At 40.9% G+C, this 288358-nt stretch overlaps 1 protein-coding gene and 1 long non-coding RNA gene across 7 annotated transcripts; both read right to left on the bottom strand.

The window, feature by feature from the left end:
* Nucleotides 1-91494: 91494 nt before the first annotated feature.
* On the bottom strand, nucleotides 91495-100555 carry LOC137150460 (uncharacterized). The gene is made up of 2 exons (XR_010918973.1): nucleotides 100458-100555; nucleotides 91495-91933 (listed from the first exon to the last, which is right to left on the bottom strand). It is a non-coding gene; the product is annotated as an uncharacterized lncRNA (long non-coding RNA).
* Nucleotides 100556-102972: 2417 nt separating this feature from the next.
* FBLN2 (fibulin 2) lies at nucleotides 102973-287631 on the bottom strand. Of its 6 annotated transcripts, none has more exons than XM_067543807.1 (17): nucleotides 287526-287631; nucleotides 203574-205037; nucleotides 155092-155203; nucleotides 149414-149543; nucleotides 144113-144299; nucleotides 137434-137640; nucleotides 132373-132489; nucleotides 131820-131921; nucleotides 122542-122676; nucleotides 119421-119558; nucleotides 118959-119102; nucleotides 114851-114979; nucleotides 114212-114337; nucleotides 111309-111425; nucleotides 109968-110096; nucleotides 106522-106645; nucleotides 102973-105144 (listed from the first exon to the last, which is right to left on the bottom strand). In XM_067543807.1, the coding sequence occupies exons 2-17, from the start codon at nucleotides 204958-204960 to the stop codon at nucleotides 104787-104789; spliced, it is 3642 nt and encodes a 1213-aa protein (XP_067399908.1). In that variant the 5' UTR covers nucleotides 204961-205037; nucleotides 287526-287631; the 3' UTR covers nucleotides 102973-104786. The 6 variants fall into 6 exon arrangements, with proteins under 6 accessions (XP_067399908.1, XP_067399909.1, XP_067399910.1 ...); XM_067543808.1 differs by lacking the exon at nucleotides 287526-287631 and adding an exon at nucleotides 247546-247570; XM_067543809.1 differs by lacking the exon at nucleotides 287526-287631 and adding an exon at nucleotides 247152-247198.
* Nucleotides 287632-288358: the final 727 nt, after the last annotated feature.

Here is a 288358-nt window from a genome sequence, read left to right as displayed (position 1 = left end):
GGCCAGAGTTTAGGGTCTACAGCAAAGCAAAGTATGGAACAGAAGCAAGCTTACAATCTGCAGGGCTGTTCAGACAGTGCCTTATGATGTTTTTCCCTTTTTGTAAATCAGCATAAGACAACCAGTGGACTGTAAGAGGCTGCCACTGCAGGACAGGCAGTACTTCCTGCAGAGCTTAGCTTCACAGAGTCCTCTAGTGAAAACCTACTCTAAGCTCCCAATGGTGATGTGGCTGTGTCAGTGGCCCAGAACCCCCATTGTCCCGTGTTTTAGTGCCCACATGTGTGGAGACTCTTCCCTCACAAGATAGTGTATGCGGGCCAATTTGGTTTCTGATAGAAAAAAAGGTCAGTTTATTATAGGCAGGGCACATCAAAGTAAAGATTATGGCATTAATCAATGTTTACAACACAGTGGCAATTTGTTTAGCATTAACGCTACAACAAGATCGGAGATGTTAATTTGGGGATGGAAAGGGGAGGAGAAAGCCCCTAATCTCAGGGAAAAGGCTGCTGTGCAGAGATCGAAGAGTCAGCAGTGGGTAAAGGAAACTACATGATTTATTTCCCTTGCTATAAAAAGGTATGATTTTTACCTTGGGATAAATAACATGCATGTGCTGTCCCAAGATAAAAACAAAGTGAAAACGATGCACTTCAGTTTTTACCGTGAGATAAACTAGACAAGATTTACCCCACCTAGTTTTCCTTGCTGTAAAACTAAAGCAATTTGTCTTCACTGTGTTTTTACCTCTGGATAGCTCCTGCGTATTATAGAGCCATAGTCAGAGTTTAAGGTCAGAAGGGACCACTAGATCATCATCTAGTCTGACCTCCTGTAAAGCACAGGCCACAACACCACCCAGCATCTGCACACTAATCCAACGACTGAAAGGAGATCAAAGTAGGATACTAGACTATTCTGTACCAATGACAGAGAACAGGAGATGCACCTGTGTCCGAGGCAATGGCAAGAAAATGATTAAGTAAGATATACCCAGATAATCCTGGCAAGAGACCTGCACCCACACATTGCAGAGAAAGGTGAAAAACCCACAAGGACATTATACTTGTGTAAAATTCCTTCCCGACCCCACATATGACAATCAGTTATTCAGAGATAGAGAAAACACTTTTTTTTTGTAGCAGTGAAGACATGGCCTTAGAATTGCCACTCTCCTCTCCTCAAAAGTCATGTAGCATAGGTTTGAGTGCTAGAAAAAGGTGGGTTTTACACAGAAGAATGGGGAAGAGTTGAGGATCAACAATTTTATGGCTTTATTTCTTGGAAAACCAAGCAAAGCACTGTATCCCATAAGCATATAGAGCAAATCACAGAAGTGTAGGACTGGAAGGACCTCAATAGGTCATCTAGTCCAGTCCCCTGCACTGAAGGCAGGAATAAGTAATACCTATCAGGAATGGTTTAGTTGTTTGTCTAACTTGTTCTTAAAAATCTTCAGTGACAGAGATTCCACTACTTCGCTAAGCAATTTGTTCCAATGCTTAACTACCCCAACGGTTAGGAAGTTTTTCCATATGTCCAACCTAACCCTCCCTTGTTGCAATTTAAGACCATTGCTTATTGTCGTATCCTCAGAGATTAAGGAGAAAAATCCTCCTTGTACCTTTTATGTACTTGAAAACTATTATCACAGCTAGGTGACCAGATAGTAAGTTATCACAGCTAGGTGACCAGATAGTAAGTGTGAAAAATCAGAACAGGGGTGGGGGATTATAGACATCTATATAAAACAAAGCCCCCAAATATCGGGACTGTCCCTATAAAATCAGGACATCTGGTCACCCTAATTTACATATTCCCCCCCACCCTGTTTTCTCTTCTCCAGACTAAACAAACTCAATTTTTTCAATCTCTTCTCATAGGTCATGTTTTCTAGACCTTTAATAATTTTTGTTACTCTTCTCCAGTCTTTCTCCAATTTGTCCTCATCTTTCCTAAAATGTAGCACCCAGAACTGGACACAGTACTCCAGCTGATGCCTCATCAGTGCGGACTAGAATGGAAGAATTACTTCACATGTCTTGATTATAACACTCCTGCTAATACATCTCAGAATGATGTTCACTTTTTTTTGCAACAGTGTTACACGGTTGACTCATTTAACTTGTGATTCACTATAACTCCCAGATCCTTTTCTGCAGTACTCCTTTCTAGGCAGTCATTTCCCATTTTGTATGTGTGCAACTGATTGTTCCTTCCTAACTGGAGTACTTTGCATTTGTCCTTACTGGATTTCATTCCGTTTACTTGAGACCATTTCTCCAGATCATTTTGAATTTTTATCCTGTCCTCCAAAACATTTGCAACCCCTCCCAGATTGGTATTATCTGCAACTTTATAAATTTACTCTCTCTGCCATTATCTAAATCCTTGAAGATATTGAACAGAAGTGGACCCAGAACTGATCCCTGCAGGAGTCCACTCCATATGCCCTTCCAGTCTGACTGTGAACCACTGATAACTACTCTTTGGGAATGGTTTTCCAACCAGTTACGTGCCCACCTTATAGCAGCTCCATTTAAACTGTATTTCCCTAGATTGTTTATGAGACAGTCATGTGAGACAGTATCAAAGGCCTTACTACGGTCAAGCTATACCACATCTAACACTTCCCCCCCATCCACAAAGCTTGTTACCCTGTCAAAGAAAGCTATTAGGTCAAATCAAAACACTACAGCCCATACAAGAGTTAGCCATGGCTGTTAGCTATTTTATAATGAGTCTTATAAGATTTGCTATTTTTCTTAAAGCCCCCCAGCTACTGGAGTTATGTGATAATCTGAACTTTCATTTAGAGGTTGGCCCAGGCCTCATTTTTCATCCAGAATAGGACCAACGTCCACCCATCCTGAGACGGTAGAGTTGTTTTCTGACCTCACCTGACCCTGACACTTCCTGCTGGGCCTCAGTCAATTTCGCTGCTGGCTCCTGCCTGTGGGCTTGGTATGGCAGTGGCTGTGCATGCTGGTGGCTGGATGCCCCACTCTTGCTGGCTGCCACCCCCTGCTGCACTGTGTGCATGCTGTCAGGCTAGAGGTACCGTGACTAGTTGGCACACTCACTCCACAGAACACACAGAGCATAGCAAGGTGGCAGTAGCCAGCAGGAGCGGGACATGCAGCTCCTGCTACGCCAACCCCGTGGACAAGAGAAAGTCACCAGAGGCAACTGGACCAGGCCTAAGCTGGTGGCGGGGGCGAAGGGAGGTTAGGCTGTTTTCTGACCCAAACCTAATACTTGTACTGGGGTCCCATGGGGTTCAGCTCAGGTTGCAGAGCTCTATTTTCAAAACATGATTTTGAAAGTTTGTTAAGTAATGCCCATTTCTCTGTGGTCCCAAAGGGATGTTGCGACATCCAGGACAGCCAGCTGGACAGCACCCACTGGATGTAGCTCCAGCCCAGCCCCATCAGTTGTTTCCCAGTAACATAAGGTGTTTCTGTGCCCTATAATACAGCAGCCACTATTTAAACACCACACAGGAGAGAAAGTTTTGTCCCCTGCTCTGTCCCCCTTCCGCAATTCCAGCCATTCGGGCAGTGGAATTCCATCAGCATAGGCATGCTATAGGACCAGAATCTACATTGACTTCCTTCACAGCCTCCACAATAGGACCCGTTGGAGGGATGGCTGCAAGTGGATCAGGTGCAGGAATGAGGGGAAACCAGAGTAATTGTGCTCTGGCTAGTTTAGTCTGTGGAGAAACTCATAGGTAGCTACGCAAGGCTGCTGTAAATTAGAACATCTTTTGAGCCATACTTTCTTAAGAAAAGTGAGAACAATCCATCCCGGGTGGTTCCACTCCATTTCTCAGAGAGAATGGAATCCCCCCCCGCCCTTATTTTTTATTTTTGTTTTAAAATGCTGATTTGCTGCATGCTATTTCAGAAGCTTGGTTGAAGATGTGGGCTTTGCACGTGAATCAAAAGTAGTGAGGTCTTAGGTAGTTCTTGTGGGACTCAGTTGCACAGTCAGGGGTCAGCCCTGAACTCTCTCATATATATAGATTCCCAGACAAAAAAATAAAAAAAATAAAAATTGATGTATATTTAAGGCGCCCAAACAATTTTAACTCTGCACTTTAGCCACACTAGCAGTCTGCATATATACCTAAAGTCGCAGTGGGGACCGTACTTGGGCAACTAGCCTGTGTCACCACTCATGCTGCCATGGCTGCATTGCTACTTTTAGAGAGCTGGCTCAATGTAAGCTAGCTCGGGTAGGCATACACAGGCTGTAATCACACCTCCTGACTGCTGTGGAGACAAACCCTTGCACCATGCATATTATACTATACCTGGAGGTAATGAAATTGAGCCATAACATCATGCTACTGTTCTGACATCTAGCAGTACCCCCAAGGCCTGGGAAATGTTTTACATTAAAATGTATATCATTTATAGTAAAAAAAAAAAACTCTGTTAAATGCTTCATTACTTCACTGAACATGTATGCCTTAATCAGACATTCTAAAGGAGTCCCTCTGCTCCTTGAGTATGCGATGGGGAAAAAATATGTGATCTCTTCTTTCCCCTTGTCAATTCAATCATTAGATTAAAATCCCAATCCTGCAAATAGTTACTACTCATAGTAGTGCTTACTACCAGGAGTGGTCCCACTGAACTCCAAGTGAAGTCCATAAAGACTTCACTGGGATCACTCATAGTAGCAAGCACACCTGGCTGTAAATGTTTGCAGATTTAGGCCGCAACCATATGGGGTTAGGAGGCTTCTGGTGCGAGATCATAAAGATCTTAAATATGTTTTTGGCTGCTGAGTTATTATATATTGATCAAGGGAGTTATTAGAAATGTCTGGTTTTTATCATTGTACTTTTAAACTATGTCAAGGTGTGTCTTCTGGAACAGTCTCCATCCCAAGTCTGTCTGTAATTGCCACATTATGCAATTGTTTCATTATGCTCTTCTCTGTTAGCTCTCTGTTGCCTGATTCTTGTCATTTGCCATTCCTCCAGCTATATGTTTCCCAGTCATGCTATGCCCATTTTGGTCTTTGTAAATAATCTGTTATCAGCTGGGATACACTGCAGCACTTCCTTGAGTCTAACAGCCTTCATGCAACCCTTATATAAAAACAGTTTACAATGGTATTCTACACCAGCAATCCAAAGCACTGCAGTATCCCTCTTGCTTGTTGGTATGGTGATTTGGGTTGGAGAGGAGACTAACAGACTATGAGAGTAACTTACACTCACTCCCTGGCAGCTCTGGCATGGATATGCCTCCTTCTCCCCAAAATCTGCATGTGAAGGGAATGCTTCAAGCAAGGATCTGCGTGTGGTCAGTTGGTGATGGGGGTGTTCACTGCCTATGTGGCAATATTTCCCTCATTCATCCATGTCCCAGATCCTTAGTGAGAGAAGGGACCAGGAAGAAGAGGACTGTGGTTAGGGGTCAAGCAGGGAGTACTGTTTCCTATCCAGCCCTGAGGGAAATCTGCATAGGAGTTTACATAGCCTATGATGGAGCAGGGCCCACCATGCTGTGGAATCACTTTTTAAAAGAGAAAAGATCTGCTCCTTCCAGGAGATGCTGTGATGACTGGGAGTTGAGGAGAGCAGGTGACATTGTGCTGCTAGCACCTAACATTATCGCTGGAGCCAGTGTGGACGCAGGGCCTCTGTGCCAATCAAGCTGGGCTCCTATAGCAGTTCTGTGTGGACCTCTGTGAGGTGAGGGGTCAAGAGGTAGGAAAAGACCCTTACTTTTTTCAGTAGTGGGTGGACTAAACTAACCCCATTTATGGAAGAATTTGTAGAGAATGCTATGAGGAACTCCTTTCCAACTTGCTCCCCCACCCCATCTGAGAATTTCACTTGGGTAATCTGCTCTTTGATTTTTTTTAAAATACATCAGCAATTTCTTTGTCAGAACTATTGGGCCAAACAGAATTACTCCAGGTTTCCACCAGCTTCACAGAGAAGGGGTTGGCCAAAAGTGTACATGATACTAATGACATTTGATGAATGATCTCAAAGGGAAAACTCCCTTTGGATTGTAGGAAGAGGGGTGGTGAAGCTGTTGGCAGAGTGAGAAGGAAATACATTGAAGATACGGATTTGAAAAGGGTTCTGATTCCCTTTAGCTCATTTGGATTTGTAATCATCTCTCAATCTACTTGCATCGAGCCAAAGAGCTTGACACCCTATAGGGGGGTTTAACTCCCCAGCAACTCAGTATCAAAAGACGTCAATAGAAACAGAATTCCATAAGGATGGTGAAAAATGAACAATCTTTTACACAAATAAGCTAGTAGAATAGGAATAAAAGAGATATGTAAATTTTTCTGCAGGTTGGAGAGAATGAGAAAGGGGGGAGGTGATGGAATTAAATTAGTGCAACTGCTGCTTGCTTTCTATATGAATGTAATTCACTGCATACTGATTGTCTCCTCTGTTAAGTCAGTTTTGTTATCAGTGAATAAAGTGTCTATGAGCTTCCCCCCCTGTTGTTCTGGCTCCTGAGCTGCTATGCCAGTGCCTGTCTCCTGTGGTAAAAGTGTCGCGCTTCCCTGCGCAACTCTTTGTTTCCACCTTCTTAGTTGCTGCAGGCAGTTACACTAATAACACTGTGTTTAAGCAAATGAAGGGCCAAATCCTGACACCCATGACCCGGGTTTTACTTAGGCAAACTCCCACTGACAAATTACATTTCTGATGGTAACAGCATTTCACAAATGGTACTGGATGAAAAATACCTTTAACAACTTTTTGGTATTGCACAAGGATGGGGTACTAGAACTGACTTCAATGAAGTTTTTCCTGAGTCAGGACTAAGTAACATATTAGGATTTTGTCCAAGGATAACAACTGCTCACGCTGGTTTTACTGAGGCTGGTTAGCACTATTTGTGAAACTGCTCGGGTAATCTGACATCCGAGACAGGAAGTGTGTGAATACCACCAAGGACTGGGAATCAGGAGGCCTGGGATTCATTTACAGCACTTGAATTAACTAGGGGAAGGAATTAATCTCTCTGCATTTTAGGGCATGTCTACAAATACTACATTGGCGCAACTGCACCACTATAGTGCTTTAATTAAGATGCTTTACGCTGATGAGAGAGAGCTCGACTTGGGCCTGGTCTAGACTGCAAAATTCGATCGATGGAAACTGCCTTACGTTGATCACATAATGTAAACGTCTCCACTGACAGGTCTCTCCTGACAAAAATCAAAGCGGATAGGTCGACTGAGTGGCAGGATAGTTGGAACATTGCATATATCAACCTCATTGGCCTCCAAGAGGTGTCCCATAATGCTCTGCTGTGACGACTCTGGAGATAGTTTTCAACTCTGCTGCACTGAGGCTATGTACAAAGGAAAAAGCCCCTCCCCTGATCAAACCCCGGGAAATTTTGAATTCCTATTTCCTGTTTGTTCAACGTGGAGAGCGCGCCAGCACAGCTGATTAAGGTGACTGAACACCCCACATGTGCTGCAGTGCCAGTAGATCTGAGGTGTTGGATCTCATTGGTTTGTGGGGAGAGGAGTCAGTTCAGGAAAAGCTCTGATGCAACAGAAGAAACATTGATATCCATGAAAAGATCTCACGGGGCATGGTGGAGAAGGGGTACAACAGGGACATGCAGCAGTGCTATATGAGAAATCAAAGAACTTAGGCAGACGTACCAAAAAACAAGGGAGACAAAAAGTCATTCTGGTTTGGTACCAATGACATCTCTCTTCTACAATGAGCTACATGCAATTCTTGCTGGCGACTCCACCACTGCCCCCAGATGCAGTGTGGATACCTTGGGGGAATCCGGGTCCAAGGCCAAAAATGATGAGACTGTAGACAAGGAAGAGGAGGAGCAGAACAGGGGACAGCAGAGTAGGGGTATCCATTCTCCCCAACATCCAGAATCTGTTTTTAATACCACAGAAGTCCAGCCAGGCACAGGACAGATTCATGGCTGACCCCGATGCTGGGGAAGGCACCTCTAGTGAGCATGGAATTTCACTCAGAGATATAACAATGTGGATATTGCTTTCACTGAGGTTTAATCTAGTTAGCAAACTGCATCAGCCAGCCTTTAACTGTCCAAAGGCACATTCCACCACCATTTTGCACTTGCTCAGCCTATTATTGAACTGCTCATATTCACTGTCCAGGAGCCCAGCGTACGGCTTCATGAGACATAGGAGCAAGAAATAGGCTGAGTCTCCCAGGCTCACTACTGGCATTTCAACATCATCAGTGGTTATTTTTTGGTTTGGAAAGAAACTGCCTGCTTGCATTTTTCTGAACACACCTGAATTCCTAAAGATGCACACGTCATGCACTTTTTCCGACTCTCCCACTTTGATGTCAGTGAAACGCCCCCTGTGATTCACCAGTGCTTGCAACATCATGGAAAAGTATCCCTTTCTGTTTATGTACTCTTTGGCAAAGTGGTCCAGTGCTAAGATAGAGATATGCGTGCCATCTATCACCCCAGCGCTATTAAGGAACCCAATTGTGGCTAACCCATCCACTATGTCCTGCATGTTTCCCACACTCACTACCTTTCTTAGCATAAGTCTATTAATGGCCCTGCACACTTGTATCACAGCAGATCCCATAGTGGATTTACCAACTCTGAATTGATTCCCAACTGACCGATAGTAGGCTGGCATGGCTAGCTTCCACAGAATGATGTCCACCCGCTTCTCCACTGTCAGAGCAGGTCTCGTGCTACTATTCTTGTGCTTCAGGGCTGAGGAAAGCTCAGTGGAAAGTGGCTTTATGCATCCAAAAGTTCTACAGCCACTGCTCGTCATCCCATACCTTCATAACAATGCGATCCCACCATTCAGTGCTGGTTTCCCGGGACCAGAAATGGCACTCCACAGTGTTCAGCTGCTGCACAACAGCCAGCAGCAACCAGGAATTGTTTCATTCTATGGCTTGTAGCAGGGTGGCCTGAATAACATCATAATTTTCTGCGCTGCAGTTCCTCTCTCGGCCCTGGAAATACTGCAGAATAAGTCACGAGCAGTTTGTAATGCTCACAATGAGAGTGCAGAGCTGAGTGGGCTCCATGCTTCTCGGGCAATGGCATATGCACGGCAGAGCCAGGGTTTCAAAAACAGACATGAAAAAGTATTGGTTTGGTTGCTGTTGATATCAGGGGAGGGAGGGAAGAAGGAAACTGCATCGTGGGAGGCTGAAGACCTTCCCAAAAACCTTTGCATCTAGTTGGACTGTGGGATAGTTACCCATGGTGCACTGCTCATCGATACAAGCGCAGCTGGTGAGGATGCACACCCCCAACCCAATGAGCGTGGTGTTATCACGCCCAACCATTTTCATTAGTTTGGAAGTTGGATGTTGACTGAAATTACATCGACTTCACTTTGCAGTGTAGACATACCCTTGGTTAATCCACTTCCCCTGAGAGGCAGAAGCTCTGACATAGCACTGTCTACACGGGCTGTTAGGTTGGTACAACTACATTTCCCAGGGGTGTAAATTTTTCACACCCGAGTGATGTAGTTGTGCTGATAGAGGTCTGTAGTGTAGACCAGACCTTAGTTTTCCCATCTGTAAGATGGGTATATTACTCATCTCCACTCACACTGCTGTTACATGGTTTATTTGTAAAGTGTATTGAAGTTGCTGCACTGAAGGTGTTGTGCACATAAATTACAGTATTACTCTTGGCTCCACTCAAATCTGCTTAAGAAATGTAAAGTGGAAGCACTGAATAAAAAGCAGCTCAAGTGCTATTCTTACCACTAATTATTTTAACTGACGCATTTTTTATTTGTCTGTTTCTTTCTCTTTTTTTAAAATGGGAGTTAAATGTACAAAAGGGCAGGTATTTCCTCCTTTCTAGTCCTACTCCACCTACTTACTGGGCCATGCTGCATGCCTGCGAGTTTCATAATGGGAATTGGAAATGGATTAAGAAAAAGGAAATTGCCAAAGATGAAGCAATTTCCTAGGTGTAAACACTGTACAATTTTGAAGAACAGATCTAACATGAGAACTTTTTTCTTCTGTAAAAGATTGTGAAGATTTGTTATAAGATATCATCTAGCACAGAACACTAACAAATAACCTCATTATGGCTGCTGATGAAATAAAATTGTGGACTCTGAAGTCCTTACTTAGGCAAAAGTCCAATGACTTCAATGAGGGTTTTCCCATTAAAGGTTTTGGGAGTTGGCCTTCTCAGGTTACTGGACTATTGGTTAACAATAGGCCTTGGGTGAAGTTTTCAAAAGCACCTAAGTCCCATTGGCTTCCAATGAGACTAAAGCTCCTTAATGCTGGAGTCAAATTTCCAAAGGTATTAGGCACCTAAAGATACAGATAAGCACCAAATTGGGTTTACAAAAACATCTAAGTGAGTTAGGCACCTAACCCCCAAGCACCTAACTCACCTAGATGCTTTAATATATTTCATTAAGTGTCTAACTGCATATTTAGGTGCCTAAATATCTTTGGAATCTGGCCCTAAGTCTGTTTTAAAATGGGGCTTATGTTCTTTTGAAAAATTTCCTGTTTTATTTCAGCATTAGGACTGGACTTTGAAATGTAGTCTTTATTTTTGTGAGAGTAGCTTTGGACCCATATATAACTAATCACAAATAATACCAGATAGATGTCCAAATACCTGACTGTACATACAAAATGGAAACCAGGTAGAAATAAATCTTTATTCTTATAATTTACATTACCATGGCTTGCATTAAATAATCTAACTTGAAAAAGGTGTTTGAAGCAATTAGACATCTTCCAGACTCTTGCTGCTTGAGAAACCTATTGACATACCTGCAGTAAGAGGTGCTGGTATAGTAATGCCTAAATGTGTTTGACCAGTAGGGGCCAATTTCTTCCCTTGTGTAATAGAGCTGACCTTACCTGGCTGCCACAGAGTTATACCAGGGATGAATTTGGTGTTTATATTTATTTTATATTCTACAACTGAGAGGACTACAAACATCACATCTACAGAGCCCCAACCTCAGTCTCTTGCCCTTGTGTGTGAATTCTTTTTCAGTGACCCTTTGAGGATTTTAGATCCAATTTTAAAGGAAAGATATTAAATTATTTTTAGCCTTTGTTCTTAGGAATCATGCAGCCTGGTGAATATGTGCACCATGAGGGCATGAAGACTACAATATCAGAAACATCAGAGAATGTAGCCGCTGGAATGTGTGAAATGAAATCCACCACTATAGTCAAATACATCATTGAGATATAACATTTGGCTAGTTGTCTGTTGTAGTAGCAAAAGTAAATTACAGTTCAGCAATCCTGCATGTACTGTATGTTAGAAAATCATTCACCCTAGAATAATCAAAATCTGGAAATCATTCACTGTTGCTATAACTGAACACAATACAGCAGCAATTAGTTGTGCATCATTGCTTTCAAATTACACAAAACTGACTGCAGGGGGGGTATTGAACATTTATTAGGCCAGGTTTTATACTAGATAAAAGATCACCTGGAGGAGGAATATTACTGAGATTTATATTTCAGGTCAGTTTGTACAATGTCCAGATTTGGCTTTCACGATTAATGATATCATAGTTCAAAGACACTGGAGGCTTATATCTTAGAAAGCCCTGCTGGTGGGAATACATTTGCATGCAGAATACACCAGAAATAAATCAACATTTATGGCCCCACTTCTGCTCTCACTTACACCAAAATAAAGTCAGGAGTAAACCCATGAAATCAAGAGTTACACTAGTTAAAAAGGTTAAGGTCCTTGTGTCCACAGCAAAAACAGTAATGCAATAGGTTCATATAGTGAGAAAATGTTTGTATTTCTTCATCAAATGGGATAAAGTAAAATTGGAAGCACTATTATTTCACACTTGCCTACAATAATAGTAGAAAACATGCTTGACAGCAATTTGTTATGTTTCCTTACATTCCTAGGAAAAAAGCACATTAAAATTGATATGAATAGACCAGGTAGAGTTTGATAAAATTTACAGTTGAATTGCATTGTACATGACCACTTAGGGTATTTCAAGGAGTGTACATAAACTTCATGGTTGAATGCCTATGTCAGTCTCGTTTGCCAAATCCATGAATCAATGAGTTCTCATACGACTCTTGGCCCCAGTCCTGGAGAAAAAAATTTTTTAAATGGTGCCCTCTACATGCTATTCCCAATCAGCTTTGTAGCAAGAGCTTAGTTAACCATGGATAAGAGAACCAGATGAACTGAAGAGCTATCAGATTAAATGACTTTCAATTTCTATGGCATCTGAACCCTGTTCCTGTCCAATGGAACTTTTTACATTCCAGTACCACTTTTCTGAGAAATTTAGTTACTTTTATTTCATATAGGTTTATAAAATCAAAAAAGATATTAGGTCACATTTTAAAAGGGGCCACAAATCTGCCTCTGTTTGTTTGTATACAACTACATATGTGCAAACATATGCACTTTTGTGAGTACTATTATCAGCCATGCTGGGTTTTGTGCATGTAAATTGTATTACTTTGAGAAGTACATGCACATGTGTTTGCATACACTATGCTGAATACACACAAATGGAGATCAGGTTTTGAAATTTGGCCCAATAAAGAGAAAACATCTTAAAATAAACGCTGTTGCCCAATGGGATAACTTTATTAATTACACAAAACCCTTGTTGTAAAATTGGGATTCTTTTGCTATTTTAGTATAGTGACACTATTTCTTTTAAAAACATTGTACAGATTTTAAAGTAATTACAAATTCAAAACTGTAATTATATAATTCTACTTTAATTTAATGATTGTTTATTTTAATTAAAAACAATAAAATTCTAAATGACAAAGTTAGATTGTTAGAGCCCATATGTGGGCAGCCTGACCTAATGGTCAGAGCCCAGAGCCAGGGTCACATCCAGAATTAGAAGCCACACCAAGGGTCACATCCAGAACCATTAACTGGAGTTAGGGAGAGGGAGCAGGAATGAGGCAAGGTAACAGGAACAAGGTGGAAGAACCAGGCAAAGAAATAGGAGCCTGTTCTCAGAGGACTAGTCATCAACAAGCCTACTAGTTGCTCAGACCAGGGGCGGGGCAGAAACAGGAAGCTTTATTCTAAGAGGTGACCAAACAGCAGTCTGCTGCTAGTCCACTGATTCCACCGAGTCAGGAGGTGTAGCCCTGTTTGCAGGGTATCAGGTGCAGTTTCCCTGTCTGGTCTTGTGATGCAGTGGGTAGAGGCCTGGGACCTGGGTTCAAAATCTTCAGTGCCTGCCAGAGACGCTATTTGAGCCTCTCAGAAATCCTTAAAAAATTTGGAAATTTCACCAATAAAAAGGAGCATAAATTACAGCAGGCAATGTATAAGGGAAAACAGAAAGACCAAAATGGATTTTGAATATGAAATAGGTAAGGTTATTAAACAAAAAGATTTTGAGCATATCAGAAGCAGGAAGCCTGTGAGAGACTCAGTGAGTCCACTGGATCACCAGGGGTTAAAGAGAGCAATTAAGGAAGATAAGGCTATTGCTGAGAAGCTATATGATTTTTTTGCATCAGTCTTCACCATCAAGAATTTTAGGGTGATACCTACCCTGGTCTTGCTCTTCTCTGATAAGGATGAGGTACTTTTAGAGACTGAGTTGTCAAAAGAAGAGATGCTGGAGTGACCTGATAACTGAAAAAGAAATAAGTCACCAAACCTACATAGCATACACCCAAGAGTTCTGAAGGAGCTAAAATATGAAGTGGCTGGGCTGCTAACAAAAAATATGATTTCTTTCATTAACAAGCACTACTGTTCCAGAGGATTGCAAAGTAGCAAATGTTATACATCAGAAAGCCTTACATCTGTACCTGGCAAATTGTTTGAAATGATAGTCAAAAACAAAACATCTGAAAGAACCCAGTATGATAGGATCTAACTAGCATGGTATCCACAAAAGGGAAATCATGCCTTACTACTCTCCTAGAATTCTTTGAATGTGTTGGTAGAATAGTGGATAAAAGAGAATTGGTTGATAAATTTAAAATTTCAAAAGGCCTTTGACGAGGTTCTGCAAAAGAAATTATGAAAGAAACTAAGTAGCCATGAGATGAGAGGCAAACTATTGCCATGGATCAAAATCTGGCAATCAAAATCAGAGAACAAAAATAGGATTAAAAGATCAGTTTTCATCATGGCAAAAGGTTAACAGTATGTCTCAAGTTCTTGTACTTGGTCCAGGAGACACAGAATTACTTAGGTGTGTCAGAAGACTCTGAAGAAGTTCAGAGATACCTAAACAATCCAGGTGAATGGAAAACACAGTGGCAAATGAAGTTCAACATCAATACATGCAAAGCATTGCACATTGGAGGAATAAAAGTAAACCTCTCATACAGTTAATTTAGAACCCTGTAAAATGTATCAAATCAGGAAAGAGACCTGGGCAACACTGTAGACAGCTCAGCAAAAAAACCTCTGCTCAACATGCTTCCACACACAAACGAGCTAAAAAGTTGTTAGCATGCATATGGAATGGGATGAGAATAATATGCATATTATAATGCCTTTATACAAATCAATGGTGCTGCCTTATCTGAAATAATGTGTATGATATTGTTCCCTCCATCTTAAAAAGGATACTGCAGAATTAGAGGCGGTTCAGTGAAAGGCAATGAGAATGATCCATGGCATAGAAGAACTCTCATATGAGGAGAGATTGAGAAGACTGGGATTGTTTATTTTAGAAAGAAATGAATTAGCATGTGCCCTTTTAAAGTATACAACATAATAAATAGCATAGAGAAGGAATAGACTATTGAAGACTCTTCCCCCTGCACTGTGTTTCACCTTCTCTTCCTTGGATAATCATGTTTTTCCCCTCTCTTTGAATCCCTTTATTGGCTTCCTTTTGCCTTCTGCATGAAGTTCAGGCTTCCCGGGACAAATTCTCTGATGGTATAAATTGCCATTGTACATCAGCTGAGAATTTGGCCCTCTACTTTCATGGCTGTGGCCTTGCCTACATCTCTCCCTTCCCACTGCTCATAATCTTCCTGAGACACCCACTGTAATATTCCTTTTGTATCCTTTTCCTTCTCGTCTTCATGCCTTCCATGCCACTGTTTATGCCTGGAATATCCTCCTTCTCTACATGTTCCAAATTATTTCTGATTCTTCATTCAAATCCCTCCATAAAACACACTTCTATGAAGCCACTGAAAGCGATCTACTGCAAATAGCTCCACCTGATCAAATCTGTTCCTTTATCCACTGTATTGTGCACATCTGATCTCAACTGTCCATCCAATTTTGAAAACAATCTCTTCAGGGCGGACACAGTTTCTCCTTATACATTTGTACAACACCTGGCACACTGCTAGTGTCAGTAAATAATAGAGAGTATCAAATAAGTGAAAAGAAAAGCCCTTGAAAATCATCTATTAAAGAGCAATACTATTTTTTATAAAAATATATACTATCCAGTAGCCCAGCAGTTCAAAGAAAGGTAAAAACTAAAACAGGCGGTTGCTTTGTTTTGAAGAATTTGTTTCATGTCAAACATCAATCAAATGAACGGGTAGCTAATTTTGTTAATTGTTCACCATGTACAAAGTCCCTGGAAAATTACTCAGTCCTAAAAGTGGCTCAGCCAAATTCAAGTAAACCATAAATATTCAAGTTTAAAGATGAACTGTCAGATCTAAGCAATGCAACTCCACTGACAGGAAAGCATGGTTCCAATCAACAATAACATATGCCTTAATCATAGGCATTATAGGATTTGAAGACTTTGTGATACAAATTACTAGAGTATCCATATAAAGACATCTGCCTTGGTCAGCTGCTTAGCTCCTGGCTGGAGCAAACACTAGGTATGCAACATATACCAAAGTGGTTATGTATGCATTCCTAACAAAGCAATGCAAGTTTTATGGGGTCAGGTCACTAGTCAGAAATTTACCCAGTTCAGCAAGGAACTTTCAATGACACTAATGTGGACTTTGAGTGCCAAGGCCTGACAAGGCACAATGAAACGCAGAATGTAGGACTGAACTGAGGCAGGACTAAGTATTATCTATACGATTCCTGACAGGTGTTCGTCTAACGTGTTCTTAAAAACATCCAGTGTCAAAGATTCCACAATCTCCCTACGTACCATCACACATATTGGGAAAAGATCACAATTTGGGAGGGGGGGGGTACTTATATTAATCAGAACAAATGTCAAGTTTTCTAGAAAAATGTAATTCTCCTCTGATCCCTCTCTCCTGCCTTGAGGAAGTATGGAAGAAAACAAGATCACATCAATCATCTTCTGTGGTAGATACCGCTGTGGTGCCAACGACAGCTTACTATAGAAACTAAACAGTCTCCTATTTTTTATTTGCGGCCAACTAAAAAAAGATTGTCTGTAACGTGAATGAAACTGTTCATGTGATCTCATAGCATGGGGTGGAAAATAATTTCTCTGACAACATCTTAAAGAAAATTTATTGTCCAGCATACCTTTTTGCTCTTTGAAATGGCTGACAAAGGTATCTATTAGCACCATTTGTGATAGTGACTTTTGTTATGTAGACACCCGTTGGTAATTGGAGGACCAGATGTCCCGATTTTATAGGGACAGTCCCGATATTCAAGGCTGTGTCTTATATAGGCGCCTGTCACCCCCAATTTTTGGTTACGCTAGTTGGTAAGGAAGTAGACTAAAACCACTAATTCATTCCAGTGAGCAACTATCAGATGGTAATGATTTTTGATCACCACCAATCAGGGCTGGAGGGGAAAGACTGTCACCTACCACCAATTCCTAAAGCTGTGTCCTCGACTATATTGCTAATATTTTTAACAATGTAGAGTAGTTTACTTATCTATAGGTAGTGGCTAATAGCCAGGACTCCTAGCTAGAAGAAGGTAGCCAATTCTCCACTTTCAAGTTAACCACTTTTTTCTCCGATTCAAAATATATTGGGCGAGATTCTCAGATGGTGTAATTTGGCAGACATCTGCTGAAGTCACTGGAATTATACCAATTTTCAGCAACCGAGGATGTGGCCCATTATTTTAGGGGGAAATCACAAATGATGAATACAATTCAAACTTCATGACATCTTTTAAAAATTAAAGAGAGACACATTGGAGTCTGCCTGTACTGTAATGGCTCAAACTGGCTATAATGAAACTAACCCTGCCCACCACTAATAATGGTATAAATGCCAATATTAGCATGATAGCCAACTTCCTCTCTTTATGCCATCACTACCATCATATCAGCTAGTGGTTTTGGCCAATAAGGGATATAAAAATGTTTATCTAGAAGTTCGGATTCAAAGCTAAACAGCAGGGAACTGAATTTGACCTTGAACAGATTCCAAAATTTTGGCTTGAGCACTCCCAGTTGAAAGAAAATCAGTGATCCTGGCTCATGGGTGAAATGGAAGCCTTGTTTGAACTACAAAACTAGTGCAGTTTGAGAAAAAATGGCTGTATGGTATGGGAACATAAATTAAGGGTAAATCATGTAAACAATGAAGTAAGTTTAAAAAAATCACTTTCCGTTAAAAGTCAATTATTTTGTTACAAGGTCAAATAGATTTTCAGCAATAACATTGTTCACTGGTAGACCATGAAGACCTGTAGCTGCCTAAAATATGTAGATCTTTTAATATGCACAACAGAAACTGACTGTTGGAACAGGGTCAAACTCTCTCTGCAAAATTACAATGCAAGTCAGACCACATACAGTAATCAAAGTCTTGGTTTATTAAAATGTGTTATTTATGACTTACAGAAAATATTTCATGTCTGTGAAAGAAATGAGCTAAGAAATTAACCCTTTTTATATTAAAGATTCCTTGTTTCATTATACTTACAAATATAGAATTCTATTCAAGAAGCAGACAAAGAAGAGATGCCAAGTCTCCCACACTAACATTGGTTGAATTAGATCTTTAACTAATGAGTCTTTGGATTCATATAATCCTTTTACAGAATCATAATGTCTTACCCTGACGGTTTAAGTTGCTGATATCCTCTGTAAAAAATGTCTTGGCTGCTGGCATAGCAGGACATACTGTACCATAACTAAAACTATGCAGGGTTCATTTTGAAATGGTTAATGGCTACCTGAGACAAGTGCCTGTCAAAGACATACTATCTGTCAAAAACAAAATAAAGTGGATTGGCCCCTCCTGACTCAATATGGTCAGTATGTAAATTTGCTCTCTACATGTGAAAACTGCACAGTTACATTCTTATTTTAGGATCTGCTCTTTCAGCTCATTGTGTCTTGGCAAAATATTTGAGGAGAGGTTGCAAGAAACCCTTGGTCGTGCACCTGCACGAGTAGCAACCATACACTTCAGCTCCTGGGGTTTGAGGACTGGGGTATTCTAGCACTGTCCAGTGGCACGTCACTGGAAGTAAACTGGTGTGCTGGGAAGCCATCCACCTTTTCCTTCCTTCTGCCCTGGCCAGCAAAGCAACACTGGAGAATAGGAGAGCATTGCTTTCAAAGGGTGTTGCAGCTTCTGCTCTAGTGTGTCTTCAGGGTTTGCCATCTGCAATCATCTTAATGCAGGTTCTGACTTTAATAAAGCCAGAAGACAGCCCTTTGTTTCCAAGGGAAACACCAATTAGAGTCATGTAAATATTATTTAGTCATACCCACTACCACCACATACTATACATCTAGGGACTGCTGTGGGTTCATAGGATGCATGGTTTTCTCAGTGTCCTTTTATTTGCTTTCACTAGCAATTGTAATAAAATATTAGTTGGAGCTGGAATGATACTTACTGGGCCAATTCAGGCTTGGACGTAAATTACTCCATTGGACTCAATAGATGTCTAAATTTTGCCCAACAGTGTTAACGTGGGATAGTTCTTTAAGGCTCTGTACACATATGTGCCAGGCTGACTCATGGTTTTGGATGTTGTCCCAGATTGGCTGGTCACTTAAGGGGAGATGACAGGAAGGTCATGCGACTAACCCTGACCAGGCCTAGGGATATAAGGGAGGTAGTGCTGAGTGTGCCCGGCAGGACTGAAGCCTGTGAAGTTGCACCCCACGTGAGGTAACCCAGGTTTGGCACAAGTTTCATAAAACTTGTTGAATCTGGCTGAGGTTATGGATTGGTCATATATTTCTCCTACTTTCAGATTTATGATCATTACTATATTGCTAGGTCATTATGACAGCTCTGCACAGTTCTGTTCTTCTGCCCTTCATCCTCTCTGCCTCTTGTTTGGGTCACTGCATCAGACAAAATTTGGTGGTGATAGCTCAGTTCCCAATTAGTTTTAACTCAAAATGCAAAAGTGCCCCAACCTGGAACCCTGGATTCACAGCCTCCTAAACTTAGAAAAAGTTCACCTTAGTAATCAAATTTCAATATGGACTTTGTGGATTGGCCCCCTTCTAGTCAAAGAGAAACTCAGGTATATAGAAGGTATATAGAAGCAAGCTGAAACTGAAAGACAAGTACATACAGCAAACACACTGTAGTGTATAATTGTAGAAAAGATAAAGGATGGAAATAATGGAGGGAGATAAATATAGACTTGACTTGCTTTAGGAGTTGGGGAATCCTTACTCTTACTTTAGAATTATATCCATATTCAGCTGAAAAAAAAAAATACAATGTGAGTGATTCACTCCAATCCAAAGATGGTCTAATTAAAGAGGAATAGGGATGTTTCAACTTTCTTTTAAGAAATTCACCAGATCAGAACGTTCTCTCTCACTGCTATTTATTGTTTTTGAAGCACTACAATAATCATAGAAATCTAGGGCTGGAAGGGACCTAATATACCGCTTTCTCCATATGACTTTGTTTTATCTTACCAGTGTGCCTATCATCATCATACTGCTGCATGCTACTGGCTTTTGGACTAGGATGATCTAATTTCTTGGCACAGAGGAAGATGATTACCTCTGGTGTAATCAATGTCTCCTGGCTCCAGGCCAAAGTCTTCCCTCGCATACACATACACAAAACTTGTACTGACTGCATTAGGAGCTGAGCAATCCTATTCGAAGGCAGAATTTGACCATCCTAATATACTTCTCCCTCCCCCCCCTTTATTCCCAATGATTTACAAACACTGAAGACTGAGCCTGCAAACCATATGCATGCTTATCCTAAAACATGGCCCCACTGAGTCTGCAGGGAATAAGAATTTTTGTGATTGTCAAAGTACCCTGAAAATTCTCCTGACTAGTTCCACTGCTGATACTAATATGTATATTTGTTTACTCACTGTGTACAATGCCAATCTATGTAGCCATATGTTCTGAATTCTGTCACTGTTGCCCCTTGTCCTCCTCTCTGGTTCTTCTCATTTTTTGATACACCAACTTATTGCATGATGTCTTAAATTGGATAATACACTCCCTGGTATACCAACTATCCTTTAGTATTTGTTTGGATAGCAGCTCTCTCACTGGGGCCTTTGGGTGTTATTGCAATACAAATTATCATCACACTCATTCAGTCTCTCATTCTGAAGTGCAATCTGTATTGCAAGCAGAATATCAAGACTTTATTGACCCTTCAGACTGAGCATTTCATTAGATTTCTAGGGGTAAAATATCTTTTTCCAACAAGCACCATTTGCCAACTGCTATGAAGTATGGCCTAAATCACCCCCCTCATTATACCGTTTTATTATGCAATAAAACTCACAGGAGAGGGATAAAGGGGAGGAAACTTCACAAGCTTTCTGTCAGTGAATTCCTCTTCAATCCCTTCCACTGGAGGGGTTTCTACCTACACAATCAACCATGGGACAAGCTTCATGGACCCTGATGGAACCCCTAAATGCTGAGTCCCCCCCTGCACCCACTCCCTAGCTGTACCGTTCCATTTGAACCATCCTGACTGTCTCCACTGGCCATGGCTATTCCTGATATGGGCATGCCTGATAGAGGCTCCCTCTGCTAATGGAACACCAGGATATGGTCTTGCCTCACACAATTTCAGTTCCGTGTATCTATGGGAGATCTGCATGAAACAAGTGAATTTTTTAAATGCAAAATTGTGTACATGAGTTTTTGCCCTTTTTGGTGGGAAATCGCATGCCCCTCAAATTTAGCTTTGAGCAAAACCTGAAGGAATGGCTATTTTGCTTTAAAAGCAATTAAACAAAGATCATTTTTGCCTTGCACTGAGAACATCTTGCAAGCCACTAACCAAAAGTCAATGGGCCAAATTCCACTTTCATTTCACTAGCACACTCAAGTCAATGGGGTTTCATCAGTGGGAATAATTTGGTTCAATAGCTCACAATTAAAACAGATACTTTAAAGAAAAATAAAAGTGATAATTTCATTAATTAAGTAGTATTAAATTCCATATCTGGAATGAAGATTATGCAAGAGGGATCCGGTGTACAGATTACAGAGAGAAATTTTATCCTTACTCATAACTCTATGTATCAAATCTGTTGCATCAAAAGGATGAACGTTGACTATATGGCAAACGTTGAAAGCATAACCTCTTCACTATCCAATAAGAGACAGGTCCGAATACCTCTCCCATACTATCCTTCAGTAACAAAAGACCTATTCTGGGAAGAGGGAAAGAATGTTTTCAGCAATGGGAAGAAGGTGTGCTATATAACTAGTGTCTCTTAACTAGACTTACAGCAGCAGTGTTGATCTGGCAACACAAATGGTATGAAAGAAGAACATTCTTAGCCTCTGGCCACTGTTACATGTAACTTCATATAGTTCTAAATCAGATGACTTATTTAACCAGCATGCTTCTATTAAAAGGTTTATATGATGCATACAATTAGTCAAATAAATAGTCTCGGACTAGTGATTTTTTTTAAAAAGCAGCATTTAAAAAGAGTGATATGTACTGCATCTATTCACTTAAAAGTATATATCTATTTAAGTTCCAATATTGAAATGATAATGCTTTTAACACTTTCCAATGGCTTTAAAGCCTGAATACTTCAGACCTGAAGTAAGCTTTCCCTTAGGGATTTAGTGTATTTAATTATCTCTGAAGCTTTATCCATCATAATAACTAAATGAAATCATTGCTCTTCAATAGAACAAAGAAGCTCAACATAAATCAATATCTGATTTTTAAAAATTATTTGCTGGAGCAATGTGTGGCACGAAAACCAAAATAGTAAAAGAATTTTAAAATATTACCCCCCAAAAAAATCAATAAAAATATTTTAAAAACAACAGCACTTAAAGGATTTCATCCTCAGCTGAGGCAGAAATACCCTCAGTGTGGCGGTGGAAGGAACAAGGGTGATGCTTAATAAGCATCTGATCCTAAAGCCAACAGAGGCTGGTGTGGTCCCTGCTTAATTCAGAGTAACCTTGAGGCTGCTCTAAGTTACAAAGAGCTATTCTAGCTGTATGGGCTGGCTGGGGAATCCTCTGTGCAGCAGCAGAGCATTTCATGGAGGCTACTCCAGCCTCAATATCTATATGAAGCCCCATTCTTATGTTGCTTGTAGTCACTCACTAATCCAGGGCCAGCATTAAATGCTAGCTGATTTGTTGTAGGCCATGGAGGACAACCATCTTCCTGCTCCATCTGCTCCCCCCCCCGCCACCGCCCCCACACCGCAAAGGCCAACAACATGCAGGACTCCAATGGTGTTGGAGTGAGATGGGGGTGTTACCCTCCAGCAACAATTCCTTCTATTTGAAGAAAATTGAGCCACCAGCATGGGTTTTCATGCCCTATTTACATAAAAAGTCACATGTGGGGATGAGACAGGCAGGTGCTGTTGATTTGTCCCATGCATTTTACATTCCGATTTAGTATACAAATATTGTATGTAACATATTTAAAAATGCAAACTAGAAAAAACAATATTTGTACGCTATATTTCAAGTCTCAATTTGAATTTAATTTATGAAGTGTAAACACGTATGGCATTCATAGCCTACAATTAAGAGGGTTGCATTTTAGTATGTTGTCGCTCCCTGTGTTAATTAGACTCCCAAAACATGTTTTACCGTGTAGGGTGTGACTCTCATATCACTAATACACAATCTACAAGGAATAGATCAGGATCATACCTAGCCAGGCATTGGGGACTGGATTTGTTCCCAAAAGGAGTAATCAATGAACTGCCTGTTAGCATTAATTCTTACTAGATGCTCCTTGGAGACAGGGTGTTTGGAAACTAGCTATCACTGGCCACCAACTGTGCTGCCATAGGAAAGTGAGGGCCTGAGGAAAAGTGTGAAGGAATAGACCATTACGCTGGCATAAAGGTGATGTAATAGAGTAGAGAATCAGGATCTAAAGTTCAGCATAAATCCCCCATCCCTCACCCAATATTCTGGTAGCAGTGTTTTCTCCCTACAGAATTTGAGGTACTCACCGATTAAGAGAGCCCAGGGGAGAGAAGCAATGCCACTCCTCTGATAAGGACAATTCCAAGGAAATGCTTTGAATTTCAACTCCCAAAGTTTCCTGGCCCTTGTGTGAGTTTTGTCCATGTAGGATATGAACTGGCTCCACCTCTCCAGTACCGTTACAAGGATTATGTCAAATGTCATTATTCCATAAATGTGATGGTAGCGAACTCTTACAGCAACTAGCAATGTTTTTGTTTTGTTGCTGCTTTAAAATAGATCGGTATAAATTCTAAATAACAGTAATACTACCACCTTACTCGTCTATAGTGCTTTTCATCAGTAGATTTCAAGAGACTTTAAAAAGGAAGTTACTATCATTATTCCCTCTTTACAGAAGGGGAAACTGAGACTCAGGGGAAGGGACTTGCCCAAGGTCACGCAGCAGGCTAGTGGCAGGGATGGGCATAGAAACCAGGCCTCCTGAGTCTAAGTTCAATACTCAGTTCACTAGGCTACACTGCCCCATGGTAAGTACTGTGTGTTTTGGAAACCAACACCATTCTATAGGATGGTCAGTCTTCTTGAGGAAGCTTTTTATTATTCAATGTTTAATAAGCTACATAAAAAGGATTGTAGAAAGTGTGTCACATATTGCAGGACAGATCAAATGAGTTATAAGGGAAAAGAACAATTATTTCCAAATAATGAATCATCATGGTTCAGGAATACCTACCATCCTATTTGTCGGCTATTTTATGTACATCTATCACCTGTATTTGAAGAGACATTCAATTGAAGCAAAATAAATTATCCCACCCAGACTGTTAGAAAATGAGTTACTGGACTTGCTTTAAAAAAAGCCAACCCTGCAGCATTTAGATACCAATCACATCATCACTACCACAAAGTTATAAACAGGAAAAGAACCACAGCTCAACATATGCACCCAGGTTTCTTTAATCCTTTCTCCTGTCAGGCAAATTCCACACTATTCCCACCTGCCTGTTCTACCCCTGCTGATCAATTATCTTGTTGAACTGAAAGTGAACCTGCTGCAAAGAGTTAAAATAACTGCACTGTTGCAGAGTCAATTGCCATTTAATTTTTTTAAACCAACAGTCAAGTGAAGAAATAAAACATCCCTTGGTTAGTACAGGTCAAACAGGATCTATTTTTTAAAAATATGACTACCATAATGTACTGTAACAAATCTGGTGGGATTTAACCTCTGTTTAATAGTCAGTTATTTCACTGTTGGTTTAAAAAGGGTTAAGACCCTAATTGTGCAAGCTGATTTGCACAGGTGGCCTCATGTACTCCCACAGAAATCAATGAAGCTTCCCACTGGCACAGTTTTGTTTTATCTAACAGATCAGCTTGTAGATTCAGGGCTCATATTTGAAAATATTAGGTTCAATTCCCAAAAGCACACCCTTCTCAATTTTATATGAACTCATGAAACATGCTGGAATAAGAGCTCTCAGGTCTAAAGTCTTCTAATTACCCACAGAATTTACGATAGCAAGGACAATGGCAATGGAAACTCCCTCCAGGTTGTCAATGTGCCCACACAATTGCAGGGACCACTCCTAGAGTTAAGGACATAATTCAGTCTCCATGGTCCATTCTCCCCTTGGCTGCTCTGCAAAAATGCCAAGGAGGTTGCAATTAGTGCCTATTGTAATGGTGATATGGACACTTGGTCCAGACCCTCAGCAGTATTTAGGCGTCTAACTCCCATTGAAATCAATGGGAGTTAGGCATCCAAATACCTATGAGGATCTGAGCCCTGTGCACAGGAAACAGAACACAGAACCACCACATGTTTCATGAAGCTCACCAAATGGTAATTAAAAGGCAGCACTTTCAGTCACAACCAACCTGGGTTAGATTTGAATCAACAGTGTAGGGTTGAGAGGCTGTAAAAGGTACTGATCCCCTGAACCATCCAGGATGTCCATACTTCTAAATTATTTATAAGTTTGTAAAGTACAGATTAGCTCCCTGTGAATGTGTCCTTGTTTATACCTTTACATATTGCATTTAGAACGCGCAATCATGTTATGTGGCTTAGTTCATTCTTTTAGTCTAAAATCTCACAGGTTGCTGGGTTTTTGGGCACTCTTTCCAGAAAAAAAAAAAAAAAAAAAAAAGGATGAAATTATTGCCATTGTGCTTGATTTTCAAGAATTATATCACTGGAATTTGTAAGGATTGCCTTGATCAGGAAAATATATTTTTCCCCTTTATTTGTACCTTCGACACGTACTGACAAGTCATGGTATTTAATGAATGTCAGAGAACAAATCTTAGTAGCATGCTGAGAGAGTACTGACATGCAGCAATAACATGTTATCTTCTGGGCCAGTCTGACGTGCCGTATGATTTCCCATGCCATGATATGCCAGCTCATAATAACTGAAAACAACAGCAACAGAAAACTAACACCCACGATCTCATGAGAAAATAAACTGCCGTCTCATAACAAAATAAAGCATTAACAAGTGTTAGCACTGTTCTAGCTACAAAACCAGAATCCCTTTACGTTAGATATGATTAACTTGCTGCCTCTGTAGTATTGCCAACTCCACAAACTTTCAAGAGTCATGACGCCAACCCAAAAGTCACGACATCTGTTTAAATTTCATGATTTTTTAAGCCAAAAAATATATTTTGGTTTTTTTTATTTGCTTTCTGGATTTTGAATACTCAGGTCACATTTTCAAAGTTTTCTCTGCAACCTAAAGGCCTAGAAACATACCATTTAAAAAAATACGAGTTCAGGTTCACATCAATCCAGAAACTGGGTCTTTAGCAGAAACAGCAGCTATTGCGAGTCTCACAATAAAAAGTTTGGCAACACAACCTTTGTTCATTTTGCAAATATAAAAATTGTTGAACATTCAGGCCAGAATTTTCAAAAACAGTTATTAATTTTTGGAAGCTTCAGTTTTTTGGATGCTGAATTTGAAACATCTGGGCACAAAGCAGCCAGATTGCAGCTGAGAATCTGGCCCACCTCCCACAGGTATAAAAATGACAACAACTAGGCAATGGAGAATCAGGCATTACACATTCAAAAAATTTCTTAAGACAGTAAGTTAAGTTCTCAGAGCACCCATATTAGGTAGGCATTATACATCACACTTCAAGATGGAAAAACCTATCTTGGTGATTTAAAAATACAAAATTATGAACCAACTATGATACGGATAGAGGTGAATATTATGTTTTAATGACTATGTATAAATTCCTTTTCATTTTCCTAAGCATTATCAAAATAATTTCTAAGGCTACCAGTTAGGTCAAAGTTAAATTCTAGATAAGTCCAAGAAGAGAGTTTTTTAACAAAAGGGGATCTGATCATTTTTGTTGGTAGACCATTGCTGCTGCTATTGTTGCATTTCTCTTCTATGGCTACGTATGACTCTGAAGTCTGAACCCTGATGCACAGTCGGCCGTACTGGAGTAATGGGAAGTGCATATATGTGATGTTTGATGATGCAGCTCTATGGTGCCTTTCACATGCAACCTGGAGATTGTTTCGTCGATCCCGCTCAAACCTGTTACATGCTGATCTTGTCAGAGACTGCCAGTGAGTCCTGTTCTGAGCCACTTGCTCGAGTTCTTTGAGATTGATGCCAGTCCACTGAAGACTGCTCTTTGGGTTCTCTTTTGTCCTGCCTCAGCTCCCCATACAAAATTTATTCTGGGAGACTGATCCTCCATTCTGATGATATGTCCAGTCCACCTAAGTTGTGCTCTCAGTAGCATTCCCTCAATGCTGGTTGTGTTTGCTCTCCCAAGGACCTTAATATTGGTCACTGTCCTGCCAGCAGACACTTATTATTGAACGGAGGGAGTGCATGTGAAATTGCTCAAGCTATTTAATACACCATCTAGAAAGTCACAAGACACAAATGTTGTGTTGGTTAAGGACTTTTGTTCGGAGTCGGTGGAAGGCCTGGCTAGCTTTACTGATTCTGGAGGCAATTTCCTTATCCAGGGAACCATTACTCGAGATGGTACTGCGCAGATACTCGAGTGGATCCACATATTTTAGCTGTATACCATGGATGAAGATGGCTGGTGCTGGGACATAGGAATGAGGTTCTGGTTAGAACAAGACCTCTGTCTTACCAAGACTGATGGTGAGGCCAAAGAGCTGGGATGCTTCAGAAAACTTGTCAATGGTGACCTGAAGGTTGTCATGTCTCTTGGCCATCAAGGCTCAGTCATCTGCAAAAAGCTCCTCAATGAGAAGTCTCTCCAGGATCCTGGTCTTAGCACTGAGTCTTCGAGGATCAAAGAGGGAGCAATCAAGTCAGTAGCAGATGTATTTCACCCAATCCAAGTCCCTTATGACATGGCTGAGGACACAGGCAAAGAACAGATTGAACAACACTGGAGCAAGTATGCAACTCCATTCCAGATTTCGAATGCATCGGAAGAGTCACTATTAGAGAGCACTTGTACTGTCATGTGGTCAAGGAACAGATAGATGATTTGTATGAACTTTCTTGGGCAGTCCAGTTTATGTAGAATAGCTCATAGGCCCTCTCGGACCATATAAAAAGCTTTGGTCAAGTTGATGAAAACTGCATATAGGTCTATGTTCTGCTCTAAGCATTTTTCCTGGACTTGCCTTACAACAAAAAGCATGTCCATAATACTACAATCTAGTCTAAAACCACACTGCGCTTTTAGCAGATTCTCCTCAGATACGTTTGCAATGAGTCTATTCAGTAGAACACGAGCTAGTATTTTCCCTGCTTACAGAGGCATTTCTCTACTCTGTACATTTCCACAGACAGCTTTGCTGCCTTTGTTTTTGAACAGTGATATAATAGTAGCATGTTTGAAGTCTTGTGGCATTTCTTCTGCCTCCCACATACTACTCGGGATGTCGTGAAACACCTCAATAGCCTTTGGGCCTGGTATATTGTACAGTTCTGCTGGAATACCATCTTTTTCAGATGCTTTGCCAGAGTTTAGTTGTTTGATGGCTTTCATGACCTCTTCAACTGATAGAAGAAGATCGAGATCCTCTTTGCTGGGTTTCTCAGGTAATTGATCAAGAACCTGTGGATGGTCTATTGAAGTGTTTAGCCTTTGTCTTTGATGAGGGTTATGGCATCTGCCAACTTCAGGGGAGCTGTGCCAAATTTAGATGGTCTGTAGCCTGTTCTGAGAGAGTCAAAGAACATCTTTACATTGTTCATATCCGTGTAATACTGAACTTCTGCAGCTTTCCTCTCCCATCACGCATCCTGTATTCTCCTCAGTTCAAACTGGGCCTTGCTCTGTAGGCACTTAAGCCTATCTTTCTTTGAGATGGAAGTGAGATCATTCTGCCATTCAACAAACACTTTCAGTTTGTCACTTAGTTTGGAAATGTCCCCGTTGTTCTCATCGAATTATTCCTGATGTACCCTTCTCTTTGGCTCCAGCGCTGATTTAGCAGTTTCAATAATCACATCTTTGAACTGGTTCCATTTTTCTATTGGGTTGCCAGTGATTGATGAGCATGAAAAAAGCTTGTCACCAAGTAACTGCTGAAGCTGCCTATCTATGTGTGAATTCTTTTTAATTTTCCTAGGCATTACCAAAATAATTTCTAAGGCTAACAGTTACGTCAAACTCTGGGTAAATCCAAAAAGAAAGCTTTTTAATAAAAGGGGATCTGATCACCATTAATAAATTAGTAATTGGCAAACTTCCAAAAGTGGGAGGTTTTGTTTGAATGCTTGTCCATAGCAGATCCAAGAACACCCTTGCCTCAGTGGTCTAGTAATCAGGCTGGAAATCTTAAAACACAAAACAAAAAAAACTCTTGGGAGATTTGAAATATTTCCTCATTTTGGAAAAGGCAAACGTACTACCATTATAGTTTCTTAATGACAGAAGAAGAAAGTATTAATATTTTTGAAGTTTTTAACAAGCCAACACATTAGCAAAGATAATGGAGTTTTAGAGCCTGATCCAAACCCCACTGAAGTCCAAGAAAAACTTTTCACGGACTTCAGTGTACTTGGGAATCAGCTCCTAAATTAGGCAGCTGACAGCCCAAGTGTTCGGAGTAATAACAGTGGGCCAGATCTTGAAGTCTTTACTCAGTTTTTGGTCAGGCAAAACTTCCAGTGAGTTCAGTGATGCAAAATACTAAACAAAACTGTTAGTTAATGAATCCAGCCTCAAAATAACGCTATGAAGAAGGTAAATTAATATGGTGTAAATGAGAGACAGATATGAAGGGGCTGCTTACATTGGGACTTGGTTCAAACCTTATGCAGCTTGCTTAAGGTCATGTATGAGGCAAGGGACAGAGATGGAAAGAGAACTCAGATCTGACTGCTGGTTCCCAATCCTCTGCTTTAAAAATCGTAAGACCACACTCTCCTACCACTGGAATTTAAGATTTACCTACATGAGGACACTCAGGAAAGTGAAGCCGCATTAACTAAAGGTTAATTAACAATTAAGTTAAACCCAATTAAGGCCATTTTATTTCTGGCCACATTACAGTCACTTTACTACTGAATGAGAGCATCTATACACAGGTTTAACTAGTAGACTTCAAATTCACACCTTAATTAATGCGGCTTAATTTTCCCCAGTGTCCTCACATACACAAGTTCATGTATAGCCTGGATTTGTGAGGTGCTGAGCGCTCTTAACTCCACTGACTTCATATCTTCCTCAACTTCAGCAGGAATGGATGGCACTTCGCATCTGTCAGGAGACACTCAGATCCTCAAAAGGTGTTTAGGCACCTAACTCCCACTGAAATCAAATCCCTCAATATCAGGCAGTTTGTATATTGTTCAGCAATGTGTCCATATTAACAGTCTCCCAGAAAATAAAACATTTGGAAAAAACCGGGACCTTAGTTAAATGTAGGATATTATTTTTTCCAGGGCCAAAGGGGTGCCATTTCAATTGCCCATTCACCCAAGATGGGCAGGGATTCCCTACATCCATCGTGCATAACACGTATTCTGGCACTAGCACACGTAGCTGCTACAGACCTCCAGTATTTGTCAAATGCAAATACAAACAAACATAAAAAAAGACAAACTGTGATTGCAGCACATTACGTACATCTGATACACCTTCCAAGTATTTTGAAATGTTCTCCTAGAACTTCTGAACATCCCAACTGTCCTGTATTACTCACCAGAAATCCCTCATTTGGGTTTTATAGGCCTGATTCTCCAATGGCTTTATGCCTGTGGAGTGCAAAAAACCTACCAAGTAAGAAGAAGAGTTATTATTAATGTAGTATTTGTAGTAGGACAGCACTTCGAGGCCTTGATCAGGGCCTCATGCTAGGCACTATATACACTTGCAATAGAAAAAAGTCCCTGCCCACTAAGAGCTTTGACCCACATCTTCAAAGGTATTTAGATACAATGGGAGTTAGGCATTTAAATACCTTCGAGGATCTGGGGCCTATCGCCTAAACATATGACGAGACAAGAGGTGGAGAAAAGACAAATGCAGGAGAAGTTGATGAGGTAACTGAAATAATGGTTTGGTATAACAAGTAGCAGTCTCCACACATCAACTCCCTAGCCACTGTTGAGTGTAGTGTAGGCATGTCTACTCACACATAGGATAGTGGGGTTTTTTGCACAGGTGTAAACAGTTACACAAGATTCAAAGCTGTTGAAAATCAGGCTTTTTAGACACACAGCAGTGTCAGCATCCTCTTTATGATCCTATCTGTGCTGTGCTCTGGAGGAGAGTCATCTTTTGTGGTCTGAGGGTGATGCACATTTGAGTCTGGGCCTCGTGAGCCTGCCAATAATATTAAATATTAGTAGCAATAATTTCGGTTATATGGATGCCTGGATTTAGACTACTAGCTTATTTCACATAGACCACTGAACTGCCATTGACCTGTAACAACTTTTGGTCACTCCTGAACTGGACTAAATTCTGCCAATGACCTACAGCTAACAGGCCCACTAACCCTATACTATTTATTCTCATTAAAGGGCTCATTTTTACTTTCCTGACCAAAATAGTCTGGTGAATTCTCATTCACATTTCAAGGCTTAGTGTGTTCACCAGCAAGATTCAGTGAAAAGCAAATATTTTCTTCCACTTGTAAGAGTAGCTGCAATGTACCTGTGACATCACTCTGCGAGAAAGTTAGCTCACAAAGTATGGGATTTCACTGTGAGGCTAGGAATGGCTGCATACCAGAATTGTGTAGACTTTCCTCCCAAATAAAACCAACACAGAAGCTAGAAAAGCAAAACTCAAATTGCAATCCTAGAGTATTCACTCCTCTGCCAGTGGGTGTCACTGACTTATCAGGACAGAGAGAACAAGCAGAAGAAAGCCTGAAGAAATACAAAGAGCAAAAGAACAAAAAAGTACTTCTCGCTTATTTCTCAAATAAGCCTTCCATTCTAAACAAAATTTAATAGCTGAGGTGCTTTTAAAAACAGGGTTTAGGTATGCAGGACAAGTGTGTGGATAATGTGAAAGAAAAAAATGTTCAGACATACTTACCTTAGGTATTTACATTCCTGTTTTTATAATTATCTTAATTAAAGTGGAATTATTTCACTTCTAGATAGGCTTATCTCTAACATGAAACTACCTGTCTGCTATTACAAAAAAAATGGAAACATCAAAATTGCATTTGTGACCTACTTTAATTGTTGTTCTCTACTGTAAATACTGTCTTAACCACAAAGAAAATACCTTGTTATATGCAATTGGTATTGGTGGGTTGGAGAAAGAATTCAGGTTATTAATTATAGAAGCAGAATTTTCAGAAGCACTCAAGCAGTCAGCTAACAAAAATGTGATTTTTCTTTGCTTGAAAGAAAAGACAAAAATACAAACTACTAACTCATTGTTAACCATGAGAGCTCACTCCCCGCTTCCCCCTCCCCCCACAAGAAAAACCCAAGGTGCAGGGACAATGGAGACAAAAATCTGAGGTTCCCTTTGCTGAACGTTCTCTATGCTGCTATGTTGCGGAAACCCCTCCCCAACCCCAGCATGTGGCACAGACCACAGGGCCTACACCAAAACCTCATGGATCCTGGGGGATCCGTGGGACAATGGAGCCACATGGGAGACTGCTCACTATTTCAGCAGCAGCTTTAGGCTGCAACATGACTCTAGTGGAGCCATATTACCAAAGACTCTGTGTCACGTTGGCTGGATTGGGGGGGGGGGGGGGGGAGGAATTTATTATATTGTTTGACATCAGTATGTCAAAATCATAATAATTCATGTGAGATATGCCATGTCAGGTACTGTTAGAAAGGCTATAATGTGCTAAGTAAGATGATAATGATTATGTTCATGTATTGTGTGTGTAATGGAAGTTATGAATATGGTTGCTATATCTGTATTTCAAATTGTGCTGTGCCTGGGTAACACCTCAGACAGGATGGCTATAACAATAGCTTGCTTAATGGCCCATTAAGACATTCGCAGGTGCAAAAGGCCCGGCGGAGAAGCCAGGGATAGATCTGATGAGCCACCAGGACTTGTTCATGCGACTCGGACTCCATTTTGGTTCCTGTGAAATTCCACAAGCAGCATGGCAAGGGCCAGAGGACATAAAAGGCAGAGGCCTGGGCTCCATTTTGTCTTCAATCCTGTTCAGCTTCAGCCACCTATCTACCTCTGGATCAAGTCATCTGCAACTGAAGCTGTGAAACAAAGGACTGAGACCCATCCAGGTACTGGATGTATACCAGAGGACTATACAAGCCTGCAAACTCCACAATTCTTCTAGAATCTTGATATATATGGATTTTCAAATCATTTGTTTGTATCTGATTGCTTTAATCCTTTAACATTTCTCTGATAGTATGTTTCTTTCTTTTTATAATAAACCTTTAGTTTTAGTTACTAAAGGATTGGCTGGCAGCATGGTATTTTTGGTAAAATCCAAACTTATATTGATCTGGTACTGTGGCTGACTCTTTGGGGTCAGGAGGAACCTTTTTGGTAAAGAGCATGGAGTTTAACTAACTAGTCTCTTTACTGGCCCTAGTGGCTGATTGGGGGCCGGAGACTGAAATGCGGTAAAGGGGGCTGTGTGTACTTGTGTACTGGCTTCTTGACAACCAGTGTGGGAAATCAGAAGCACAGTTTGTGGCTGGTTGGGAAGTCTGACTTCAGTATCACCCACTCATGCTGGGAGAATCTGCTCTCCTTTTACAGCCTGCCCTGACCTTAGCATTTTCAGGGGGCTACCCAGGGCACGGAAGGGTCACAGTCTGGTTGGTACCTGCATTCAGCAAATTCCCTTAAGAGGGGTTCCTGACCATAGAAGGAATGATTATAGAGCCTGGGGCTATACTTACCTTTCCCAAGGAATCAAACCACAACCAGTATGCGGGAGGATGTACTTCCCCACCAGCCTCCAACATTGGCCACCCCATTCCACCCAGCCCACCACCCTCATCTTTCAACTCCGTTCTGCATTAACTCTTGGACTAATGAAGTAGCATCAGGGAGAGGGGTGGAGAGAGAGATAGTGCTATGGAGGTGGCTGTGTCCCTCTTCTGCATAGAAAAATAGGGAAATAGATGGCATTTTAAAATGTGTCTGCTAACATGGGTTAATTAACATGTTTTTAAACATCACTTAGCACCTACAGTAGACAGGGCTCAACACCTTTAAAAGCATATTAGCTGGTCATGGTCAACCTCAGAGTTGACCAGCTATTGCATTTTTAAACACCATCATCTTTACCTACACTGGATGCTAAGCGCTGTTTAAAAACAAGTTAATTAGCATACCAGTAACATTTTGAAATACCACCAGTTTTCCCCATCTAGACAAGTCTTTTGGTTTATTGGTTGCTGAGGTAACTACATTGTTACTGTTTTTATGGCTCACTGAAAACCTGAGCCTGTTATGGCTCCCATTGCAATCGGTAGGAATTTTGCCATTCACTGCAGGGAGAAGAGGCGCAGCCTTTTGGGAAGAGCCTGCTGTAGAGGTGCAACACTCATTAGCATCAAGTTTTTTTATTGCTCAATGTGGTAGGTGCTATGCCTGTGGCATCAAATAGTTAGACCTCTCTCCAGGATCATGCAACTTTCACTGACAGGTGCAAAGTAGGGTGCAGGCAAGCTGCTCTTTGCCTTCAAATTCCCCAACTATTCTTTTCGGAGGGACAATGGAAATACCTGACATACTGAACTACATGGTTCAGTTCTTAGAAGCTATGTCATTGCTGATAAGCAGAACACGTGTTTCCCTAAAACACCCACCCTACCAAAGCACCTCAGTATTTATATTTTTAAATACATGGATTATTAAGACAATGACTGGCTGTTTATGGAGAAAATTGTGTTTCTAAAGCTATATTGGAATAACTGCTTAAAGGATAATGGGATATCATTTCTAACATGAGAGGTGCAATGGTCATTTACCAACCAGGGGAACTGTGTGGCGTTAAGTGTTTTCCCCTAAACAAAAGGGATTCTCAGGACTGGAGAGCTACTAAATCCTTTTGTGGACAGTTTGAAGTTAGCTGTAAAGAAAAGAGACCTCTTCAGGCTGAAATAAAGAAGTTGTTGCCTGCAATGTTGTTTTTATTTATTTATTGTAAATATTTTTTTATTTATATTCCTACTGTGATTATTTGAGGAACTTATCCCATCTGACTGATCAATTACAGGCAAAATCCTGCCCCCATTCAACTCAATGAGAGTTTTGCCATTGGACTTCAGAAGAGGCAGGATTTCATCTTATTTCTTCTAGCACACAATTACTAGAGATAGAATCGTAGGATATTTAAATATATCATCTGTATTAGATAAATCTAGGATACTCACAAAGCTTTCTTGTGAAAGATTTGGTTAGTCTCTATTCTGCCCCCCAGTGGTTAACAGCAGAACAGCTCAAGATAGATGAAAATTTAAAAAACTAAACTAAAAAGTACATGCTCCAATGTGCATCTTCTAGATTTTACTTGTGGATATAAGGAAAGAGATTTGTCAGTTGCTATGTGATTATGGGGAACAGTAAGAAGAATTTTACTTTTTGTGTAATGAATAGTTGTTAATTTCACCAAAGAGTAAAATAATTTGAAGATATAAATAGCATATTTGTAGTTCTTTAATAAAGGTGTGAATCTCTTATATAATGCATTAAATTAGCTGCAGATGTATCAAAAGAGCAGTTGCTTCTGACTTTAATGTATCACCATGCAAGACAATACTCTTTTAGTAGAGTTTCAAATAAATAATTCTTTATTGTAAGAAAATCTGGTTCTTAAATAGTCTTAATAGATGTGTGAAAATAAAATTCCTTTTTCCAACAGATTTTGTTACTGTACTATTTAGAAAAATGCTTGTTTCTATTCTCTGTGGCACCCATATAGTGGTAACACAGTGATGTTGGCAGTGGATTTTGTGCTCATGTGATGTCTAGTTTATCCTATAAACCTGGTTCAAACAGCATTGCCAGAACATTTTTCTAGAATCAAAATTCTGCTGTTTCTATAATTTTCAGAAGTTTCTTCCTTGGATTAAATTTCATCTCCTTATTGTTCCCCAGCAAAAGGTATTGCTGAGGATAAGCAATGAGGCTCCTACATACATTTTAACCATCCATTTCTCTAGTGACCCACTCACATGAGCAGAGAATAGGAGTAGTTAAAGTTGGTAAAACAAGGGAGCTCCCCCCCCCACTTATCCCTTTAACAGCTACTTGAGCCAGCATTCTCCAGCGGGCTTTGCTTGTCCCCACCCTGGGGGCTGAGGCCCCGGGCTCCCCTCCTTTGTTCTGCAATCTGCTTCTTGCCCCTCTGGCTACTGCTCAATCCAGAGCTCACCTGATCCCTGTCCCTGCGGCTGCTGTGCCACCTGCTAGGGCTGGATCTCCCTTCAAGATTTCTCCCACCCAATCCCAGATGCTGCTTCTCCAGCTTGGGTTTGGTCTCTCTGCCTATCCACCACTGCTCCTCCCTCAGGGCCAAGGTTCTCTTCTGCACTTCACCCACTTTCTGCCACCCTCTCCCCATAGCTGCTGCTTCTTGTAGTGGGGCACTCCTCAGCCAGTCACCCTTCCTCCCTGCCCCACCTCACCGGGGTGAGAGTTCCCCTCAGCAGCGCTGTGGGGCTGTATCTGCTCCCACTCACTTTGGTACCACAAACCACCTTCCCTTTCAGCCATTTTACTGCCCTGCCCTGTGCCATGACATCAGGCTCACAAAGGGGAAGGCCAGCACAGGGAGAATAGCAGCTCCTCCTCCCCCCAGTTAGTCTGGTCTGTGCTCCTTTCCCTCAGTGACTTCAAGTCAAATTCAGAGTGCCCCTCTCCTGCTTTTCTCCCCACTCCACTGCTAGCTCCGGCCCCATTTGCTGCTCCCCCCACATCTCCCCTTACCTGGGCTGGGAGTCAAGAAGTGGTGGTGGGGCTCCTGTGCTGCTAGGAGAGGACTCAGCCTCCTTTATCCAACTCATCCCTGCCCTACACCCCACAGAGGGAGAAGGGCCAGCTCCATCCCCGGTGGCTGCTCTTCCCTCTTACTGCTGGTTGCTAGGCTGCAGAACTCTGGGGGGTGGGGGTGCAGGGACAGACCAAGGGCTGCTGGAACAGTCTCAGGGGCACTGACTGCACTGAGCAGGGGCAGGCCATAAGTGGCCCTCTTGAACAGCATGCTTAAGTCATAACTAGAGCCTAACAGCAGCCACACTAGCACCCAGGGCATCACCGCACACCGGCCCATTGACCTGGCAGTGCAATGCAGTTTACCAATCCCCAGCTTTACGAAATTAGAAGTCACATCCTCTCAAAATCATGAGATTTGGTTTAAAGGCATGAGATTTGAAAAATAATTGGGGGGATTGACAGTGTTGTCTGATGGCTAGAGCACTGGACTGGGACTCAGGGGACCTCACCTGTGGTCCTGGCTCTGCTACTGGCCTGCCATGTGAACTTGGGCAGGTTAATTCACTTTATTGTGCCTCAGTTTCCCCTCTCTGTAAAATGGAGATAAATGATGCTGCCTTCTTTTGTAGAGCACTTTGAGATCTAGTGATGAAGAGTACTATGTAAAAGTTAGGGCTTGTTATTTTATTTGTCTTCTAATTTTTGAGCACCTAGTCTTCACATCTTCAAGTTTTTCTCCAAAACCATGAAGACTAGAAATTTTGTGTTTTAATTAAAAGTTAAGCTAAGATTCTCACAACTCCAGGAGCTGGGGTTTTAAGTAAACCACCATATAGCACAAGTGTTCCAGGCAGCCTTGATGTTTAAAATAAGCTTTTCATACCTTAAAGTTTTTATTTAAAAAAAACAAACAAACCCACAAACACAAGACAGTAGTGAGAGCCTGCCATAAAATACAGCACACCAATTTCTTCCTCAACCTCCTCTAAAGAGGGAGAGGGGTTTCCAAAATGGAGGAAGCACTATTATGAATGCCACATATTCAAAAATCAATCAGGCGCCTCAAAATCATGGGGTGAGTTTAAACATGAGATTTTTTTTTTTTTAAGTTTTATTTTACATGTGTTCTCATTTCAACACTCTTAAGATGCACTCAGGTTTTCTCCACAAACCATGAGGAATAGAATTTTCTTTTAAATAAAAGTTGTGTGTCTTGTAATCACATGACTCCTGTAGTTGGGACTGAAGACAAAACACCAAATATCAGATTCATCATAAAAAACTCACAAACACGGGCAACAATGAGGATGGCCTTTGTTCTCTGCAGCCACACCCCACACCCTTACACAAAGACAGCTACTCCACAGAAGCCCAAAGAACATCTTATTGGAGGAAGGCGAACACAGCAATCCTCCATCCCTCAAGGAGAAGAGTGGAAGCACTTTAGCTACCTTGCACTATATGTGCCATTCACTGATTGTCTGGTGCCTCTTCCTGTCGCTCTGGGGATTAGCTCCTCAGGGCCAATGCGCCTTCTTGTGGCTGTTTGCTATCATCCCATCTCTCACTTTGGTCTGTAGTTTTCTCTCATCCCAGAAACCACAACACCCTCTTTGTGACTCAGTCCTCCTGTGAGGTCACTCAGCGTTCATTCCCTCCCTTCAATTCCCTGTCACTGCCCCAGTGAGTGAGACAGTCTTCCCATTCACTGCCCTGCCAGTCTATGCCACACCCTCAGTGACTAGTAGGGGAAACTGGGCCTGCCCATTACTCTGGGCTCCAGTCCAGGCCCCCTACACCCTGCAGTCCTGGACTTCCCTCTCCTAGCTCTCAGTGCTCCTTCCCTGGAATGCTTCTTACAAATCCTTGCTCTGCGCCTTACCCTAGGTGTGCCACTTCCCAACCCACTGCCCCTTCCCATAAAGGGGCTGCCCTTTCCTAGCAAAGCTCCCTGTCTGTTGCCAACTTCCTGGCTGTATAGGCCCCACCTGTTCCTGCCCAGCTGAACCTGCCTGCAATCAATCCCCTGTTCCTCCTTCCAGGTGCAGCCCATACAGTTAATAGGCCTACCTGGCCACCTTAACCCTTTCCAGTCCTATGTGGGGTGGACACCCCATCACATGCACTTTTGCAGCTCAGTAGCCCATGTCTTGTGAGCCTGAGTCAGCTGACACAGGCCAGCTGCAGGCATTTAATTGCAGTGTAGACATACGCTGTGATATTGGTGCCTGGGCCATTAGTATTTAGACACCTATACAATGTGGATGTAAAACATCACCTTGCTGATCTGGTAGCATTTACACCCACTGTGGATAGGAATAAATTACCACATAATGTGCAAGGCAGTGGACATTAAAGCAGGGGACTTCCCAGGCCCTGGATTTTATTGCTAATTCTGCCACTGCCTCTTTAAAACTTGAACAAAAATCACTGAACCTCTCTGTGCCTCATTTTGTCCACCAGTAAAAGTAATTCTCACATGGTTTAATTAGTTAAACCCATTATACATTTATGTTCTAGGTGAATGCTGTTGTAGAAATGCAAAGTATTATTATAATCACAAACAGCTCTGGCAATCATTGTGTTGCCACTCTAAATATAAATATGAGAGTTCTGCAGTGAGGAAAACTAGACAGTCACAGGCAGGTCTGTTTTAAATTGATGGCCAAAGTAACAGTTTTCTTGAAATTTGTGGAAGGAATTTCAAAGAGGTATTTTTAGAGCCTCACAATAACATGCTTAGACCTCTTGCTATTTTTGAATAGGGGTGTGCTGATCAAGCCGTGTTCAAATCCGGATTAGGATGGGATTCTGGGTTTGGATTGGCCTAATCCAGGCAGTACCCAGACTCAAATTGGATACCACCAATATTTTGTGAAACATTAGTCCTAAATAGCAGCAATCCCAAGATAGCAGCTGTTTTTGTGACACTGTTGCCCTCTTAGGATTTGCATCAGTTTGGGCTCTCCTGTTGTCATGAGGGTTCAACTACATCCAAATTGGAACCTAAATATATTGACATGATGTAAGATGTTAAGGGTGTTGCCATCTCTTTTATTCATCTAATTTAGGAATTTTCAGTTTAAAGGGTTTGGATTCATCCCTGTGAACAGAGGAAATGCCATCTGTACCTGTGTGCCAGCACAACTGTTTTAGGAACACTGTTGTGCAATGGACAGTAACAAACTGAAAACCAGGCACCAACTGTCCATTTCCTTCACACGCCATGACATGTATTTTCACAGGGAACTCTGAAACATTCTACGTGCTAAGTCACAGCTGCACAAAAAAAGAAAAGGGAAAAGCATTTGTAATTAAGTTATTAAAATTAGTTACAAGAGCCTGCAAAATTCATCCCTTCATTTAATCAACTGACAGAGATGCATATATATTATTCCCAGTTCACGAGCTCCAAAAGGAGTACCCATCTTTATTTGTTTTCCTGAGGAAATAATTTGAGAAGACACAGGGAGCTGAGCTGGAGGCAGGGCAGCAGGCACAGTGAAGCAGTGTTGAGCTGGAGCCGGGTGTGGTGAGCAGCTGGGGTGAGCAAGGGGTGCCCTGGGCAGAGGGCCCAGAGCAGGGAGAAACCACCAGCCAACAGGCCTTGCAAGCCAGATTTGGAGGAGGATCATAATGCCGGTGCTAGGAGGAAGGGTCCTGCCACCTAGAGACTGAGGCCACCGCCAAAATAAGTGTCCGACCCACTGCATCCCTGCAGCACAGTTAGGGCAGGAGCCCTGCGACGTTGAGAAACAGACTGTGAATGTTCCTTACATCCCAGAGATGCTATGTGTGCATCCCCATGCCTACGGGGCAGCATTAGGTGTTCTCCTTTAACCTTTCTAGTTTTTTCCTTATTTTTTTAATTGGTTGCTGTTTAATAAATTGCATTGCTTTGAACTATATGCAAGGATTGGTGGGTCAGGGAAGCATCCAGAGCAGAGGGCATACCCTGTAGTGAGGACACACTGACCCGTCCTAACGGACTACGACAAGATTGGGGGTTGAGATTCCAGCCTTGGCATGGTTATGAGGACTCTGCCGCACAGGAGTGGAGAAGGAGAGCCCTTGAGGTCAGGCAGGCCTTTGGGTAAAGGGAGTGGGAGTAAGGACTCAGATCCTTTTTCTAACCAATTCCACCAGGGAAGCATATAAGCCAGGAAAGTTCCCCACAATAGCAGGACCATTCTCCCACTTACATGAGCAATGCTTACAAACTAGAACTATTCTATAAATGCCAGCTACTGTACTGACTACACTGTAAGAGTCATTTGGGGAATCTTTTCACCCCTTCAGTCAGAATGTCTCTGGTTCATTTCCTATCATTGGTATTATGAAAAACACTCTGGCATTCAGTCAAACAAGGATGATAAAGCCAGGGGGGGAAGCAAATAATTTGTCAAATCCTGCTACTCCTAAACATAAAGAGAGCTGTGAATCAATACACGGAAGTGTTCTTAGTTTGATTCTGACTGCAGAAAGGAAAGGGCAGCAGTGTGTTCAGTGTCTCCAAGCTAATTGAGTGAGAGTGCACTCTCCATCCTATCTACTTGTTACCAGAAAGGAAATGTACAAGATACAGTGTACAATTTAGGGAGGCGGGGGAGGGGAATTTAGAAAAGCTTCTCCAAATTGCACCTTCAATTTAAAAAAAACCAAACAAACAAACAAAAAAAGACACCCTGTAAGTGCGGACAAAACCAGAAGACAATGGATTAACTAGAATATATCAGTTTCTGAATATTAACTCAGAATTAAATTAAACTCAATTTTTTAAACATTCTATTAAAATAAAAATCCACCATGAGACATTTAGCCATAATTCCTTGGATGTTTACTTATCAGCATTATACAGAGTCATTGTACTCATCTTTATCTTGTGACATTCAAAACCAAGAGCTGCACACTAGAGTAATCTGGCCATTCAATACAAAGAATCAAAACAGCTCACTGCTTTTGCTAATGTAACTCAGTATGTAGTTTATTTTTGCTTGTTTATTTCACTTTTTAATAAATATCTTGAACTATTTCTATGGCGGCCAGGATATCTAGAGTTTTATCAACGCTGGTGCCAACATCATAAACTGGAATGTTTGCTTACTTCATACAACTAAAGTAGTCTATTAAAAATATGCCTGAAGACTATGCTGAGAGCACTCATAGCTTTTAAAGACCACTGAAGGAGGCAAAATATTTGAAAGACTCAGAACCTCAGTGGAAGATTGATATGACTTGCTTAGGCTTGTTGGCAAGTGACGGAGGTCCTAAGGGTCTGAATTCACATCTGCCTTTTCTAGTTCTGAGTCATGACAGTCACAATCAGATGTGTTCAGATTTCTTTCCATCCAGGGTTATCTGATGAAGTCATACCATTTTTCCTGTGCTCTAACTGTCACTTTGCACATGCTGGATCATATGTATGATTCAAAAGCAGGAAGTGCACACTCCATTTTGTGACCGCAGCCCCATGAAACAGCATTACACACACTTATCTTTCTTGACCAGTTGATGAATCTCTGGTTGGTTTCACACTTTCTAGGCAAGTAAAAAAAAAATAAAAACTGTGCGGTGGAGATCTGTCTGGCTAACCATGTTTCTTCTTCTTGCCATTGGATAAACTTTATTCTAAGAGCTCATTCCTCAGTTGCTCCAGACAGCTTGAGGGGAGGGAGGCAAAACTGTGTTAAAGCCACCTTTCAGTCTACCCTGTTCCTGGGCTGTCCCGCAGCATATATTAGAGCAGCCACAGAGACTGTTCTGCTGGGCCATGATCAGCTCAGTGTAACACCCTCAGAATCACCAGAATGGCCCTGGCCCACCCACAAATGCCCTCTGTGCAGCACAGAGTTAGTGGCATAAAACTTGTTTAGCTCTCAGTTACAGAAGAGGGGTCAGACTGGTTCACATTCTATTGGAGTTAGTTTGTCATCTCTAGAAATATAACCATGTCCACAGAATCAGACACAGACATTGAATAACCTGTCTAAAGGTCACAAAAGCTTCATGATCCATCAACACCCAAACTAAATCAAATTATAACCCATTAGCTCTCATGGTTGTGAACTTTGCTGTGATCATACACCTCCAGATGTCACAATATTATCTTTGTACTTTTGCTAGACATGTTAAAAAACAATTTTATAAAAGCCAAAAAAGTGGTATGTGTATGTATATATATAAAATCACTTCATTAAGTATCAGACACTATAACTACTGTACAAGCTACCATTTATCCCCCCAAATCCTTTGTAGTAACAGTGTATAATATATCATAGCTTATTGCCTTTGACATGACAAAGGATCTATTACTGCCAGCTCTCTAACTTCACAACCAGATAATTAATTCTCATTCCTCACCTTGTATCAAGGAAAGTATTTGGAAGTTAATAATAGACCAAGGAATGCCTTGTTAAGGAACCTCTCACTTTCATTATGTTTGCACTCATATTTTGCCTGATTGCTCAACAGAGAAAACATTAATATTCAGTGACTATGGCTACAGCTACACTGATGGCAGCAAATTCGCCGCCATCAGATCGATTTCTCTGGATCGACTGAGCGGTCAGTGCAGACCCACTCAGTCGATCCAGAAATCGACGTACTAAGATCAGCTACACAAGTAGTGCAGCACAGTGAAGACAGTGAGCAGAAGAGAAGCCCAGCAGTTGACAGGAGTTACGCAAGTTTTTTGCATACTTTGCGTAACTCCTGTCAACTGCTGCTGAATCTCACAGGTAAGTGTAGACAGGGTCAGACTTGCAGCACTCACCTCCAAACTGGCACCTCCTGCTGGCGGTCTGGGAATTAGCTCAAGCAGCTGCCCTGTCCACAGCCTGTGCTCCATCACTCTTCCTCAGAGTTCCTTGGTAGTCCTTCTCACTGCTGTCAGGACCCACAGCGTCTTCTTCCAGACTCAGCCCTCCAGCCAAGCCACAACCCATGTTCCCCTTCCCGGGGATTCGACAGTCCCAGCTCTACCACTTACTTCAGTGGCTACCACAGTCCACCACCAATCCACTGGTGGTCTGGGTGAGGAACCCGGGCCCACCCACTTCTCTGGGCCCCCACCCAAGAACCCTGTGTGCAGTGACCTTGCACCACCTCTTCCCCCAACTCCTTAACAGACTTCCCTAGGGCACTTCCCCATAGCCCCAGTACCTCTTCTGTCCTTGTATCAGGGCTTCTGGCTCACACAAAGCCCCAGCAGTCAGCCACTGCTTTGTCCAGGGTGGTACCTTCCTTTAGCCTGCAGGGCACCCAGCTTTCCCCACGGGTGCTCCTGGGAGTGACTGCTTCTGCTCTGTTTGGCAGCTTCCTTTTATATCGGGCTCCTGGGCTCTAATTGGTTATCCTGCAACCCCTTCCCATTGGCTGCCATGCCAAGGGCCCTCTTAACCCCTTCCTAGCCAGTGTGGGGCAGATGCCCCATCACAGTGACAGATAATAAGAACACCTCACTGTGAGAAAAGAGGAGGCATGAAATAATTACCAAGAAGTATGAGAATCAAGTTTTTGTTTGTTTGTTCATTTTGAGGTACGCTTTAGGAATGTTAACTAGAGTGCTGCACTAAGAGTGAAAATACCCACCCAAATGTTATGCTATTTCTTGCTGGACAGTGTTGAGAACAGGAAACTGCTGATGACCTTCATTAAGGCTAGCAATAACTGTGATATAGAAACAGCTGTGCCTCATTTCAGTGGCATTCATCACTGTTTAGTTTAGCAAATACTCTAGCTTCTATCCAAAACTATCTACTAGCAGTTTGCTTCCCCACTGGAGGTCTGGCATCACTGCACAGTTAACTCAGGTGATTGGCACTTTTGAGCAGTCAAGTTAATCTAGCCTGGGTACAAGCATCCCACAACAAAGCGCACCCACTGTTATTGTGTCTCACTGTTTCTGCACTCACCCATGCATCTCTGGGGGCCTGGGTTCTAACCTATGCTTAACCATGTCGCTTAAAGCACCTCCAAACCTGGGTCAGAAATTCTTCAGTGTGTATGGTAGGGGGATTTGGGGTAAAACTCAGCTAATAGCCTGGGTTAACTGTACAGTAAAGACACACCCAGAGTATTTCATTCAGGGAGTGAAAAGTCCTTATAAGAGTTCCCCTCCTCCAGACAGAAGGGGATTTCCTAAAGATTTCCCCCCTCCCCTCTATCAGAATGTTTATCTTCCTACAGTTGTAACTTTATAAGACTTTGCTAGGTCACAAATCAGCAAAAGTAAACACTTCTTAAGTCTGTGAACAATGAAGCCATGTCTGAAATAATTTTATCTAGTTTAGAAAACACTGTGCTATCTTCTTCCTTGGGTCAGATCAGTAGTCTGATCAAGTGGTCATTTGTTTGTTTTTTCTTAAATTAAAGCACATCACAAAAATGTGAATGCTACATAGCGATATAGATAGACTTCATCAGCACAGTGACAAAACTTATGATCAAATACAGGCCTCCATTCTATAACAATTTACTTAATTTTGAGTCAATGAGAGTACTTATATGCTTAAAGTTAAGCATATACTTAAGTCTTTGCAGGATTGGGGCAGCAGAGAGGTTATGTGTTGTTTTGCAGTTACAAAATACAGTGATATTATGCAGCAAATCCACGTAATTCATCTTTAGGATTATGTCCCCACACTCTTACCCCTAAAACTCAAAACAAACAAGACATAGAAAGAAGAAATAAAAAAAAGAAAAAAAAGAAAAGGAACTACCTGGAGCAAGGAACATCAGATCATCTACGATGTATGAAAGAGCACCAGTTAAAGATACAATCTTATAATCATCTATGGTCACCAGTGTCAAAAGCATCTATCCGTGCATCTATCGTTGCGTAGACATGATTGCTTTTCCCTGGCTATACCACACAGACTATCTGGGGCACAGTGCATGTTTAATACTGTAGATTATTATTGCTGGTGCACTAGTAACAGCTGTAGTTAAGGTTCTCTAAGTATTTCCACTCCAAGACTCATTTTAAAAATCTTTCATAACTTTTCAAAATATTCGTATTGTAGCAGGATGATCTGTCCCTTTTAAGGTTGTTGGGGCCTGGTGCTAACCAATCCTGTGCCAAGGCATGTTCCCATTAAGAACAGGGAGTGCTGAGAAGAATCACCAGACTGAGCTGGCATGGGACCCGGGTGCCCAAGACATGTGACTACCTGAGTGTCATAAAGGATTAGCTCTGTCAAAGCAGATGCCGAGTCAGGAGACACTTGAAGAGAGGTTCTGCTGTGAGGGAGCCAAGATTATGGTGGGCTGCAGAAGCTGTGAGAATTCAAGCACAGCCCCAAGAAGGAGGGTCCTTGAGTCCCTGCCCGAGGGGAAGAAGTTTGAGACGATGACCCAGGGCTAGGAAGAGAGCTGGCGAAGGTCTCTCCAGAGAGGCCCAGCGTCCAGAGTGGGACTAGCAGATCTCCCCGGCTCAGAGGCAAAGGGGAGAGCTGAGCGAGTGAGCCAGAGTCTGAAGACCTGAAACCAGGGTAAACTGGAAGCCCTGAGAAAAGAAGGATTTGAGCCTGGAAGGGCCAAATGAAGTGTGATGTGGTGGTGTTGTGGGTGGGGTGTTTTGTGTTTTTTGTGGGGTGGGGGAAGCACTTAATACTCCAAGAGGGGCAATATTATTTTTAAAGCTTCTGGGTGTATCTGAGTTGAATGGAGGACCAGCAGGGGGAAGGGAGGCAGGGTGACTGCAGTGCCATGCCACTGAGCAATGTGTTCCGTGACCACACACTGAAACACACAATGAGCCGAAACTGTCCAGACGTGGTCTCTGCTCAACGGTGACATTTCCTAAAACATGTGACCAAACATTCAGTGGCAATTAGTATAAGTCCAGTTTCGTAGGGGAGAAAGAAAAATTAAAAAATTAAAAATTAAATGAATTAAAACATCCCTAAAATAGCTTAGGTATCTTAATACTCTTATTTTAGCAGTACAAGGTTGTGACTCAAAATTTCAGAGCTTAACCCCATCACAAGCACAAGACTGAATACTTCCCCTCCTGGGCTTCAAGCTAGTTTTTAGTTGCAATATTCCACCATTTGGGAGAAAGAAGGAAATGTTTCTCTGGCATGTAGATTATAAACAAATGGCAGCTGTTAGAAGCAGCTTAGAGATTTTGAATGTTAAAATTTGCTTGAGACATGGGTTAGTAGGCAAAGTGCAGATGAAGCAGCCAAAGGTGCATGTTACAGGCATTTTATTACATAGCTTTACAATTAATTGCACTGATACCAGCAACACATTTCATGTAACTCCCACATACTATATTCCAGAAAGGTAAGATTGCTTCCCCAACAATAACTTGTTTATTAAATGTATAGGACACTCAAAATAGCCAATAGTCTACTCAGGTTTACATTTAACAAGAGAGACATGAATATATAAACATCACAATGTATGGCTATATATAGAAAGAGCTCTTTCTTTATTTCTTTTACCAAATAGATCAACATAAAAGACTACAGTAGGTGCCCATAAAAAACAAATATTTACCTTATTACAATATTGACTTTACCAAGATAAATAGAATATATTCCTATACTTAGAAGGCACTTGTACAGCTCTACAGGCAATGTTTCCTTTATAAAGTGACATATGGTACAGGTTATCAGAAATGTAAAGAGAAACTATAAACATTTACCATTTGAGTTACAAAAATATTATCCTGTTTTATTCAGCAACTAACTGGCAAACATAGCTGGGTGTGAGCTGTCCTTTTCTGACAACATCCTCTGGCAGCTGATCCACTGAGTGGCATTGGCCATGGCCTTGGGAGGAGAAGGATGCAAGATGAATTTTTCTTTCTGGCAGGATGAAGGTTAGTTGCTTTGGCGATTGTTACAAAAGAATGGCATGGAACAATATGAGAACATAGGCGCGTAATCACAGGTGCCGGTAGGGACACAAAAGGAAAGAGGGGCTAATGAAGACTCCTACCTGTCTGATCACATCCCCTTGGAGCTATAAAACACCTCCTTCCAATTTAGCTGCTCCTTGCCCCACTTAGCATTCAGGAAGTGTTAACACAGAATTATGCCTTGGTACATTAAAGATGGAAAAAGAGGCGCCTGCATCTTCTCCTCTGCCTTGTGCACCCAGGCAATGCAAGCCAGAACTTAGGCCTAAGTGATGACCGTTAATATTATTTGCCTACTGATATTTTGGGACTGAATGATGGGAGAAGGTCACCAGCAAGAGGTAAACAAATAAACTTATAATTGTCCTTGTTGCTTAATTAAATAGAAAAAATGTGCCTTTCAATTATGGGTCAAATGGAAATTATTCTTGGGGGGGGAATTGGACTGGTGTTTTTTTCAGACACATTAAGTTCTCTCTCCTCTGGGTTTTCAGATATTAGATTATTTCTGACAATCTAATCATATTCAATCTCTCTCCTTACGTGGTATGTGAGAGAATATATCCACATCTCTAATCAATGGGTTCCTTTCCTGGATCATTGTAATGCAGCCCTTGCCTTATCAATACAGCACAAAGACACATTCCACTTCCAAAGTTAGTGAGAAGGAACAGGTTACATTTTCCACTCAGATCTCATGTATTCAGACTAGACTAGCTGCTACTGCATAGCATGTATGCCAATTCATTAGTGTGAAGCTCTGAATCATGACTTCCGCAGCACAGCCTTGAATAGGGTATGGGAAGCCATTTTTTCATGCAATATGTATTATATATGACTGAATTAATGGTGCAGTTTAAATTGTTGTTAAAATAAATAAAAATGTTTTGCTTTATTTTTGCAAAAAACAAAATATAAATATTAGTATCCTGCATCATTGCCTGTCCTTTGAAATCAGCAAACTGGGTGGATTCATTCCTATTCCATCTACCCAGAGCTATTTGCAATTTGCAATTGGCCCATTGAACAAGGGGGAAAGTTGTTTACTGTCAGCAAAGAATCTTTTACCTTTACAAGCAAAAATGCACATTAGCCTATACTAGCAAAGAGAAAACAACTAGGTTTTCCTATTTGATAGGTTTGGATTTCATGACAGATGTGCAACCGTGCCAGGCTTTGGAGGAGATATTGCTCTCAGATTTAAGAACTTAAAAACAGCCATACTGGGTCAGACCAATGGTTCATCAAGCCCAGTATCTGGTCTTCCAATGGTGGCCAATGCCAGGTGCTTCAGAGGGAATGATTTAGCCCATATCATACTGTAATGTAGAGTAGTGGTACTCAGCCTGTTATCTGTGTGCACAGGAAGGTCTTCTTAGATGTACACATGGATCAGAATTAAGTAAAATACTGAGCAATATCCTAACAATATATATAGTTTCCCCAGGAACACTTGCTTCCGAAATGTCTCCTACTGGTATTTTCCAGTTGCTTTCCAAGTGTTTACGTTTTCTTTGCATCCAGAATACCCAAGTAATAGAGAATGATTATAGGAAGCCCTGGAACTTACTGGGGTTAGAGACCACAATGCCTTTAGGTGATGTAATGAGACCAAAATATTCAGTCTTAGGAGTTCTTAAAACTGCTGCAATCAAGAGATTGTCTAAATAAATAAGCATGCTCACTCCTGGAGAACTCAGAAGATGAGCAGCTCTTTGCACAACTGTCTAAAATACCCGGGGGCCAGTGCCCAGGCCAAATGCTATTATGTTCCACCTTCATCTTTTCTAGCTGCATCCTGGGAACTCTTTGGAGTTTAAAAGCATGGGGTTGCTAAGGCAGAATCAGGTCTATTTTGCAAGGAAATGTCTGTCAAGAGAGACTTTTAGGGATCAATTCTCAAAAAGTCTAAGTCAGAGCAAGGTGACTAGTTCCCATTAACTTAAGCTTCGAACTATCTTTTGTGCCTTTCCCCCATTAAGTCCTTGGGTTTGCCCCTGAGAAACAGCTTAGCAGCCTTGAAGAGGATTCACAACAGGAGGCTTAGACAAAAAGGTCTGTACTAAAGGGGTGGACAATTGTGTAGGTTTGATAGTTAGGAATAGGTCAGGGGAAAGTTCTCACATCAGGGCAGTCGCTGAGAAAGTAAGAATCTGTGAGACTTCATAACAAGCCAAAAGAATCTTCTCTAGAAAGGAGGGGAAGTTGAGGAAGTCAGCAAATATGCAGTGCCCTCTGCCTCTATTTTGACTTGGTTTCCTCCCACTGCTCCAAGTCAGGAACCAGGGCCTCAGATGGAGGTCAAGTAGGCAAATGTATGGTGGCATGAAGACACCCTCTACTGGATTGTGCTCATATGCTGTATACAGCCTGGTTGCCGCGAAAGCTGCGTCACATATATCCTTCATAGAAAAACTATTCTGTTAACACTTGTAAAGAACACAAACAGGAATGAAGGTAAGTATATTTTATGCTGAGTTTACTGTTTCACATTCCTGAGTGTGGCAGCGTCACATGGTAAAACCCCCTTTGGAAAGGAGATTTTGGCCAAGGAAACAGGAAAATTCTGAAACTCAGAAAAAAGTGCTCTAAAATCCTTTATGTCCATTAAAAGCAAACAGGAGATTTAAAACCAAAACACATTACATTCTAATGCAGGAAATCAAATTAATTGTTTAAAACTGGCTGGGATTTATTTTTTAATGATCTAAAGAAGATGATTTTGAATGGGATTATGCAATCCCTTATATATCACTGTCCAAATCCCAGTCCGACCCTTTCCTATATTTACAATTAAGAAGGAAGTCTTCTGATGACGTGTCTCAAGAGGAATGAGAACCCACGTAGGAAGCATAAATTGCAGCTTCAAGTCATACTGGAAAATGAATTGTGATCAAAGGTCACATTTTTGTATTGGTCAACGCTTCTGAACAGAGCTCGTCAAATTATTTGCTATAGACCATTTATCCATTTGGATCAGGCCCTTTATTATCATGAGCTTTACAAATCAGGCTTGAAATTGATGAATATGTTGTATTAAATTACTTCAGCCTATGGGCTTCTTATGAACTGTTTTCGTGCAAGTATTTGGAATATGCTATTTCAGATGCTCACCTACATCTCAGACTATTTTTTCCTGTTCCTGGATTGGATGACCAGAAATCCTCCAGTGGGAGCATTGTGGATGAGAAGAATATATCAGTGGAATAACAGAAGCTGCAGACAGCAGTAAGGATCAGAGTCTAGATGTTAAACACATTGAGTGGGATTTTCAAAAGAAATTAGCATTGGCCTAATTCTGATCCCACTGAAGTAAAAAACTGATCACTGACTTCAGTGGGAGCAGCTTTAGGCCAGTGCTGAATGCTTTTGAAAATCCCACCTGTTATATGCACAACTATACATATTCAATGAGCTTCTGTGGTCTGGTCCTAAAGCCTTTACTGAAAGCATCAGACTTCACATTGTGTGCAAAATGACCATGGGTGTATACATAAAGCTGTTATTGCAAGCCTAAATGACCATAATAAATTAATTATTCTAAGTAGACGGGACCCACCACTCCATCCACCAGGGCAGTCACTGAAGCATGTACCATGGGATTTTCAATCTAAACTCAATTGATTGATTTAAATCATACTTCTTGGTCTTTGAATCTCTGGCCTGTGAGACTAGTTTACTTTACGGCCCCTAATCTTCTCTCTTAATTCTGTAAGAGTCCATAAAATTTCCTAATTCTTCTCTTTGCTGATGATATGGTACAGACTAGAGCTGACTGGGATTAATTTTTCCATGTAAAACACCCTTTTTGCAAAATTGAAAATTTTCTGAGAGAAATGTTCAAATTTTGCTGAAAAATTCAGATTTCCAGTCAGGAAAAATTGAAAGGACAGCTCTGCATTGACCACCGGGAAGGCTCTGGATAATTTTACTTTCTACCTGGGCTGTGAGTAAGGTGGAAGGCTGAGCAAGCTGACTCTCTGCCTGTCCCCTCTCCTGCAGCTGGACTTGGAGGGAATCAGGAAGGTCCAGCACCCCTCTGGGAGCACATGACACCAGCACTCCAGCACTGGCTGCCCTTTGGAAGAGTTTAGGGTGTTGATTATGATCTATAAAGCCCTAAATGGACTAGGACCTGCGTATCTGTGGAACTTCCTCATTTCCCATGCCAAGCTGCCATGGGGGCACCTGAGCTGGATTCCCCTCATTATAAAGGAGAATGGGCAGCTGGCAGGGTGTTTTCTGTGAGGGCACCAGGACTCTGGAATCTGTCCTCCCACCTCTTCTATTCCCTTGGTCCAAAATAGCTGGAATTTGCTGACCTTCCAGATACCTTCCAAGCAGACTGCATCTGTTGGAGAGGAGAGCTTTGGGGCTGTTTCTCACATAAATAAAGGGGTGAAAAGGAGTTTCTGTAGGTGGCTGGCTAGCTGACTATTGAAATTGCTTTAGTGCTCCTGGGATTTTACTGTATTAATGTGTTAGGGAACCTATAGCTTTGGATAGAGGTCTTTTTATTATTTTAAATATATAAATAAATAAGGGCTGCAAGATTTGACTGTGTACTTATAATCGGGTGTCATTTACAGACTTTGTGGAATGTCTGGGTTTGCCTGTCACCTAGTGATATGTGAAGTAAATGATGTAACTAGATGTAAAGTCCTTCTCAGTCATGCACCAGTGTCCCGGAAATTCATAAGTCACATCTTGTGCGTAAACTCAAGGTGACCGACACAAGCAAGCAAGCAGGGGATGTCAGCAATACTGAATTATTTATCTGCATTTCTCTGAGCATAGTTGTGAAAGTTTCTTTAGAGAAAAAAAACCTAGTATTTTTTTTATTTGCTCTTCCCCCCCATTTTCTTTTTTAAACACAGAGAGAAATAAAAAGATTCTCTAAGAAAAGAGCTGGGCTCAGTCACACACTTTGAGGAGGATTGTCTGAAGGAAAAAAATGCAAGCAGACATATATAAAGCCTAGCAGCATGACCGTTAACAAATCAGAACTCAGTCCTGAAAACACTTACATTAGGTGGTCATGGGCTCCTTCCAGTCAAGCGTTTGCAAGGTCAGAAGCTTTGTACCAGCACCATTTGGCCCCAGCTTAATATTACATAGAAAAAAATGTTTTAAAAAAAACATTACAGTTGCAAGGTCAAGTACTCAGTAGTTAAGGAAGCCAGGATCCTGTGGAAAACATACTATGTGAGCATGTAACTAAAGATCGTATCATAATGCACATGCATAAGGGAACAAGGTTCAGTTCGCAGGGCTTTTTTTTTTTTCTTTTCTATTAAACATGGGCAAAACAATGTATTTTTCCGTAACTTTGTTCTTAGAAGTGTTTGAGTCCTTTTGGCTGAAATTTTCAAAAGACATTCAGTCTCAGCAGACACCCAGCTTGGAACATTTCAGCCCGAATGATTAAAGTTTGGCAAAGTTATAAGCAACCAAAATGGGAAGTGCTGCCCAACCTTAGCAGAGCTACCAGCCCTGCCTATGATAAGCACTGATGTCAGCATTCAGTTTTTGTAGCAGTGTTACAGTAAATAAGGCATGACAATGGGAAAAGTCAGGGATAGGATCCAGGAAAGTCAAAACAAGGAAAACAATGGGGACAGGTCAATACAGGGGCAGATGGAGACGGGTCTCACCCACCTTGTGTCTCTAATATCCTGGGGCTGACATGGCTACAACAAACACAGCATACAACATACCTAAGTGCTGTGAGTTAAGTGGAGCAGCGATCCGGAGGTGAAACTGATAAGCTAGTGCGTACTATTCCCTTGGGAGTAGCGGATCTTTGAGTGCCCAGTGGAACAGGGGCTGGACACTCAAGATGGATGCTCAAAGGACACAGGGATCGGAGTTTGCCTATCACTAACCTGTAAAGAGAGAGTGGGGCCTGCGGAGGCCTGGAGTGGAGTACTTGTTTTTCCAGTAGCTGCTGAAGTCAGAGGGCTGACCCATGGCGGGCACAAACAGGGCTTCCTGACATTAAGGGCCTGGGTAGCAAGGTGCCTCACCATCTTGAGTATCCACAGAAAACCCCTGGAAACAGCCAGCAGAGAGGCCCACAGTTTAGCACACGTACTGAAGGTTGAATTTTGCACCTTAGCCGTTTTGGGAGATGGATGGCTTCTCTCTAAAGGCCCAAAAACTGGAAGGCAAATTTAAAAACTGAAACCCCAAACATTAATATCTCATTTATTTTAAGGCAAATATAATTTTGGGGAGGGCCAAATCATGACTGTGGAATGCTTGGGAGTGGCAGTATTGATGTATCCCAAATAGCTGCGCACCTCACAGGCTCTCCCTCCCACTCCACCCCACCATTTCACTTGTTCCTACCCCGATTGTATCAAGTCAGGCCCCCAAAATCACAAGATTCGCTTAAAAAGCTTGAGATTCTTTTAAAAAATATATATACATTTGGGGGTTGTTTTACTTGTCTTCTGGTTTCCGTGATTTTCTCTGCACCTATGAGGGCTAGAGACTTCTAAATAAGAGCTGATATTCTCATGCAATCCCTTGATTCCAGCATCTCAAGTTTAAAAACAACCAACCAACCAAATTCACACACACGAATCATGAGAAGCATGATACAATCTCAAGTTGTTGCTTTGTTTTGGCTACATGAGAGTTTAATGCTCAAAAAAGGTAACTGGTAAGTATATACAATATTGAATTTAGGCTCTCTCTTTTTTGCTAAAGGAAATGGAAACTGAATGATTGCCGGTCACCTGTAATTAACAATAGAAACCCCTAGATGTCACTGTTGCTGCATAAAATGCAGACAATGACTAGACCATTTATATTTGTCTAAAAAATGCTTGTTTTTTTAAAAAACTTACCTGCTGACCTGAAAGCATATTATTAAAGATGAATAGTCCATCTCATATATACCCATCACCACCTCAGAATACCAGTAGCACATTGTTGTTGTCATCTTAATGCTTAATGGCTATTCCTGGTCCCAAGGAGTTCTGGAAGTGGAAGTGTTAACATATCAGCAGAAATGATATTCTTATGGTATTTCTGGCTTGGCTTTGTAGACGCAAGATGTTTTAATAAGATTGTGATAACCATTCAAAGAACCTTCAGGTTCTGTGGCCATCACTAGCCTTATCCTCTATCTTTGTGATCCCAAATCTAGCTACATTGTCCTTGCAAACAGTTACTGTACTCACTACTTCCAGACTTAACACTAGCAACTATATACAGGAAAGTTCACTGGACTTTCCACAAACTGGCAGGATATGTCCCCATTGGACCATGGGTAGTTTACTACAGAGAATGCTCTGTGTTGCCACCTACTCTCCCTCTGCCCCAATTAAATGGTTTTTGGTTTGTTTAAGCAACTGTAAACACATTTACATTTTTCAGGTGATGCTGCAGAAGCTGGTTTTTCATGATTGACAGGCAGGGGAAATCTTGAACAATAGATCTTGCAAGGAAGTTCAGAGTTTAAGGGGCAGCACATGGGAAAAGGCACAAAGACATACCTGTGCGAAGCGCTGAAATGGGTATCGAGGTTGGGAAAAGGAGAGGGTGCTGCTGATCAGAGAAGGCAGGTGGAGAAGCAAAGGAAAACAGGTTTGAGATGCAAGCAGGTTGCTTGATGTTTGACTTTGAAAGTGAAGATAAGGAGATGGCACTTGATACTCACCATGATGGCATATTAGTGAAGTGGCATATTAGCAATCCCTGGAAAAATCATGGAGCAGGTCCTCAAGGAATCCATTTTAAGGCACTTGGAAGAGAGGAAGATGATCAGAAACAGTCAACATAGATTCACCAAGGGAAAGTCATGCCTGACCAACCTGATTGCTTTCTATGATGAGGTGACTGGCTCTGTGGATGTGGGGAAAGGGGTGGACGTGATATACCTTGACTTTAGCAAAGCTTTTGATACTGTCTCACACAGTATTCTTATCAGCAAGTTAAAGAAGTATGGGTTGGATGAATGGACTATAAAATGGATAGAGAACTGGCTAAAGCATAGGGCTTAACGAGTAGTGATCAATGGCTCCATGTCTAGCTGGCAGCCGGTCACAAGCGGAGTGCTCCAGGGGTCGGTGCTGGGGCTGGTTTTGTTCAACATCTTCATTAATGATCTAGAGGATGGGGTAGATTGCACCCTCAGCAAATTTGACACTAAGCTAGGGGGAGTGGTAGATACCCTGGAAGGTAGGGATAGGATACAGAAGGACCTAAACAAACTGGAGGATTGGGCCAAAAGAAATCTGATGAGGTTCAACAAGGACAAGTGCAGAGTCCTGCACTTAGGACGGAAGAATCCCATACACAGCTACAGACTGGGGACCGATGAGCTAGGCAGCAGTTCTGCAGAAAAGGACCTGGGGGTTACAGTGGATAAGAAGCTGAATAGGAATCAGCAGTGTGCCCTGGTTGCCAAGAAGGCTAATAGCATATTGGGCTGCATTAGTAGGAGCATTGCCAGCAGATCATGGGAAGTGATTATTCCCCTCTATTCGGCATTGGTGAGGCCACATTTGGAGTATTGTGTCCAGTTTTGGGCCCCCCACTACAAAAAGGATGTGGACAAGTTGGAGAGAGTCCAGTGGAGGGCAACAAAAATGATTAGGGGACTGGAGCACAAGACTTATGAGGAGAGGCTGATGGAACTAGGCTTGTTTAGTCTGCAGAAGAGAAGAATGAGGGGAGATTTGATAGCAGCCTTTAACTACCTGAAAGGGGGTTCCAAGGAGGATGGAGCTAGGCTGTTTTCAGTGGTGGCAGATGACAGAACAAGGAGCAGTGGTTGGCCATTAGAAAAAACTTTTTGACTAGGAGGGTGGTGAAGCACTGGAATGGGTTACCTAGAGAGGTGATGGAATCTCCATCTTTAGAGGTTTTTAAGTTGCGGCTTGACGAAACCCTCGCTGGAATTATTTAGCTGAGGTTAGTCCTGCTTTGAGCAGGGGGTTGGACTAGATGACCTCCTGAGGTCCCTTCCAACTCTATGATTCTAAGTGAATCAAAGAGGGTATGATGTGGTTGCAGCAACAGGCAAGAGGAGGTGAGGCTGGTATCAAAGAAACCCAGGAAGAGGCCATTCCTAGGGGCCAAACCTGGTAGTTGGAAAGAAAAAGGGCAGAGCTGTGATAGCCAGAGGGAGGAATGAGAGAATTTGGTCCCAGCCTGGCTATGCCAGGAGATGGAGTCAGAGATGATCCCCATGTCAGAAGATAGGGGTGTTACTGACCATATCCGAGGATGCAGGCAGCAGAGAGTGGTTGGGAAAGAAGGTGATAGGGAGCCATCCCAATGGAGACAGACAGATGGTGAGAGGTGGGAGAAAAAAGTGCAAGAGATAGGTCCAAAGAGGAGAAATATATTGGAGAATGGTCAGAGTAAAGGCAATGGGAGCAGATGAGGTCACTAAGGATAAGATGTGGATGGAGAAGAGGAGGGGCCCCTGTGGGGCTCCAACAGAGAGAGGAAAGAGATGTTGAAAGCATGCCAAGACATGATGCTAAAGAGGATTAAACAGAGACAACAGATGTGCAGGGAAATGAGGATAGAGTGGCAGCCAGAGCCTTACCTAGGAAGAAACCCCTGGAGGATTTGATAAGTAGCTCTATGATGCTGCATCCATGGAGAGGGAGCCAGGGAGGTGGGCTGCGGATAAATCCAGGCCTGAATGAGAAGTGAGAGAGTGCAGTGGTTGCAGACAGCCCGGTCAGTGATTTTGAGAGACCAGGGGAAGAGGGAAATAGGATAGCAGCAAAGACAGGTGAATCATGGGTAGGGCTGGGATGCATTCTAGTCAATTTTAGCATGTGTACTAGCATTTTACAAAACACTAAACAATTGTCTCAGCCCCGTGTGAAGTGATTAATTAACATTTAATTAAAATGGAAATGAAACAATAGCAGGAAGTAGAACTTTTTGGAAAACATAGTTTTTGCCAAAGAAAATTTCAACTTTTCAGCAATATATATCTAAAATCAAGATATTCTGGCGGAAAACTGAAGAATTTTGGTTTAACATGGTGCCATGATGCTTCACGGAAGTTGTAGTTTACGTACCTTATGCTCCCAGTCTCATCTACAGCCTGGACTCTGGCCAGACTACAGCTCCCATGAAGAACTGCTTTCTCCTCTTAAGGAGAGGGAGTTAGTCATAGAAGTTCCTAGCTGTGGTACATCACTGGAGATATAGTGCAGATAGAAAGCTCACCTGCAATGCCATTTTGAATGCAAACCTTTTGGTTTTCAGCCAAAACCTAAAAGCTTTAGTTTTCAGGCATTTGGGGTTTTTTAGACAAAGTGTTTTCCACCCACAGAAAGCAGATTTTAATTTTTCAAATGCAATTTTCTGTCAAAAACAGTTTTATGGCAAGTCCAAGCAAAAAGGTTTAGTAACTTGATCTAAATAAAGCCAGATTTTCAAAAAACTTCAGCACGCAAAGTGATGTGCTCTTAAGAAAATCTGGCAGAATTATTTGGTGCCTACATGGTGGTGTAGAAATCTGGCCCCAATTGCGGTTGCTCAGCTCTCTCAAGTACTTGACCCCCTGCCTCCCCAAAGCAAGTTGGTCTGTGCTTCCCCATCCCAAAAGCCAGCCTTGATTGGCTGTGTCTATTGGGGAGGTTATAAATAATCCATGTCTTTAACAAAAGCGGTAATTTCTGGCCTCAAATTGTTTTAAAGCAAGCACTGAAGGCAACTGGGATATTTTGGGGAAGGTATTAATACGACATGTTGCATATTGATATTGCAGAAAAAATAAAAGTAAAGCATTACCTTTAAAGGTAGCCAACATATTGAATCTGATGCTGCAAATCTCTTTGTCCAAAGAGGAAGATGGGGACCATTCTATTATTTACTTTTGTGTACATCAGGAGTAACTTCACTGACCTCATGGAGTTACACAGGTGTAAAACTGGTGAGTGAGGAGAATTGGACTCCTTGTCTTTTTAATCTGATTCTAATGACTCAGCAAATTGCTCTGTTATTTTTCCCCCTCAAAAAGCTGATGTGGAAACTGCCATTCATTTTTAAATGTCCAGAGCACATTTGCCAGTTGATGAATCCTGATTGGCTGCATTTTTCTTTTGCTGAAAGGCAGAAAGCTAGTAAAAATGTAAATTTTCCCTTGCTAACAGCTGGGAAACCAAAATCAATTTCAGCAGCTTGCTGAGTAATGAAATTAGAGGGCTCACAAATGACAAATGCATCAAATGACTGAGTAGCAGGCCAGCATTGTCACTTTTATTTAACCCCACAGACTAGCTTTCCTTTTCAAGCAGACGACCTTCAGAGATCTCTTCAGAAGGGCAACTCCAAACATGTCTTCTTCATTTTAAAGGGCAAGTTTGCCTGTTTAGACAAACTGTGAACCACAGAAAGCCTTGGCTCGAAATACAGATCAGTGAACACTCGCCAACAACTGGAAATGTACATTGCACACATATAGATATGTCACACATCGGTGAGTCTATGATACAACGAGTCCATCATACAAGTATAAAAAGAGCAATACAAGACTTGGTTTGCAGATAGAAGCCTGGGACTTCATTCTGCCCTTTAGAATGAAAATGCAAATAACTCCCTACTGGGAGCAAAGAGGGCTTAAGTGGGACTCCCAGGGACCACAAATCTCACTGTGGTTGTTTGTGACTTTCATCCTTCCAAGCCAGAGAAGTTGAGTTCCATGCAGTTTATGCTAGGAGGGGTCAGTTATGATGGGATTCTAAACAGGGAGGCCCCATCTACTCTGAATAAATCCCATGAGACAAAAATGTCATTTCTTCTTGCTCCCACTGGTGGGCCAAGCGCTGTCCCATGACTTTTACCTCACAGATGGCTGTATTTCAGTAGGCGCTGTGCACACACTATATTATCATGAAGACGTGATTTCAGATCCTTCAAAAAGAAAGTTGCTATATAAATCTAAGCTATTATTTATTTGTCTCTGGACACATCAGCAGTAGCCCAACTCTGCCCTTTGACTTTTGTAGAGTTGTGTGTGGAAATCTGCTTCAAAAAGCAGATTTTCCGTATCTGCATTTTCCATATCTGCACTTCTATTCCAGATGCTTCACTTTTCACGGCTTGATATATCCATATTATGGGTTTCTAACCCCATCCTCTTGCCTCTGGCTCCCCACCTCTCAGCTGGGTAGTTTACATCACTCTCCTCTTAGTTTAGCCCTGCAGCCAGACTTAAAAGTCCCCCCTTCTGGGATAACAAGAAGTGCAAACCAAACAAAAAAACCCCCAGACCTTTGCCCTAGGCCTCAGTCCTCTCCAAACAATGGGTCCCACCAGCAGATTCTCACCTTTTCTAGCTCACAATCCACTTTACAAAGTCTGAGCTATCTTCTTCCCTAGATGCAGGGAAACAAGGGTGGATAATTCCTCCCATCCCCTAACAAAAGGTCCAACCATAGGCCCCAGAAGGAAGCAGATGCTCACCCTATTGTCTGTAGTACTTGTGGCTCTAAATCAGTCAGATGCACGGCTCAGACTAAAAGGATAATTTACCTATAGTTAGAAACTATCACAAATACTCTGGACTCAATAGTACCAACAATTATATTGGACAATTGGCCCCCTTGGAAGCATCCATAACCGTGTTAGAGGTAACTGCAGACTCATAGCTAGGGCGCCCCTCTTAGCCCATTTCTACTAGAAGTAGTTAGGCAGGACCCGTAGTCAGAGTTCAATTCCATGGTGCATCTCACTGATGGTCCCTTTGCATTGTTCTCCCCCACTGACACAGCTGTTTTCAGGCACTTGCCTCTAGCAAGCTGCTCCACCTCTGTTTGGCTAAATGTCCAGTGTGGGGGAGCTGTTCCATATGCTCACATCCCAGCTTTTACAACCCCATAGCCCCAAATGGTATGCTCCTCCCAGCTCTTTCAAGACAACTGTCCTGACACAGACACTCTTGGCCAGTCATCCTCCTACCTGCCATGGACCTTCCTGCTCCTGCTAACTTGTGACCCTCCAAATATTGCTGTGTGAGGGAAAAAACCAGTGTATTTGCTGCTCAGCATTTATCACAATTGGCTGCAATCAATGATTTGTCTGCAGTCACTCAGAGCTGTAAAAATAGATCAGCCAAAAATAGGTTGCTGAGAGAAATTAGCAAATAGTCCCTATCACTAATTAAAGGGCCAGATTTTTTTTTTAAATGGACTCCAGTTTTACAAGTCCAAAATTAAGGGCCACGTTAGCAGTGAGATGTATTTTGTCTGAAAATAGGGGAGCCGGCATCTAAACACTAGCGTTTGAACCAACAATTTACTGCTCAAGACAAGAGGAAATATACTGAATCCAGCATCCATTGAGGTGGGGGCGGGGGGGGGAGGGAGGTTGAAACAAGAAATCCTGAAATACCTCTGTAACCCCTGTGTCCTGAAATACTTACTACAATGTGTGCCTAAGGAACTTGCCCCTGGACTACAGCCACAATGGCGACAGAAGTCAGGACTCTGTTGCCTAGATTGCCTAAGGTCCATGGTGCAGATAGAACAAACTGGCAACTCTACAGAACCAGTCATAAGCCAGAACTGAGACACAAAGCATTTGGTTTCACTTTTGGTTTTGAGGGTGTTTCAGAAACTTTCTGGACTGTAGCTGGGAGAGAAGCATCACAGCCAGGGAGGACTCTTCTATTTCCACATTCTGACCCAAGGGAAGACTGAGTCCTTTTGGGATTTCTGGGACATTAAGCAGTGTCATATCAGCTGAGATCAGAAACCCAGGAGGCTGAGGAGAGTCATGGTCAGACTATCAAGAGCTAGTCTAAATGTACATTGGAATCCGGACCCGAGAGCCACAAGGACGATCCTTCGTTTGGGTATTTTATAAGAACACCCCTGTTGGTTTATTTTGCTATTTTGTTTCAAGCTGGCCACTGACTTCAGTGCTGTGCTACACATCAAAGACTGAGCCTAAACTCAGTATTTGCCTAGGCAGGTGCTGGGAGGGAGCACAGCATGGTCTGCACTGGCTGCACGTGTGGGGAGAGGTAGAGTTTATGTACTGCTGTTTTTTGTCTTTTATTTATTGTGATCCCTACAAGAAGTCCAATCCAGGAACCTATCCCTGCAACAAACCCCATTGCCTGCTCTGCCCACACATCTACTCTAGTGACAGCATCACTGGTCCTAACTACATCAGCCACACCATAAGGGGCTCATTCACCTGCACATCCACTAATGTAATATATGCCATCATGTGCCAGCAATGCCCCTCTGCCATGTACATTGGCCAAACTGGACTATCATTTCACAAAAGGATAAATGGACACAAATCAGACATAAAAAATAATAACATCCATAAACCAGTCGGAGAACACTTCAATCTCCCAAGACACTCTGTCTCTGACCTGAAAGTTGCTATACTTCTACAAAAAAACTTCAAAAACAGACTTCAAAGAGAAACTGCTGAATTAGAAATTATCTGCAAACTTGACACATTCAAACTGGGTTTAAACAGGGATTTGGAATGGCTCTCTCATTACAAGAAGTAATTTGCTCTGATCACCCATTCTCACCTCTTACTCAATGGTTGTCATTAGGCCTCAAGTACCCGGCTTTCATCCACCTACCCCATTGTTGTCTATGCCTTTGGATATGTATATATTGCCTCCTATATATGTTGCCAATATTTGCTGTATTATTTCTACCAACTGCATCTGAGGAAGTGGGCTGAAGCCCACGAAAGCTTATGCCTGCTGAAATTGAATTTGTTAGTCTTTAAAGTACTACAGAACTCTCGTTGTTTTTGCTGTATACAGACTAACACGGCTACCCCTCTGGAACTCTTGTAAATGGGTCTGATTTTCAGGATGGGAGTGGAGGGGGTGGGGATCAGTGCTCAGCTGTTATGATAAACTTCACCCCTTTAAGGCATCTCACATGGGACACCCAGAAGATGAGACTTCGAAAATCCCTAGTCGCTTTTGAAAATTTAAGCCTTGGGTAACAGATTTTAGACAGCCACTATCTTTGTATAGAAATATAACTTGGCTACAGAACTGAGTTTTATCTTCTTTCTCTCTGCACTACATTCTACAGTGTAACAAGGAATTTAGGTGCACAGAGTGAAATCCTGGCCCCACTGAATATCAATACAGAATATTGTCACATTGACTGATGTCAGGATTGAAGCCCCTAGCTGAAACTAAGTCAGAACACAGGAGTGCTTCTATTTTCATGCAAAGGGTCATGGGGTGTTAGTGACCAGAAATAGCTGGTACCCTATTATTACTGCACTTCTAACACCACATTACTTCTTAACACCATACCAGTCTGTTGGTTCCGGGAAAAATATAGCACCTACTGAATCAGCCACCACTACTTATGGTAGGACAGTGACCTCTAACAATATTAAATAGGCAGTGTGAGCAGGGAAAGAGAATGCCACTTACTAAAATCACTTCAGACACCAGTAAAGAAATCCAGAGGAAAATAATCTCAGAGATTGTCCCCACTTCTTTTCTATGTTTAAACAAACAAACAAACAAACAAGAAAGGACACATATCAATGCCAACAATAGGATATTTCAAAAATATTATAAAAGAAGAGGCTTGGAATGCTCAGTATTCAGTGGATATTTACACAGTTATATTTGCTTCATTACTATTACATTCAATACTTGGGTGATCATGACATCCTTTAGTAGGTACTCAGTGGCTGTGCATGTCTCTGTAAATAAGAATGCTTTGCTACAATGTTGTTTTTTTAATATTTTTCGCTACTAACAGACCCTACCTTTCAATTTCCTGGGAGCTACCAACCCATCTTTCCCCCAGCTCTTCCTTTCCTGCAGCAAGAGGAGTTTGGTTGGAATGGAAAATCTGACTCAATGTGTAGACTTTGTCTTAGAGCACATAGGGACCAACATCCCCTGGCAATATGCAGCTCTATTTCTTGTATGCAGAAGACATGTGAAATCAAGTGCCCTGTTTTATGCTACACACAGATCCTATTAACCACTTCCTTATTTTCTCTACCCGTTATGGGGTATTCTGATGCAAGGGCAGGATCAAACCTATGGAGATGCAGATTAACCCGGAAGAAAATCAAATGTTTTTGTTCAGCACACTTTCTGCTTGGAGTTGAATAAAGGTCCTAGCTTCACTGGTGTGGATACTCAGTATTATTTCATAAATATTTGACCTCATCTACACTATGACTGATTTATGTAACAGAATTGCAGTCCTCTATTAAAATGGTTTGGGATAAAATGTTTTAAAACTCTATTGGCATAGGCACATGCAGTCAGTATCTTGGGTTTGTCCCCCATGCTCTCCCCTCTGCTGTACTTTATGTTGATAATGAGATGGCATTTGCTATTTGACACCTGGGGCTTATCCTTCTACTTTCTGATACAAACTTGGAATTCCACAGATCTGTAACAACCACCCTAAAGCCAGCTGGATACACATGAAGAGTCTGAGCATGGCCTGGCTACTCAAGGGTGGGGTGGGGAAAAGGACACAAGAAGTCTTCCCTTGTCATGTGACAATGTAAAGCCTTACAGAACTACAAGATGGTGTTGCACTTAAAGCACTAGTCTGTGGCTCAGAAGTCCTGGTTAATTCCACGCTTGGCCACAAACTTCCTGTGTAATCTTGGGTAAGTTACTTACTCTTTCTCATGTGTAAAATGGGAATAATAATTTACATTGAACATCTCACCGGCCACAGACAGTACCGGGATGAGTAAGCTGGAGCACCACTGCTAGGAATTTATAGATTAAAGGACTGTCTACACCACATAACTGACTCAATGAGGGCCAATCCACTATTATGGACATACCTACTTCCCATTAACCGCATCCTGTGTAATCCCTGCAATAAGTGATGTTCCCGAATTACTGATCGCGTGTACAGTTAACCGTCAAACCTATCACCCCCCCATCCAGGATACCACAGATTATCCTTTCATTGTATTCCCTGGCTCCCAACCAAACTCTGTACCTGCTGATAACCTGTACATTGTGCCTGGATGTCCAGAAACTCTCCTGTTTAAACTCTGTACCTGACCATTTTTTTAAACATTATCTTTAATAAAATTTTTACTTCCCCTCCTTGTTGGTCTTGTCTGTTTAGATAAGAAACAGTCTTTGGGACTGGACAACAGGGGATGGATCACATGATGTTTACCTTGTTCTGTTCATTCCCTTGAAAGCATCTGGCATTGGCCACTGTTGGCAGACAGAATACTGGTCAAGATGGACCATTGCTCTGACCCAGTGTGGCTGTTCTTATGTTCATGGTTTACAAAGTGTTTGCACAGCACCTAGCACCAGTCTCACTTGGGATCTCCTTGGATGATGTTTTTATCATTTCAGATTGCATCAGCATTTCGACTATACATTTCTGTATCAGAAGGCCTAACTAACTTTTTTTTTTTTTTTTTTTTTAAAGAAAGATGTAGCTACAAACTTGATGTCCTGGCTCCCAGCCCAGGAGCACTGTAAAAAATGTTTGAAAACAGGAATCCGTTTGATTCACTTTACATTATAAGAATGTGTAAACACTAAGGATTACAAATAAAAATGCAATGTTTGAGGCCCTGATTCATAAACTGGTGTATGCCTTTTGCATAAAAATAATGGTAAAATAGTCAAAGCTATGCACAGTACCTCTCTAACTGTTTAATGCACACATATGACACCACTCTAAGTATCTATATTATAGATTGTACTCTTAGTGTGTGGAGATGGGCCAAGACAGGAAGGCAACTTTGTGCGTGGAATGCCTAATTTCCATTGTAGAGACAGGGTGGGTGAAGTGATTTTTTGTTTCTATGTTGGACTAATAAAAGATATTGCCTCACGCACTTTGTCTCTCTAATATCCTGGGACCAACACCGCTACAACACTGCATATTCTCCATTGTATCATTCCCCACAACCCTACAGGGCATTCTAGCACACAGTGTGCCCAACCTCTGGTGAGGGTGAAGGGGGAGAATGATTATAAATTCAGCAGCAGAGGATTATTACTTCATATGGAGAGTAATCAAGAGGACCATATGAGCTCTTAGCGCTCAGCAGTGGATCCCATGTAGCACAGCTCTTGCAAGAGAGACATGCCTGCATATGACATGGAAGCAAGAACCAGGAGGCAGCATGTAGACAAGGAACTTTTGCATGGATTTCTTAAGGTCTGCATACATCTTCTGAGATCTGTAAAGTGAGGAGGAAGGACGTTTGCTTTCAGTGTTGGGTTCCCTTCCCTCATCACTAGCTTGGTGCCTGTATGAGACCATAGGAAGATACATTTGTATCCCAGTTACTAGAGACACAAAAACTGACTATGTTTGTAGTGAAAAAAGTATTTATAAAGCTGTATCTCCTTATGGCCTATACATCTATTACATGAAAGACAATACTAATTCAGATGAGGGGTATCTGATAGCTAGAGGGCTTTGGAGCAGGAGTGGAGTAGCCTATCCCAATTTTCACATACGGTTTGATTTTGGGTTTTTTTACATTTAGAATGCATTGTATTTTATGCATTGTGGATGAAATTCACCATGAGGACCAGCACATGGCCCATGCACCACTGAAGTACAGGGCTTAAATGAAACTTAACTGGGGCACAAAGAGAAGGTTATGAATTCAAGTGATGAATAAACAGCAAGAGCAGGTAAGCAAGGAATAAATATCCAGGCTTAACACTAATTTCCTTAGCAAAGAATAAGTGAGAAAAGAAAGTGGGGATGGAGAAGCATGATGTATTGTGATATTTCTTCCAAAATGGAAGAGGGTTCAGTTACTCTCTAATGTGGATGACTCCACATGAAACACTTCTAAATAGGAAGACAATGCAGATAAATTGAATGGTGTTAGGATACTTCACAATGGTTGAGAAGCCCTTTTTATAGAAACTGGAAGTTTCTTTTAAATTATTATGTGTATTGATTTGTATGCTGATAACATTTAGAGGCCCCAACCAAGATTAGGTCCCAAAGGTGCTAGGCACTGTACAAAGATAGTAAGAGACAGTCTTTGCTCCCAAGGAACTGATAATCTATGCAGATAAGACAAAGGAGATGGAAAACAGAGGCACAGAGTGATGAAATGGCTTGCCCAAGATCACACAGGTAAGTGACAAAGACAAGAATGGAACCCAGTTCTCCTGACTCCCAGACCAGTGCCCTACTAGATCTCACTGCCTCTCAGTGGGCTAGCGTAGCTCTATGATACAAGCACTACAGTGGCAGAACTGCAGCTATGCGCTATCATGTAGTTAATTGCTGCAGTGGCGGAAGGGTTTTTTTTCTGTTGCTGTAGTAAATCCACCACTCAACAGGCAGTAGCTAGGTTGACAGAAAAATTCTTCCATTGACCCAGCTGAGTCCACTACAGGGGTTAGGTCAACCTACCTCTGTCAAACCGGGTGTGAAATTTTTCACAGCCTTGAGCGATGTAGCTATGTCAACCTAAATTCTAGGCCTTCAAGATATCCGACAGTTGTAATAAGTTTATGTGCTACTTCTGGTTTAACTGTATAAAAAGAACATCCCTTGTTCCTTGTTTATAATGATATTAAAAAAAACACGACAAGATTTAAAAGGATGCTGAGGTATTTGCCCTCTGAGATACTATGAGGCACAAGGCATATTTACTGTAAATTCCTCAAATCCTCCAAGCGTGAAAGTACCTTATTAAACAACAGGCCCTGAAATTATTTATTACTGAAAGACTTCACTGGAGGGATTTCTGTTTCCTGAGGTCTGGAAGGAGATAGGGCAGATAGAGAATGCAGCTCAGCAGTTTCAACTTTCCTGTGGGGTTCAAGCAGATTAATCTATCCCTTTAGAACACTAGCCAAGCAAGCTGATATTGAATTATTTATTCATGCAACTCTTTTTTTCTTTATTTTAAATTCCAGGCAGATTGGAATTTGGCACATATTAGAAGCTAGAGTTAGTGACACACAGAAGATCTTAAATGGAGCAAAGTTAATCCAACTTCCGCTTGGAGGTTTTTCAAATATACCTGTATTAAAACATGTTTAAATTACAATGCATACAATACACAGAGGGTGAAGTTCACATTGGCAGAGTTCTGAAAATGATTATCAATTCAACAGCAAAGGATTATTACTTCATATGGAGAAGAAGCAAGAGGACCATAAGAACTCTTAAATTGAGATGCTGTGTACATGTAAAAATCTCTGTAGCTAACATAATTTATTATTTGTATTGCAGTAATGCCCAGGGGTCTATCCCTATTGTGTTTGACACTATAAATGTGATAAGGAATGATAAGATAACAAAGATTATGTCATACCGGCAGAAACCATTTTAAACAGAACGCATTTCATGGTTTTCCAGAAGACATCCGTAGGGCTGTAATTATCATGTAAAAATTTACTGTAAAGAATCGGTGCTTGTAATTCTTAGCTCTGTTAAATCATCAGGTCACTTTGCTGACTGGGAGCCTAAAGACATTTTCTTTGTAAGTCGTCACTAGCAGATAAAGTAAAACAAAATAACTTTACTTTGAAAAGCAAGAGCTCTGAAAAGCCCTGTGGTAATTTGTCTCCTCCTGTACATGAGCATAAGGAAGTCATTCAGAACGGTCTCTAGGTTTGAATCAGGCAACAGTGAAGTGAACTAATGGTTTCCACAAACTTCCTAAGAACACAACGGCTGTATATTTCATTAGTGGGCGACATTGTCTATTCAAAAGAACCCAAGGAACAGAAGAAATATGGACAATTATTTTAAAAATTAGTTTTTAGCTTGAGGTGAAAAGCTGTCATCTGTATAAAAGCTATGTCTACACAATGAGCTAAGATATGATTCCCCATGTCATTTATGCATCTCTCATCGAGCTAGTGGGGATATAAATGGCAGTGAAGCCGTGGTAGCAGGAGCAGCAGAAACGGAGGCCCGGCAAAGCCGTGCTGAGTATGGTACCAGTTTCAGGTTGGTTTGCACTCAGAACATGCCTCTGCTGCCACTACCCATGCTACTGCAGCTATACTGCTAGTTATCATGGCGCTAGCTTGATGAGAGCTAGTGTCAATCTGTGTATACAAGCAAGGGAATCACACCCCTAGGTTGCAGTATAGGCATAGCTACAGAGTGCTTTATAGACAATAACTAGTTAACCTTCATAATACACCTGTGGCATAGGCCCTTAGATAATGTTATCCCATTTGTAGAAAGGGGAACAGACTAGGGCTCAGCTAGATGTCACTGTGGCTGTTATTCCCAAGAGGCGCTCCACAATGGATCCCTCACACACACATACCTTCTGCACCATCCTATGGCACCGTGCAGCCTGCTCCTCTCTGAGCCCCCAGACAACTCTGCTGGTCTGTATGTGAAGGGAACGTGGACTTCCCTCTGCAGTGGCTTACGACCCCAACTGCACTGTGTGGGGAGTGTGACTGTGTCTGGCCTCTGCATGAGGGGGTGTGAGGGAGAAGGCTTCTTTTGCCTTCCTCCCAAAATATGACACAGCAACCATCCAACATGCCGATCCAGCTGTCAGTGATCCGCCCTAGACCACAGAGGAGAGTCAGTAGTATAGCGAGGTCTAGACCTCAGTTATCACTGGATTCCTCAGTCCTGTGTCCCCAGCAGTGAACTGTGCCTCTTTCTCAATTCACTATCGTAGGTTATTGTGAGGCAGCAAACGACTTGGTCATTTGACCTCACCAGCTCTAGCGCTGCATTTGACTGACATTCTTCTTACACCAACATGTAAAAAACTCCCATTCTTTAGGCAAAGAATTTCCAAACCCCACAGAGGAAGGGAGTTTTTTCCAAAGTCTCTATTGTTCTCCCACTTCTTACAGCTATGCAATCATTCCTCAGAAACATTCTCTCTGCAGGTCACTTTGACCAACCACGGAGGAAAACAGAGGTGCGCGTTCGAGACAGGTGGTAAGACTGCAGCATACAGTGAAATAGCAAAATATTCATTTGGGGTTGGTTCAGATTTCATTTCTTTCATTAAAGGCAGCAATGAAGCTGAAGGTCAAGGGATAAGTCCTTACTGCTGTAATGCATTGTCACAAACTGAGTTGTAACTGGCTGAACAAAAACAATCCTAATAAGAAAATGGAGGAAGGTTTCGTTTGTTTGTTTGTTTTTAATCGCACAAAACTCCCCCAGCCTTCACCAAGCAATGAAAAGAGTTTCACTTCTGTGGGCAGTTTGAATGATGGAAGGTTGGGCAACCTGTCTTGTCTTAAATCCCCTCAAGCTGCATGCAGCGAGTTTTGGCTGATTTTAGCCTAAAATTTTTGCACAACTGATAAGTTGTTTACACCCCAACCCTCATGATCAAAACAAAACTGGCAACATGCTTTCTTCATCAGAGGTCTCCACTAAAGAAACATATACCATACCCATGCCACCAGAGATTAAGACAGGAGACATTTTGAGTTCTCAAAGACACCCACTCTTGCATTTGCAGGAAGAAAGTCCTTCCTTCAGAAGAGCTTACCGTATCGTCTGAAGAATGGAATTTGGAAATAAAGCCCCTCTAACTGCAGGGAGAGGGATCGAAGTAATAGACTAGTGCAATGCTAACAGTGGTGCTTAGTGACTGTGATGCTGTCTGACACTGATTGATTAAGAGGCTGAAAGTCTGACTTTGGTGCTGGACTGTTAAGAATAAAAAATAACTTTCGTTTATTGTTCATTCACATCCATCACCAGCAGACAAGTATTAGCTTTTGTAATAACCAGGGCTGTTTCTTTCATGGGTGACACATGCAAGTAACTAAAGTTTATGCAGTGACTTTAGCAATTTTAAAAGTATTTTCAATAATTAAACAATTTTTTAAAGCTTTTTCTTTTTTGTATTAGCCCCACAATGGCCAGAGAACATATTCAGGGTACCAGCCATCAAATTCCTGTGACTGCGTTGGTTAATAACTGCTTTCTCAAAAGGTCTGTAGCAAGGTTATTCTATTTGTAGCTTCCCTGAAGGGTTTCATAATTCAGGTTTCAATTAAGCACATACAAAAATCCCAATGACTTCAAATGTGATTTCTGCACATACTTAATTTTACTTTCAATAGAGATGCTTTACTGAACTGGGGGCCTATGTGCAAACTCTTACATGTATAGTTCTTAATACAGTGACCAGTCCCATAGAGCTCACAGTAGTAAGCGCTACACTCAGCAGCAAATGTCTGTGGGATGGGCCCCGCTTTGTGCGACACCATCACGCTTCATGACACACATCCTCAAGCAATGATGGTACTAGCTCACAATGAGGTTGCCATCCTCATGCAATATCATGAGGAGACAATCAATGCCTCTGTGATGCTGGCTGGATTGGGGGGGGATTCATTATATTATTTAACATCAATAGGTCAAAATCATAATAATTCATATGAGATATGCCATGTCAGGTACTGTTAGAAAGGCTATAATGTGCTAAGTAAGATGACGATGTTTATGTTCATGTGTTATGTGTGTAATGGAAGTTATGGGTATGTTTGATATATCAGCATTTCAAATTGTGCTGTGTCTGGGTGACACTCCAGACAGGATGCCTGATTAATGGCCCATTAAGAAATTCACAGGTACAGGGGTTCAGAGGGAGAAGCCAGGGATGTACCTGATGAGTCACCAGGACTTACTCATGTGACTCTGGCCTCCATCTTATCCCTGTAAATTTCCACAAGCAGCATGACAAAGGCCAAAGGACATAAAAGGCAGCTGCACCACATCCATTTTGTCTTCAGTCAGTCTTCATCCTACCTCTGGATCAATTCATCTACAACTGAACTGAAGCTGTGAAACAAAGGACTGAGACCATCCAAGTACTGGATGTATACCAGAGGGACTATACAAGCCTGCAAAATCCACAATTCTATTAGAAACTTGATATATATGGACTTTCAAATCAATTGTATGTGTCTGATTGCTTTAATCCTTTAACATTTCTCTTATAGTTTGTTTCTTTCTTTTTATAATAAACCTTTAGTTTTAGTTACTAAAGGATTGGCTGGCAGCATGGAATTTTGGGTAAGATCTAAACTTATATTGATCTGGTACTGTGGCTGACCCTTTGGGGTCAGGAGAACCTTTTTGGTAAAGAGCATAGAGTTTTAAATAACTGGTCTCTTTACTGGACCTAGTAGCTGATTGGGAGCCAGAGACTGGAATGCGGTAAAGGGGGCTGTGTGTATTAGTGGACTGGTTTCTTGATAACCGGTTTGGGGGAATCAGAAGCACAGTTTGTGGCTGGTTGGGAAGTCTGACTTCAGTGTCACCCACCAATGCTGGGAGAATCTGCTCTCCTTTTGCAGCCTACCCTGACCTTGGCATTTTCAGGTGGCTATCCTGGGCATGGACAGATCACAGCCTCCTTGCCAAACAGTGATCCCTGACACTGAGATGCCTGGAACTAATGAATAGTCCTCCAAGTTAAGCTTGTAGGACACAGGATAGACAACTGAAAATAAAAACGATCCCACAAATTTCAGGACAGCTTCAAGAAGGCTGACTGGGTAAAGGCATTTTATTTTCAGTTTTGAAAACTGTTGCTATTATCATAAGATTAAGTAGAGAGTGAGAGAGGGCACCAGGGTCCTGATTCAACCAGGTATTTAAGCATATGAACAGACCCGCTGAAATCAATGAGGCCACTCATGTGCTTGAAGTTATGCACATTCTTAAGTACCTTGCTAAACTGGGGCCTTAGCATTGTTCCCTCTTCACTTAAGAGTCCTTCCCCATTCAATCCTTTCCACTAGTGCTCAGTCTCAATCCCATGTAATAAAGAGCTTGGATGATATGGCCCAAGTCTATCCTTTTAAGAATTATTTGGCTTTTTAGGACACAGTTGCTGTCTGCCACTTTCCTCCCAGCTGCATTCAGACTCAGCCACCAGCTTTCTCTCTACATTGGCGCACCTTCTTTTGCAAGTATGGATCAATGTTATTAGCAAAATAAGATGAAATAGCTGCCCTTTCAAGAAATGATCAGTTTTCACAAAATGCAAATAATTAGCAAAATTCAACAAAATTTAAATGGAATGTCTAGTACATATTTTAAACTATTTGAAAGGTATGAAATTCATCAAAATTCCCCATCAACTCTGCCATGATGCCTAAAAGCACCAATAAATTACATTGGTTTAAGTGGTGATGAGTTGAGACTATTGCTTATTGTACCATAACTTGCTTAATTAACTGTTACTTCATACTCCCCGCTTCCTTTCCTTTTTGTTTGGCTCATTCACCTGTTATGTCTTGTCATAATCTAGATTAGGAGAAATTTGGGGCACAGATAGTCCTTTTATTTCATGATTGTACAGCACCGAGCACAATGGTGCCTCTAGATGCTACTCCAGTACAGTGAATAATCAGTTTTCAATGCAAAGCAAAAGTAAAAACTTCATACATCATCATTCTTACTCCATGTGTTTGGTAAGTGATTGGAGTAAGTGTCAGAAATTTTTAATTCCTGAATAAAAACAGAGGACAGATGGGCATACAGGTTTGGCAGTTTTAATCTCCAAATTAAAATGCAATCTTGTTCAAGCAGTTGCTATCCTTAAATCAAACAATAGGCAGGTTTAAAGTTACTTAATACAAAACTGAATGATGAACTTAATTGATTAATTTCACCTCTCCATTCATGAACTGTGTGAACAGATCACAATTTTCTTGAATTTAGTTGCGATTGGTCCCAAAGCACATGTATTGTTTCTGTTCCCTAAATGGATACATTTATCAAAATTTTCGTGCAAATCATGGAGAAAAACAAAAGTAAAAGCCACCATCTGCAAATTACAATTTGCTTGCTACAAGCATACACACAGGGAAAAACTCAATTGCTTAAATGTTCATGGAAGGAAAATGCAAAAGGTGCATGAACGTAACCAGAGTTTATCAATTTAAAAAGTTGAAAAAATATTTGCAGAACAGTTTTTTTGCAGTATCCACTCAGCACAAATAGTTAGAATGTTTTCCACTTCAAAGATGCAGCCCTTTCACCTAGGCGAGCTTTGTGCATAAATAAAGTATTTTTAGCAATCCATGTAATGAGTTGACATTGAAATGATTGTACTTCTGTTACAAAGAGTTATTATTTCCATAGACGTGCAAAGAGTTATTTCCTGCTCCCACTAAAGTCAATAGAAGTTTTTTCACTGACTTCAGAACAAGCAGGATCATGCCATTAAAGCATGTTGTCCTTTTTGCACACAGGAGGGCAGACGGAGATTAGGAAAAAGATGAAGGCATCTCGCTAAGACTTCTTTAAACCTACATGAGAAACATAAAAAACCCTCAACCAATCAAATAATCCTCCCCTCCTCCCACCCCCAAAGAAGCCAGGGGATGAAGTAAGATGGTGTTCTGACATTTAGTAGTTGTTTTAGAAAGCTGGACTGGAATGTGCTAATAATACTCAAGGGAATGGGCATCTTAGTGGACCAGTGGTGCTGTTCTTTAACACATTTGTTTATTCAAGTGGTTGGAGAGATGAAGGTTGAAGTTGGCATAGGGAGAGTTTTGTCAGATGTAGAATTTTGTTGGGGGCTGTTGTTGAGGTTAGTCGTCATTGGGGTTTTTTCAATTTGTTTTTGTAACTTAAGTCAAAATCTCAGATAGGCACCTTCCTATACTTTCATCAAGCTAAATTGATCAATAAATCTCCACTCTGAATCCACCACAGATCAGTAATGACGAAGAGTCTGTGCTATCTGATGGCAGCCTGTGTGAACTATATTGGTGATCTCATTCTTATTCCTGCTGGACAAGAGTCCATAGCACAAGATACCATTACAGATGGCACCAGTTTGCACCTGTAAGCAGGTGCCTTTCCCAACCTGCTCTAAATTAAAGTCCAGCCTCTCTCTAGACAGCCCTGCCTTCATTATATTTCATTAGGGAAATGAGCTGCCTGCCTCAGTAAGTCAGCAAAACTTGTTTAACCGTATCCCAGGCGGTTTGATACAGTGTTTCAGTCAAACACTGCCAGCCTGTCACAGCAACCTTGTTAGGAATCTGAGCAGATTGAATGGACTTGGAAAATGACCTACTTCCTCCTTGGAGATGGTCTTGCTAGTGTAGAGTTGATATACACTGGAAGGCTAGGAAAGCTTGCTTTGCTGCTGCCTGGGTTGTGTTCTGTTGCGTCTCTTCCGTAGAGAGAGATCATCATCAATCTGGAGACTTTCACAAACACAACTCCATACAATGTTGTGTATTAAAAATGCCCCAGACTCCCACATTAGTGTGCACATTTTCTAGTGCATAGCGAACGTTTGGGTCAGAAAGTGAAGAGTCCCTTATCCAATGTCAACTTCCAAATTTTAAGTAGACACAATGGGCCAGATTCTGGGCCCCCAGTAAGGCTGTTTTTTGCTGTTCTGGGGGTGCAAAGCAGCCACAACCTGGTGCATCTGGTCCTCTAAGGATTTCCTGGTGTAAAGGGATTCCTTCAGGGGTGTAGCGCCTGCCTGGCATTTGTCCACCACCACCCTCTTTAGCTTCTAGCATGAGAGGTGTTCCCAGGGCAAAGGAAACTTGATTAGGGTGTTCCTATGCCATGGTAATTCCCAACTGCTGGGATCATGGGAATCCAGACAACCTTCTCTAAGGCAAGAGACTGGCCCAGTCCCGCCCAGCCCCAGGATCGGGAAAATGTAATGGTGGCTTAAAGCCACCTTTGCTTCCTCCTGTTAGTCCTGCACTTGAGCATAGCATGTCTATATGAGAAGTCCTGGTCCTGGCCCATTGAATTTGAATCAAATAGGGATTTGGCTAGGGCAATGGCAATAATAACCAACTCACATGAAAGATAACTCAGGATTAGCCTGATCATTGCAATGTCATTTTGATCCTTATTACCCGAAGTGGTTAGGACTTCGGTTCTAAGGCATCATGTAAATATTTTGTCACTGCATGGGGTTCGTCTTGTAGTTCAGTGATCTATACAGCTAAAGAATTAGGATTTAAATGTTGTCTGCATATTGTAAAATAAATCTGTGCCAATATTTGTGGTTAGAGCACTAGAATAATCTGTCCTAAATAGAACATTAAAGATATTTCTGTTCAACAATTCTGTCTGAAAGGGCAAGACAGGACTAATAAATGAGTATAGTTTCCCAGGCATGTGCAATCTAAAAAAGTATAAACAATGATTGATATTAATTGCATTTAATTGAAATGATATAATCCACATTTCAGATCATTTTTCACTTGTAAATTATATATACCTTTTTATTTTAACATTCAGTAAAGTTTCCCTGTATAAGCATTTATAGATTAATTACGACTGTACTTTATGTTAGAATAAAAATCTGCTCTGTCAAGGTTACTATGTTTTTAAAACTCTTGACTTCCTTTTAATCAATAACAAACAACTAGTTATGAGTCAAAGGATTTTAATTTTGTTTTGTTTATAGGCCTTTAGAATTGGAAATGAGCTCTATAATCTTCAATTTCCCCACAGATAACATGTGGTGTTCATGATAACAAATATACTAAAAGGTGATGGATAGTGTTTCCAGTCAATGAAGCCCTACATTTAACAACTATAATATTTTTTCCAGAGGAAACTCATTTGAATTGAGACTAAGACATATCACTCTAACTTTCTTTATAAACTGTCATTAAGTTTTTTGATTGAATTTTTGCCTATGTGAACTGAAATACAGAAATTGAATACATAAGAGAGAGGAAGTTTATGCATCTCATTGACATTTACATTACAGCAGAACCTCAGAGTTACGAACACCTCGGGAATGGAAGTTGTTCATAACTCTGAACAAAATATAGATGTTCTTTCAAAAGTTTATAAATGAACATTGACTTAATATAGCTTTGAAACTTTACTATGCAGAAGAAAAATGCTACTTTGAACCATCTTAATTTAAATGAAACAACAAGCACAGAAACAGTTTCCTTACCTTAAACTTCCCTTTAAAAAATAAAGTAGTTTACATTTAACACAGTGCTATACTGTATTTGTTTTTTTGTTTTGGTCTCTGCTACTTACTGCCTGATTGTGTACTTTCGGTTCCAAATGAGGTGTGTGGTTGACCTGTCAGTTCGTAACGCTGGTGTTCATAACTATGAGGTTCTCCTGTAGTTAAGAATTAGGATTTTAAAGTATGTATGATACATACTTTAACTAAAGTGTAACACAGAACTCAAGAATGCCCACATTTATGAGCCACTTATCACTGAATGTTTGTCTTTTGAAGCTCCATCCTAAAAGCATTTTGGCCAACAGACTTCTTCATACTAGAAGTACCAGATGGCATTGTTGGATGCACATAGTAAAAGTCAATGTTAAAGTTAAAGGTGAGACCAATCTGTCAGCGCTAACTACTTTGGTAAAGCTGAGGATGGAGACAAACAGAAGAGATAGAGAGAAAGTATATGGATCATGAATACACAAACTGATCATTAAGGAGGAGGAGTATAATTCCACTTTTTCTTCCTAGATAAAATCGTCATTTTATATCTCTACTTCAGGAAATGACTATATGGGGGTTTAACACAAACCTTTTTGATGCATGTCTGGTAACTCGCAGTAAGCAAGTCACACCAACAGTGTGCACATGAGACACCTGCTCCATTTTCAATTCACATTGTCTGAAAAAGTAGAGTTCTCAGAGCATATCCCATAGTCATTTGCTTTGTGGCTGAGCACATACTTCCTAGGATTGTTTTCACTTTGAATTTTGGGATGCACAATAGAAGACAGATGGGTTCAAAAAAAAAAAATTTTTTTTTTAAATCCATCTTTCCACTGTCTCTGCCCCATGCTTCCTTCCTAGGGATGGGGAGGAAACACCATTTTCTATTTGTTGTCAGCATGGATCCAGAAATGCACCATGCTGCTGTAGTGGCAAGCAGGAATAAGAAGCGGCTGCTTGGGCTGTCTTGCAACATTAAAAGGCAGAGGCATTCATCATTGAACTTTGCCTGCCGCACCACCAAGCAGAGGGAACACGTGAAGGAGAATATTCAACGGCAGCATCAGTGGCTTCTCCAGCATCTGGAGAACACTGTGAAGTGTTGCAGCAGGATGAGATTGCTGACCTGCTAGAACTAGAGTCCCGGTTCCTGGATCAGCGTCACAGCATGCAGTGCTATTTCTGGGCTCAGCTTGGAATAGTGGGAGAGGATCATTCTAGAGACGTGGGATGACCAGCAGTGACCAGAGTATTGCAGAATGGGGAAGGGTATCATTTTTGACATCTGTACAGAACTGACCCTGGAGTTTCAGGAACTGAGTACCCACATGCAGTGCCCCATACCAGTCGAGAAGTGGGTTGCCATTGCCAGCTGGAAGCTGGCCACCCCAATATGTTCCTGTTTGTAGGCCTCCAGTTTGGCATGGGGAGATCAACTGTTGGAGCCATTGTCATGCAAATCTGCTATGCCACTGATAAAGTGCTGTCTAGCAGGATTATAGAGCTGGGTAGCACTCAGGAAATTATTAATGGCTTTGCACGCATGGGGCTCCCAAACTGTATTGGGCAGTTGACGGAACCCATGTACCTATCATTAGCCCCTCCCACGGACACAGAAGTTACACACAGAAAGGGGTATTTCCCCCTGGTGCGCCAATGAGTGGTTAGTCACTGCAGCAAGTTTACAGACATAAATGCTGGGTGATCTGGAAGGTCCCCAGTGTGAAGACATTTTGGAACTCAGTTCTCTTTAAATTAATGGAGAAAGAACTTTTTGTCCGTAGGGCCATTATGGACATTAATAGTATGTAGATTGGTCTGGTTATTCTGGGAGAACCTGCTTATCTGTTGATGCCCTGCTTAATGAAGCCACACTCTTGGACAGAAGGAAGGGACATTTTAACCATTGCCAGCAGGCTCCATGTGGTGCCTTGGATGGGTTATGGTAGAGTTACATAGGATCCTCCAGTTCATCATAAAATAAACAGGTCACACGTCCCTGCCAAACTGCCTCCTTTTGTCCCACATGTCAACGTACTCATTCCTGCTTGCCCTTTTCTTGGCACTGCTTGGTATCCTGTGGCAACGTCCACAAAAAGGTCTTCATTCCAGCGGCTGGCCACCAGAGTTTCCTGCACTGAGGCCTCTCCCCAGTTGGCAATGAGATCCAGGGTCTCCACACAGCTCCAAGCAGCTGAGTCATGTAGTGGGGCTTTTGGAGTGTGGTTGTATGACAAGGATACACTCAGATCCAGGAGCAAATGGGGGAAATTCTGTCTCCACACCAGCTCTTAAAGGAGAGAAGGGGACATCCTGGGAACTTGACAGAGAAGTGAGCAGGGCACACAAGTGAATGACCAGGTCAGTAATGGTTTATCTACAAAGCAGTTTGACAGCATGTAGAACCCTGGAAGCGGTGGAACCACGGGGTTCCTTTATCAACTATTTAGCTAGGGGTGGGCTCTCCACCATAGTCTAGCTGGTGACACACAGACAGCCTCTCCAGACCCTGTTATCACCCAACCCGATGGCAGGTGGCACCACACACTCAGCTGAGTTACTAAGAACGCTCTCCCTGAGCAGACATGGATACAAGTCCCAGCCAGTTCATCCGCAGCTTTCCCAGCTTAGCCACACAGGAATGCACCCTGAAATAATATCATCTTATGGTAGACAAAGATTTGTCCAGTATAAGATAATTAAGTCCAGTTTCCCCCTTTATGTGGGGAAGTCATGCAACTGCTTAACCATGCAACACTAGTTAAGATAAAATATTATACAAGTTTATTAACTACAGGAAAATAGATTTTAAATTATTATAAGTGGCAAGTGTGAAGAGATTAAAAGTAGTTACCAAAAGAAATAAACATAACATCGTAGTCAAAGTTCTACACACTTACAGGATTTGAATTAGCAATGTCTCACCCTTTTTAGCTAGTGCCTCTCCCCTTCAAAATCCTTTTGTCTTCCAGACATTCCTTCAGGCGTTAAGTTGTGGAGGAGTGGAGCCCAGCTATGATGTTACACTCTTCATTTTATAGTCTGTTTCAGCTTGCTAGAACAATCGGGGTTTGTGATCTGGGGGGTTGTCCTCATTGGTCAGTCAATCCCCATTGCGAATGTGCTTCCTACAGTGAAGCACTCACTCTAAACAATTCCTAGTAGTGGAGTCTCTCTTTGAATGAATGAGAGAGAGAGACATTAATGCTGTCTGGCTACTCCAAATAGCTGGTTTAGGTGTTTCCCACCTCCAACATGTTCTAGTATCATTTACAACAATATTTTATAACTTCACATATTATGGTAGCACATACAATCCAAAAGGATATGAAAATTTAGCAGATCAAGACTTTTAAAAGAATACCAAACAAGGCATACTTTGTACAGAACATATCATAATTATATGGGGACATTGGTGAATATGGGGTTTCTGGGGTATTGTTATCAGACACAGGGTGTCCCAGCTAGCCATTGGAAGCAAGGAAAAAAGTGATGTACGGCAGTTGTGTCTGCATGAACAACAGACCTCAGAAAACCTAGTCTATCTGGCAAGAGGACTCTAGAGTTCATGACACAGAGTTTGTGGGGTTAGCATGCACTAATGGATTGTTGTGTGTACTCAACTATTTTCAAACCAGATAAACTGTTTGATCCTCTTTTAAAAAACCCATATACACAAGCTCCAAGCATAAACATTCCCTGTCTGTTCTACAGTAAATACTCTGTGTCCTTAAGCTATCAGACAAAACTATTTTGATAGGACATCACAGATAGACTCATCTTGTGTGTGTGGATAACTTGCATAATTGTTTGGCTTATGTTAGAGCACACAGAGATATTCATGAAGCAGTTGATTTTCCCACTGTCAAGGGTCAAAGGTTAAAGTCATCTTCTCATTCTAGCAACACCACATGCCAGGAAGCTATGCAGAAAAAGCATTGCAGCCATACAAACCCACAGGGAATCAATGCTGCTAGAAGAATGGCCTCAAAATATTCTTGAAAATAACAAAACACAATACGTATGTCTTTCAGAAATAAAGAAGCACTCATTGGATGTTAAACAACAATACATACCTAAAACAGATCATTTTGGTCTGACCTCACAGATTTTGTTTTTAAAGAGGTGCAACGGCTACATAATGGAGGACATATATTGACTGTGTCATAACTATTATCCACTAAAAAGTTTCTGAAATGTTCCTATTTCAACTTACATATTTTACTCCAGTAAAGATATAGGGCCAAATGCTGCAAACACAGTCACTTTGAGTAGCTCTTACTCATGTGAGTAGTTCCATTTACTTTAATAGAACTATTCATACAAATAAATGCTACCAAGTACAAATAGAGGTTTAAGAATCCAGCTCAAAGAGGAATACAGATAAACATGTTCCTTGCTTGAAATGGCCTGGGACAATCAAGTAAGACTCATATTGCCTACAAAGTCTATGGTTTTGTAACATAGCTGATAGGGAGGAAATTTATGGGCAGGGCCAGATTTACGGGCAGGCGACCCAAGTGACTGCTTGGGGTGCGATGCTTGGGGGGGAGGGGCACCAAACTTGGGGTGCTGTTTTTGTTGTTAGTGACAAAAGGGAAAATAGAATATTTGAAGTAAAATGTTTCAGGTCTTTCTGTCCATGGATTCATTTTTCACTAACCTCCTAGAATGTTCTGGACCTTTGTGGAATCTCATAGAACTACATTTTCCTTGAACCTCCTAGAATGCTTTACTTTAACCGCCCAGAATACCATGCCCTCGCAGGTATTTAAGGGCTGGTGTGTTGCCAGTCAGTCAGTGAGATAGAGAACCCAATGAAATGAAGTCAGAACCCAATATTGTTTTATTGTGTAACCTTGTTTTATTGTGTAATTGTGAAAGTGTACCTTTGTTCTAAGACTTGAAGAGTGTAACTAGCATGCAAATGTATTGTTTTCTATGACAGGGATAAATCATGCTTTCAAATCGTGCAACAAAGTCGTGAAATGGGCTACAAATGGAATGAAAAAATAAAGTATTCAAAAGTTTAACAAATGGAAGGAGGGAGGGCCATTTGGTCTAGGGCCGGCCCTGGTTATGGGCAAGCTGGGTAACATGGTCCATAAGAATGGGAGTGCCCATGTTTGAAAACCCTAATTAACAACCATATTAAACCAGGAAAGTTTGTTCAAGAATAAGTCTCTGGCTGGGAAGTTTCGGACAACAGTCTTAGTTCCAAAGGAAATGAAAGGAAAACTTTCAGGAGTTTACCTTTTCTTCCTAGGTGCACTAATGGAACGCTTCATCTTCCAGGCAATTTCTTTGAGGTCCGCCTAGAGAACTGTCACCAATTCAACAAGACATAACTTCAAATCTACATGAAAATGCAATGGATACAGCATCCAGGTGAACAAAGAGCCATATCCAGCTGGCTAAGCATAATTCAGATGAGTCAAATGGAAAAATATTATGAAAACTCATGAATGTCTTTCTTCTTACTGGCTTTGGACAGCTGGATGTTGTCCCTTGTTGACTGTGGCCCTGGGACTTTGCCCCCCATCCCCACAGATTAACACAGGCTCTAAAAATGCCCTAGTTTGCACTTTACATCCAGCTAATATGAACCAGTGACTCTTAAATTAGTCAGTTTCATGAAAAGAAAAATAATTAATCGCTTTACACAGAGTAGTGTAGCTACATGAATTTCTGCCATTATTGAAAAACCGTTTTTCTAGCTAAGCTGTTATTTAGACTTGTGAAACCCAACATATTTCGCACATATAGAGGGGGATGATGAAATGTAATGGAAGACGTCAGCTGTAATGCCACCTCGTTTTAATGAGTAACACTTGTGGCTGCATTGAAAGATTACTAACTCCCATTAAGAATGAATCATTTCTGCCTCATACGTGGGTGCATCATCGGTCAATTTTCTAATCTTAATCAGCACTGATTTACATCACACATAGCCATAGTGAGCTAAATTAATCTTTGGTGTATCTCCATTGAATTCAGGAAAGTTACACCAGGAATGACTTTGGCCCAGCAGAAGTCATATCAGCACACACTTTATGAGTCTTGCTGAGTAAATGCTAAGAAATTAATCCCCCTCCCCCCCCCAAAAAAAAAAAAAAAAAAAAGGTCGGAGAGACAGGTGTAGGAAATACTTCCTGGGAAAACGCTGCTGTAAGAGAACCATGCGTTAATTAATATCAAAATACTTTCTCACACAGGAGCGATGGCCATTGCTGTAATCTGAGATGTCAGCGAAAGTAAGCAGCCAAGTATTTGCTTCCATGCTGCTCTGAGATTTGCAGTGCAACATTGAAAAACGTGACAATATTAGGCTCAACGCAACGAGCCAGCTGTAAAGCAGCTCTCCACAGACCCACGCTGCAGCCAGCTTCAAAATTCTGCTCTCCCTGCATACAAATCTCCCAGTCATGTCTTCCCCACGGGTCTCTCTCCAGGAGCCCTTCTGCAACTTATTCCGTCTTTGGCCACATGCCCACACTCTATCCCTACTCTGAGGGGAGCAAAAAGTGTGGAGGGTGCATTTCCTCTCAGATATACACCTGGTTAAAAGGATATCACGCAGGCCTAGCTACAGTGCTCCGTCTCTCCCCAGACTGATATATGCAGAGTTTATTTAAATTGTATATTTGCCTACTCATGGCCTATAGGGAAATCAAATAATTTTCATTTGCACATGTCTGGGGGTAGACGACAGGTCTGATCATCTCCTGACAGCTCCAGAGCATGTCAGGATGTTTCGTCCTCTTTGAGCTTAACCTCCCTTCCTACAAGGTACACTCTGGCTCTCAGGAACCCTCCTGTCTGTTCCCTTCTGCCTCCTTCTCAGTCTGTTCCACTCTCTACAGGTCTCAGAGTCCCTCCTGCACATTTTTACCCTTCCCCGTTCTCCCCATCACCATGCTCACAAGGTCTGCATTAGAAATGCTGTGCACCCACATTTTCTCTTCCTCCTCCAGCGGTGGCCATGCTCCCCTTCACCTGCTGCCTCTGTGACTACCATTGCATTTTTCCTCGGGTATTCCCATTCCTCCTTCCTCAGCTGCTGCTCCTGTGCCCGGCTGTGAAAGAGAGGAGCTGCCAAGACCACCAAATTAGGCACTTTGGTATACTGATCCCTCCCTCCCCACATTCATTACTTTCCCTCATCTCACACAGTTCCAACCATACTCCCTTGATTCTTGTCTCTTGTCCATGCTTTCTGCCTCCCACCCAGGCATAGCTCCCAGGGTCATCTCACTCCCAAGCTCTAGCACTCAGCTCCCCACAGGCAGAGCTAAGCAATTTGTTTCTGCTGTGGGAGGTGCAGAGTCTCCTTCTTTCCTTCCCCTGCTAGCTGCCAGCGCTCCCACCCTCAGCTCCCTCTGACCTTTTCACTGAAGAGAAGATGGGTTGATGGCAGATGGGATGCTAATTGGCTGGCAAAGGCAGGAAGTCTCAGCCATTGGCCGCTGTCACCATAACAGGAAGTCTAAAGCTGAGGAGCCCAGTGGGGAAGACGGGCAACGGCCTAAATGTCATCAAATTATCATCATACCATGCAAAATGACTGCTCCCCTGATTCCATCTCCTCCCACTCCTGACACACCCATCTTGACCCAGGGAGTCTCACTCCATGCTATGCCTATGGTGGGGCTTCTGGATATATGTGTGTGTGTGTGTGTGTATATATACACACATATACACACATATATATACACACATATATATACACACATATACACATATACATACATAGCCTACTTCTGAGATATCTTTGCACTCCATAAACTGATGAGCTGGACAGCCCTGAACAAAATGGTGCTTTTACTCTGTCCCCAAGTCACCTACCCCAGGGAAGGGAGCAGAGAGATGAATGTCCAAAAGTGGTTCAATTCCAGCTTAATTGTCTCTTCAGTTTCACCATCTGCATCTCCCCTCTTTCAGTACAAGTGGAAAGGAGTATCGAGCCCACAGCGTGGGGATGGCCAAAAGTACTTCCATTTTGGAAAGAGGTAACAGCCATCTGATATTAAATAGAAACCAACAATGAAGCATTAAGCTGGCCATTGTTGAGGGTGGGAACCCAGCAGTCTTGGTTCAGAGACAGACCAGAAATGCACTTTGACTCAATATTAGTCAGATCTTCCATGTTAAATATTCATAAACTCTGAAATGGGCAACTGAGAATTAAATGGTATTTATGAGAACAAGTTCCAACAAAATGGCATATGGTAAACCCTTTTCTGGAAGTTTATTCAGACAGAATTTATTACATGAGGATGAGACATTTCCAAGTTGCCTCAAGGAAAACCTTAAGATGATCATTTTAACTGAATTAGACTGGCTCTACATTTTTATTCATCATAATTACAGTGGTTAATTATGTTTTTCTTTTCTAGCTATTGGATACTTTAGCATGGGAGATATTACCCTTCTGGATTTGTATGCATTTTTGTTTATGCTTTGGGGCTAAGGAAGGAGGTGATGGAATCGTGACCAAATGAATGTGTAGGGCATTTAGAAATAGAATTGTCACAATTCAAGGTAACTCTGTAGTCCACTCTGCAAGTTCCCAGTTACATATCAGGCCTCCAGCTATCACCTGTCTCTGGGTATGGACCCTGGTCCCCTTCCCTCCTGAACAGGGGTTTTAAGGCAGCAGCGCTCCCTGTCATACACAGCAATATCCCAGCAACCCAGTCTGTCTAATGGCCAGCACTTTTGCTTTGCTTTCTCTCTCTGAGGGCTATGGACAATGTTTTGCCACAGCTCTTTCTAATCAAGCAACTTTATTCTTAAGGTAAAAACATTAGAGAAAACATAAAAAACCAATAAAAGCTCCTATACATATACTAAAAGATTACTAGAGGTCATCCATCATTCTTATGAGGCCGTACTAGGCCCAGCTCTATCCAACTCTTCTGCAAGGGTTGGACGCTCCTTGGACAGAAGATCCTGTCCATTTGCTGAATCAGAAAGGAAGCCGCGAGTCAGTTTAAAGCTAGCCTTTGTACAGCAAATGCCCTTTCTTGCTGTCAGGAAAACCCAGTTTGAACCTGTATATGCAAGCCCCCCCCCAGGGGGTGGTACATCTCTGGAGATGTTAAAGAAATCAATCACCCTTTACCTTGCCTCCCCTCTCTCCCTCCCACAGTTTTCAGTTCCCTGGAGGAGCTGTGATAACCATCCCACCTCAAGTTGTATTCAATCCCTGACCCACGATACGTACACTTTACACAGTGTGTTTTCCAAAGATATTTCATGCAGCTGCAATATCTGTCACACTAATGTTATTAACTTTTATTTTATTTCTAATTTAGTTTGCATGCATAGTTCTAATTTGAATGTATCTAAGTTAACTGTAAATATTACTTTAAAAATACTGTATGTATTTTTTAAAATGTCCATGTGAATTCAGCACTCGTGAAAAGTCTAGCCATTTATACAGCCCACATTTCACTAGCCTCACACTCAGTAATGGATTTATCTTCACAATACTCATAGTGAAAGTATTATTAGTCCCCATTTTATAGATGGAGGCCATTGTTCCCAATGGGAGCTTCTGGGCAATGAGCACTTTTGAAAGTCTGGGCACTTTAGCCGGTTCCCTAAATGGGAACGGAGGTCTTCTGAAAATATGACCATAAGTGACCAGCATAAAGTCACACTGGAAGTCTGTGGAAGAGACATGAACTGAACCCAGAGTTTGAGAGCACTAGTTTCTCTGGTTTAACAATCCTGGAGACTGAAATCTTCTGTCTACAGTGTAGGTAGAGCACTCATTGCCTTATCAATGTGCTTTGCCTTTGATGTGTAAGACCTGAAGGAGAGATGTGACCTGAGACCCTCTTAATGCCAATTGCAAGAGGATGCAGTGGGTTACAAGAATCTACTGAGTCTGGTGTGTACATTCTAGTTAACCAAAGAATGTCATGTCATTTAAAAGCCAACATCACATTGGTCATCGTATCATTGCAAAACACATGTGTAGATGTTGTGTAAGGAGTTATTTACATATACTGAAAATTTGGTCTTAAAGTCTGTGTCTGGAGGATTGGTCACCAGCAAAGGTGAAAAACAGGTTTTCTGTCAGGCAAGGGACATTCAGCCATCAATCTGTTTACATGGCAACTGAGCATTGTCTCATTCACTATGGGTCTCCTATCACCAGTCTGAACTGAATGCCAATGAAGAATTGTAAGAATTCCAGAAAGAAACTAACAGGAAGAGAAAAACACCGGTGGAAGAGAACTTTCTCTTAAGGTGCACTTCAAAGGTTTGCTTGACTATATTTGGGGGGCAGAGAAGGCAACTGAGCATCCTTCACCTAGGAAGAAAATGCACAATCTATTTGCTAAATGAAAGTGGGATCTCAACTATGCTTGATTGAAAATGCTGGTGAGAACTTTGGATGACATAAGCTTCTTTAGACAAAAGAGTAACTTGTTAATTAATGTTTAGTCTCTAGAAAGTGTGTTATGATTTTGTTTTGTATGTAGCCATTTGTTTCCAGTATTTTTACTCACGGTCATTTGAACTGCTATTCTTTGATAAGAGACTTATTCTTGTTTTCACTATAAATAGATCTACATGCTCTGGTGTTAGGCAAAGGGATGGTCTCAAGTTGACTCTTACAAGCTGGTGTGAACTGCTCTTTTGGGAACAGCAGGCCTGGTAATTCTTTGAGTGTTCAGCGGATAAGGGACTGGATGCTGCAGACAACACTCCAAGGACTCAGGGGTTGATGAATGCCTATTGCTACCTGTAGAGAGACAGCGAGCTCTGGAAAGCCAGGATTGTCCTGCCAGAGGCTTGTGGTCTCAGGGAGCCGATCCACAGCAGGTAGAGACAAGGCTGCTTCATGGTGAGTTGCCTCAACTCTAGGCACTGGGAGCCTCATGAGTTTAAACATTCTCTGTATTATTTTCTCAGTTAATCTCTGAAGGAGACATTATCATGTACAATTTACCTTTAGTCCATACTGTTTTGAAATTCCCTAATCTACAAACTGCTCATTATTCCGGATAGCATGTAGCTTTATTTTTTGGTTTCAGCATGCTCGGAGTTGAATCAATAATTGCAATAGGTGCATTAATACAGATCTAGGTAGTAATAAATCTCATGGCACCTGCAGAGGCCTGTTCTGAGTGTAGCATTAATTACAGTTTGTTTGGTTTTTTAAAAAATCTCCCCCAAAATTTGATATGCTTGTCATGTCAGAGAGCAGGCAGAGAAGCAATGTATCGCACTACTCAAAGAAGGGGTAATCTTGACATGTCTGTGGCCATTGCTTGCCAAGAAAAAGGTTGCACTGTCTCGATATCTCAGTGCGAATAGCCAGTAATCAAAGGATAACATTGAGTAGTCAAGAGAACTTGGATTAAGCTGAGGGTTAACATTCCTAGGTTAACACAAATGGTTAATCTATCACTGCTCTGAATGGTCCCATTTTGCATACGATCAAACTCACATCTTCAGACAGGAAACTGATGAATGCAAAGGTGAGGATCACTGTTCTCTGAAGCAACTGCATTATGTTGCTTTGCATGGTGAAAAAAATGTGATAATCATACAGATTTCTTCATTTACAACTCGATGTTAGCCAGTGCAGCCTTGGCTCTGCTCTGCTGACAGCTGCAATAGGGCACAGTGATATAGCCATGCAGTGGCAGGAAGTCTAAACTGAGACACCTAGGCAGTTTGGAATGGTAAGAAATACTCAATTATTTTTGAAGATGGAGGCTTATACAAATTTTACAGGATTTTTCATACTTATAGTCGTGTGTTTAGAAAACACCCCAATGTGAAGTTCATATTAAATGCATCTTTTTAAACCAGGGCTTGGATTTTTCAATTGTTTAAATAAATCATTTGATCAGTTTCTAATATTATTCTCTACCTGTCCCAATACCGAACATACTGCATTTGTCATCACTTTCTATCTTCATTTATCAAGTTTCAGCCCAGTATCGTTCTCACACAAATATCTACCCTGCATTTAAGGGCTAAGGGATTTAGCCTATTTTAAAAAATTGATAAGGGGCATTTTGTTTCTGAAGTCATTTCAATGTCCACACTCACGTGACTCTGAATTTAGATTTTGTTTTCTTTCCTTACTGGTAAATTTCAGATCAATAAATAAATTACGTTTAAGTCAATCTAGTTTATTTATTTAATTTATTTTTAAAATAAACTTTGATGGTAGCATTCAGTATTCTGGACATCCACCATATAAATTCAGATACAGCCCACGAGTGCACATTCTAACTTGATAGATAAATAAATATTCATCAGCAAATATAAAGAGAAGAATAAAATAAATCCTCAGCTCATCCTTTCCCCAAATAAACCTTGAATCCTCCTTTCGCCAAAAGGCTGGAAGAAAATCCTGAAAGAGGAATACATTCAGGTACTGACTGGCCAAGTGGGGGAGTAGTGAGTTTAAGAGTCAGGGAACCTTCCCAGAGAATGCTTTGCCACCCGTTAACAGAGAGGGACCTCCAGCTCACAGTTTCCACTGATCTCAGCTGGAGCAGTATGGCATTGGGAAACGAGATACTCTCTCAGATAACCAGCTCCCAAATCATTTAGTACTTTTAGGTTAACACCAACACCTTCAATTCTAACTGGAAATTGGTTTTTATGTGTTTGCAGCATGAAAATCCACTTACGGGACCTGATTCTCAGGCCCTGCCTACAAAAGGAAAGTTTTATTATTTATACTGATATAGTTAGATCAGTATAAACTCACTATGGATGCTCTTATTCTAGTATGCAGCTGGCTATTCTGAAGATTAGCTTATGTCCCTTCCCAAGCAACATAAGCTAAAATGGAAAAAAAGACCCTCATCTAAAGTCCTGATCTGGCCACCCTCACCATAGTACCTGAGCACCTTGTAATCTTTAATGTATTTATCCTCACAACACCTCTAGGAGCGAGGACAGTGCTATTATCCCCATTTTTTTTCAAATGGGGAACTGAGACAGAGAGGCTAACTAACTGGTCCAAGGTCACACAACAAGTCTGTAGCTTAGCAGAGAATTAAACTCGAGTCTCCCAAGTGTTAGGCTAGTGCCCCAACCACTGAACCATCCTTCCTCTATAGCGGGAGAGGAGTGTCACACAAGGATTATACTGGTATCTTTATACCAGTTTACATTAACACCTTTGCTGATACATGGGTAAGTTATACCAGTACACAATCACTCGTTTACACAGAGGCTGCTTTATATCATTCTGGTAGAGTGAAAGGGACCTTAAAGTGAGTGTAAATAGAATTTATGCCTACTTAAGGTCCCTTTTACAATGCCAATGGATGTATAATGGCCTTAGTATCGGTGAGAACCAGGCCCAATTAGAGGATTTCCATGTTCTGCGCTAACTTGCATTTCTGAGTTATCTCAAGGTGTGGCCCCATGTAGCATGCAATACAGCAATCTAGAGGTGACAAAGGCATGCATAATTGTCACTAGATCTACAGAGTGGAACAGGCAAAGTATCTGAGCGCCTTCCAGCAGTACATTAAGCAACATGACTACACATTTGTCAAGTGTTGTTTGAAAACCCAGGATCAGTGCTGAGCTCCTCCTTCCCCAACAGCTTAAGCACTTCCTTTCCCAGATCTTCAGCCTTGTGGGCACCTTGGTTTTACAATTTAACTCTTCAGGGGCACATGACAGGTGAAGCAAACAGACACACAAATCAACTTTGCAAAGGTTTCTACACACAATTACTCTTTATTTAGACAGCATAGAAAATATACAGATTCCAACAAAAATATACAAATTCTACATGCATTTCCCGGCCTCAGTGGGGAGAGTTTAATTTCACTTCCTGGTGTGTGGCTTCTCATGTTCCATGCATGGTTTTGTTAGTATCTCCCACTTATCTCCAACAGTGAAAACAAACATTATTTGATTGCCACAGGAGAATGGATGGAAGTGCCCAGAGGGGCACGCCTTCCCTTGATTAGCACTAATTAAAGACAGATAATGAGCAATTCAGTTGATTGTTTTAGAATCTTTAAAATGTTATACAATTAAAGTTGATTGTAAATTTGTATATTGTGCCTGCTAGTGACTGACTAGTTCAATCATTTTCTTTTACCAGTTGCAATTTTTTTAAATGAGTCTTGAACTTGTGGCAACTGGCAATTATAATATACGCCGTCCTTTATTTATTTGTCATCTTGCATGGTTTCACTTGCCATGTTACTATTATCCTATCTGCCAAACTGAAGAGAATGCTCTGTTTAATTATCCTACTGAGCCATTTTTCTTCTTTTGCCACCCAGCCCACAAGCTACACCAAACCCCATTCAGATTTACAGTGCTCAAAGCATCCCAGTTATTTTCAGTCTTTTTGCTGCTTTATATGCTTTTTTTCCCTTTTAAAATAGTAATATTGCACCAGCTTCATCTCCAGTATGCCCCTCAATGACCTGGTAGGAATTATACCAGAGATGAATTTGGCTCAGTGTTTAACATTTATATAGCACTTCTCATCCCAGAATATCTAAAGCTGCACAAACTTTATATATGTAAGAATCACATCAGCCTCTAAAATGTGTCACCATTTGGACTGGAATGCATAGCTGTTGAATAATGCGCAGCAATACTACACTGCCATACCAACAAGAACATGGCACCCAAGCGAAGTTGCCGAGGGGAGGTGAGAGAAGAAGCATATAAACAAACAATTATTTGGAATTTGGTTGGGTCACCTGAGTTAACATCCTTACTGTTATGAAAAGCAACATGGGAATCTTTAATCATTAAGACTTCACTTTTATGTCTCAAGGAATCTTTAAATATTGCTTGCTGTTTTCCCCATTAGGTGTTCACTAATAGGTAAAGCAAACAAATAGCTGCACAATGGGAGTGTTTCCTGAGGAAGCTCACAAAAGGCACCTTTTCACCCCTCACTTTAGTGATTCCAATACAATCTGGCATGAGAGTAAAGAAACAATCCTAGCACCCAGAGCCCTTTAGTATACTGTATACATCTTGAGATGATTAAAATGCCATTCAAGTAAATTGAAATGCTTTTATTTCCAGGAGAGTCCAAAACCAAGGCTTAATTGGAGTTCAAAAATAATCTTTCATCTCAGTGTCAAAATTAAAATGCAAGAGCTAAGGAAGATGCCAGCATCTCATTGAAAGAAGTGTTTATGAAGTGAAATAAAATGATAGGGGAAACATTCTGGCTGCTCCTATGCCAGGAAACACCTCTGGTCACGATGCTTTGAGTCTCTGTACTTTTGAACTAGTCATACCAGCCATACCTTTTGATGGGAAACTTAAAACCCTCCAAGTGATTGTGGCAAGCTTCTGGATCTTGGCCACTCAACACAGGTTATTCTTGGCAAGGATGATAAGGGCACTTGTCCCAACTAAGTCGAAATCCAGAAACTGGGTTGTCTCTGCATTTTGCAAGCCAGGTAGTTCTGCCAAAACTCACACAGCAGACAACTGAGAAAAAGAAACCCATAACATAACCATAAGCTAAATCAAGGATTTTACTTGTTATTTCTGTCTAGCCACTATCAGCAAGTATCATTATAAAAGCATGATGACAGACAGCAAGTATAACATATCTGATGAAAGATTTAAAATCTTGTCTGATATGTAAGACTAAAACTCGGTATTTGCATAAACATTTAACACACAAACAGTGCTATTAGAAGAATCTACATATTATATTTGTCATATTTTATACCAAACAGAATAACTATTTCTTCCTTATATTCCCAGCCCCTTCGGGGACAGCTATTTATGCTACAATAATTAATAAATTAAGATGATCAACATGGTAGTTTGTTTGTAAGACATCCCTGAATTTAAGCACATGCTTAGAAAGAAAGAAAGAAAGAAAGAAAGAAAGTCATGCTGTTTCCCATAGCTTTGAGAAACAATTAGGGTCTGATGTTCATCTTATGTAAATTTGCATAACTCCATTACTTCAGTGGAGCTACAGCAGTTTACACCATCTTAGGATCAGACCTTTAGGCTCCAGAATTGCTATCTATGAATTTACCATGAGAGTGAATATATCATGTAGCCAATTATTTTAGTGTTAAAAAGAAAAACGTAAGAGGGTTCTTACCATAGGTTCTATTCCAAACATCCTCATTTAACACATGATATGGTGGTCATAATTTATCCCTTCTCATTTTTCAATAAAAGATCCAAGAAAAATAATGACCTCTATAGGAAATATTTAGATCCACTACCTGATTCCACCTTCTGTGGAGATCAGCATATGACATGATTGACTTTGTGAGGATATCTGAACTGTTTCTTTAAAACTGTAACAGGAAGCCAGGCAGGAGGGAGGCAGAAACACTAATCTGAGGGTTGGGGCATACAAGGGAGAAGAGACAGTGTAACTTTAGAGAGATCATACTATTTTCCTTAATCGAATCATTAGATTCGTGCTAGAATAAATTAAATCTTTTTCTGTAACTCTCTACCACCGTCACATCACAGCTCTCTACTTAGTTTGGAGTTAAAGGGAAAATAATGGTACACCTCCACTCTGCTGAAGTGCAGGCATCAGTATGCTCCACGACTGTAGCATCCAGGTCAGTAACAAACCCAAAAATCTAAATCAGCAGGCAGGATTAGGACAATATTTATTGCAGTTAAAAACTGGTCTTGGATTTTCCTTTTTTCTCCAAGACTTGTAGTGTCAGTGTAGAAATTTTCTCTGCCACACGCTCCTTTTTGTGACTAGGTGACTAGACACATGCTTTTTGCGACTAGATTAGGAAGAAAATACTTCTCTTGTATACAGCTGAAGCTAACATGTCCCCTCCATTGAACCAGGTTGCGAAGTATGACCACCATTAAAAAAAAAAAAAAAACAGACATAAAATCTCTGTTTCTCAAGAACTCAGAACTTGTCAGAATGATTCTCTCAAACATTGGATGGTAGTCGAGGGAGATAACCAAAACAGTACCATCCATTACTGTTACTCAGTATGTTCCCTTTGTTGGCCTAGCAAAGACAGCATATAAGGATTCAAATAGAAAAATCAAGTACCCTCCCCTCTAAAAATCAAACTAAAGAATATTCTGGTAAAAAAAGTTCAAAAAAAAACAAAACAAAACCACTCTACATTTTGGTTCTTTCCTCTAAGCACGCCAAGCCAGAGTGAAACATTTTGCCTTACCTAAAAACAAAACAAAAAAACCCACAACAATAAATCAATGAAATTTATTTAATTATTAGCGTTTTCCCAGGACTCACATGCAGCAATGCACTCTCTGGAGGCCCATCTGTGCACTCAACAGCTGCATTCCAAAGTTGCATACTATGCAAGTCAAAGCCGTGGCCCAATTTTTAAAATGTTATTCTTCTGATTCTCCCCTGTCAACATAGTGTTGCTGCCAGCAGACCTGTGACCTGGCAACTCTGATCAGTGCCCGATGCATCAACGGAAGAACAGCTTGATGGACTCTCTAGTATGTCTCTCTGCTCTCCCACCAGTGACCATCTGAAGGGGCAAATGAGGCAAAACACAAAGCCCCTTGATGACCTAAGGAAGATCTGGGTGTTCTGGGAGGAGCTGCAGCAGATGAGGAAGGAACGAAATCCACAGATGACCAAGAAGAAAGGAAAGACTGAGGTTGCCGAGGAAGTGGGAGAAGAGGAGACTACAGGGGGAAGTCACAAGAGGATGAGATGAGAGATGAAGACTGCGGCTGGAGTCAGAGCTTGAGGTGACATAAGTATATAGAGTAAGAGGTCCTTGAAATAAACTGGGCTCCCATCTCAGTCGATCAAACCAATAACTGATGGGTCATGCCACCATGGGAAAGTGACACTAGGGACGAGCCAAGCAGCAGAGCCCATCAGTATCTTTCATCCACCTCATCCAAGTACTTTCTAGTCTAGTGATGTCTAGTCTATGGCCTTTGAGGCTGTTCTCCTCCTCACAACCTCTTTCCACTCCCTCACTGCTTTCTGCTAGGCCATCATCTAGTTCATGCTACTCCCATTATTTAGAAATTACAGATCTCTGGTATAAAATCTCTACTTTTTATTGTCTTCTGACCTCCAGCTGTACTGTTTGTGATACAATTTCTGCCTTCATATTTACTGATCAACTGCAAGGATTATAGCTGAAATTCTGAGTGTCCAAAGGAAGTACAACAATAAAAATAACAACCATCATAAAATAAATTTAAATGGGCCTCTCTCATCTCCTCCAACTCCTGCCCCACTGCACTTCAAGCAGCAGAGACCCTGAGGAAAAGAGAAGATGTGAGCCTGTAATTAGAGACTGTATATGTACTGCAATATAATGGAGAAAATTGAGGTAGTCATGGCAACCTTTGTTCTGACATTTTTTAACTTTTAAATGCTTGACTTTCCAACCTTAATAATATCATTTTTATATTTCTGAATGTTTAATATATATTGCAAAAGCATGTGTGTACACATCCCCCCGACCCTCACACCCCTTCTATTTCAGTCTATTCTGATTCTTACACAGCCCTCATCACGGTAGTATCTCAGTATCTTCCAGGAGTGCATTAGGAGATGTGACTAACATCTATCATGTGTGGTTCCTTCTTTCAATCTCTCTTCAGTGGGAATTAAGGCTAGATCCTGATTTGATGTGAATCAGTGTATCTCCATTTACTTCAGTGGGGCTATGCCAGCTGGGAATCTGGCCCAAAGCAGATATGTTTTGATTTGTGGATTTTATGGGAGTCAAGAATTATTGTGGGGGCTGGTGAGCTTTTGTGGTTCTGCCTGAGCGACATATAAGTTGGCTGCATGTCCTGCCCACAGCTAATTACAGAGAATGGGAGTGATAGCACAACACAGTCCCTGTTCTCTCTCTGCTGTGGACAGGGAGTTTCCATTTTATACACCATTAATACCTGCTCTGACATTCCGCAAAGTCACTGTGTCTTCAGCACAAAGTGTAAAGGGACAGATGTGGGTGGAGATACTGTACTAGGCACTGGCTACTCTGCATACAATGACCTCTGTGGAGTAACAAGCCATACTGATAGCAAAGACGCATACTAAACATCCTCTCTAGTGAAGTCCAGATCAATAAGAATATTTCTGGTTGTCTAGCATCCAGGCCTATTGGGAAGAAATTGAATTTTGCAACAGCACCACAAACTGTTTCAATTCGAAAATCATGTACACTTAATGGGAAAGCATTGGGCTAGATTCATCCTTAGTGAAACTCCCCAGAATTCAACAGGTTTACAGTAGATCAAGGATGAATTTGCCCCATTATATCCATATTAGTTTTGAGAGAGTTGTGATTTAAGAAAGATGGGGAGCCAGATTCTAAGCTAAGTGACACCAGTGTAATTTCATCCAAGAAAAGAGAGTTATTCTAAAATAATACCTATGTAAGAGAGCTCAGAGTATGGCCCATGATGCATGACTTTTCAGGGCTAGGGCTCAAAAAGAGTCCAACCTGCTGCTTGCCTACTATATGGTAGCACCATCATTTTTCAGATTCAATAGGTAGAGATGTCGAAAACCTAGGATTGACCTTAGACCAGTGGTTCCCAACATTTTTGACTTAAGGGCCATAGATATCATTTTTACAACCCTGAAGGGCCACCAGTCTCTGCCAGCAGCCTCCCCACCCACTGAGGCCAGACAGAAGGAATTCATCTCCTGTCTCCCTGGCTGCAGCAGGAAAACCGCACACGTCCTGTAGCTCTGTGTGCACCAACTGGGTCCCTAGGCAGTGGCTCCCTTCTGCAGCCAGGGGGATGGGAGATCAGTGCTCCCCTCCCTCTGGCTCCAGCAGGGACCTCAGTGCCTATGGACTTAGGCGGAGTGCTTTGCCATGCTCCCTGATCTCCCATCCCTTTGGCTGCAGCAAGGATCTTGCACCAGTCTTTTAGCCCCATGGAAACATGCTTTGCCTGGGTCCTTAGGCAGCGGCTCCCTTCTGCAGCCAGCAGGAGGGAGCCGGGGGCCACTTTGAAAGTCCCCATGGGCCACTTTTGGCCCACAGGTTGGGAATCACTGCTTAGACAGTAGAATGATTCCATGATAGCATCTGTCAACTGAATACTCTGCCACCATGCTGTGCTCATTCGATAAACAACCGGATGACATGCCATTTACATCAGGAGATGTAAACAGGATGAAAACACTGCAATAAATGTCTCAGATAGAAAAGGATCAGACTGATCCCAGGTCACTGTGAAACTACAGTCCTGCGAGTGGTCAAAGTGCACGTCAATAATTGTTTTAGTCCTCTGTAAAGGGAACAAGCACGGCTTGGCATGAGAAATAATCTAACTCTGATATTCCCCACAGGAGGGACATCCCTTTTTTCCATCATGGAAATTCCCCTTCACAACTTACCTTGAGGGTTGGAAAAAAATTCCCAGAAAGCTTTAGGACCCAGCTAGGAAATGAAGTTCATGAACCTTTTGGGACAATTATACTATGAATCTGCACACTAGATTTTATGCAGATTACACTCAGTCTAAATTGATCACAAACACCAGAGATTATTCATCTGCTCTGTAAATTAGGACTTTCTGCTTTATGTGCCATTGCAATACTAGTGCATGTTTTTAATATTCTTTTGTGCAGCCTAATCTTTTCAACACGTATTGTTTTAGCCTTAAAATATTTTATACTGTCACAGGGCATGTGGACTCTACCAACCTGGAAGGGGAGCCTCAGGACAGTGATGCCTAGTGGTCTGAGTGCCTAGCAGCCCCTAGGCTCCGAGCCGGGGACAGCCCTCACATTCACGGTCGGGCAGCCTAGTGGCCAGAGCTGGGGGAGGCCCTCACGTTCAGGGCCAGGTGGCTAGTGGCCAGTGAACTGGAACGGGAGGGTGGCGGCCAGGATCGGAGGGCCCAGGTCCTAGCTGCTCTACGGGGCCCTGGCCCAGGGCCCTACCAGTGACGTGGGGTGCAACAGCAGGGGTCCAGCCAAAACACGCTGTCTCTTCAAGAGCCATTACGTAGCCTTCCCATGGGTCACTTCCTACCCCAATTGCTGAAGCCTCTACCTCAGTGTCCCTCAGGTCCCCAACTCCTGCAGCAAGCATAGCAGCCTGCAGGCCAGGCTGCCATGGGGCGGCTGCAGGGCTTTCTGGCTCTCAGACTGAAGCCTCCATCACACATCCTCCCTGCTCATTGTCCTGCCCTGAGTAGTGAACTGGGCTGCTCCCCCTTTATACTGCTGCAGCAGTTGGAGCACGCCCAGCAGGGCTGGGGGGTGTGGCTTCTGCTGCTAGGAGTATTGGCTTTACCCCTTCATCTCCAGTGCAGGGCAAGTTTACCCCATTGCATATACATTAATAATTGTTCAGGAACTCCTACTTTATCATGATTAAAGGATACTAGTGAAAACCAGCATCTATTGCACTTGCCATAAGACGACCATAAATTCATGCAGCCTTGCTGTCTATTGTAATTTATGCATGTAATATTTCTGATGTTCAGAGAATTTCCTCAGGGAGATTTCTAGTCACATGACAAAGAACTGTAAGATTTATATTGTGGTCACTAGCCTAATAATAATAGGCAAATAATTACAACCCCCCAGATTGATATTACACTTTTTTACTGCACAAATTATGGGTTCAGTTCTGTCATTCATATTTTGAGTATACTTATTTTAATGCAAGTAACAACAACAATAATAATAAGGGCCTTACCTAGCACTTTTCTTCAATAGAACTCAAAAGTCATTACAAAGAAGGTCAGTATCATTAGCCCCACTTTACAAATGTGGAAACTGAGACACAAGTGGCCGGGGGAGAGGGTGGGGGAGGGCAGAGTGACTTGCCCAGTGTCACCCAGCAAGCCAGTGGCAGAACTAGAAATAGAACGCAGATCTCAAGAGTCCCCATCCACTGCTCTACCCACTAGGCTATACTGTCTCATTAAAGCCAAATGGGAGTGCTCATACAAGTAAGTACTACTAAGTGTAAATAAGGAATGCATAACCAGGCCTGTATGAAGCATAGTTCTGATAATCTGGAGATTTTAAAAAATACAATATGCAAATTTAAACATGAAGATACAGTTTAGAGATATCACTCACGCTATTGGCAAAGACAGGAACATCTGGTCAGCTGCTATCCGGGTGGATAAAACAGATTTAAAAATGACTATAAATTTAATTTTTGTATTTAAATTAAATACAGATTTATTTTTAAATAAACCTATTTAAAATTAAATGTGAAATTATGAAAACATGTTCAGGCCTAAACTTATTGTAATATATTAAAATCATTTAAATTAAATACAAAAAAAATATTAAGCAGTGCATGTTTGCTGCCAAGTTTTAAAGCATGTCAAACCACTGATCTGGTGGAAATCACTGGCTAAGCACGAGGAACCACAGTTTGTTGATGTGCTAAACCAGCTTTTGGCAGCAGTAGCTTCTTCTGCAGGTACAGAGAGGATATTTTCCTCCTTTGAGTTAATTCAACAAGTTCATTTCCATGACTAATTCATTCAAAGTTTAGAAACCAACTGGGAGCTGAAAAAGCAGGAAAGCTTGTTTTCCTCTACAAGTCTATGAATAAAAACTAGGTGAGCGAGGATGAGATCTACTAGTTTTAAAATCTTGCAAGGTGCAACTTTTTAACCATGATGGTAAATACCATTGGCACAATTTAAGAAGGGCTGTGGAATTTCATTGGAAGTTTTAAAAAATCAAGGTAGGATATTATTCTAACAGGAATTAATTCAGGGAGGTCCTATGGCCTGTGTTATGCAGGATGTCAGTCTAGATGATCATGGTGGTCGCTCTGGCCTTATAAACTATGAATGCATATCATATTTTGTAATAATGTTCCTTAATGGTTACACAATGGCTGAGGTTTTCCCATTATTCCAAGATGAGATCTATTTTTAGATCCTTTCCCCATTTTATCATACACGTAATCTTACTCAACAGTAAGAATTCGTTACACCATGTGGAAATCAGGCCCTCTGAGGTGGCCTTTCCCATAATTAGTGTTTCTATCCTCATTAACTGTTTCCTGAAACTTGGGTTTCCTACATGAGAAATGAAATAATGCTATAAGCTCAAGATGGCATATCAAATAGTCCCCCATGAATTCCTTACTGGTATTAATTGCCATAATTATATCATTATTGAATAGCTGCTGATGAGCATATACCCTGTCTCCTCCCATACAATATAAATCAGATGAAATAAACCCAGCTGATATTATGAATTGTTTCTGATGAGTGGAAGTGTATCAAAATCCTTATTCAAAGTCTAATTATGATGTCTGTAGTATTTCCCTTTTGTACTGGGCTAAATTTTTGAGGTTTAAAAAAAAAAGGTTTTTTTTTTAACCGCACCCGTTCCTTTAGACCCTGCCCTCTCCAAAACAGGACTGCCTTCCATCCACCATAATCATTGCACTGCCTTTTTGCACCACTCATGTGGTATAAAGGGGTGTGAAAGCGTGCTCCTGAGGAGTTCTGCGGCATGGCTTTACCTCAGAGATGGTGCACCTCGTTTTATGCCACCCGACCCTAGCTCCACCATCACAGCTGGTGTGCTGGGGGTGCAGCCACACCATACTATGCTTCAGGACCCCCTGGCCAGCACAAAAGCCCCACGGAGACTATGACAAGCCAGCACAACATAGAGCTGCCTTAAGAATCCCCCTAGAATCCTTGGCTGGCACAAAGCTGAGATAGCCAGCTCCATATTAGTTTCCTGGCCGCCCCCCAAGGGTAGGTGTATATGAGGTGCAGGATGGAAAACACTGGGCTGCAGCCCTCCTTACCTGGCTAACTGCTTGTGTGTGGCCATTACAAACCAGTGGAAGTCAGAGCAGGTTGCTCCAGTTTCCTTGGAGAGGTAAGAGGGTTTGCCTCCCAGCCTGCCCCAGAGTCAGGAGAAACAAAAAGGTGGCTTAGAGTCACCTCTGTCTCCCCACCACCCCTCTGCACCTCTAAAATAACTGAGATACATGCACAATACTGAGAGACAATAGCCAGGGCAGTCTCTTACCTTGTAGAGGCACTCTGTTAAAGAAGGAATCATCTCCAATGTCCAAGGTATGGTCTGGTTCCAGAAGGTGGCAGAACCTGCATGGTGTTAGGAGTTTAATCACATGGTTGAGGCTCTAAAGCAGCCCCTGAAGCTATGTCTATACAGCAGTGTAAGCCTAGGGTTAGTGGGATTTGAGTCAGCTGATGTGCATCAGGGAACCCTGGGCTTGAGCATCTACATTGCAATTTAACCCTAGGTTAAGAATTTTCTGACCCATGCTTGAACCTAGGGATATGGCATCCATACTGCAGTGCACAGACTCAGGTCAAATCAACTGTATCCCAATGTGCCTAGCACCCCAGTGTTGACACCCTAGCCCTAGAAACATAGTGCATTCTGGGAAAATTCTGCTGCTTACCCTGTTTCCTAACTGTGGCAGGGCTCTTGATGGGACTCAGGAGTGCATTAACTGCATAATTAGCTCCTTTGGTGGCTATCTCAGTCGAATGACTGCAGTTTGAGGCAGCTTTATGTTGAACTACCCCATCTAATCTGAGAATTGGGCTCTCCAGCTCTAAACTGAGTCACAGTGGCAGGAAAATGCCCGTGTGCAGCTGTTCTGAGGAGAATTAGGACATCAATCACCAGAGCTGCCAAACGAGTAAAATAAAACTTTGCAAGTCTTAATTTTCAAAACAGGCTGTTCAGTGATGGTTTGGTTTTTGGTTGGGTTGTTTTATTTATTTTTTGTCTGTTTTGAAGTTTGCCTTGAAATGAAGGAATCAGAGGACAAACACACACACCCCGGGCTGGCTGCTGCTGGCTGCGGAGCGCTGAAGTGTACCCCCAGGGCTTGGAATAGAGTGTGCTCCAGCACTCCCAGGGATCCCTTGTCCCGGGCCCCGCCATAGCCAGGGATAAGGGATCCCTAGAGGGCAGTGAGGAAGTTTTGGGGCTGGCTCCCACTCCCCCCCCTCACAGTGTACAGTGCCTCTGTACATGCAGTCCCGTGGGGGTAGGGGCGAGAAGAAAGGGCCAGAGAGCAGAGCCGGGACTAAGCACCACCCTGCAGGGAGGAGAAGCAGCAGAGCTCCTGGCTCAGCCTGGCTGGGGAAGGAATGATCCACAACATCCTGGCCTTCAGGAACAGCCTCCCAGCTGTCAGCTTTGCTCCCTGCTCCAGGCAAGCTCCGCGCAGCTGTGAGGAGGAGCTGGCACAGAAAGGTGGAGCCCACATGCTCAGCCAGGCAGTAATGGTGCTTCCTGCTGCTGCAAATGGCTGCCTGCAGGGCTGATCCACTGCCACTGGGAACTCTGGGATACATACCGAGGCCTTCCAGGACCTGAATCAAGCTGGGGCCACACTCACACAGCAAAGCAATAGGGCTCAGATCCTAGAACCAGCTTTACACAGGCTCAGACCCATCAGAGCCCTGCAGGGTCCAGGGACCCTGGGACCAAGCCCTCGTTTAGAACAATCGCTGTGTGGATGAAATCAACGGGACTTAAATGCCAAAATACCTTCGAGGATCTGGCTCTCTGGGCCTGATTCTCATTTACCCTGAGGCCTTTTTACACTGGCGAAGTGGTATAGAGGAGCCTTAGCATAAATGAGTATCAGACCCTGTGTCAACTATGTCAACAAACAAAGGGTATCAGGGCCCAATCCAAAACTCACTGAGGTCAATGGGAATATCTCTGTTGACCTGAATGGGCTTTAGACCAAACCCTAAGGTCCTGAGGCTATAACTAAAATTGCCATGAACGAGTGTGTGTGCAGGTGCTCACATCTGTTTGTCCTGAGTCAATTACAGCACGGGGGCCCAAGTGAGAAAGGAACAAGTGACTCACAATGTGTACATTATTAAACCCAACTACACTGTGCCTATTGCTGAGAACTACCAGGGAGCATATTTCCCCTCCTCCCCCTCAAGTAGAGGTAGGTGGGTGTTGGGTTTCTTTAGAATAAACTGAAATGTCATGTTATCCAACAGAGGTCTTTCCTCCTCTCTGACAGGTAGAGCAGAGCAGCCATTTTCTCCTATCTGGTTGCTTATAGGTTGCAGTGCAGATGAAGACAGTGTTAAACACCTCAACCTTTTTATATAATAGTATGCAAAGCCTTTTCCAGAACTTTGTTCATCAATTACCTGTCCTAGAAAATGAAAAGCCAGTGTTACAAACTGCCAGAGGCTTAACATAATGATTGACGGTGGTTGCTTTTAGTCAGCAGAAGTAACAAATTGCTTGTCCATTAATTCTCTGACAGGACAGACTGCTGGAGCTGGAATGGCATTTACACTCAATCAAATACTAATGCTAATGGAGAACTTTGGGTTTCAGTGATTCTTGATGTGCCCTACAGGGGCATGGAGAACTCAATCCCCTTTTAATGTGTAGCTGCATAATGAATCTGAAAGACTTTTGTACTCATTGCTGAATTGCCTCTTCATCTTGCCGATCCTAGCACTGAAATGATACATTGCATAAACGCATTGTTTCCAAGTGGCACTTTACTGCTAATGTGGTAATGTCTTAAGACCATTAACTATAGAAAACAGAACTCATGTGGAGGAAAAAAACACCTTTACAGAAAGGATTTTGACAGAATAACAAGTATATGTTTGATGTATGCAACCTTCAGATGTCCAGAATTTACAACAAAAGAATAAAAATAATTCATTTTCTACAGTCATGGGTATTTATAAAGTTAGGTAAAAAAAGGTTTATATTTTATTATCTGTAAAAAGTCCAAATTAAAAAAATGACATTTGAAATGGTAGAAATTGGCCATGGGATATAATGAATACAGTACATCTCTCCCTTCACCCCATAGGTAGCGTTTACATATTTTTTAATCCACAGTACAAAACAAGTTAATATTTTACAAAAAGATGATAATCAAATGGTTGATTATTTCTGCATAAAAAGCCATAAGACTTGGTTTCTCTGTTTTATATACAATGCACACTGATCAAAACATGATCTACTATAGGATAGAATGGATTATTAAACTACAGTGTAGTAAGTAGTTATATATTGTAGTTATGATTTTAGTTAAGAACATTTTGCAGAATAGTTATAACTAGATCAAAGGATGCTCAGACAATCACAGCAATGGAACTTTTTAAAAAGAAGAGCATCTATAAAAAAATTCTGATATTCACTTGTAAGTTCTAACAAATACTTTGATTACACTACTACACATGCCACACCTGGCCATCAGCTTTGGGACTTCATCCCATTTCCCAAGGAACAAGAGGAAATCCACTTTGAAACTTAGGTTGTGCTGTTACTAAATGACATAATACAAACTGCCAATTTAACTAGCATTTTCCTCGGCATCATGTAGGTAGCATATTTTCCTGGAAAATAAGAGTCACTCCCCTGTGGATTATTTAAAATTGCAATCCATTAATCTAATGCACACCCAGGCTTTTGAACGAGGGGTGGTAATTGATTACATATTTAGTCTTTGGCAGTCCTTTTCAAAATTATAACACATCTAATCTGTAATCAGAGCTACCTGAATAGAATGGGTTTGTGCAGGGATGAGTTCAAACACATACAAGACAAATGGTACTAACTGCAGTGAGAGTTTTTGGCAGTGCAAGAGAGTTGGCAGTGAAAGACATTCCTCTAAGGTCTCAGTCCTGCAAATACTTGGACATGTATTTAAATTTAAGCATGTGAATAGTCTCTTTAAAGCCAAGCCTATGACTATAGTATACGTTTGTTCGTTGGTGGGGCCGGGTTTTTGTTTGTATACTTAGGTATTTATTGTAATAGGCAATATACTACGAAAGTTGGGGGGAAAATAAACCTTTTACATGAGGTGCACTAACTGTCTGTGTACTTATATGCCCTTCATCACCATAGCATCTGGGTGCAGACACACCTCAGTGAAGTTAGTGGCTAAGCAAAACTTTAGGTTTGTGTAATGTGTACTAAAAAGAAATTGCTCACTTATTTTTTTCCCTTATCGGTGGCACAAGCCAAAGCCCCCAAGTGAATTGTTTTCCTTTCTAGTGCAATAATCCTATAGATGTAACTAAACCTAAGGATTCATTGGAGCGATTCTAAAAGAAGGTTCCAGTACACAACACATGCACTGCCTTTAAAATCCTTTCTTCACTTACATACGGTCCAATTAACAGCTAAAGAATTACACAAAAAGACAAGTCAGTAAAAATTAAGTTAATTTACACAACCAATAAAAAAAGTTTGAAGCAATGATAGAAAGGTAATATAAAGGCTAGATACAGTAAATACCAGTTCCACTGTAATAAGCTTTGGTAGAATATTAAAAGAGCATAGCACCAATAAATTCCAATGTCAATACATGCCTCAGTAAGCATGAGCTGTGATGAATATGTAAATTTTGGCAAGAAAAGTTGTGTATGTTCCTTGACGCCATAATTTCATTTCAACATCTAACAAAAAGTCTTTAGGTTCCTTCACTTGTCTCTGAAGATAGACAATGCCTGTATAGGAGTTAAGCTTTCTAGTGCTGAAGTAGTTTTCTTCATTTCCTTTGTTGATAGTAAGGATTATGTTGTCTCCAGCATAGGCAGGTGAAGGCCCAATACGGAAAATATGAGCTGGGACTACAATGTTGGTTTGGAAGTTGAGTTGATAGTAAGTAATTCGCACAGGGGTGTTTTGGCAATCCACATAATTAAAGCAATTGTTGCGTTCACACCGCCTGAGAGAACAGAAAATAAGAAATGGTTAGTATTACAGTAACCGTGAGTTAGAACTCTGATACAGTATAGGAAGCTGGTCCCTGGTATCAAAAAGGTTGAGAAACACTGAGTTAGAAGATGTACATCTCAGTGATTTGGAAAGTCAAAAGAAGCCTTTGGCACATGTTAGACAGATATGCAGCAAAGTCTCAAGCTTCAACTGTGTAATTAACAGCTGCTTGCTCTGCTTTTACAGCCCCCATAAAACATTTGTAAATGATGTAATTGTCAGAGTACAACAGCATACCAAAAACATCGCTGACACAGAGAGCCTGTTTGGAACCTCCACAATGAGCACATAGAGAAAGATGGACAAAAGTCGTTGTGTGTAGCTTAATGCTTGAAAGAGGAATCTGTGAGTCATCAAAGTGCAAGACTGGGATTGTGTTTTATGAAATCCAAAACAGTCACATTTACAGAGGCAGTTATACTGTAAAACTCCTAACAAGTGCCTGTGCTAGCCAAATTGCCCAAAATCCTAGCATTTTAAGAAAGCTGCAAAACAATGTCTAAGGCATAAATGATAGGGATTTTTATCTTGGAGGAGAGGGGAACATCCTCTGTGATTCCTCCATACCCTTTGTATTTACTTCTGACCCATCCTCCAAGGCCACCCAACACAGCCATCCTCTTTGACTGTGAATGTTCGGACATGGCCGCAAGCTGGGCACAGCGGCACCACTCTGTATGCAGGGCAAACTAATGCCCCACTCAGGTAAAGGAGACAGTAGAATCAGAACAACACACATGTTCCTTCCTTCCAGTTCTATGTGCAACTCAGAGCTTCCACTTTAATGGGATAGCTCCTTCACGTGAACAATCCTTGGGAGGGAAGGGAGGAAGGAAACAGGTGCTCCAGTGCCCCAGATCCTACACTGAACATGCACATTAGAGCTGGCCAGAAACTGCAATTCCCATTGCACAGTAAACTCTGAAATGATTAAAAATAAAATTCAGTCTGAAACGGAAGAAAACCCCAAATTTCCCATGGACTGGGAAGTCCAAACTGCTGAGGTGTTGGGAGCCTGAAAGCGCTGGGAGCCCTGACTCCATGCGGGGAACCCTGGAGGCCCTCTGCAAGGCTGGTCGTGCTGGTTCTGTGGAAGAAAGCAGCATTTTCCAATAGAAAAAAGGCCTCTTGGAAAATCTCCAAGCAGCTCTAACGTGAATATTTAAGTCCGGAGCTCTAAAATGGCAGCCGCCAGAGTTCGCTGGAGAGCCCAGCAGCCACAGCAGGGTATCAAGAAGCACTTTAGAAACACCATAAAATTAAAACAGTTTGAAAAAAAAAATGAGCAGCCAAAGGGAGTTTGTTACAGTAACCAGGGAGGACTTACATGTCAGATACTTTTCTGTAGTTCTGCGGGCACTCAAACAACAGGCATCGGTAGCTGCCCTGGATGTTGTAGCAAGACTCTGCAGCTGAGCAGTTGTGAGTTCCTATTGCACATTCATCAATATCTGACAATGGAAAACATGGGGAAAATATGCAGTAAATCTACAAAGTATGATGTGCAATCATGAGATATGAACCTAAACCTGTGTGTGCACACATGTGAGAAAGAGAGGCAGGCCTGTGTTTTTGGATCTGAAGCACAAAGGCGCCAATCCTGCCTCTCTATGGCAGAGTGTGATTTGCCTTGCAATTGTGACTGTTGTCTGCAGGCATGGATTGTTACAAGCACGGTGTCAACATTCAGGACTTGAAATCCAGATCCAAATTTTGTAGGTCAGACTACCTTTAGTAAAAATATTCAGATACATATTTCCAGGGTCTTGGAGTGGTGGAACAAAGTATGCTAATTTAGGTTATGTTAAAATTCAAGTGTATATTAAAATAGGTTGTGAAATAACTGTTTTATCTCCTTCTTGATATTATCCTTTATTATGATTTGGCATAGCAAAAGAAACAGGGAAGACAAGAGTTCCTGATCTAAGGAGTTTGCAATCCTTCTCTTATTTATCTGACTGCCAAGTCTCCCACTGAGATGACTTGGCAGACTCCAACCAACCCGCAAGATGCGCCTGCCACTGCTGAGCTTGGTTCAGCTTGTTTATCTGCATTTTGCAAATATTTTCACATCTTTTGCAATGCTTAAGTTCTGTGACTCTTACTCCACAGCAAGCAAATCTGATGCTACACAGGATTGTTTTAACTTCCAGTGGGGAATAAGCAGCAGAAAGAAACGAACTCTTAAAACCAAAGATCCTCCTATCATACCATGCGCCTCTTTGTAATAAAACAAAACATTCAAAGGTCAGAACAGAAACATGATGATCTAGGCAGAACTACTTCTGAGTTGTTTAGTCATCTTCTCTGTTGTTCATGAGGTGTCAGCAGATCCATGATATGAACAATATAGTGAACTACAATTATTTTAGTCTGCTTCCTCGCTGTCACTAGCAATAATCTAACAGGACATAACAAGCGGGCCCTTCTCATTGATTTTTTACAGGGTCAGAAAGGTAGATTATGTCAGCGTAAGGCTCTTTGAGGAGCTGACTACAAAATTACTTTGAATAGAGGAACTTCACGAACAACAGTTTAAAACAAGACAATTTGATCTCAAGTATTTAATCTAAAAATAAATGTCCTCTACTAAATGACAAAAATTGCAGAAAACAACATAGAATTCTAAGGAAAATCTAAAGATGCTTTGTATCGTTGGGCATACACACAGTTACTTGAACAATAAAAATGCACAGTACTAAACCAGGGTCCTGAAAATGCTGAAAACCAGATGCAACAACAGGGATCCAACATGAACAGAAAAGATTGGCAGAAATCTTGCAGTCACATTGTGTTCTCTCAAATGTCTAGACAACACAAGGAGGTTTTAAAATGAAATAAATGTTAACAGACAAACCACACAGATTGAGTAGTCCTCTGTGATTCTGCCAATTGTTACTGAGGAGACCGACCCAAAGGAAAATCACAGCCATCCCCACTAGATATGAGACTTGATCTTGCAGGCAGTACTGACTGGTTTAAAACCAGCAAAAAGATATACCATAGGAAATAAAAGCCAATTAAAGTAAATTAGGCTCCTCTCTAATTCTCAAAACTGGTGAAAAGGGAAATTTTGTCTATATTGTAGCCAATGTCATAAAAAAGACTCGCTTCACCAGTTTGGCTCTTGTGTGAAATTTGCACAGCTTTTTTAAAACGATCCATATGTTGAAGAGCTACTTACAACTCCTCTGTTTGAATTCAGGATGCAGTGAAAATGCCAGGAAAGAAATGGTACAAAGGCAAATACTTTAGTGCCTTTCAATAGGATAGAGCAAATGATGAACACTCAAGGCCCAGATCCTCAGCTGGTGTAAATTGACCTAACTGAAAGGGATTCAAGCTGGTTTACACCAACAGAGGATTTGGCCCTGAATTCAGAGGGTTCTAGAAAGAAATGCCTATGACTGTCTTTTCAAAGAGGCCTCTATATATGAGCCTGCAAAATTCTGTGTGCACCCACTTAGCATTGCTCAGAAATCTGCATTTGATCATGCAGACATCGTGTGTGTATCTGTGCAAAAAATAACAGACATCTATTCACAGTTACTTCGACTGCATGGCTAAGTGGCAGTTTACATGCACAAAGTACCTGGTTGCCTCTACATATGTGTATATTTGCAAATATCAATGTAGCTATGTGGCTATATAGCTGCAAATAAAGAGTGTACATTTTTGCAGAACCTTTAAAAATTTGCCTCAAAAGTGTCACTATACAGTTCATTCAGCGGGGTAAATCTGCACATTGCTGGGTTCTCTCTGTGCAGGTTTAAGATGGCATGCAATGCACTTGAAGAGAGGATGCAAACTATGCTAGTGTAACTCACTGGTCAGTGTGTGTTACGCATCCCCCCTCTATCCTGATCCACAAAGGATATGGGGCTGTTACAGCTCTGAGCTAGAGAGAGCCTGACTTGTATTATTTATTAACTCTGAAGTAACCTGGTTCAAATCCTACGGTTTGCAAAGATAGCAGCTGTCATACAAGCAGCATCAGCTCGTGATGTCAGCACGTAACAGAAATGGAGAGAGGATCGTTAAAGCTAATGTAGATGGGCAAAATAAATGCTTCCTCTGACATCCACACAAGAGGCATAAAACTGAGAGCCTGATTCTAACTCGTATGTTTTTACACATTGTAACTTCACCGATGTCACAGGAGTTACTCCTGATTTATGCTGGTGAGAAGAATTAGTGCCTAAAAGTTGAGCTGTGCAACAAAAATGTCTTTGAAAATGCCCTGAAAACTAGGAGCATAGTAAATGCCTGATAGCGAGTGTAACTGACTACAATAATGCATGATAGGTCATCAACTCTTCAAACATTATATGACTAGCGCATCTTTTCAAAATGGAGGGTTTTAACTTCAAACTTGTACAGCTGCACACCAGATGAAAACATTAGCTATTCCAAATATTTGTCTGTTATTTTATGGGAGTATTTAGTCCAGTGTGGTTTATTTAGTCCTTAGTGTTTACTTAGACCAAACTTGTATGCCTTGATATTAGGTATCCATGTGTGAAAATGTTTACCTTAATTTGTATAATACAGTGGTTTTCATTAAAAAGTGGATTAAATAATTATTTCTTGCTCCAAATATAGGGAAAAACTGACACCTCTGATACCGATATGTGGCAACTTTGCTATATGTCGATTTTTTTATGGTGATCGTTGTATAAAATGGAGATTGGTTTGGATAACCCCGAAGTTCTAGATCATGCCCAGAACTGATTTCAAGATACAATCTTTCCAGTTCCTTAATCTTATTCTCACCTCGACATGTTCTTCCATTTGCTGCCATAGTATATCCTTGCTCAGGACAAGCACATTGGTAACTACCAGGAACATTCACACAGCGGAAAGTACAAAGAATACCTGCACTTTGTGTGCACTCATCAATATCTGGAATTAAATTATTACAAAAGAATTAGAGAAGTGACAGATGTAAATGAAAAGAATATGGAACACAAGGAAATTCTGATGGCTCTGACACAGGTGACGTCTGATTCAATCCATCATCTCATCTATAATGGATTTTACTTAAACAAGCACACAACTCTGAAAGTCTGACTTTGCTGTAGGACTATTCATGATGTTTTATGAAGTGTTCAGTTCAAACCTCCTCCGGTTCTCCCCTTACATGTTTGAAAATGACTATCTGACAAGTTTAAAAGTAATGGGGAGCAGCAATAAATCAAATGCATGTCTGGGTTTGTACTCTCCTGTAGTCTTCCAAATTCAGAACTCCTCTAGAACTTGGATGGGAGCTTTCTCAGACATTAACTGAAGGAATGAGGTGTTTGACTCCTTTATAAACAGAGATTCTCTCCCAAGTATGTGTCAGGTGTCTGCTACATAGGTTCTAAAAAAACAAACAAAAAAAACCAAAACAAAACAAAAAAAAGCCAAATGCTCAGATCCTTCAACCCTTAGACAGCACAAAGCAATTCAGAAAGCTCTCCTATGGGACAGCTGAAAATTGCCTGTACATCACCTGCTCCTTACCTCTGGTGCAGATTTGTGTCAGAGCAACCTGGGGGAATGACCAAAATATGATTCACTCTGGTGATCCACAATAGCATAACAGCTCCAAGTGGACCATTATACCCAGGGGAAGCAGGCCTTTAAGCTCATCTATGGTACACAGGAGGTTTTAGATGAGAGAGTTTCAAACAGTCTGACTAAAAACACCTACTTGTTTCACTTGCTCAGATTTCAGTCTCTTGCCACTGTGAGGCAATGATCTCACTAGTTCTTCAGTCACCCGCAGGTTCCTCCAGCAAAGCTAGGCTATACATCCTGGCCCCCAAGAAGTCTGATTTGTATTCCTCTGGTGGTGCAAAGCAGGCTTAAATCTGGTCTAAGTGGGCAGCTGAGATTTCCCTTTGCATGGGAATTCTCCAATAGGAACATGCATTGTTTCTGGTCTTATGCCATCCCCTTCTCACAGACCCCAGCACTTGAGGCATGGTCCACCATGCGGCTTCACTCCAATAATTGCCAGCGGCCAGAACAATCCTTTGTGGCCACTGCAGCAGTGCATAATTCAGAACCTTAGGCACTTCCTGCAATGTACAAAGAGTACACATCAAATGACATGAACAGCATCCTTACCTTTACAAGAATGACCGTCTTCTGCTAGCTGGTACCCTTGCCTGCAGTAACATTGATAAGAACCATAGACATTGGCACACTCTTGACTGCATGGACTGCTGTCACATTCATTCACATCTGTAGCCAAAAATAAACAAAGGTATTGCTACACTAGATCAGAGCAGTATCTACTACTGTTTCCTGCGTCTGACAGCAGCTAATACCAGGTTCTTCAGGAGAATGTGCACAATTATTGAATAAGCTGCCCACAGGAGAAGTTTCTGTCTAGCCCCCTTTGCTTTGCTTATGGCCTGATGCGTAAGGAGCTATAGCCCTTCCATAATGATATGTATAATTAATATATTAGAGCTGGTGAAGAATGCCAATTAGTTTCTGCAAAATAAATAAATAAATAAATAAAGTTAAAGGAATGAAACAATTTTCAATGTTTTGTCATTGCACAATTCTTTGTTTTGATCCATTTTGATTTAAATCTAAACAAAAAGAGTTAAGTTTTCATTTCTTTTGGTTTTTCCCCTCCTTTTATTCCCCCTTTTCTCTTCTGGAAAAGAGGGAGAAAGGAAAAGAAGTGGGGAGAGGGAAGAGATCAAAAAATGTAAACCAAAACCTCTCTGTTTTAATTCAATTTGAATTTTTTTTTAAATGAAAAATTGGAAAGTTTCATATGACCCACAAAAATTTTGAAGGAAAATGTTCATTTATTTGAAAAGCCATTTTACATTGAAGAAAAACCTTTTCAATGAAAAATTTCAACCAGTTCAAATATAGGTTCTATCTAATATAACTGTGGTTGTTTACATCCACTTGAAAAACTCAGGGAGAGAAAATGAACAGCAGTATGCTGAGTGGAGCTGGGAGAAATTTTTCAGATTAAACTTTTTTCCCCCCTTTTTAAACCAAAGCAGATTTGGGTCAACCAAAACATTTAGCAAATTTGGGTCAAATTCACTGAATTGTTTCATCTGAAACAAACAAATCACAAAAGGTTGAGAAAAATATCAAAACATTTCATTCTGACATTTTCAGAATGACGCTTTCCATTTTTCTATTTGAAATTATTTTTCATTTTGTATTTTATTTCTATTTTATTTTTAAAAACTTTAAAACCCTGAAAACAAAATGAAATCTTTTAGTTTTGGGTCTGTTGCAAAGAATAAAAGATATCACGTATATTTAGGCTATAGAAATACAAGTATTAATTAATGTTGTAGGGTTGACAGGCGTAAGGCTTGTAAGATATTTAGCTTAGCCCAAACAGGGCCTTAGGGTGAGCAATAGGTTGACATGACTAATTGACATAACCTTGTATGGGAAACTGTGCTGCTAAGTGCTGATGTTTGGGAAAAAATGTATTGAAATATACCAGTTTAAACTGCAAGATGCCAGTTAAAGCTGGATGTAACATTTTTGGGATTTTTGCAGATGTAGGGATGTCAGCATGTGCTAACTACAAGTTGTTTCAGTGACAGAGACATAAATGTTAATGAGTATAAGGGAAACTAACAAGTTAGCCTATGAAAAATGGGGCACCACAAATTTAGTGGGGTGTGGAAGTATAGCTAAGAAAAAAGGGGTTGAAACTTTCATAAATACGTATAAACCCCAGTGGACATCAGCATAACACATTATAAAAGTTGTATCCCAGCTTGCGTCCCTTGCGAGTTACCAGGATAACACCTACTGGTGATGATGATGAGGAGGAGGATGACTAACATTCTAGGGTTCCCCAGCAGGAAATGAGAGTGATGCCCAGTCATAGGGCTAAACACTTCATACTCTCTATTTACTGTTGTATTTCAGTGTTTGCAGGATTGTTCATCAGCTAAATGGATTTGTTAATACATGGACTTGTGATAAATAGCACTTTCTTTCTTGTGTGATCCTTAGGTCTCCCATTCTAATAACATTAGTAATAATCTTTCTGATGTTATAGCCATTCAGGACACAGAACCCTTTATTGGCCACAGCAGTCTATGAAATCAATCAATAACCAATACACCAATCTATCAAATAGACCAATCTATCAATTACACTACAAGTCAAACAAAATGTTTAGTTTCACCTGAAGTGAATTTTTTTTCACTTTTTCAGTTGGATGAAAAATTTTTGTTTCGTGTCAACCTGAAACATTTTTTTTGCAATTCAGTCATGAAACTGAAAAAAACAAAAATCAGTTATTTGCACAACTCTAACTAACTGAAAAGATTAGGACTGTAAACACAATGTGTCAAACTCATGCACAGCTACTGGAGAAGGAACCTAGTTTCCTACTCACTTTGTCTCGACGAGCTTCTCAGAATGCATTAGAACCATGATGTTCCTGGTCTCTTGTGCCGCTACATGTTCCCAAATAGTAATCTGAAAGTTACTAAAACTACCCAGAACAGTATACAAATTGCAACTGGGCTGTGCAGAAGCACAGCTGCTAAAAAACAAAGGCAGATTCACAAAAGCAAGTCAATTTGCTTCTTTACCTGCAAATACTGTAATCACAAAGAAGAGGAAACAGCTATAAAAAGGAGTTGACGGTGGGGAAAGGCAAAAGAGAAAAAGGTAAAAGGCTCAAAAAAGAAGTGCTCTATGTCATCACTTTATAATGGCTTTTCAGCATTTCATTTCTTGTTCAGTAGAAATGACCAGCACTACTTACCACCGCTGGCAATAGAGCATATGGGATGTAATGATGCTGGAGAAGCTTTATTTGTGTATTGCAAGTTTAATAAATACCTCAACTCCACTGCAGTTTGACAGCCATTCTAAGGATGCTCTGAATGTGAAATTTTTGTGTTTACATAGCCTCAGAGCATGCGTGAGTGTCAAATGACACCCAAATTTCCTCCACTAAAGTCCTTCTTCTTCCAATGCAGACTTTGTCTTAAAAGGAAAGAAAAGCAGTCCAGTACCTTCACAGTGCTTCCCATCATAGGCCAAGCGGAATCCAGATGAACAAGAGCAATGGTACGACCCAGGAGTGTTCTCACAGGTGTGCTGACACAGTCGTCCTGGGTAATTCCAACACTCATTTATATCTATCAGCAAAACAAGCAAACGTACAGTCAATAGGAAAACAAAGGATTCAAGAGAGACCTGGGAGGATAGTTTAAAGATGTCAGAGATCAATCTACATCGTGAAATGCTGCAACCTTGGTTTTTTATATTATCTGGCTTTGTTCTCTAATTGGCATATAGTGATGATAAAATATAAAAAGCTTCATAACAGGGTGTTCCCCAGAAGACTGAAGACTAAGAAAGATAAATTTCTCCAGCAGAAAATATTTCATCCAGAGAAAGTACCATACAGAAGACCTCAATCAATAACCTGCAACTGAGCTAAACTGAGGACATCTGCTCCATAATGATACAGCAGAACGGTGGAGGTGTAAGTGGTTGGTCACAATGAATGCAGGTTGTTTGGGAAGCAATCCTATTATCTCTTTTGAGCTACAGTAGAGCAGAACTAATAACTACACACTAAACAACAATGCTAAATACTGCCAGGGCTCATTAATCACTAGTTTCTGCTTGCTCTGTGCCCTACATACCAATGCAGGCTCTGTTGAATGCATCATACTGATATCCCATCTTGCAGTCACAGCGATAAGCTCCAGGTAGATTATGACAAATCTGTCCCTCTCCGCAGCGGTGTATGCCGGTCTGACATTCATCAACATCTCCAACATGAAAAGACATCAATTAATTTAAATATGGTGGGTGAAACTGGTGGCCATTCACTAAATGACAGTTTAGGAAACTCCAAACTGCTGAGAGAAGTTTCGAATAAAAAGGAACAGAAACATCGTTAACTTTATTTTTCCTACTGTGTCAGGAAAAATAATCAATTTTTCCCACTCTGCTATTCTCAGAGGTGGCTTCACATATGGCCATACTTCTCTAAATCAAACTTTTGACAAAGAGTACATTGTTTTAAAAAGAAAACACTTGCAACCATCATGAATACCTCCCACTTTACTCCACATTTAGCTCTGAGCAAAATTTCTAAGCTCAAACCATGCCATTTAAACCTGTTTATCGGCAGCATTTTATACTGACATTCTCCTGTATTGTTAAATCAATCCACGCTGATATTACAAGTCACCATATTATGGCAAATCAGTTAGAGCAAAGTAAGAACCAGCTCAAACTTCTGCTAATCTCCTGAACTAAAACCAGACCTTTTTCTGGTTCAGACTCTATGGTTCAAATAAATCCCCCACCTCTACTTGCTTTTTCAACTCTAGTTCCATTCTCTACATTCTCCTCTTTGCCCAACCTGATCCTCTTCTCCACTATGACTCAAACCAGTCCTTGACACTTCCCGACTTCCCATCTCCATCTGATCCAAAATCCAATGCAGACACATCTGCCCAACCCTTCCCCACTTACAGGTCACTAACCTTGGTCTCTCCCCTGCTACCATTCAGTTCCAGATGAGGATAAGAGTCTACCTAATATAGGCTGGTAGAATCCACAATACAAGTAAAGATCCCGCCATAACAAACAAACGTGTTTTGCTCTGCTCATGGATGGGCAAGCATCAAAAGGTTCAGCAGTTTGATTTGGAAAACACTCAAACATTTTAAGAGCTTACTGACTATCTGAACCTTTTGAATTCTGCCTCTTTCATCCCATCAGATCCTTCCCACTCCTCCATATCCACATATTCAATTCCTTTGACAGCCTAATTCCCTCTCCCTAATGGTCAATAGAGCTTGCTTTGTCTAACATCATTTCGGAGGGCAGTCGAAGATTGGGAACTCTCTTTGCTGTACTCTGGTCGGCTATTCTATGCAAATTCATAGATTCTGGAGCTACTCCAGAAGGACTCAAGAATGGATGGTCCCCCTCCACCCAGCTCTATGAAATTTGGAGATAGTAACTCTGCTCAGGAAAAAAACCCAGCCATTTGCTGAGCCTCTGTATGGATGCTGCTTGTGGCAGGTTTGTTGGGAGCCAGAAGCACACAAGGGTTATTTACACAAACCTCAGATTGGTTTAGATTTGGTTGGAGATGTGGGCTAATGTTTGGTTCAGTTTTTATTTAGCACAAGATCACACGTTTCTAATGAATACCAGCATTAGATTGCCAGGAAAGAATTCCTGGAAGGGGGAAAGATTTCTGCTGGAATGCTGTCTCTTCACTTTCTTTCAGATCAGAGCAAGCATTAGAAAAACGGAGTTTTTAATACAGATTTAAATCAGCAAATTAGCAATTTTATTTGCAGTGAATTTATTTCTGCCATTATTTCATTAGGTTGTGAGAAATAGTATATTCCAATGTGTTCTGCCCTTAATTAGCTCTAGGACTTTATTCAGTCTGAAGTGCATATTTCACGATCGTTACAATATTTTTCAATTAAATGTTAAGGGTGGTTGCTACTAATTGATCTGCTGAATTAGAAAGAACAAACACATTCAGGATGAATACTCTAAACAGAGGAAGACGACCACACAGGCTCAGTTCTGCTGCAGAGACATGTCCAGATGATCTATTTCTATTACCATGAGTTAATCTGAAGACCAATTAACCACTGCAATGCCCTAAAGAAATGGATTTTATCATAGAAAGGGGAAATTGGAACCACATGGTTTTCTTTTTGTTCTACATACTCTTTCCTTATTTAAAACTAAACATACTAAAACATTTAGACTGAAAACAGAGGCACAGCTCACTTAGCCAGAGGCAGAGAGCTTGCATGTGGCATAGGTCTTATTAACATTAAACATTTGTTTCCCCAGACCAAACAGAAAAGCACATTCCTACACTCTCTAGATGTGGCAACCTACCAGATGAATTTTCTTGTACCTGGTCCTAAAAACTGTGTCAATCACTTAAATTAAAAACGTGGAGTAACATCTGTAATTACAATGCATTACATTATCTCATCATTCCTATAACCACACAACCCAGCCATGTATGAGTAATGCTTTTTTTCCTCCTTAAAAAAAAAGGAAAGAAAGAGAAAACTGGACCCATTTTTCGAAGGCTGGCAGTTTGAAAGCTCAAAAGACAGAGAAGCACCAGCCACCACAAATCAACCTTGATACTGGTTTGAAAACAAAGGCCTTTTAAACTAAAACTGGGATTTCTGAGTCTGGTTGCCAAAGGCTGTTGCCATGTTGAAAAATGACATGTTTTACTCCAGGGTATGAAAAGCCTTTGTCCTGTTTTGATACTGGTTTAGCAAAAATCTATTTCAGGGCCAGATCCTCAGCTGGTATAAATTGACATCAGTGAATTAACACTGATTTACACCAGATGACGGATCCGTCCTTCTGTATTGATGCTTTCCATTGTGAGGATCAGGAGCATTTCCTTTTCTCTTTGTGTCAGCTAAGCTATTTCCCTGCCTGCTAAATGATAACAGAGGAAAGGCGAGTTCATTTCTTGATCAAGATCATCCAACTCATCCCCCCCCTTTACAATTGTACCAGCAAGCTTTCTTAACCTTCTCATAATCTAGTTATTTTTAATATTCCCAGTCTATAGGCTAAGCCAAAAACTTGCCCATCTCCCCACTTGGAGGAGTCAGAGGTCTGTGCCACTCTGGTGATAGTAGTGTAGATGTGAGATACATGGTAATAGGGCCCTGCGTAATGCTGAAGGTGGGAAGCTCATCTGTACCCACACCACTACTCTGCCTTTTTCTTTTTATCCCCTTTCTTTTTATAGTTTATTAAACCTTTAGCTATGACCATAGTCAGAAAATAATGAATGGGAATTTATTCTTTCCATCCTGCTCCTAAATTCATGGAAAGGCTGATTTTGTTCATTTCATATTCTCTGTGCATTGCAAGGATAATTAGTGGATATTTGTAGAATCAGTCACTAAACAGCATTCTGATTTACTGTTTCGTTCTTTCCAAATATAGTTTCCTATTTTTTACATTTACAAAATATCTTGAATTCATAAATACATAACTGCACTCGTTTGAACTCTGTAGGCGGTCTTTGTTCTCTTGCATCTCATGTAGTCATTTATACCAGTAGCTGAATGCAAAATAAGTGTAAAATCCTACCGATCTGATTGGATACCACCGTCCGCTCACTTTGTACTGGTGGAAATGACTGCACAAGATGCAGCACAACAGATAATCTTGCCCTGAGTATATGTGCACTTTTTCTTTAAACAAAGAAAGTCAGGAATTAATCTGAGAATTTGGACAACAGAAAATAACTAGGAATTTCATTTACCTGCTGCAAAGACTATCTGGCCATTATCTCTTCTAATAAACGCACTAAGAGTGTCTCTTTTATGCTGCATGTTATTACCCTGGACCATATCAATCCACAGTGAGATACTATGAAATAACAGAGTGCGAGGTTTTGATGGTCAGGCTGGGACTAACAAGTCACTGAGTCAGACAGAATCCAGAATGAAAGTTAGTAGGTACAAGATGCAGCCACCAACAAGCTCAGGCAAGGTCACGAAAAGGAGCTAACTGCAGCATTCAGGCATTAACATAACCTACCATAACATTGTAAGTACCAACCAACAAGCTGTTTAGACATCATCATCAAGCCCATCTTTAAACTTTTTTATTCCTAGAATGAAGTTATAACAATTGAAGGTTTTCTAACACTATTATGGAAATGAAATAAGCTTTTTCTCAAACAGAGGATCCAATTTGAGACAGAAGTCTGATCCTTACCGATACATCGGGATCCATCCTCACTGGAATGGTAGCCCCTGCTGCACATTAACAGATTTCTCTGACAGGTATAGGATCCAACAGTATTGATACAGTTGAATCCAGGCTTACACGGCTCAGGAAGCGATGTACATTCATTAATATCTATGGAAGAGAAAATGTATTAGTATTAGCTATTAAATGAATCTGCTTCTTTCTGTTCCAGCCGTCATATTTTTTCTTTCATTTTGATTTATTATGCAATATATGTAGAGGCTGATGAAAATCTATTATGCCAGCATTTCAAAGCCTGACAATACGCAAATCCAATATAAAGTTTTTTTAAAGAGCAGCAACATTTGGACCAAATTCGGTGAAAGTTAAAGGAACATTAAACATGATCAATGTAGAGTTACTGAACAGTGTAAAGTATCAGCAGTCTGCTCAGTGCTACTGCACACAAAGTGCTGTAATCACACTTACCAACACAATTACCCTCTGGGTCTTGTAAAAATCCTTCCATGCATCGTTGCTTTGATTCACAATAGAATGATCCTTTTGTATTCTGACATACAAAGTTTACTTTACAACTATGAGTTCCTCTTACACATTCATCAATGTCTATTAAATAAGGAGAAAGAAACAATGTGTGATTAATTCAGCCATATTTTTTTTCTCCAATCCTGTTAAATAATTCGTAACCTATTTCCTCTTCTCTAGAAAGCGGGGTATGAATTATCAGATTTTCAAAAGGCCCCTGAAAGTGCACTTGTAAAATCTGAGTGTGCAGTTGTTTGTTCCTGCACATAGATAGGCTTCACAATTTTGCAGTTACATTTTTTGGGCTCCATTTCTGCATTGAAGTCCATGCAGGTGGGCCCCAGAACATCCACAGAGTTGCACTGAAGTCACCAGTGTAGATCCTAATGCAGGATCGGGGTCTAAGAGACCCACAGAAACATTGAGGCAGTATATTTTTTTGTGTGGACTAATAGCTTCATTTCTAAAGCAAGATGGACATTTGGCTCCTAACAGAATAAAAACTGTAGCTAAAATCTTGACACTTCAGAAGTCAGTGGCAAGACTTCACTGGCAGAACTGCAGCATGCCTGTGCGTGTATGACAGAACTGAACAAATCAGAAATAGCCAATCATTTATTGATGCCTTTTGCCTTTTTTCCCCTTCTGCTGTCTATGAGCAGCTAACGATTTTTCTCCAATTTACTTCTTACATGACATTATTTGCCAAATAATTTCCACATTTAACTCATGGTCTATTTGTTAGCAGTTTATTGGGAGATTTCAATATTCAAAATCCAAGCTGTGTTGGCCAGTTTTGCCTAGATAAACCGCTTGTATGGCATTGTTTCACTTCCCTGGCTGGATGAGAATAATTCTGAGAAAAAGGTTTCTGGTGTAAATACTCACATTTACAAGTTCAAAACTCATTTTCTGTGAGTTTTTTCTAATATTAGCTTATAATTTGCTGTTTCTGTGAACTCTCTTGCTGGTGAACTCGTTTGCTAGAATATTGCAAGGAAGGCAAATTTTAAAAAGGGGCACAAACACAAAATCCATGTTTTAATCAGGGGAATGCTTGCAGAAATGTTTGGAGGTATTCCCCCAGCTGCAAGTATTAACAAAAGATATGTTAAAGTTGTTTGCAGTGTTGTAGATGTGTTCATCCCCAGATATGAGAGAGACAAGATAGATGAAGTAATATCTTTTATTGGACCAGCCTCTGTTGGTGGAAGATACAAGCTTTCAAACTATACATAGCTATTCTTCAGGTCTGGGGAAGGAATTTCCCAGACCTGAAAAAGTGCTAATTTCCTTCCGAAGACCTGAAGAAGGGCTCTGTGTAGCTCTATATCTTCCATCAACAAAAGTTGGTCCAATAAAATATATTACCATACCACCTTCTCTCTCTCATATGTTAAAGTTGTCAATCTTCCAAAAGTTACTATGTTGTCACGTCTTTCTACCATGGAAAGAAGATGAAGTATCCAAAAAACAATGGAAACTTAGTACCTCATAAGTTTTAATGTTATAACTAAATGCCAAAGCAAAATAGTTATAGCAATATCAAGATATACATTCTTACAGAGATGCTGGAATTTTAGCCCTCAGGGTCATGCATTAATTTAAGGGCCACTTAAAAACCTGCTTTATATTTTTTACAAACCATTAAGAAGTCATATTAAAAAACAGTAACTAATTTATAAGGCTAATAAATGCTTCATAAATCATATAGGATCAAACTGTAGCACTAAGGCTCCCTCAAAGTGAGCAAGGGCTCCACAATCTGACCCGGTGTCTTTTCAAACATAGCATTATGTTAACCTACAGTTAAATATCTGGTTTATTTACAGTATAGGAATTCCAGTTACTACTCAATTATGTTTGCTAAGTGCCAAATCCTCAGGTCTATACTAAGGCCAACTGCTATTCAAGTCACTGAGAAATTGCCGGAATAAAAACAGAGGGGGGACACAACTCCTGGCTTCGAGCACTGAGGAAAGAGACATTCCTCCTCCCCCACCTCCCCACACACATGGTGCTCTCTTTCCTTCTCCCTCATACTCAGGGGCTGCATTAATATAGGAACTGCCATACTGGATGAAGCTGAAGGTCCATCTAGTTGAGTATCCTGTCTGCCCGTGACCAGCACCAGATGTATCAGAGGAAGGTGCTGGAACCCCATAGTAGACAGAAGTGGCATAATCTTTCCCCATGGAAGTCTCATCCTCATCCCTAATAGCTAGAGGCTGGCTTAAGCCTTGAAACATGAGGCTTTGGATCCCTTCCACAGTTCTATTAACTCCTCAGTAATGATATGAAGTTTCAGCTGGAGCCCCCTGAGTGTTGGAAACTGCCCTTCTTGGAAGATGCCAGCCAGGGATAGCCTTCAGCTGAGGAGTCCCATATAATCTGGTTCCACTGGAGAGCTACAAGAGACCAGCAGTTAGCACAGAGCCACCACTATGCATCTCAGGAGATCTGCAAAGTGTGAAGTCTGACCATCTATGTCTTTGGGGCTTGGGGATGTATAATTGACCTTGCCCTGCCCTGCCCTGTCCCACCCGCACCCCCAGAAAGATTCCCTTTACTGTGGTTTTCCTTCCCATCCCTCTCCCATACGTTTTCCTGGGAAGATACAACAAGGACCCCAGCAGGCTCTGGAGCAATGCAGCAATATTTCCATTACGAACCATGGGATGAACCAGTTTTGGGAACAGCAGTTTAAAAAAACCCCAAAAACAAAGCATTGTGGGAAATTGGCCTTCCCTGGCTCTTCTGCATAACCTTTTCTTTAAAGCAAATGTTTTTGTGGTGGCCACTATTTTTCTCTCTTCTATTTAATATTAATCAGCAACAACAAAAATTATTCATAACTCCCCTTTCTCTCACCTTCCATTAAATAATACTCAATAGATGTTAGAAGCTTGCAAAAGACACAGACGCTAAAAAATAAATATCTACTGGCAGATTCTGATCGCCTTACTCAAGGGTCCACTCATGGAGTAAAGGTATAACAGTCTGGCCCTACATGAGCAGAGTTTAGCAGCAAGAATAATGAAAGATTGAAGAGTGCCTGCCTTACCAGCACATTCACCATCCTTAAGTTCATAGCCTGGTTGACAGCTGAGTTCTTGGAGACATGTAAATGATCCAACTGTATTAATACAGTGTTCCCCTCTCTTACAGGTGTGAGCTTCTGTTACGCATTCATTAATATCTACAAGAAGAAGCAGTTAGATAATTCAGTCTCACAAGCACCAAAAAATCTGCCTTTTCCTTTTCCCTTTGGGAAAGGCTCATTTTAAACCTTTGCTTCCATGTTTTGACTGAAGACATTTTATGTTGCAGTAGGCCAACTCAAGAGAATTCTAGGAAGATTTTTTTATTTCTCCTTTGAATGGCCGGCGAGCGATGTGTTCATCAAGGACAAGGGATGGACAGAATTGATTAGATACCAAAGTCAGTAGAGGTTTGATAATGAACGTCACATTTAATGGATTGAAACCCCTGTCTAAGAGAATGAGAAAGGGATTCAGACTTCAGGCTCATTAAAGGCTTTTCAAAGCTCAGGTTATCAGTCCTGCTGATTTGTGCCAAATGTACCAGAGCTGCATGTGTGAACTGTAGCATGGACTGTGCTTAGAGGCTATTCACATTGCTAATGGATACCCTCTATTGAAGTTGAACATTTTATTAAAACAATCTTGTGAAAATATGGGGAGGAGAGAGAATCCAAAAGGCTGAAATAAAGCTTTTAAAATTTCATTTCAACTGATCCACCTTCATGGGGATGGGGAGGGGGAAATATACAAATAGGAAAATGTCATATTTTCACTTAAATGTTGGATCATTTCAAGTGAAAAAAGGTACCTATTACGAAAAGAAAAATGCATCCCCCGAATAGATACATTTTGGCATAGTTTTGGATGGAAAATCAATCAAACATTTTGATTTCTGTACGTGTTAATAGTGAAAATTAGAAATTTCATGAGGAACAAAAATTCCTAAGTAACAACATGGAATGGAAAGACAAAGGAAGAAAATCATCATGCAAAATTCCCCTGAGATGTTAAACTTTCACACAGTTCTAGTTAAACCTATGATGGCAATTAAAAGCAATGCGAAACAGGAATATGAACACATTAACTACAGTCAGTCACCAAGCTTCTCTGCCCAAAGCTATTTTCACAGCATGCAACTGAGGAAATACTATGTTAATGAAGCCTCAAGAGTTCAGGTGAAAGAGCGTGGTTCCCAGATATGTACAGCACAGGTCACAACATCACCTTGCAAAGCTCAAAAACCACAGCAAATATTTTAAAAGCTTAGTCTAACAAGATCTGTAAAGCTGATTTTTTTTTAATCACAGCAGGAGAGGACCACAGGCAAAAATTTTAGACACCAATCTTGCACACACCTGTCCGTGACTTTACAGCAGTAAGTAGCCCCAACGGAACTGTTCGTGTGCATAAAATTAGTCACGTGTATAAGTTTGTGCAGGCTCAGGGCCTTAGCTTCACTGGAGTTTCCCTGATTATTTCTTACGTTTTTATTAGTTATTCTTCGAGTGCTTCATGCTGACTTTCCCAATACAGGAGATCAGTCCCTAACAATGCATCTGCAGTTTCGTACCATCAACTGGACATCCTTCGGACAATCCTGCAAGACCCGTGCACGCAGAATTTTCGCTGAGCTCAATGCATCTTTGACATACAAAGGGCTTGCAAGATTAGGCCCATGAAGCTTGCAGGGGTTACACAGTTCTTTCCTGTATGCCCTTCAATGACAAGCTTCAAAATTTTCATAAAACTTCATTTAAAAAACCCTAAGTGCTTGAACAGATTTGATGTGGCTTTTAAATTTTAAAAGAGTAGAGTATACCATGAATAGCCATTTATGGCATGTAACTTCTAGGGCCTAATCCTAATGAGAGTCTTTCCATTGACTTCAGTGGGATCTGGATCTAGGCTTTTAGCTTGCTAACGTTTCTCTGAGACAAAAAAATGTTCTCATCTAAACACATAAAATGATACATATAGTGTCATGTGAACTTAGCTTCTTCTGTACAAATTGTTAAAGGAAACAATGTCAGCATGGTAGGTGGGCAATGTTTGCCTGAAACACTCCACACAGTTAGCAAGTGTCAATCCTCTAAGGAAAGGGTTAAGTGGGTTCTGCCAGAAATAAGAGTTCTACAAAATATTTTCCCTTCTCCCCCATTTTTTCCAAATTACATTTTTTTCAGAAATTCCCCCGCCCTGGACAAACAAGTGGAACTCACTGGAATATTGTCCGTTAAATGAAATTTTATTGAAGCCAAAACGTTTTGCAGAGACGTTTGGGTTTTGAACAAGTCTTCATCAAAAGTGTTTTTTGTTTTTTTTTTTAAAAGGGAGATACTTATGCTTGATAGTCTGGGTAGGGCACTGGCCTGGGTCAAGCCCCCACTCTGCATGAAACACTCTGCTCTGAATCCAACCGAGCAGGGTCTTGAACTGTATTTCCCACATCCCAAACCAGTGCCCTAACCACCAGGTTATAGAGTACTCACAACATTCACAAAATTCTGGTTTTGCAAAGATGTTTACAATTTTTTATTTTGTTTCAATGTAGAGTTAAAATTTTTTTTGAAGTGGCCAAAAAATGGAATTGTCCTCCAATCTGCTCTAAAACCAAGTTTCTGCCTGTTCATCTCCCATAAATGGGAACTGAGAGGGTGCCCAGCACCTCCCAGGATCAGGCCCAACACACATGTATAATTGCTATTGGTACTAACAGGAGTTACAGAAAAATGACTGACCTATGCTCCATGCAAATACAAAGGAGGGAAAGGGGTGGTGATGGGCAAAAGTACATCTGTTGTCTCCTGACACCAATTTGCACAGGCCCAGAATACTGGCACAAAGTAGAGAAGCCTCAGAACTGGTTTAATTTACACTCAGAATTTCCAAGGCCATTCTGGCATTTTGGGATTTTCTTGGCATAGGTACGCCCTGGCCCTGAGCCTGCCCTGGTATTCCCAAGGACATGCCCTCTGGCACCAGAGCTAGCAAAGGCGCTGCAATGGTGGCTCTGTACCACCCAAAGATTCACTTACCCTGGGGGAATCATCAATGGGATGATGAAGACAGCTTTAGCACTGTTTTGGTGCTACCAGAATGATACAAAGCAGATGGAGTGGGAATGAGGGTCTTCCCCAATGTATTTTTTCAGCCAGGCCAATCTCTCCTTCTTTATGGATTATCCATAAAATTATTGGTGGTTGATAACCCTGCTCTCCTCAAATTCTGAGAACCACTCATCACATCTGTAAAGTGATTGACCTAGCACCAGAAAATCTGAGTCAGGTTTCACTAATCAGATAAAATTAATTCTTGCTGTTGGACCCGAGCATTGTCATCTTCTTTAAGCACCAGTCAGAAAAAATATGAGGAGGGGAAAAAACCTCACAGCCACAAGAATAAGGGAGAAAGAGAAAGTAGTAATGAGAAACAAGAAAATACTTTGGAAAGATATCACAGATTAGAATGATACAGTTATTTATTTGCTCTTTCAGAGTCCACAGCATTGCTGAAATGTGTGTGTGGGCTAGGAAAAGAAAAGTGGTTTGCATTGCCACCTTGTTGTCATCAGTCAAAACACTTGATGAGTAGATTGAAGCTGTATGCAGTGTGTGAGTGTGAAGCTAGTATAACTATCCTTTATTGCAGATCAGTAAAACCTGAAACAACATGTGGTCATAGGACACCACATATTAATTTTCCTGGAACTACTGTTTAAAATAGGAAAGTTCACATGCTGTCATTGTTTGTTTCTTGTGTCTTAGAAGCTGCCTTAGCTGCTAAGGGGATATTGGCAAAAACTTAGTAGCTGATTTTCTTGGATTTGTTTGTTCAGTTTAGTGTTATTTTTAAATAAACATAGCTCTACAGTAAATGTACACATTCTTATAAATGGTCAGTGCAGCCTTTTTTGGTGTTCTGCAGTTGCTCAAGAATTTTTCTCTCTCTTTAAATTACTTCAGCTCAAATTTGTTCTATGGAAGACATCTGTTTTATTTAGAATGGTTGTTCTTTTGCAACCATCCATCCCATCTCTTGATAGTTATGCTTGTGTGCAGTCCCTGCAGTACATAAATAAAGTGACCACTTACTGTGCGCTCAAAGAGGGAAAAAGAGTTTGGATGGGAGGCAGCAAAGAAAATGGTACTGTATGCTCTTCCCACGTAAATATGCGTGAGTCACATGGAAAGGAGCCAATGGTCTTTTGTGCGTCATGAATCAGACTCTAAACTGCCAATAGAAACAACCCCATTAAAAATATGCCGCACACCCTGGTTCTTATCTTTGGTAAACATGGAGCTTTCAAGAGTAACGAAATTACAACATGCAATCAAAAAAAGCTTCAGAGAGGAGGTGTTTGCATGCTGTTTAAACAGCTGGTGACTCTTCAGTGTGCCTGACTGACTTTCAGGAATTTTGGAAATCTGTTCTTGACTGCACCTGGAATTTTAATCTTCTACAATTTGACTCAAGGAAATGAAAGAGCAAATATATCAGCTGTTCTATTGTAGTGTATGGACAGTCCGTCTCCTCTCTGAAATACATACATATTGGCATTAAAAAAATTTAAAAAATCGTTTGCAGATATAGTATTAAATGCACAGTTCATTTGTCCCAAATAGTTCAAGATGGAGCACAAAAGCAATTAGTTTGCAGAGGATTCTTTAGGCAAACATGGCTGTAGTGAAAGGCTGAAATGGCAGCTCAACAAATTAGAAACCACATAATATTTGTGGCTTTTCTCTTTGACTAGAAAAGTTGAAAAAATGTTAAATATGGCACATGTTCTCCATGCACACCACACATACAGTAAATGTGTGTGCAAGAACAGGGAGCAGATATACAGTGTGTACATATTCAAAGTTACACTAGTCTCAAAACATCTGTGTCTCTTTAGCAATGATATTTGTAACCATCTGAACTATAGCAGAGAAATACATGACTTCATTTTTAGCCAGAGAACAAGGGAGGATTTTTGGCTTCACAGATGAGTTTTTCCTTCCGGATGTGCGTCATTTTAATAACAAACACAAAGTATATTTCAAAACTGCTAAGGTATCTTTTACTTGTGTCCGCTATGGGAACACCTTGTTATGAAACCATCAGAGGTGGGGATCAGAGGAAGTTGAAAAGTGAAAATGACTATAGTACTTGGGATACCCTTGCATCAAAGTGGTATACAAGTCAATGGCAAACATTCATTAATTTAGCTTCAAAACACTGTGTGAGGTAGGAAAGTACTGTTGTCCTTACTCTACAGATGAGGCTACTGAGGCACAGTGATGTAACCACCAATATTTTCATGAGGCTCCAAAAATTCTCTTAGGGTTACGTGCCCAGCAGCTTCCATTAAAGGTTATGGGAGGCTTTGAAAAAAGTGGACACGGGCATATAGGAAGAGCATAGGGGAGCACAGAACAACATCTGCCTCCCAGACTTGTGTTTTAACCTTAAAATCATCCCCCACTGATGTTGTGTTAATCATTTAATTAATTAATCTAAATTATTTTTATATTTAGATACATTTATTTATCTATCAGTATTTCAAAAATCTAGAAAAAAATCCATATCTGAACATTTGAAAAGCCAGGAAGGAAGTCGATTTGTTTGCATTCCTGTTCTGAACTTTGACATTGTTATTACTACGGCCATTTTCCTGCCAGCTCCCTCCTACTTCATGCCACATGATGCTCAGTAATAAAATGAGATCACAGAGCAATAGGGGAAAGAAAACCAGCAAAGCTGTGGTACTGCAGGGTTGCACATGATTCAGAAAATGATGCTATAAACAAGATCACAGGGCAGTCAGGGAAGGGAAGGGAGAAGGAAAATAATGACATATCTATAAGTACTATTATAACCACGGATGACAGTGATTTTCAGATGTTATTAGTGATCTCTAGGGCTTTAATTTTGGGATGCCTAACTCTAGACACCTTAAGAGGGTCTAATTTTCAGAGGATGAGTGCACAACATTTCTGAAGATTAGGCCCCTGAGATGTCTCTAGTTTGGTTTGTGAAAAATCAAGTCATTTTTGAAAATGCAGGCCATACCCTTTTGTAAGCAAGTAAAACCCTATTAAATGACAGAACGTTGGTAAAAACGGATTATTGTCCCACTCAAGATTATAAACCAGGGATGTTGTAACAAAGTATTGCAGGGTCTGATTTTTATTCTTACAATATCAGTGGCAGATCTATGGGTTAATCTGAGTATCAAAAATTCCATTGTTTTGGAATGCATTTTCTACAGACGCTTTGTTGCCTGGATTTGTGCACATTTCATGAGATAAATTTATAAAGCTCTTGTACCAAAGCCCCAAACCTAAAGCAACAGAATTTATCCCGCCCAGACAGGTCAAGACATTCTATGCTATGTTTGTCCAATTTAATTGTCATCTGAATTTCTGCTTTTCACAACTGTAAACTTTTATGGCTTTCCAGCTGAATAATATGCATCCTGAGAATGTACTGCTGGGGAAAAAGCCAAATAGCTCTAGAACACATAATAGTAAAAACTGTTGAGTGAGTGGTGCACATGTGTTTTTACTAACACACACTGAAATGTCATATGCCAAGATGGCAAGAGAGCCTTTTAACACAAATGGCTGAAATGCATTGCATAGCATGAAAAATTATGACACTTTAGTGAATGGCTTACACCTATCATCTTACCAACACATTTTCAATGCATGTTGAGTATAAAGCCCTCTGCACAGATCACTCTGTGGTTGATACAGTAGAATGATCCCAATGTGTTCACACATAATTGGCTTCTGGCACAACTGTGAGCACCTGTAAGGCACTCATCCAGATCTATATCAACATGTTGTAACCAAAAGGGAAAAACAGAATTCTATTAGCTTTATTCCTGACATGATACAATATTTCTTTCACAGCGGAGCTATTTAAAAAATGTGTGTTGGAGCTATCATGTTATTAACATATTACAATTTAAGCAGAGCATTACGTCCAGTGCAAAGGATACAATTAACATTCCAAATTTTACCTTGCGCTGTTTAGAGAGAACCATTTCAACACTGACATTAGTGAAACAAGCTGATTTCCATCATGACTAGATTTGAGTAAGGATTCATAGGGAACAATTTATCCCTGGATTTAAACCTCTTGTTTTTGTTCATGGAATTTCTGGAGTTCCTTGAATTCATCTGATATTGAATAGCTTTTGAGAATTTATGTTTTAAAAAATATTAATACTGGATTGATTGGGAACAGTTCTCTGTGAGAGCTGCTATCCAGAAGATGCTATTCAACCTTAGTTGATGAGTTACGATTGGTCAGTTATTTATTATTGTTTGATAAGTAAGGTAACACACAGGAGATTGTATATGTTCCATGATTGGAGGACTGTGCAAGCACTCCCTATGTGAATATTCAGATGTGTAAATTTAAAATTTGTTCTGTGAACAATTATGATCTGACTTTTGAAACTCACTGTAAATACCTAGGCCAAATATTCAGAAGGTGTAAACTGAAGTCCATGGAGCTCTGCTGATTTATATCATCTGAAGATCTGGGCCACTTATGCCAGTGAAACTCAGCATTCAAGTGTTCCAGGACAGCAAACACAAAAAGGCCAGTGAAAATTCATTTAAGATTGACAGATGTCCCTCTCTGCCCCCCACTACTTGCCCAGCACCAATCATGGCAAAACCCATTTCACATATGCAGTGTAGTTGTAGCCATGTTGTCCCAGGATATTAGAGAGACAAGGCGGGTGGGGTAATAACTTTTATGGAGCAACTTCTGTGGGTTAGAGCTTTCGAGCCACACTCTTAGAGCTCTTCTTCAGGTCTGGGAAATGTACTCCCAGTGTCACAGCAAAATGCAAGATGGAACAGATTGTTTACCATAAGTAGTTAACACATATTGTAAAAGACCATTCAAGTTAGAGTGGCCCGTTAACACCTCTGCAGTCATAGCACAAAAAGAGGGGGTTAGTGGGTTACAGATTGTTGTAAAAAGCCATAAATCCAGAGTCTGTGTTCAGTCCATGGTTTTTAGTATCTAGGAGAGTCATGAATTTAAGCTCCCAGGCTCATCTCTTGAAAGTGTTTTGCAGCTTTCCTTTGAGGATGAAGACTGATAGGTCAGATACAGAGTGATCACTTTGTGAAAATTGCCTACCCACAGGTGATGTGGTGTTTTTTTTCTGTTTTATCATTTTCCTGTGAGAGCTCATTCGAGAGTAATGCTCCTCTGGTTTCGTCACGGACCAGACACAGACACTAGATTTATGGCTTATTACAACACCCACTAACCCCATCTTTTTGTCCTATGACTGCAGAGGTGTTAACAGGCCACAATTCCTTGAATAGTCCCTTACAATATATGCTAACCACTTTTGCTAAACAACTGTTCCACCATGCATTTTGTTGTGATGCTGAGAGTACCTTTCCCAGACTGAAAGAAGAGCTCTCTGTGGCTCAAAAGCTTGTCTCACTCACTAACCGAAGTTGGTCCAATAAAAGATATTACCTCACCCACTTTGTCTCACTGAAACCCATTTCAGTCATTTGAAAATATATACATTATATAACTTCTGATGGTGAAAATAACCTTTCCATATAAATTAGGGTTGAAGGCTGGAGTTCACTCCTCCATCTGTAGAGAGAACACAGATCTGTAGCATAGCTTCTCTTGGCTTCTATGTGCTCAGAGGATGGAATGGTAGCCTCTGTCACTTCACAACTTCATTGCAGAGTGTCTGGGCTCTTCTGCGTGCCATGTTCACTGCACGTTGTTCCCGTCGACGCAGCGCTACGCCACTTGCGAAGGTGGTCTTAGTACGTTGATTTCTGGATCGACTGAGCGGGTCTGCACTGACAGCTCAGTCGATCCAGAGAAATTGATCTTACGGCAGTGACTTTGCCGCCGTCATTGTAGTCGTAGCCTTAGTGAAAAGGTGATACTAATAAGATCTTGTGCTTTAACAACAGGTATGATCTGACAAATCTTAACTACTTTGCCTGGCGCACAGTCAAGGAATGCATCTTTAAACACCACAGTGGAAATGGCTAACTACGCAATTTTTCAAATGACCCGATGGATGTTGTAAGTGATGTCTCTGAGGTGTTCAAACACTTTTCGCATCCCTAGCCCATCTGGTTTTAAATACAGTACAATAACGTTAACTCTCTACTATTACCTGTAGTTAGTAATACCAAAAATAATAGATTCTTAGAGAAATGTCCATGAGGCTCCCAAGACTAATAGGAACCATATTTTATGTTTTTAATCTATTATCTCAGTGGCAACACTTTAACCATCTACTCACCTTCACAGGAAACCCCATCAGCCATGAGCGCATATCCAGTAAAACAAGAGCACACAACATTTTCTTCCACAAAGTCACAGATGTGCTTGCAGGGGCCATTATCTAGACAAAGCAAAGTTTCACACACTTTAAAATTCAATGCAGAAGTCATTTAAAGATCCAAAGCGTTGTTCACCCAAGTATAATCCCAGCTATGGCAGTACAATATAAAATGCTTGAACAATCAATCTCTTCTGGTAACCTTAAATCACTACTTACCATCCTTCTATTACACTCTATAAACACACCTGTATGGTTCCTATCCGTGTTACTTAAATTACTCTGCACCACTGTTCTCCTTAAACTAACCTATATAGCAAGTGTGTAATAATCTTGAAATTAGAGTCTAACCTCAGATTACCTCACAATTCTCCAAGCTCTTCAGTCTAATATCAGAAGTAATTTATGTATGGACGTGCACTGAAATGAAATCAGCCAAGGGAGCTTTGGAATTCCATTCCATCCTCAAACATTCCTAAACCATCTGTGTCCACACCTCATCTGTCAGACATACCTTTGCACTTATTTTGCTCTACTTGTAAAAGTTTATTAGTAGAAGGCTGAATATTAGAGGCTTCTGGAGCAATGGTGGCTTCCACTCCTAAGTCAGGGTTTTGTCCATCATCAATATCTGCAAACATATACAAAACAAAGACAATAGAGAAGAATGGCAATATCACATCCCTCAAGCACCAGAAGCAAAGCCTTTCATTCATTTATGCTATTTTCTGTAATATATAAGGATCCATTTTCAGATGGCCTCCATAACTGCTCTTGCAAAATTTATGAAGGTGACAAACTGATATTTGTGAGCTTAAAACATAAAATATAGAGTACAAGCAATTGTCCACAGAGCATATGCACATGCAGAGGGTTGAATGCATAAATGGATATGCTCAAGAATGTAGCAGGCAGGGTAGCCTGCTGAAAATTTCCTCCACCAAGTTAAATTTTTCTTGTATGTGTCAAAATCTAGTTAATCACATAATAGTGGTTTATGATTTAAGCCTTAGACTGGTGCTCTGCCATGAAGCCAGTGTCCATGTCTTAATTCCTAATGTGAACTGCATGGTCAATATATAAAAATATATGTAGTCTTTATACATATGCCATACATTCTATTACAATGTCACTGAAAATACAATAGTCCACTTTTGTAGGCCCAGGGTGCCAGAGAACATCATCCAAATAGGCAAGTAGGAATTTTGGTTACTAACATCTATCATTTCACTTACATTTCTAAAAAACCTTTAAAGGGATTACAGCAGATCTAAATGAGTGCTCTGCTCTGTTATATCAACAGGAGCGATCCAGTTTGTGTATGCCATCAGTTTGTGTCTAAGCTGAACAGGGCCCATTTCTGCCCTCAGATGTGCAACTCCTGCTGACTTCAGCAGAAATGGTACATACATATCTGAGGACACAGTACAACTCACCAAGTGTATAGCAATGAAAGACGACTGACCAGAATTACTGCATGGGGATTTTCAATTAAAAAAAAATCATAACTATGTAATGGATCCCAGGACACTAGAGAGGAAGAGGCAAGAGGAACGGGCAGGGCAACTTCATGTGATATTTCCCAGCCTCAGAAAATAAGGCAGGAGACACAGACATGACTGATACAGATAGATTTCCAGCCAGTGAGGATAAACCAACCCAGCTAAGAAAAATAAAGGTACATTTTGTCTGAACCAAGACATCACAGATTAATCCTCTGCAAAAACAGAGGTTTTCCTTTTTCAAAATATGAACATGGAAATGTAAATTAAAAGAAAAAAATCAATTCTGCAGAGAGTTCGGAGGGGAAGGGAAGTTATCCATACCTGAGAATCCAGGAAACTTACTGGGGGACAGAGGGAACAGACATATAAAACATGATTGATTTGTTGTGTACCTCATCAGGAGGAAAATATTAAACAGGAGGAATAAAAACTCCAGTAGGAGCACTCAGAACTATAACTGGGAGGAATGGAGATTAGCCAGATATCCAACTATATGCACGTCTCTTCTTGCTTCATACTCAGGCATCATCAAGGGCCCTGTTCTCATGCACTGTATCTTCCCCTAGCACAGCATGAAAACAAGACATGTAATGCTGGATGAGGAGATACTCACTGCGTACTATGGTCAGAAAGAGAAAATGGGAAGATTCCATGGCTACTAGACAGCCAACAGGACATCTGGTACTACATTGCAATCTGACAGGGTAATGAAGCATGCTTTCTTCCTAAACTCATGCACAATGTGGAGATGAGCTATATAATCTTGCTTATAGTGCAGCAGTGTCAGTGGAATACTGGTGCAGAGGCCCTGTTCCAGATACACCATCTGTATCCCACAGCTCGGGCTCTTTCAGCCTTGACCTGCATACAGAACTAGTGTTACTAAGTGTCTAGCTTAGACCCAGGCTTCCCTTAAGAATTTGGAGATTACTTCATCCTGAACAGTGGGTACAATTTTCTAAAAGCACCTAAGTAACTTAGGATCTTTAGTCTCATTTTCAAAAGTGATTTAGGCCTTTAAGAGCCTACATTCCATTGATTTTCAATGAGAATTAGGATCCTAAGGGCCAGATTTTCAAAGGCATTTATGAACCTAAAAATGCAGATGGGTGCAGACTGGAATTTTCAAAAGTGCCTAGACACCTGTCTTCACCTTTAGTCACCTAAATACCTTTATGAATCTGGCCCTATGTGCCTAAGTCATTTTTGAAAATGGGACTTGTGTTTCTACAAGCCATTGGCACTTTTGAGAACATTAACATGAATGACTACAGTGCTTTATAGATTTTACATGTCATCTTAATTTATTTTAAGCCTTCCTTCTAATCATCTAGGAAGTCACTGAAGGGGAAATAATAATGTCTGAAAAACAGAATGCCCATATACTACTTCCCACGTCTTGGAGGACATTTTTATTTGTTAAGATGAAAACAAAGTTAAATTGACGTTGAATTTTATCATATATATTTTAAAGAAGAAGAGTCCACTTTAAAATAGAAGCACCAGAGAAAAAGATTTGACAAGGAAGTGGTTTGCATATTAAATGTGTTCCTGTTCTTGAACAGAGATGGGCAAAAGATTGTATTGTATAATATAATATAATCGACCATCCTCAAACTTTCATTGAAAGCTCCATACAGACTTATTTGGAGTATGTTAGCAAAAGCTCTTTCAACTATTTTCACCATTGCTTCTCATTTATATTCCCTAAGATATGATTTGAGGAACATTATTGGAAGCTGTGGGTGCTCAGCACCTATCATGATATTTCCTAATATACCTATCAGCTTCAGACAGGATTGGAAGCACCAATGAGATGTTGTTTGCTCTTTTTTGGAAGTCTGACCAGAAGCAGTCATCACCAAAAATCTTATAAGAACTCATCATCAAGTCAATTCCCCAGGGATGCAACCTCCGTTGTAAATCAAGCACCACTGGATTGGTCTCCAGCTCGGTGCTTGAGATGGCCTGTCTGGAAGACAGGAATGACCCTTTCACAAGTTTCCATTGGTCATTTGCACACCTCAGTGGCAGAGAAACTCTTGATCATTTCAGCTACAATGACAACTGACCACATAATTGCAGTTGGTCAGCTTCAGCATAAAGGCCCTCATTAAGTACACACACAACCCCTGGAAAGTCTGTTCCCAAAAGTTTTCTTAGATAAGTTTACAGACCCAAGATGTTAAAAAAATAATAATTCCAAATTAAACCCAAAAGCAGAACTCTGATTTGTCCCAGCGCTAATTCTGCATATAGCAGCACTTATCTGATGTGGCTTTAAATACAGCAGTCTTGCAAAATTGCCATGGAAATTCACCACCAGACACAAAATCTACTACCCCATCACTGTGCTTCTGATGAACAAATAAATAAATTAGAACCAGGTGAGAAGGTGATCTAAATCTTGCAAGGCTGGAGTACAGAACTGTTTTCATTACCACTTCTGGATCAACCTCCAGCCCCAGAACCCTTTAATATAAACAAAAGAGCAGACAGCTGTAGCAAGAGCATGGTTAAACAAATATCTCACTGATGTAACTTTCTTAACTTTATGGTGAGAAGAATGATATAAGAAGAATTAATTATTTAGATTTGGCTGACAGTACTTGGAGTCTCAGGAACTTGGTCATTGGATGGCAACTTTTCTTTTGCTCATTAAATAATTATGGAATGTTTACATTAAAAGCACTTGTAATTAACCTAAGGTTTTGACTTTTCAGATTATCTGACTTGAAATCTTGCCATTGGAGAACTTCAAACTTCCAAACAATTACAACATAATAGGCTTTCTTTACAAGCCTTCCGCTGCATTAGGTAACTTTATATCTTATATCTCTGGACAGAAGTCAATGGATTTCAGAGAAAATTAACATTCAGGAAGCAATACCATGTGTCTGACCTGAATAAAGATGATCAGTTTCAACTGGAAAACTAGCCATGACATACAAAATACCTCACATGACATATACTCTGCAAATGCAAAGCATTACAAATCTTTTTTTTTTAAATTGCTTTGTACATGCTAAATATGCACCTTGATCTCATGCACTTGATATCCATATACAATAAAATAGACCCTTGAACAGGCACTCAGCTTTCTCTTATTAACTAATACATTTTGCCTATGCTTGAAAGTTGACCAAAAGAAGAATTTCAAACTGGGAAAAGCTTTCATGCACAATCGGACATGCCTTCCTCCTTTAGGATCTTTTGAAAATGCCATCCAAACTGCATTTACTTTTACATTTGTCATATTTTTTCTGTAATGTATACAAATTAAAAAAGTTGTGGGAACATTTTTAAAAGGTTCCCTCCCTCGTTCACACTCCAACCTTTTCTGCTTGTACATTCTGATGTGAAGTCATATGCCTGATAAAAAGAGAATTTGAAATTATAGATGCTAAAGGACAAGTGAGTTTGGAAATGAAGAAGAAATTGGTCACATCCTCAGTTTGAACATTAGGCTGGACCTTTTTAGAAGGATCAGATTTGGTTCAGATTATTAGTATCCCCAACCCAATAAAAGCTGTGTTTTACTGCCAACAACTCCCTTTGAACCTCCAAAGAATTGTTTAGAGTAGTACTAAGGAAATCTAGCACAAGAAAAGGTAGATGATTAGTTGAAATTTTTCAAAGCAGTCTCAGGTGTTCAGATATGCATCTTCCATTCTTAATGGATCCTTCAATTCTTAATGTAAGACACATGTCTAAGCCCCGTAGATAACTTTGAAAATCTCAATGAATATTAGGAAACGATTCCTAATTGAGAGCTCTAAGACTCAAGAAAAGTGGAAGCTCCACTGCTTCGGTCATTTAAAACGAAACTGATAGACTAGACAACACATCTGAGGGAGTGATCCTACTTACCTAGTTGCTATGATTTCCTAGTTTCCTTGCAAAAACTCTCTCCCCCCATCATTTAATTCACACTCTTTTTCCAGATAGTATGAGACTAAATAAAAAACCAGATTAAACTTGGACAGGTCAGTAAAGGTGGCAAGGTGGGGATACCAGCAGTCATGTATGAGATGACTTTTCTTCATTAGTTTCCTGTCTGTTTTTCTCACCTGGATTACAGCTGAGCCCATCATCTTGCAGAGTAAATCTTGGGAAACATGAACATTTGTAAGATCCCACTGTGTTGATGCACAGGTGCTGGCAGAGCTCTCCAGGATAGACAAGGCACTCATCCAGGTCATCTCCCGGTAAGTTGTTGGACAGTTCAGCTTCGTTACTGATGGACAAGGCTTCATTGTGATCCTCAATCTCTGAAACTACCAACATTCCAGAGTCATAAAGAAAGGTCAGAACCCAGAGGATACTGCATGTACTGTCATTGTTGCTATATGATACAGTACACTAGGTCATGCAAAAATAAACCACCAGTCACAGTGAAACCCACTTTAAGCAGCTATTTAGAGCAAGTATTTTTTCTTTGTCCTTTTAAGCGGTAGTTCTTTAACTAAATGTCAAAGATAATTGTGTAAGTTCTGAGGATGTAGTTCTCTAAATCGACCACGGACTAAAGGGAACTGCCAGTTGAAGGGTCCTTCATGCACTTTCACTGTGTTTGTAAGGTCCACTCTATTATTATGTGCATGTCAGTAGTGTCTAGGGGCCCCGACTGAGACTGGGGACTAACTGTGCTGGGGGCTGTACAGAAACGCAGTAAGAGCCAGCCTCTGTCCTAAAAGCTTACAATCTACAGAGCCAAGTCAGAGAAAAGATGGGAGGGGAACCAGAAGCTCAGAAAAACAAAGTGACTTGCCCATGCAAAAACAGACGGTCAGTGGGAAAGGTGGGAGTAGAATCCAGGTCTCGAGACCCAGCCCAGCGCTTGATCCCTTGGACCATGCTGACTCTGTCATTACCCATTATAATGTCATCTTGGATAAACTCACCGATATGCTTCCAGGGCAGATGCTGCACCTGGACTCAACTCTCGGTCTCTCTCGTGGGCACTCTTTCTAAGCCACAGGTCCTTGGATGTACTTCTCTTAGGGTGGAACTTTGTGGCACACCCCAGTTTTAGGCTGTGTCGCCAGGTTACAGTACCCTGTCTTGCCAACCATGTTACCCCAGCAGGCCCACTGGGTTTCAGTCTTTGCTATACATTTCTCTCCAGGAGCTGTGATCAGCTGACAAACAGTGACTTATGACAGCTTTTTCAAAACATGTACAATTTATTTATCCATAGGAACTTCACTAGTACTGTGACCAGGTTAAAATGACAAAAGCCTAAATGGATTATCCTCCTAAACCTTGGCCTTTCCTTGTTGGTTCTAGGTAGCTCATAGCACTGGGGTAGATGAGGCAGATGGCCCATGAATCCTGTATCTCTCAGTCTGATTTCTCCAGTCAGTGTCTCTCCCCTTAGCTCACAGGGGTTTTATTCATTCTTTTGTTCAACATTTCTCAGTCCCTTTGTCTGACTTGGGACCCTGTATGTTTCTCCAGAGGGGGTCAGCAATAGCCATTCACCAAGTATTGTTTCTTTGAGCCAAGGCCTTGATTATATTGCTTGATTTGTCCAGAGAACTCTCTTTGTAGCTGGAATGCTCATTTTTGCTACCCCTGGAGAGATCATGGTCTAGGCCTTAGCAAATCTGTAGTTGTAGTGGTGTTCCCCTTCAGATCACGTAAATTCCTGTAACTTATTCTGTGGTTTGGCGAAAATAAAATTCAGAGTTTCTAATGTATGTTCGTATGTGCTCAGATATTCAGGGTTTCATCCCATATCATTTCAGGGTTTAGAAACAGTACTGAATATGAAACAAACGCCTTGTTTTGTTCCTAGCATCTTGTTTTAAAATCACTTAATTTCAACTCTTTGAAATGCCCCCCCCCCCACTTTAAAAATAAACTATCCTCTGCAATGAGAAGCAGCAGCAATTACATCGAACCCTTAGCAAGAGAAAAGTTGTTTTCTTAAATCCTCAGCCTATCAAGTTTAACAATAAGACAATTCCCAGATTTCACCAAAGCAGGGATGCTTCAAGCAATCAGAAGGGGATGGGGGGTGGGGGTGAGGGAATGTGCTTGCTTCAGATAATTTTAGTGTACTTACAGTAGATGACTAACTAATGCTCTCTTGCCCTTTTTCCTATTCTTCCCTCTTTGTAGCTTACAAACTGCTTTGACTAGATCAAGGGCCTGAGTGAACAGCAAGAGCAAAAGGAGTCAAGCATCTGTTCATGTGCAGAGTCAGAGTTTTAAAAAAGAGCCCTGCTAAGAAGCAAGGACAGAAGAGAGAATTTTCTGATATCCTGTGGATAGTTTGAACAGATAACCCTAATGCATCAAAAACTCCTTTTTTAACAGTTGTGTCCCTTTAAAGGGGAACTGTTTATGAGCATTCTGCTTCTGGAAGACATTTTAATTAATTACACAGAACACATACTATCTAGCAGATATGTGCTTTCGTCAGGCTACTTCCTCTGGTTGACTGGAAGTGCCTCTCTTTCTAACAGGTGTAGAGCATAACTTCACTACAGATTTAAAGGGGTTATATTGTATTTCTGTATCAGTTTTGATTTGGTGCTCACAAAGAGTTTCCTTTCAGTAGCTTTGTTTCTTTACCAAGTATTTGTTTAAGCCAGCTCCATGGAAATACACATTACTATGCTTCCTGTTATGCAAAAGTTAATTAAATGTCAGAAAAAAAAATCGAATGCCATGTTAATTATTTCATGCATTTTAAAAGAGTAATTTATGAAGCATTAAAGTAAAACACAGTAATTCTTCAGTTAGACTTGTCATACCCAAATTAAGATCCTAGGGGAAAGGAAGAAGATACAGAGCTGAGCAGACTGGTGATAGGAACATTATGCCTACAACGTACACACGCAGACCTAGCGGCTTTAGGGGTGATGGGGCAGCATGCTCACAGTATCCTGTCTACTCCAGAGCCCTGATTCAGCAAACCATCCCTATTCAGCATAGCATTTAAGCATGTGCTTAACATTCATCATCCTTAAATCTCATTAACATCAATAGGACTTAAGCACATGCTTAAAGTCAAAATATTTGCTTAAGTGCTGTGCTGAACTGGGGCCAGATGCTGTCCAGTGCCTGGCAGGGGTGGGAGAAGCACAATAACCACACCTCCAAACACCCAGGTCTGGGTCATTTGGCCCTGCCAGTAGGGACCCCTCTCCAAGACCACATCCATGTGCTCAGGGACAGAGACAAGTGCTACATAATGGCAGCCACCTGTGCAACTGCACAGGGCCCAGAAGGGAAAGCTCCTTCTCTAAAAATACGCAATGGATTTTTGCAACTTTTCACATGCTGTAACTGTCTAAAGAATCAGACTATTGTGGTATCTTCATGACTGTTCTGTGCATCCTAACAAAACATGAAATGATTACTGAAGACATTGGTACACATAGTTCCTTTTTCACTCTACTTCTGATATGCTGTACAGCAAACAAAATTCTTTAGGAGAGACCTTTGGAGATTTTTTGGCTGGAATTTCCAGGAGCTTTGAAGACTTTCACATGAAAGCATTGAATATCAAGGTTACATGAAAGCACTGAGAACATCAGGGTCACATTTTATACAGTCTTACTTTTTAAGTTCCCATGTAAATCCTTAGCCTTCCAATTTTTAAAAAAATGCTCAGTGTATTTTTTCCCTGCTACATGCTACTACTCTGGAAAAAAATCAAGTGTGGAGTAACCCCCTCTCCTCTGCCCTAGGTGAAAACATACACAAACGTTGTCATTTCCCCCCGGAAATCTTTAAAACATTACATCTTAAAAGGCTTTCCACTCTTTAAAGAGAAAATACATAAATAAATAAAAGCCTGCTTGTGTTCTAGATTTCTGTTTCTTATTGAAGTTCCACAGCTTTTGAATATCAGAAACACATGTAACTCAGCACCAACTGCTGACTAACAGGGTGGGAGAAGAGAACCCAGAATGCTAAACGGCTATCAAGAGGGACAACAATTACTTGTTGTTTATGTGTAACGGATGCCTGGTGCATCATGTTGGAGAGAGGATGATCCAGCGGTTAGAGAAAGGGAGCAGGAGTCTTGACGCTACCATTCTATTCCCCGTTCCACGACTCCCTCACTGTGTAACCTTAGGTAAATTCACTTAACCGCTCAGTGTCAGGATATTAATTTAGAAAACAGATACGACACTATTTGCATAACTTGCAATGATGCTGTGGGGCTTCATTAATGTCTGGAAAGCACTTTGAGTCCCTGAATAACAGGTGTTGTGGTATTTAATGCAAAACAAGGATAGTCCAATCTGTTCGTTTTGGTTCACCTGCATTTTGCAAACCTTATTCAAGAGATTTTGTTTGCACCATAAACCAGGGTCCAGATTGTTTGATGGGAACTCAGGGTTTGGCCACACGGGAACTCTGGGGTGTAAATCTATAGTGCACAAAATCTATAGTGCATTGCATGCTAAGACACTATGTGGACCTTGCTATTGTGCACTAAAAGTCCTGTATCATGCTTTGACCTACTGCTGTCAAAGCACACTATGGAGCTCGTAGTTCATGGTAGCAGAGTCCAAAAGGCCAATTAGTGTGCAGAAAGCTAGCATGCTGTAGATTTACACCCTGGCTTGCCATGCACTAAGTGGACGTGATATACCTTGACTTTAGCAAAGCTTTTGATACGGTCTCTCACAGTATTCTTATCAGCAAGTTAAAGAAGTATGGGTTGGATGAATGGACTATAAAATGGATAGAGAACTGGCTAGAGCATAGGGCTCAACGAGTAGTGATCAGTGGCTCCATGTCTAGCTGGCAGCCGGTCACAAGCGGAGTGCCCCAGGAGTCGGTCCTGGGGCCGGTTTTGTTCAACATCTTCATTAATGATCTAGAGGATGGGGTAGATTGCACCCTCAGCAAGTCTGCAGATGACACTAAGCTAGGGGGAGTGGTAGATACCCTGGAAGGTAGGGATAGGATACAGAAGGACCTAAATAAACTGGAGGATTGGGCCAAAAAAAAATCTAATGAGGTTCAACAAGGACAAGTGCAGAGTCCTGCACTTTGGATGGAAGAATCCCATACACAGCTACAGAATGGGGACCGATGAGCTAGGCAGCAGTTCTGCAGAAAAGGACTTGGAGGTAACAGTGAATAAGAAGCTGGATATGAGTCAGCAGTGTGCCCTTGTTGCCAAGAAGGTTAATAGCATATTGGAGCATTGCCAGCAGATCGCGGGAAGTGATTATTTCCCTCTATTCGGCATTGGTGAGGCTGCATTTGGAGTATTGTGTCCACAAAAAGGATGTGGACAAGTTGGAGAGAGTCCAGCAGAGGGCAACAAAAATGATTAAGGGGCCGGAGCACAAGACTTATGAGGAGAGGCTGAGGGAACTCGGCTTGTTTAGTCTACAGAAGAGAAGAATGAGGGGGGATTTGATAGCAGCCTTTAACTACCTGAAAGGGGGTTCCAGAGAGGATGGAGCTAGGCTGTTCTCAGTGGTGGCAGGTGACAGAACAAGGAGCAATGGTCTCAAGTTGCAGTGGGGGAGGTCTAGGTTGGACATTAGGAAAAAGTTTTTCACTAGGAGGGTGGTGAAGCACTGGAATGGATCTGCGGCTTGACAAAACCCTGGCTGGGATTATTTAGCTGAGGTTAGTCCTGCTTTGAGCAGGGGGTTGGACTAGATGACCTCTTGAGGTCCCTTCCAATTGTATGATTCTATGATTCCATGGGGACAAGCTCTCGGTTTTGTTTTGTGCAAAGCCTCTTGAGTTTTGCTACCCCTATAAAAAGGCACCCACCCACAACTTTACCTTTGCTATCTTCCGTGGGAACGACCAACTGACCTTCAGCCATCCCATTCCAGCACCAGTGACTCTGGGGGGCATGGAAAGGCAGCTCCACCATCCTCCTTTGTTGTTTTGGTATGGCTGCTACCCACCAATTCTCAAAGGGTCTTTTGAGGGCTCAGCTGCCCATCTGCCTATGGCAAAATGTCAGGAAACAGATTGCCCTGCTGCTGCCACCGCCACTCCATTTGCTGAGCCTGAGAGACAGGAGCCCCCATTCTCCTCAACTGTACTTGGTAGGGAGCTACTTACTTCTGCTGAAAGTGGATTCAAAGACAACGATCGGGAAGAAACGTAGCTAGCGACGCTCTAAGTCTGCATTTTGAAGAGAAGTGATTTTTCAGTGAAACTATTCATCACACCCTGTGGAAACTACTTGGCTTTACATCAATGTTGGGACAAGGAATAAGGAAGCAAGAGGACTGAGAGCTTGTTTAAGGCCTTTTTTGCATGGGGAGTTATTCCTGATTAACTCCATGTGTTTATTGATGCCCTTATTACAGAATAAGAGTACCTTACTCCAGATTTGCTTAATATGGTGGAGTTAATCAGGAATAGTTAATCTGCTTTAAATTCACACCCTACCTCATTCCAGATTAACTTTCATGTGTAAACAAGATCTAAAAATTAATAAACATTTCCTGCACCCAGAAAGGAACGGCCTATTTGGCTCAGTGAAAGCTTTGTGAGTAACCATTCTGGACAGTCTAGTAGGCTGCATTGTCCGGCCTGGTGGCTAATGAAATACGAGCAGATGGGAGAGTGCCCCAAGTTCAGGGGCATCTAAACTTTTTCTGAACCAATTCAATCCATCTTTAGTCCAAAGCCAGCACCATTTTTCCATCTGAAAGTGAAAACCACTTTTTTTTTTTTTTTTTTTTTTTTAAATAGCCCGGAATGAAGAAACCTCTCATCTGTAATTAAAACCAAGGTACCTACTTCTCTCTGGCGTCACTGTTGGCAGCGGCTCGGGATGCCTTTTTATTTCTGGAGGGATAAGATGATCTTCTCCTTCACAGCAAGATAGCATCACATGGTTGCAGGGATAGCCTAGATTCGGGTTAGACTCACAGGTTTGCCCCTCACTTTTTACTTTCAGTCCCAGAGAGCAGCAATCACAACATTGCTGTAAAGGAAGGAGATAGTTAGCAACCTACCTTTTTTGTGCCCTGTGTTATATATATATAAATAGAGGTGGGCCCAAGTCCCAGAACTGGAATCAATCTGAACTTTCCCCCAGGAGCAAGGATGTCTGAATCAGTGGTTAGGGTTTAGCCAGTTACAGAAATGGGAGCCTTACTCTGCTTCTTTTGGCCAGTCCAGTACAGAGAGGGTAACTGAAGTTGGATGGATATTAAAATCTAGCTGCAACGTGGAGTTAAGTTATTATTCATACAGAAGCAGAAGGCAAGTGCTGTAGGAACAGTTGCTCATAACTGTTGCATGTGCTAGTCATTGCTTTGGATATATTTTGGTACACCTTAGATTAGATCTGGAAAATCTGTAAATTCTTTGAGGCAATGCCAACTGTATGTACAGAATCTTAACAAGCAATCATTCTGCCCCAGTTACTGTCTGTCTGTCAGATTTTTTTTTTTAAATAAATACCTTACTTCATAGAGCAAGTTACCATTTCACTGGTTTCTCAGTAGATTTGTCTTTATGTTGGATTTCTGACAAAACCGCAACAGCAACAGTAAATGAAATAGTGATTCATTGACAGCTTGGGCTATTCTAAATACATTGGAGGGAAAATCATTGAACACATATTGACATCTGCACGTTGTGCAATACTTTAGCCTCCAATCGCTAATGGTAATACCATTCCATGAATGCCCAAATGAAGTGAATTTTTCATTATAACATAATTAACATTTCTATCAACGTACTGCCCTGGCTTTTGCAATGAATCCTATACACTAGCCTACATAACAGTTAGCCAGCTCTTAGTACAGTCTAAAATATCCAAGTGTGAGCTAGAGATCAGGTTAGAACAGCTTGGTTAATATAACCAACTTTTTCTTTCACAACAAGATTGTTAATTTATCACAGGAGGTGATGGTAGGTACCCCGGGGCGTTCAATTTAAGATCCCTAAACCCTAAACTTAACTACTACACATTGAGCACGGTACTTACCGGGTCCACAAATGTAGGACACTATTAAGGGCTAGACAGTACCTGGCCCTTTCCTGGATTTCCAGTGGGGAAGGAGGGTATAGAGAGTCTTCCTCCTTTAGCACCCGGCATAAGCACCAAGAACACCAGAGGTCCCTGTGCTCAGGTGAACAGAGTCTGCTCCCTCCAGGCACCCATTGTCCAGCAAATGGACTCTGGCCTTGGTGTTCCCTGACCCCTCCAATCATGAGCCCACACAGCTGATGGCTGCAGGAAAGGAGTTAGGAAACAGAGGCCAGAAAGCATTGCTGAGAATTGCACTTGTCCTCCCCTTCCATGGGTGCATCTAAAAGGGATAGCACAGGCTATATTCTTTCCCTGCACTTTGGAGAGATGGGGGAGGACTCTTTCCTTCCTGGGACACATCCCTCCTGGAGTTCCCCTTGGGGTGAGGTGAATGCACTGCCCTTTAACTCAGGCTATATGTAATTTGCCCAATCAGGTAATAAAAGTGCATTAGACAAACAGCAAATCCTAAACATGTTTAAGAGTCTTTTCTGAGCATCACTGAAGTCTAGGCATAATTAGCAGCTAATCAAGCAAGGAAGAGGAGGAGCTGAATCACCCTGCTATACAAACCATAAAAATAATATGTAAATGAAGATGCCCACCATGATGGGAATATTAAATACATGACCTGACATCTTAATAAGTACATTTAGATGCCTGCATTCATAGCAAATGGTGATAAAATGCTTGACAGCACTCAAAATCTCCCTTCCTTGAGATGTCTAATGAGAGTCAATGTGCCTAGTTCTCATTTATGCCTCTACAACCCCACTGAGACTGACCACATGAACTAAGACCAGTGATTTCAGTATAGTTCAGCTGTAAACAGCAATCAACTGCATAAAGCAGAAGCCACATTGAAATAGTCATCAGCTGATAATGTCAGCAGAAATTCCAAGAACTGAATGAGGTGAAAACTGAACTAAGCGCTCTCTTCCAGAGTTAGTCCCACCAAACCAGTCTCCTAGCAAAGCCTGGTTTCCTCCCAGTATCACACTGCATCCAGTCACATACCATCCCCGTCAAACCTGCATTTTTCACTAGCTCCCACTGTGGACAGGGCTAGAACATCACCATAGAGCAAAGAGTTTTGGCTGTTAGACCCTCCTCCAAAAGACCCACAGAATGCCCTGCATGGAACTCAGATTTCCTGCTTCTGAAGAATGAAGGGCTGAGTCGCCTCTGTCAAGATTCAAACCCGCAGTTCTAGGGAGCCTACATATGTCATGCCTGATGTTCAGGCCACCAAACTGTCCCCCTCCTTGCTCACTCTACTCGCATGTCTTCCCAGCCTTTGCTCTAGTGCACCACATGTCCTTATGTGGCTTACACTGCTATTTCTTTGTAAGAGCTTCAAAAATGTTAGAGATGATCAAATCTTGTAAACATCTGCACATTGAACAGCCAGAGAGAAAAACCCAACAAGATGTACCAGGCCACATTTTCAAAAGTGATCTCTGGTGCATACGCAAAAAAAAAAAAAACACTGTGTACACACAATCTAATTGCAGGCCCCGGTTCCTGCCATTGCCAAACTACCCTTCGGTACTACAGCTGTTTGACGTTTTTGTCAAAACATTTTCCCCCAACAAAAATGGCTTTTCAACTAAAATGGATTTTCATTTGGCTAGAAATGTTCTAATTTTTGTTTAAAACAAACAAACAAAAACATTATGAATGACTTTGGATGGCCACTATGAATGACAATGAAGCATTACTGGGCCAGGAAAAGGAAGTGGGAATGATTCTACCGACTGGTAGTTAGGGCACTCACTTGACATGGGAGACCCAAGTTCGAATCTCTGCGCCAATGACTGATTGATTATATACAATAGAACAGATTCAACTGCAGAGACTGAGATAGCCCCATATCATAATAGCCCATAGACCAGTGATTAGGACACTTTTCTGCAATGTGGGAAGCCCAAGTTCAAATCCCTTCTCAACATCAGGCGAGGGCTTCCACATGAATTTCCTAATCACTGAAGCTCCCTCCCCCTCGTCCCAGGACCATTTAGTGAATCTAGTCCTCATCTGCTTTTCTCAAAAGGCCCAAAACTGAAATGAAAAAATGTGAGTCAGGCCAAAGCTTTTTGATGTTTTTTTGTTTGGCCTAAACTATTTGGCGAATTTGTCATGAATTTGCAAATCGGTTTGGCTCAACAGAAACTGCATTTGTTGGCAAATAACTATTTGCTGAAAAAATGTCACCCAGCTTTATTCATTGCTTCATGTTATGCTCCTCTCTGGAAATATAGAGGCTTGAAATGCTGGTTAATTAACTTAGACTGTAAGATCTTTTGAAGAGAGTCCTGTAAAGTTCTTATACTTAGAATACTTAAAAAGGAATAGCCAAAAAAAAAAAAGGGGGGGGGGGGAGATGGGGGGGGAATAAAACAAGATACAACTATATAATTCTCCCACTAGCATATTCTATGATGCCACCAATGAAAAGAGAAGTGTTTGATTATAATAATGTTGAAAGTTCTTTCTTAATTTTCAGGAGACATGATTTGCTATTATTATAGAATTTTCTTTCCGGTAGCAGCCACTATATCCTAGAAGCAGTGCAAACAGAATAGAAAGGCAAAGCCCCTGCCTTGAAGAGATTAGAGTTTAAAATCACTTCACTTGAAGGAAAGCATTACATTAAAGGCTGCACAGCATGGATAAGCTGTTTCACAATTCTTAGGATAGCAAGTTTTTCTATAACTAAGAAACAAATGACAGGCAAAATTCGCCTCTTCACTTGTATCTAAACTAGGAATGTTCTACCGGCATAGGAGTACTATACTGGCAAAGCACAGCTTGCCATGTAATTATAACACCACTAGCAACTTTTGCTGGTAGAAGTATGTCGGTCAGGGATCGCACCTCTGACTGACATAGCCATGCTGGCAAAAGTCAACATAGACCTGAACTTAGTCATTGGGAGTTCCTTCTGTGAAGCAACCACAATAAAGCAATAGTGCTCTGTGCTGCATGCATGACACCCACACACAGACCCTAAAAGTAGCATTTTTGCCCTATTTCTGAAATAAGTGAAGGCCAAAATCAGCCCAGAGTCATGAAAGTTTCATTGATTTCTCTGTGTGTTTCTGAGGGCAGAATGTGGCTCTAAACCGATAGTATTTAAGATTAAATCATCCCTTGGAAACAATAAGCCTGAATATCTAATTAAACCATATACTACACAGTGGATGACCAAATATTTTCCTTATCAACCAATCAAGCTATTTGCAAGACTCTCTGATAAACTAGAGCAGACAGAACTAGTAAATTTCCTGCTGACACAATGGAATATTACAATTGAGCCCACAAAACACCTGCATAAATTATGATGTGTGCTTAAGGAATTCTGAAATCTTCACATCAGGCCCAACCTGGAGAAACATGCATAACACAACAAGAGGCCAGAATCTTAGCTCGTGTAATTTGGCTTAGCTCCTTTAACATCCATAGAACTAAGCTGATTTAGACTGGCTGAGGTTCTGGCCCATGTTTCATTACTTAAACCACCAGTTAATAGCCCTTTTTTATTTATGAGAAAAAGTCTCTGTAGTAATCTAAATATTTGTTTCTTGTCAAATTTTTTGTTTAGCTGGGAAATTAAACTGCTACTCAATAATGTGTTTAAGCTGACAAATTGTTCAGTAATGGGCCTTTCCAATTATATCTTTGATTAAGCTTTCCCCTATCATTTTCTATAATCTATTACACTGTAGATATAAAAACGGAAATCAGCTTCTCTCAACTGCTTCCAAATGGAGAAGGCAATAATAAAACAGCAAATTTAATCTTAACGACGAGAGAGAAACAATACAAATTACTCTCATTACAAAGTTTTAGAACTCAGAGCTGTGCCTATCAGGCACAACCAAACCCTTGATGCAAACTGCCAAAATATTTGGCTACGTGTGATTTCCATGCCTTACCCATGCAACTTTAAAAATAACTAACCTCCATGACACAAATATAAGACAACTTTTAAAGATGCACAAAACTCAATAAATCTACATCAGAAAAGGACTTGCAAAAGTATCAAAGGGTCTTGCCTTATAAAAAGAGCCTTCACAGGTATCGCTTTCATCAGGTCCACACAGATCTCCTTCCTTGGCTGTGATCATGCCAGCAACACAGCTGTTTTCTTTTAAGTATGAGACACAACATTGCTTCTGAGCAATTCTGCAAAGATGGAACAGAGTTAAGCATTACTAGCATTCAAAAGATAGTGCCATCAGGTTGCAAAAATATACAGTAAGAATCGGTGTCACTGGACATAGAAGCATGTGCATTGCTTACATTTCATCACTTTTTTTTACATGTACATAATCGGTGACATCATGTTGCCATCAAAGTCAATGGAAGTTTTGCCATTGATTTCAATGGAGCCAGGATTTCACCCATTTAGACTGGAAAGCTTTCCATTAGACTGGAAAGCGTGGTTTATAATGAAAGACTTAAGGAGCCCAATCTGTTTATTTTAACAAAGGGAAGCTAAAAAGATGATTTGATCCCAGTCAGTAAGTATCTACATGGGGAACAGAAATTTGATAGCAGCAAGTTCTTCAATCTAGGCTACAAAGATATAAACAAGAGCCAATGGCTGGAAGTTGAAGCTAGACAAATTCAGGCTCAAAATAAGGTGCAAATATTTAACTATGAGGGTAGATAATCATTGGAACAACTTACCAGGTATTACACACATGGAACTCGTTCCAGGAAGTCCTGTATCTTGCGTTATACAGGAAGTCAGACTAAATAATCACAATGGTCTCTTCTGACTTTCTAATCTATCAATCAGCATCCCGTTAACATGATGGCTGGCACACACTATATAAACACTAGAGACCAATGAATTGAACCTCATTCAACATATAATATTACGTTCATGTTCTTAATGTTATGTTTTTGTGGTGGACTCATTTTGAGGTGATACATGAGAAGTCGGGAAAGGATATATTTTCTCCATTACGTACCTTTTATTTTTGGTGATGTCCAATTCCAGTGCCTACCACAAAGTACAAGAACTGTCCAATACAGGGCACCCTGATAACAGTGCACCCAAGGGGCACTGCCTCAATCCTCTCCAGACCCCAGCCTCACAAACATGCACTGGTTGTAAGGGCTGTTGCTTTTTAACAACCAGTGGTTACCCTTTATTGACAGCAAGTTCCAAGCAAAAAATGGTTGTCAATAAGATACATATGATTACTGCAACAAAGAAACAAGTCTCCCAGGAAGCCAACTCCCTTTTTTTTTTTCCCCTGAGAAAAAATATTTCCAGTTTGTGTTTTTTCCTGACGCTTAAAAAAAAATTGGAAGATCTCATATCCCTGCGCAAAATAGACTGTGACTGCACCTTGGCCATTGGCCATTCACACTAAAAATGTCAATAGTCAGTTGTGTCAGGTTTAAGTTAATATTTACATGCTGGACAATGGATGAATAGTGTTATCAGTTAATCAGTGGTTTGGGGTTGAATAACGGAAGGTTTTTTTTTCCCCCCTTTGTGTTTTGTTTTTCAGTAATGTTTACTTCCTCTTCCAGTGTGAATTGCCAACTAGAAAAAATAGTTTGTTTGAAATGTGAGTGGCTAACGTCCAACTATATTTGATGACTAAATCTCATTTTTACTGCCATCATAGGACATCTGAAATTTCAGTTAAAAATTAAACTCATTGATGACTACTACAGCTCTTTGAAAACATCCAAAAGACCAACACTGAATGAAGTATTTTTGTAAAGCACCTACAATCCAAAAATGATTAGTTGCTGTTTAAAGGCTGAAGTCTACATGGATTAATGTCGCTCAGAAATATTACATTTTGCCATGAAAAGTTCCTTTAAGATTCAACATGTACAATGGTGATACAATGCTACAGGAAGTGCAACTGGCCATTTTTGCAGTTGTAACTTTAGACATTTCAAGATGGTTTAAATTTGGGTGCTGTACCATTGAACCATGAGTTGACCAGATGAAAACTCTTGTTTATTTCTTATTCATAAACCCACTCTTAGGTGGTCAAGTAGGTATATTGTTGGACTTAGGGGCCTATCTATATTAGAAACATTCTCAAAAATTCACACTGATGTATCTACATCAATGTATTAAATTGGTGGAAGCCTACAATATAAACATATTCCACTGGCACAAAGCAGGGATTGCACCAGTGCAATTCAACATGTTAACATGTATCATGGGATAAGAAGGAAGGTCCCCTCATGGCTCTGTAACTGGTTAAAACGTAGGAAACAAAGAGTAGGAATAAATGGTCAGTTTTCACAGTGGAAAGAGGAAAATAGCAGAGGATTCCAAGGACCTGTACTGGGACCAGTGCTATTCAATATATTCATAAGTAATCTGGAAAAGTGGGTAAATAGTGAGGTGGCAAAGTTTGCAGATGATGTAAAATTACTCAACATAGTTAAATCCAAAGCTGACTGAGAAGAGTTAAAGGGGATCTCACAAAACTGGCTGACTGGGCAATAAAATAGCAGATTAAATTCAATGCTGATAAAGCACAAAGTAATGCACTTTGGAAAACATAGTCCCAACTGTACATACAAAATGATGTGTTCTAAATTAGTGGTTACAACTCAAGAAAGAGATCTTGGATAGTTCTCTGAAAACATCTGCTTAACATGCAGCAGCAGTCAAAACAGCTATCAGAATGTTAAATTAGCAAAATTAGCAAAGGGATAGATATTAAGACAGAAAATATAAATACCACTGTATAAGTCTATGGTATGGCCATGCCTTGGCCATAAGAGGAGAGATTTAAAAGACTGGGACTGTTCAGCTTAGAAAAGATGACTGAGGGGCGGGGGGGGGGGGGGGGGAGGAGAGGGGTAATGATAGAGGTCTATAAAATTATGAATTGGATGAAAAAAGTGAAGAAATTGTATTTTCCCCTTCAAACAACACAAGAACTAGGGGGTCACCCAATGATATTAATAGGCATCAGCTTTGAAACAAATATAAGGAAGTATTTCTTCACACAACTCACAGTCAACCTGGAGTTCAAAACAGTTTATCTGGGTTCAAAAGTCCAACTGGGTTCAAAACAGAATTAGATAAATTCATGGAGTCTAGGTCCTTCAATTAGCCAGGATGGTCAGGGATGCAATCCCATGCTCTGGGTGTTCCTAACCTAATTGCCAGATGCTGGGGACTGGATGACAGGGAATGGATCACTCAAAAATTGCCCCGTTCTGTTCATTCCCTCTCAAGTATCTGACACCGGCCATGGTCAAAATACAGGCTAATGGGCTAGTTGCACCATTTTCTGACCCAGTACAGCCATTCTTTATGTTCTTATCAATATAAATGGGATGCGTGTAAGCCTTGCTTTATTCTGGTGCAGTGCATCTATATTAGGAATTTGGATTAGTGTGACTGCATTGATGTAGTTACCCAGCTCAGATTTCCTCAATGTTGACAGATCTTCAGCAGAACTTTTCTGTGCTCTAGAAGTCACTCTCTGTTAATTTATTGATGACAGTTTTTGGCAGCCAGTTTGATGTAGGTATTATTGGGGTACATGTAACACTATATCCATCATGTCAATGTGAAAAGTCAAAACTAGCTAAAAACGTCTTAAATATTTTCAACAAGGATTATTTTACTGCATTAAAATGAGGAATGCTGGGGGAAGGGGAAAGGAAGAAAAACGTATACCATTATAGCTTTTGGTTTTTCTTAAATTTGTGACTCCTGGACTTGGTGAGAAAAATCTCACTGTCTGGTTGAGCTAAATATTGTCTCTGAATTATCTATACAGGGGGCAGGGTCTTTCCTTTCACACATCATTCTCAATGTACTGCATGAACCCAAAAAAGTTCTGTAAACTTTATACTAATCCTAACTTCATATCTATAAAAATCATTTCAGTTAATATGTGAGCCATTCCCCACCTAAGGGAACTGTTTCCTCACAGGGCAAGTAAAAGTTAGGCCTGATGGGTAGATGAATAGAAAACATCCAAGGAAAACCCAGAGGGGCTGCAAGAGATGATTTGGGTGATTGAGTTAGTAATACCCCAGCCTTTGAATCTGTACTGATCTAATGCCTCAGCAGAGTGCTAAGGGACACTGCTGCTGTACATTCAGAGCCTTCCTCAGCAGCTGTACATTGGCATAACTAAAAGCTCCATGGTTTCCAATCAAACTGTGCCGTTTTACCCCAGCTGAACATCTGGCCCTTGCATCTTTCAGTTGTGACACGAAATCAAGTGAACTTTTGATCATTTGCAAAATTCTAGGTGTTAATAACTTGCTACCCTGGAGACAATAGCAGTTAATTTGTAGAGTCTATGTCATCATGTGTTTTTCTGGATAACAACAGAACTGAGTGAGCTGCTTCTTTACAGGTGCGTGGCTGCCCATGGATACTTACAGTCTTTTTGACATACAAATATCGTACCTGCATGTGTATCTGCATGATGCAGGTGCAAACAAGTGTGCCTGCTTCAACAGCTCCTAATGGGCACAATGGGTTTTCTGCCAAGGTTTTCATATTGCACCCATCATCTTACCATCTGAATGGTTTTGAGGATACAGATTCTAGCTTTTGTTACTGGCTTTAAAGATTCAAAAACTGGCATGTGTACAAGAGGAACTGTTGTAATTTTGCAAGTCCAGAAGTGGAGCCCCAGCAGACGCCCTTTGAAACCAACCTATGATCTCTTAAACCCCATGAGATTAGTGAGGTAGGAAGCATTTAAAATTTAACACTTTGGGTTAAATTAAATCCTGGTATATGTAGGTGCACCTCATTAATAATTGTTGGATTTGCTTCTATATAATCCAATGCGGAAACTGACCTTGTCATCTTCCAATACATACGTTTGTTGTGTGTAAATATGGTTATACTACAATCCAATGGACTGGATTTTGATCTCATTTACATTGGTTTTACAACAGTGTAGCATCTCTGACTTCAATAGATTTAATCCTGCTTTCCACCAGCACGAGTTCAGAACTATGAATAGCACTTTACAATGTTGAAATCACTTTTAAAGAGTCCACGTGGTTTTCATATTTGACACTCAAATTACTTTGTTTCTAGTTCTGTCTCAAGCCTCTTTTTCAGACTAGAAAGACAGAGTATGAAATGGGGTTAAATTAGCATGTTATCCATGTTACCCCATTCTTTTCTTAACTCTTATCCTTTTCTTCCCCACCTTGGGGACAGATGTGATATCCTCAATCAAAGCAATACCTTACATTGCAAGCACTTCTCTTGATTCCAGTGGAGCTATTCAAGGAGTGCAGTACTATGAGAGATGAATAAGGGCATAAGAACCTGGCCTTTGTCATGTATTCTTCCACCCACCAGATTAGTTGTTAAGTTTACCATTTAATAAAAAGTAAGGAAGATCATTTAATTTAATATTTATCATACCAAAATGTCAAGAACATTTGGCTGCACTGTCCTAATAGCTTAAAAACTCCACCGATCTGTGTGCAACAGGGAAGCTAAACACTGGATTTTGTTTTTAAGCAGCAGGAACACGAAACTTTAAAAACTACTGTTCACGTTAGATTCAAGATCTTAAGGAAAACTCTTCCCATTCTGTCCTGACATATTGCCAGTCAGCCAGCAGTCTAATCTGTAGGGTGGATTTGGTCTTAGCTCCCTGGAGATTGGACAATTCATGCAATCATTAGGCTTCCTCTAAAGTAATCCTCACTGCATGATTCTGGATCACTTTATTTTTGGTTTACATACCTGCAAATATCACCATCAGTACCACTGACTGGGATTTCTGTGCATTCCCCATTGTCTATAGCCCATTGTTGGCCAGCTGCGCAGCAAGTTTCAATTAAGTCCTTCGTGGAACCTGAAAAAAAGATAAGACATGGAATGGTTTTGTGAGAAGAATTTTGGGAGGACAGATGTGCAGAAATCATAAGTAGATTGTTTATTCCTCACTAATTCAATGTACCTTTCTTTGTATTATAATAAGGAACACAGGCATGATTACGTAGTAACAGTCTCTATTCCTGGACTGATGAGAAAAAGAAAGTGGTGGACTTCCCATAATCCAGGACGGTTAGATGTACTGGAGCAAACATCTTCTTTTAGGGAGACAACTAAAAGCTTTAAATGGGAGGAAAGTCATCATTTATATGAAGATAAATCCACCTTTGAGACATCCAAAGACCACAATAAAAATCACATTTGATTCAGTTCTCAGACAGGCTTAGTTTGTTATCGAACTGTTTAAAAATTTAATGGGGACTCCCTTCAGTAGTTGGCTGTCTAATGTGTGGGAGAGAAGATCCATTACAACTTGTGCATAAACACTACATAACAGCTATGCATGAGCTATTGCACATGCATGCCTCAGTGTTGTGATGTTCCACTTAATTATACAATAGGAATGAAATTTAACACACAAGTAGTAAAAAGACATTGTGACAACAAACTGCAAACAAATGTTCTTTGTCATGGTCCTTGGGAGCTAACAGGATTTAGCAAGGTTTTGTTCTGTAGATTTTGACAGATGAAGTGTTAAGAAATTGTTTCCATGAAGTGGATTAAAGTTTTACTCATATGACATTCACCTGGAATATAATCCTAAAGCTAAATTTGATGCTTTAGTTGGTTTAAGACACAATAAAAAGACTGAGAGATTTAGCTCTGAATTGGCTGATCAGCTGATGTAAAACATGGGTGCTAAGACGTCATAAAAAAGATGGAAGTGTGGAACATTACACTATTTTATACATTTCCCCTATTAGATTAATATCTAAGCAGTAAATGCCAAAGGAATAAATGAAACATTTGACACTAGCAATTTTCAACATATTAAACAAACATATGATTTTATAAAATAAGAGGGAGGACTCTCTGTAGGACAGAGACACCATTTCATTGTATGTCTGGACAGCATCTAGTTCATGGCTGAGGTCTTGCTGTGTTACTGTAATGCAAACAAACAATATTAATACTGGCTAAACTGGCTCCACCCCCTAGCACCACTGGCCATCAGCATGCCATGTCTATTAGGAAGGTCCTTGCATTGGCTAGTGGGCAGTGGGATACCACCTTACAAAAAACAAGTGCAAGGAGGTACCCAACTTTCTACTTGATCTTCTGATCCCCAAAGTAGCGGCTTCTGCTCTGGGGCTGGCTACAGGACTATCTAGATAAGAAAATGACTTTTTAGTGGAGTTTTGAGGTTTAAAGAATACATTACAAGCACTCCACTGTTATGATGTTAGACTTTTGATATAAATGCTGTTGAAAACGGCAAAAACAGCATATTAGAAGAAAATCAAGAGTTATGAAAAAGGACAGTGGAATTTTGCCCAACTTGAACCATGGCACAGATTGTCCTTTTGTTTGGATAAATGATGATTACCAAATTATTTTTAAAATCATACTTTTTAAGTGCTTAATTTGCATGGAGATTGAGAATGCCTTCCACATCTTGTTAATCTTTCCAGGCCAAGTTTTGGTTTTTGATTAACTACCGGGGGTTACCTCCAGAAGGAAACAATAGGATGAAAGCATTCCACAGTTGTGTCTGGTGCTTGAAATGCATGACTTCCATGAATGGCAATGGACGTTAGGCAGCTAGATCCTGAGTACCACTTCAAAGAGTGTAGGGATGTATTTGTCAAAATCATTCTTCTTTACCAATACTCAGGTGAGTCATACTTACACAGGAAGGAAGGAAACCAAGACTTCTTGCTCTATAATGGCATTATAAACAATTTTGTTGCTCTAGAATCACGATAAGACTCCTTAGGGGCCCAGTGTTTTAAAAATGCCATAAAGGATCAGAAACAAGAAACAGAAGAAATCGAGCTTTTGTTTGATCAGAGACCTGCAATATTCTGGTGTATTAAAATATTACAATCTAATTAGTAAAACGGATTAAATAAGCGATCCATTAAATAGTCTGGTATTCTCAGCAACCAAGAATATGACTCGCAAGTTTTAGTCTTTTAATTATATAGTTTTCTATTGTTCATTTATTATAAATCTCAGTGGTGGTTCTTTGCTTTTTTGCAGGGCAGCTCTAATGTTAAATGGTAGTTATTCCAGCATACTGAGTTCGCTGAAAAAAGTAAAGTGACATCCTTTCTTTTGTCTGCAAATTTACAAAAGGGTAATGTCTCTAATGTCTTTGCAAAATGTAATAATATTTACAGTATTTGACAGATATTGACAAAGGGCTAGAGTTAAAAATAACTGAATATATATGCCACAAGATTAACAATTAAGTAGATCTACAGAACAGACAGCCTATTCTATCATAACTTTCTGATCCAGTGTCTATTGAGCAGAACTTGTGGAACTACATAGACCACAACTATTAAATATTTAGGTTGTTAACATGAGAACTTCATATATATCATACATGGTCAGGAGTTAAGTAACAAGAGAACATGAAGGATAAAAACACTTGTACATTTCATTTAGACAGTTTACAATGCTGGTATCAAAAAAATGTGCCAGTTTTACCTACAAGAAATAAACATAGGACCGCCTCTGTATCAGCATTATTCCCTTGTACTGCTTCACACTTACTAGAGGAAATAACCTTAATACTGCAAATCCTAAGATTCTCTCACCCTACACACTTATTTAGTTATCTAAGGCACATGAAATCTGAAGAACCACCATTTGGTGTTGTGCAATATTAGATCCTCATTTACAGTCATTCTGTAAGTCCACATATTTAACAGAAAATCAGTTGGATTCTTTGGATTTCCTTGACTTTAGGGTTTCTATTCACATGCTCGGCTTGTATATGGTACTGCAGAACAAATTCTGCTCCCAAGCAGCCATCTTTTAAACGTTGGTTTTGGGACCATCCACCAGAGTGTTACATTTCAATAATCATAAAGAAAACAACAGAAGGGGGGAAATAAGAGAAAGTGCATGTTCAATTATTGGATTTAATTCTAAGGGAGGAAAATAATCAAATTTCATACTTTTGTGCACATTCACCCACCAAATATGGTTCACTTCACACATTTTAGAGAGGATCCTGGTTAACAGACATAAGTTTGATTTGGCTGAGCAATATTTGCAAATCAGATTGTAACATGATTTCATAATAATCATCAAGCAATATCCATAATTCATGATACGGTGAATTGAGAAGAGGGCTTGTTCATGTGGAAGTCCAAAGCAGAGGAGATCATGAAACCATTCCTAGAAATCTGCCTCAACTCCAAGAAAGTTGCACCAGTTGACTTAAAATTTAGTATTAAACCGATATAGTAAAACTGGTTCAGACAGCTAAGAGGACACTCATTTTTGTTTGAGTGGTTTATTATGATTTAACTTGAATCTTTCCCTGTTATATCACTACAGGGCCTCATGGGAATTGTAGTCTGGCTGCTTCATGTTCCCATTCTCCTCTACAGTCCAGGCTTCCCAGGGAACTTCATCTCACATGATGCATGATGCCCAAAAGGGGTTGTGTATCATAGGAGATATACTCCAAGCAGGCACTAAACCAGCTTATAGAGGAGAATGGGAGTTTTAGGACTCTCACGAGGCACCACAATGACATTTCCAAATTGAATTATTTTGGTTTTCAGCCAAAATATTTTGCTGTTTGACTTTTCCACCAAAAAGTTGAAATGTTTCATGGAAAAATACTTCATTTTCTAGCCAGCTCTAATAAATAGCAAGGAAGGAGAGGAATTATTAGGGTGACATGTGATGTAATTTGTTCTTATTACAGTTGTGTGAGAGCTGAGAATAAGACTAATCTTGTGGGCTGGGGCAGACTTCCTACTACCATTCAACAGGTAGCTGAAATCCACTTGAACTTTTAAGTGAGAACCTGTCTTAATATCATGAATGTGTAAACTATCCTCTGGATCAGTTAAACAGGGTCAGATCTGCCTCTCAGATCATCTGGGGTAAATTAGGAGTAACTCCAGGGAAGTCATACTAGTTTATTACTGATGTAATTAAAAAGGAGAATCAGACTCTGAGGACCAAATTCATCCTTGGTGTAACTATCACTTTCAATGGAATCACACATAAGGAATGATTTTGGCCCTTGTGCTATACAACTTCCTTAACCATTTTCACTGCAGTAATGATAGCAGGAGAAATGTTCAGTTCTATTGTAACCCCTATCACTAGTGTGTAAAGTTCCTCCGACAGTATTTAATTATGCTTTGTTCCCTTGCAGGCTTGTCAGGGTCAGACTCCAGAGGACACAAGCTGGCATCCTGCCTGCCCCATCTTGACCCCCACGTGGGGCTGACATGGAGTAAGGGGGAAGAGAAGACACTGAAGCAGAACATCCCAGCTTGCTCCCAAACTATGCCAGACTACATAGTCTGCATTACATCTGCGATTTATGTATTATGTTAACTAGGTTAAAATACACTTGAGTTTTGATAGCTTTATTATGCATATGAGTTATTACAAGATATGAAAGGGATTGTATGCACAGTTAAACGAGGCAGCAGAATAAGGCTGGTACCAGATAATTGTGTGACATGGATATAATACCAATTTTCAGTCTACTTTTTCTTTACTTTCTGATTGAAGCTCCATTTATAGAACACCAAGCATGGAAACACGTTGTTGGTTAGCGTGGTATTTCTAGTCTCAATATACAAGAATACAGTAGAACTCACTAACATATACTTCAGTAATCTACAAAATTTATAATTATATAAACACAAAAATGAGTGGTCCACACCCATAGCTCAGCAAACACTCAATATCAAATATGCTGTACTGAAGTGCTGTTATTAAGCTGCCATTTTTACAAAATATATTACACTTCATTATGACCCATGAATAATTAAAAGAAAATTTCAAGTGTCAGAATAAATTAACATTTTCCAATGCATCTTGTTTTTTAATGTTGGGTTTGATCTCTTAATCAGAAATTTGCAAAACTGAATAATTCACAATAACTCTCCCAGTCATTTGTGTGAATTTGTGAGATTCTGACATACATTTTATATGTATGTATACACCCACTCACAACTAGTAAATCAAGATAGCAAAGTTGAACTCTAAACTGCATTGTCGGAAACCGTATGCCACACGTGACAGAAGACATTTTAAATTCTTCTAATTTCCAGCAGATTTTGCTTCCTTCGTCTTTCATAACATTAAAAGACTGATTTAAAAGCAGATATATATTTATTGCTATGCAATAAGCATGCATATATGCATGTATGGTATTGCTAACACCATACTCTTCAACATTTATTATCCTTTGTGCACCACTGATCTTTCATGGAGTACTCTGACATACTGTAGCAGTTGAGTCGTTCTTTATGAAGCAAGTTTTCTTCCTAGAAAGATGAGAGAATTTCTCTCATCCTGTAATATGAAACTCCAGCACGTCTCCTCACTTGTTTTCAATTTAGTAATTTATGTCCTGCAATTATCAATCTACATCAACCTGAAGAGAGGAACTGGCCTATATTTTGGCCAAGTCTCAAAATTTCATGTATTGTAATTTAGAAGCACTTAGAACCTGATTAAAATGTCTAGAGAAACACTTGTTTCCTTCCTGAGAATTTTGATTAGCACGCCATTGTACCTCCAGTCTCAAAGTTGTTACAACTAAAGATCTGGTCCAAAGTGCACTGAAGTCAACGAGAGTCCTTCCATTAACTTCAACAGGTTTTGGGTCAGACCCTAAGTCCTTTTTCTCAAACATTATTTATTTACTACCACCAAATAAGATTGGTCTTTCTGACATGAATTCATAACTTTTTGTAAGTTGTATATCTTTCAGACCAATTAAATTACAACTCAAATATTACAAAAGAAAAAATTCTAAGGTAAAGTCTTCATCATTTTTTTGCATTGTTGAATACTCTGATTTGTTCAAAGTTAAAACTACAGCTGGCTCATGAAACCAGCCAAAATTTTACTGTTTATGAATGAAAAAAAATTAAATTTCAATGACTGTTTGGTAAATAAAAGACGCTCTAGAGTTAGTTAAAAAAAACATGAAAAATTGACAAAATGTCTCGAAATTTTTCAAAGCTTTTTTCCCTGGTCAAAAATCAAGTTTTTCATGACATATTTTGTCAAACTCAAAGTTCAGAAAATTTTGATGAGTTCTAGTTAATATCCTTGACTTTATAGTAAAGTGCATGCATTATTTATTACAGCTGGTCAAATACTGCAAAACAGTGCTTGCAAACATTCATTTGAATACAAGAGGTAAATTGCTTTGCTCACCCATTCTCACCTCCTACTCAATGACTGTCATTAGCCCTCAAGTACCCGGCTTTCATCCACCTCCCCCATTGTTCTCTATGCACTTGTATATCTATGTTTCCTATTTCCTGTATCATTCTACCTCTGCATCTGATGAAGTGAGCTGAGTCTCACGAAAGCTTATGCCTACAAAAATTAAATTTGTTAGTCTTTAAAGTGCCACAGAACTCTCATTGTTTTTGCAGTATACAGGCTAACACGGCTACCCCTCTGGAACTAGAAATAAGTGTGAAAGTAATTTATACCCACTTTAAAGGCCTCCTAACACTGCCAGAGTGGTGTAAAGGGGATTTGATATAAATGAGAATCAGCTCCATATATAGTGACAGCTGAACCTTCTTTCAATTCGTTCTCTGTTCCTTGGCTCCTCCTCCAGGTGTAGCCAGTTGAGTTAATTGGCCTGTGTGGACATCTTAACTCCTTCCATCACACCCCATCACATTACAACAGAAAATGATTTTAAAAAGTGAATAACTTAAGGAGAACAGATAATATGGAATATTTTTTACTACGAATAAAGGACAGATTTCATAGGATGCTTTTACATTTCACATAAGTTAATGTATGATAAAATGCCAGATGCAAGGCTGCAACTGCATCTTAGAGTTCTAATGATGCTGTAAAATGCTGAAGCTTCACTTACTCATTCATATTTTGGAGTCACTGTTCACAGCTCCATAGGCAAGGTTGAGCTGATCTTAAAGCAGAGAACATTGTATTTTCCCCAAAATTACATCATTTACTCTGAGTACTGAATGAATTATTTGAGAGTTTGCAAGTAAATCTGTTAATTTAGTAGTTTCTGAAGAGAAATTTTACACCTGGAGCCAGATCCTCAGTTAGCATAAGACAGCAGTTTCATTGACTTCAATGAAACTACACTGCTTTACACTAGCTCAAGATCTGGGTAACCATATACAGTAGTAGGTAGGACTCATAAAGCAAGCTTCAAAGGTATTAATGAACCTCCCAAATGAAAAATACAGGACAGATCATGGGTTTTCTGAGCCACAGGGATCAGCCTTGTTCCAGTTCCCTTTCACAACTTTAAAATGTTACTCAATACTTCTGCAATCAAGTATAAAAATCTGATCTAATAGGCCAGACTGCCCTGCACCTTGTGTAATCATTTATACCTGAACAAACAGAACATAAAATGCTCCCCAATCAGAATGGTAGGTGTTTACACCAACCATGCTGCAGAATAAGAGTTCTTTTTTTCTTGACCCCTTTTTATCTACTGGCAAATTTTCCAGTTTTTTGTGTTCTAACTGTTTTACAGAAACAAACTATGTATCTGGCTCTTTTAAACACAATTCACAGTCAGCCATGGCTGCAGCTTAGAAGTCTCATGTCTCTCCCTCCCCTCACAACAAGAACAGTTTGCACAGTACGGACAAAAATATATATTTGATAAGGAAATAAATTATATGGTTTCATGCTCCCAAGGGTTTATTAGTAAGAATGATTTTAAAAATTGCAGAACATAATGACAGTTACCTTGGTGAAGTCCTTAAGGTACTGAAAAAGTCCATTTTAAGTAAGGTTTGTTTGTTATCTGCTCTTTTCCCTTCCCCATTTAAAGCTTAAATAAATAGGACACTTTGAATATTGTAGCTCTTCTCCATAGTAAATTATTTGTCATTTTTATCCGTTGTTGGTGAGATTTCATTAAATGTATGCATTGCATAGCAATATGTAGATATGTAGGATAACATGGTCTTTACTTTATCTCAAAAGGCAAGGGACACATTTTAATTGGCATAGATAAAGGAAAGGGAGGTGAAAGTGATGATATGACACTGAAACGTGATACCTTCACTTTGAAACTGAATTTTCACCTACATAAGAGCAACTGTTCTGACTTTTTTCCCCCATGAAGTGCCATCCCAAGGAACAAGCATACATGAATACACAGCAGAATATTTATTCTGTACAATGCGTGTGTGGGGAAGGAAATCAGAGTGGAGACTACCGCATGCTCCTGGAAGTGTCTCACTATTCACAAAAGCACATAAGCATGTGCTTAACTTTAACCACCATTCAAGTTAAGCTTGTGCTTTAGCACTTTCCTGAATCAATGCATTGGTTTGTGGACTGATTGTGGTTTACTTCTAATATATTTATATTGTTTGAAAATAAAAAAAAAAAAAAAGCAAACATCATTCTGGGATGTATTAGCAAGAGTGTTGTAAGCAAGACACGAGAAGTAATCCTTCCACTCTACACAGGCCTCAAATGTTGCTGTTCTGGGCACCACATTTTGGGAAAGATGCGGACTAATTGGAGAAAGTCCAGAGGAGAGCAACAAAAAATATTAAAGGTCTAGAAAACATAACCTATGAGGAAAGACTGAACTAATTGGGTTTGTTTAGTCTAGAGAAGAGAAGACTGAGGGGAATCATCATAATAGTCCTAAAGTACATAAAAGGTTTTTATAAAGAGGAGGGTGATAAATAATTCTCCTTAACCACTAAGGATAGGACAAGAAGTCATGGGCTTAAATTGCAGCATTAGGAAAAAGCTTCCTAACTGTCAGGGTAGTTAAACACTAGAAGAAATTATCTACGGAGGCTGTGAAATCTCCATCACTGGAAGTTTTTAAGAAAAAAGTTAGACAAACGCCTGTCAGGATAGTCTAGATAAACTTAGTCCTGCTTCAGTGCATCGGACTGGATTAGATGACCTATTGAGGTCCCTTCCAATCCCACATTTTATTATTCTATTATTTTAAGTATTTCCCTGTCAGGTGAGGAAGTTTCCCCCTCATTTAGGGATGGGAAACTGAGGATGAAGTAGATTAAGTGTCTTGCCCAAGGTCACACAGGAAGTCTGTAGCAGAGCTGGAGACTGAACCCACATCTCCAGTCGAGTGCCTTAGCCATAACTCCTTCAATTTTGTCCTCTCTTCCATTCTTTCTGGGCAGGACACTTACTGTGACATGTTCTTTGTCATTATACTCAACAATAAAGAAGCAAGGCATTACAGTAAATTCCACAGCACTTACAGTGCACTGACTGCACCATAAGAAGGGGATGTATATATGCCAAGAACTTTTCTGTTTTCTTCTACTCCCTATAATGCATTTGACGCTTTTTAAAAATTCATTTATTTATAAATTCTGAGTTCTTGCAATAGTGCCCCTTGCTCTTTGCTAGGCATCTGCTTCCTATTTCTACCTGATAATGCTCTCTTTGTTTCATAGATTACTCTTTGTTTCATAAATTCCTTAGGCTGGTTTCCCTGGCAAAAATTAAAAACAAAAAACATTTAGGCCTCCCCAAAGGCACAATGAAACACTGGCTAAAACAAACAATGTTCTCATTTTGTCATGCACTGTACAATACCGACATAGATCAACATAACCCAAGCCTGGATTGTTTGGCAGATTTTGCTCTAAGTGTGAATGAACAGCCAACTAATATCCCTTCTGGTCTGAGTACTGGGTAATCCTTCTAAGTCAAAACCTGCATTACCTGTGCCAGAGGTCAACTAATTTAGATCAAGTTTGGTCTTTAACGTTTTCATGACAGCACCATTTATTAGCTTCATGTTAGAGTGGAAAAAATAACAAACACTTATGCCAATAAACAATTTCACCTTTATCATTGACTAAAAACCTAAGCAATTTTTCTTGCCTTCTACAGATTTGTCTCATTTCAATTGATCCTTCTGTCAAGTGAGTATATAGCAAAACAGTTCATGCACAATCATACTTCTATTAGTTACAATGAGAAATCTGCTAGGAATAATGTTTCAGCACATTCTCAGTCATGTTTATCCACTCCTACTTCACAGATTATATGTATACTGATGATAGTGTAAAAATGTTTCAGACATAGAGGGTCTAATTCTGATCAAAGATGACTCTACTGAAGCCAGAGAAGTTACATCCATGGCAGATCAGAATCCAGTCTGAATGTTTAAAAAACATACATATGCCTATTCTGTGGTTAAGCAGGTCTCAGTCTCCAGAGATACCAGTCCAACACTTTTCCCCAGCATTGTATTTATTTATTTATACATTTAAGTAAAGAATATGGTATATGTATATGCTTAGGAGACTCAGTCACTTCGTGACCATCTCATTTAGAAAACCCTTACAGATATGCAATTCTCAGACTGGTCTACACTTAAAAATTAGATTGACCCAAATACGTCACTAAGGGTGATGAAAAATGTTGTGCCTGGAGCACCGTAGTTAGGGCGACCTGGCTAACACTGGTGTAGATGTGGCTAGGTAACCATCCAAGCTCATAAATTTCAAACTAAAATACTGGAAAGCCAAATTTCTGCTTCAAAGATTTAAGAACCCATCAGTAAAAAGGGTATAGTTTATGAACTAGTAATGGCAACCAAAACCATGTGAAGTTGTATGTGTTTTGGAATTCTGTTGCCACCACTGCAAACTGCAGAAAGAAATAATTAGATTTAATAGAAGCCACCTTGTTTTGAAACTATCCCTGATTCTGAAGCCATTAGGGGAGCGGGGGGGGGGGGGGGGGGGGGGGGGGGGGGGGGGAATCCATTTTTATTAGTTACAGCTTTTATAAAGATACACCATTCACAAAATTTATATGCTGCACATACTTCTACTCAGATCCAACTGCTTCACAGATAGAGATGAGAAAATAGTGAGGGGAAATTTGCCAAGAATATTAATTTGAATTCAAAAGCAAATTTCGATTTCTCTGAGTTCACTAACCTTTCATGTTTACTTTTGTGATCACTGGGGGCACTTGGATTTTAAGCACAAATATTTGAAAAAAGCAAATTTTCCAATCTGATTTGTGCAACTATTAACACAGTACAGACTGTGAATGCTCACATGAGCTGTTAAATGATCTACTAGCCACAAAACATTCACACACTGACTCCATGAATCATTCTGAAAAATAATTTGAGAATTTCCCAGTTCATTCACAGCTAATTCGTGTACAGAAAAGAAAGGTGAAATTCATCGAACGAGTTATTCATTGTTAATTATGTGCTCAGCTCTGATCACAACCACCATAGAAATATTAAGACGACCTATTAAATCATTTGGTCCATACCCCTGAAGGTGTTGGCTTGCTTCCTACAGTATATTTCCAATACAGTTTTTCAAGTTCCTTTATCCAGTTACATCACATTAAACAACAAAAACAGCAACCACTAGGCAATATATTTTAGACTTTTTTTTTGGGGGGGGGGGGGAAATTCAGTCAGCACCACTGAAATTTTTCATGTCAGTTCATGTCAGTTTCGCTGAATTGTTTGTGTTGAAATTTTTTTTTTTAAAGTTCAAATAAAATAGCTTTGTTTAGAATTTTTCTTTCATCTTAAATAAAAACATTTTAAAACATCAAATGAAATGTTTTGTTTTGAACAAAATGTTTCATTACACCTCAAAAGGATTTCCTCCCCAATTTTTTAGAATTGGCAACAAACTGAATAATTGGTTGCATGGCTCTAGCAACCACAGCCCAGCAAACAAACAGTCTTGCACAGCACCTTGCAAAAAGCAAGAAAATAAGGGACTACAAGACAGCCTCAATTAACAGCCCCCTTCCATAACGTGCCATGGAAGCTCCCTATGTTTCCGATAAATATATGCACTCAAGTCTTATTTTGACAGGATATTTGACCAAAGTAACTCAATATTAGAGGAAGGAAGCCATTTGGTTTCTGATCAGTGTATAGAGATGATTAAATATCAGAATAGACACTCTGTGGCTTCAGCATTACATATTTGGATTTCATACTGCACATCCTACTGGTCCTTGTCAATTTTATAATGATAAATTATATGGTTTACTTTTATGATGTTCTGAAGAGGACAAACATGAAAACTCCATGCGAGCCCTATCATATCCTTTGGCTTTTCTCTCACTTACTTTAATAAATTCGGTAATCAGTGTTCAAGAATTTCAGCAATAATGATTACCTCTCAAGGCATTTCCTGGATTAATGAAAGACTGGAAAAGCGGATGGGTCCAAGGTTTTGCCTCAATCCATTGACGCCAAGGAGGTTTTTATTCTCCAGGAAGTGCCTGGTCTGGAGTTGTTATTGCTATTAAAATTCACTGGGATGTTTTTAGTCAAGAAAGAATTAATAAATAAGCTTTTATATTTTTCCTTTTGTTCCTCGCAAGCACAGCGGGAAATATCGATTTGCTGTGGATGTTCTAAATGCTTCAGGGGAATTAGCAGCAGTTACCAGAAAGCTTAGTCAGAAATGCCAGTTTTGCAGTGAATCAAACATATCAGAGTTAGTGTCAGTAGGAAAATAGGTTTATTCTCCCCTACTAAAAACTTTTAAGTTTTGGTGAAAATAAAATCCAAAACAAATTATTATTATAATTAGCAAAAGAACTGGAAGATTTCAGCCAAACTTTTCAGATGAAAACTTTGATTTAAAAATGCTGCTGTGGTGTCTCATGAGTGTTCTAGTTCAGGTACCTCAAGCCCCCATTCTCCTCTATGGGCTGGGCTCCCTGGCCAGAATACATCTGCCATGATGCATCAGAGTCTCCTCTCTTGCTCTGCCACCACAGTGCATCATAGGAGTCCCTGGCCATGGTGCACCATGGGAAATGTAGTGCTGCTGGGAAACTTGGCCCACAGAAAGAATGGGAACCTGAAGCACCTGAACTAAATTTTCATGAGGCACAGTGGTGGCATTTCTGAATAAAATATTTGTGGTTTTCAGCCATAACCTGAAACTTTTTGGTTTTTAGGTGTTTGGTTTTTCAATGAAAAGTCAATTTTTTTGTGAACAGCAGACATTTTCCTGAAAAATGTCTTATAATTGAAAACCCAATTATCCATAGAAAAATAGTTTTGATGGGAAAGTTTCAGCCAGCCCTAGTTAGAGTATATTCTGTGTCACTAATAGATCTAATTTTTAGCTGAAAACTGATCCATTTTTCATGTAGGCCTTAATGCAGCAAAATACTTAAGCACATGTCTAACTGAGTTCCTCTGGAATACTCTAAAGTTTGGCATGTGCTCAAGTGACTTGCTGAACTGGGGTCCTGGATCAGAGATGGGCCTGTACTGGAATCTCTGAACTGAGCCTGCCATCAACTTTTGGAAAATGCTAATTCAGATCTGTATCCAAACCTCAAGGTTCAGCTTTAATGTCTCTGTAATGGGATCAAAACCGGAACCCCCATATCTTCATGGTCTCCTTCTTTTGGGTCTCAGGCCTCTAACTGTCACCTCTCTATGGGCAGGAACCTGCATTCCTTCTCCCTATAGATCAGAGTCTTTGGGTTGCAGTCCTTTTGCAATTCACTGTGCTTACCCGAGCAGCTCGGACTTTAATCCAACACCTACAGTTCTGCTTTCTCCCAGGGACTATGGCAACATTCACAAGTGATCCACCAGCCTCCACAAAGCAGAATACATTTATTTAGGACAAAAGTATTATAACAGAGAAAAAATATAAGACAATGAACAGTCTAATGCAGGATAAGCTTACTAGTGTTCTCCATTTGAAAGAGATTCCATTTGAAAGAGATTCAAAAACTTTGACAAAGACAATGCATATGAAAGCTGTTGAGCCTTTTTTCGTGATGAATGTATAAGGTTCATGTCTCACTCCTATGCAAAAGTGTACTGATAACACATGCACGACACACACACACACGTGTGTGTTCTGTCAGTTTGTTGTTTTGCCATACCATCTTGCTCAGTCTAGCTTTTCTGAGGCATCTATTGAGTTCCTTTTCAAGTGAAAGATTAACTACAATAGTAGACCCCAAGTATGTGAACTCATTCACCCCTTCAAGTCCATAATCATTTATTTTGATGGAGGGTACTTCCAGGAATACAGAAGACACACAACACTGATTGATATGAAGGTTTATGAATATTCCCTATGCCCATAGCATCTGGCACATCTCAGTAGAATAGTCCATGAAGTTTTCCATCCTTCTGAAGACTCACAGCTGTCACAATTCCCCATCAGATAAGAAAGAGGTTAACCCTTTCCCTCTGGTGGGTAACAATACAAAGGGAAGGGGGAAACAGACTTTCATAAAAATAGAATCAGAGGTTTCTAACTTTTCCATGCTCTGTACAGGGTGAATTTCACCCAGCATTAGAAGGGGTCTGACTGCTGCTCATCACTATACCATGGAATACCAGGAATTAAAAAGCATTTATTGTTTTGTTCCAGAATTACATTCCCAGAAACAGAAGCAACAGAGGTTACTAATGCATGTATGTTACCAATGGCCAAGGAGCAACTATCTGAGAAATCACCTCTCACCTGAGACCCCACTGGGGAAGTTAGGAACAGCTGGGTCTCTGTTGGACAGGCTTTCTCCACTGTGTGACCTGCCTTTGGCATTCGCTCCCCCCAGAAGACTCTTAGAACCCAAGTCCAGTGACCTTCACAACACAACACAACACAAGACACATTTAATTTTTTCACTTTTGTGTCCTGATGTGGCGAATCTGAATTCTGAGGTGTTCAGCTGCCACAGTAACAGGTGCTACAGAAAATAGCAATATTTTTACCCTCCAAATACTACAAATAATACCATTTTCATGCATTAGTACAACTATAATCAGAGAAGCTGACCTATTCAAAGTATCTTATTTCCTGGTTCTGATCCAATGCCATGGCAGTCAAGAGAAGGACTCCCTTTGATTTCCATGGGCTTTAGATCAGACCCTAAAATCTGCAGCTACATTAACTATGGCCCCTTTTCAGCGGAATACTTAAAAACATGCTTAACTTTAAACAAGTGCTTACCTCCCATTGAAGTGAATTAACTTTAGCACATGCTTAAGTACTTGGCTTATAGCACTATAAAAATACACTGTCGCTACGAGACACCATCTAACAACTTGTGCCTCCTGTAAACTGTACAGAAAAAAAACCAAAACAAAAACACACACAAACCCAAACCCAGGAAACATGCAATCCTAAAGTTACTGTGAATAGATTAAATTTTCATTAGTAAACGTCCCATTTTCTGTTCTCAGGATCTATTTTCTTTGTTCAAATATTTCAGTATTTGATGCACTCTGTCAATTACGTAAGCATTCAGATTTCCTTCCCCTCTCCCTCTCCTGTACCTATACCAATAGAGTTATAAACATAAAGACAACTATTTGAAAAGAATAGGCATGTAGTCATGGCCCAGTTTATCCTTGCACTGAAATTCCAGCTAAAACAGTTACTCTCCTCCTGATGCTCAACAGTCAATTATAACTATCTCAAGCTCTAGCTGCAGTACCAAATACATGTAAAACACAGATTTTCAAAATAAAATATGTCGTAACAAAAGTATCCATAAGAGGACTAAACTCAGAGATCTCCTGCTTAAAAAAAAAAAAAAAAAAAAAAGCACAAACCTCCTCCTCAAAACATCTTCCTGACCCCAGACAACAGCTCCGTACTCATTTCTCCTGTCCCCCAATACTACCCTCTTCCTAAGAAAAGCCTGACAGCATATCCCAATGGCCACCAAATCTGGACTCTGGCAGACACATGAGGGAAGATAGTTCCATAGACAAGGCCCAACCTCAGTAACTTTTTTAGCCCACATTACAAGCAAGCCGTTGCATTTGACACTAGCTGCATTTTTGAAAGGTCTGAAAGTGTAGCTCCCTATTGAACACACTGCAGCGACCATGCAGAAATGTGGTGAGACCAGCATCACAAAGAAAAAGGGCACAACCAAGAGTACCAAGAGCAGGTGGTGATCCAAAAAGATCCCTTCTCCCCATGGTTTAAAATGGGAATCAAACAACAAATATTCCCTTTTAATCAGGGGTGATGACATATTTTCTACTTGTTGCCTTTGCCAGCCTACAGGCATTATCTTTTTTGAGCTAACTCTCAACCATATCCCAATCTCTGCTAAATACAGTGATAAAGATCATATAAGAATCTGGACAGAGAGAGAGATTAGTAACTCAACTGTACTGAAGAGATAGAAATATTGGATCAGATCCTGGCCTGTGACATGGCCCCTTTGTTTTGCCCAAGTGGAGAAAATCTCTGGTTGTGGTAGAACTGGCATAGCTGTCTCTACACCACCTCATCCAGACATAAGGTGTAAGTAGGAGAGGCCTGTATCAGCACAGCCCTATGTTGTACCTGCACAAACTGCTGGAAGACAGCTAGAGTCCTGTTGGCAGAAGCTCTGTTCCAGATTGGATTGGTAACAGTTGTGCAGAAAGTCAGGGAAATTTTCTTCACTTCTGATATAGCATCTGCTCTGGGTGGTTCACAACCTGGTTAAACCAGCCTGTAGGCACCTGTCAACAGTCAAGCTTCTCTTGCTCAAGAGTTTTCAACTAACTTTGCAAATAAGATCGCATTTATTGAAAGAGAGCTTGCTGTCTTTGGTAGTTGAATCTGTTCTGGTGTGACAGAGAGGAGTACAAAAATGCAGTAACAGCTCTGCTTGAATTTCAGCCTACAACTCCAGCTGCCGCTCTAGAGGTAGTACAAGCTACTACCTGAGTGTGTTAAATTCATGTCTCTCCTAGCAGAGGAAAGCCATTGGCAGAGGTGTTGGGACCACTGAGCGAATTTATTGGCAATACTTCCTTTAGAGAGGTTTTCTTGTCTTTAATGCAAATGAAAGGGAGGCTCACTGTATTGTGTTCATATTTTACTGCAAGCTAGGATATCTGGCAATGGACAAACTCTGAAATCTACCAAGATTATGCACTCCTTAGATGATTTCTAATAAATCTTTTTATGTCAGAAATATGAGGACTCCTCTTACAACAAATGAGAAGTACTATCTCTACACAAATCTCAGGGAAATCTCTAGACCCCAATTACATCTAAAGGACCCTCATTGCAATCAAAAGCGGTTGCACAACTATAACTGAGCAGAATTTAGTCCATTGTCTATTACTTAATGTGTTCTATAGTGTCCTACTGTTAAATGTGTCAGACAGACAGACAGAGCAGGAACAGAGGCAAGCAGCTGTAGCAGGTACCACTGGAGACTCTTTCCTCTGTGCTGATGAACTGTTTACTCCAAGTTTCTCCCATCCCTTTCCTCCTCTCCCAGCCCGGTCTCTTTACTTCAGCCCCACTCCACCTGCCCTCCTTGCTGTGCTTCCCCACTCTTCTTTTTTCTTATCCCCTCCCTTAAATGTGCCCTCCTTTGTCTGCCTTTGCAGCTAGTCCCTTCCCCACAAAACCTACCCAAAAAATAAAGCCCACCAACAATAATTGTGGCACTAACATGACATTTGCTGAGCATCACTCTGCTTGTAAGTTATATCTCTACCTTCCCAGATGTTGGTCTGTCTGATCTATCCAGATTGTCAACTCTCTGGGGGTAGGGACTGCCTCTTATTTTGTTTGTACCCTGTGTGGCACAATGGAGTCCCCAGTCTCAATCGAGGTCCTTAGCACAATCATAAAACAAAATAATAATAATTAATACGAATAATTTAGTTGTTTCCATTGATTTTGTATTCATTAGGCTCTGAATATATGAGCAGAGAAGATCTGAATAGCCATCCAATTCATTTCTGACAACAACTACAGCAAAGTATATCTCCAGCACACCACCCACCTGTGGTTCTCTGTTTGAAATTATCAATCAGACACAGGGGATAAAATGGAAACAATATGATATGTGTACTGCAGCCGTACTGCTCAAAGATATTTTATTTCTGTGCAGCAGTTCATTGACTTTTATAGGACTTTTATTTTCTAGTGTCTGGACAAGAATTGACTGGCACCATAGTTGAACGAATAATATTTCAAAAAGTTGAGAATATGTAGAAACCTGAGTTAATGGTTTCATGAATTCACACTGATATTAAGATGACAACATAGAAGTATAAAGAAAAACTGCCTGGCATAGCATAAGAATCTGTTATTTAAAGCTAATTACTTTTCCACACCATCATCTGTTAAAGTAATGATTAGTGCCGCTCTATGAATTTGAATTGTGGGTTAAAGAAATCAGTGAGGAAGTAAGACTTAAAAAAGACAAAATAAACCAGAAAAAGAAAAAAGCTGCATTCAGAACAAAAACTTGATTTCCATTTTGTCCTCCTTCCCTATAAATACCTTTTCCTTCCACATATTTTTCTGCTTTAATAGGCCTAATTTCTGGATAGCCTTGATCTGGGCAAGCTATTTTGCATTTTCTAACTTCCCTAGACACTTTCTACAGTGATGGAGGGATTCTTCTGTCACTGTAGTTAATCCAGCTTCCTGAGAGTCAGTAGTTAGTCAACCTCGCACTGTCTATGCAGGGGGTTAGGTCAGGATAGCTCTGGCTCTCAAGGATGTGGATTTTTCACACCCCCTGAGAGACGTAGTTATCCCAACATAAGTTTTCAGTGTTGACCAGCCCTTAGAATCTCTGTTACTTTGGTTACTAAGAAATTATATTGTTTCACACACAAAGCAGCATGTATCACAGTTGAGATCATCTTCGATTTACAGAAGACCATGGAATAGATAAAGGTCCCTCACTAATATGACTGTTTCCTCCCTTTGCCACCCTGGAGAGACATGCACTAAATCCCAAGTGCTGGAAGCATCAGCAGTTGGTTGTCTATTGCGTACTATACAGTTCCATTACTTACCAGCAATATTTTTTACAGGTAATTTTTAAAAAGGGACTAGAATTAGCAGGAGAGTTTCTCCTACCATTATGGTAAGATTCCTGCCCCATCCCCATAGGCAGCGACTTTCACTACCAATCACTGCGGCAACCATTATTTCTTCTCACCAGAACTGCTATTAATGCTGCCTTTTCAGTCAATACATATGAAGAGGAATTCGTTTAGCGGTGAAGCCCTAAAACCCGTAGCAGTTTTTAAAATACATAGTGCATCATCTCTCCAACATATTATCCTAAAGACTTCCAAGACTGCTATCAAATCCAGGTCTTCGGCAAGACTACACATTTTACAGCTTGTTGGAGGCTCGGTACAATTTGAGTTGCTTGACCACTCTCCTACAGGCCTAGCATAGCTTCAATTGCTTCCTTGGCTATTCTGACCCCTGTAGCATGACATCTTCCAGTTGGCAGAGATGAATAGGACTACTGAATAACCTTATAGATGTCTCAGTTTCTGCATACCATGGCACATAAGACAAAATATAGATACTGTATGCACAGTATGTACAGCTGCACATAGATAACGGTGATGGGAACAAGTTATCCTTGAACGTCTGGGGTACACTGTTTTATTGCCAAGGGGCATACTTTTACTTTGCCCCTCCTATCACCAGATGTTGTTTTGATGACCTCAATTATCATGGTGAGAATGGAATGTAGTTAAGGGTGGAAACCCAATGTAGGTAATTAACATATATGTTAATGAGAGAGAGAATTAGCTGAAGGCTGTTTATGGAAAGGTATAAGTCACCATCACTTAAACAAAGGGAGGCACTTCATCAACACCTGACTCCGCCGGAGGTGCTGCCGGTCGGACCAGAGGATCCACTGACTCCCTGGCAGTGCCTCTGAAGAAAGCCGTTCCTGTATACATCCTTCTGAGTGACTGCTTAGCTCTCCAGGTTTAGTGAGTATGATATATTGTAGTTAAATGTAGGCTTTGTATTTAACTGGTCTGTTTATAGAAAACCTTGCACGTTAAACCTTACTGATCTGCAAATCGGGCAGATGTCTCACTGGTATCCACACTGATCACAAAGTGTCCAGTATCAACACAGCCCAACACCACTAGACCAAGGTGTCTGATGCAAGGGTTCCGAGTAATGTTCCATAGCTCCAGCCGTTTTATTTTGCATTTCCTCCTCAAAAGTAATTTTTACTATCTTCCCTCCTTCCCCAATCCCAGGAAGTTTTTCCACGACTGAATTTATGTCCCTAAACACAATCTTGGTATCCAATGTTGCTTTTAGTGTGCCTATGTAGGGTATATCTTTCTTCTACTGTGACTGGCTGCCAGACCCCTGATGTAATGATGGAGCAGAAAACAATCACAATACAGCGTAGTCCTATATTTCCTATAAATTAAAGTGTGCTTATATTCATAGCAATAAGAGGGTGTTTATCACCTTCAATTGTTAATGTTACACGCTTGTGTCAGAGTTATTTTATATGAAATAGCTGATCAGGTGTTAAAATGTCATGTATTTTATTGCCTCTCTTTGTAATGAACAATGAAACATATGTCACTGAATTACTGTTCTGAAATTCTGGGTAAGGGGCTGAATACAGAGAACTTTGGCCAAAGAATCTAATCATATCTAATAAGGCTGGTTGCTTCACCCTCATCAAATCCAGTTGCTAATGGTACTCAGGATGGGTCTGAGCACTGTTTTGTCTTATTATTTGGATTAAAATAGCATCCACAAGACTCAGTCAGAATTGGGGCCCCAGAAAGCCACAGACCTTCCTCCAAAGAGTTTATGATCTAAAAGGACATGAAACAGATAAAAGGAAGGGGAATCAAACGCACAACAGAAGCAAAGTTATCTGGGTGATGGCAGCCATATGTGTTTGTCCCACTTCTACCCACCCCGACCAATGACAAATACATACAAAGGGTGTGGCAGTGAAAAGAAATACAACATATGCACAAGTTATATATTTTACATTGGCATCACTGATTAGTTTATTCTGTTCTCAAAGACCTTATCAGTTTGAGTCTTATTCCTTAAAATGGCCAATACCAGTGGAACTGGTAATATTTATAAAAAGAACGACCTTTTTAAGTACAGTCACTGTGTACATAATTTTGTATACACACACAAAAATCAGGTAATCTGACTACACCAAATTATGCTCAATATTGAGAATAAAAAGGGCCCTGCAGCCTGGGGAGATAGGGCTGAGGTTGAGAGGTTTTCATGTGACATTTTAAGGCCAGAGTCCTAAAAGCACAAGATAGGGTAAGAAGACTATATAAAGGCTTAGATTCAGAGAGAAAAGTTTCTAGCAAAAATAAGCTGGACAATGCAGCATCATCTTCAGTGGTGCTAATGGAATTACATGAGTGCAGCCTTGCTGTTGTATTTGTTGCCTTTTGTTCAAGACAAACAGGACGCATGTATATATTGGGTGAATTTCACCTCTGCACAGAGGGGCAGAACAAGGCCTATGGCTATGCACCACCTAACTCTTCATAGTGTGGCTTATGTAGGACTTGTACTGGCCCTCCGCACAACATTCATAAGGTACGCACAACAGTTTTGTGCATTTAGAAACCCTTCCTCTCACAGCTTCCCAGGAATATCATAAAATCAGTAGAAGAAATGGAGTTTAAAAAAAAAATGCTAAAAAGTCATTTCCACGTCACTGAAAGATAATACATTCTTGACATGAGATTAATAATGCCCCATATTTAATCATACAAATGTTATCACTGATGAGATAAAAAAATAAAGGAAATCAGTCCTAGAATCCTGGTTTTGTTTTTATTTTTTAAGTGAAGAGTTCATTTAACTTTTCATGTTTTTGTGAAATTCACTGGCAGTTTTTAAACACTACCTTTCCCAAACAGAAAAATTTATGCACCATATCTATTTCCATTGCCTATGTGACTCACTAGTACTCCAATGCTTTTTCCTTCTCAGAGACCTTGACTAAATTAAACCTAACTGACAAGCATGAGCATTAAATTAGCTATGATTTACTTCAGTAGGAAAAAAAATCATATTTTACATCCTATTAAACCTAAAATATGCACTTTCCTAGTTTAAACCTGACTGCAAGAAAAATAAGGGCATATATCTATCTTTGTGTACAATATGTAGCATATGAATAATATTCCCAAAGAATATACCTGTAAATATCAAATTCTAATCAGAGAAAACTGAAACATGAAAAAAGGGATGGTTTGGAAATAAACCAACAGGAAAGGACAGACTGACTGTGCAATAAGAGGTTTTTCCCAGGTCTCCTTAAAATTATATGCAAAAATACACTAAAGCACAATTTCATTCAGTCTTGTTCACTGTTCTGTGCACCTCCTGGTTCTAGAGTACTGTATAGAAACTAGAAAGATATACTTCACGACCTGTAAAATAAAGATGAACCTGCAATTATATTCCTACTGCCCTTGGGTACCAATAAGCCATTTTAAAATAATTCCCTCCTACCTATCTGCCCCCAGATTTTATGACCTCCAAAACCATAAAATACCACTGGCTCGTCTCCTGGCCCCACTCCTATGCTGAGTGGGAGGGAGAAGTGACATTGTTTCCCCAAAGCAATGGGTAATCGTCCTCTGTTTGGATCCATTGGTTTCAGGACAGCCTTGTCCCAGAAGACCAGCAAAAACTGCTTAGTGGACCCAAATAATTGGGCTCAGAATTTATGAAAGGAGGAGGAAGTTAAAGAGATAAATCCCTCTCATTAGTTAACTGTATTTGGAGTTTCTTTATGAATTATTTGGGACTGCAAAGGGAATTCAAGTCAAAAGCTATATGGTGTACTCTTCTATACCAGCCTGATTTGTGGAATGCCCTCCCTGTCTTCCTTCAAATCCTTCCTCAAAAGCAAATTCTACCTAGGTTAGACTTGCCAAATGATAATGGCTAGGTGGAGGGCCAGTAGGCATTAATAATACACATCACTAATCCATGTAACTAGAAGTCCCTGTTACTATTACACTTGTTGTCCTCCTCCTCCCATATCCTTTTCCCTTTGTTTGTTACACCCACTTATTTCATCATGTTTTAACTAGGCCGTAAGCTTTGCAAGGCAGGATCTACCTCTGACTTGATGTTTGTACAGTGTATAGCACTATGGAACCTTGATCACGAATAAGGCCCCTGGCCAATGCTGTAAGACAAATACTAAATTATAACAACACCTGTACTACAGGTGAGTTAAGATAGTCATACATATACATTCTTAAAAACATTTGTCCCATGTGGCTCTCTCTGCCACCTAAAACCAACACCACCAAAAATCCAGTCTTTATACAGCTGTAAATTGTTTTCAGTTTTAAATCTAGATGTAACAAGCCATGCACATGCGGTGTCAAATATAAAGCAATTTTTAAAAACTCAGAAAAAGAAATACCCATTCTACAAAAGGGTGTTTTATTCTCTCCTTTCAATTCATGGGGGAATTTACATCGAGCTCCTATTTTAGCTAATGGAATTTATCTACAATGTGCAATAATCTGGCACATATCAAGGGGAAAAAGGATCCATTATGTTTGTAAAAATGCTGACAGGAAGTGACAAACCAAACATTTTAAGAGTGGCATAGAAAATTACTTAATTGAACATTAAAGAAGGTTCAGACAAAATTCCTCAGTCATTTCTCTTTCTGTCCAGCCAAGTTGCTACAAAGTGGATAGGTATTAAATATTCCCCAATAAATCTTTAGAGAACCTCAGACTCTTAATTTCTTGACTGCATGTGTAATAAATACCAGAAGCTTGAAGTAATACAATAACCAAAGGGACTGAATCACTTTTTGGCCACATGAAAGAGAGATAATTTAAAGGTTGTACACATCCCAAGAGACTGACAGCTGAGGTAACCACCTCAAATGACAGATTTATCTGAGAACAATCCATATAAAGAATGGCAGGATCCCAAAACCTTTCTGCAAACCATCACTCATTAGAGGACACATTGATAACAGATTCCACTTAACAACTCTAAGACCTGTCTTAACTTCACTTCCCAGTATGGAAACCAAAACTGTAACTGAACATGACCTAGGAATTTTTTTAAGTGCCAATAAAATAAACAAAAATAAATAAATAGGAAAACTGATTAACATACATTAAGACCTCCTATTACGTTTTGCGTATAGTACAATATATGATTGGTCTTGCACCACTGATGTCCATGCAGACTTTGTCATTGACTTCAATGGGAGCAGCACCAAGGCCTATAAAGACCAGTTGAGAAGGTGCATGTCTTGAATACCAGGAATCTTATTAAAATAAGATAAGCATATGCAGTGTCATGCATCTTTACATTCAGTACAAGTTTCCAGTTTGAGCAGGGTGATAAAAATAAATAGCACACTCTCTGCTACTAATTAATAAGGTATTCTGAACATCCTGACCAGAATACCCTCCACCCAATATTATTAACCTTTGGTTACCTCATTTCCACCTAGAGATAATTCCTGTCAAAACTCCTGTTGACTACATTGGTGCAGGATCAAACATTTTTGTAAGTACCCTCCTATCAATTGTCTGTGCAAGTCAAAGTGTTGTTCTTACATTCACACAGTTTGACAAATAACTAGTATGAGTTATATTGAAACTTATTTATTTTTCTACTGGCACAAATTACATCCAAAAAAGATGCAGATAGCACATTAAAATGTACCTCTAAATGACATAGTTGGCAGCCTGGTTAAAACATTATACAGATGTATCATAGCACAATGGTATTTTGGGTCTTTTGGCTCTTTATACAACAACAAAAAAATGAAGGCACCACACGTCCTCTGCCTATAATCAAACTGGTCAATCACATACCTTTGTCTGGGGCAGGCTGGGTTCATGCTCTGTCTCCCAAACATATTTGGGGAACATATTTCTAGCACACATCTATAACTTTTTGTACACCACCCGTACACTCATTGTGCAATGGTTTTCAGGACTAGTGTGTCACCAGTTTACATACGAAACTTGACAAGACTCCTTTTAGATACATATTATGACAACAATCTATTGTGGGTAGTGAGTGTGTCAGGTCTGATAGAACTTACAGTATAGTGGGGGTCCTCTGCCAGCGGGCACTGAGGAGTTCTTAGGATCACAGCCTCATAACAAGCCATTGAGAAGGAAAGTATCATCTCCATTACAGATGGGGAGACAGAGGCACGTCAAAGGTCTATACTTCTGAAAATGTCCATTAATTTTGGATATCTAAATTTTGAGGTGTGTAGGTTTCTCAAGTGGGGAACTCCCAATAGGAGGCACACAAAAGTAATGAACACTCAAAAGAAATGTAGAACTATGTGATTTTCCCCTGACTGGGGCTAAATTCTCACCTGCAGCTAGTAAGTGCTGGCTGTTTGCAGGAGAGAAGTATAGGGGAATCTCTGATGGGATATGGGGCTGTAGGAGCTATGGGAGTCGGCAGGCATGTTGGGGGCATGGTGAAGTAGCGTTACATGTGGAGAACTTGAGAAAAAGCAGGGCTTGAGTTAGGATGGGTCAGGGATAGAAGGGAGCAGAGGGAAGGAGACCTCCATGCCAATGAATCACCTCTGACATACAGAAAATTCCTCCTCAAACAGGAACAATTATTTATCACACCTACATAATAAAGGGAAATTTTATTTTATTCAAATGGTGCTATTGAGGTTTCAATCCTTGAAACTAAGCAAGTCTAATGTTGCAGCTCTATCTTTCAGACTTTGAATCCAATTCTGTACTCAGTTAAACCCATGAGGTTGCAAGGGTGTAACCGAGAGTAGAATCTGGTCTTTGACCTCTCAAGCTGTTGGATCATATAGAAAAGATGTATTAATGCACAGTTCGGAAAGGTCTGTCTATCAAGAAAACACACCCAAGTGTATTTATTTCTTGGAAACAAACATTTTCTCTCAATATGGTCTAAAAAGATGCTGTTGTCTCTTTAGCAAGGGCTATTAAATCTTCTGTAGAAACTGAGAAATATTTAACCATGAAGAATGTTCTTCTACAGTCTTTTCCTAAAATGTAAACAGTTTAAGGGTTGGTTATTGTCCATGGCCTGCAATTAATTAAGCAGCAATTCTGTACCACCTACAAAAGGAAAAAATTGGAGAGGAAATAAAAACACTAGACTATACACTCCCTGGGCCAGATCCTCAGCTGGTGTAAATTCTGTGCGTTTCTACTGGCTTTACTGGAACCTTGCTGATTGACACTAGCTGAATATCTGTATCCCAGACTTCTACATTTTACAGATTTACTCTCTGCAGAACAACTGCACTTAGAAACCTCTGCAGGCAGAACCGCAGATTGTTATCTCAAAGTGAAGCATTTCAGGAGTTGATTGTAGTTGTCATGAGACAATACCACCCACCTACAAAACACAAGGTGCAGCCAAGTGTTTCCAACTCCCAAAAGTGGGATAAATTTGCGTTAACCAAATCCTTCAGAGTAGTCTCATCTCATCATGCCAAAAGATTTTCATGCTGTGTTCTCTTTCCATATTCTATTATGCTGGAAGAAAATGAAGGCCAAGTGGGCATATTTATAATATTATACATATATTCTGAATTGGGATTATCCAAGAAAATGCTTTTCTCCACTGAAGGAGTTTTAATGCTCTGCTGTCTTTTTGCAGTGATACCATTTTAAAACTCAAAACCCATTCCCTAAGAAAGCAGCACTCCACAGGGTTTCTCCAAGCTCAACAGACCTCCTGGGGAAGAAGGCAGGAAAACATTTTGAAGTGTGAAGGATTTTTCCTTTCCGAAAGATTCTCTGCCAACATGAACTCTTGTAGTAGCTGCATAGTGACATCAGCTAAACATAGCCGCAACCGCCACCGCGAAGCTGAATCACTGACTATGGCAAAACAAGCTTCAACGTGACTCTTCAAAGCCGCTCAGGTTTCATCCAGCGGGTCCAAGTTTTGCTTTGGCGGATACACTGAAGATTCAATCCAGACGTTGATTTTCAATTGACATGTTTTTCATGGTGACCCGGGTTCTATTTTAAACCATACCGTTTTGGGTCACTTTCATGTAAAATTAGGAGATGGTGACAGAAGTGGAGATGGAAAAAAAGCCCTCCTGTTAGAACGCATCATATATGTTGTGAGGCAGGACATTTCCGCCTGGGTCTTGGCTTCTTTGCCTCTTCCACAACTACCCTTCTCAGTAGGATTGAGAAGCTGATCCCCCCACTCTCCTCCCTCCACCATTTCTACCAGTGAGGACAAAGGAATTTCCTCAGTGGCTCTCCCACTCTCTGGAGCTGCCTGTCCCTTTCCCTTTGGGCTCTTTTTGCTCCTGTGACCTTCCTATTATTGGGATTGCTTTTTGCATTGTCTTGAGTAAGAACAGGGCATCCCAAAGAAAGAGAGGCTCAGAAAGCCTGGAAGTAGGCCCCTGGAGGAAAGCCGGCCTCGGCATCCCACCCATGCCGAAGCACCTCCTACTTCCATTGGGTTATATACAGCTTCATACTGTGTAGGTGCAGGGACCCTTTTTGTCCCTTACACACCTGCCACAGGGCCAGGCACTGTATTCCTGCTGCCCCCCTGAGTGAAAGTTGAGGGTGGTGGGACTGACAGTATGTTAAAGGGCACTTCATAACAATGTGACGATGTACCCATGTCAACACCCTACACAATATTGTAATATTCTTTGAACAAAGTACACCTTGTGAGGCATCATTTGAAAAACTTACAATCTGCTGGTCATTAATGTCCTGATAAAATGCATGTAGCAACATTGTATATGAAGTTATAAGATACCATTGTATGGTGTTATCAACACCTTTCCAAACTGAAGTTGGCAAACAGATCTGCCTCAAACAAAGGAATGTGTGCTCTGCTTAATTTGCATTTAAGCAGTAAACAGAGTCATCAAGCAGGAAAGGAAACAAAGGATGCTCAAACAGGTGAGAAAAAAGCAGCAGGGAACATCCTTCCATATAGACTCTGTCTCCTGAATCTTAGCTGGAAATGTTTTTAATAATACTATAGAAACAAACACACCAGGGCTATCCCTCCCACACCCGTTGCATTCACAGCACCAGAAGCGACAAAGCAATCAATAGTTGAACTGGTGAAGGGGTCCTGATCTGAGAAGTTCAGTCAGTAATACTGCTGAAAGCATATGGTGAGAAACTTTGCTTGAATCTGATATTAAGGTAGGCACCAGTAGCATTTTAACTTTATTTTCTTGTAACCATTTCTGACTTTTATGCCACATTACTTGCACTCACTTAAAATCTTTCTTTGTAGTGAATACATTTGTTTTATTGTTTTATCTAATCCAGCATGTTTAAACTGAAGTGTCTGGGAAACTCCATTTGAGGTGGCAAGTTATGTGCATATTATTTCTGTTAAAGCAATAACAGACTTTATTTAAACTTGCATTGTCCAGGAGCAATCTGGGCAGCACAGGACATACGTTTCTGGAGGGAAATCTAAGATGGGGAGTGTGCTGAGATCACCCTGCAGTACAACCAAGGCTGATAAAAGCCAAGGTGCGTCTGGTTGGCTGCAGCACACACACAGACATAGCTGCAAGTCACTTGCATGCTGGAGGCTGTTTGTGAGCAGTCCAGGCTAAAGGCTACAACAGCAAAGCACTGTGAAGGGCACTCCAAGTTAGAGGGAAAGGATGAGATAACTACTCAGTCTGGATCATACTCTGGTATGTCACAGAGCTACCCGGCAACTACCTCCTCCCATCTTTCAGGATTGCCAACCTAACCATTCAAAAATCATGTCAGGCTCAAAAATAATGAAATCAGTTTAAAATCATGAGATCTTAAAAAATAATAGTTTGTGTGTTTTTATTTACATCTTCTGGTTTTTGAGCCTTTAGTGTTCATGTTTCCAGGCTGCTCTCTGCAACCGTACTCTTTTACAATGAAAGCTGAGATTCAAATGCACTTACATGATTCCAGAAGATGGAGCTTTATGAAAAACATCAAATATCATGAGACTCACAATAAAATCATTAAGAGTTGGCAACATTGAATATGCAGACGGAACTCAAATTGTGTATTTTTATAGTAGGTGTAAAGAATGCCAATCAATGAACTCATCCAGAGCCACATGAGGCAGAATGCTTCAGAGTGACTTCACACAGCACTACATTCTCACTCTATCCATTCCTCGGCACTACTTGTTGCAAAAGCCAGTATTTTGCCCAGACTGTGTAACTTTTCACCAGTGACTGTTTGCAAAAAACTGACTGACCTTAAATCCATTACCAGTGTAGGATTGATGCTGCTCATACAGCCACTCACACCAGTGTAACTTTGAGGACGATGAAGGAAATATTTCTCTGGCAGGTTGATTTTTAAAAGTTATGGAGGTTGACTGAAACTGCTCAGAAGTTTGGAATATTAGTATGCTATGCATGGATTATGGAAAGAGGGCAAACAATTTAAAGCAGTTGCTAAATGCCATTTATCACATGGTTTCATAGTTTGGCACATGAATATCACCTCCACATAGGTGGTAAGATATCACACATCCCAGAGAGATTTGTTTGGGTCGAACTCTGGTCTCAGTTATGCTGGTTTAAGTCATGAGCTGCTCCATAGATGTCTGTGCTCCTCTCTGAACTCAGATAAGGTCTCAGAGACAGAATTTTCTATGAGACATAAATCAGTGCAGTTACTATAGATTTGTACTTTTGTAATAGAGAAGAATTTGTCCCTTTGGCATTTTAATGTCTTGAAAGACACAACTGCTTAAGTCTGCAAAAACTGACCATGTGATTAAGTACTTATTTGTGATATAGGGTCCTGGTCCATGAGCAGGGCTCCTACGTACTATGATAATCCAAATAAATAATAATAATCATCTTGATGAATCGCTGTTTTTCTATGTAAGGCAGGAGAAAAACAAACTTTCAACTACTGTTTGTCTGGGGAAGTACATTTAACAGACAGCACACATTTCTGTCTGAGCAAATACTGCTAACTGTGCCAAACCATAAAGGATCAAATGCTTCAGTTTTGTCGTTCTAAAGGGAGCTCAGCTCATTAAATTCAGCTTGGATGTGTTCTCTCCAGAAATGACCATGGGATTAATTCACTGTACACTTAGTCAACATTAATTTCTGCATCTCCATGTAAATTAGCTTTACCCATAATTTAGACATTTCACTTCCGCAATTTGCAAACACAAGACAAATGGCTATAATAGTATTTTTGCATAATTGCACCAAATTACCATGAGATCTTAATTTATTTATTATAAATTAACCATAGGGCCTGGAAGAACCATTTTGATTGTGGTACAATAGAGCAGACATACTAATGGGGTTCTTGTTGCTGAAAAGAAAATTGTCAAAAATGAGATTAATTGCTTTACATCCAGTAATATAAAGTGTGGATCATTAATATATTGCTTTTGAAAGATCCTATTTAATTTTTATAATTCCAAGCCTATGACAGTTGCTAGTTGGCATTTTACAGTAAAATAATTGAAAAACATAGATGGAGGTGTAAATTCTACTTTTCAGTTATACCTATGTGAGCTACATGTAAAGCTCAACAAAAATTTTTACACAAAATTTTTCAGAGAAAAAGGTAGATTCTCTGACACAAACATTTCATGCATTTGTGTTGGTTTTGCCAAATTATTTCAGTAGAAAAACCCTTTAAAAATTTCATTAAAAACCGTGACATTTCATTTTGACATTTTTTTAAATGAAATGATTTAATTTCAAAATGTCTTTTAATAAACCAATAAAACATTTAAAAAATGCTCAAAATTGAACTGAAAACATTGTTTCACCCAAAACAATTTATTAGGTTTTTTGAATGGCCAATTAACTGAAAAATCCAGTATTCACACAGTTTTAACTACATGGGTGTTAAAGGTAGATAGAATTTAGCCTGCATGATTTATTTCAAGAGAGCTTTGTGTCATTATTTAAACTTGAATAATGGTGCATGCTGGCTCTTTGAAATATCAGAACCAGTGTGCAAATTTGCACAAAGTCACTTCAACAAATTAATCTGTGATCGTCCCCAATTTACACAGTAAGGGCCTGATCCTGCAATTGGATGCAGACACTTGTCACCATGCTCTGCCCCACCATGTGGTGTGCCATTGTCTCAAGTCCTCAAAGTCCCTTGAAGTCAACGGGACTAAGTGCACACTGAATATTAACCACATGCTTGCGTGGTTTGCTAGATCACCACAGCCTATTTGCAGGACCGACTCCAAAAAGCTCAATCCACTGAAGATAATAGGTCTCTGAATTGACAATTGAATTAAAAAGTCTCAACCTAGATTTCTTTAATTTTTTTTGGGGGGGGGGGGGAGGGAGGGGAGGGCTAAAAATGAATTAATTAATTTAAAAAACAGCCCTTCTTAATGCTAATAGTTTCATAATTTTTAAAAGGCTATCAGTATTTGTATTTAAAATGAAAATTTCCACAATTGTATAAAGAAGGATAGTGCAAAACAATTAAATTACTGGGCAAATTGACCAGGCATACTCCAAGATTGTAAAGAGGCTTACACTCAGTATAATTGGTTGGTTAAATCAGGTTTATGGCTATTTTGCATCAGTAGGAGTACTATAAAACAGCCAGAGAGTAGTGGTGAATGTGCCCCCATATGTACGGTACAGTGCTGAGCACACTGTCAGCTAAAGTATCCATTGAGCAAGTACAGGAACTTTTTTTTCCATTTAATTTCATATAGTTTTTCACCATGTACATTTAGGGCCTAACCCAAAGTCCATTAAAGTCAATGAGAGTTTCTCCCACTGCCTTCAATGGGCTATGGATCAGGCCACTAATGCATATAGCTATATTTGCATTGACAGCACAGAATGCAATGGCTAAGGAGGACTGAAAAACATAGGCCATAACTCTAAAGGACAGACCAGCCCACTGGGTCATTAACCCATATTTCAGTAATTCTATAATATTCATTAGCTTAACAGGAGTTAATAGCTCCAGTGAGTGGGGGGAGAGGGGGGCCGAGGGGGGTTTGTTGTTTTTAAAAAGACTTTGCAAGTCCACATCTGTCACAAGATTTAGAAATGCAGGGTCTCAAATCAGCGTATTATTCTCCCGTAAGTACTGCAATCCCTAGAGACAAAAGGAAGCATGAAGGATGGGATGACAAGTCTTACCTTGGACCATAAAGCAGTTTTCAATTGAGAGAGACTATTAAGATCTATTGACCCAGAGGAAAATATTCATCCAGGTCTAAGTCAATAAATTGTGAGGATAGCCATTGAAAAACGAAATACAAATACATGGACTGTTATATACATTCTGAGGGCTGAACTGTCACATTCTTAGGGCTGGATCACCACCAAGCCCTCCACAGAAAGGGAGGCAATAAGAAGTCACAAGGCCTCTCTCGTTCGTTTATGCAACCTGTCCCAATTGCCAGTCCACACGCAGGGAGGAGAACAGGCTTCACACAGTTACTGCCCCCACCTTGAGCAAATGGGCAGGAAGTGGTCACGGTTGCAGCTCAGATACCACGAGCAGCTTGGTGAGGTGAGCCAGCTCAAGGCACAGAAGAAAGCCTGTAGAGGGTCCTACTAAGTAGCTGCACTGGTTCAGAGGGCAAGATTAACTCCATTATATCATAGCACTGATACTCTACACAGACCGCTGCATCATGACAAGATCAACCTCCAAAGCTTCATCTTTGCATATACAGCTTTACTTGTACATATGTAACTTCTTTTTCGAGAGCAGCACAATTCTAAAGGGACACTAGTGGATGTACCCAGCCTCAGTGCTGATGGTAGCCACTGCTTCTCTCCTTTCATTCCCATTAGCTGCTTAAAATTTGGACTAATTCCATTAATTACTGCCAGCATGGACAACACAAACACCTCTCTATCTTAGACATATAACTGAGCCTAACAACTACAAAACCCTCTCTAAAATACTCTAATACTCATTCCTGGATGATAGCTTCTTTTGCCATTTTCTTTGTTTCCCAATTGCACTGCCAGCTGATAGATATAGAACTCTACATGCATAGCATAGATATTTAAGGTCTTATGTTCTAGAATTATCATTTTATATATAAATAATGTCAGCCTCAAGAATTTGCACACTACAGTGGGTTTAAGGCAAGGATAAGATGCAAATTCCTCAGATGCAACACCCTCTCAGCAGTAAACTATAGCATTTTTCATGTCGGCATTTTTTAGATGAACATGGACAGTGGAGGCATCTGTGAGATAGACACATCTGCACAGTATTTACTTGTGAATCAAGAGAAATAAAATTCTCAGGGACACATTTCTTATGGCTGCAAAATATGTTACATTCAAATACAATAATGAGGACCATCGGTCTGATCATTCTTACATTCTCAATTGTTTTCCTTTCTATGATATACACTCACACTAGTGTATCATCTAGGACCAGATTCCAATATGCTTACTTACCATGAGTAGTGCCTTATTGCACAAATAAGGTAAATGATGGGACTATTTGTGCAGTACTGTGTTACTCAGCCTCAGTAAGAGTGTCAGGATCTGGCCTTCATTTTGCAGATAGCGCTGGTCAGTTTGCTCACCCAGACAGTACGTCAAAAGTGTCTTGGTGAGGCATTAAGTCATGACACATTGGGTAAAGAGGTCTGAGAAATTTGCCAGTTCCTTCCATCTGGTTCCAATCAATCCTTTTTTCTTGGACTTTCTACCATCACATATTAAAACTTCCCTCTGTATAAGTTTCCTCCTTTCCCTTTGGGCTCACTGACTTGTACAAAACAGTATATTTCTGTCTCACAGTCTTATCTTTTACCAACACATTACCACTCATTGCCCCTTTGGATTTACCCCAGTCTTCTTGCAGGGATACTAGTGGCATTTCCTTTTCTTTCTTTCTTTCTTTTTTTTTTTTTTTTTTCTCCTTTTTCTTTTTCCTTTTTGCTACCAACAGTCACTGACTTCAAATATAAGGTCTAGGGGGCACCCCATGTAGTTGGCAACTGGGCTAGTCATAGACACTGTAACAGAGGGTGGAAAGTGAGCAAACTGGCAGGTTCTGCCTGTGTATTACTAAAATGAGAGAATAATTAGACAGGAAGGGAAAGGGAAGCTGCAAATGAGGGGGACAGGGAGGAACCATATGTAACAGTCTGAAATGAACAAGCTACACACATTCATCTCCTTGAAAACTTCTTTTAAAATGACTGCTTACAAAATAAAGCTGGCTAAGGGCAGCTTTAACTTACCCAGTTCAAATAAACTTAATAAAAAGGCATACACATTTCTTTGCAAAACTATTCCTCAGCCACTGGGGCTCAAGTAGACACAAGTAATGAAATTCACTCTGCTTGGTACCATGAAACCTCAATGTTCTTGTTCATGATTTTAGCTAGGTTTGTTAAAATCATATATGTTTTTGTTTTGCAACAGCACCAACTTTCAATGCTCTTTTTAGAGAGGTCATGATAGAAAACCTTCCCACTCATGAAACTGTTTATATTGTTAGTATGTTTTAAGTCTATTGTTGTTGGAGCCCTAAGCATTTATTTTAGCACTCAGTAATTCAAAACTATGGTCATAAAAAACCCCCAATCCTATCATTCCAATCAGCCTCACTTTGGTCTGCAAAATGCAGTCGAAAAGCAACCACTTCACGTAACTATGCAGGGGGAAGACAATTGTGTGTGTCTCTCTCTCTCTCTCTCTCTCTCTCATATATATATATATATATATATATAAATATATATATAATCCCTTACTACAGAAAGGCTTCTTTCTCAAGGGGTAAAGATTTTCAAGAAATCAGTCTCAGAAATTATTCCTGTAGGACTAAAGAAATGAACAAAATGTGTTCCACTTATACATTATGAAGTTATATCCAGTGAATTTCATTTAACGTTTCAGGGGAATAATCCCGAATCCCAAAGGTTCTATGGCATTGCTATTTCCAAGTTAATTTGCTGTAATGCAAAATATACAGCCAATTTTTTTTTTTAAACTTGAGTCATTGCCATTTAACACATAATGTAAATCAAACACAAACAACTACTGCTATGTATTCCACATAGAGAAAATTAATGCCCTACAACAATGGCTCCCAATACCTTTAGACAAAGGCAGGAAAGGGGATAACATGCAGTGGAGGTTTGCTGGTCCTAATGATAACATAATTACTTTTTCTTTCCCCTAAGGACTTTGGCTTTGTGCCATGAATGACACCAATGGTTTTTCCGGGTGGCTCTGGAAAGCAATTGGTCATCTCTGGGAGAACACAGAAACACTGGGGACAGTCAATAAAACATGAAATTCACACACACACACTTGAAGAACCTTGTAAAATTCTAATTACTGCTGGCTTGTTACTTAAGAATCCCTAAGAGGTAAGATATATTGCTTTCTGAGAGGCCCAAGGTAATGGAATTACAACTCCTTTCATGATTAAGCATATGCTAAAAAGATATGTTTTTTTGGCCTACATATTTGAAACTGTTCAAAGGGTTGTCGTCTCTCAAAATTCAACTCACAAAATACTAGTTACATTAGTGTCGCTCTTGTAAGGAATTCTTCTCTGGGTCATTTTTAATCTCCCAGTGATTGATTTTAATATCACACCAAATACCATATTACTGCAGAAAATCATATTTAAATAGTATTTTCTTCAAATGTATTAAATACATGTATCAAGCTAAGTTTCTTCCTAACACACTATAAATGGATATTAAAAAAGGCAGAGTTAAAGGAGACTAGAAACCTTACATGCCCAATACAGTCTTTTAAAATTGGCCACTTTGCTATTACAACAAAATGTCGTCATCTTGTTATTTTCATAGTTTACCTCTACCCATATTTTACCTTCAGCTCAAATGATGCTTCTTTCTTTAAAGGACCTGAATCTGCTTCTTGCAGATTGTGTATTCATTATGGATGAAATTCACTCTTGTGCAGAAGGTCTGGTTAAGCCCTCAAAACAGGGGCATGGAACCAGATTTCAAGAGGTATTTAGGTTTGTATTGAGACTTCCAAAGTGCCTAAACAGATGGGAGTTAAGCCTCTAAAATGCTTAGGCCCTTATGTGCATCCTTAGGCCCCTAAATGCGATGGGTCCTTTGCACAGGGGTGAATTCCAACCAGTAGCAGCATTTTCAGATGACACTGACAGTCTGCAATGAAGAACTCATGTTGTTGGTATCACAGACGTAAAGCTTCCCAGCTCCTTCTGAATATTCCATTCTGTGTCTCGCCGCTTTTTCTTTAGGTATTCCCTACAATTTCCCTTGATATCAACCCATACCATAAAGTGAGTTTCCTTACAAGAAATGAACAATATTCACCTCTTGAGCAGCAATGAAGAAAACATACTTTATACAATGTGTGCACATCTACCAATGGATGACAAGTCAGATGACATCACATCATCTTGACAAGTACTGGGAAAGTTGCTCCTGAGAGTAAATTTAACCAAGGCAAGGCTACAAAGAATCTGAACTGATACAGAGCATGTGTGTTCCACCTTCTAAGTCACATCCTATTTCAGTTGCTTGTGAAGCTCCTATTGCTATGGTATCAGAATGCCTCAATCTGTCATGTTTTCATCCCCAACAGCCCTGTGAGACAGGGAAGCTCTATGATCCCCATTTTTCAGAGGCTAAGGACCAGATTTTCAAAGATCTGTAGATGCCTGAAGATGTGGATAGGCTCCTAATGGAATTTCCAAAAGCACCTCAGCAGTGATGCGCCTGACTCTTACTGAAAGTCCATGCTTTTGAAAACCCCACTAGACACTTATCTGAATCTTCAGGTGCCTACATGCCTGTGCAAATCTGGCCCTAAGTGACTCACCCAAGGTTACCCAGGAGGTCTGTGGCAAAGCAGGACGTTTAATTTCTCTCTCCTGAGTACTTGTCTATGACCCTACCCACTAGATCATCCATACCTCCAGGAGGAAATCCTCCAGCATATTCTGGTTACGACTCAAGAGACCTGAGTGTGTCTGATAGTTTAAGCAACACCTGATCAGGGTATTCTGCATCACAGTGGGTGAAGCATATTTTGGTAAAGCTGCATATAACACATCCTACTCACTTAAAATATTACATACAGAGCCAGAGACTCTGGTTCAGCAAAGTGAAAAAAGGCAGCATGGGATGAATGGAACCGAGCTAGTAACAGATGAGAACATTCATAAAAACTGAATTCAAAGACGGAGAAAGGTGTCAAAATCTATTGTAGGTTAGTGTTTTAAAACACATGTTGAAGGTCACTCTGAGGGGGAAGTTTGACCAGAGCCAGTTGGAAAGGAATCAGTCTGCTGGACAATCGCCTGGCCTGCTATAGTCACCCAAAATACTGACAGAAAAGCAGCAAATGACATAGCAAGATATCCAGACGGCCAAAGATAAGGGCAACACTTTTTGTTGGCAGGAATTGTGTCCTTTTGGATGCAGACAACTCTGCATACTTACATGAAAAGGATGGCAGTGTCTTCAGTGTCTGGCTACGTATTCTGGAAAGACATCCACCCAAATTTCAATTAGACCTCGCCTGCTCTGAACCTGGTGGTTAAAGTTCCAAGGCAGGATTGTCAAAAGCGCTTAGCCTCAACCATTGAAACCAGTGGGTGTTTTACCATTCACTTCAGTGGGAGCAGCATTAGGCCAATGGTGAGCTCTTCTGAAAAACCCCTTAGTGTCTTTTGTGCCTTTGGTGCTGCCGGCTTTAGCTTCTACAAATGACAGCTATTCCGAGTGTGTGCCTTAGTGTTGTTGGGCCAGATCCTGGCCTAGGCCAAGTCTGCTTTGCACCACCCCTAACAGGACAGCTAGTGATTGCCCCTGCATAAAAACCAATAGGTGGGATAAAGCTTGCTCTATATCACCCTGCTTCCCAGACAAGAGCATCGGTGGAGCATACTGCACTGGAGTTCTGCTGCATAATGGCCCTATTACAATGACCTATTACAACCACTGCAACTGAAAGCAGCCCTAAAGCTTTTCTCACTTGCACTAGGGTTTTACCCAGATCCCAGCAGCCTCCAGAATCAAATGTGGGACGTGGAGGATCTGGCCTACTGACCATAGAGAAACTTTATCCTTTTTTGTGCTGTCACAGTGTCTGTCTCAATGACGACATTCACTTTAGGGAATGGAGGTTTTCGTTCCCCTGTGTATATAAACATGTGGACTCAATACTACACATTTCATTTTATATATGTTTTGTTTCGCTTTCATTTTACACCATCTTTTAATGTTCACAGGCACTTTAAAATACTTGGCTTATTGATGTTCGCCATTTATTCCAGAGCTGGCCTTTTCTTTTGCTCTCTTGCCACTGATAGTGTTATCAAACATCAACTGCTACTCACATTCTCTGACAGTTTTCTGATACAGCAGGGAAGGCAAGCAAGGGGAGAAAGGAGAAGTGAGCATGACACTTGCATTCTAGGTCTTTTCCCTGCAAATCTTAAAAGAAGCAGGGTCAGATTCTCTGTTGCATTCCACTTCTTGATTCTCTGCCCTAGTACAGACTACAGCAGACTGGGAATTGCTCTAATTTGTGCCATTTGGCAATAGTCTCTAAGCAACCATCAGTCAGCTGAGCGTACCCAGAGCACAATGAGCTCTGGCTACTCCTCCTTCTCCTCAAGAAATTCATGACAGCCCAAAGAGGAGTCAGCAATGATGGTGCATATATGATCAATAGTGAAAAATATTGCATGATTAGTGAGTTTGTAAATTTTGGAAGCACAATTAGTGCCGATGGCAAACTCCATAAGGAGGTAGAAGCAAGAATGGAGAAGGGAAATAGAGCCTTTACTAGACTGGTAAATATCTGGGAAAATGATTTACACAAGAACCCAGATAAAGTTATGCAATGCTATTGTGATACCCACATTGTTATATGCTTCTGAAAGTTGGCAAATGCTAGAAACGGACAACAGGAAACTAAAAGCATTCCATCAATGATGCTTGCGAAGAACACTCGGTATTCACTGGTAACCAACCCTGATGTGTTGCAAAGGACTGGCCAACAGAGTGTAGAGACAAGAAGGCTGACATGGTTCAGACACATTGTATGGATGCCAAAAAACTGTATTCCTAGACAAGCCCTTGTTTAGATACCATCTGGTGAAAGAGGAAAAGAGGAGGACAACAGATGACATATTAAAAAACCACTGAGAAAGGTGCCTCAGTCATTGAAATAGACTATCAGAGAGCAAGAAATGTGGCATTAGACAGATGGAGGTGGAAAGACTGAATCATCTCATGTGTCACAAGAGCATCGAATGATAATAAAAACAAATCATCTGCTCCTCCTCAACTCCAATGCTGTGGAAAGGATTTGTGTAGGAGTTAGCTATGCTTTATACTCCCTGGGAACTTCTCTGCATTGAGGCATCTATAGTAAGAGAACTAAGGCAAGAGTCTAAGAAGAGGTGCAGGCACAATAGAACTATTCACCAAATGAAAGCATAGGAACAGCCAATAGTTATATTATATGGCATGTTTGCATTGGAAAATAAGGCTATGTCTACATGGACGGCGTCAAAGTCGCCGCCGTCAGATCGACTTATCTGGATCAACTGAGCAGTCAGTGAAGACCTGCTCAGTCGATCCAGAAGTCGACGTACAAAGACCACCTTCTCAAGTGGCATAGCGCTGCGTTGACGGGATCGCGGTTCCCATCAGCATAGTGCAGTGAAGAAGGAGCACAGAAAAGAAGCACAGAAGTCGATGAGAGTTACGCAAGTTTTTTGTGTACTTTGCGTAACTCCGGTCGACTGCCACAAATCGCCGAGGTAAGTGTAGACATAGCCTAAGTTACCTTTTCTCCTTTTTCCTTGCTAACTGCATCCAGCTCTCTTAAATCATCAGCATAAATTTTTACACACCGTTTAGACTAACATGCCTGTCCTCCTTGAAGTCCTTCTTTAATTTTATAGTATCTCAACCCTTTCCTCTCTTTAAATGGGTCAATCGGTCTCAAAACACATTGAGGATATTTTCTTCAATGACCTTACTTGGCATCTTATCTCAAAATACCAACTACTCTGAGAAACTAACTATTTTAAATAACAGCCCCAGGTCATGGAGTTATGCTAATCTATATCAGCTGAAGATCTGGCCTGCATATTTTGTTAATTTTTATGATAATTTGTGTTCCTTAGTTTTCCTCATTAAGGGCTCAACCCTGGAGTGTTCCTCTAGTCACTAAGAATTTTGTGTGAGTAAAGACTGCAGGATTAGGCCCAAAGTAGTAAATGTAATTGCTAAAGTTTTATTTCCTAAGTATGATCTGGCATTAAGTGAAGCAAATTTGTTACAATATTAGTCTTCGTATTTGACAAAACCTTATCTGTAGCATTCACTCACCTCTGCTCAATTTTATTAACTGCCGGTTCTAGGCATTAGCATTAGAAATGTTAGGTTTGAATATTTATAAAACTTCCATTAAGGTTTTGTTGCAGACTTGATTTTATATAATCTACTTCTCCTCTCCCCATGCCCCCTATAGCTATAAAGGCCAAATCCATCTTTTTTCCTGCTTTTTAACACCTTCTCCACTAGCCCCTCTGTTGCACCTTTTCTATCCAGCATTATCCTAAAATGCTTGCTAGTATTTTATACTTGGCCAAAATTTGTGTACAATGCATGCTGTTTTCATCCCAAGATCTTGCCTTAAACAAATATTTACCTTGTGCAGTTTTCCACAGATGGACTTTTTTTTTTTTTTAAATGGAATGACAATAAATTCATCCATAATTAGGGAGGGAAAGGGGGAGAAGGCTGGGTTTTAAATGGAGAAATGCACATTGTCTGAAATATGCTGGTTCCAGTTGGATGCAAAGCTGCTATGCAGACTGTCAAAACAAAAATGACCACCGTAAAACATTCGCAAGAAGGGCATTTGCTACCTGGGCTACATTTATTCAAAAACCAGCGCGCGCTCTACTGGCAGGAAGTAGGCAAATGGAAACGAGTGAGAAAATAGTAATAAAACTTAACAGCACTAGCTTTTCAGATGTTTTATCCTTTTCTCGTGTATATAACTTTTGCAGGAAAAGGAAACAGGAAATGCGGCAAGAAGAGACAGTTAACACTTTTTTTTGTTACTATCAGAGTAACTTACAGGACTAGGTCAGTGTTAAATGTTTTGTGCAAGATGTAGTCTAAAGAATATCTTTTTTCCTCCTCCCATTAGTTGTAAATGTGCTCAAATAATTAATTTATACTTTCTGAACTGAATAGCTACTTGTATTTTACACTCACCGTTCCCAGGAAATCCTTCCGGAATGCACTAATTAGCATTTGATCTGAGAACTGTGGAATGTCTAACATACTGCTGAAGAAAGAATGGATCATGAATATAAACTAAAGAGACACAAAGTACACGGAGATGAGTTAAAAAAAAAAAAACCAACTTAGAAGAGAGACAGTAGCATAGACAAGAATTTAAAGGAACAAGGTGATCGAAAACAAAACATCAAACCTCTTTGAAGGTGGGTGAGTAACAATAATACTTTGCACTTCAGAAAGTTTTCACCCTCAGGGTATCAAAGTATTTATACCTCTCCAAAGCAGGCAGCATTATGATTGCTTTACAAATGGGAAAACTGAGGTACAAAGAAATGCTTAAGATCACGTAGTTAGTGACTGAGCTGGAAATTGGGCCCCTGACTACTAGACTGCTAAATCCTGTTCTGACTGCTAAAGCACATTTCTTCTCCAGAGGCTGAGGCTAGTGTAATACCATGGAATTATCCCCTGACTAAGATTTTGATTTCACACTCACAAAAACAAGTGATATCCCCATATAACACACTGTGTATGTCTACTACTGCCCTCTAGTGAGTGAAAAGACTTACAAAGGATTAAAAATCCTATGACATAACAGCTAAAAGACCTTATTTAGCCCAAGCATTACCTGTCTGAGTTCATGGAACCAAAGGTCCTGGGTTCTACACTAATAGCACGTGGTTCTTTATGAACGAGTCCTCAAATTCTCTATATTGTGTCAGGATATTTTGGGAGTTCTGGTAAGTTTCCTGGCAGATAACTGGCAATGCTGTATGTATGCAGCATTGTTGTAGCCAGGATATGAGAGAGACTAGGTGGGTGAGAAAATATCTTTTATTATACCAGCTTCTGTTGGTGAGAGACACAAGCTTTTGAGCTTCCACAGAAGAAGAGCTCTGTGTAAGCTCGAAAGTGTCTCTCTCTCACCAACAGTAGTTGGTCCGATAAAAGATATCTCCCCCCACCTTGACTTGCTAATCCTGTATGTAGTTAATAAACCTGTTTGTTCTTTACACTGAGCTTTAGTTTACTAACCAAAGTCTCCCAGTAACATGGAACCAGTATATCAATAAATTAGCATACAGCGTTAAATGACAACCACATGGATAAAAATCCTATCAATTACATGCAGTAAATCTAAGAGATGCCTGTTAACAAATCACAGATGTAACACAATGTTATATCTTATTTTATTATATATGTTTGAAACTGGTATGTATAAATGCTACAGTTAGTACTTTAAGCTAATCTACATCTCTGTGGTCTTACCACAGACAATTAGAACAGGAATTCTTTTGAAAAAGGATACAAAATGGCTCAGCTTTGTAACTAGAGAGAGCTAGGACCATACATTTCCAACCTGTGGCCAAATACTATTCATCACGGAGAGGGGACACTGTGTTCTAAAACCAAAATTTCATACTAAAAGAAAGATGAACAACTGAAGCGTGAAAAAAGAACAAGCATCAAACCAAAAACAGAATGTTTCTGATCAGCAAATTACAATAATTTCCACCAATGGTATTTACTGAGATTACATTTGAGGCTGCAGAGATTCGGGAGGTGAAAACTAAAACTATATCTAAAACCAAACTGAGAACTAAAAAATGTAAGTAGTGAAGCCAGAATTTTAACCAAAGGCATCAGGAAACCAACCATAACTGAATTCTGTTATTTGGAACCAGTTAATAGGAAGAACAGAAAGCTCACCAAATGCTTTCCACCTCTGAAGACTCGTATCCATTATTTTACACTCTGCCCTGCAAATTATAGAAACAAATGTTTCTGTGAGGCCTCCTGTAAATTTCTGTGCTCTTGGAAAAACTCTCAGAATATATTTTTATGCAGGACTTGCTTGTAAGCATGAGGATTTTTAATGTATCCTCCTTCAGTGGCTCAGGGATGTAAATAAATAAATATTATTCCCAGGAAAAAAGTAAATCAGTTGGCATTAAGGTTATATATCAATAACTTTAAGGAAAAAACACCTTTAAACAAACACACTGAAGTAAACACCAAACAAACAAACAAACAAACATGCAGATTGTAAAGATGGGAAATTTTAGTTAAAAACAAACAAAAAACCCAAAACCAAAAACCTACACTCCACATTCATATAGACACCCAAGCCTGACAAGCTTCCAACCCAGTCTTAATACAAGGCACACTCCATAGTTAACCTTCACCTTGTGTAATCATTTGCACCAGTGCAATGTGGATGTAAAATGTTACCAAATCAGAATGATAAGATTTACACCAACTTTGTGCCAGAGTAAATAAATGTCCAGAGTGTATGGTATTGGTGAATCAGGGCTCTGGTATCTAATCTCCATCCCACATTCCTAAATTAGGGTGTTTTCCCCCCTATATTAGACAATGGATATGTATAAGTCACTGCAGGATTTTGTTATTTGGTTCATCAAGACTCCCTGTGATGGGTGGAGACCTTGAACTGTGTGCAGCCTGCAATGTGAAATGATTGGGACATTGTTACCAATGTTCTCAACTTCTTTAAATACATAGGCAAACCATACAGAGAATGTAGATGTCCCCAGCCACTAAGACATATAGCATTTAAGATGCCAACTAGCTGTAATACTTGTCCTACACATTCTTCTTCTTCATGTAGTTGGCAGACTAAAGGTTAAATTTATTTTGTGTCCTTAATAATATTTTCATATTTTTCAAATATTTTGTTAAAAGTTGTATACATTTTGAGTTTTCTATGTCTATTGCTTTTCTAAAACATTCTTTTTAAGTGGTTAATACAAATTTTAAAAAAATTAACGTAACCTTCACGTTTTTTGTCTGGGAATTTCCTTAACTTTTGTGGTGCTGTCAAGGGAAATTATTGGTATTCCTGCCATATGGAACCATTTACTCTCCACCAGTGTGTAAACTCAGCTGTGCTAATCAGCATCTCTCCATCTCTTTCTCAATAGGACACCAAAATTTCTTCAGCACTAGACAAGGCAGACAGACGTCATAAAAATCTTTCAGCCCAGCAGATTCAGCTCTGGTAGGTCTACAAAGACAAAGCCTCCTTAAAAGTTCTTTAACCAGGCTGATTCTAAGGATTTCAAAAGAGTGCCCATAGGGGCGTTAAATGTTCCACAAGAACCCCCATGGGGCGTAGAAGTGCCCAGGAGGAAGAATAATTTTTGGTGGGAGGTGTGTGGTTTGGGGAGGGATTATGTATGAAAAGGATTGTGATGTGGTGTTGATAAAATGTTTGCATATGCATTGCAAGAGATAAGGAAGGAAAGTCCTTATTCTGCTTTCAATCAATCCAGTGATTTCTAAACTCCACAAGAATCTAAGGGCCCCATCCTCACCCCAGATAACTTCAGTGGAACTATGCCAATTTACACCAGCTGAGAATCTGGTCCCATGTATGTGAGGCTTAGAAATTCCAGAGAAATCCATATAGGGCTCAGGTTCCATAAAAATCCATGTGGGAATCAGACTCTGCAGGAGTGCATTAATCCAGATTTGTCGCACTGCTTTATTCATTGATTTCAGTGGCAGCTAATTTGGAATCAGCTAATCTGTCTCCCAGTTTTTAAAATCACCCTTTAAAACAAGATTATCTGATTGGTGCAGTCAGCATAATTGATTTTGGTTTCTGGGAAGAAGCAAAGTTTAGCTGACAGTTTTGGCAGATTATACTCATTTACAATTTAGAAGTCTACCTAACAAATTCAAGTTTCCATTCTACACCTACATGCAAAATTCTATTTTCTTACAAGTGCTGGCTAAATTATTTACCAGTCCTTTAGTGCTAGCTCAAAAGTCACCAAAAATATAGGACATATGTATTTTATTACTCAAAACCTATTGCTATACTCATGAGTAACACCCCATCCTAATTAAAACAAAATAGAAACATAAAAAAACCCAGTTCCCAGGCAATAACATTGGTCCTAACCATGATGAATGACATCCCCAGTTGTGGACAGCTTCAGTAGATTCTTTATAATAGGTCTGCAGAAATATGTGAACCTCACCTATTATCGTGGGGAAAACATGAAACAGTTGGCTTTCTGTGCGTTGCCCAACACTGGTTTTAGGAAACATTTTAGGTATTGACTCATAGTAAAGACACAAGCATGGGGTCTATGCAACTGCTACCATTCCATGAGCCAAAATCAGCACTTCTGACCTCAATGGAGATGCATCATTTAAATCTGAACAAAAAGGGCTGTGAATAGAGGCTATTGGTTTTCATATTTCTATTGCAAAATCTTGACAGGAATACTAATTTATCTAAGGGCAAAGCATCACCTGAAGGTATCCATCCACCTCCCTGCAGAACGTAACATTCAGGTCTGCTAGGATGTTCCTTACTTCAGTTAGAAAATTCTCTGCTGACATAATATCCATCTTATCCATGTCATGAAAATTAACTTTTTCCCAGTCAGCCACGTGCAGGCTTCAAATTCATCAAACTCTATTGAAACGTGTTTAAATAAAATCACCTGATGAAGCAGTTAGACATACTGGTCACTGGGAGTTATGGTCTACCCCGTTGCAGGCACCTGACAACCATACAGCTATGATACCAGATACATATGTACGTACATGCATGTGTGTGCACGCTCATTGAGACTTCTCTCAAGGTAGCAACAAGGACAAAAGGAGAATGATGTTCTGGTGGGTGAGGACACAAATCCCTTCATGTAAATTTGGAGGAGGTTCAAATCTAAATCTGTTGGTATCTCCAAGGATTCTTGGCTCTCCAAGGAACTTTGAAAGATTGAAGGCAGAACCTGGCGTTGGCAAAACATGATCTCGTCGGGGGAGCAAGGCTTGTTACTGAAGCATTAGTTCGAGCCTGAAAGAACCAGCAGGCTTAGGCACCAAGTAACTTTGATGACAGATGACATTTTATTAATACGATGCACATTCAGGTTTTCCTCAGAAAGAATTTGTACTAGGAATAAAATACCAAATGGCTCCAATGTTCATTCAGGAGCATAAAAATGAGGCATTTGTATTCAGATCCAAGTATAAAGCATAACCCTAATACTAAAGTCATCAATCCATTACAGCTCCTTTGAGTGAGATGGAAGAAATACAGTGGCTGGGTTTTAAAGCCAGACCCTGTAGCTGTGCACAGAAGTATGACACTAAGCTGTCAAATAAACTTGAGCGGGCATTGAGATTATGTCCCCTGTTCTTTACTAGAAATCTTTGAACAGTAAGTTTGATTTCTGATGGCCTTGCATCTTATATGATCATTTACACCTATTCAAAGAGGCTACCATTCAGATCTGGTAGCGTGTTACACCACTTTACACAGGTGTACCTCCTGGCTACACATGGTGGAAGAACAGTGGGAATCAGACCCATAATATCTAGGATGTGTCAGCAGGAACACAGAGAGGAAGGGAAAACATAGTAGTATACTGATAAACATTATTGAAAGAACACGACAGTGTGGTGGAGTGTGTAGGTTTTACTGGCATGAATTTTTGGATGGCTATACTGCCTGATAGTGACTTACATAGTTCATCCCAAACTAACAAGTAAGTAATGCTTTTTCTTTCTCCACTTTGTCCTCCACTTCCCCAACCTTTAATTTGCACAGTGGTCAGTATTTCTTGTACAGTCAGTTTCACGTTTTCCCTGTATGATCAGCCAGTTTCCCCAGTGGGTGCTGATCTTTCAGAAAAATTAAAGAAAAAGACAATGTGACTGTAAATTCAAAGCACTGGGAAGTGGACTCAGGTTCAGTACCGGAAATGACTTTCAAAATCACTTTTTAAAGTGTCAGAAGTTAATGATGTGCCTTTAAAAATTTGGATATGACCCTGCTGCTTTGTGCTAAGCATTCACTTCTGTAGGTGTTATGTTTACTTAACCCACTGTATACATTTTTATACAGAACAAGACCTTTGGCCTTCTGCTGTTGTTCAGGATATTATTCTAAGTTTGAAAACACAAGGTCCCACTCTGATTAAGTCAGCATTTGCAATAAAAACAAAGGAAAAATGCCAGTACTTAGGTTCTCAGATTGACAGGAAAGGGAGAGGCTACCATGTCCAATCGCGTATCGTGTATATAGTTTATTTTGGAAAAGGGCCATAATATGACTTTCAACCCAAGATCTAGATCTGATCTCCATTCCCCTTTTATCAGAGTGAGAACAGGTGGTTCAGCATATGTTACCTGGATGACATGTGAAGAAAACTATGGCCTAGATTAATCAGTATTCTCTACATCCACTGCAGATATTTTTCAGGAAACAAAGAAATAGAACATTAAAAACCATCATGAGAATATTTGGTGCCACATCATGAAAAAAAATGTTACATTTGATTTGATGAAAAATGAATCAGGAATGTGAGATGCATTCTTATTGATTTGCAGCAGTGGAGTCTGCATTCATTACTGTAATGAGCACTGCATAAAGCTTATAATTAACGTTTATTACAGATGTCAAAAGGAACCCACAGGCAAAGAGAAAATACGTGCTCTTGCCAGCCCTGATCAAAAACTCCATAAACTTCTCACCCAAAAACAGAAAGAAAGATGCAGTATTTCTTTTGCTTCCTACTAGTCCTTGGCAATATATTCTAAGCATTTATGAAGTTCTTGCATTAATAGGTTTAGACAACATTTAAAAATTTAGCATCACATACAGAAACTACTGTAAATATTTCTATAATACTTGCTTTGTTTGCTAGGAATACTAGAAAAATTGATTTTTATCAGTATAGTCAAAGCTAAGATTTTGTTTACATGGATAGTCAAATCAGGCAAATAACCAGTTATGTCTGACTCCTTCTCTGCATAGCAAATCATTTCAACATCAGTAATGAGTGGGGGGAAGGGAAAGAATTGTATTTGAATAATACCTGATCTGAAATGCAATTGAAACACCAGAGAACATCGTCCACAGTCTCTGCGAAATTAAAGTAAGGCAGACAACAGCAGAACGTTACCTGTCTAATTTGGCAGAATAGGTAAACATGATTGTTTCTTTAAGAAGATTGGAGATGTACTTAATTTCATGCACGTGTATATCAGTGAGAAGGACAGAATAATGTTTCTGGGCTATTTTTATATAATAATTCACAATATCATTGTCAACAAAACATCTATGCTGTAAATAAAAGGAGGCCTTACCTTCTGGTAACCTGGAAGCAGCATGTATAGAATTGGGGTCTCCGTCTTCTTTAGGTTGGTAATGATAAAGCGTCTGCGACTGCTTTTGGGGTGCCTTACTATGGTCTTCTTTCAGAGCAATGGGAAGTGATGTTGTTGGACTAAATTTGACCTTAGGGAAAGTATTTCCTCCTTGCTTTTCATGGGAAGGTCTGTGACCATGTGACACAGTTACATTTGTCTCTTTCAGAGCTGGAGATATACTGCCCCCTTGTTCTTTATAGTCTTTTCTCATGTGTTTTTTTGGTTTAGGGTGAGCGTTTCTTTCTTGCTCATTTCTCTCTTTCTCCCCTTGTTTCCCCTTTGATTTCCTCTCCGATTCGACCATGTGTGTGAGTGTCTCTATTGTAGTAGTTGTTTGCTCCTTGGGAGCACTGCTGGTCACTGTTATTCTTTCACTCAGAATCTGAACCGTGGGTGCCATTGTGGTGCTTAGGCCTCTCTTTTCCTCTTCTTTTTCCATTGCACTGCTAATTTCAGGGCGGGCAGTAGGAGTGTGTGTACTGACTGCAACCGCAGCTTCCTCAGTGTGTGTAACAGGCTGAGTCAATGGTGGGGAAGTATTGCTGATTGCATGGTACACATAATCCTCCTTTTTTTCTTGGCCAAGGCTGCCTTGTTCTGTATGGGCTGCAGAGTTCCTGTGTTTTTTAGGAGGCTCCACCTGAGTGGTGTCTCCTTCTGATGCCTCCTGGTCATAGCTGTACGGATCATCATAGTGCCTCTCCGGTTCATTCTCTTCAGTATCCGTAGGGCTCTGAGGATTTAATGTGGACGGACCACAGTCTGGGAGCTGGTAGCACATCAGTTCACCTCCAGAGTTTGGGCAATGGCAAACCTTACACTGAGGCATATGGAATGTGTGGCCTGCCACATACTTCTGACCTTCATGGAGGCAGCCTATTCTTCCACACTGAGGGCAGCCATCAGCTGGTAGCACAACATCAATACAGTTTGGGGGCAACTCAGGGCAAGGCATAAACTGGCAGCTGATCTTGCCTCCTCCCTTGGGACATGAGCATTCAGTGCTTCCAAAGTCCACAAAGTAAGATTGCCCTTCGGGGACTTTGCCATTCATAAATCCCACGTTGACACAGTCATAGTACTGATAGCCTTCACAAGTGCAACCATGCTGCAAACAAGAAGCACAGCATTCACCAGGCTCAAGCACCTCTTCGATACAGTTTTCCAGTTGCTGGCACTCCACTCCTGTACAATCCTTCTGGGCATGTGAGATACCAGTCCAAACGAGCACCAAAAGGACAGCATACAAACAGCTCAAATGAGAGACTCTGTGCCTATCCATAGTCTTTCTAAACAAATAAGGCAACAATCCAGCTTTGCTCATCCTATTTTTTCTGGAAGAACTGTCGGTTCAGCAACCAGGCTGCAATATTTTCCTGAATTCTCCTTTTCTCCTAGATCCTAGGTTTATGAAAGAAAACTCTGTTAAAGGCTATACTCAGCACATATCCTGTTAAACATTAGAAATCCTTAAAAGTTGGGATAAAATCCAACATCTGGAAACCCAAGTATAAAATTAATCATAATGTCTTCCAAGGATCGCAGGCACTAGGCTTCAAGTTGCATGTTTTTCCTTTCGCGCTCTCTCTCTCTAAGAAAAATCCAAGACTGTTTTTTTTCCCCCCGCCCATCTATTCATAAAAAACGTATAGTAAAGTTTAAAAAAAAAAAAAAAAGCCCTTTATACTTCAGTGGACTTCGTTACTCATTCCTTCTGGCTAAACAAAGGCAAGATACATTTGCAAAGCTAGAACTGTGTATTTGCTTATTATCTGCAAAAAAGTAAGTTTCAAATATTGAACCTTTATGTTTTAATTGCCAAGGATCAAATCCTGGAGATGTAACTCAGACAAAGCTTTGCCTGACTAGGAACTTTTGGATTTGTCCCTGTATATGTAAACTCAATGTGAGGTTTCTTCCCCCCATTAATTAAAAACAATGACGTTTTGCTGACAATAATATTTTTGCCTCTGTAATGATTGTAAACTCAAGACATAAAACTTGTCTTATGTCACCGCAGTAATGTGTTTAAACATCACACTATCAGTGGTGCATACATGAACCCCTCTTCCACCAATCACATTAGGGGCCAGATCCTCAGCTGATGTAAATTGACATAGCTCCACTGAAAGCTTAGGACTCAAAAGCAGATCCTCTACTGGTGTAAATTTCCATCCTCCACTGAATTCATTGATTCTATGGCAATTTACATCCGCTAAGGATCTGCTATAGCGATGTAGTTTACTTGTGACTGCACCAAAGTGGCTTGGGCTCAGACCCTCAATGGTTTTTAGGCATCTAACTCCCATTGAAATCAATGGGAGTTAGGTACTGAAAAACCTTTGAGGATCTGGACTCGTGTGACTTTAAAACCAAACATTCTAGAGTAATCAGCATGTAAAAGCATTTGAATTTGAGACATTAATACCTATTAGCGACTAGGCAAATAAATGTGTGCATATTGGAAATTTTAAATAATTTCGACACACCATATGCTACAGAATGATTAATTTAAAAGTTGAAGCAAATCAACTGCTGACATATCACAAACACACAAATTGTTTATGGTTAACATGGAAAGGTACATAATGCAGAATAAATCTGCTCTCAGTTTGAGATATAAAAATTTGGAACCACTAATTCTATTTTAAAAGATGTCCAGTGGGGGAAAGGTTTTCACTCACAGCATCACCAGGAACAATAAACCAAGTAGAAAACAGAAATTCTGCCAAAAGTAGTCCTTCAAAAGATTACTTCTCCCTCTTACAATGGGTTTTCAACAAGCCAGCTCAGAGGCATTTCTTGAAATTGGCCAAAATGTGGGAAAAGCGTGCCTGTCCTGATAAGATATGAGCCTTTTACTATAATCAGAGTTTTCCATGGTTCTGTATTATAATTTGAATTGCTAGACTACATTACTCATTAATATGATAATAATTGGGAGTCAAATTAGTGAAAAAGACTCGAGTATTATGATATGAATTCAGTAATGGTACAAAGGATGTTATTGTGATGCAGTGAAAAATAAAAATACAATAGAAAGTGTATCCTTGTGTTATGAGAGCCATTTACTGAGAACCACTTTCAACCTTGGACACATAGGAATAAGTAGTAGAGTATTCACTACGCGGTTCCTGAATGAATTCAGACTGGGTTCATAAGATTTAACCATTCTGTTGTTTACATATAAAGCCTGCTATGCTCTTTCAGCAGCTTTTCTGGATAATAAAAGCTTGTAATTGATTATCTGACATAGGCTATGGAGTAATACATGGAAGAAGAATTAAAGATAAGCAACTACTGAGAGGCTTTAAGGACAGGACCTCGTTATCAGATTCTTACACTGGAATATCCTAGTTATAACACTTCCATACATTTAAGTCATCAGGTCACATTTTCTGCTGAAGGCAAATATACACACTCCACTAATGGTCCATTTTCCCCTCCTCAAAGTAAAGTTAACTTTACAGATGGTCTCAAGCACACTGCTGAACTTTGGGGCAGTTGAGAGTCAGATGATAGGATTTCTATGTTAAAATGTTTCTTCGTCCAGAGAAGGCAAATCATGCAATGGCATATTGGTACCAATGTGAGCATGTGATGTCCTATCACACTGAAGTAAGGATGATGAGTCAGAGGGATTAATAAGAGAGCCTCTCACCTCTAGGTTATCAGTTTGAAAACCAGCACAGGTGTATTGACCAGAGTTGTTACCATCTACCCTGCGCTATATGAAATTGGAATTTTCACTTCCCACTGGAACAGTGTCCCTTTCCAGTTCCCTTTGGAGGGTATGGGGGAAGCATCCTACATTCCTTATTCCCTCCAAACCCAATAAAAACCAATAAGTACTAACTAGCACTTCTGTTGATAATCTTAGTAAAGCAATCAAGCTCTAAATCCTACAGCTGGTCTCGCCAAGGATTGAAGCAGATTGGTGAGAGCAGTGTCAAGAGAGGCACGTTGCAGTCACCTGTCTTTTGGAGCAGTGAAACACTTTACTTATTAAGGCCGTCTGTCTGACCCCTTTAACAGCACTAAAATTCACCTCCTGGCTTCTATAATAAAGGATCCTTCAGGGCGCATTAGAAGATGTATTGCGCTTATATATTTTCACTTTTATATTAAAATGACTAATGATACTTGTGTAGCAACCACTTATGATGGTGCAACAGCTCTAAATATTAAACACGACAAATGGAGCTGGATAGCTCAGTGAATATCACATGGTGAAATCTGCCAGTGCAGTATAATGTTCGCCATATGCTGTCCATTGTTTCCTTCCTCTCAAATGTTGCACATGAGCAGGTTCGCTTTTCAGGCATAACTTGACCTTCCAATGAGAGGCCACAAAGATTGTTTTCTTAGGTGAGTAGCACAAAGCTAGCTGTGCTTTATATTCAGCATGCCCAATAAATCCTTTAGTGGTGCATTAACTCTAGGCTCTAGGAAATTCTGATTCGCTATCCCTTCCTGCACTGTCATCTTCTCTGACTTGGCTCCTTTCTATAGCTTTGTACATTCCAGTTTCCCTGAAAATAAAACCTCTTGCTTCCTCTTGTCTCCGTCAACTTCCCCTTTCTGTCTATTCTCCACTCTTTCACTTAGGGTACGTCTTCACCATAGGCACGAATGGAGGGTTATCATAGATACCTTTTGTATCCGGGCCACGAACCTTTTTTATGTTGCCCGTGGCGCCATCTCAGTCTGTTGAATGGTGCCACCGAAAGTGTGGAGGACGCACGGTTTCTGGTGGAACTGCGCGAACTTGCGGCGGATGGGAAGACGCTGCAATCTGCTGCTGAAATACTGTCATTTCTCGGTGGAGACTAGTACGTTGCGAGAACTCCGCCGGCAGGTAATTCAAATGTTGCCCGCGGAGTTGAGTTTGACCCCTGATTATTTGGACACCCTCATGAAAATGTGCACACCCTAATGAAATGTGCTGTGCACGCCTATGGTCTTCACTGATGGCAGCAAATTTGCTGCTGTCAGATTGATCTGTCTGGATTGATTGAGCCGTCAGTGAAGACGTCGCGTAGAAGAGGAGTTATGAAGTTGACAGGAGTTATGCAAACTACTCTGCATAGCTTGTATAACTCCCATTGACTGCTGCCGAATTTGAATGTAAGCGTAGACCAGGCCTTAATCTCCTTTCACCTCACCTGGAATCTCTGCAGTCCCATTTCAGCCTAAGAGGGTCTTCTGTCCCCTTTGCTGTCTGTGACCCAGCTGTTCTCTCTTTTGCCTTGGTCTCGCCTGGTTTTAGTGCTTTCTTGGTTCTCTTCCTCACTCTACAACCACTTCAGAGGATAGTTCAGTTTCCCTTCCCATTAATGATTCCCTTTCCCCTTCTGTTGAGTCCCTCCGAGTTCTGTCCCTACTTTTTTTCTCCATTTACACCTTATCTCGAGTCCAACCTCTTAACTCTTATCTAATCACAGCATTTTGTCGATGATCACGCGGACTCTCCCCTTCTAGTCACTTTCACATCTCTGATCCAGCACACTCATATCAAGCTGGTTAAAGCCAAGTTTATCTGCCCCTTACAAATCCTCTGTTTGTCAGCAACCACATTATCTTCCCAGTCACCCAGGCCCAGTCTCTCTCTTCAATAGCTCTGCAGGGGGACTGGAACAATTTTTATAGTGGGGGTGCTGAGAGTCATTGAACCAAATTGTAAACCCTGTATATGATGGAAACCACTTCAAGCAAGGGGGTGCGGCCCTAGTTCCAGCACCTGTGTCTTTCTGGAGAGAATATTTTCAAATGAAGTATCTCATTTCACTCTTTTAAGCTGCTAAATCCTCTTTATATTTTCTCTTTGTTGACTAACTGTCGGTTTTCCCCCACCACCAATGAATTTCTGTGGAGTGCCTACCAGATAAGTCTCCACTTCCGTGGGAGGGAAGGGGAGGAGAACCAAGCACTGAATGAAACACAGAGTCATGTCTTTTTTGTTTAGCTGGGAAAATGTGTCTTATACTTGTTCCAAATAAAGGGTGCATATCCTGTATACTCCAATGTTTGTATATAACTGCTTTAGGAACTCAACCCTTCCTGGAGACAAACTGTGTTGTGGAGACAACTAGTTTAAGTGCATCTCATGCTGTGATTGTAGATAGGGTGACCGGATGTCCTGATTTTATAGGGACAGTTCTGATATTCAGAGCTTTGTCCTATATAGGGTGCTTATTACCCTGCCCCCCACCCTGATTTTTCACACTTTCTAACTGGTCACCCTGATTGTAGAAGAAGGGTGTCATGATCCACTGGAGAAGTTGCATCATCTCAGCGGGGGTGAGACTTTCAGAATTTTTACAACTGCTTTATGACTTCAATAATTTAAGCTCAACAACTGTGATTATATTTATACTCACTTAAATGCCCCTTTATGCTGCCAGGGCACTAGAGAGGGGCCTTCGTGTAAGTGAGAAACAGGCCCATCCATCTCTGACATTGTCTTTCACTGAGTCTTATTAACTTCATTGACTTTTGCTGCTCAGAGTTTGGTTGGGAGGTCCCAACAAATTAAACCCCACATATGAACGAAAATCCCTTCAATGGCTGTATTTGAGCTTCACATAACTCTCCAGCAAAACCACCCAAATCTCACCCACAGGCTTGTATACTTCTTCATGACCCAGAAAGCTTGGTTTTGGTTGTTTAAATACATCTCATGTGGAATTTCTTAAATGTACAGATCCAAAGTTTGCACTGATTTTTATTCCATGCAGCTGCATTGCCTTCAATGGAATTGCAAAAGGCAGAACAGAATGCTAATGCCCACAGTGTATCACGTGAAAGGAGGAGATCCCAGTTAATGTGGGCACCAAGGGCCTGGTGAGAATCTGGAGTAACTCCATTGACTCAGACCAGTGTCAATCTGGTGTAACTTCACTGAGAGTGGGGAATGAAACCCCAATGGATTAAATTGCCCATTTAAAAAAACCTAGCCCCATAACAAAGGCAATGACTACAGGAAGAATATTCCAAAGGTGGCTATTTTTGCAAAAAAGAATGAGCTCACGTGAGTAGCAGGGGTATAATTTCTCTAGTAGAATCCCCAACCCTCCCAACTAAAACAATTGACTATTCATGAAGTCTGTGATTTTAAAATGACATGCAAATATAATACCAATTTGAGCACTAAAAGAAGAGCTTAGATTAATTTCCATTATTTTAAAATCAATCTTAAAGAAAACATTTCTTTTGGCAGGAGAATGTTATTCATACTGGTAACATTGTTTTCCCCTCAGAAATTCATAGCTAAGGAAGAATAAAGACATTCTCTGTAATTCTAGTGGAAAAGAAAAAAAAAAAAAAAAAAAAAAGAGGCAAGTATGCACATGGGATATATGAGCAAGATATTGGAGAGGAGGACATAAGAGCTTTTTCAGTTAGCCAATGAGATGGACACATATCCAAGATAGGATGTTCACAGATAATGTCAGGATGCATCAGAAACTATAACTATAGCTGGTCAAAACTCAAAATTTCGATCATGTGGGAAAATCTGAGATTTCAAAATGTTTCATCCTGAATCAGGACAGTCAACATCTCAGAATTTTTCATTAAATTAAATATTCTAAAAGTGTTTCATTTCAAAAAGGCCAAAATGTCTCATTTTGATAATATAACAAAAATGAAAATGTTGTAAAAAATTGTTAAATCTGCTCTAGCTGTAACCCTGAGTCAGCCAGTTTATTTCAGGTGCCCAGAAAGGACAGGAGGTCCATTCCTACCACACACAAAGGGATTACTCATCTGTATAAGGTGCTGCAGGGTTAAGGGCTTGCTTTAAAATGTTTTTATTGGAAAGATGGATAGCCAGTGTCTAGATACAGTATAAAAAAAGTGTACGATATACATGCACTCACGGTGAAATTCACCCTTATGCAGGGGGCCAGCATTAAGTTTATGCTTTCCTTAATTCCCACTTAAACTCTACTTTGAGGATTTAAGAGGTGTTTAATTGGCAGACAGCCCTTTTCATCCTACAGGAATTTATGCAATGATCTATTATCTATGGCAGGTTTGGAAATAATTGTCCTTCCCTCATGTGCTGTGTTGACTGAGCAGCATATGAAAACTTGTACTGCTGCGGCCCATGGTTTACATAGTCTGTGAATAAACAAAGCATCCAAACATGATATAAAATCTTTTTGAAGAGCATTCAAAAAGGTGCATTAATCTGGAAAGCACACTCTATATAAGAAGTCTAAATGCATTTTCATATGCTATATACTTCTATACCCCTTACTTGTTGGCTTCAACTGCTGTCAGCATTGCAAATGGCAGGAGAAAACAGGGAGAGAAAGATGGTTCTAAGAATACTACCTCTTAAATGAAAGAGAAGTTGAAAAAACTGTTGGAGAAAGATTTTTTTTTTATTGGGGGGTGGGAGGGAGGAGGAAAGAATCTTGAACCTAGTTACTGCAGAGCAGAGGGTGTCAGCTAATGGATTAGTTCTTATTTTCACACCCTCACAGGCCAGAAATTTGTGATCTCCCCAAAAGCTGCAAGAGAGAATTCGTGGCTACTCCACCCCATCTCACAACAGGTGTCACTAAAGTTTTACTCAGAACATGAATGAATGGCAGGAGAAATGTTTTAGTTCTCTTATGTAATATACAGTATAGATAACACTGGCCCTTTCCTTCTGGAACCACTGAAACGAGGTGGGCCTGAACCGTGAACGTAGGGGAAGATGTAAAACCCCAACATGAGCCTGGATCCAAACTTTGTAGCTTCGTCCGGTCTCTTATTGAAAGTGCCATGGACTTAGCAACTACACAGTCATCAACTTTCTGGAGTTTATTGCAAGTCTTGGGGCTTTGAGAATAACGCCAAATATCACATCTCCTGGAGGCATGTCATTGGGGGAGAATCTCCACTTCCTTTTAAAAAATGAATAGGTTTCTAGTTGCAGAGAAAAGCTTGAAATTGTGACCCAGCTGAAACCTAATGGCTCAGAAATTACAATTGCAATGCCTTTAAAAAAAAAAACAAAAAAAAAAAACCAGGCAAAAATCTCATTTTTAAGCCACTTACAGTCACATTTTGGGGGGCCTGAGTTACAATTTGTGAATGCATTGGGCCTAACAATGCTGCAGGTAACCCAGACAGGAAGAACATTGGAGCTTTGAATAAGGATACCTGCAATCAGGAGGTGTGACTGCAGCATGTGTAGACGTACCCAAGCTAGCTCTGACTAACTAGCTTGAGTAACAATAGCACTGACGCTGCAGCAATATGTACCCAGGGTCCTGGGCAGGCAGGGCCCGTGTGCCATGGCTGGACTGCTATTAGTACCTGAGTAAGTCCACACATGCTGAAGTCTCACCTCCTGATTGAAGTGTAGACATAACTTAGGTCCATGGAGACATTAAAAGAGTGTGTGTGGGCGTGTAAGTTAAGGTGCAAGATGTGCAAGGCAGAAATGAGAGCAGATTCCAAGAAAGAACCCATCAGACAACACCCCCTCTAATGTAATTATTTACCCACCTTGTATGGATGCTACGATGCTTAATTCATGTTTTTAAAAGTGCTTTGAGATGGTCAGAGGAATAGGCAGTAAGATCAGCATTACTATTTGCCTGTCAACCAGCTGTGGGCCAAAGTATTTCAGAGGAATGTGGGCCCCTCAAATCAGGTTTTTGGAAACCTGTAGCTAAGTATTGCAACTAATCAACCAACTGCTAAACTGCGCTGCGATGCTCCTCCAGGAAGTGCAGCTTGGGAAGCAGAATTCACAGTGCTGAAGTTAAAAGCAGCTCAGTCCCAAATATACCACTGGAGAGGTTTGTTGTTTTATGGGGGAGGGGGAATGAGCCGGGGGGGGGGGGGGGGGAGAGGAGGCAGATCAGGGGGCTTGTGTGCCACAACTCAGGGGTAATGTTTCACACCTCTCTGCAACTAACTCAACCCAAATTAAGATAACACGTATTTGCCTCACATATGGAGAAATTCACCTGCCACTGGGAGGTTGTGGGAAATCCCCAGCACAGCAAATCCAAAAAGGACTGAATGGGATGATGGGCAGCTGCACAAAAAAAGACCTACAAATGAGAGTGGACATGTGGGAGGGGATGGGGGAAGGAAAGTTAACCCACCCAGTGCAGATGGAAACTCCCAATAGCCCAGCATCACAGAGTGATTTGTGACTCAGGGAAGGAGCTGTTGGGGGACCAGTGGGTGCAGCTGAACCACAGCAATTCCACTGCCATTGAAACTTCTACAAGTATACAGTTGGGGAGGAGGGGGGCTGGATTTTCCTCATAGTAACATAAAAGCACATGAGCCTGGACTCAGGAAAACATCCCTGGTTCAGGACAGCACTAAAACACATGCCTTTCTGAAATGGGGCCTTTGTGCTTTACAAAACCAATGAAACACAAGGTGCCTTACAAGATGATCAAGATTCAGACTCCCACAAATGCATCCCTAATACAACCCTCTGTGTACATCATATCCTGGTACATAACTGCATATAGCCTGACCAGGTATTTAGTCAGCTCTGTTATATAGGAAATCTGCTTCATTATTCATCCTTGAAATTAAAAAAAGGGTTTATTTATAGGAAAGAGATGATCCAATTCACAAAGTTTAAGACCGCTGTGTTTGCGCCTAAAAGCCCCGTCTAATTCCACAACACTCAAAAATCTCGAAGAAATAAAAACAAATGAAACAAGAAGCAGCCAACACTAACTTCTCTGTGTTCACAAGTCACAATACAGTTTCCACAAGCAAACAGAACTACAGTGCTTTCACAGTGCACATATAATGCAAGAGAGAAGCTCCTCACCACACGGACTCAGACTCCACAAACACATGTGCAGAATATTGTAAAATATGTAGGCAGTGCAAATTTGGCAACACTTATTACACAGATGACATAACAAGCACGCAACATTAATTCAATACCATGCCTATTGGTGTGTTTGCAATCAAAATGGTACTCACATAGCACTGTGAGGAATGTAGTACAAAAATGCAAATAGGTTAGATCACTCAGGAAATTCTGGGCCAAATTTTCAAGAGTTTTGCCTGAGAAAGAATGGCAGGAGGACAGGACCATATAGGAAGATTTTTCAGTAGGCAAAATTAAGTTATTCAGTTTGTCCAGGATATTGCGGCTTGTATCCCTGTTCACGTAGAAAGTGTTTTGGGATTTTGCACTTCTAAAGTCCTTTGTGGTCCTCATCCATTGCTCCCCTCTCAATCTCCTATCATCCTCTGATACTGTACATCCAAGTCTTTGTCTCCTTCTGTCTCTCATCCTTCAGCATGCACACAAAGGGTTTCTATTCATTGTCTCCATCAGAAGTTTAAGAGAAAAAACAGACGTGATCTTATGGACTGCGGCATGCAAATTGTGAGAGGTTTCACCCTCTAGGAATTAAATTAAATTACTACAGTGCTAATTAAAACTCACTCTATGCAAAACACTCAGCTGAAAGCATTTAAAATTGCAACGGTACAGTACTCCTAAGGCATTTTGAACCTAAAAGCCCTAAGCATGTAAGGATCTGTGATGCAGATCTTCTCTATTCACTAGGAAACTTGTTTTAAAACTGAATATTAGCATAAGCTGGAAACCTGTCCAGTTACTTTCTGGCTATATTGGGCACTCCTGTTGGAACAGTTTATTTTCCCTCAATAAAATAAAAACGAAGTGCAAGGGGAAAATACTGTAGATGGCTGTTCAGCAGAATTCTGGGGTCTCCTGCCCCATAGATTATATAGGAAGTCTTTCAACATTATTAACAACTGTACCAGCTGGGTAAAGACTGAAGCGATATAGCTACAAGCGTTATCATAGCTTTACCCCTCCCAGGCAAAAATGCTTCAAAGTCAATTCATGTAGTAGGTCTCTTTCTTGGCTCATCTCATCTTCAAGGTAGAATCAGGAGTCTTGTATGTTCTATTAACATTAGATCCACAAAGTAACTCTCAGGATTTGGTTTCATTCTGACAATGGATGCCTAAAGATTGATGAGTCATTTGTGTCAAAATAAATCTTGCTACTATAGTCTAATATTTATAGAGGTAAATCAGTCAAACTTGTCTAGACATTGTCGTTTTCATGATTAATGTTAAATTTCCATTGCAATACATTGTAAAATGTTAACTGCACAATACATTTTATTTTATCCACATCAATCTCTTTCTTGTTTTGGTTTTCTCCCTGACTTTCCATACTCGAGAGAGAGAGAGAGACAGAGACAGATAGATTGCAGTAAACAGAGCTGGCACACAGAACTCTGTCAATGTACCTTTATGCTGATCTGCAACACATATGCCTAAGAACTACAATCTCGGGTTCTCCTGGGAATAGACTGCCAACCACAAACGTTTTTCCTCCATATTGCATGGTGGTTTTGTAATATAGCAAACACCCATTAGGATCTAAGATCAAACTCTTTCTCAACAGGATTCAAACCTAGTTCTCCAGAGACTAAATGCTGCTTTCAAGAACCAACTGTTACTGTAGCAGCAAACTGATTTCTTTCTTCAGTTGTACTCTACTATACATAGCTGAGAAAATACCACCTTTTACTCTCAGCTGTTAGAATGGGCCTGGTTAAGAGTTAAGAATGCTATACCCAGGACCAAAACGTCTGTATGTATAGCGCCAAAGCGTGGGCATGGCAATATGTCACACTTACAAATATCAGACTAGATTGTGAGCTTCTTAGTTCCATAAGCAGAGGGGAGTCTATGCCTTCGGCTTGGCTGAGAGAACAGTTGAAGAAGAGGAAGCCAGCTCCATAATCTTATCTCCTTTCCCCTAAAACAGCTCTGTGGAGTTGGGAGTAGGTAGGCTGTCAGATCTTTGCTGGATTCTGTCTCTTGAGACAGACCGTGTCAGTTACTCAACAGAGTTCACAGTAATTTGTGCTGCTTTCCTTCCCATAGTGGGGAATCTTTCCCCTTCAAACGTTGGTTATGAGGGATAGGGAGCTGCAATCCAGCAAGGCCCTCGTATGAAGTCTTCTGAGAGAGTCATGCTCTCAAGGAGCTGCATGGATCCTGTCCCTTAGGGGAGAATTCAAGGAAATCTCTGTAAGGAGCAATACCCCATGAAAGGATAATTAGGTCTTCATTTTCACTCAAGACAACTTCCACTGAAGAGAATGAAAGAATGAGAACTTCAGTGGGATCATACATTGAGTGAGTTACTATTCAGCATGAATAAAGGTATCAAAATCAGAACCACAGTCAAGGGCAGCTTGATCTGATCAGGAGAATCACCACACTTAGACAAAAGTGCATGATACGAGCACTGCATACTGATGTGGTATGGGGCAGAAGCAAGGTGAGGAAAGAGTCAGCAACCATGAGCCTGGCATCAGAGGATACCCTGGGAACAATCCAGACAATCCGGGATAAATACTATCGCACGTTAATGCTTCTTAGAGCAGTGGTAACTTCAAGTGCACGTGATGGGAAACACAATAGAACCTGGAAAAAGCACAGGTAACCTGGGAGCTGATCACATCACATCACTGAAGGCGGCCATGAAGATAGTCCTCTAAAAGACATGTTTTTAAGACCTACAGCAAGCATCAGGCATTCAGAGAATGGATTGGGCACAGGATTTCACAGGTTTTTCTTCCTTATTTTAAATGCCTCATTTCTTTCTTCCTCTGCTCCTTGCTCCACTTGATGCTTTATTCCTTATTCTTGATGTTTTACTCTTTGTACTACTTGCTCCACTTGTTTCTTTATTCCGTCTTTCCATTTGGTATAAGGCATGTTTCCAAGTTTTCAGATGCAGATTTCAGAGATTGCTGCAGTTTTGCAGGGGTCTCTATTAGATTGCCTCATACAAGTTAGATGCCAATATAAACGGTATTTTAACTTTTAGCTCTGCGTTTTATCACGAACAAATTTGCAATAGCATACAAAATTGTTCAATTTTCCAAAGCCTCTCTCCATCCAGCCTTGCAACTTTCTTCACCTCCACTTCCTGGTTTGGGCTAGCATTCTCTTCTCAACCATTACAATTGTGGTCTTTCCTTTATTTACATGGGTTTTTAAACAGTTTTCATTTTCTGGATATTCATGGCTCTACACAACATACTAGGGCAGGTTTTTTCCACAGGTTTCAAAAAAAAAAAAAAAAAAAGACTTACTGCAATTTTCTGAGGATTTGGGGTACTCTTGATCCTGGAAGTAATCTGGATTGGTTTTTGTGATCTAATTTAAATACAGGCTTTTCCTGCATGGGAAGGAGAAAAAAGTAGCTGGCATTATGGAGGAGACACCACCCTGGCCAGATTGCCCTCTCTCAGAAAAGCACACAGGAGGGGGATCAGAGGAGAAGAGCATTTTGCGCAATTTTTCTGCACGATCTTGCCTCTAGTGGGATGGAGCAAGCAGATGTAGATTTTGCAGGCAGAGCCTTCTCCTACCCCACTCAAATCTGGGTTGTGTGTGGAAAGGGGACTCCCTTCAGCAAGAAATGAGAAGGCATTGGCAGTGTAGATTCTTAAGAAGCTGCTTTCCCTTTGACTTGGGCTGTTCCCTATGACCACACAGAGCAACCCTGAATGGGATCTAGATGGAGTTTACACAGCTCCCAAACTGTACAATCTCTGGCTTTCCGCATGGAAATCTGACCACCACACAGGAGATGGAGTTGCAGAGACTCCTCCCCCTGCTCCACTCTCTTGCATCCCCAGCTCTGTCCTCAAAAACTACACGGGTATCCACATCAGACCAGGAAAGGGCAAGATAGGCTATAGTCCTGACATCCACCCCTTCCTCATGATCCAGCCTGGCCATCTAGCATCTATGACCTCCTTAATCTAGGTGTCAGTTTGTTGTCTCTTTGCTCCAAATATGTTTGCTATACTGGCGGGGAGGGAATTATTTTAATATTCCCACGCACACTCCTTCCCTCCTCCCCCCCAAAAAACACAAGCACACAACGGACTGAAGACTAAGTATTACTCACAGCAGATGAAATAGGTCTCTCGGGAAGTATTATGTGAATTACAAATTATGGTTGTAACATCCCAGTCTTCTGTGAGTCTCTGATTGCTCCCAAACAACTTGCTCCTTGTCTCAGACTGCTGACAATAATTCTCCCAAGGTTATTATAAATACTAATTAACATATTTTAACTAAAAGCAATAATTATTATTTTAATGGAGGACAAAACTAGAACATTTGGTTAGAATGTTCTCTAAGAAATGTTAATTACCACTGAAGTTAAACAAATGGAAATCAAAGGTTAGCATTTGTGGAGCGCTTTGAAAAGTTCTACTGCAAAAATAAAATGCGCTGGAAAGAAATCTTCAGTTTTCTTCATGAATGAAAAGTGAAATCCCAGTAACTGAAGCATGCATCTATCATCCCCTTAATCAGTCTGCAACTGCAGATGTAATCCATCAATCAGAGTGCTCCTACACAAGCTTTCCGTAAAAGATAATAGAATTAATTTTGTTTGCTGGATACAGAAATGTGAAAAGATGCATGCCTTGCTATTTCATCTAAATTTCCATCATTCACAAACAACAATATTGCCAGATGTAGCTACTAGAAGTTTCTCTCACAGTTTTCCCCCCTCTCCCCCCATCTTCTATGTGGTGTTTCTTTTTCAGTGAACTGAAGAGATTGTAAAAAGCTGTCAGAGAGAAGTTGACGAGTTGCTGCATGACTTTCTAGGATGGAAATCAAATTGTTCTTGGCCTACTGAATTGAGCCGGGGCTGAGAGACAGGTTTTCTATTTCCTGCTGTGTTGTAGATCAGTTGGGTAAAGACAGGCAAGTCATCTAGGCACAGATCTTCAAAAGGAATTTATCTGCCTAACTCCCATTTTCATCAATTGGTGTTAATTCCCTAGATACCTTTGAGGATCTGGGCCCTTACCTCTCTGGGTCTCAATAGCCCCATTTTAGAGGTGGAGGAACTAATCCTTAGTGGCAACAATCTTCAAGTTATTTGATTTGAAATGCTTTAAGAGGCCCTTTATTTTCAGAGACCACTGAGCACCTGCTCTCTGAAAACCAGGACTCTTTAAAATGTCTCAAATTACTCACCCACAATTGTGGCACCCAAAGTTTCTAGTCAGGTTTGAAAATCTTGGCCACTGATCTTTGTGAAGTGCTTTGACATCTTCAGGTGAAAATACTGTACGCCTGTAACTTTCAAGCTACTACTTACATCCTAATTAACTTTCTCTCAAAAGATTAGAGTCTGAGGTAAGCAGCCATCCCCCCCCCCCCCCCAGAACTCAATATCCTCTGTATGGCTTGGATTTTGGTTACTCAATGTACTGTACATTTTGTATTATTGGCCATTCACTTTCTCAACTGTATCATTATCTGCTTGCACCATTCCTGCTGCTCTCTCCTACTGCACTGCCCAAATCACGAAGTTCTCTACTGAATCACCATTACTAATCATAGGCAGCCATTAACCACCCATGGCTCTCACCACATCTTTTCTCTGCATCATAGTCTGCTCCTTCATCCTCTTGCACCATCTCTTATTCCCTTGAATCTTCCCCTTCTGTTCCCACCACGTCTTTTCCTCTCTCCCTTCCCTTCTCAGTCTCCCACACCCACAAATCCATAAACCATATGCACACACTACTCTCCCTGTCTCCAGTGACATATGTCCCAGGTCCAGTTCTCCCTTCATCCCACCCTTTCCACCTCCCACACTCTACTTTGTCACCATCTTTGTTCCACTAGATCCTCTGATGCACATCTGTCCCTCCTCCATTTCTTCTACTCCCTCGGGAATGTTTGCTCCAGCTACGAAAAGACCACTGCCATTTATGACTTCTTCATCTTCTCACATTCACAGAACCCTGGCTCCTGGACTCTTTCCACTGACCTCAGTGGGTTTTGGACAAGACCCAAAATGTCTGGGATGTATCCTTAATTTGGATGATTAATTCCTCAGGACAAGGACAGTGTCTTTTCCTGTCTATTGTACAGTTTGTTCTATGCTTAAATATTTATGAACAAATTCTGCCCTTGGATGCCTGCATGTGACTTCTAGGTTTATAATGAGCTTGTGGTTGTACCATGTTTACCCTACAAGCCAGAATGATGTTAGAAGATTGAGGCTCGTTTTCTTTGTACATTAGATATTATATTTTCTCATTACCATATGAAGGTGTTGTGGTCTTTTACATAAACAATGTAATTTATAATCCTGCATGAACAAACAAACAAACATCTGGCTGGTGAATCTTGCCCACATGCTTGGGGTTTAACTGATCACCATATTTGGGGTCGGGAAGGAATTTTCCCCCAGAGCAGATTGGCAAAGGCTCTTGGGGTTTTCGCCTTCTTCTGTAGCATGGGGCACAGCTCACTTGCTGGTGGATTCTATGTGCCTTAAAATCTTTAAACCATGATTTGAGGACTTTAACTTAGTCATAGCTTAGAGGTTTATTACAGGAGTAAGTGGGTGGGTGATGTTCTGTGGCCTGCGTTGTGCAGGAGATCAAACAAGATGATCATATTGGTCCCTTCTGACAGAGTCTATGAGTAATTTTTAAAAGCAAAATTCTGTTAACAAGTACAAATGACCCACATTGACAAAACGGAGTCAGATCCCATGAACAGCTATTAGCATGTGTAAATGGACCGATTGACTTCAATGGGACTATTCACATGCTTAAAATTAGGCATGTGGTTAAGTACGTTGGTGAATTAAGGCCAGAGCAGCAAGTACATAGAATTATAGAAACATAGGGCTGGAAGGGACTCAAGAGATCATCTAGATCATCCCCCTGTGCTGAGACAGGACCAAGTATACTTAGACCATCCTTGACAGACGTCTGTCAACCTTATTCTTAGAAACCTCCAATGATGGGGATTTCACAACCGCCCCGGAAGCCTATTCCAAAGTTGAATTACCCTTCTAATTAGAAAAGTCTCCTAATATCTACCCTAAATCTCCCTTACTGCACATTAAGCTGATTACTTCTTGTCCTACCTTTAGCCGGCATGCAGTGCAATTATTCACCATCCTTTTTATAACAGTTTTTAAATACGTTAAGGGCTATGATAATCAGATTCCTCCTCAATCTTCTTTTCTCAAGACTAAACATACTCTCATTATTTAACCTTTCCTCACAGGTCAGGTTTCTAAATCTTTTATCACTTTTGTTGCTCTTCTGGACTTCTCTAATTTGTCCACATCTTTCTTAAAGTGTAGGGCCCAAAACTGGACACAGAACTCCAGCTGAGGTCTCAACGATGCCAAGTATAGAGGGACAGTTACCTCCAGTGTCTTATATGTGACACTCCTCTTAAAACACTCCAGACTGATATTAGCTTTTTTGTAAGTGCATAATTTTGTTGGCTCCCATTCAGTTTGCGATCCACCACACCCCCAGATCCTCATTAGCAGTACTACTGCCTAGCCAGCTATTCCCCAGTTTGTAGTTGTGCGTTTGATTTTTTCCTTTCTTACTGTAGTACTTTGCACTTGTCTTTACTGAATTTCATCTTAACAAACTGGAGAATTGGTCAGAAATAAACAAGATTTTGAATTCTAATCTTGTCCTCCAAAATGCTTGCAACCCCTCCCAGCTTGGTGTCACCTGCAAGTGTCATAAGCATACTCTAAACTCCGTTATCCAATTTATTAATGAAAATACTGGACTAGTACTGGACTTAGGACAGACACCTGTGGAAACTCACAAAATACATTCCTCCAGTTGGACAGTGAACCACTGAAAACTACATTTTGAGTATGGTCTTTCAAGCAGTTGTGCACCCACTGTGACATACGAGGGCAGAATCCAGACTAATGAACAACTGTGTCACCCCTGCCCTGCAACTCTGGGTGCCCTGCAATGCCTTACTCAAGGAGCTACCACACGGATCACTCACAAACAGCCTTCCAGCATGCAAGCCACACCCTGAGTGCCTGGGTGTGACTGCAGCCTGCCAGCCACACTTGGGTTACACTCTGGTGCTCACCAGCCTTGGGTGACCCCAACACATCCTCAGTCCCAGGTTTCCCCCAGAAATGTATGTCCTGTACTGCCCAGCCCTCTCCTGGACAGAACAAAATATTTTAAGTCTGTTAGTCCTTAATGGGAATAATATGCCATATTATCATCTCAAATGATTATTCAGACACTTCAATTTAAAGATACTGAATTAGATAAAATAGTAAAACAAGTTTATTAACTACAAAGAGATCAATTTTAACTTAGTGTAAGTAGGGTTACCAGATAGCAAGTGTGAAAAATCAGTACAGGGGATGGGAGGTAATAGGCACCTATATAAGAAAAAGCCCTGAATATTGGACTGTCCTTATAAAATAGGGACATCTGGTCACCCTAAGTACAAATAATGCATGAAAGTCAGAAATGGTTACGGGAAAAATAAAGATAAAAAGTTTACTAATGCCTAATTTAACAAACTGTATCAGATTCAAGCAAAGTTTTCTCACCACATGCTTTCAGTAATCCTACTGACCAAACTCTGTCAGTCGGGACCCGTTTCTAAAATTCCAACAGTTGCTTCCATTTTCTCTTCAGGTGCAATGAATGCAATAGGCAGGGAGAGAGAGGGGGGTGCCTTTGTGTGTTTGTCCCTCTTTTTTATAGTTTCAGTCCCCCTCTTGAAAAACATTTCCAGTTGAGACCCAGGAAAAGAGGAGAATATGTGGAAGGATATTCCCTGTTGGTTTTTTTTACCTGTTTGAACTTCCTTTGTCTTCCCTTTCCTGCTTGATGACTCTGTTTACTGCTTCAATGCAAATTAATTGTACTGAAGCCGTAAATTAATGCAAAGATAACATTTACCTTTGTTTTAGACATACCTGTTTGCCAACTTCTGTTTGAACAGGGCTGTAGGGTGTGGAACATGTGTTAATAACATTGTATAGGGAACTCTTATAATTTTACATACAAAGTCACCACATGTTTTATCAGGATGATAGTAACCAGCAAATTATGAGTTTTCAAATGATACCCTACAAGACATGTCTTGTACAAAATTATTACAATCATGTCTAGGAAGTGAACATATGGGTTTATTCTGTCACACCCACTTTACAGTAATTTCCTCTAGACCACATTTCCTTAGTTTGCTTATGAGCATGTCATGTGGAAGTGTGCCAAAAGCCTTATTAAAATCAAGATATATCATGAGCTTATATGCTTCCCTAGACAGAACAACACACAGTACCTGCTTAATTTTAAGCACATACTTAAGTCCCATTAACTTAAACATATGCCTAAGGGTTGTCCTGAATGGGGATACTTTCCTGAATCAGAGTCTTATGCCAAGTAGTAAGAGTCCTCAGATCTGACCCCAAGTTTGTAACAAACTTAAAATTCATAATCAAAAAGGCAGTGTTAAGATAACCATTTACTTTTTTAAAAAATTGAAAAACTGCTCACAACACCAAGGTCATCAAAAGTCAGAATTAGACCCTTCTTTTACTGTTCTCTGTGTACTATATGGTTCCCTATTTACTTTCTGCCTTTTACAATTAAACTTGATTCTCCCCCCACCCTTTTTTCCCCCCTTAATTTTACCATTTACTTTCACTTTCTGGTTCTTACACACTAGCATAATGCTATTGTGCCTGAGCTTCCCAATATTGCACGGAATAGGTCAATTCCTTCACACACCTAAAATAAACCAAATAAAAATAGCTGGGTTTTATTGAATTTTTTGGAAAAAAAATGTAATAAAAATTTCCCTTTTTATACTAGGTCAAATACAGATGCTGGTGCTATGATGGTACAGAGCCAGAATCTTAGATCTTGCCATAATACTTAGATACTTCAAAGCCACATACACACCAAATGAAAAAGATCATTTCAATAAATATTTTAGTTTATGGAGGAATATATGTAGCTGAACAATGAATAATAATTAAACAAACTTTTTTTTTTTGGCTTTTGTTGAGTGAATAAACCATATAGTAAATTAAGTCTGATTTTCATTAAAATTAACAATACTCCAGGCATGGTATGGACTAGTGAATGTAGGGTCCATAAAAAAGATTCAACTTTTTGCCAGTGTTTTTCCCTTTGAAAGGAGGAAGCTTTCCTTCTATTTTCAGTGAAAGAAAATTATAAACATACAAAAAATTTAGCAAGAGAAAAATAAATAATTAATATAAGAAAAGGAGAATGAGCTAATATACAATGCCTCCATACACATTCTACAGAGTGACACTGAACTAGATAATAGCGGAAATAAATGAATAGTAGAGAAATAAAAGATGTGCAGAGGAGTCCCTGGAGAGAGAAATGGCCCTATTTATCCAAAGAGTTAAAAAACAGCTGGATGGGAAAGAGTCAGATATCAAAAGAAATAAACCTGAGTGATTATGGCTAAACTGCATCTTCCATAATGACTTAGAAATGCCACTCCAAGTCATTACAGTTAAATTCTGTGCCCCACCCCACCCCCCTGCCTTTTCAGCTATGCAGTTTCCCTAGAATTTTCACTATAAAAGAGGCAAGATTTGCCTGCCCATAGATTCTCCTAAGACCTGCCAGCGGAAACAAACATTCCTGTGCAGAACCTGTCTGCTGCTGAGCCGCAGTTTCTGGTTCCCTCCCCCCACCCCTAAAGATTTTTCACACTTGCATAGCACAGTCACAGGTTCAAATCCGTTGGCACAATGCTCTGGGGGGGGGGGGGGGGGGGGGAGAGAGACGACGACAATATTTTCAAAACTTTAAATGAACATGGAACAAATTCTTTCCACAAATGTATCTAAAAAAAAAAAGAACTAATTAAGACAAGAGTTTTGTCACTGCAATCTTAAATAATCCAAGTACAGAGAGGATGATACAATGGACCAAACTGTGGACAGAGACGTGTTTATAATAGACTCTGGCTCTGGATTCACAGCAGGTTACAGGTTTAAGGAAAATACTGTGGTGACTATGCCACACACAAAGCTGTGCCATTGTACATACATGTCATTTGAGGCACGAACCCCAAACCCAGTGCCCTCAACCACCCAAGAAGTGTTGGTCGTCTACTAGATCAGCACTCAATGAAACGGATTGTTGTTTTTCTGAAATGACTTTTGTTCCATCTTTTCCCTCAAATATTTAGGATTTTAAAAGCAAAAGGGAGTTAGGAACTCACATTTCAATGGGGTTTAGAAGCCTAACAGTCTTCAGGTATAGCTAAACTCCAGTGGGGAGCATGCCTCCCAGCCCAGGTGGACAGATTTGGGTTAGCTCAGCTCACGCTAGTATGCTAAAAATAGCAGTGTGGCTGTCACAACACAAGCCTTTCCAGACCGCTTGGGTGACTAGCTCATGTCATTCACCCATCCTGCAACCACCACACTGCTATTTTTCACGAGCTAGCTCAAGCATCTCTCTTTGCCCAGACTGGGAAGCATGCTCCCAGCTGCAGTGCGGACACACCCTGGGATGGATCTGAAAATCCCCATCTTCCAGGCTAGTCTAGTCCTGAATTGGGTGGAGATATCAGAAAGGGAAGAAGGATGGTCCAGTGGTTGAGGGCAATAGCTTAGGGTTCAATTCCCTGGGCCACCACAGACTTCCTGTGTGACCGTGAGCAAAATCAATCTTTCTGCACCTCAGTTCGCCATAGGTAACATGGGGACAGCAGTACTTCACAGAGGTATTATAAGGATATTCCAGTCAAAGAGTCCATAAATGTACATAGATACGGTACCTGCACAGGTCAGGAATCACCATGTTCTTCTTAGGGACAGATGCTCCCGCGCAGCTGAGTAGTTAAGAGGGAGACCAACATACGTGGAATGGAGTCTGGGTACAAGGAGAGGAAAAGCAGCCACACAGTAGCCGTACAACTACATCCCCTCCCCCCACTCCTTCAGTGGTTCCAATGTAGATGATCAGCTCAGTACAGCCAGAGAAGCGTAAGCTGAGGAAAATGGGGTACATCTAAGCCACCCTACAAAGTACGTTCCCCTGTGAAGGCAGTTTAAGTTACAGTACCAAAAAGGATTTATAGATGACCGGCCTATTAATGAGGGCTCCCTATGCTGAGTTTTTCCCCAGCTGTGGAGGGGCTTGTGGCAGGTAGTTGGTGGAGCTGAAGCAGGGGTGGTGACAAAAGCTCTCTCTGTACCGCAGGGGAAGAGGAGCCTGGGTGCACTATGCCAGGGGCAAGTGGTAGGAGCATGGCTAGACTGAGACCATCCGAAACTGCCCTCATTTATATAGATCTCATCCTTCCACTCAATCTACTGCCCAAGCCCACTGTTCTGCTGTCAGTCCCAATGTCTGGCCAAGAATGGCTGTGTGACTGTGAGGGTTGGTGCTTCCCTTCCACATGGTTTTATGGCCAAAGGGGACCACATCCCCCTTAATGCCTAATTGATATTAAATATAGATGTTCCTGTTTTCTAGGAGCTGCTGTGTTACAGGCTGAGCACTGCTTTCCATATCCTTGTCTTCCATGTCTTCAAAAAAGAGGCACCCATTTGGGACCCACCTGACAAAACTCCATTTACATTTAAAATAACGTTACCCATAAGAACATAAATAGCTCCATGGGTCAGGGACCATCTTTTTGCTGTGTTTGTACAGCACCTAGTACAGTGAAATCCTGGCCCATAGGTAGAGTTCCTAGCTACTATGGTAATACAAATAAGAAATGATGATGATGATAATGTGTGTCACCTGGTCCAAAAACAGAAATGTGCTTCCACCTTGGCAGTGCACAAAGTCCATTTTCCCTTCTGAGGAAGATTTCAAATAGTTTGAATCGAGCCGGTTTATTTTACACGAATCCTATTTCTTACTTACAGATGGACCTGATCTGTCAGAGACCTGGAACATAGCCCATAGCAAAACTTGTTTAAAGTATCATCTGTTCTTCCTACAAGGGCACAGTAATGCCAGAAACTATTTCACTTTCCATATATATTAAGAGTAAAATTAATATATACATTCCATATATTACATTTTAATATATATCGCCTACATTGGCTAGTTTATTGTGAAAGTGGAGTAAGGGGTAATTTTGAGCCTGATAATAGACTTTTTACTGGCATTTTCTTTAAAAACAAATAGAATCAAATATGTATTAACACACAATGTTAAGCAGCAAATTACACCATGATCTGGACTATCTTCTGTCATACAGAATTTGACCCTATTGCCATCAAAGTCAATAGAAACACTTTCCACTAACTTCAGTGGGATTTAGATTATCCCATTCCATTGGCTCACATTTATTGGGCCAAGTTCGGCTCTCATATGTGCTTCGGTGTTTATTTAGATTAACTCCTGTGATAGAGTCACCCTAAAGTAACAGAGCAGAATTTGGCCTGGTAGAGTAAGATGATCAATTTCTTTACTACATTCTGATGTGTGTTACTTGTTCTTATATTAATTTCATACACACACTATTTTATACATACACACACAATAAAGATCAGAACACACCATTCACAACATCTAAAAGAAGCACTGGCCTGTAATTCATAAATGGACCTTAACTAGTATCCATTGCTGAAATATTTAGATAGCTGATCATTTTGCAACCTTCACAAATGTTAGGAGATACAGAGATTTACCAGTAATAGGACTGGATCGACAATCTTGAGAGTTAGAATTAAAACTGCCTTTCATTTGTCATCTATACAACAGTGATACATTAGGTGTAAATACAGAAGAAATATCAAAGAAGAAAAAAATATGGCCCTTTTGAAGAAAAACCTACAACACATCAAAAAGTAAGACTAGTTATGGAAATCTGCCCAGTGTTGTGAGATTCTTAGGGACAAACATTGATCTTGATGAACATGCAACTCCAGTTAATGGCATTAATGAGAGTCGAGTGAGCTATGCTTCACATGCCACAGTGGAAATGTAATCCTTAACAACCAAAGACTGCCAGGTATCAATGCACGTAGAAAAGCTAGTCAATGAAACTATTGAAAGATCACCAGCTAATAGCCTGATCAAATTATAACAATTAGTACTGGAGGCTGATTCACTTCAAGATTCCTATGACGTCATTTTATAGCAAAGCAGGACAAGTAAATACTCTCCTTGATTACTCCGTTCCCATTATATCTTAGAAAAAAATTTCCATGTTCCTATGAGAAATTCACTGTAGCAAAGAAAATTTCACCAAACAGTTTCTATTCCCACAGAAAATGCAGACATTTTCCATCACATCAGATACTTGGTTCTTTTTGGGGGGGGGGGGGGGGGGGGGGGGGGGGGGGGGGGGGGGGTGTGCACACAGAACTTGTGAAGTGGTAAATGTGTCAAAAATCTAAAATTACTTGGAGATATTCTGCAATACAATCATCCTTTATATTCATATAGCTCAGCTCATATGGCTTACATTCAGCCTGTCATACTGAATCATGACTACTTCTTGACTTGCATTAACAAAAACAAACTTAATTTTCACTTCAGTATGTGACATAAAATCCTCTCTGAATTCACAGTCAAAAGGCCAGAAGCAGTGTTAGAAATAATTGTTTTTCTGAAAAGCTCACTTGTGAGGAAGTTAAAAACCAGTTCATTTGAGTTCTGACTAAAATACAAAAACACATACGTTTTGTTCATGGAGTATTTTGCAGAAAATTCTACTGCAAAGAGCTTTGTCCATGTGCAGTGTAGCCATAGCTATTATAGTTAATATACTGCTAAAAGAACACACCGTAAACCCTTCCAAGTCTACTGAAATCTTTACTGCATCAAGCAGAGGACATTTAACAATGGCTTTAAAACTCTGATTAACATTTAGAAAGTAAGTTTGGAGAACAAAGTCAATACAAAGTTAAGGGATAACACAGAAAGGTATAACCTCTACACAAAGCAAAACAAATTATATAAAGCAAAATTAAAGTTTAAAGCCAAATTATTTCCTACCAGTCACAATAAATTCACTACAGATATCTAGTTAACTATGATTTTTGCTAACCTGTAGATGTGCAGGACTGTAGATGCAGTTAAATTTTCCTATAACCTTTTGTCTCCAGTCATGTTACTAGTGCTCTGTTTCCAACTGTTTCTTACACTCACAAATTCCCTTTCCCAGCTCTATCCTAGGAACTGCCCAGATTTTGTGGTGTAATCTGAGCAGGCAAGTACCATGTGCCTATGATATGGTTAATTCACTTCTTACCCCCTGTGATGTGTAAGGAAACAGCTTAGAGTTTCAAAGAACTGTTCTCTGTCCAGTCAATCCAGGTATAATAAAAGGCAGTACTTTTGTATCTGGCAGGTTAGATTTTCATTTCGCATCTTGAAGTCAGAAACCGATATTTACTACAAACTACAATCATTTTAATATAAACTTCCCAGGGCCTGATTCTTCAACCCTGCCATATGCAAAATTTTCAATGACTTCTCTAGGAGATCCACACACAGAAGCTTGCAGTATCAGTTTGGAAGAAACCAACACTTAATAGCCGCTTAATGGCTAACCTATTGCTCCAGGGGATAGTCAACGTGACAGCTATCCACTTGGCCAACACCAAGGACTGTACTGGGGACCTCCTAAATTACCAGCCTTTACAGCTTGAGCTAAAAATCTAGGTTCTGTACATGAGAGCTTAAACAGACTCACATCCTTTGTGTATTGGACAGACAGGAACACACACAATACACCAGGGCAGGTGGGGTTCTTCAGTGCCCAGTTCCGGAAGTGTTACACCTGTAGATCTGTGTGTAGCATGCTGAGCAGAGCCCCACATGTAGCCCGCACTCTGCTCAGTGCTGCCCACCAGGATTTCTCAATGCAGGGGGAGTGCAGAGCGAGCCCCAAAACCCTCTTTGGTGGTGTGTGTGCAGGGGAGGAAACACAGCACGCTTCCACTTTTTGTGTTGTATCTTTGGGTTTTGAACATACACCATTCATCTTAATATCAGAATGCTTGAAGCGCAAACAGCCTGGTTAAGAGTATCTCTAAAACACACTCTCCTTCTCCACCCATTTCAGGGCTACCTACATAAAGACAGTGATGATTTCACCCTAAATAGTAAACTTTGGCCTTTTGACGCCCACAGACCCCTTAGCCCTTTGGTAGCACTGTAATTCGTTTTGCATCAGTTTACCAAAAGGCTTTACATTTTGGATGTAAAAGCAAAATGGACCCATGCTGTCAGTGGATTCCTCAACGCTGGCAAAAATCTAAGAGAAATAAGGTCACCTTCTTCTAGCTGTTGATGTTTTCCTATTACCTTTCTTTTTTGTATTTGATTCTCTTTGTATTAAAATGATCAAAAATCAAGTATAAATGATTCAATACCTGTAGAGCAGCATTTTGGAGGCGTGGAAGTTGCTCTTTCTGACCATGTACCTCTTTAAGGGTGATAGCATGCCTCAGTATATAGGTACACCTATATAAGTAGGGAAGATAGCATACCTCAGTGTATAGGCACATCTACGAGGTAGGAAAGAACTACATGAGAAATGGCTCCAGGGGAAAAAAAAAAAACCTGTGCTTCACCAGCCCCGTGATACCTAAGGTGGTGGTGCATGTGAATATCCCATACAGTGACTGGCCACCCACAAATGATGTATGCTGCAAATCACACATTGTTCATCCTCTGGTACCCACCAAGTTCACTGGAGGGGAAGTCAGAGCAAGCTGCCCAGTAGTTTTACCCCTCTTCAGTGCCTCCAAAATACTCCAGTTCACAATGCATTTGCTCACCACTGTGTCACTGAGTGGGAGGATACAGTCCTGAGACATATTTTCATCTCTTCACGTTACAAATTTGGCACCACCTTCTCTGCTATGTTCCAGCAGTTTTGTGCCACTCCAGCAGTGTAAAGGAGTCAGAAACCCAATTTAACTGGTCAGTTAAACTGGATTAATGGCTGCTTCGCATTACCCACAAGGCAGGCACAGCAGATCAATGAAATTGGTACTCTAAAATAACTCTTTCCCCTGGCCATCTAATCCCACCCACAACATATGGTCATAATCAGCACAAAGCCCACCTAATTTTATGAAAAATGTTGATTCGAGGCTGTTGGGTGTTTGAATGCATCATCTAGATTTCTTGAAAAGAGTAAAAACTAGAAACTAATGATCTCGTTGCTCCTTGCTAGACTCTTGCAAGAAAACAGCATGTAAAGTAATCCCCTGTCAATATCAATTGTACCCTGCCACTCCTCAATTGCTCATACATTTGCAAGTAAATTACATAAGCAACATGAAGAGGATACAACCCTATCTGGCAATAGTTAACAACCAAAGGGTGGAGGCTTCCATTCCCTTCCCAGCCAGGCTAAGAGAGTGAGACATGGAGGGAAAGCTAGGTCATCTTTGAAACGCTCACCAAGGAACAGCTGCAAGAGAAGATTAAAGGGGAGCAACAGTCAGGGATCATGGAGGAAGGAGAATACGTGACATCAAGGCGACAGAACAAACAGGAAATATAAACTCTCTGAGAACATTAACTCTTGGCCAGAATAGTGCAAAGCAGTTATGACTAGGGACTTACTTTCTTTTAATTTTTTGTTATTCATTTTTAATGGACATTGGTAATAACACCTGCTTTTTATCAGATAATTTGAAGCTCCACATAGATAACACTTCCCTTCTGCTCAGGTCCTCATACTACACCCTACTGTGAGAAACCCATTTGTTCTAAAGTGAAGGCCTTAGTTCTGTTTGTCTGGAGACCCTCCAGTTGATTCATTAACTAACTTATTTGCATGAGCAACTTTTTTAAATTGTTCCAGTTAACAATTGTAGAAACCCTTCAGAATGGATTTAAGAGCTAGATTACTATTTAGGCTTCCTCAGTCATAATGACTATAGTCTACAAAGCAACAACAACAACAAAAAGGGCGGGGGGGGGGGGGGGGGGGGGGAAATAGACAGATTTTAGTGCTTAGGAATAATGACAAATAGACATCTCTGAAAACAGAAGTCCAGTTTTAATCTACACATCAGGAAAAGCAACTTGCTACTCTGCCAACATGCCTCAGAATTGCTTAGAAGGGACCAACAAGGCCAAAGGAATCAGTGATTTCTGTGATGTAAACACTTGTGTAAGAACTTCACAGAAGCCACCAGTGTGTGTCTCAAATTTCCAAGCAGCCATCACAGGATAACTTTTAGCCACCACACTGCTCCACCTCAAACAGTGCACTAGAAGAGTGGTTTTCAACCTGTGCTCTGCAGACCTGTGGGGGTCCACATACTATGTCTAAGATTTCCAAAGGGGTCCACACCTACATTTGAAATTTTGTAGAGCACCACAAATTTAAAGAGGTTGAAAACCACTGCTCTAGAAGGATCTATATTCTGTAACCAATAGCCCAAGCTGTGCAGCGCCCCAGTGTCAAGGACTTCACTGTTTACTTAGAGGCCCCCATCCTCTCTGACCCAGAAAGAACATTTAACTCCTTCGGTGCCAAATAACTTTAATGGCAAAATACTCACCTTCACTACTGCACATCTTCCTTTACCATTCATTTACATAGCTGTTCTCTATTACACGGTTGATGGAGCACATTCCTCTTCTAGCAGTCGAGAGGATTAAACATGTTTATTATGATTATTTATTTACATTTTGCTATTGCCTGAAGGTTCCAATCAGGATCTGGGCCTACTGTTCCAGGCACTCAACAAACTGAAATAGACATGATCCCTGCTCAGAAGGGCTGACAGTCAAAATAGGTTCTTAGAGCTAATTTCAGACCTGGTATTTGTGGGTACAACTCCTTGGGGAGTTTTGCCTGCTACAGCACTAAGAGCCAGGTTCAGACATGGTGAAGACTTTACAGCTCGTTTCCTGTTAATCTCAGGTTACATTTTTGCTGCAATTCCAGGACAGAGTGCAAAATCAATAATTTGCTGAGCATGAGAGAGTCTGGTCACCCTTCTATCTAGAAAACACACACTCTTAAGAATTCAGAAATGCTTAATTTTATTAGCCATTTGTGCCAGGCTTGAATTTGCTGAAATTATGATTAATACCTTGTACTTCTGTAGTCCTGTCATCTTAGGATCTTAAATCAGTGTATGCAGCCTCATAGTTACTCAAAACTCAGAGATACTTAGGGATTCACCAAAATGAAGTCAAGAGTGGAAATCAGCAGCTATTTAACTAATTTTGCAGAAGTAAAAAAAGCAAAACACAATAAGCTGAAAGTGCAGGAGAAATGTATTTGGAATGCAATTCCTGGTCCCATATCATGCCAACACAATACAGCCCATACTAGGAGCATGGCCATCATACTGGAATTAACACACCATCAAACAAAACCACTTGCGGTCACTTGTAAGGTCCTGCATGGACAAACCATCTTCTATTATGCAATGGAAATCCTCCATTCTGCCAATGATGCCAGTCTTCATTGCCTATTTGTCACATTTTCCCAACAAGTACCTTCGTGCTCCATCTTACGCCAACCCTAATGCCTCAGAAGAGTTCTCAAGAAAAATCCAAAAAGCCATCACATAGTCCTCCTTCAAATCCTACCTCTGCTCCGATACTACACACAACCCAATAACTTGACAACAGTTAGATGGCTAGTGTGCTGTGACCACTGCTTATCACACTGATCGGAATTGCCTCACTGTTATCTTGTTCTCCCCCATCTGTTTGTTGTATCCCCTTGTCATCTCATCTTATACTTAGGTTGTAAAATCTTTCGGACTGGGACCAACTTTTCATTTTATATGTTTGTTCACTGCCTGCTGCAATTGGGCTGGGGCCTTCAAGCACTATTGCAAAGCAAATAAATCAATCTTTGGCAGAAAGTCCCATTGAATCTTTAATGGAACAATTAAAAATAAGTTTCACATCTTACCCCAAATATACCACAGTAATATAAGCTACATAGTAACCGTAGTACAGTACTTAACACCATACAATGGCATTTTTTAAAAGGAAACCATAATGTGGCTTTCTAAACATTGCTTTAGCAAGAGTTTTGCTGGAGAACAAAAAGTCAGACCCTTGACATCTTCCAAATTAGGGCTATGTGAAATTAGCTTTCAAACATTTCAAATTAACTGACACGTTGCCTTTGCGTGCAAAGTTCTGACAGCAGATGATATTTCTTTGCCAAAACGGGCACAACTCCAGCATGTAACAATTTGCAATGTTCTTCCATTGCCCCAGGGAAAAGGGCCATTTTTCTGGAGCATCCATGACACTTTCAGTACAAAATCAACAATTTATTATTACATGGCAGAAGTTCACAATATTTTTTTTTAAACACCAAAGAATGCCCTTTGTTTTAGAGAGAAAACAAAGAATTTGAGGAGAAACCACAAAATGTTCAAGAAAATCATTCAACTTTTGATTTTGTACCTGTTTTGCCAGCAATGAGACTTTTCTCACAATTCTAATATCCATGTCAATAAGAAGGGGGAAAAGTAGCTTTATACTGACTACACCTACAATCACTCCTGCAATTTAAAATCTTTGGTAATAAAAAGGATAAAACAGGACTCCACTGGGAGAAGACATTTTTCTAGAACTCTGTTTCCTTTAATGGAAGCTTCTATAATTTAATGATCAGGAACAAGAGCATAGAGAGCGAGGTAGGAGAAGAGGAGGGATAACAAATACAAAAAAGCCACCACACACCCAATACACCAGGCTCCAATCCTGAAAATGATAAAACATGGGCAAACAGCTGCACTCACTCAGAACTCTGTTGACCAAAATGACATTGCCGTGCAAGCACTGCACCCACTTACATCCTATCAACTGTAGGACTAGAGTCCAATAGTTTACTATCACAAGGATTTTATTGATAGCAAATTTGACTCCACTCAACAAGTTTTGACAAAACCAAAAGATAAATTAAAACTCATGGAAATATTTTATTTTAAAATTTTAGTAGAGCCTATTTTCTTTTTAATGAAAAAAATATTCCCCTGCACTGTTTGGAATCTAATCACTGATGCATTATTTTAGAGCAAGAGAACATGACAAAGTTATAATGATTATGGTAGTACCTAGGAACACCAATTTTAGACTAAGACTCCAGTATGCCAGGCATTACACACACACACACACACACCCCAGTCCCAGCCCCTGGGAATTTGCAATCCAAGTAAGAAACAAAGTAACTAGAAATTATAAACAAAAGTGAAACTGAGTAGGTTTTTTTTTTTGTGTGTCCAAGTTGAAAGATATTACAAAACAGAATGAAAAGTAAAGTCGATATTTTAAAAGAATTTTAATAATCTAAGCTGTTATCTATAACATAAGTAAAGAAACATATAGGTATATAGTCATTTTTAAGTTGACGGTGTTACTTTATCCATAAATTTCAAAAAAAAAAAACAATTGACAGCCCGGAGTCAAGAAGAGATGCTGTAAATATAATTGCTCATGTCCCTTAACACCTTATATATTTGAGACTCTTAAAGTTCCCCATTGAAGAGAATACAAATTTCACACACTCAGCTCATCCTCTATCACACTGTTCTGTGAAAAAGACAACAAAGTGATCCAAAATAAAATAAAATGAATGTAGAATTCCAAAAGGAAATATCCTTCTTTAGTGATGTGCTCTTGCATTTCACACACACACACACACACACACATGCACCCAAAACACACCACCCAAAAAATTAAACATGCTTTTTCCTCAGGGCAAATTCTTCCAGCATCAAAGCAGGATGTCATGTCAGGAATCCAAGACCATGCCAGAGAGCAAAATGTATTTGCTGTAATTTGCCTTTAAAGATGGGAGGCAAGTCAGTATATTATAATATACTACAATTCATATTACTGTATGAATCCACTGACACTTACTTATTAATATAGTATTGAGAGGAATTCCACAAAGCCATTTTGCATAAGAAAAGCCACTGCTGTTTCAAATGAATTCCCCTTCCACGTTTCCAGCATTGTTTAAAACGTGACTCATTATCTTGTAGTTTTCTGTTTCTTTTAAGGTTTTGGGCTGGTTGATCATGTTGATTACATGGGGTTTTTTAGAAAAAGAGAGGGAATATGATGAGTGGAGTCCAATCTAAATAATTTGATTATTCAAACTGATTTTTAAAAAAACTCAAAATATGTAATAATTATTCAAGGCAATGAATAGCCAAGAGCCACTTAAGGCCAGATTTTGTTGCCTTCTTTATAGCCACAGTCCTATTCAGAGTCATTGGGGCAATTCTCATCAATACAGAAAGTGGGATTTTACCCTTAGATTAGTGACTTTACTAGAAGGGCAGTTATCTGTGTTGGCATACACCAAATCAGTGGCATTGCATAGGCATAAAAATCAGGGCAGAATTTGACTAACAGCATAACTAGTACTAGTAGTCTCCTGACGCCATCAAAGCCAATATTGCATGTTGTAAATGAAATTGTGAAAGAATAATTGAAGAAAAATTATTTTAAAAAATAGAGGGGTTTGTATCGAAACTAAGATCTGCCACTCCTTTTGCATGCCAAATTCAATGGCGTTATGCGTGCATGCAAGTCAGCTGGAACTAGTCCGTTACGTTTAATGACTCAGCAAACTTTAAAACAAATAACTTTAAATGAACTGAAATGCAATCATTTGAAATATCACTGTAAATGGACAAGTTTCTTAAACTATTAAAATATTACTCAAGCTTTTCTAAACAAAGCCAAATCAACTATGTGGTTATTTTTAATTTCTTAAATCGTTACTTGCGAAAGGAATGCATTTTTTCCTGGTCCTGACATATATTTAAAGCGTGTCTCTTTTCCTAAAAAGTACTGTGTAATAACCGCACTGAGGGTTCCAAACTTACTGGGTCTCATTGATTTCCATATTAAAGGTACTCAACCAAAAAGACAAAAACAAAAAGATGTTTTTTCTAACTGCCAGGGCTGCCTTTCAGCAGCTTTAATAACTGGTTAAAACTAACTAGTTCAATCTGAATTGGTTTATTGATACTGGGGATTGCAAACGAACTGCAACACTAACTGGTTGCCACCAGTACAGCCCACAGCATGCCAGTGACCTTTTGAAATCTCTCAGAATGCACTGTCAACGAAAGCTGAGCCAAGAACTGTGGGATAGGTATCTGGTTGAAATGGTTTAGCGCAGTACTAATGTGGATGTAAGGTGCATCTTAAACCAATCCAGCTCAGTCAGCGTGGATACACTGAACCATTTGAACTTACATCGGTTCAGGACAAATGATTCCATTTCAAAGGGTTCAGTTCTCTAGAGTGGACAAAGCAGAAGAGTCAAACAGTATGTTTTCCTTCTTATACACTGGTATAAAGGTTCTGTGTCAAATTAGGCCCTGGCTGACACCGTTTCCTTGAGTGTAATCAGTTAGGCACAACCAGAGATAGAATCCAGCTCATTCTCATCTGAGTTATGTTTGTTCCAAAGGGATAACAGGAGTAAAAAGAAATAAAGTTTTACTTTAGTGACCTAAGTCAGCAAAAAAGAACTGAGTGCGCATAGGGAACAGGTCTCTTAAGTCAGAAGGTACAATTTTTACCTAGTTGCTTTGCAGAGAAGTTTTATTACCCTCCGAGATCGGTTTAGGAGGGAAATACAGTTTGTGTTAACAACAGAGTAATCAGGCATATAAGAAGTTATAGTAGTCTGCTATTCAACTGTTCTATTGTCCATAATGAAAATGTTTCTTACGCTTACATTTTAGCCCATATTCCTAGCATACTGTATTCTTGGCACCGATCTGGACAGCTCAGCTGTCATTGCCTATACCCATTCATAAAATGTGACCACACTGCTGAAAGCCACAGCTTCTGGTGCACCCAGAAACAATGTCATATCTCAAGTCAAAAACATACTTCCATAAACTGCCTCTACTTGGAAAGCCTGAAGGTCACATCTGGACTATGAAGTCAATGGGAGCTGCGTACATGGATCAAGGGCAATATTTAAACTTCTGTCTGATTTTGGACGCAATCCATGTAGAGAGTTCATTAGCAAGTCAGTCAGACAGGAACGTATAAAACTCTTAAAGCAGAATGGAAGATTAAGTTAAATTAGCACAGCTTTATTTTGGTGAATGGTAACATGATAGGTTTGTTACACGCAAGTCCAAAAGATAACAGAATGTAATGGCTCATTGACTGCAGTGGGAGAAGATCCAGACCAAGCTCTCCCCCTCCCACTCAAAAAAGATCTCACGATATTCTTACAGGACATCACCATACTTGGTTCCCCCTCCCCCTACAAGAGTTCACTTTCTTATATGGAGCCCACAAGGGTGTAATGAGGAGCAAACAATTCACTCCCTAGCAAACCAGTGCCTGAAAACTCATTCTTTGGGCTTATAAACCAGCCAGAAAGAAACAATTTAACATCATGCAGGAAATCCAAACTTCCACAAGTGCAAGGGAACCAGGGGAAGAGCTACACAAAAGCAAACGTGTGGAACAACATTGCTATGTCAAGGCCTTGGTTGAAACACATGGATCGTGGGTGTGTGATAAGAGTTGGACTAAGACTTGCGGTTATTTTCTGGGGTTTTTGTATGCACATAATTTACAGGAGTTACAGTCATACCCAGAAGTTGAATACTCACTGTGGAGGGAGGATTCAGGTATCAAAGGCCTGGTCTACACTGACACTGGCAGTCAATGGGAGATGCTGAGGTATGAGCTTGCGTATCTTCACTTCACCACGCCAATGGGAAACACCCTCCGGTCAACACAGCCTTACTCTTTTGGGGGGCTGGAGGCTGGATTAATGGCATTGACAGGAAAGCACTTCCAGGATCTACTGAGCAGGACTCCACAGCCACTCAGTTGATCCCATTGCATCAATCCATGCAGCCCCAGAAGTGTAGACATACCCAAAGTGAACTAAGAATTATGGGGGAAGTGTCAGCTATGCTGTATGTTGCCTGCCTCTTGGGAATCTTACAGGCACCCTTCCCCAGAGCTCTGGAGTTGAGCCTCCATACTTGATTGCAGGGGAATCCAGAACAAGAGAGGGGCAACTCAGCCCTTTCCCCAAGAGGCTCTCTTGCTGCCCCTACAGATGTTACATTGGGACACTCAACATGCAACATCAAAAACCCATTAATCCACCTTTATGACCGTACTACATCAACTATGGGAGTTTCAGCCAATGGCAGCGTGGGTCCTTCAGCACCCAGGCTGCCAGGAGGCTTTGGTTTAGGTGGGACAGAGTACAGCCAGGTCAAGGCACAGGCCCAATGGCCTCAACATTCACCACAAGCTTTGGACATCTGCCGACTGAAGGGAGTGAAACTCTGCTTATTCTCTGAAGAAGAGTTCAGCCCCACCTCCAATAAGGAGATGGACATTCCATATATGATGAAACTTCTTTCCCCTGCATGGGAAAAAATCCTACCAGAATATTTGACACAGAAAAAGTTCAAGGAGCATTTTTCTCTCATAACTACCAAAACAGCACCAGAGAGATCAAAAGAAAGAGAAAATAGCCACACCAGGGCAAGTTTTAGCAGTGTATTGCCAGGGGGTGTATATGCCCTATGCCACTCCAGCCACTAAGGAGTTAACAGGAAGACTAGCTCTCTCATCAGCTGAGGCTAATTACTAGACGTGTAACAGCTGGGGGAGTAAAAAGACTGCAGGTGCTCCATGCCTCAATTTCCTCCTCCCAGGGTGGTTCCCTGCAGCCGTCCCCACCCAGGCTGGAACTGTTGCCATGGCTTTGTCCTCCAGCCAAGTCATTAACTAAAACATATCCACTTCCAGGGCAATGGTAAAATCCACATAAACAGCTTTTCCACGCCACTCAGGCTCCTCTACAGTCCAGCCTCTGGGGCCAGCTCCCATCCTCTGCCGGGTTAGCCTCGGGTCTCTCTACTCTTGGACAGAGCACCGACTCCCAGGCTACTTCCCTAGAGCCCTGCTCATAGCCTCAGCCTCTCTAGACTACCTTGCAGCCTCTTCCTTGTTCTGGGATATGACATTGACTGGCAGGCTGCTTCTCTGGGGTCCCCGGCTTCTTCCACACCCGACTTCAGAACATTCCACAGAACCCAGCTTACTCCCTAGTCCATCCCGCCCTCCGCGCCTCCATTTTGTTGAGGCCCAGGTAATTCTCAGGCTGTCACCTGACCCCACTTAGCCCTGCCCCCTTAGGCTGGGAGGCAGTTAATGATGGCACAGGTGAGACTGATTGAACATGGCTGGCTAGCCCCATGCCTCTGGGCCCTTACGGGCAGGCTATCCTGCTGCAGCTATTTTTCTGGACATGAAAACTAGAGAGATGTAGAGGGTGCCCTGAACCCGCCCTTTGGTCCCAAAACTAGCCTAATTAGGAAGGCTTAAAATAAAACATCAAGGACAGTTAGGTATAAACTTGACTTCTGTAAGAGTATTCCTCATATAGGGACTACAGGATTAGGCCCTGACTCACAACTACAAGATGGTGCCCAGAGTGGAAGGAGAGCCTGGTAACAGAACTCCAATTGCTTACTTGTTGTTTATTTATTTTCAGGGAAGAAGGAAAGGCCCCTAACCAGGCATTCAGTGCTTTGATCACAGCATAGTTTCTCAACCGGTGGTACGCGTACCACTGGGGGTACACGAGACACAGGCAGGGGGTATGCAGCATAAAACCCAGTGAAGGGAGGCAGGTGGCAGCCACTGACTTTCGGGAAAGCCAGGTGGCAGCTGCCCACTTCCCGCCCGGTCCCAGCTCCCAGCTGGGAGGCAGGCAGCAGCTGCTGGCTTCGGGGGGAGGCGGGTGGTAGCTGCCAGCTTCCCACCCAATGCCACCTCCTAGCTAGAAGCTGGGCGGCAGCTGCCCTAGTCCCAGAAAGCTGAGCGGCAGCCGCCCCAGTCCCGCCCAGTTCCAGCTCCCAGGTGGGAGCCCGGCGGCAACCTCTTGCACCCTGCGAGCTGGGTTTGCAGCTGGGTGGCTGCCACCCGCACCCCAGCTCTGAGCCGAGAGACAGCCTCCCGTGTCCTGGCTTGAAGACAGGCAGCAGCTGCCTGCCGCCTGCCCACATCCTCGGGTCCCAGCCTGCATGGAAGCCTCCTCCGCCCCAGCTTGGAGCAAGTGGCAGTCACCCACCTCCCGACTGACAGCCAGGCAGCAGCCACCTGCAACTTACCCAGGTGGCAGCTTCATTCCCCAGCTCAAAGCCCAGTGCCCAGAAAGCCAGGCGGAGAGCCCAGCAGCTTGCCCAGTCCTGGAGCTGGGCTCTACCTGCAGGCTCACTTGTCAATATCACTGCTCTAGCTGAACAGTGAAATTGACAACTATGACAGCCCCAGATTTTACCAGTATAAAAATCTTAAGAGGGGCTCACACAGTGTGATTTGCCCCAGGCCCGCACACCCCTAGGGACGGCCATGGGGAGCGCTGCTATCTGCTCCGGTAGGCCGCTACTGCCTGCTCGTACCTCACAAGTTCCCGCCTGTGAGGAGAACACCACAGGACCCGTCCTCAGACCATAGTGATTGGCTGGCGTTGACCTTTGCTCCTATATGGAGGAAGGGGAGGAGGAAGGAGGGGAGAAACAGCAGGGGGTTTTGTGATCTGCCACAGCCACACAGCATTGCAGAACTCAGAACTCTCCTGATTTACGAGAAATAGAGTCGTCCGGCGGTAAAGGGGGAAAAGATTGTATTTCTCACAGTGGAAAATTGAGTGTTGGGGTACTTATTGAAATTTTCAGAAATTAGGGGGTACTTGCTACTTAAAAGGTTGAGAAACACTGGATTAAAGCAGCGTAGCTGAGCTAAATACTCAATATTCACAAGACAAAGACAATGAAAGGAAAAGTGTATTCTTCCCTACGCACATGTGCACTTCTTAGAGACTTCTTTAAAAAGTCTGGGAGCAGATTATACAATTAACACCTACACAAACAGAAAAATAAATGGAAAATGCATTTAACTGTAAATCTGGAAAGGGGTCAGTGATTTGAGAGACAACGTGCCTTATACCCACTAGCTAGGAACTGAATGCTCTCTTCCACTTCTGCAAACAAAGGGGAGCTGGAATCCATGGATCCCAGCTGGGAAAGCTGGTTTCCCAGTACAATCCCCCAGTCCTGATGGAAGCCCCCCTTCCACTTGCCAGGGAACTGTCCAGCAAAACAAAAATAAACTCTTTTAAAAAAGCCATAGTACCAGTGCTGAATGCCAACAAGAGGCAGACCATCAAACTTCTGTAAGGCTTTTGACTTGGTACCACACAACATTTTAATTAAAAAACTAGAACAAACTAAAATTAACATGGCATATATTAAATGGATTAAAAACTGGCTAACAGAGAATCATCACTGAGCAGGCCTGTTTCCAGCAGGATCCCTCAAAGATAGATTCTTGGCCCTATACTATTTAACATTCTTATCAATGACTTGGAAGAAAACAAAATCATCACTGATAAAATTTGCAGATGATACTTAGCACTGCCCTAATTTTTGTAACAAAAGGGACCAGTCACTGATTCAGTACAATCTAGTTGGCTTGGTAAACTGGGTGCATTACTTTTAATACAGCCAAAGGTAAATGTATACATCTGGGAAGAAAGAATGTAGGCCATACTTACACAACAGGAGACTCTATCCTGGGAAGCAGTGTCTCTGAGAAAGATTTGGAGGTTGTGGTGGATAATCAACTAAATATGAGCTCCCAGTATGATACTGTGGCAAAAAGAGCTAATATGACCCTACGATGCATAAATAGGGGAATGTCAAGTGGGAGTGGAGAGGTTATTTGACATCTGTATTTGGAACTGGTGCAACTGATGCTGGAATACTCGGTCCAGCTAGGGTGACCAAATGTCCCGATTTTATAGGGACAGTCCCGATATTTGGGGCTTTTTCTTATATAAATGCCTATTACCCCTCATCCCATGTCCCAGTTTTTCACACTTGCTTTCTGGTTACCCTAGGTCCAGCTCAAGTGCCCACAATTCAAGAAGCATGTTGATAAATTGGAGAGGATTCAGAGAAGAATCATGAGAGGGATTAAAGGACCGGGAAACATGCCTTATAGGGATAGACAATGAGCTCAGTCAATTTGGCTTTAGAAAGAGAAGGTTAATGGATGATTTGGCTATAGTCTATCAGTATCTACATGGGGAACAAATATTCAATAATAGGCTCTTTGATCTAGCAGAGAAAGGTATTACATGGCCCAACGGCTGGAAGTTGAAGCTAGACAAATTCTGACCAGAAAGAAAGGTGTAAATTATTAACAGAGAGTGTAATTAACCATTGGAACCATTTACCAAGAATGATGGTGAATTCTCCATCTCTGACAATTTTAAAATCAAGATTGGATGTATTTCTAAAAGATTTGCTATAGGAATTTACTTTGGGGGAAATTCCATGGCCTGTGTTATTCAGGAGATCAGGCTAGATAATCACAGTGGCCCCTTCTGGCCTTGGAATCGATGAATCTATTCTCTTCCTTCCCGACTTTATCTAGCAATGTCAAAAGCTAACATCAGAATGTCTAGGAGCCTGATCCTGCAAACATTTACATGCAAGTCATTTTACTCATATGAGTAGTCCAGTGTATTTATTACTCACGTGTGTGTTTGCAGAACTTTCTCAACACATTCATGAAATGCGACAGACCAAATTCTACCCCCAGTTACAGATGTGCAGCAAGGTTAAAATTCAACTGCCCCTCCACATACATCTGGCAGATACATTTTCTCAGATAGCCGATGGACAATAGGGATGTGCACATGAAACAGAACTGAATTTGGCTGCATGTACTCAGGAATGTGCTGAGACAAGTCTAGAGCTCACATTAACACGTCACACTTTAGTGACCCCTTAAAAGCAGTGAACATGCTGCAATATGCCAGGCTTAGCAACCCAAGAAAAATGCCACCATAGAGCAAACACAAAGGCCCTGTCTAGATAACCCTTGAGACCTTCTAGGCTTCTTTACATACATTTTACTGCTTAATTATACTGTGATAGTGAAACTGTACAACCACCTTAGGCCATGTCTACACTAGGCACTTTTGCTGTTATAGCAACATTAGTTAAGGGTGCAGTATGGATTTTGTTTTGTTTTGGTGTGAGAGTTTTTTTGAATACCAGCAGAAGCCCTAGTGCAGTAACATTTATTATGGAATGAAAGTGCTTTTGCCTGTATAGCTTATTTCGCTCAGCACTTTTCTGCAGATATAAACTGTGCCTGCACTAAGAGGGTTTGCTAGTAAAACTGCACTAGTATAATTATGCTAGTATAGCTATACCGACAAACTTTTTCTAGTTTAGACTAGCCCTTATATGCAGATACACTGGCCCAGGTACACTTGATATCCTTGCAACTCGTCTTATACTGGTATAGCTTTTTTCCTTCTCGTATAATGCACCTTTATATCTGTATAAGAGTGTACACACTATGGGCTGTACTAGTATAACTATTTCAGTTAAAAAAATAAATAAAAAACCACACCTGTAATACTGACCCAAAATCAATGCACAGAGCATACCTGGAATCTTTCCCCTACCCTGGAACCAAGAAAGACATTCTGGAATATAGAATATCGAACTGAGCCCTCCAAAGAGAGAATGCCGATTTCACAATATAGAAAAATTAGATGCTGCTGCTCTATCAGAAAACCATTCTGACAAATATACTCTCATGTACAATCTCTCTAGGTGTTGAGTGACTCAACATCTTTTTCTTCTGTGCTGGAAGAATTAGAGAAAGGCCAATAGCTATCACAAAGCAAATAAGATCAAAAGAATTTGCAGCAGGTAGTACAAACATGCATATCTAATTACATCTTCCACCCAACTCTTGGCTCTTTCCCCTCTCAGATTCCTCAACTCTGGACATGGCTAGAGAGATTCCAGCAAAGTATCTGAGTTGCAAAGAGAAAAGATAAAAAGAGGCGAGGCGAGGCAGGAGAGGGTGGGTAGGAGAGATTGGCTCTGATTCAAGTACTGAGCATGTCAGGAAAGATTCTTATATTATTCTTGTCACTGAAATGAATCTCTCCCTCTATTGCCCCATTTCCATTTCCCTTCCTTCACCCTCCCCCCAGTATCTGTCACACATCTCCCGATGTTTCTCAATACAGCAGTGTATTTGCCACTACCAGCCTAGCTGCTGATGTCACATGACACTGCTTACACAGTGGATCCAGACCAAGAAAGTCCATAGCAAAAGTTAGAAGCCCATATTATTCCCTTAGCTGTCTGTCACTGCCCTCCCCCCAGTCTTCTTTTTAAACTCCTCCTTGGCTCTCATTAAGCTCGCACCAGGTTAGCAAGTCTGCACAACTTGGAGAACAGTTTTAAGAAAAAGGGAGTCTGTTTGCCAATGTCCCCTTGTTCTAAATGTACTATGATTTGGAAACCCCCACTAAACCACAAACCGAGCGCTGCCCTCCTCTCCCCGCAGAGGGTTGTTCTCAATAAAGCAATACTTTTGAAACATTTCAAGTATTTTTTTTTGACAATTTGCCACTTTCAGAACAACAACAACAAAAAAATGTAAGGAAATATTTGCATCTTCGTCCTGGTAGCCAGGAAACAGTTTTTGGATCATACTGCTTGTTCGGACGGACTGCAGAGTTACATGTTCCATTACCACTCCAGTGCACTCAGTCACTTAGGAGGACCAGATGCTCTTTAATTACTTCAATGCTAGGAGAAGCTGGAGCCTCTATAACCGGGGTAGGGGTTGTTCTGCGCGCGATAGCCAGGGCTAGAACGACGAGGGTTTCTGATCAGAGCAGCGCAGCGCCTCCTGGTCGTTTGAACTTTTCGGGGAGCCAGGAATCTGCACACACATGGGGGCTCTGCCCTCAACGCGGGCGGGAACGATCAAGAGGCGCCGGGCTGCCGCAAAGCAGAAGTAAGATGCGCAGAGCCAGGATCCCTGCCTGGGCAGTGCCTGGGCGTGGAGTCAGCGTTGCGCTATCTAAGGATCGGCAGGGGGGGCGGAGAGGGGGCTCTGACTCCAAGGTGAGCAGGAGCCAGAGGCTCCGGCGGGGGACCTGGCCCAGAGCCGGGACTCCCAGGTGGAGTGGGGGGCTCCGCTCGGCCGCCCCCTGCGGCCCGGCGCCGCGCTCCCACCAGCCTGCCCTGAATCGCTTGCGCACGGGCGCTCTCTGCTCCGGTCCAGGCAGGCAGACAGACAGACTTACCCTCCTCTGCGGGGCCGGGGCCGGCGTGTGCTGCCTGCAACTACCGCCGCCCCGCGCCGCAGCTGTTCCGTAGCTGGGGGGGGGGGATCCCGGTGGAGCCCGAGAGGGGAGGGACCGACAAGTTTCAGTGAAACTGACCAACTGCGCGGAGAAGTGTTTGTCTAACCTGAAACCCGGGGGCGATGGCCCATCAATCATTGTTAATTACCCGGCCCTGGAGACCCCCCCCGCAGGACTGGAGACGGCCGGGCTGCCCTGCTGTTGTTGAACTATCTGGGCGATAAATAAAAGCTATCTTCGGTTCACTTCCAGCGCGCTAGGGAAAGGGCTCGACGGGGGGAAGGAGGGACTCCTACAGACCCCAAAGCCAGATGCCACTCAGCAAAGGTCGGAGACCTAACCAGGGACTGAACCAATTAGGCCATTTTCTACAGCGGGGTCGTTCCCCCCTCTTACACCCGGGGAGGGAGGGGAATGTAAAGGGGAAAACCTGGAAATATTTACACTCTCCTAGGAACTAGATGAGGCCCCAGCAGCCTGTACCACCTCCCCATAGCACCCTCCACTCGCAAAGCTGCACATACTGAAACAATGAAATAACCCATTTTATAACATTCTGGTGGAGAAGGAGAAGAAAATCTGCATCATATTTCCTGGTTTAAAAAGGAAAGTGGGGGAGGGGGGCGAGGAGAGAAGAAGGTTAAAACAAAAAAAAACCCAACGCTGCTCACGCTGCTGTGCAAAATGGCCTAGTTGTTTGAGGTTAAATCAAAGTCTGCTGAAAAATTCTACCCAGGATTGATTTTATTATTTTTAATAGTCCACAGCAGACTATGGAGATGGATGCTACTATTTGCTTTCCTTGCAATAACTCAGCTGCAGCGTGGATGATTTTTACCTTAATAGCAGATCTTCCACTTGCCATTGACATGAAAATCCAAACTGCTTGTAAAAAGCCATGCTGCTATAAATTAAAGACAAGATTTAGAAAATCTTTGAAGCCTTAAAAACAGGATAACTCAGCCACCCCCCTCTCTCTCTCTGCAAGTCTGCACAGCATAATCTCCAGCTGGAACCAGCTTCCACAGAGGCAGCCCCCAGGAGGCTGGCTGTTGACTTCTTGGGTCAGCCCATAGCCTTGGGAGACTCAGTAGAGGAGAGTTCTAATCTGTTCGTCTTTCTGCCAGACTGCCTGTGTTACATTGACCAAATCAATTTAATCTCTGGCTCTGATCCACAGAGGTACTTAGGTGCCTAAATAATCCCAGTTTTAGGCTCCATTGTGATCCACAAAACTCCCACCAAACCCTGTAGGCCCCTACATTTAGCTGGTGCTTAAGTTTTCAGGGTAAAAGTTCCCTCAGGACTGAGGCATCTGCTTCTGGGCACTCACTAAGGGTACAGCTACACTGAACACCCCTTACGGCTGCGTGAACAGGACGTACACTGCATGACCCCCAGCCAGCACAAATATAAATAGCAGCGTAGACGGTGAGATACTGCTTAGGTACCTAGAGTGCAGACGTGCCAGAACTCTAGGGGATGTGCCCTACACGCCCAAGCAGGGCTTCCCCTAGCTCTATTGCTAGCTTTAGCAGCGGCGTGTCCCACGGGCTTCTGAGCTAACCACTGGCCTAAAGGTTTTAAGGTGGATATGCCACGATCCGTGGAAATGGAGTTCGAGGGGCTCTGTGTTCCATGGGAACCATCAGTAATAGTGGACCAGGGAACATTGTGAGTTCAGATGGAAGCAATTCAGCCAGGTGGACAGAACAACAGGGCATAGGCTTTAATACAACTTCACTTGTTCAACTTGCATTCAGCTTCATTCTTTGCAAATTAAATAGTGGCACCATCTCCTGGTCCAGCCTTTTTGTATGGAGTAGGCAGGGGGCAGGAAACTACTGAAGTGCCTAAGCTGCCTGACACCAGGAGCTGGTGTCCCATTTGTGGAATGCTGTGCCGCGAGAGGCCCCTCTCTCCAAGAGAGAGGTGGTGGTTAGCACACCCTCCTCTCATCAGCCTATCCCATTGGTTAGCTGAGGCAGCTTCCCACCTAGGGTGGCAGCTTGTGTGGATCCCATGCTAAGCCCCCTGTTTCTCCCCATTCATTGTACAGGGAGTGTAGGTGCCTAACTCAGGCTTTGTGGCTCTCGGTGTTGTTCCTGTGATTTTCTAGGTGCTGTGAGGTTGAGTGTTATGATGCCTTTGTGGATTTGGGCCTCCCCACCTTAATCTACCATCTTTAAAATAAGGACAATAGCTTCTTACCTCACAAAGGCGTTAATGACTGTGAGGTGCTATGGTGCTAAGCACAATAGAGAAACCAGCACACCAGAGTGGCAGAGCTATTTCAGACTATAAAGGTTCTTCTGGTCTTAAATTCCAGAGGAGTAGCCGTGTTAGTCTGTATACAGCAAAAACGACGAGAGTCCTGTAGCACTTTAAAGACTAACACATTTAATTTCTGCAGGCATAAGCTTTCGTGGGCTGGTCTTAGTCACCATTGAGCTGATGGGTAGAACAAGAGTGAGCCCGGTCTCCAGTGAGATTGTCTGATCCAAGCATCTGATCAGACTACCAGTCAGTCGACTGTGCTCTTACTGCTCAGATCTTACAAAACTACGGGCTGGACATGTTCTTTATAATCGAGTTGCCAAGTGCTCAGCACCCCCACTTGGGAGGAGATTTTCAGAATTGTCTGTTCTCATTTAATCAACTAACTAAGAGCCAAATTTTCAAATGTGTTCAGCACCCCGCAACTCCCACGCTGACATTTAGTCAGATTTTCAGAACAGCTTAGCACACAACATGCTGGGCTCTTGAAAATCTGGCCACTTAGACACCAAATTAACTGGGAGATGAGCTCTTCTGAAAAAGCTGACCATCATTGAATGGGTAATGTGTGTACACAACTATAAAAAACCAAGAATATAAGAGTTTCCATCTCTGAATAATGCCAGTTCTGAGATGGGCCAATGGTGAAGGAAGGCATTTAATTGCTTTATTGTGCAATATTATATTGGGGGGGGGGGATGCGAATACTTTCTGACCCTGCCTGGTAATCATTCTATACCCTGGAGGCATGAGTAACTATATGAAATGACTGTGTAACTTAAACCAAAAAAAATTACTGTTGAGGTTGTGAGGAAACGATCAAACCCCTTTCCCTCCCCTTCCCAAAGTGATCTTCTCTGACTTGAATTTTGTTAGGTGAAAAGGCCAGAGCTTAGAAAAGAGCAGCCAGATTGCTTTCCATCTACAAAGCAAGCACATTTATGTTATCTCCAATCAATGGTTTACATACATCATTAAATGTTAAGTGCTGTCAACTAATTACAAAATGAACTGCTTGGGCACATAAAAGAGAGACAATAATGTAAGCCTAGCCGACAAAGACTGGAACAAATCCAAGAGAGCATGAATTGTAACTGAGGATTTTATCATAGTGGTAACATCTCGCTACTAGTGGACCCAGTCCTGAAGTCCAACTCTTATTTACTTCTTTGGGAGATTTGCCTGGTGTAAGTATTTCAGGATTTAGTGCAAAGGAAAGTTGACTGGATCCGAGGCTAAGGATTTGATCCTGCTCCCTTTAAAATCAACGGTCAGACTCCCATTGACCCATTAGTTCCTGAGTAGGGACTGATGTCTTGTTCCTGAGAGCTCAGACTCAGGCCCAATGCTGTAACTGAACAGCAGCAGGCACCGTAATCGATAAATATCCATGTCAAAGTAGAGTAGTTCAAATAAATCATGTCACTAGTCTCATATACTACAGTCACATGCTGCTGCTAATAAAGGAGAAGTATTGTGTGAATATAAGTTAGTGATGCTTGTTTTGATGTTGGTGTTTAGGTGTCTCAGGCACCTTTTGTACAATAGCATGCCCACTGTTGCTACTACAGGTGGAGCTTAACAGACGGTGTAGCCTTGCATGCTGGGAAAAAAATATCAGCGTGGACAACCCTTCTGCAGGGTAGAAAGCCGAGTCTCAGTCTGTGTCCAGTGGCCCATACATAATATGGTATTGCCCCTCTTTAAGCCACCTTTTCTGTTTTGGTCATTAAAGCACCGTGAGGGGATACAGATCACCTGGTTCTGTTTCCTGCTTTGCCAATGATTTCCTATATGACCCTGGTGGGAGGCGGAGCCATCTGTGCCTCAGTTTCCCATACATAGCTCCCTCAGAAAGGCCTTTTTGTAAAGCACATGAAATCCACAGAACAGCAACACAAACTATTTGTTAATAGAGGACAGTCTTGGCTGTGGCCTATGAGAGCACTACACTATTGAGCTGGACAAACCATGGGAAGCCTAGTCTCAAAAATGGAGGATCCAAACCTGCAGGCAATGCTTCCACTCACTTAGTGGGACTTTTGCCTGAGTAAGAAATCAGGCTCAGCAATAGTTGCTACTCTCTGATCCAACAGGAGAGAGAGGGCAAGATACAAGGGACCGCAAAATAAAAATCTCAAGCCCCAATGGACTTGAGTACATGTCTAGAGGTCTCCAGAAGCCTACATTGCATAAGTGCACTCTATAGTGTTTTGCTTTCAGGCCGAAGTTCATTGTGCAGCGAATACATCTAGGATTTTATGAAGTCAAAAAACAAAACAAAAAAGGAGGAAACATCCATCATTCCTGAAAGGAAAACAAAACAAGTAGAAAGAAATTGCCCATTTGGGGACTGACAGACCAAGTGATTCTGCATAGACTATGTAACTGCATTCATCTCATGAGGATCGCTACATACTCCTTTAAGAGACTGGTAGTGGAGGCCCAAAGAGCCAATTCTTTAGATATTTGTCTATTTCCTTGAGGAGAAAATGAGTCAACAAGTATGTTCTATTGGGACTCTCAGCTATGGGCTCTGTGCAGCCCCTGAAATCCTGCTCCCGCCCCATTAGGTACCAACTCCTCACTAGTTCTGCTTCTGAAGTGCTCTCTCCTAGGAAGGAGGGGGAAAACTTGACTCTGGAGCCCCCTTTCCATGGTGAGGGGAGGGGTTCCCTAGTTCAAAATGGTCTCACATAAAAACTAATATGACCTTGGACTGCATTAACTTTTGAACTGAATTACCAGAAGGCTTGCGGATCAAAAGAACATTGTGCATCCCCAGCCCCTCCTTCTTTCCATCCCTTCGCTCCCCACCAAGGGTGTAGATGCCCAGTCCCCATAGGGAGGAGAGAGTGCTACAGATTTTCTGACCTCCTTTTCCCCCCATGGTCAGGAGAAGATCGGCTTGGAGAAGAGGCCTCTCCTTGCATCACCCTCAAAAGCATTATCTGGACCACACTACTATGCAGCTGGAGGTTTTCCAAACAAAATTTCTAGGAGGAGAGAGATTTACCACAGTCTCCGACCTTGTACAAGCAGCAGCAAGACAGAAATTCATAACCAAGGATTCACTAGCTGCAAAACACATATGACGTCTAGATCTACCACCAAATACCCATAGCTGTTTCATGTCTCCGAGCTATAAATTCCTTGTAAAGATGAGTTGCCACAGCTATTGCCTGTGATCCTCATAGCTACCTCATTCACAGGCTCTACTAGCATGACTTTTGTTGACGAACCACGGAGCAGCATTGAACATTTGCCGTGTGTGGGTGGACCCAGAATGAAATATATGCTCACATTTATTTTTGCATCCGACTGCAGTATTTTAGACCTTTGGGAGAAGTCACAAAGCAAAGAAAAACAGTCATTTGGACAGATATTCAGAAAGATCATCTGACACATGGAATTCTGCATTTTGTTGCTGTAGAATTACAAACGGGGCAGGGGGGAAAACATCTAGATTGTGTGTGAAGCTAGCAACACTTTCTGCTTTGAAACGCCAGTCTTTATTTTAAAATTTTAAATGGGAGAAAAATGACAAGATCTAAAAACTAACCTTCCCGTCACCCTCACCAAAACAAATCAATTTTAAAAGTCTATTCCCAGCACCCCAACAGAGGAATGCTCTGCTAGGAAGTGGGTGTTACCCAATTTCTGGTAGCTCAGTGCTTGCTCAGATTTGCAGTGACCTAAATGGTTGAACTTTAACAGTGGAGAGTTAAAGAAACAGCTTACAAGACAGGCTTCCCACTGTGCTGAATGAGTACAATATGAGAATTACATACTTGGACATTTTAGAGGAAAATAGCACCGCCCTTCCTTTGTCAGCAATCCACTTTTTCCACAGGTACTGGGCCAAATTAGGCTCTGTTACACCCATGCAATGCATTGAAAGGAAATGGGGTTGCATAGGTGAAACAGGGCAGAGTTTAGTCCATTGTATGGCTAATAAGTGCACCCTACAGCCATTTTGCAGCTCCTGTTAAATTAACATACGGGCAAAGGAAGAACAATTATAAACAATAATATTTGGTGATCTGTTTTCCTGGAGCTTCTGGTAGCCTGGCAAAAATATCTGAAACCAAGAACAAGAGGCTCTAGTGCACTAATTGCAGGAAAATAATATTGATATCAGAGACTAATTTGAGATCACTCTTTGTTTTGCAGTTCTTTCAAAAATCAGTAAGTCCACAATACAAAGCTGATGAAGATACTCAGGCATTCAACATGCCTTTTCCCTCCCACGGGTGGGAGAGGCGAATATCTCAGCAATGGTTCTACAGCAAGAAAATGCAGAATTCCTTCTGTCAAATTACCTTTTTGATGTTAGGGAAAAGTTAATTATCCGGTGAACTTTCAGACTGCCGATCCTACTGAGGTAATGGCTCTAACAAGGTCTGTAAGCTGCCTTTCACTTCCTCAGTCTCATCCGCTGATATTACATGATCCAGCTGCAGATCAGCTGCCTAACATTTAGCATCTGTGAAGCAAGGTTCAAGGAAGCAGTTTGCCCGCATGGGGTGATCATGTCAAATGTGCCTCAGTTCGAATGGACCTGTCATTATAGAACAGCAGTTTAAATCCGACATTAGGACAAGTGTTCAGCTTGCAGACACAGCTTCATTTTCCTGGCCATCCACTATTAAAATTTCATATTGCCTCTTTATAATCACAATTTCTCTCACAGAAACTCCTGTGCCTGTGAATTATGGTTGTGAGTGAGGAGAGGGATTGAAGGCTACGTTGTTTTTCTTTTTTAAATGTTCCAGTCTTGATCTTGAAAGTTTGCAGAGAACATATGAAGCTCTCTCTCTCTCTTCTGGAGGTGAGTAAGCTGAGTGACACAGCCTGTTAAATTCCACTGGGGATTTGCTGCAGCAAATTATACGCAGGTCGTAGCAAAAAATATAAATAAATACCCATGATAAGTGTCAAGTGATATGTTTCACTGCACCGAGCTATGATCTGAGTAATCATATGCATTAAGATTTTCAAATATGCTTTTAATTTAAAATGGATAAATATGTCTGAAATATCAGCTGTATCATTAAAAGATACCAAGGAGTTCCAGCTAAGGTCCTGATCCTGCAAGTTGCTATGTACAAGTGCACTTCTGCGCCCACTGAAATAAAAGGGGCTTTCTATGGGCACAGGAGTCAGCCAGCCAAGAGTAGCTTGCAGGATCTAGAACTAAGTAATAGGTACATGGGCATCAGTAAATAGTAGGTGGTGTAGCAAATTGCATGGGACCTGGAGGGAGACGCACAAGTTGCAGAAGGCACCAGGAAGCCAGTCTGAGCACATGGCTTAAATGCCAATTACAGTTGCACCACCTCTGTAAATAGTTTTCTCCACAAAGGACCAGTTTAGTTGTATGAGTATGGAGTCCTTTCATGTTATTACCCAGAATGTGGTACATGAAATATACTGGCAGCGATCAGGCTAGTGAGACACAGAGCAAGGAAGAGTGTGATAAACAGGCAAACAAAGCAGCACCTAGAAAGAGAGCAAACAGGCAGCCTGGAGGCTGGGAATGGGACCACTGGGAATGCTGGATTTCCAGATAAAATGCCTCACACAAGGATGGACAGAAGAACTGAGTTTTTATACAGATAAAGGGAGGTAAAGACAAAAAATGAAGGTAACACCTTTTTAATCTCACTGGGGGAAAAGATGAGAAGTGAGTGAGACACTACTTTCAAGAACAACACACAAAACACTGGCGCACCTGATCAAAGTGTTTGATGAGCACTATGGCCATAGACAGAATGAGACTATAGAAAGCTATGTTGAGTTTGTGTGTTTGTTTTTTCCCAAAACCATGACACAGGAGGAGGAATAGATGCTTGCATTACAGAGCTGAGAATTCTAGCATCCACATGTAACTCTGGAGACATAAAAGATTCATTACTTAGAGTGGATCATTTGTGGGACACATGATTCCAGCTCAAAGGAGAGATTGTTGAGAGAAACTGATCCAGTGCTTCATTTGTAATGAAAGAGGTGCTGGGGCTCAAGCAATTTTTTTACATTCATAACTGATGCAGCAAGCCCAGAGGTGCCGGGGCTCAGCCCTGGCACAAATTAGCACTGAACAGATCTAACCCTAGAGAAATGCCTCTAAACAGCCAGGGCAAATGAACTGTCCAGGGAAGGGATTTAAAAAAGAAAAAGAAAAAAAGCCACTAGTGCAAAACAAGTACAGGGGATCAAGTTAAAGGAACCCAGGTGACAGGCAGAAACAGATCTGTTGCAAATGCATGCACCATGGTGCAGTGGACATACCATGGTAGGATCACAGCTTTTGCTAAGAGACCTGGTCCTCTAACTGAAGCAGTGTAAGTCCATGCTTTTAGATCCAAAGGCTTCAAATTCAATCCCTGCAGACTAGGGATGGTGCTATAAGTGGTGGCATGTAAGGATATCGGCAGTGCTACTTCCTTGGCAAGGGAGAGCATATAATCCTCATTAACCCAGTGTGGGTCTTCATGCCTTTCTAGTTGCTGGACCATGCAATGATGTCTAGGAGTCTGCTACTGCCACCAAGCTAAGAGTCAATCCTTTAGCTCAGGCTGCAGAGATTCCCATTTCGATCCTGAGGTCCCAGTTGCAGTCCCCACAAATGGCCCATTGAGGAGCATTGTTACAAAAGCCAGGATGTGAAGTTCTCCTTTGATACATACCACAGACTGCCATTGTCCCAAACTGGTGGAAAGGAATGGGTCAGACATTTGTTAAGGCTCACATAGGAACCTTAACAGACATCTCCTGTCCTCCCCTTGTGTGTATAACTGAAACATTCTAAGAATGTACTCTAGAATAATGTATAGTTATTTTCATGCTGCATTATCTAAAAAAGTCTTTGAATGCTCTTAGATTTTTAATATAGATGGTTGGTTTTTTTTTTAAATTAGTACTATGAAATATTAACATGTGGTTTCCTAGCTGTCGCTGCAGAGTGAAGAAGTCATGGAGTTACCGCTAGAGATCACAGGACTTCCATAATGATGGATAAATTACTTAGCAACATCATAGTGTCCATCAAAAGTTTAGGAAATCCATAGCAGTCATTCTGGGGATTCAGTCATGCTGGAACTTAGAGTCTCTGAAACATTAGACACGGGCAGCAACTCTGGATATTGTCATCCTCTGTAGCAGCTAGCATGGAGCTCTAAAAAAGAAAAACAAAATCTACAGGCAGCACTTCTGGGCCTTTAAACTATGTGGCGGTATCCATGGCGTTTACAAACGTCAGATGGCGTTTATAATGGTAATAAAAAGTAACTAAAGAATTTTAAAAAACCAAAGCTAAAAGTAGGCCTGTGCCCTGGCTTACATTGAATATAAATAGGTAAAACAAATGTGACAGGCCAGAATTTGTCCCACGCTGTGTGGTCTTTGGATCACCAGAGCAGCCCAAATGGGATATGCAATTTCTAAGCTGTTTGGGGAGGGATTGTCTTTTTGTTCTTTGTTTCTACGGTGCCTAACAAAAGTGGGTCCTCTCTACAACCAGGGTCCTCGGCTCTACCACAATACAAATAATATCAAAATAAAAGCTGCCCTAAATGGACAGCTGGGGATTCCCCCAGCAAGAGGGTAATCTCCCAGTGACAGAAAGACAGTTTAGCTGGCTCCATGCCACCGCTTTGCAGTATCAGGGGCATCATAGCCACTAGTGGGTTATTATAAGCCATCATAAATTAAAGCAGCCCTGACGCTGCTCTAATTTACACCAGGACCAAACCATTTCCAGCAGCCCAGAGTACCAAGGGAGTGCTGACCTTTAACCTTTTCAAAATATATTCTTTGGCAAAAGAAGCAGCAGCAGACTTCTCAGAGGGCAGCTTTTTTTTTGTTTTTTTTTTAAACTGAAAAATAGACAATTTAAGAAATATCGGGCTTTGACTTGAAACTGTCCTGCTTAGGATTCTTAATCTCTTCCTATTTGCTTTCCAGTATCTTTAAAATACATCATTTGGTCCAGAGCAAAATGTAATAATAGCCTTGATCTCTTAAACAAAATAGAAGCCACTTCTGTGGGGAGGTAGGTGCTGGATACGGAGTACTGCTGGAGGATTTATAGTCCCTGATCCAGACAGGAACTGCTACCAGGGACCTGCCCCAGCCGATAAGGCATGTGGCTAGGAATATCCAAAGTGAACATGGGCACCTGAAGGATAAATCCTGCACTGGAACAGGAGTGTTGCTGGCTCGCAATGAGTGGATCGGGGTGGGGCTTTGATAGCAACTACCTCAAAGTTCTGCATCATCTATGGAGATAAAATAGCCCTGTTGCTGGGTAGCCCATATCTGCAGCTAGCCAAGTCACTAGCTAGAAATCCATTCTCCCTGAACCCCACCCAGGATACTTGGCAGTATCTCCCAGAACAATACAATTGAGAGTTCAAACCAGATGATTCTGCTGTTAGCTATTACACAGCATAGACAGTGTGAACAGCTTCCTTCATTTTTTTCCCCATCCTGGCTGAGACTACAGTTTTGGATCTCAATCTGCTTAATTGGCATCCCTGTTAAAATGTATTCTTCTTTGTGGACATTTACAAACCCTTACTGTATAAGGAAGTAACAAGATTATAGCTATTATGTTTCCGTGGCTAGTTCCTACCCAAAGCCAACTGTGCCAAAATACTTACTATTGCCTTGGATGCAGTTCTCACTTTTCCAGCAAAGGGAATGGATGACTCTTGCAAAATAGACTGAGTCACACACCCCTCCCCCCTTTACCAGCTGTCTGCAATTTCTTTTCTGAAAGTTGGCTGGATATTTTCCTGAAGATCCAGAACATGGACATGAACTGTTTGGGGATATTCCTTTTTCTTCTTAATAATGCCAGAGAGGAGAAAAATGTGGCCCTTAGTTTTATAGCCCTCATTTAGAAAACTACTGTGAAGAGCTGAACCACAGCAATCTGGTCCTTTTTCTCAGCACTTTACAGTTTCTGGGAAAGTATTCATGTAAAGCAGGAGTTTTCAAACTTGTAGCCTGTGGATCACCAATTACCCTTGAAGTCTTCTCTGGTGTTCTAGAGCAGAAACGATGCACTGGAGGATTGGGAATTTGGGAAAGGAGTTGGGCCATGAAGGGATCTTTCCTTTGAGATGTTTCTTTTCTTTAGAAGCTGGGACGGGAAAACAGGAAGGAATCACTTGATAAATTGCCCTGTTCTGTTCACTCCCGCTGAAGCATCTGGTACCCACCACTGTTGGAAGACAGGATACTGGGCTAGATGGACCCTTGGTCTATTCCTGTATGGCCCTTCTTATGTGATCTGCAAAATTCGCCTAGATTATTATGGTGCTGAAGTAATGCCTCAGCAGACAAGCTATGTTTACCATACGCTACTTACTACACCTCTAGCTTTTTCCTGAACTCTTAGGTCCAGATTGTACTCAGCCCCTACATAGGTGCACAAGGGAGGGAGAAAAGGCGCCTTTTCCTCTTGGATCCCTATCTGGTCTATTTCCTGCAAAGAGAGCAAGGAGAATGCACTGCCCGCTGTCACTCCTCCTTTCTCCCACGTTAGCCAGCCATGGAGAGGAGTATTTTACTCATAACGATGGTAAAGAGCCTGTACTTCTCAGAAGGCATTTGGTCTCAAACACAGAGCCTTGTCCAGGAGCTCCAGTCGACGCGATGTCCTTCCATAGCATCTTTAATATGGGTCTGTGGCTCTATGCCAAGATTTAGCCTCTTTAACTATTGACACATTCTAGCAATCTACTCTGATCTCTTGTATGTGCAGTTGCACCACAGCCTGCAATGATAAAAACTGGAGAGGTGCAGCAAGCTCTAGCAATGAAGACAGAGAAACAATACAGAGGGACCTAGAGAGAGTAGAAATACGGGCAGAAAATGACAGAGAGAGGTGAAACTTTGAATAAATGCAAGAAAATATCCCTGGAGAAAAATCCTCCAGAACACAAATATTCCTTGGAAAGCAGATAGGCTTAAACTGAAGCAGAGAATCCCAGAAAGCACTAATGCTGGAAGGGGATGTGGAGTGATAGTGAAAAACAAGCTAGAGATATATTTGCTAGGATGTTTTGGGCTACATATACAGAGACAGCACATCATGGAGAGCAAGGGAATAATCCCTCTGAATGGGCCTCAAATAGGACGACACCTAGAACATTGCGTTCAATCTGGTAATGAGGTGCCCACTGATAACTTGGAAGGGGTTTAGATAAGAACAACAAAAACAAATAGGAGGCTGGAGGTGTTGCCTTATGGGAGAAGATTAAAAGAGTTGAAAATATTTAGTTTAGTTAAGAGAAAATTAAGGGGGCAGAATTGCAGAATACAAATATCTGAAGGGAAGAGAGAAATAATTAGGGGCAGTACTAGGGGGTGAGACTAGGAGTAAAGGTTACTTTTTCTGACAAGCAGAAAGCCGAGTTTGTGCAACAATCTCCCAAGAGAAGTGAGACACTTCAAACTGGACTGTCCAAAACAATAGAAAGCATAGAGTGGGGTGCACCTGCACTGACACTGGGGTGATGCGGGAGGAAGAGGGCATGGACTGGGAGGGAAAACAGGTTTTTTCCACAATTCCCTTTTCTGCATTTAAAATATTTTTGAAAGGTTCTTCCTTTTCTAAAATCAGATTTATTTTGTCACTCTGTGCAGCTGTTGTTCTAACACACATATTAAAGAGAGAAGTAAGGGAATTCATAGTTCAGGTTTTCACTTAACGTCCTCTAATAGTCTGACATTAAGGAGTGTCACCCTGAAAGCTTCTTTAATGCACGCTATAGTTCCAGTTACAGACCTGGGCTCTGAGCCACGCTGCCACCATGAGAACCTGCTTGCTGTGTAGACATAAAGGACCTATGACACTTGTCACAGGATGTTCACTGTATTGTCCTAAGCTAATTCCAGTTCAAGTAATTCCATTCTGGCTTCCTAAAGTCTCCTTTCCGTCTCTACTTGATGCACTATTAGTGTTAATTTCCTGTCATAAATTGCTATGTAATGTTTCTGTGCAGACTCCTGTTGAATTTCACTTTAGGGGTGGCTGTATTTCAAAGGAGGGTGACACCCTGGGGGGCTGTAATGTTTAATTAGTGTATGTATTGCTTTGAGATCCTACAATGAAAGGCCATGTGGAAGTGCAAAAGTAATAATTTCATGACCATAAGTGTGAACTTCCTCACTTTTAGAGTTATCAGAACTTCAATCTTTTAATGCAATTCTTAGATGCTGGAATTTATGTTCAAATTTGGATTTGCAAGCTGTTATTTACAAGCTGGTTTCTCAAGAGATTTAGCGGTGTTCAAAGCACTTTGTACAATTTATACATGTGTGTTTGGGGAAAGGAAAAGGTCATGCATGTGTTTGAGTTCCTTGGTATTTACTGTAAGTCTATTTGAGATGCATATTTTTGGTTTTGTTCCACTACTGGAACCTTCTGAACACATGGAGACCTGAATTAGAATTGCCCAAAATAGTTTGCATCTTCCTTAGTTGGTGTAGCGGCTTAAAAGATAAAAGGGATGCTCTGGTGTTGTGTGGCATTTACATGGCACTGGATAAGAGACACCCTGGTATAATAATAGTTTAAAGCTTGTTATCTAAGCTGAGCTGTTGTCTTCATACAGTTGTGTTCTTTCATGATCCTCCTTTGCACTTCAGATAAACCAACAGAGAGAGATAAAAAGACCCCGTGGAACCTGAAGCAGAGATTTGCATTCAATTGTAAAACAAAGCATGTTGCAAATTAACCCTTCATGTCACCTTTATTTACCAGCTCATACTGGAAAGGCTACACTAGTTTTAAAAAGATTAACCTACATTTTTCACATAATTAAAACATTTAATATGATTCCAAAGCACTTAAGTTTCTGAGGGTTTCTGGGAAGAAATATGCCAATATAGATTTTCTTTTAACAGGTCAGATACTATGAAGTGAATGTTCACTTTAAGTTATGGTGATTTAGGAACGAGAATTAGGGATTTTCACTTGCATTCAGTCAAATCATATTCTTGTTTTTACTGATGGTAAAATGCACATGGGTCAGTTTATCACTCGAGACAGCAAGAGAAGAACTAGAATTGTAGTCCATTCATGCATTTGTAGCTTACTATTAGGGAAGGAGAGTTAGTAGCAGGTTGCTGTTATTACCTTAGTTTAGCAACTCATCTTTACTCTCATCTTGTGCTAGCCCCGTGACAGCTCCACACTTCCCTGTGATAGGAGCAATTCTCACATAACTCACCATGTGTTTACACTAGGGTTAGCCCGGGCTTTTTGCAAGTGTGCTGGCTGTTAGTACTGTGTGATGTTTGCATACCGTTAATGTACATTAGTGTTTCTAGTGAACACAAATCATTTCTAAAGGGAGAGTTTGTCACAACTGCTGCCTGACAGGGTTTCAAACATTTCAGCTGAAGCTGTCATAGTGCAGCCAAAGCTAAACTTTCTCTTACCAAATTTGGAGTTGTAAAATTTGTGTAATCAGGTAATCTTTAGAAGTTAAAGGGCAGATCCTCAGCTGGCATAAATTGGCATAGTTCCATTGAAGTGTGTGGGGCTACATTGATTTTCCACCAGCTGTGACCCTAACTCCAGTGCCACAGGGTCAGCTTTACAAAGGTATTTTGTCTCTTCAAGATAGGTGCCTAGGCACTTTTGAAAACCCCACTATTTGGCACTTATCTGCATCTTTAGGATCCTAAATACGCTGGAAAATAGATGTTAGAATTATTTTCTCCACTCCAGCGGGAAGTTAAAAAATGGCAAGCTTTGTGCAGCAAATTTGAGACTGCAATCTGAGGCAATCTATAATTTGTTAAAACCATTAGCAGAGATTCCAAATTGAACACATCTTATGCTGTTTACTGACTTCAAAAACCAACTTTAATTTGTAAAGTGAAAATTCCTGAAGGAAAGATATACATTAGTTTCCCCAGCTGCTGGCTATTCAAATATTCCATTTGGGAGGCCAACATTAATTAAACTAAGCATGATGAATATGCAGAGATTTCTCAATTACCAAAAGAGACTATTTAAAAACCAAGCAAGGTTCAAGAGATCTAGGGCAGGGGAGATGCAGCTCTTGACTGAGGTGAATTGGTAGAGTCATGTGAGGTCTTTTTTCACAGGAAGCTCTAAGAGTTCCTTTTATCTCCCTTCCCTAGCTACTGAGACCAGAAAATATTGACTAACTTTGGAACAGACCCCAAATCAGTAACCCACAACCATCCCAGCCTTAACCATAAACCTCAGCACTCATGAGAAGCCCTACACTGTTATATGCACAACCATTACAGTCAGCAACAGTCACATCTTCTATGCTTGTGTCTCAGCCAAAGTTGCCTGTAGTCTATGAAGATGCTTTCCAGAAGAGGATAGATTTGGGGCAAAGACCAGGGAGTCCAGTCAACTTGATACAAGCAGGTAGAGCAAACAATACAAACTGGCACCTTCTGGGGAAATGTGAGGACTGCTGGCCTTTCTGTTTCTGGAGGAAAGCCTGAATCTACTAGTTCTCAGCAAACAAAATTAGCAAGTCATTTCCAAATGTCATCTTTGGTAAAGAAAAATGTGCTAATCACTCAGTCTAGTAATGCACAAAATATCGTCACTGTCAGCACAAGAAAAGCTAATTCAAAACATCAAGAAGTGACTCAACTCTTTGGCGAAATCCTCTTCCCACATGCAAACCCTACAAAACAAGCAACAAGATACATGAAGGTTTTTTTAAAAAACAAGTGAAATCAGGGAAGAAAAAGAGAAAAGGAAGAGTGTTTTGCTGGCATTAAGATGCTGTCAGATTGAAACTATTTTTCAAAATATTTTTGAGAGAGAAGGGATCCGGAGCTCCCAAATTTAGATTTGCTATTCCACATTCAGTTGCTCATGCTTTTTATGATAAAGTTTAACAGATGAGTTTATACAAAAATTTGCACAAATTGCTTTTCAGCTCAATTTCCATCATGACAACAAGCTCGTTTGTAAATAGCCGATTGCCTGCAATTTTGAGTAATTGTCGCAGCCGTAGGTACTCTCTCAATTCAGTTTTGTTTCATTAATTTGAGAGTGAGTTTCCACCAGATGCCTTATTTAGCGGTGGTTTGCATGAGAAAAAAAGCACGGCAAATATCAAAATTTGCATTTTTAAGCATTATTTCAGGATGTGTGCAATGGCTCATTCATCTGCTTCTTGGGCTTTTATTGCATTTAGCTCACTTTCATTTTACTGTACGAGCATATGGTCTCATTAGCTTAATGATGTGCTTATTTATTCTTCATCACATTGCTAGCAGGATGATTTCTAACTTTTAATTGTGGTAAGAGTGTAGCTGTATTGAAATCACATACAAAATGGTCTATTCCCCGAATAACTGATTTTGTGAGTAATAGATGCTGCTTAAATAAATCAATAATACTTATATTGATGATCATCTGACCCATATTTTTTACTCTTAATTTAAGCAAGAACTGATAACTTTTTCCTAAATAAGGGGTTGAACCTGTGAAGCTGGGGTGGGGTAGATGGAATGGTTTCTTGAAACTGCCAGCTTGGCTAGTAACCCGCACTACGTGTAGTCAAGTGCACAGTTGGTATAAAACACTCATTCCAGTCTGATGTTTTATACTGGCTCTGCATAGGTATAAGTGACTAAACAAAAGACCAAGCAGTGGAGAAGCAGACCTTCTAGCTTTTGAGATTACCTAACCCCAGCTTGCCTAGCGAGGCACATGCCTCTGTGAGCGACAGACCTTGTGTACAGTATATGAGCTAGTCATTACCCTTCATGGGACCCAGTAACAGAGCAGTGACATCCACTGATGTAAATAGCCTTATTTGGGAAGAGGGCAAGGCAGTATTTCAGAGCCTCCATGTTTGCCAACACAGAGAGAAAGGATGGGCTTGAGGTTAATACATTTGGCCTGAGGGTCAGAAGACTTGGCCTCTATTTCAGGCTCTGCATTTGCAAGCAAATAGCGGCCCAGTCTTTCAGTATATTGCTTGCACTCCTTATTTTCTTTATTAAATGCTTCAATTCTCCCATCAATTGCTATTCTTACGTTTTTTCCCCTCATTGCCGATTTTGTAAAGGACCACTCAGTGCAAGAAAAGTAAGTCTACTCACAGGACTGCAGATTGGGAACTTCCAGCCTTATTTAACTGCATCAAAACAGAGTGGAGGCGAGGCGGGGAACTCCCACTGACTAAACCAGGAAGTAAGGAAGGGGTGGAGAATAGATACATCACATAATACTCTGTGTGTAACCAGGGTATGTCTATATTGATGGTGGCAAAGTCGCTGCCGCCAGATCGATCTTTCTGGATCGATTGAGCGGTCACTGTAGACCTGCTCAATCGGTCAGGAAGTTGACATTAGTAAACCACCCCCTAAAATGACGTAGCTCTGCGTCAATGGGAACACAGTTTGTCAGCGCAGTGCAGTGAAGATGGCGAGCAGAAAGGAAGCGCGGCAGTCGATGGGAGTTACGCAAGCTACACAGAATAGCTTGCGTAACTCCAGTCGACTGCCGCCGAATCTGCAGGTAAGTGTAGACCAGGGCCCAGTTAACCCGATCATAACCATTTCACACAGCTGTCCTGGGAGGCTTTGGACCATTCCCCTAATCTCTCTGGGTGAAATTCTGACTCTATTGAAGTCAACAATAGTTTTGCCATTGATTTAAATGTGGTTCTCTTTGCCTTTGTTTCTTCATCTCTAGAAGAGAAATTCTACCACTAATCTACCTCACAGAGGGGTTGTGAAGCTGAATTAATTAATGTTTGAGATCCTCACACAAAAAGGGCTCCAGAAGGACAAAGAAAGAGAATGCCAATTGAAAACTTTGTTGCAGGAAATCAAAGTTATCTGAGTTTTCATTCCTAACCCTGTTGATAAAAATAATAATGCAGTATTGACCTCTCTCACATAAAGTGTTTTCATTATGGCCTCCATTTCTATTTGTGTTTCTACTTTTCCTTTGTTCCACCCCTTGTGATGATAGACTGCTGCAAGATTCCAGGCTTCCTTAGACAGAGATCTTTGTGCCAATTGCTACCTGTGGTCCCTCACAGCTGAGAAGTACCTGCTGTGGTTAATATGTTGCCTATAATTTTCTTTCCTTAGTAGTGACTCCCTAGGGTTGTCACCAATTGAAGGAATTAATACTTACATGGTATACTATAGATTAGAAGCTTCCTGCAAATATAGTAATTGAATTTCCTAACTTATCTAGTAGCAGTAGTGTGTCAAACAGTCAAATACATAGCATGTTCCATACAGGAGTCCCTCACTTTATCTTCCTGATATTCCATCTATGCTGACAAGTTTTAAATTAAAAATACATTATGGTGATAGAATGCTTGTTTAAAACTCCCTGAAGTCCTTTGCATCCTGGCTTTGTACATGAGCAGCATTTATATTTTAACATAAACTAGTAGTTTGATTCCTCTTCTCCCCACAACACACGCACACACCCATCCACCCCCACCCCCTCAAATCAACAGATCTCTAGAACTTGCATCAAATTCCATCAAGGATTTATCAGCTGTATAATATGTATTATCCATGCACTCTTTAAAAATCCATTTTTTTTATTACTGTAGAAAAAAGTCTCAATCAGTTTCTGTAACAGACAGATTTATGAAAAGGAACAAGAGAGAAATCCATTATGAAGACCACAAATGATCAGTCATTTAGTATCATGAAAGAGAGAATGATAAACCACCAAACAGTTACACATGGCACATATTTCCAGTTGCAAAAGAAAAAATGTAAGCTGTATAACCAATGAAAAACATCTGAAATTTTTCTGCTAAGACAAAGGAAAATACAAGTTTCCAGCTGTTCTAAATCACTGTCAGCCTTTTAATTCTCTGGGCAAATATAAATGAAGCAACTGAACTCTTGGTATGACATTCACTGCTTATGGCCTACTTACAGGGCTCCTCTGGGCTTCTACATGGGTGAATTTCACCCTTGCACAGAAAGAAGTTACATGATTTGTCCAAATCAGCAATAATATATTTCCTATCTTTCATTGCCCATGCATGTTAAACATAGAGGGTGAAAACTTGACCCCTTGAAGTTAACGGAAGTTTTTCCATTGATTTCAGTGGAGTCAAGATTTCACCCAGAGTGCATGGGGCTAAAGTGTACTTGCAGTGAAGGATACACACACGGCCAGCTTCTGCCAGAGATTCTGAGTGGTTACATTTCCTCAGTGGGTTACTTTCAGGGTTATACAGGATGAGTAGTGATTAATGAGGCAAAATCTGCCCTATGTTTCTTTCAAAAGACCTTTGGTTTTTTTCACTACATATTGCCAATTTCATCTTAAAATGACCCTCAAAGATGAGAATGAGCCATTCAATATGCCAGTGCTGTGGAAGAGTAGAAAGTACATCACTGAAAATATCCTGTGTGTTCCTCAGATTAGTTTTGTATATTTATTTCTACCATAATGCCAAAAAAAAAAAAAAACCACCAAAAAAACAACCAACCTTCAGTAAGTGTTCAAAAGGTTTTTACTCAGCCATCAGATTTCTGCTGAGGACTGTACAGAAAATAGCTTTCCACGTTAGATTGATCAGACCTAAATGGATTTGACATTGTAATATTTCTAGTTAATATTGAATACAAAATAGTAATATTGCAGGAAAGATTGTTACTTAATGGATAATCCTTGTATGTTAAACCATATAATGAACAGCAGACCATTTAAGGCCAGATCTTTAGCTTAGAGATGTCAATGGACCTATGCTGATTTACACCAGCTGTTGAGGTTGATCCTGCAGAGTTGAAATCTGTACCAAAACAGTCATTGACCTTTGTAATACAAAATAAAGCCCTTTTTTGTGATTAAGGTTTGGCAAATACAGAGCAACATAGGGGAAGGGAACAAAGTACATGCCAAAAATATAAATTGGTATTGGCAAAGTCAGAAATACTTAGTAAAACAGAGAGATTGTAGGTAAAAGGGGAACAGATCCTCAGCTGGTGTTAATCAGCATAGTTCTGCGACATCAGTGGAGTTATGCCAATTTACTTGAAGATACCTTTGAGGATCTGGCCCAAGATGTAAACAAGGAAGAAGTGAGGAGTATACAAAAGGTGGAGGGTTATTTCAAATATAAGCTGAGCAGTCTCCACAGGACAGGATATCAGAGGGAAAGAGAGAGCAGTTGTGCATACATTGGTTGTACAATAGCTACTTCTGTGGGGTTGATTTATTTGGATCATGATGAGGCTACAGATGCAAAAGTACTGAGATTGAAATGATCACCTACTTTTGAATTTTGCAGATTCCCCAATGTGGAACCTTAAGGACTCAGGCCCAGATGCTCAAAGGCATTTTGGTGCCCATAGCTCACTGAAATCAGTGCAAGTTCGGTGCCTAAATACCTTTGAGGATGTGGGACCCAATCCTGTCCTCCCAATACATCACATGCGTCACTAGGTATATAAAAGATATTGGCTGCTGATAGTTTACAAAGAATTAGGTCCATTTAGTGTATATGACAGCTTCCACATTGGACAGCCCTGGAGATTGACGTCTTATTTATTTTTGGACAGGTTTATCACAAGCAGCAGCAATGTGGATCAGCTTTGCCATAGAAGGATATCTACCATTTGCTCGCAGAAATTCAGTCTCCATCTACTTCAGCTGTTTGCCTTTATGTTGAGACTTACAAAAATGTCCACTTTCTATGTTTAAGTATTCTGGGTGGTTTCCATAAATTAAGGATTCTACCATAACAGGTTACCTTCCCATATGGGATGGCAGCATCCACTTTAAAGTCATCTCTTTAGAAAAATAACTCACTAAAAGGAGTTTGTTGCTGGTTAGCAGCTGGTGTGAAACCTGAGAGAGTAAGCCAATTTAATTCCAAACTTTATTTCAATTACTGTGTCTTACCACAGTAGCCAGTTTCACAGGAATCACAAGTGGAGCTATAAAGCAGAGGGCAAGATAAACCCTAATAAATGTGTTTTAGTATACATCAAGTGGAAAAACTAGGTTTGGTTTAAATTCTCTCCCCATTTCTTGCATCACAATAATGAACATGATGAAAATGACAAGACAGTGACAGGCCTGCAAAACAAGAGACTCTGCATTGCTAAAAATATACAGAAGATCAGAAACTAAGACAAGTTCATTAACGTCACTATGGTCCCAGTACATGAAGGGCATGTCTATACAGTGTAGCAATGTGCTCTATGGGCGAGTGATTGCTAAAGCATGCTGACACGTTGCACACTAACTGGTCCATGTAGACCCTATTGGTGCACAGTAAAAGTTCCCTGGTGTGTTTTGCCTGGGTCAATTAGTGCACAATATGTTAGAGCACTTAAAAAATCAATAAATAAAATCACATCCCTGCACCATGTAAAGAAGCCCTTACTTTATGAGCGTGGTTCTGTTTTTCTTCTATACTCAAAAGTCCAATTGAAGTCAATGGGAGTTTTAGGTGCACATGGGATGCAGAATAGAGCCTGAACTTTGTAGAATGGTGTGAAGATGAAAATCCTGATACAAATGTTAAATTGTATTCATATTTACTAGGAAATATTGTAATGATGGGAACCAATAAATCATGGAGATATACCCCGCACTGTAAATAGTTAAAACAAAAGAGAATCCAATGCTGAGGCTGTATTGCAATTCCAAATAAATATTTTCTGCTCCAATGCTCCATAGTAATCTGCTCACTTATGTACAGATAACATTTTATTAAATAGTCCTGAAATGCACATGCTAAATCATGGTTTAAAGAAGAGGAAAACAACTCAATTTGCTTAATGTTTCTTTAAGGAATAGGGCCCTATATTAGGAAATGTTCCTGTAATACTTTAAGGGATTAATGATGCATGAGTAATAGAGTAGTCTGGTCCAAGAAATATTCCAATATACTTTCAAATTAAGTTTTTTCCAAACATCTAATTTAATGAATTATCCACATAATATTGGAAGTGAATATTAGCCATCTGAAGTAAGACTGAGTACATGGTTAGACTTGCCCTTCCTGCCTTTGGCCTTGGTCAAAATTCATCACCTATTAAATCAATGGAATTACACCAGGGATGAATTTGGCCCACCATCTAATATCAAGTGAATTTGTTTTGTCTGGACGGCATCCATCGTTTGCAGCCTTATGTCTATTGAAACTTACTTGAATACATTTTAGTTACAGTCTTTTACATCTCTCTCTCTCTCTCTCTCTCTCTCTCTCTCACACACACACACACACACACACACTCTTCACACGCTTACCACAGCCATAAAAGGTTGTGAAGTAACTTGCCCAGAGCATTCATTCACTATCATCTGAACTAACACATCAGCACGTTGGCAGCATTTCTGAGATACCTCCTGTACCTCGCCTTCTACTCTCCCTTCCCTGTGTTTGCTCAAGAAGTTACATTTCCTTTTCTCCCTACATCCCATGAACAATATCTCTTTGTATTTAACTAGGGCAAGGTTTCCTATTAGGATCTATTTTCTGTGAGCGTAAAACATTTTTGAAACCTCAAGAGAGAGTGTACAATCATTTAATGAGTGGCGTGTTCTGTCTCAGTCTTTTTGTACAACTTCTACATCTTAACTTATTCCCCTCATCTATTATCTCAATACCTGTTCATATACTCCTGCAAAGCTATTTGGCAGGGTGTAATTCCATCAGACAATATATAGAGTCTACAGTATATCTTGTTTCTTACCTGCAGAATGGGAACAAAGTGCTTTAATCTGAATGCAAAAATCTCACATTCTTTCTCCATTATGTCAGTGGTATAGAACTGTTTCTTTCCATGCTCTTTTGGGCAAGTTTCTATCCATGCCACACAGCCATGCTGTTAGGGACCAGGGCATGGGTGGCAAGCAGCAAAGCTTCCCAGGAGCTCCAGGAGGCTCTGTGCCTGTCCCGCACTGCAGCAATGCAACTCGGCACAGCCCCTGCTAGGGGCTATGGCTTAAAGGCACAATCCACCACTTGTTGTAATGTACTCTGCTTCCTTCCCAGACTTGCAGAGTTGTGTGTGGCTTGAAAGCTTGTACTTTTTCACCAACAGAAGTTAGTCCAATAAAAGATATTACCTCAGCCACCTTGTCTCTCTCATATCCTGAGACCCACACAGCTATAACTACAGTAATTTGGCCATTACTGTAAGTACTGTGAAATTTTCCTTAAAGTATCAGTGGAAAAATTGCTTTAAAGTTTATTCATTTGTGACACCTGTAGTTATGACAGGAGCCCAGCTACTGCCTTTTCTGAGTCAATGGAGACTTAACAAGATGAGAACATTTCTGTTTAACATGAGACAGAAAAATTTGCATTTTTACATGTTAAAATTTCTCTCACTTGTTAGACTTGATAAGATTACCAGTGATTGCAATTAAGCACAATGTAATCAACCCTAGTCCCCTCTTTCAAGGAACCAGCTCCCTTCCTGCCACAGGAAAGTCCATAGAACAGAACAGGTGTATTTTTCTGTTAAGGAAAGAGTAAAAGTGGCTGTGATCGATTAAACCATCTCCTTCCCAGACTGATATCAGGACTGTGGTTTGAATTTCATACCATCACTAAGGAAATGGAACAGCACACATATCCTTTGATCTCTCATCTGCTTCCTTTCCCTTGGGTTTCTTTTCTCAGCTCAGCGAGGGCTGCTCCAACCCATTCAGGTTCTCCCTCAACCACCCCCAAACATAAGGGGAAGATTTGCAAGGCTCCCTTCCCCCAAACACACCATTCCCCCTTCTTGCCTCATTGACCCCTGTCGCTCTCCTGCTTTCCCCATTACTCTAAGTGACTGCAGGGGACAGATGAAGCCTCAGCCATGTAAAATTGTTCACAGGCCCACTGACTAATTAACCAGCTGTGGCAGCCACCTGCAATGGCAAGGTTTCTTTTATCTCTGCTCTTTGGGGCTCTCATGCTGAGATCCCTTATCCCCGCAGCTGCTTTGGTGTGGTGGGTGCTCATTCAGCCTCAAGCCCCTCAGACTGAGTTTTACTTTCACCATTCTTTGCTACTCAGCTCTATAGGCTGGAGCTGCAGTTTCCACACCCTAAATACACTGCTGTATTTCCTGCCTCTCTCAAACATTGCTACATGTCTTATAAGGCTAAGCACTTCCTAGAGTCTTTTCTACAGAATGTCACTAAATCCTATTCCCCTCTGCAGGTGGGCTAACCTTCCAGAATTTCTCTATTCCAGTTTGATTCAGTCTGCCATTCCAACCTAGCCCAACTATATTCCTAGTAACAAGGGAAATAGGGCACATTACTACAGCAGTTCCTGAAGGTGCTGCCGGCCATCAGCACAGCAGAATGTGCTACAACTGCCTCTGCATTGTTCATAGCAGTCTGACGAAATCCTTCATTTTCACAAAAGTCCTGGGATAGTTCTTGGGTCTGGGCCTCCCATTGCAATAAATACTTAGATTTTTCAGGGCTTTTTTTTTTTTTTTTTTTGTATGGGTGAGGGATCTAGAGGGAGAGAGTGTGATGTGGGCGAGGAATGAAGAACCCAGAGAACTTTGATTGGTTTTGTACTCCATGGGTATACAAAAGCATTATAATTGCAGGACTTCGCATACAGCACTCTTTAAATTGCTCTCCATCACATCTGCTTTCTCCACTAACAATAGGAATGTTTCTGACACTGAAACTGCCCACCCACAAACGCATTCAGAGATCAAACAATTGCCCCGTAGATCCATAGATCTCAAGTGAAAAGCTTTTTGGAGATCAGACCTATATTTTGTGCTATGAGCCTTCTAACCCTCATGAACCCACTAAAAAGAGTTTGGTCCATCTCAGCATCTGTAAATTCTACTAAGAGCAAGACAGAATTATCAGCTCTTCCTCTTTTTAAGCTATTTTTTTCTTCCCCTCTCCCCCATGCCCTCCTCCCTGAAATCAAGAATCCATTCACTTCCACAAATTTCAACGGGGGCTAACACTGTGTCCCTAATGTCCCTTCTAAATGTCCCTATTAGTTTTCCAATGTTGGCATCTATACAAAGATTAATCCAGTGTATAATCTACATGGGATTTGAGATTAATTTGTTTTTCAAAATATTATCCAATATACATTTTAGCAGGTCAAATAAAAAAAACTGTCTCAATTAGGCAAAGAATTCACCATTTGAGCCCAAGTATTAATAGCCCAGTGTGGAATATGATTGTCCAATCAAATCCATTGTTCCTCTGCATCAGTGGAAGATTATTTCTCTTATAGAAGGACTACCAGGAGGGGTGTTTACTACACTGGAAACAAGAAAGTTGGCTGTGCTTAGCCTTGGTGAAAGCTATTCTCTGGCTGAGCTGCTTACCTAATGTCTGCTTACCTTTGGTGCTTCCTAGTGACACTTAAACAGAACTGGAAAGCCCGAGGCTGAAGTTGGGTTGTGGGGGAGGAAGTGAGGTGGGAATTAGTTCTCTATGCAGAACCGGGGATGATTCTCCTTAAGGAATAGTGGGGGAAAGGCTTGCTGTTTAACGATCTGAAAAATGTGACAGCAGACCTACCTGTGTGCCGGATAACTTGTCACAGCTGCACCATAGGCAGCTGTATAGACTGTGATTTATAGGTTTGTTGCAACACTTTGGTATTAAATCATGAACCTGTCTGTAGTGAAGATATACCTGATATCACTGATCTAAGTAATCTCAAAGGGGTATTCAGGTTAAATATCATAGATTTAGATATGGAAAAGGCACAGCATGCCAGCTCATCTATCTTCCTGTCCATGCAGTTGTTCCTGACTGTACATTTATACTTATTTGTTCACTCCCAGTTTTAAGTGTACTCAGCAATGGGGTTTCCACCATTTCCCTTGGGAAATTATGTCATAGGCCAATCAATAGCACCCAACGGACATTTTTTCTGATGGAAAATTTACATTTTCCCTTCCTTAACTTCATGTTACATCCCCTTTTACTCTGTTAGTATCTCTCTTTCTGATATTTGCACACCTAAAATGTGTATTCCTCTTCTGTTTCAGTTAAGTATCTTGTTACTCCTTGGTGAATGGGGAAATCAGCTGTGCTGGTTACAGGTAGCCTAAGAAGCTCATCTAGGAGGGACCTCAGCAGTTCCCCAAGTGTGGGTCGCAACCCCAGGTGGGGTCACACTCTCAGCAGATGGGGTTATAGCAATCCTTTCTGTGAGGAGGGCATCATTTTGCTTGCAGAACATGATCTCGAATGCGCTATGCATGCGAGGTCACGATGCATAGCGGACACCATTATGCCCTACTAACTGGCATTCTCTGCACTCATGCACGCGCACACACCACACGTATGAGGTCACACGGTGCAGAAGACACCATTTTGTAGAGCAAAATGGCATGCTCCATACACTGTGACCTCACACGTAGGGTGCATGCAAAGTCATAGTGTGTGGAGGAGGAAACATTTGCTTTTCAAAATGGCATTCTCCAAGCTTTCTGGGGTCCCGGCTGGAAAGACTTCATTAAAATGGGGTCATGTCCGCAGAAAGTCTGGGAACCCTGCTTTAGATTAACATGTCAACAAGGAGCTGTTTTAGCCATTACTTGAAACTAGTTGAGGATTTTAACAGATTGACAGTGTTTGCCTGAAGCACACCACCCTATTAGCAGATGTTGATTCTCTGAGAAAAGTTAAATAGATTCTACTGCCTCGTTGAGACAAGTGACTACTAATCTCAATGGATAGAAGTAACAAGGTAGGTGAAGTAATCTCTTTTATTGGACCAGCTGCTGCTGCTAGGGGAAAGGTTTCAAGTGACACAGAATAGAAAGACAGGAATGCTGCTTTGACGAATTTCTAGGAATTGGATGAGCAGTTCTGAAGGAAGAAGGCGGCTGTGATTTTCCTTCTTTACTAAGAGTATTGTGGAGAGCCTTTTGGGAGGAGGAGAGAGCCTGACCGTGCAACAGTCAGTTATATAAATGACCCCACTGAACAAGAACTACTTGCTAGAGCAGATGTTGATGGAGCAGGCCCAGAGGTTATATTTTCCTATATCAAATAAGAAGGTTTTAGTCCACAAATTTCATCTATGTCCAAGGAGCACTTGGAAGAGATGGTGGTGCAGAGCTGCTGACTCAGTCCCACAGCACAATTTAGAGCAGCCTTCTAGGTCTTTCAGTGGCTGCCAAAGGGCCATTCTGGATAATAAAGACCACTGGGCCATAGCCAACTCTGACCATGCGGCCTTTCCTCGGGCCCAAAAGTTCCTCTGTGCAGAGGGAATCCTCAAATGATCTGCTAAGATGCCTAAAGCCGCATTTCTCAAATGTGGCCACCAAAGGGTTTTTCCTGCGGTCTACGACAGCCTCCGGGGCAGAGATGGGGTGGGGCCAAAGTAGTGGCCCCTCCCTACAATGGCCAGAGGCTTTGGGGCTGGGCTTGACCTCCTCCACTGGTTCAGCCAGATGATCTGGTGGTAGGTTTCAGTTCCCCCCCTGCTGGCTTCAGTTGTGGGGCTCTGGGCTTCAGCCCCCTTACCCCAGCCCAGGGCGGCAGGGTTGCAGCAGGGCTGGCCGTACTAGGTGCTGTGGTCAAGATGCAAGGAGTGGGGTGAGCCTGGGATGCGAGGCCACAGAAGGAAGCTCAGGGCAATGGAGGAGAAGCAGGGAGTCCCGGGGGACAATGGGGAGGCCCAGAAGGATGCGTGGAGAGGAAGGCAGTGGGGGCCAGGGGCATCAAAATACAACTGTACATTATTTTTATTATTAAGTCTGCAAACAAACCCTATGTAAATACATTACAATGATTTTGACATGTATATGTGCATATTTATCTGTTTTTTCTAAAGTTTTTTTAAGAAAAATTTGTCAGAGCGGCCACCATTAAGAATTGGTGGCCACAGTCTAAGGCCACCAAAAATTTTGTTGTGAGCACCCCTGGCCTAAAGGCCAACACAGCAGAGAGTTTGACCCTCTACCTTCTCAAAGGCTTTCTACAGTGTTAGGGTGTAGCCGGGAGGGCTGGTCCCCCTCTGAGGAGGACCCAGAGAGGGAGGCAGGCCCACCCTGGCTGACAGAGACCTACCCCAGGGAAGCACCTGACCGGAAGCAAGGGGCCGGGTCTGGGCCTTTAAAGACCCCAGTGGCCCCACCTGACCGGAAGCAGGGGGGCGGAGCTAGGCCTTTAAGAGCCCGGCCGGCGAGCTCAGTTGGGAGGAGGCGGCCGAAGGGGAAGGACGCATCTCCTCCGGAGCTCCTAGCCAAGGCGGTGCCGGGGAGCCGGGCTGAGAGGGAGTGGCCAGCCGTAAACCCAGCCCGGGGATCGACCGAGGCCTTCCCCAGGTACCCAAAAGCCTGGGAGTCGGAGGGACCGTCGGAGGCCCCCACGGTCTGGGAACCAGGAGAGGGCCCGTCAGGGCTCCCCGAGGACTACGGGCCTGACGAGCAACCCCCGGACACACCCGGGGCCTGGGAGCCGGGGACAGATCTGCCCGAGCCATGCCGAGCCTGGGACCCCGAGGACCTACCGGCCCTGCCTGAGGCCTGGGGACCGCAGGACCTAGAGGAGCTACCCTTCGAGGACGAGCCCATGGAGCTCCCCGATCTGCCGCCTGTGGACAATGAGGGCCTAGCCGGTCTACCCGACCTCAGCGACCCGGAGGAGACAGGTACCAGGGGTTTCGGGGAGGAAGAAGCCCAGGGATAGCCGCACGATAGTGGCTGAGGCAGGGGCAACCTGGGCGGTGTGTTGCGGCTGGAGCCCCACCGATCCAGCGGCAAACGCTGTTGCCGCTATCAGGGCCCTGGGCTGGGACGCAGTGGAGACGGGCGGGCCTGCGTCCCCCTCCCCCCTTCCCTATCGTCCGTGAGGAAGCCTTCCCCACCGTGCCGTTCCCGAAAGCGGCTTGCTCACCCGCCAGCCCTGCTTGAGGGCCTGGCTACAAACTGCTGCCTCGCCAGCCCTGCTTGAGGGCCTGGCTACAAACTGCTGCCTCGCCAGCCCTGCTTGAGGGCCTGGCTACAAACTGCTGCCTCGCCAGCCCTGCTTGAGGGCCTGGCTACAAACTGCTGCCTCGCCAGCCCTGCTTGAGGGCCTGGCTACAAACTGCTGCCTCGCCAGCCCTGCTTGAGGGCCTGGCTACAAACTGCTGCCTCGCCAGCCCTGCTTGAGGGCCTGGCTACAAACTGCTGCCTCGCCAGCCCTGCTTGAGGGCCTGGCTACAAACTGCTGCCTCGCCAGCCCTGCTTGAGGGCCTGGCTACAAACTGCTGCCTCGCCAGCCCTGCTTGAGGGCCTGGCTACAAACTGCTGCCTCGCCAGCCCTGCTTGAGGGCCTGGCTACAAACTGCTGCCTCGCCAGCCCTGCTTGAGGGCCTGGCTACAAACTGCTGCCTCGCCAGCCCTGCTTGAGGGCCTGGCTACAAACTGCTGCCTCGCCAGCCCTGCTTGAGGGCCTGGCTACAAACTGCTGCCTCGCCAGCCCTGCTTGAGGGCCTGGCTACAAACTGCTGCCTCGCCAGCCCTGCTTGAGGGCCTGGCTACAAACTGCTGCCTCGCCAGCCCTGCTTGAGGGCCTGGCTACAAACTGCTGCCTCGCCAGCCCTGCTTGAGGGCCTGGCTACAAACTGCTGCCTCGCCAGCCCTGCTTGAGGGCCTGGCTACAAACTGCTGCCTCGCCAGCCCTGCTTGAGGGCCTGGCTACAAACTGCTGCCTCGCCAGCCCTGCTTGAGGGCCTGGCTACAAACTGCTGCCTCGCCAGCCCTGCTTGAGGGCCTGGCTACAAACTGCTGCCTCGCCAGCCCTGCTTGAGGGCCTGGCTACAAACTGCTGCCTCGCCAGCCCTGCTTGAGGGCCTGGCTACAAACTGCTGCCTCGCCAGCCCTGCTTGAGGGCCTGGCTACAAACTGCTGCCTCGCCAGCCCTGCTTGAGGGCCTGGCTACAAACTGCTGCCTCGCCAGCCCTGCTTGAGGGCCTGGCTACAAACTGCTGCCTCGCCAGCCCTGCTTGAGGGCCTGGCTACAAACTGCTGCCTCGCCAGCCCTGCTTGAGGGCCTGGCTACAAACTGCTGCCTCGCCAGCCCTGCTTGAGGGCCTGGCTACAAACTGCTGCCTCGCCAGCCCTGCTTGAGGGCCTGGCTACAAACTGCTGCCTCGCCAGCCCCGCCTGAGGGCCTGGCTACAAACTGCTGCCTCGCCAGCCCCGCCTGAGGGCCTGGCTACAAACTGCTGCCTCGCCAGCCCCGCCTGAGGGCCTGGCTACAAACTGCTGCCTCGCCAGCCCCGCCTGAGGGCCTGGCTACAAACTGCTGCCTCGCCAGCCCCGCCTGAGGGCCTGGCTACAAACTGCTGCCTCGCCAGCCCCGCCTGAGGGCCTGGCTACAAACTGCTGCCTCGCCAGCCCCGCCTGAGGGCCTGGCTACAAACTGCTGCCTCGCCAGCCCCGCCTGAGGGCCTGGCTACAAACTGCTGCCTCGCCAGCCCTGCCTGAGGGCCTGGCCTTTAGACTGCTTGCCTCGCCAGCCCTGCCTGAGGGCCTGGCCTATAGACTGCTTGCCTCGAGAAAGGCGCAAGACGGCTCCCCGTGAGAGGTAGCCGGGAGGGCTGGTCCCCCTCTGAGGAGGGCCCAGAGAGGGAGCCAGACCCGGACGCTGCTCTCCGATTCCAGGGGCACGTCCACACAGGGTCATTCAGATTCCCTGGATTCAGTAGAGTTCAGAGATTTTTCATTCTCTTTTAATCAGGTGTTTTTAATATCTTCAATATATTTTCATGCAGTTATTGGTTATTTTTTTCCCCTAAGCATTCACAAGCTCTCTCTGGAATACGGAGCTGTATTTACCCCAGTAGATAATGCCCTCAAAAGACATCTATAGCTCAAAACTGGGCCTCCTTTCTCCCAAGCAATTGGATTTTAAATTTTGTGTCAACTGATTTGCCAAATCAGAATGAACACAAACACTTGCCAATCTTAACTGGCAAAATTTGGACTAATAAACTATCCTAATTGATAATCTAATACTATCAGCCCTTCAATCATCCCTTAAAATATATCCTTTATAATATTTTTGTGGTAGTAAAGGAGATAGTGATCAGCTGTTTCTGACTAGCAGCATGATCTTTTCTTTTGTTTGATGACACTTAAGAGCACAGTGACTCAAGGTAAACTTGTTGTTGGGGCTGCTCGCCATTTAGTAAGTGTTATTTGATACGAAATATTTAGAAGGTCAAAATGTAGCCTTCTTTTTTACTATAATCCCACTGTTTTTGCCACTGACTAATAACTTTTGTATAATGGTAGGATTAATATCCTTTACATTTCATGAAATAAGAAAAAAAACCTGTCCAATCTAACCTAATAAGACTATAATAAACAAACAAACTCATTTGTACATTCATATAGTGATTTAAAGAGTCCAAACTGAATTAAATTACATGTATGGAATTAAATAGTGATTAGGTCCAATATTCCCAATTTAACTCAGTCTGTACCATTATATACATTGTAATACAGCACAATAGTATGTGCATGTGTGTTTGTGCACACACTCCCCACCAACCTACCAAATTTACAAGTAACTGGGGAAAAAAGAGAAGCAACTGTCCAACTTGACTGAATTTCTGAATCTACCAAAATAAATAGTAGTAGTTCATGAGTCATCTGTAACCATTGCACTTAAGGTAAGATCTTGTCACGGGAGTGGCCATACTGGGTCAAATCAGTGGTCCATCTAGCCCATTAAGATGCTTCAAAAGGAATGAATAGAACAAGGAAATTATCAGGTGATCCATCGCCTGTCGTCCGGTCCCAGCATCTTGCAGTCAGAGGTTTAGGGATTCTCAGAGCATGGGGTTCCATTGCTGACCATCTTGGCTAATAGACATTGATGGACCTATCCTCCATGAACTTATCTAATTTTTTACCCCCGTTATACTTTTGGCCTTCACAATATCCTCTGGCAAGGAGTTCCACAGGTTGACAGTGAGTTGTGTGAAGTGCTTCCTTTTGTTTGTTTTAAACCTGATGCCTATTAATTTCATTTGGTGATCCCTAGTTCTTGTATTATGAGAAGGGATAAATAACACTTCCTTTATTTACTTTCTCCACACCACCATGATTTTATAGACCTCTATCATATTCCCCTCCCCCCCCCCCCCCCCCGGTCACATCTTTTCTTTTCCAAGATGATCTCTCCTCATATCTAAACTGGGCCATACCCTTAATTATTTTTGTTGCCCTTCTCCTTACCTTTTTCATTTCTACTTTTTTTTTCCCTTTTGGAGACTAGGTAATCAGAACTGCAAACAGTATTCAAGATATGGGCATACCATGGAGTTATATAGGGGCATTATGATTTTTACTGTCTTATCTATCCTTTTCCTAATGGTTGCTAACACGGTTAGCTTTTTTGACTCCCACTGCACATTGAGCAAGTGTTTTCAGAGAACTATCCACAGTGACTCCCAGTTCTCTTTCTGAGAGTGGTAACAGCTAATTTAGACCCCATCACTTTGTATTTATAGTTCGGATTATGTTTTCCAATATGCAGTACTTTGCATTTATTAATATTGAATTTCTGAAATTAAATATTACTGTCCTGGGCTTCTTTCATCCCCCCACACCAAGGATGCTAAATTTAATTATAGTATGGTCGCGGTTATCGAGTGGTTCAGATACATTCATCTGTTGGAGCTCCCCTTAGGCCTAAATCAAGAATTGTCTCTCCCCTGGTAGGGTGCAGGACCAACTGCTCCAAGAAGCACTCATCGATGGTATCTAGAAACTTTATATCTGCAGCCCATCCTGAGGTGATACATACCCAGTCAATTGTTATGGGAATGAGGGCAGGGACTGCTGAAACTTATTGTGACTGTAAAGACAATGATATATCTGTCTGTTTTAACTGTAGCTGCTGCCATTGTGGCCTCAAGGGGTGCCCCCTCCACACCCATGGAATCAGAATCATAGGACTAGAAGGGACCTCAAAAGGTCACCTAGTCCTCTGCACTTATGGCAGGACAAAGTATTATCTAGACCATCCCTGTCAGGTGTTTGTCTAACCTGCAGAAAAATTACCAATGATGGAGATTCCACAACCTCCCTAGGCAATTTATTCCAGGGTTTAGCTACCCTGACAGTTAGGAAGTTTTTCCTAATTTCCAGTCTAAGCCAGCCTGGCTGCAATTTAAGCCCATTGCTTCTTGTCCTATCCTCAGAGGTCACGGAAAACAATTTTTCTCCCTTCTCCTTGTAACAACCTTTAATGTGCTTGAAAATTGTTATAGTGTCCCCCTCAGTCTTCTCCTCTCCAGAGTAAACAAACCCAATTTTTTTCAATTTCCCCTCATAGGTCGTGTTTTCTAGACTTTTAATAATTTTTGTTGCTCTTCTCTGGACTTTCTCCAATTTGTCCACATCTTTCCGGGCATCACAATACTCCAGTTGAGGCCTAATCAGTGTGGAGTAAAGCAGAAGAAGTACTTCTTGTATCTTGCTTACAGTGCTCCTGATAATGCATCCAAGAATTATGTTTGCCTTTTATTTATTTTTTTGGGGTGGACACAACAGTGTGACTCATATTTACCTTGTGGTCCACTATGACCCCCCGATCTTTCCACAGTACTCCTTCTTAGGCAGTCATTTTCCATTTTGTATGTGTGCAACTGATTGTTCCTTCTTAAGTGGAGTACTTTGCATTTGTCCATATTGAATTTCATCCTATTTACTTTAGACCATTTCTCCAGATCATTTTGAATTTTTATCCTGTCCTCCAAACACTTGCAACCCCTCCCAGATTGCTATTATCTGCAAACTTTATAAGTGTACTCTCTCTGCTATTATCTAAATCCTTGAAGATATTGAGTAGAACTGGTCCCAGAACTGATCCCTGAAGGACCCCACTTGATATGCCCTTCCGTCTCAACTGTGAACCACTGAAAGCTACTCTACGGGAAAAATAAGTTATAGATTTTCTGGAGGTGAAACAATGAAGCATTGGCTCCACAAATGGCCAGGTTGTCATATTAACCAACTGTGGTTCCAGTCCTACAATTGGTTCCATACAGGCAGAGCCTGGGGAATGACTGTGATGAGGGCTTATTTCATAAAGAATACTCCATTGGAGGCATCAGTGAAGAAAGTCAATGAATATGGAAGAGTAGGCTACAAGTATATAAAGAGTTGACTTGATATATTTTTAGGTGTGAAGTTTGTCTCCTCTCACTTCCTGTCATTAATAGGTCAATCCAGATGTTCAAAAATCAGAAGGCAATATTATTATTCAGTTGAACACCACATAACTAAGGCCCTATCCCATGCTCAGTGACACCTGTGTGCATCTGGAATTACTCCACTGAATTCAGTAGTGTTACTTTGATTTTATGCCTGTGGTAATTGAGAGCACAGGTTAAGCCAGAATTAGCTGTACAATTTCAGCTGGTGATCATTCATCCTGATATTGGGGGCAAAGAGAGGGAACTGTAGGTATGATTCACCTCTTTGTGAAATAGTCGTCAAATTTTGTATTTCACCTGAAAGTAGTTTGCTTTAAGACCGCTCTGATCATAATATTTTAAATGTGCTGACTGTTGCATTACCTCATTTGTCATCTTTGATCAAGTCACACAATCAAAATAAACTTTAGATAATCTTTGAGGCATATGAATGTCACCTTTTTATGGTCTTTAGCTCTTTTCCTTCTCATTTAGTGCTTGAAATCACTCTGGACTTTCTTGTTGCAGCTTGGACTCTAGCTCCTCTTCTAGATTACACCACAGAAAACCACTAAAGTTAACTATAGTTTGAATTGTGCATACTGAACATGTTTTACCCCAAATGTATCTTGGAAGTACTTGTGGCACTCAGGCTGCATACAGAACAAAGAAGTTCTCATCTCCTGACACACTGCATTTAAGAACTGTCTTCCAGCAGATTGATAAGAAAATGAATGATCAATCTGCTACAAGGCAGAGTGGAGTCATTGTGGATAGTTCTCTGTAAACATCCTTTCATTGCGCAGTGGCAGTCAAAAAAGGTAACAGAATGTTGGGAATCATTAGGAAAGGGATAGATAATAAGACAGAAAATATCGTATTGCCTCTTTATAAATCCATGGCATGCCTAAATCTTGAATACCGTGTGCACATCTGGTCTACTCATCTTAAAAAACAAAAAAGATATATTGGAATTGGAAAAGGTACAGAAAAGAGCAACAAAAATGATTGGAGTATGGAAAAGATTCCATATGTGGAGAGATTAATAAGACTGGGACTTTTCAACTTGGAAAAGAGATGACTAAGGGTGGGATATGATAGTCTATAAAATCATGACCGGTGTGGAGAAAGTAAATAAGGAATTGTTATTTACTCTCTCTCTCATAACACAAGAACTAGAGATCACCCAATCAAATTAATAGGCAGCAGATTTAAAACAAACAAAAGGAAGTATTTCTGCACACAATGCATAATCAACCTGTAGAAGCCCTTGCCAGAGGATTTTGGGAAGGCCAAGACTATAATAGGGTTAAAAAAAGAACTAGATTAGTTCATGGAGGATAGGTCCATCAATGGCTATTAGCCAGGATAGGCAGGGATTGCTGTTTGCCAGAGGCTGGGAATGGCTGATGGGATGGATTGCTTGATCATTACCTGTTTTATTCATTCCCTCTGAAGCACCTGGCATTGGCCACTGTCAGAGGACAGGATACTGGACTAGATTTATTGGTCTGACCCAGTATGGCCATTCTTATGATTGCAATAGGCAGGACGTCATTCACAGTGTTTTTCCATTAATTCTATCAAAGATTTGATTTTTTTCTTATATCAAGTGACTATTGTTAGTGTGAAACTAGGAGTGAAGATGAATTAGGGAGATGATCCTTAAGAGAAAAATGGGATTAATAATAACTAAAAATCTAATGCTCTGAGAGAAACTATCCAAAATTATTGATGGGCCAAACTCCCTTAAAATTTCAGGGAATATAGGGAACAGATTTTAATTCCAAGATCTGAACCTGCTTCCATAGTTGTGGGTTAAATTCAAAATTAGAATGGACTTATTTTCCTATTTGGATGCAACCAAATGCTCCTCCGAAAAGCCAGTCTGATGAAATTTAACCACTTTATTTGATTAAACCAATTTCTACTTTGACACTGATTTGACTAATGATCTAGCATCTTTTCCATCATTACTGAAGAAAAAAGTCACTCATTTGTACACTTAACAGCAATCATAAATGGTATATAGTTCTTCATTTGGTCCTGGCTTCTAAAAAGCTGAGATCACTGTGATGGTGTCAAAAAATTATAGCTAAAAAATACCTGAGGTCACTGACATCCATCTCTTGATCAGTGCAAGATTCTTCCCTGTCACATGGGACCTACCCACATCTTTTGTACACCTCAAATTCCCACTGACTTCCTAGGAGCAAGGGTGCTGAAAGAATGTAGGTTCAGTCTCTCTTTCACTGTTCCTGCCAACACTTAAGTATGGCCCCGATTCAGCAAGGTACACAAGCACATAAATAATTTTAAGCATGAGTAGCCTCAATGACATCAACAGAGTTACTCATATCCTTAAAGTCAGGCATGTGCTTCAAGTATCTTGCTGAACTGGGATCCATATAGATGAATTTACTCATATGGGTAATCCATTGACTTCATGCCTCAGGATTTACAGGTTAGGAGACCATATTTGCAAATGATTCGATATGAAAGAAGTAACCCTCATGGATTCTAGAAGAGTTACAAATGTTTCTTCTTGCACAGCAGTATATTTTACTTTCGCCTGACAGAATAGAACTGGCTCAATAATATAAAAATAAAATATTCAAGAATAATTTATTCAGTGATTGGTGAAGGAAAAAAATCCCAAATCCATGAAGCTGGTCTGCTAATGAAGACATTTACTCAAAATTAAGTTACTCAACTTTGAAGAGGAAAAAGTTAATTGGACACATTTTGCAATTACTATTCTACCTCATCTAATAGAAAGCTGTATCTTCCTTTAGCTCTATTTTCCATACAAAGTGCACAGTGAACTAATTAGTCAAGAACTCAAACTTGGAATCTTTTAGCAGATTGCAGAGGCAATAGATGCATCAATCAAAGTCAATTAAACCTATATTAACTAAGAAATGCCTTATCCCCTTTGGGGTTTCTTCCCTTTTCTAGTTATTTTACTTTATTAATTATGACTACTATTTACATACAATGCCAGTGGGAATCTAATAAGAAATTGATGCATCGACTCCCACCAGAGATCTTAGATGTTTTTAACATATTTTCATTACCTATAATTAAATGAATAATCTAATTTGGCAGATCTTCCTGTGACACACCTGCACTCACGGGCTCCCACTGAATATGAAAAATGTCAGGTAAATATAAAAACAGCAGGGGATTTAGCTAGAGACATTTAGAGAATAAACATCCTCAAAAGCAATGAATCATTGCATGTGTTAAACATTAGGAAAATTAGCACATCTAATATAGCTTTTTAAAGAGCTTTAAACAATTATAACATTCATTTAAAAAAAAAAAAAAGATCACAACTTCCCCCATATAAAAATACTACCCCCAAATGGCTTGTAAGACCAGTAAGGTCTTTGTTCTGCGTTTGCACAGCACCTAGCACACTGAGGTCCTGGTTAATAAATAAGGCTCCTAGGTACTATGGTAATGCAAATAAATAATTTAATTTCAAGCCCTTCTTTTCACACTGGCATTACTTGTTTTCCTCCCCCCACATGCCATGTAATTTCTTCCCTATGTGCTCTTGTATTTTATCTCTTGCTCTACAAATTTGGAATAGAAGGCTAATACGGAACATCTTTTTTTCAGTTGTACTTCTGTTTAATGCAACTAGACTGTAGGAAAGTCTCATGGGAGGAGATCAAGTTACCCAGAAAAGCTTGATAATGTAAAAGCCTTGAAAGCATAACTCCTTTCAGTAAAGTAATTGGTGGAATCCCATGTTTACTGTGTCACTGCTTCCAAAAATCAAACCATCTGCTCACTTTGCAGAATTAGCCTAAGCTCTGTTACATTTTGGGTTTCTTTCCTTCTGGTATATGGATCATCAGATTTTTAAAAAGTGGGGGAAGGGGTCTTCAGGCCAAATGAGGCCCTCAGTGACACCTGTATAGTTCTAGTTCTTTCATGGCTTTAACACAGGTGTGAGTGATCAGAAGTTAATATACAATTCCACTGAGGATATACAAGAAGGAATTGAGTCCAGCTCACTGTCTCTGATGGCTTTGCAGCTAGAGTAAAAACAAGTAGCAAGGCCCAATTCAATTAATGCCTTTGAGGATCTGGGCCTAAGTCCTTCCAGGAGAGTCAACAGACCTGACTGACTACACCCAGGGAGTAGATACATAACATCTTTTAAGAGTAGAACCATGCTACATTGCAATGTTATCTTAGGTGGTCAGAAAGTGACACATTTTGTCAAAAAGCATTTTTCCCTTAGAAATTTCACCACTAGTTTCAGTGTACTCCCTTCATACACTTACATTTGCAGGCATAAGAATCATGCAGTCCTATACATATTGCTCCTTTGCATAATTTTATATTGATAAATTCCCTTGCTTGGTTATTTGTTTACCAAACTAATGTCAAATGATGCACTTGGGGCCATCATCTGTTAAGCAGCGGAATTTCACTGGGGAGTTCTGATTAACAGCCAATGTCACATCATCATTCAGATTGCAAATAAGTGTAGTGAGCATATTTGTGAGGTTTTGTCCATAATACTTTTCTAAACAATTATTGCATGCACTCAAATAGCATTAAGATATTATTAAAATCATGACTGAGACATGAAAACCTTCACTGTAAATGGAAAGAAGAACACACCAAACATGAATTTTAGTGGAAAGAGCATGTGAGAAAAGAGCAGAGAGGAGAAAATATGATCAGGAGTCTTCCAGATACTGAACTTTGGATAACTGCATTTTCCACCTACATACATATTCACAAGAGGTGTGTGTCCATAGCTATATGCATAAATAAAAAAGTCAAGACATATAATTGATAGCCATTAATCTAAAATACTATAATGTTAAACCTTAGTTTTCAGGAATGTTCTTATCATACATGTCCTTTTTTATGATAATGTAAAACTGAGCTCTACCACCAAGCTAGACCAGCAGTTAGATTTGACTTCTCCTCAACTGACCCTAAAAGGTCTCATTAACTCTTCCAAAACCCTGTTAGTTTTAGGCAGGCTCTGATAAATCCTGAGAAGGTCAGAACTGGACACTTATAAAGCTTCAGATGAAAGATCCACCTTAAACTGCCATCTTAATTTGTAGCAAACTAACTGTTGTTGAAGTCTGTAGATTTGATCAAAAACGAATTTTGAGCTCCATCTTGAAGACAATTGTTACTTGTTGTAACTAGGAAGTTACAGATTGTTTCCCACGCAGGTCTCTGCAGATGCCCTGATTAGCTGCATGCTAGAACTAAGGTCTATATGCTGCAAAGTAGATGGTACTCTGATGTACTAGAGACTTGCTTGAATTAGTCATACTTAAATCCAGGATGCACAAGAATTCTGGCTTAACCACATCATAGAAATAAAGAGACCTTCTTAGATGATCAAAATCCTTTTCAAATGATTTTCCACAGAAACGTAAGTATACAAAAATGACTATGAACTATAAAGGATTTGCTAGAAGTCTTCTATGATCCATTTCAGTTCCTATATGTTATTACACAGGATGTGACATGGTAAAAACCTTAACAATCTTTGTAGGTTTTAAAGCCACAGTAAGGCAAGCTGTATCAAGGAAACTGTTAAGAACGATAGGCCCAAGAGAGGCATTCACAATCGTGTACGTCACTATCCACACATGACAATGGGGTAGTCACAATTACAGAGACTAACCAAAAAACTGTGGTAGCAGAAATTACCAAATGGCATGGATACAAAGAATTTAGCTAATTAGTGGAGACAATGCCCAAGAAAACATATGGGCAATTCGTAATATGGGCCTTAATCCTAAAAACATTTATGCATATGCGTAATTTTACTCATGTAAGCAGTGTCACAATGGGACAGCTCATAGAAATTATTTTTTACTCATGTGTATAGATGTTTGCAAGATCAGGGCCCAAGATACTAAATTAATTGAGGACTTACAACAATGCAACATTTCAAGTGGCATATAACAGCAGATTCACATTACTCTGTCTGCTTCAGGATTGAGGTGATTACTACTGTTACCTCACACTGTCGGTTTTTCCTACTGAGAATAAAGCCAGGTCTGCATTTAGAGGCCTATGCTGGTATAACAATAGCAGTGTAACATACCAGCAAAATGCCCCTAGAGTGGATACACCTTGTGCCAGCAAAGCTGCATTTTTGCTGGCATGGCTTTATTCCAGCACTCCTGAGTGAAGTCATTTTGCAGGTATATCTGTAGTTAGACTAAGGGCTTTTGCTAGCACAAGCTAAATCAGTCAGAGCTCATACCTTTCCGTCCCCTGACTGACCTAACTATATCAGCAAAAGTTTGCAGAAATATCTGGACTATAACACTTGCTTTTTGTAAAACATCCAACTGCATTACAGACTTACCTGCCTGTAAGCAAGTTGAGTTGTCACATTGTTTGGAAAAAAGAGCAAACCCTCCACCTGCAATCCACTTATGCCCCTTTCCTGAGGTTGGGCTGTGTTAACGATGTAAATGTGAACCCAAAACTTGGCTCTGCTGTTGTCAAACCCTAATTCACCTCCCCCAGAAGATCACTCCCATCTCCTTATATCCAGGGTGAAGCACACCTGCCAACACAAATCTGGCAGCAACTCTCCACAGGGTTCTAACACCTGCTTTACAGAACAACACAGCCACCCTGTTAAAGAGACACCTTTCCTCGTCTCACAGGGAAATAAATTATCTACTAATTATCTGGAGATAGCAGAGAGAGTTGAGATTTTGATCAACATTTTATAAACTTGTGCATGTTCAGAAAGGGGTAATTTCAGCAATGAAATAAGGGTACCTTTCAGATAAAGAACCACCATCAGAAGGACAGCATCTGCACAGTATGGCATATTGTTGTAACCATGCTGGTCCCAGGATAGTAGAGCTATGTAATATCTTTTATTGGACCATCTGCTTTTGGTCAGAGAGACACGCTTTCAAGCTTACATCTGAAGAAGAGCTCTGTATAAGCTTGTCTCTTTCACCAACAGAAGTTGGTCCAATAAAAGATATTACCTCACTCACCTTGTCTCTCCAACCTTTGCACGGCCCAGTCATGTAGTAGAGGGGAAAATATTGAGTAAGTGTCCCATTTTATGAATATTGCCATGAAATCTTTCATTTCTCAGGAGATCAATCTAGATCTTGGCTTTTAAGGTCTCCTCAGAAAAATCCACAGCATATATAGCATGAACCTGAGAAGGAT

Source organism: Emydura macquarii, unplaced genomic scaffold (genome assembly GCF_026122565.2).
Source record: "Emydura macquarii macquarii isolate MOO-44397 ecotype Brisbane River unplaced genomic scaffold, CSIRO-AGI_Emac_v2 contig_968, whole genome shotgun sequence".
In the NCBI taxonomy this organism is placed as follows: Eukaryota; Metazoa; Chordata; order Testudines; family Chelidae; genus Emydura; species Emydura macquarii.
The sequence above is the reverse complement of the archived record's forward strand: the minus strand, read 5'-3'. Positions and strand labels throughout refer to the sequence as shown.

Bases quoted from the DNA above. Each gene is read 5' to 3' on its own strand.
- FBLN2 (XM_067543807.1), bottom strand. From the start codon at position 204,960: ATGAGCAAAGCTGGATTGTTGCCTTATTTGTTTAGAAAGACTATGGAT. The intron at 144,300-149,413 runs GCAAGACCCTTT...CTTCCTTTACAG, and splicing joins GTGAAGGCTCTTTTTATAAG to CAATGTTGTGATTGCTGCTC. The intron at 131,922-132,372 runs GTATGTCTGACA...TGCTTTGTCTAG, and splicing joins AGAGCAAAATAAGTGCAAAG to ATAATGGCCCCTGCAAGCAC.